Genomic DNA, 288358 nt, shown 5'->3' with positions numbered 1-288358 from the left:
GTCCGGGGATGGGAAGGGGCAGCTCCTCCACCCTTCTTGCCCTGGCCCTCGGAATCCCCCAAGCTCCTTCTTTGTCCTGGTGAAATAATGGCTTGTCAGAGAGACATGATTATTGCTAATTGCTAGATTGCTTTGCCCCTGTTCCCAGACAGGCAGGGTGGGGACTGGGGTTGGGGGCCTCTGGGTGACCTCCTGTTGAGGAGAAGTCAGTGCAAGGGGACTGAAGGAGCAGGAAAGACAGACTGAGGTCCTCTTGTCTCTCCTTGTTTAAGGCTGGAGACCCTTTCAGGATGATGGGTGGGGAGTCTGGGTCTGGAACTCTGATTCACAGCCACATGCAAAGATGGCGCAAACTGACAAATACATAAACATACCTGTGCGTGCAGGTGGTGCATGCTCAGTGAGTCACACACATATATGTAGGTCCTCAGTGATCAGTGGACACACCTGTGGCCCACAGATGGCCAGGTTCCCCAGTGCAGCTCTGAAGAGGCACACGCACAGATGCCCGTGTGCCGGTATGCGCACAGGTCTAGAGATTTGAGGTCCATAACTAATTGCATTCTTCTTCCCACCAATTTCTGAACCACATAAAAATATATGCAGAAGGCAGGTAGCGACCAAAATATTCCTGTATTTCATCTCGTTCTTAAGATACACGTAGTCTCACATTTCTGGAGCTGGGATGAGTTTTCTCGCTGATAGCATATTAGATTTGTTGAAATACTAACTTTATTGCTAGGGAGGCTGATGTGAAGAAATGAGGCCCACATGGCCTCTTACACTTCCCTCCTGTGTGGGGCTTACTGAGTCACAAGCCAAGAACCCAGACACCTGCGGGCCCCCCTGCTCTGGGGCAGAGCCTGCCTCCACCAGCTTTCCCTTTCGAGGAGGGGAGCGTATGTGCCTTCTACCCTGACTTCCGTCCTGCAGGCGCCCTGCCCTAGTCTTTTCCAAGTCTTACCAATAAGTAAGGCGGGGAGTGAGTCAGGGAAGAGGAGCAGGTGGGAAGGAGAGCGGAACGTTTCTTCCCATGTTTCCTGGGGGGCAGAACTTCCCGTTGTATCAGTCAGGGCGGGAACACGGGCAATGGTTTTCCATATAAGGTGGATACATCTAGGCACCCCTGAGGAGAGTGAGTGGATGGAAACATACAGACACAGTTACATGTGGATGACTGGCATATTCAAGTGTGCATTGCACAGCAGTTCAGGTGGTAAGGATGCACTCGCAGGCAGTTGCCTCTGTGTGGTGCTCAGTGTCAGGCAGGTGCACAGAGACCCAGTGAGCACCCGTACACAGCCTCGCACACACGCTTGCATGGGCACACACAGGCTTCACGGGTGGGCGCATCTGTGTGCAGGTGCCCACAGTCTGTGGCACTTACCTCCTGGATCTTGGCCAGTGTTGTCCTGCAAGGGCCCCCGAGCCATTCAGCAGCAGAGGACAGAGCCCGCAGATGTGCTCCAAGGCCGCCTGTTGCAATTCCATGAGCCAGAGGCCGCCGCGGGCTGAGCGTTGGTGGAGAGACTGGCATCCAGGCAGCCACTGTGGTCGTTTCTTCCAGCTCACTGCAGGGCCCCAGTCTGGGCCTCTCAGTGATGCTCAGCCTTCTGGAGGACCTCTGGACAGACCTGCTTGTCCCCAGTGGTCCTGAGTCCTGGGAGAAGTCCCTGCTCACACGCTCCATCCTGAATCCTCCTGAAAGCCTGAGCTGCAGGCTGCCCCAGCTGGCCAGAGCCTATTGGGTCCAGCTCCGTTTGTCCAGTCGGGGCAGGCAAGCCTTCCTGAAAGGAGCTCTGGGGCCACCCTTTTATCTCCTCAGTCCCTACCTGTACAGACACCCTCGTTAGTCCCTCCCAGCTGTTTCTGGACTGGGCTTGCCTGCTTACCAGACTGGAAGCACCGTGTGGACAAAGGCCGTGCCTTCTCATTTACTCACAAATGTCTGTCAGCCAGTTTAGAACTGGCATTTAGCGGTCTCCCAGTCCAGCCCACTTACCTTACAGATGAGGTTGCTGAAGTCCAGAGAGAAGAAATGATTTGCCTAATGAATGCACTGAACTAGGGTTGGAGACAAGCTCCCAGCCTCATGGTGAGCGCCGCTCTGAGCTCAGGTGGTTCACTGGGAGGCGCTCATCTGCGTGGACTCCGCAGGTGCGCACGTACCTGTGCTGTCGGCCCCCTGCGGTTAGCGGCTTTCATGTACTTCCGGGTATGTTTCTATCTGTGGAATGTTATCCGTGCAAATGCTGTGAATATGTCAGTGTAATTCCATGTGTGAACCAGCTTTTTGTATGTGTCTACTTACACGTAATCATGCATTCACCATGCAATTGATGTTAAATCCATATGTACCTCTGTGTATACCTACGTGTATATTCCCATTCACAGAGCTCCAAGTGTGTGTACAAGCCTGCTTGTATCTGCCCAGGGCATGTATGTATTGGCTGTGCATACATTTATGTGCACATCTATGTTTGTGCATTTCTGGTGTGTAACTGACCTCGGTATCCATTCAGGTGAATGCTATGCATGTGTGTAGCAGCAGACCACTGTGCGTGTTTTTTCTGCACAGTTCTAGCATTTCCTGCCTGCTTATGGCAGGCTCACCTTTGTGACTGGGCAGCATGAACACTTCTGCTCAATCCTGTGGGGGCAGCCGGGCTCCTGGCTCTGTCTGCCTCATTGGTCACTTGACTGGCAGCCTGCATCTTTCTTCTCAAGGAAAGGTCACTTGGGCCTCCCTTGCAGGCTCAAACTGTGTGACCTTTCATGGTTCTTCTCCTGCGGGACTGTTCAGTTTCCAGACTCCTTGGGGTCCCATTTGTGTGATGTTAGGTTGAGAGTGAGACTGTGGCCTCATACAGTCTTCCCAAAGTGGTGTGACTCTGTGCCCAGCAGGGCGGCTTGCTGGGCAGAACTTTCCATGGACTCTGGCAGCTATCCTTTGCCAAGTTACAGCCTCAACCTCAGCACCACGGTCAAAGGCTGCTGGGGACCATGAGCTCCTCCCTCCCATTTCAGGGAGGAAAAGGGACTTTTTACAGATCACACATTTACTCTTGGGCTCCCAGTCTCTTCCCCTATTTATACCAGGCTTCTTGGGGCAGGCGGTGAGCAGTCCACCCACAGTGATTCACGCTTCCCTTCCACAGTGTGACGTTGTCACAGGCAGACAGAGACCACATTGCTGCCGCCCCTGGCATCTGTGTGGGCCATATGACTGAGTTGTGAGCATAGAATGCTAGTGGAAGTGAGTGATGTGTGCCTCCTCCAGACCTCACCCATGGTAATCTCCTGGGCCTATACTCTCTGTCTCCCCCATTAGCTGTCTGGAAGTGGAAGCCCAGGGTGGCCATGGGGTAAATACGCATGCTGATGGATGCGATGTTATCTGTTTGTATTTTTGAATGAGTCCTTGAGGAAGAGTGCATTCTCGTGAGAGTTGAAAATGAAACTTCTGTTGGGTTCAGCCACAAATAAACTGGGTTTATTTGTTATAGCAGTTAGCATTACCTTAATTAATACACTGCCTCTTCTTTTTAAGGAAATGACCCTTGAGAAAAACTTCCCGAATCCCTTCTCACTGACATTGCCTCTATATCTCAGGATACTATAGATCGGGGTCCCTTCTGATCACTTGGAGCAAGCAGTCCCGGAGGGAAGCCGGGGTCGCCATGGCAACCGTCCCCGTGTTATATGATAAAACCACATTGCAGCGATTCTGCCTGTCCTCCGAGCAAACTTCACCCTTGAGAAGGATCACTGGCTCTTCTCATGATGCCTGAGGAACCTCATTTAAGATTGCGGGTACAGTCAGCGCTCCTCACACGCCTCCACCCTCAGGGTCCATGGCCCTGCCCCCAGGAGGGCTGATGGCAATGCCAGCTGCTGACTAGCTGCTCACACTTGACTTTCCTTCCTCAAACCCTGTCCAGGCCCCAGACTCCTTCCTTTCTCCAAATGGTCCTGATGAGGGTTCTTCTCCACCCCAGCCCCGTGAGCTGCAGGGAGTGGGCTCTACTGCTGCGACCTGCGTCGGTGTTAATAACCTCATTAAGTGCTGCTGAGGTTACGCCCCAAGCCAAGCCCTCTGGGTTGGCGTCTCCACCATCCTTGGAGTTTCAGCTCTGCCATGGGCGGAGGCAGGGGCAGAGCCTATGAACACCATGGCAGTGTGAGAAGGCCAGGGCTCAGAAGCTCACCAAGATCTGCTCATCTAGCAGAAGTCCTGAGCTGCCAAGAACGCTGTGAGCGTGCACAGAAAGCACGCCACACCCCTTCTCAAACACCTCGCATGACTCCCTGCTGCCGAGGCCCAAGTCTTACCTCTTTAGCCTGCCATTCAGGACTTTCACAACCAGGCTGCATTTTATTCCTTCCCCTTCCCCCAGTACAGCCCCTCACAAGAGCCACCCCCTGGGACCACTGTGGCTCCTCAGATGGCTGGACCTTTTATATCTGGATTCTTGTTCATGCTTTTCTCTGGAATACCTTCCCCCTCTTCTTGGCTTGTGAATCTCTTTCTTATCCTTCTAGGCCTGGCTTACTGTCACATCCTCTGTGAAGTCCTCCCGGGTTTACCCCCATGTCTCCAGTGCAGTTAGGAAGACTGGCCCATTTCGATCAGACCCCCTCACAGAGCACTTTTGACATTTTGGAGTCAGCAGCTGTCTAGGCTGAGATCAGATGCTTGAGGTCAGGGGACAAGTCTTAGTTATTCTTGTATGCCCAGCATTCAGCCTGGTGCTTGGAATTACATGCCAGCAAACATGGCTTGAATAGTGCCAGGCCCATTTGCTCATCCTGATGGGCAAAGGCTGCTCAGTGGGGATCTGTCCGAAGGCTCGGGCCTCAGGCCCCTCTGGTTCCGTGACTTTCACAGGACCAGCTCTTTGGCTGGGAGATGACTTCTGGTAGAGCTGAGAACTGGGCTGCTTTCCTTCCTCTTTCTAGGGAAGTCAGGAATTGTAGAGATGAAGTCAGTGGCCTGAGGTCAGTCGGCACCAGAGCAGGTGAGAAACATCAACTCCATGATGGGGGATGAGGGACGGGGTCAGTGGGTGGAGTTTCGTATTTCATCAATTCTACATTTGTTCACATTTTAGCATCTCTGAAATCAGAAGGGGCTTTACTGTGGATAACATGTCGTAGTTTATTTGACGGTGTGCTTTTCTTTCTTAGTGATCCATGAAGTGATGGTGCATTTTAGAGTTGATGGCATCTTAGATTTGATGAAACAGGTTAAGTCACCTGTTAGCAGAGGTCGGGGCTGGGACGTGGATGGCTGCAGAAAGTCAGCACTGGAGTCAGATCTGGGTATTAGGAGAGGAAGAGTTCAGCTGTGGTGAGGCAAGTGAGGCGTCTGACAGCGGGACAGGAAGCAGGGTGCAGCTTTGTGTCCTATGGCAGCTCGTTTCTTGTAGAAGGAGCAGGAGAGCTTCCCTGTCACTCTGAGCTCCCCTCGAAAGCAGAGCTCCAGAAGGGCCATCATCCTCCCTCGGGGCTCCTGACAGTCTCCCACATTCTAGGACTCTTCATCCCCCCTTCAGGTCTCTCCACACACCCAGACCAGACGGGGGACATGGAGCAGGGAAGCAGGTGGAGGACAGTTTCCTCCTGGCCAGGGCCAGGTAAGGGATGGCTCTGCAAGAGTGTGACAGTCTGGTACAAGCCACGGTCCTCAGCCCTGAAGGCAAATTTCCATTGCCAAGGAGCTTTTTAAGAATGCCTTGCTTGAGTCTTAACCCAGACTGAGGAAACCACTATTTTTCATCTGGGGCTGAGAATCATGCGCCAGAAGTATTTCTTAAATATCTAATGCCAATCACTGAGGATTGCCTTCAACGAGTAAATTATAGTGTGAATCCCTGAATTGGAGAAATACAACAATTTACATTTAAGTAGCCCTTTTGGTTTGCAAAGCCCGTGCGCCGTGCGTGCTTGTGGGTGCCCCTCTGAGGTAGGTGGGCGTGCTGCTATTATCATGCACACTTCGCAGATGAGAATCTGCAGTAGGTGGCCAAAAACCCCATGAAGGGAGATGACGCTCAGGCCGAGGCATGGAGGAGATCACGGCCAGTTGTCCTGGGGCACTGGAGGGGCACAGCTGAGAAGGGCCAGTGGTCCGTGAGAGAGGGGAGCAGGGGCGAAGGGTGCCCGACACAAACAGGGAAGGCAGAAGAAATTCGGCAGCGCTGAGGGGCAGGGCTGGAGACAGAGCCTGCTAGAATAGCCAGCTCCGTCAGGAAAATGGAAACTGTCGAAGTGGTTGGAGTGGATGCAAAGCTATCTTTTGAATCAGTTGAGGAGCCCAGCTTCTGTCACGGGCTGGGAAGGCGGGATGGAGAAAAACCGAGATTTTTCTAGAGAATCCATGTTGGTGAGGAGGAGGAAGCCAAGACCAGAGCTGAGCAAACACCAGGATCTCACACGGAAAGGGCCCAGAGTCCCCAGGGACATAACGCACTGGGAAGGTGTGAGCAGAGGGAGGCGCCTCAGGACCGCAGTCAGGGCCCGGGGTGGGAGCAGGGCCGAGGGGGAGAGATGCAGCGAAGCTCTCCAGTGGGGGGGTGGGGGGGAGCTGCCCCAGGTCAGCGTATGGCCAGGCATCCTGGGTGCCCTGAAGGGTAGATGTCCTAGGTGTCCTTGGTCCTCACTGCAGGATGGGAGAGTTGGGGGTGGGGACCGCTGAGGGGTGCCTGGGCTGCGGTGCTCTCCGTTAGTGGGGAGGTGGCTACAAAGAAACCACCCCATCCAGCCGGGGGGACGAGGTCCCGTCCCATAGGTCTGCGCCCCACTGTGGTGCACACAGACTAGGTCCCTGGGAAGTGACAGGCAAGTCACTAGATGCTTGAGGACACGCAGACCTGGTCCCCTGGTGGGGCGCTCCCAGGCCAGGCGTGGGTCCCCGACAACAGGCAGCCACGCGGCACATCCTTGCTCCGCTGTCTTTTCTTTATAACAAATTCCGAATCATAATGAAGATTTTCCTTGGATGTATTGTATGCCTGACAATCAAATCACTACGGAATCAGTTCTTTGCAATCAATGTTTTTCTAATGAATTTTGCATTTCTAATGGCAGGACCCAACACTCCCTGTTTATTCTCTCTCTTGCCCTCGGCTCCCTCCCCTGCCTCCTTGTCTGGAGCAAATGGCAGGTCTGGCCACGGTTCCTCCTTGTCCCTTCCCTCAGCACCCCTCCCTGGAAAACCTAATGGGGTGTTTCGGGAGTGATTCGAATGGTTTAAATAGCCCTGCTAACAAGGTTTGTCAGGAAAGCCCCCGGAGTCTCAGGGGGCGCACCCCATTTATCTATTACATCCTGGGCAAGAAAGGAGGGGAGAAGAGAGGCCTGGAAATGCAGGGATCCCCCTCTCCAGCCCCACTCCGCTCCCAACACCCTCCTGAGCCCCCCTAGTGCACAGAAGTGATATTGAATGAGACACAGAATAATTTTTCATTTCAGACTTTCTGTGGGATTTCTGGGCAAAAGAACATAAACGCTATTAAAATAAACATTGGAGGGGGAAGCAGAAGAATGACTCCCAGCCCAGAGCCGGTTCCTAAAGCCCAGATTCTTGAATGAATGAAGACAGCGAGGGCCTGAAAACTAGTGTTCCAGAGATGTGGCTTGGGCAGACCAGGAGCTAGACGTTCAGACTCATGGTGGAAGGCATGCTGATCTGCCTCCCCCGATCCGCACTCTGATCCCTGGAAACTGAATATCGAATTAACTAGCTGAGCGTGAGTGAGGGAGAGTAGTAGCCTGACCTATCCAGGTGGGCCCAGTGTAATTCCAGGGGCCCTAAAAGCGGAGGAGGGATGCAGACGAGGAAGCCGGAGGGAGTCCATGTGAGAAGCATCGCTGGCTTGAGTATGGAGGAAGGGACCACAAGCCAAGAAATGCATGTGGCTTCTAGTAGCTGGAAAAGGCAGGGAAATGGATTCTTCCCCAGAGCCTCCAGAAGGGAGCACAGCCCAGTGAACACCTTGATCTTAGCCAGTGAGACCTCGTGCGGACTTCGGACCTCCAGAACTGTGAGATAATGCATTCGTGTTGCTTCAGGCTACTAAGTTTGTCGTGATTTGTCACAGCAGCAATGGGGACCTAATACAGAAACCCACGGTTCTCACGTCCTGAATCTGGCTGATGTAACAGAGGGAGGCCTGAGGCACATTATAGTGGATTCTAGTAGACCATGAGAACTCTTCTTTAGTAGATAAATAAATGTGCAAAACATAATAAGAGCCCAGAAAAGGAGCCTGTTGGGTGTGGGAAACATCTGAGCATCTTACTGATGAATTCACTGATTTGTGATGTCTTGCTAGTGGGTTTCAGCCCCAGACAAGTTCACCATGGATTCAGTGAGACCGAAAAATGACAATGGAACATTCTTGGGGTGAAAGGGTTTAGACTCAACTTTATTCCCACAACAGCAGGTCAATCACTAGAATCCCATCCACTCAGAGCGAGTCTACAGGCAGCAAGCCCGTCTCTGCCTCCAGGTTCCTCTGTCCTTGGAGCTGCCACCACTCCATGGCTCTCCTGCAGCCATGCTACCGTGTCACCCAGAGTATTGGGCAGAGCTCTTTATATAGAGTTGATAGCAATGTATTGCCCGCATGTGTGTAGTGAGCTAGCTGACCAAGGCCAGGTGAGAATCCTGGCCACAGGAGCCGTCACTTTATCCGTACGTGAGTCTGAGGCCCCCAAGCTAGCCCTCTTCTCTGGGCCCTTCATTGCCATGAGGAAGGGAAAGTGTCCCTTCTACATACCACCCCCTGCTCCTGTCTTCCACTCCCACCCCAGTTAGGAGCAAAGCCTTTGGAGTGAGTCAGGCTGGAATTGAATCTGGCTTTAAGATTTCCCAGCCAGATGACCACAGCTATTTGCCAAACCATCCAGATGCTCATTTCTCCCCCTTTAAAGGGAATGTACTAACTAACCTCTGCAGGCATGAAGCCATGAAGCGAAAGCTCAGCAGATATCGTATGTCCCAGCACGGAGTCATTTTGACAGCATGCCCTGAGGTCTCTCATATGGCACCTCCCGCTTCCTTGTCCTCAGCGGATGACTTTGCTTCCTACTTCAGTGAGAAAACCTAAGCAATCAAGAGAGGTCTTCCACCAGCCCCTGCCTGGCCCCTGCCCACACCCCAGCGTCTGCCCGCTCTCACTCTGCCCCGGGCCCGTCCCGCAGGCCGCTGGGATGAGTGTCTGCGTTCCTACCTGAACCCAGCTCTTCCACATGCGTGTCCTCGTCCCTTTCCCTCTCCCCTCCAGCAGTTCTTCCCTCCCTAATGCATTTCCAGTTCTCATCTGGGGTGCTGGACCGTTCCCATCTGCACATAAACATGCTATTCTCTGATGTTAAGAAAATCCTCTCTTGATCTGTCCTTCTTTCAAGCTACTGCCTGTATCTTTGTTTCTTCTGGCATCGAACCGTCCTCGAAACAGCTGTCTCCACTCAGGAAGGCCTTTCACCCACCAACGACCTGCAGCCCTGAACTGCTCTGATCGAGGCCACTGGTGACCTCCTTATTGCTAACCCTGTGGACAGCGTTCCGCCAGCATTTGCATGACCTCTCGGTGACACCTGGGTCCGGGTGGGAATGCTCTTCTCTTGATTCCCACATGTGACAGTCTCATGGTTTTTCCTATCTTGCTGCTGACAAGTCTCAGCCCCTTTGCTTTCTGATCTATTCTCATAGGTTTCCTCATGTTGGGCTTTTCGTGAGCCCAGGCCGGACTCCATAGTCCTCATCTCAATACACTCCTTCTCCTGGGGAGCTCTCCTGGCCTGGCTTCTCGAGATACTGGCTCCATACTGATGCTTCCAATGTTTACCTCCTTCCTGAACTTGAGGCTTGCATGTACAACAGCCTCAAGAAGCCTCACTGCCCTATTTAGTAGTACAAACCCTGCATTTGCTTGAATTCTGATAGGCTTCCAGATTCAACACGGCCAAACAGGACTCCTGACCTCCCCTCCTCCCTGTTCCAGATCTGTCTGTCTCAGCGGATGACGACTCCAGTCTTCCAGTTGCTTAGGCCAAAAGATCTGCCAGGAGATACTCTACTTTGGGATTTACTTCTAAAAAATAAACGGGATCTGACTAATTCGCACATTACCTCTTCTGCTCCCACCCCAGTTGGAGGCCACTCACCTCACACCTGCCTCACTTAGGAGCCTCTCAGCAGGGCCCCTGATTCTTGCTCCCATCCCCATCACAGAAACTCGAACGACTCTTCAGGAGGCTTAGAAAGGCCATGCCCCTCCTCTGCTCAAGCCCTGCGGCGGCTCCCTATTCCTCTTCGAGTTCCTGCAGCGGCCCCCCAGCCCCCTCCTCGTATTCTGCTACTCTCACTGCGCCTTATGCTGACCCAGCAACAGTGACCTCCTTGCTGCCCCCAGGTCCTGCCCTGGGGCCTTTGCTCTGTTCCCTCATCTCAAACCTCTTTTTCCGGGTATCTGCTTGGCTACCTCTCCCCTTTCCTTTCAATCTGTTTTCAGATCTCACCTTCTCAGCAACCCACGCTGGCCATTTACTTAAAACTGCAAAACCTCCCTGCGTCTGCAATCCCATTACCTTCTCACGTATTGATTTATTTACTTAAAAAAAAATCATGTCTATTGTTTGGCGTTTGCCTCACTCTGCAAGAATGTAAGCCCTGTAAAAGGAGAGTCGTTGTCCTCTGATGTCTGCCTGGCATCCAGAACTGTGTCCAGGTGCAGAGTAATCACTTTGAACTTGTTGAATGAATTTGGCAGGATGACTCTCTGACTTCCTTCCAAGCCTTTCCTTTTTGTTTTTTATTTGACTTATTTTTGCCAGGGGCAGGGGTGAACAGGAGACGGTGAGTGCCCACACACAGTGCAGGTCTCCATGTTTTTCTCCTGGCTGACCACCCTCTGGAGTGGCTGATACACCTCATTCAGGTACTTTATCTCCATTTAGGATGGGTTCTTCTCCTAACTGGTGTTCTTTGCCTCAAAATTAGGGGGTAGCTTCAGTAAAGAACTGCTGGAAAAATCTTCTAACGAGGCCTCTGATGTCCCCTTGAATGAAATACGTAGTCATCGTGTCTCCTTGGGTGTTCCCCACCAAATAGGAGTAGGATACTCCAGTCCAAGGCTGGTGCCCTGATGGGAATACTATTGTCCCCACCTGTTTGTGCCTTAGTGCAAGGCTGCCGTCTCTTTCCCAGCACCACACGGGCCCACGCGCGGTTGGTGTACAGTAAGTGCCTGTTACTGGAGGAATGCATGACTGCATGACTGTTAACGAAGCAGAGTATTGACCTGGTGAGCGGAGGCTGGAAGGTTGCTAGGTACTTTTTACTTTAAGGCTATTAGATTCATGCATCTACCCCTGAGACGTTTCTTTCCTTCACATGATGAGTTGTGGCTTGATCCTGCTTGGCCCACCTTAATCCCAAGACATACCCAGAGGCAGTCAGTCTTGAAAGGAGGTAAGAAAAGGCAAGTAGAAGAGTAGAAGCAGGGTGTTGGCCTCCTTATCCTAGAGGCAGCTCCCAGGTCAGGCTCACTGAGGAGAGCCTTCCTTTTGTTGAACTCAGAGTCAACTGCTTAGTAATCTACTTGCATGAGTGGGCGCCTGCCCTCTGGGAGAGGGGTGGCACAGGGGGTGCAGGTCTGCACGGGGCTCTTGGGGTTCTGCAGGCCACACCGGGGCTCAGAGGGCTTTACTGTGTAGGGCCCTGTAGCTGTAAGCAGCAGAGGCAGAACTGAAACCCCACGGCAGCTGTCCTGCTGTGGGACCAGGGGTGGAAGTGTTGGGATTCAGGACTATAGACCTTGAACCCTCTCCCCTGTCAACAGATAACTGCCCAGGGGAAATCTTCAGTCACTCCAGATGGGGCACAGGAGACCAGAGAGGCTGTATACTTCTTTGGCTACATTAAATGATACACTAGAGCTTTAGATAATAAAATCATAAACTGCCAGAGAATCAGCTAGTTCATAGTTTCTGGAATTGTGTTCCATCGAACCCTAGTTCCTAAGTGTCAATGATCACCCTAGGAAGGAAGAAATCCGTGGTTTAAGAAGTTTGGAGAACCTTGGGTTAAATATAGTGAGCGATCCTGCTTCACTGTAGGCCCGTCAGACACGAGCATGTTTCGGGGACCTGTAAGAGGAGCCGAGTGTGTTTGGCCCCAGGACGTTCTGTGGTGTGTAAATGGGAACTATCGCTGTGCAGTTCAAGGTTGGGGAGCAGATGCACAGGCCTAGGAGTCAGTGGTGGCAGCTGCACTGGGTGACCGCTCAGGTTCTCTCTGAGCCGAGCCCCACAGGGAGCTCTGAGCTTTGGGCTGGGAATGGCGTTTGCTGAGGCGGGCTGTCATCTACTGGGGAACAGCAGGCGGTCACGGCCAGCTGGGCCTGGGAAGTGTGGACAGCGTCCCCTTTTAAACATGGGCTGGAGCCCCAGGGAAGGAAGAAGCCTGTCAACTGCTCCGTTAGTGAATAAAGGACAGAGGGCCGGGTCTGTTGGCGTAATGGGAAGACACCTGCTCAGAGATTACCAGGAGGTTAGCTGCTCTGCGAGGACCCGAGAAGCAGAAGCCCCAGAGGACCCAGCCACTGCGAAATGGCCGAGGGACTGCCTTTTCTTCTGTTTGTTTTGTTTTGTTATATTTGTTTTGTCTTGTTTTCCTAATCACAGGCTTGTAGGTTTCAGGAGAGTAAAGGGATGAGGATTGGGAGGCAATCTGAGGCCCCGGGACCCAGCCCCTCGGCATTTGGGGACCTGAGCAGGGGCCTGCAGGAGCAGAGACTGGGCCACCATTTGCCTGGCGGAGCAGGGGAGTTTCCCAGGGGGCGGGCTGGGGAGGATGGTGTGTTTTTCTTTCCCCAAGAGCCCTGGGAAAGGGAATCAACCTGAATATTCAGCTCCATAAACAATGCTGTAAAAATCACATCCATTTGCAGAGGAAGGCTTGATGCTAATGTGCCAAAACAATGATGTGCATTTGCAGCACCAAACCAGGATCAATCTTCTTGCTGGGCTAGGAAGCAGCCTCCTCGGGAAGGCTGATTCCATGCTTCTGTCTTGGGAGGAGCTGGCCCTAACCCTCAGCAGTCTCTGTCCCCCTTCCTGACCCCACTCAGCTGACCGTGCATCCCCAGAACTCCCTTACTGGAGAGGAGACCCACCAGGACTTGGGGTAGGAGCATGTGGGTGGGGTGCAGGCTGGGATAGGAGAAAGACAGCTTAGGTGGGAAAAGAAATGCACCACCCTTTGGGGTCCGGCGGACTTGGGCGTAGCTCCTACATCCTTTACTTCCCAGCTCTGTGACACTGGGGAGTTAGGCTAAGGTTCCAAGCCTCTTCTCTGGACCACAGAATCTAGCCTTCCTACCTCAGTGGGTTGTTGGGAGGGTTCAATAACCCCAAACCATGAGGTTTCCTGGCAAGCGGGGTTTGAACAGAAGGGGCATTTGAGGTCCACCAGCACAGCCCCTCAGGTTCGGAAGTGGAAACTGAGAGATGAAATGACTCTGCTCAAGGTCACCCAGGGAGAAAGTGGTAAAGTCGTGACTGTTAATTCCCAGCTAAGGCCCAAAGCAAAGTGGGGCCTGGGACAGCATTGTCTCAGCAGGAAACCCGACGGGCTGTCCCGCCACTCCCCACAGGGCCCGCTTCTGGGTCAGTCATTCAGTCACACCTCCTGCCGGGCCAGCATTTTCAGTGGGGCCCAGGCCAGGGCGAGGCTGCTTTCCTGCTGAAATAACGTGGCAGCTGTCTGCGAGGCAGAAGTGTGAGGAGAAAGCAAGGCCTTTTGCCTGGACCTCCCGGGTTGTCACCCTCAGACCTGGCTGTGAAGCCCCTGTTTGCCAGGGAGCTTGGTGATCCTCATGATTGAATCTCACTTCTCCTCCCCTCTGTGTCCCCCAGGCACCTGGTCTTTTCTGATGCTCACCAGGAGGGTGCCTCCTCCCTCCTTGGGGGACACTCAGAGCTTGCAGCCCACCGCCCAGACTGCTGGGGTGAGCTGCTGTCTCTCCCAGTGGGGGGAGGCTGTATGTGGGGTGCTCAGAGGCTCTGCAGTGTGCTCTGCAGAGTATAGTCTCTCCAGAGGCTGAGATCTCAGTGGTGCTCCATTCCTTGATTTCCCTCTATAAAAGGGAAAAAGAATGCTCAGTCCCCCAAGTGGATGAGGAAGTCAGGGGCACTTCCTGGAGACTCCGAGAATCTTAGAGTTGAAAGGGACCCTGAACGGAGTCGTGTGCATCTTTCACCTGAAAGGGGTCCCATCCACAGCGTCCGGCCTGTTTGACAGTCTGATGACCAGGAACTCTCTATCTCCCAGGCCCCCCCACCCCGCATGGGCAGCAGTTCTGGCTGTTAGAAGCTCTTGCACCATTGAAGTGAGCCTTGTGGTAACTTCTACACATCTGTCGTGGTCTTGTTGCAGCATAGTAACAACTGTTGTTTGTTGAGAGTTTACTTTGCCTCTCTCTGTTTGAAGATCTTTGCATGTCTTAACTCATTTAGCCCAGAAGCTAAGAACCATTATGCCTACTTTATAGATGAGGAAACTGGGATACAGAGAAGTCAAGAAACTTGCTGTAGGTCACCCACCTGGTAAATGGCAGAGCTGGGATTTGAACCAGGCTGTTCTGGCTCCTGAGCCTGCCTTGTTAACCTCTACACTGCCAAGTGAATTTGGACTCCTTCGTCTTCCAAGGAGTAGCCTGTGTCATGTTTGAAAGGACCTGCCATTTGTTCTGGGTGAAACGTTCTCAGAGTCTTTGCCGCTGTTTCTAGACTCTTTGGTATCCTAGTCACTCTCTCCTGCTCCCCTTAAAATGAGCCAGAAGAGCAAAGCCCAGTGGTCCAGGTGGGCTCCTTCGGGGTGGACTGCAGAGGGTCTATTGTTTTTCCCTTCTAATTGTGCACCTGTAAGATCTTTCTCTTCCCAGCAGCTGCACCACCATATTGAGCTTGTGGTCAGCTCAGACCCCAAGATCTTTTACTCGTGGATCTCTGCCAAGCCAGAGCTTTTCTATCTAATACTTGTCTAATCAGTTCTTAGAACTTAAGTACAGAACTTTACTCTTAGCTCCTAGATTCCATCTGTGTGGTTTTGGCTTGTGTTCCAGCCTCTTCAGACAGTCAGATTCTGGGTCTGCCGTGCAATTAATTTTTTCAGACTTTGTCTTATACAAATTAGGTGATCATTCTTCCTCAAACTTCATCCATGCCACTGATAAAAGCATTGAATGAGATGAAAGACAGGTCTTGTGGCTCTTCCCCAGAGAGACACTTCCACTCAGGAACCCACGGTCTCGAAACAGAGACATCATGTCTTTGGCTTGATGGTTCCACATGAATCCTTCATGCCTGCTGGGTTTCAGACAGAGTACGAGGCACTGGAGAAACCCGATGCTCAAGTCCAAGTCCTCACCTGGACAAGGCAGCCTGCGGGGCTGGGGAGACGGGCGCACACACAGATGGCATGTCAGGCGCCCAGCTGGATGCACGTGTGTCCTGCCAGTGGGTTTCAGCCCTGGGCAAGTTCACTATGGATTCAGTGAGACTGAAAAAATGACAGTGGAAAGTTCCTGGGGTGAAGGGGTTTACACCCAACTTTATTCCCTTGGTGGCAGGTCAAGTGCTAGAATCCCGTCCACTCAGAGCAAGTCTGCACGTAGCAAGCCAGTCCCTGCCTCTGGGCCTCTCCGCTCCCTGCAGCCGTCTCAGTCTCTGTCCTCGGCGCTGCCACCACTCCAGCCTCTGCTCTCCTGTAGCCGTGCAGCCCAGAGCACTGGGCAGAGCTCTTTACACAGAGTCAGTTACATAATATTGCCCACACATGTGCAGCGAGCAAGCTGACCAGGGCCAGGTGAGAATCCTGCCCACAGGAACCTTCGTTTTCTCCACAATGTGGGTGGGAGGCCAGACAAGGGATATCTCGCTCAGCGCGGTGATAATTGAGTCTGACCTCCAGGAGGTGAATTTATCAGGGTTGGAGTGTTGGCGGTGGAGGGGGTGGGGTGGGGCACGGTGGCCTGGGCACCAGCGTTTTTAACTCAGCCACCCTGTCTACTTTGTGTCTCCTTCTCCAGCTCTGTTTCCTGGGCATTTGCAATGATAGCCCCAGATTCATCATTGCCTGGGGTGTGGGTGTGTGCAGCTGTGGACAGTCATGGGGATTAGAGGAGGAGGAATGGGAGAGGGAAGGGAGGAGGCTGAAGTTCCCTCTGTGAATGGAGAGCGGGGGCGAGTCAGATGCAGGCCATGTCAGACTGAGGGCAGTGTGCCCTGGGCCTTCGGAGTGGTTTTCTGGGTGCCTCTGCTCAGCCCCCCAGAAAAGGAGAGACAGGGAAACTGCGCTGGGGAAGGGGAGTGGGGGAAGCACGGGGGAGGCTGGAGCTTTGCATGCTCAGCCCAGCGGAGGTTTTCCCCACCACTTATTGAGTGTTATGAAGCCCCGGGTCACTGACACTCTTGTTTCTAAACACACAGCCAGTCACTCCCAAGGCACCTGAGGGTGACCCTTGGATCGCCCGGGCCACAGCTCCTGTGACTTCTTTTGGCACCTGGGCTTCCATTTCCTGTGGCGCCATCCTCACTCCGGGCCACCACGTGCCACGCGTGGCCCAGGAAGGAAACTGGGTGGGGAGCTTGGCTGCAGTTCTGGCCCTGAGCTCCTTGGAAGCCTCAGCGGGGGCCAGAGCTCTGCAGTTCCTGCCGAGGAGGTTGCTCCTTGCACTCTCTCTCCCTCCCCCTGCCCGGCTCCCCTCCCCAGTGGGACAGGAAAGCAGCTATGCTTATAGAAAGATTGATTAGTTAAGCAAGTCAATTATATCTCTTGCCGAGAGCAACTGTATATTAAGTAATGCAGCAAAAATGATTGTCTGCACAGATCCATTTTGTCGAACAGCTGTTCCAGAGGCCCGGAAAGAGAAGACGAAGGTTAAAATCCCGTAATAGTCTTCACTCTCCATGTCACCCCACCCCATCATGCCTGGCCCTCCAGGGGCTCCATTTATTATGAAATGGAATAGGGTTGGGTAATGAGCGTGCTGGCAGCCGGCTCCATTTGCGGGAAAGCTCTCCCGCCATGCTGTGGGCTCCTGGGCCCCCATCGGCACGGGCCCTGCCGCCCTCCCGCCACCAGGGAGGGGATGATGCAGCTGCCGGGCTTGCCCCACTCTTCCCTTCACAGCCCGCCAAGCTCTGCCCCTGCAAGGAGTTCTGGATCTAGACTCTAGAGAGCTGGGTTCAAGTCCGAGTGCTGAATGTCTGAGCTGGGCTAAGTCTTTTAACCTCTCTGAGCCTCAGTTTTCTCATTACTAAAATGCAACAAAATTTAAATGAGATAATGGGCATGGAGGAAATGTGGAGTCTGTTACTGCATTACACAATAATCCCTTATTATACAAGAGGAGAAGAGGAGGGGAAATCTGTGCACTATGTACTGGGGGCTGGGCAGGGCCACCAGGAGGTCAGCCAGAAGCACTAAAGGAGACCAGGTTCTCACATGCCACATAAAATCGACCTGTACTTCTTTTTCTTTTTCTTAATCACTGAATCAAATGGGTGGGTTTTGTTTCTACCCGGTTCTGCCAACCCCTCCTCCCCTGGGCTGCATGTCCTAGTTTTTCGACGTCTATCTGGTAAGACTACCCTTAGTGCTTATTTCACTCTAACACCCCTTATGTACAAAGTTGGATTTGCAGGCCCCCCTCCCACCCCTTTGCCAAGGCCGTGGCTTTGCAGGAAGGAGCCGGACCACAAGCCTGATGCTGGCTGGGCGAGCGAGCAGCCGAGGGCAGCGGTGACTCTTGCTTTTTCCATTCCTGGTGTTGTTCACAAGAGGGTTGGGGCCTGAGCTCACGACACCTCCTTCCTCTCTGTTTCTGGGGGGGACTCAGCCACACAGCGAGGTTTAAGTTTCTACCCTGGGTCAAACCTTTCATTGCGGTCGGAGGACCTCCTTTGCCTCTTTTCTCTGTTTCAAGGTTCCACCGGCTGGTTTGTTATCCTACCTGAAGCGCCGTCATTGTCTTCGTTCCTTCGGATAGAGGTTTTCATCATCAGTTAGGAGAGGAAGTGCTTCAGCCCTACAATCTACTTCATGGCGCTGTGAGTGAGCCCCCAGGCCTCCTCTTAGGGGGTGCGGTGTGGGGGATCCCAGCGGTCACGTGGGTAACCCTCCTCAGGGGGAAGCCGAGGCCCAGAGCGGGCATGACCTGGGTGGTGAGGCTGCCCAGCTGGCCAAGCCCCATCTCCCGGGGCCAGGTGGTGCTCTTCCCCCGGGTGTCCCTGCCGCCTCTCAGGGAGCTGGGGTGCGCCCCGTGTGCACAGCAGTGCCCTGAGGGGAGGCACGCTGGTCCTCAGGGCCAGCATCCCCTCCCGCAGCCCGGTGGGCCTCCATGCCCAGGGCCAGGGCTCAATCCAGGTCAGACCCAGGCGGCCGGAGCTCTTCGCAGCCTTTAGGGCTCAGGGACTGTGGCTTACCTGATTTCTGAGCACTTTGACAGTTTCATTTTCCAGCCCTCAGGCCACATGTGGGCAGTTAGCATAGAAATGGCTGTTTCTCTGGCCTGCTTGCGTCTCCCACATCCATAAATAGGGATCTACATGGTTGTGCACAGAGGGGTGGGAGTGGGGGTAGAGAGGCTGACCGTGACCTACATGGGCACCCAGCCTTGGAAACTGGGCCCTCAGCTGGCAGGGGCTCTGAGCAGGGGCAGGCAAGGGGGCATCTCGGTTATTGCAGGGTCCCCTGTCTCATGGTATGCCAGCCGGGCCTCAGCAGCAGTCTAGCCCCTGGAGAGAAGCTTGAGTCCCCTTGCTAACTGTCCTGCCAAGCCAGCTCCAGTCCTTAGCAGTAACTGCTGGTGCAGCCCAGCCTGGGGAGGAAGGACCGGCTGTGGCTGTGTCTGTGTCTGTGTCTCCCTGGGGTGGGCTCGGGACTGGGGGCTCGGCCAGGGCAGCACCTGATTGCATCCGGGTGTCGGGTTCGAGCTCTGGCACTCCCTCCCCCTTAGCTTTTCATCCTAGACCCGGAGAAAAATACCTAATTGACCTACCGGAGTGTTCTCTACCTGCCACCCTGTTTCTTGTCCATCTAGGCATTTCCTGAGTGCCTGAAGAGAAAGGGCCAGAAAAAAAAGGGGTCTTTAAGCATCACTTTCTGAATCTTCTTTTCCTGATGAGGGTGGCAGTGCAGGTCACCAGAGGGAGAGGGCGTGAGGGGGATGAGGACAAGCTTGTCTACTGAGAGGCCGTGTCAGCTGCAGCCCAGGGACCCAGGTGACCAGGATGTCAGCAAGGGAGGGGGCTTGGGAGGCATCTGGTCCAAGCCCCTGCTTTACAGAGGAGAAGAGAGCTTCCCAGGATCATGCAGTGAACCATGGTTCGCCGGGGATCGGCTTTGCTGGGGTCATCTTTGTGGGCCCTGCCTGCAGATCACACCGGGAGTAGGGGAAGCGGAGCACAGTCGTCTCCTTTTGCTATTATTTACTGAGATTCCCAGCTCCAGGGGGTAGTAACACCCTCCTGGAATCAGAGGAAGCCGTCGCCTCCAGTGAGACCCCTGGATCTTAGAAGCACCTACTCCTGATTTCTGAGCTAGAAGGGCTTCCCCTACCCGTGTCCTGATGCCAAGATGCCATCATCTGAATGTTACTCCTTTAGCTTAATGTGCTTGCTCTTTAAAAGGTAGCACATGGGTGTGGATGAGCGCATTAGAACCTTTCCTAGGGGCTTTTAGCTGAGGAAGGAGGAGAGGGCGCTTGGAACCAGGTAGAATAAGAGGGCCATCTGGGGCTGCAGAAAGACGGAGAATGGGAGACAACCAAGCGAGGAGGGCTGGCCCTCGCCTTACAGGGTTCCCTGGGCTGCTGGGCTTGGAGTTGGGGGCACTGTCTGGGCTCGAGGAGTGAGGGAGGTAGGTGCATGGGTCTGAGGGTACTGCCCACGGGAGTGTTTGCCACCACAGCCCTATTCGGGCCAACATAATTGGAATCAGCAGAGCGAATGTATTGTCTCCAGTGATTGATCAGCTCTCCCATGTGTGTCCTCGAAGACTCCGCTTCCTCTACGGGGTTCCTCCACCAGCCTTTACTGGGTGGTTAACTCCCTGGCCAGCCTGTGCCCCTCTCTGGGCTGCCTGCAGTGGGGCTGAACTCTCCATGACCAGGTAAGGTCTTGCAGAGAGGGACAGATCTTAGGTAGCATAGAAAACAAGCAGGACAGGCGGTGGTTCCAGGGACTCTCCTGCCCACTGAGATGCCCCTGCGCACCCGCTGCATGTTTCCTCTGCGAAGTGAGCCAGGCTGGGGTGGCGCCTGAGCCGGGCTGCGGGAGGAGCGGGCTGTGCGCTTCCCCGCACTCCTGCCCCTCAGGCTGTCACGCAGGCCGGGCAACTGTGCGGAGCTGGAGTGATGTGGGTCTGCAGGGTCAGGCAGGGCTTGTATATCTGAGGGACGGTCCCCAAATGTGTTGGGTGATAGAGTGCCCTGCTGCCCCCTCAGCTTTGAGCAAGGGACAGCCTCCCTGGGTGCTAGGCTGATTTGCTTGGCATTCCTGGTTGTGGGGCAGGGGCCCCTCTCACCGTCTAGCCTGTCTCTGCTGCTCCACTTAGGGTGTCCAAGAAAGAGAAGGAGTCCTGGGGCAGGGGGCCGAGGAGTGTCTTTGAAAATAGCGTCCCCTCCCAGCTCCAGGGGCTGTCGACGAGGACTTGCCCTGGGTTGTCCCGTTGTACTGGGATGAAGGTAACACAGGTGGACTGGAGAAGCAGGTTGTCCCAGAGCTGGCACCCAAAGAGCTGTGGAGGTTTTCCAGGCTCAGACCAAGTCCTGGCGACCTGACATGTCTGTGTGTGTGAGTGTGTGTGCCCATCTCCTCTAGCAATGGCTGGTAGCAAAAGACTCCGTGAGGTAGTTGGGGACCTGGGGGGAGAGCCCCCAGGTGTGTCTGATAGAGAGGCTAGTAAATTGGCCACCGGAGCCCCATGGGATTGCCTGGGGCTGAGGCCCAGGATCTGATCTGACTTTTTCTCTGTGATGACCTGGGACAAAGAGAAGCAGAGGGAGAGAGAGAGGAGAGAGGAGAGAATTGCTGCAAATAATGACCCCTTTTTAGGGTTCACTGCAGAGAACTGCCAGGTGGCGCACATTCACTGCAAGGTGGTTGTGATGGGATGGGAGGTAAAACCATGTCTCATAGGAACAGTTGAGGGAAACGAAGATGTTTGCTCTGCAGGTCAAAAGCCTTATGGGCGCATTATAACTACCTCCCAAGGGCTATTGCAAGCAAGAGGCCATGCTCCTCCGTCACATCCCCAAGGGCAGCAGTAAGACACGAGTAGAAGCCCAGGAAGATGGCCTCGGGCCCAGGGCCAGGGAGAGCTTCTCCAGCTGAGCTGACCAAGGGCCACACTGGCTCTCTGGGGGGATGGTGAGTTCCTGGTCACTGGATGAAGGCCGTTTAGCAGAGCCTGGAAATTTCTTAAGATAGGAAGGAGAGTGAGAAATATTTGGAGTCCCTGTGGGGAGGATTCCTTACTGGCCTTGGGGAACGGGGTAAGATGCCTTTGAGAGTGCCTTCCAACAGTAAGCTGCTCAGTTCCAGGAAGACTTGAGTCAGGGGGTGTCTAGCTTGCAGCTGGGCTGGGGCTGCTCTGGCTCTGCTCCGTAGTGTGAGGGAGGGGCAGGTTCCCGAAGGCTCCCCCCAGACGCAGGGTGAGTCTCCGGGGTGGGTGTTTCTTGTGCGTGAGACAGCACAGGGGGCAGAATCACGATGGTCGAGGGGTTTGACTGAGTGAGGTTGTCCACAGGGAGCAGAATTCTACTAGAACTGCCCCCACAGAACATGCTGTTGAGTTACTCAGGCGTGTTCCCTTGCTGGGGTCTCGAAAGCAAGCACATGTTCATGTCAAGTTTGGAGACTATCTGTAGTGCAAAAGCAGTGAAGTCAGACAGACTTGGTTTCTAATACAGCTCTGCCGAACCCCGGGGGGATGGACTTTGGTCGGACTACTTTCACTCCGAGTTTCTTTGATTTTCAGGTCTGTGAAATGGGGATAGTAACTTCTGTCTCCCAGAACTGTGCTGAAGGCTAAATTAGGCAACGTACGTATGTCAGGCCCGGTGTTTAGATGTAGTGGGACTCTGTAAACGGTAGTCCAGCTCCCTAGGATCTGGGCTTTCTCATCTGTCCCCTTGGCTGTCCGCTCCCAGGTCTCCCTCACAGTGATGCCCTGATGTCCAGTGGGGCGCCTGGGACGTACTAACTCCTTGTTGATGGTTTGATCGGCAGAGCCCTGGGAGATGTTGCTGACTTGGGGCTTGTTGAAGGGGGGCAGGCCTGGGGAAGCCCAGGGTCACGGCCTGCCTGCCTCCTGCAGGTGGGCTGCAGATCAGGGGGAATCCAGGTGCCTGGGGAGGGAAGGAGCTGAGGGTAGATGGAGGCTCTCACGGAGGCACCAAGTGGGCTGGGAGAGGACTAAAACCAAAAGGCGTGGGTGCCGGCACCGCCATTGCTAGGCAGCCCGGAGGCCCACGGCTCTAAGGAGCGCCCTCCCGTGGCCTGGCAGCTGCCCCCTGCTCTGCGCCCACACTCCTGCTGACGCCGCAGGTCACACACTGTTTAGCTGCAGCTCTCTAGAAATTGTTTGCTCATCACAGCACTGGGTCCCCTGCTCAGCAGCAGACAGGTTGGAAGGAGAAAGGTCCTCTAAAGCTGTGGCAGGGAAGATGGAAATACAGGGGACCCAGGAAGCCACAGACCAGATTTAGTGACTGTCTCTCGATAGCCATCATTTTACTTCCTATAATGTTGAGCCTCCATAGATTCTACACCTTTGGGGAAGCAGGACACATGCCCGCATCTGCTCTCCAGGCCCTCAAGAACTTTCCGTGCATTTCCTGGAGTACAATGTCAAAAGCCAGATTAATGGTGAAACAGATCAGACAAGGCTGAACTCCTGAGACCAATGTGTTGCTCTGGCGATTTCGTGCGTGGGACGCAAGCAGCAGACGCAGTGGTGGTCTGCAGAGCTGGGTGGGGGCTCTCTGAGAAAGGGCAGCCCTTGGAGGGTGCTCACTGCCTTGCTGTCACTAATCCCCTGTGCATGCTTTGGTTTCAGTGTCTGCTACATACTGAGCAAATACTTATTGATTACACAAATGAACTGATGCATTTTTGCATCTTTGAGTAAGGTACTTGCCAGGCACTGTTTTACCTAATTTTATCCTTACAATAGCTGGGAAACAGATATTATCCCACTTTACAGATGAGGGAATCCAGACTCAAAAAGGACATCTCAAGGTCAAACGGTGTGGCTCCAAAGCCCACCCTTCTTCGCTGCAACATGGTGCTCCCTACTTGGAAACTGAAGTTAACTTGCATCATGTCATGATTTTCTTCCCAGATGTACCATGTCAGTATTTCAGGGAACTCTCTTCATTTTCCAGGATTAGTTCTATAAGTTCTGCTGATAGGAATGTGATTCTATGTTCTTGTGGTACTTTGGTAGCCACGACCAGAGGGTCATGTGGCTGGAACCACCAGACTTGTAATGACCTTTAACATACATTAGCAAACATTTATAGTTACAGTTGAATATATTCATTACTTGACTTTGTTGGAATAGCCAAATATCATGGTTCAGGATGAAAAAATAGAGACTGGGAACAGTTTGATAACATTTTACCAAATCCATGATTATTATCAGTTATTGCTTCTTGCAGTTCCAAGCTTATTTAAGTTCTCTGGGGCTGGGGGCATGGCTGGTGCTTTGGGGACCTTAGGGCAGCTGGTGATTGAAAGCCCAGCCTCTCAGCTATCACAGTCTCTAGTGGCCACGAGGGATATACATTCCTTTCTGCTGCTAGAGCTGTGCTTGTCCAATAAGATAGGCCCTCGCCACGTGTGGCTATTGAGCTCTAGAACTATGGCTCGCCTGAATTGAATGTGCCCTAAATGTATAAAATATGCACTGGATTTTGAAGATGCAGCACATGAAAAATGTAAGATACGTCATTAATATTTTTTATTTATGTTTATTATGTGTTGAAATAATAATATTTTTGGGTACATTTGGCTTAATAAAATATATGATTAATTTCCCATACTTCCTTTTTACTTTTTAAAATTGGCTACAAGAACGTTTAAAATTATATATGTGGCTCACATTCGTGGCTTGCACTGCATTTCTGTTGGACGACATTGTTCTAGAGGACGTTTGCTGTCCTTGATATTCTAGGTTGCCCTCAGATTAAAAACCAAAGTGAAACATAAATTTTTAGGAACAGCCTAATTCTGATTCTTGTGAAGAAACGTGGCGGTCTCATCCCCATTGAAGTCAGTTGCCTTACTGACTCCTCCTATCTGACATCTTTGACTTGAACATGAGATTTGTTGAAAATTCAGCTGGTGGTAATTTTATGCATTAGTAAAAAGAGGTTATAGAAAAGACGGTGTGTCCTAGAGCGTCGAGGCCAGACTGGCCAAGGAGACGGGTTGAGGCATGGCCGTACCCGTACCAGCGCTGGTCAGGCGTAGGTGAGGAGCAGATGGAAGTCAGGATGAGAGCCATCCAGACAGTGTCCGACCTGGCATCTGTGGGCCACCACGGAGAGCACTGACGGCCTCGAGCTCTGGCCAGAACTCACGGCACCACTGCCTTTCCGTGTGAGGCACTTTAGGACTTCTTTTCCATTTCTTCCACCTCCCCACCAATTCCTGTCCCCAAAACCTCCATCCTAGGTTGAAAGGGCAAGAAGTATCTAAGGTAGGTCCTATTTCCCATGAAAAAAGTCACCTCCTTTTCTCCTTTAGAGGAACCTCTGAGTTAGAGTCAGCTATGGGAGCCCCATCAGGCCTGGGTCCCCTCTAGGCTGCTGGGAGGTCGGGGCCCCATGAATGGTCCCCTTTCCTTGGGGCAGTGGTTCTGTGAGTTAGACTCTTGACCAAGGCTTGGATTCCGGTGGACCTTCAAAGCAGCATGAACACAGTCTCTATGCTCCACTCCTTACGGAGCCCAGCTGCCCTCCAAGCAGGTGCTGAGAGAGTTTTCCCTAATAAGTCGCCCTCTCTCTGGCTACATACAGACCATGCATTGCTTTTGCTCTGATAATATCTGCCGTGCGTAAGTTCTCTGCTTGTGGAAGAATGTTTGCTTTTCATCTTTTTATTATTCAAACATACATAGGTGGAAGAAAGAATATAATGAACCCCTGTGGACCATAATTCAGCCTCAACAATTACCAACATATGGACATTAAAAAAATCTATATTCTCTGCTTTTGCTTGCTCCCTGCTAGACATCAGATTATTTCATATGTAAATGCTTCAATTATGCACTTGTAGGAGATTAGGGCTCTTCTTCTTTAAACAGGACCACAGTACCATTTTACCGTCTGAAAGGTAGAACTTTATGTAAAGCTTTATTATTTTTAGCCTTTAGGGAAGTAATATATTCTTATTGAAAATATTCAGGCAATACAAAAAGGTATAAAGGAGAAAGTGAAAATTACTTATAGGCCAACACCTAGACATAATTATTGTCAGCACTGTGGCAGAAGGCGTTATGTATGTTTAGCACGTATTCTTTATACAGGTTCACACATAGAAAATCATGCTACAGATGATGTTTGTAATCTTGATTGATTGATTGATTTTCAGTTAGCATTTGAAAAATCGAAGGCAAAAATGTATACAGAGAAGTGTACAGATTGTAGGTGTAGAGCTCAACGAATTTCCACTGTGATGTAATCAGCTGCTATCAGGATCAAGAAACAGACTATTACCTGCGACTCAAAATGTCTCTCGTGCTTCTTAGTCACTAAGTCCTCCAAACGTGACTGTTCTGACTTGCATCACTGTAGGGGAATTTTGTCTGCTTTTGAATTTTACACAAATAGAATCATATAGTACATGGTCTTTTGTTTATGACTTCTTTTGTTCCACATTAATTTGTAAGGTACATTGATGCTATTGTATGTAGCTATAATGCGTCCATTTTCTTTGTTATATAGTTTCTACTTATGACTATATATCAATTAATTTACACATTTTACTATTGATGGGTGCTCTACTCCCTACTCCCTCAACTGATCCCATTGTGTTGCTATCAGGCATGTCTCTTGGTACACGTATACACACATTTCTACTAGGAGTATACTTAGGAGCAGACTTGTGGTTATACCAATTTATACTTTACCAACAGCCTGTGAAAGTTCCATTTACTCCACATTCTTGCTGACCCTTAGTTATTATCAGTGTTTTAAATGTGTTCTATTCTGTTGAGTGTATAGCAGTAACTCACTGTGGCTTTAATTTGCATTTCCCTAATAACTAAAGAAATTGGACGCCTTTTCATATGCCTGCTAGACACATAGATATTCTCTTTGTGAAATACCTTTTCATCTTTTCATTGGTTATTCTGTGGTGTTGCTTACTGAGTATTTATTTACTTACTTAGGAGTCTTTTATATATTCTGTATATGAGGTTTTTGGTCAAATAGATACTATACCTTCTACTATGTGAGTTGCCTTTTCACTCTTTTAAGGTATAATTTGATAAACAGAAGTTTTAATTTTTAATGTAGTTTCATTATCAATATTTTCTTTGTAGTTGCTACATCTTGTGCCTTGTTTTAAGAAATATTTGCCTACCTCAAGGTCATTAATATATTCCCCTATGTTCTAGAAGCTTTATTGTTTCCTCTTTCACTGTTTTGATTACATTACATCTTGATTTTTGTGTAGAGTGTGAGGTAGGGATCAAAATTTGTTTTTCCCATATAAATATCCCATTGATTGAGCTCCGCTTATTGGAAAGATTGTTCCTTTCCCACTGTTCTGTCCTAACACCTTTGTTAGAGGTGAATGACAGCGTGCATGAGTGTTTTTGCTTTCTCTACTTTGTTTTTTGGTATACTTGCTACCTTTTTCCAATTCCACAGGGTCTTAATTGCTGGAGCTTTGTAATATACTAAATGTCTGGTAATTTAGGTCCTCCAAATTTGTTATTCTTTTCAATATTGTCTTTGCTATTTTTATACTTTGCATTTTCAGCTAAGTTTTAGATTGAGTTTGTCAATCTCCACAAAATAAAAAACATGCTGAGATTTTGATTAGGATGGCATTGAATTTTATATCAATTTAGGGGGAATTTTTCTTACAGTATTTTATTTACAATATTGATTCTTCCAGTCCATAAGTGTGTCCTATCTCCCCACTCACTTAAGTCTCCCTTAAATTTATCTTGATAAAATGTGTAGGTTTTTGTCTAGAGGTCTTGTACATCTTTTGTTGGATTTGTTTTTAAGTACTTAGTGTTTTTGATGCTATTGAATATGGCATCTTTAAAAAATAGTTTTTAACTTTGTTGGTTGAATATAAAAATACAATTAATTTTGCATGTTGAACTGTAACCTTCCTTAACTTGGCTGAATTATTTTTTTTAACTCCGTTTATCTGTACATTCTTTTGTATTTTCAAATGCACAATCATCCTTTGCAAACTTACAACTTTATTTTCAGTTATTATATCCTTTCTTTCCTTTCCCATATTGTACGGGTAGGACCTTTGTTATAATGTTGAATAGGATGGTACTAGTGGGTATCATTTCCTCATTCCTGGCATCAGGAGTAAGTCTTTCAATATTTATCATTAATAATGATGTTTGGAGTTATCCTTTTAAACTTAAGGAAGTTTCCTTCTGTGACCAATTTGCTAAGCTTTTCTTTTCCTTCTAATTTTAAACAATGAATCAGTGTTGAATTTTATCAAATGGCTTTTCTTCTTCTATTGAGGTGATCATTTAATTTCTTTCTCCTTTATTCTGTTATTTGGGGAATTACAATCAATTACATTGATTGATTTTCAAATAGTAAATACACTTTGCTTTCCTGGGAATAAGCCAAGTTGATTGTGGTGCATTATTCTTTTCATATATATCACTAGATTCAATTTGCTAATATTTGTCAAGGAAATTTGCATTTCTGTTCATGAGAGATCTGCAGTTTTTCTTATTGTCATGTTCTTATCAGATTTAGGTATCAAGACTACTGGTTTCATAATACAAGTTGGAAGTTTAAACTTTTTTTCTATTCTCTAGGAGAGTTTATGTAGGTATATTTCTTAAATGTATGGTAGAATTCCCTGGAGAAATCATGTGCACCTGAATTTTTCTCTAAGTATATTAGCTGTACCTTTTTGTAGATGATCTTTATTAGGTTGAGGAAGTTCTGTTTGATTCCTAGTTTTCTGAGAGTTTTTATAAGGAATGGTCAATGAATTTTGTCAAACGCTTTTCTGCATCTATTGAGATGATTATATGGTTGGTCTTTTTTGGTCTGTTTATGCAATGAATTACATTGATTTTTGAATGTTAAACCAATCTTGCATTCCTGGTCATGATATATCATTTTTTTTACATATGTTATTGTATTAGATTTGTCTAAGATGTTGGCTATTTTTGTATTAATATTTGTTATTCTATTTTATTACTTTTGTTGAGTTTAGTTATAATGCTTTGTTTTGCCATTTTAGTGGTTTCTTAAGGGTTTATAGTGTACATTTTAGACTTATGGTAGTATAACTTCAGGAGAGGAAGAAGTTGTTAGGGGAAGAGGAGGACAGAAGAGAGGGAGAGTGAACTCCACAGATCTTCAGAGGGTCCCCCTTAAATATTCAGAGGGGTACTGCCAAGGGCATGCATTTGAAGAAACTACTTGAGATCAGGGAAATAAACTCCTGAAAAGATGGTATGGGACAATCTCTGGCACCCATATAGGGCTGAGAATAGTGTCCATTTCCACTATCCAAAGTGGAAACATAATTAATGGAAGATCAGGGACAGAAACCAGAAGGGTTTTGCCTCAATAGCGGGGAAAATTAACCCTAAATGCTGCTCTGGCCCTACCTAATAAAGGCTAAAAACAGCCTTCATAAAAGTCAACCTGTCTCCAAAGAACAAAACTGTATCCCAGAACAAAGCTAAGGAATATTTATAGGAATACAAAAATATCCAGCACCTAACAGGATAAAACTTACAATGCTTGGCATCTAATAAAAAATCATCAGATACAAAGAAGCAGAAGAATCATACCTATAAAGAAGAGAATTTTCAATTATTCTAAACTGATCCAAATGGGAGAATTAGTAGAAAAGGGCATGTAAACAGGTACTATGATTATATTCCATATGCTCAAAAAGCTAGAGGAAAGATTTAACTATACTGTAAGTAGAGACATGAAAGATAGAAAAAAGATTCCATTTGAATTTCTAAGGATGAAAAAACTGTAATTTTTGAGATGAAAAATATACAGGATTATGTAGTTTAGACATTATATGAGGAAAGATCAGTGAATTTGAAGACACAGCAATAGAAACTATAAAATGAAGCACGGAGATTTAAAAAAGAACACTAAAACAGTAAATTGGGCTGTGGTACAGGAAGGTCTGGTTACCTTGACCTCCCCAGATTTTGGCATCTGTCTCCTCAATTTGAGGGGATGGCTGAGTTCCACCTGGGCTTCCTGTCCTTGTACTACAGCCTGGAAACTTCCTCCAGGTAGTAAGTTGGGGCAATTGCAGGGCTCACTCACCTCCTTAACTTCCATCTCTTAGGAATCACTCTTTTTTGTTGCATGCTGTTCAGAGACTTGAGAACCATTGTTTCATAAGTTTTGTTCAAGTCTTTGGTTGTTTTAGGTGGAAGAGTGTATCTGGTACGTGTTACTGCAAGTGGATATTAAATGAATTGTTTTATGTATTTTTAATCAGTTAAATATAGTTTTAATTGGTTCAGGCTTATTAAGTGTGTATTTCAAATCTTCTGTATCCTTTATGGTATTTTTGTGTGCTCATTCTACTAGTTGCTGAGAGAAATGCAAGAAGTTCTTCATTTTTCCTTGCTCCAAATTTGCTTTTTACATTTTGAGGTCATGTTGTGAGGTGCATACACATTCAGAATTTTTGTCACTCCCCGAAAGATTGATCCTTTTATCATTAGGAAATGTCTGTCTTTATCTTTGGTAATTCTTCTTGCCTTAAAGTCTACTTTGACAAAAGCATGGCCATACTAGCTTTCTTCTTTTGGTTAGTGTTCCCATAGTATATCTTTTCCTGGTCTTTTACTTTTACCCTTCTTTGGTCTTATATTTAAGATGCATCACTTGTAAGCAGCATATTGTTTTCTTTCATCATAGTTGTTGGGAATGCAATATTAATATTTTCGTGTTTCTTTATGGCTGAAGTTTTCTAAGTCATTCTAAGCAAAGACAATGAACATGCTATAATAACGGAGAATGTGTCTTTCCCCCCAGACACATTTGCTCCCCCCATTTGAAGGGTGATAAACCTGGAGCTGCTTTTGTCCTTTGTAATGGAACCATCTGCTCCCATTCAAAGGGTAAGAGAACTTGTCTACCCCAGAGCCAAACACTTGCATTCCGGGATAAAGACTTTGTTACTTCTCTGAGATAATTCCTGAGATAATTTGTTTGCATTCCGCAGATAAGATTCCCTTTCCTTTCTCAGGAGGGGAAGAGGGCACTGTACGACTTTTCCTATATAATACTCAGGGTCACAGTTTTGGGGTTCCTCTCTTGTGGTGCCAGGACCCCTTTGCATGTACAGGCCTAACCATCTGGCTCCCATTACACGCCCTTAAAGGGGAGCATTGGGCACAGGTAACTGATGCAGTTATTGCTGTAAGTAATAAGTAGTGATAGTCTGCCCCAGTCTAGAGCCTTATATTTGTTTTCAGAATAATATGAATAAATAATAGGTACTAAAAACTTATCTGAAAGTTAAAAACTTACCAGACAATTTTTGTTCCCAATAGAAGCATTTAGTATATTTACACGCATGCCTATTACTGACATATTTGGCCTTAAACACACTATATTTTGTATTTGCATCATTTTTTATTTGTAATGTTCCTTTTGTACTTTATTTTCTTCTTTTGGGTGAATTATGTTTTATTATTTCAATTATTGCATAGTTGTATGGTGTTTTGCTATTGTGTTCACGGCTACTCCTGACATTACAGCACGTATCTTTGATTTATTACAATAAATAGAAAATCATTACTTTTGCTACTTTTATCATTTCTACTAAGACATTATCCATGTTTTATTGCTACTCATTTGAAAGTGCTGGGGGTTTTCTATGACTGCTTTAAATGTTTCTCTTGGTTCTGGGTTTTCAGCAGTTTTGCTGTGATATTCCTAGGTGCGCATTTATGCTGCGTGAGGTTCTCTGAAAATCTGTGGCTTAATGTCTTTCTTCAGTTTTAGAAAATTCACAGCCACTATTCTTCAAATATTCTTAATGTTACATTGTTTTCCTCTCCTTTTCTGGGATTCAGTTTCACATATGTTACATCTTTTCACCATGGCCCATATGTCTCATACTCTTTTCTACATTTCTATCTTTAAAAAATATCCTCTCTTGTTATCAGTCTGGTTGTTGTCTTCCAACCTACCATTCCAACCTATTCCTCCCCCCGGCAGTGTCTAATCTCTTATTAAACCCAAGCTATTGGTTTATATATTTTTAGTTCTAGAATTGTATTTTAGTTCTTTTAATTTTTTTTTTTTCTGAAAATTTCCCATTTGGATCTTTTTCCTTGGAGATATTGATCATGGTTAAAGTCTGTGCCTGAAAACACTAATATTTGGTTCAGCTGTAAATTTGTTCCTAGGATCTGATCTTTATTTTGGTTCTTAGTCATTTCATTCTGTGTCCTAGAATGCCTAGTCATTTTTTATTGAAGGTCATCCATTGTTCTGAAAATTGTGGTCTTTAGATGTTGTCCTCTTCTAGTTAGGAGTTGCTTAGTCAGTTAAAGTGGGGAAAGATCACCTGTGTTTGAAGCTGGGATCCGCTCTGCGAGGCTTGGTATTTGCCCTACTCACTTCTTCTGTTTGCGTGCAGCACTTCGTGGGCCCCAGATGGAATCCTGGAACGTTTACCAGGCTTCCTCCTCTTGGTGATCTTTCATTTTTGTCTCTCTACCACTGTAAGACTACTATAGTCTCTTTTTTTTAAAGAATAATTTCCATTTACTTTTTTTCCAGAGGACAGTTTTTCTTCAGTCCTTAAGGACCCAGCTCCTTACATGGGCTTTGGCAGAGGTCATGGCGCAGCACCCTTGGGTCTAAATTGGGTGGGAGTGTTTGGGCCTTCCGGGCCTCGTGAGAATGATTCCCGAGTATATTGCTGTCCACGCACAGTTCATGCAGTTATGTAGTTGCACATACAGCTTGGGAAGCACATGGGTGTCAAAGACACTTACTTTGGAAATGTCCCTGACGGCCGTGGGCTGTACTGTTTTGAATGATGAACTTCTTCACAGCCTTGTCCTTGGGCTGTGCTTGGAAGGGGGCCCTTTTTGCACAACCTCTTCTCGTTGCTTCTTTTCTTTGTTGCTATTAGGATGGAGGTCCTGTTAGAGAGGGGGCACAGCGCACCAGCCTTAACTCACTTCTGACATCTTGGAAGCAAGGACCCTAGAGCTAAAACACTCTGCTCTTTTTAATTTCCAAGCCTTTTAGCTACTTTTCTGTTAGGCTTCTTAGCTCCTGGGCTTCTGCTTATAGCACAGATGCCTTGAGGGAGATTGACATTAAATATTGGGCTCACCTCTTTGACCTTCTCTCCAGGACCTTAACCTTTACATCCTGGATGCCTTTGTAGCTCTGAACCCCAATTTATGTCTCCTCAGCCTCATGAGTCTATGACAAGCTCGGCTTAGCTTCACAGTGTCTTAGATACTACTTCACACTTGTCTTCTTGGTCTCTGCTTGTCTGCTCAGTCTCTGAGCTACTGTGCAGGAATCAGTGAATGCCTCGAGGGGAAAAAGCAACCACGAATGTGGGGTGCTTCTCAATTCATTTCTCTTCTTTTGGGGATTTTGGCCCCTAAGTCCTGGCTGCCTTGGTAACTCTCTGATGATTTTTAAAGAGTTGCTTTTGTTTTTGTGTTTTAAAGTTTTTATTAGCAGGAGAATTTGTCTGATACGAGCCAGTCTAGCATAGACAAGAAGATAAATCTTGTAACCTGCTTTTATGAGGGAGTTTTGTGACTACCACTTTGTGCTAGATGTGGAGATTAAGTAGAAAAGGAGTCAAATAACTGTGAGGAGGAAGACTCACAAAACCGTTAGTCACTTGACATCCAGGGATTGAACCCTGCACAGTCCGCCTTGTGCCTCAGATTAGTGGATAGATTTTGGTCATGCCGCTGGGTTAGAAGGAACCTGGAAGCTGGTTTCAGGTATCTGAGGGACTCTACTGCGGCTCTGGCAATGACTGGAAGATGGGGTAGGGAAGGGAACAAGGGCCAAGGGTATATAACCAGAAGCCGAAGGGATACAGATTTTGGTGTGATTAGAAGGGATTATTTCTAACAAAGGTTGGTTAGAATGAGGATCAGTAGGAAATGATGTATTCCCCATCCATGAAGTCATTCAAGCACTGTCAATTTGGGGAGGGGGGTGCTATAGAGGGGATTAAAGTATTGGGGGTGGGGTGGGCTAGATGGCCTCCGATGTCCTATACCTGATTGTAGTAGGTAAGGTGCTCAGTGAACGTTGAATCAACATGTGATCTACAAAGCCCCATCTAATGCTGAGACTCTATGATTTTAGAAGTGAGGTCAGGATGGCGTGGTATAGAGTACGTAGGACTAGAATGCTGGGCTCCCATGACAGCAGCTGAGAAAGGAGGAACAGGGAGAATGCACTGCTCCTATTCCCCTAACTCACAACACTGAGCCTCCACCAAGGCCTGTGTGTCCTTGTTAAACTTTCCGTGCTAAGGGGAGAGGGTGGATGGACGCAGACAGTGGGAGCTTCTCCCTGCTGGTGGCCCCCCTCTTTCACGCCCCCCAGGAGCTGCAAGTACAGGTCTTACAGAGTTTGGCACAGTGCCCTCCTGCTGCAGCCCCAGCCTGCCCAGGAGTGGTGCCAGCTCGGAGGTCATGTCCTGCCCGGTCCTGCCTCCCTCCTCTTTGCGGCATGTTTTCAGCCTGAGCTGCTGCCCGGGCCCCCTCCCTCACTGCAGGCTGCAATGGGCTCATCAGCGCCCCAGCTTGGAGAGCTCAAGCGGGGCACCGTCCCCCACCCCACCCCAAGCAGTGCTGAGAGTACGGTTCCAGCCAGCTGAGTCCTTAAAATGGTGCTACTAAATATTTCATTTGGGTTTAACAGCTCAATCTGCCTGCCATTATCGGGCAGGCCCCCACCGCCCCCAGCCCCTTTCTGATTAACAAAGTAGCTGGCCGGGCTGATCTGTCGAAGCTGTCACCGAAGGCCCATCAGTGGGTGCCCAGGGCGAGCCAGCAGAGGCACAGCACTGAGCAGGATGCATCGATTGCAGCATTAGCGGGCTTTTTACATTCCCAGGCAGACAATGCACGTACCTTCAATTATCTTCAAAGCAACTGAAGGGAAGGAAATTGGTCTTAGATGTGGTAAATAGACTCTACAAAGTCCGCCGAGGCACGCAAAGACCAGCACACGGGGCAGCCAGAGGCCTAGCCGCCAAGCCCCCTCCATGACTGATCGGAATTCAGGCCGCCAGTGCGGGGCCTCCACTCCTCTGCCCCCCAAAGCCTGGAAGGTCGTGAGGGGTCTTGAGGCCGGGCTCCCAAATGCGGAGGCAACTGCAGGGAGGTGGAGAAACCAGACAGCACTGAGTCTGGAATCAGGGACTTAGCTTTCAGTGTTGGCTCTGCTGACGTGTGACTTTGGTCAGGCAGCCCAACCTCTCTGAGCCTCATTTTCCTCATTAGTGAAATGGGACTAGTAATATCTACCTTCGAAGGAAGTGGTCCTGATCTCAGGGTCCTGCCCTCTGAATACTGGGCTCTCTTCATGCCCTCAGACCACCGTGGTGGGCTGTGTTCATCTTGCTCCCGAGGGTCATCACATCTGCATTTCCTGTGGACCAGGAGTCACCGACACTTGTTTTACGGAGAGCTCACAATCCCAGGAAGAAGCTGGTGAAAGCCAGGGCCCTCTCCCCACAGAAAAGAATCTGAGCATGATTTGCCTGTGATTTCAAGGAACTCACAGGACCAGGCTAGAATCCCCATGCCAGGGTCTTCTCAGTGCCTGGCGCGTGAATCATGATCAGCCCGTGCAGTTGACTGCTTGAATCCCTTCAGAGATGCTTTCCCAGCCCTGTGATTTTGGAATTCAGCTCTATGCAGGAAGCATTCATTTAGTAGCACTTACAGTGCTGAAGGTCCTAGACAGGGTTTTGTGGAGAGTGCAAGGATATAAGTCTTGTGCACAGGTGGAGAATTAGAAACAAATACACATGCCAGTGACTCAGAGGGTAAGATCTGGCCCATTTAAAAGTTCTCTTACCTACCCTTAGCTCAAACAGCTTCTGGAAAAGGGTTTTCTCCCTCCCTCTCAGACCTGACCTTTGAGGTCCTATAGGGTACGCTGTTCAGGACAGATTACAGGCACAGAGGCAAGCATGTGCATGGGACAGAGGCCAGGGAAGGACGGTAGTGAGAAGACCCCAAGTGGCCTGGTCGAGAAGCACCCTCACCGCAGCGGTGCTGGGGCAGAGAGCTAAGGGTCTGGCCGCGAGCACCTGCTCCCTTCTGGCCAGCACCCCTGCTGGGCTGACCCACTCGGTGAGGACACTGCTATACACAGGCAATTTGCAGGACTCTGCCCAGCCTCTGATTGCAGGTGCCTGTTAGGGAGGCTGGCAGGAGAGCACCCCTTTGTCCCTTCAGACCATAGGACAGGTGTGTTCTGGGTGCTGGGCCCTGCATCCAGGAGTGCCAGGTCCCAGGGAGAGTGTAGAGAGTGGCCTGGGGTTTCCCACAGGCTTGCTTCAGGGGAGTTAGCCCACCCCCACCCATGGCCTGTTGCATTCTCTCTGTTCTTAACAACTTAATTTTAAAAGGATAAAACCCCTCATGGATGTTTTTAAGGAGTTAAATAAGTGCCAGTGATGGCTCCTGTTGGAGCTGTTTGGATTTGAAAAGAAAATTCTCAGATGTAAAGATATCAATATTTAATTGTCTCTTGAAGCCTGGGTTTTCAAGCCAGCGGCACAGAGCCAAGAGTCCTCTGGGCATGCATGTGTATGCATGCATGTGTGCATATGAGTGTGTGCATGTGTGTTTAATAGCAGAGAATCCTTTAGGAGCATTGTGCACAGTACTCTCAACACCTAAAGAGATAATAACAGGACATGGACCCAGTTTTAATGTAATTTAATTCAACAAACACATGCAGAATGCTTATCTGGACTACTCTCGGCCTTAAGGCATTTACAGTCCAGCAGGGGGTTAGGCCTTTTATCCAAATCATCATCCCACCCATAGGACAGCCTGGAATGAATTCCATGAAGATAGGCAGACAGCATGGAAGTGACCTGCAGGGCGGCTGCTCTGTCCTCAGAAGCTGGCCTGCTGGAACGCTCACCAGCCGGAGCCCGTCTTTCTGTGTGTCTTGCATAGTTCCCACAATGTGGCAGGTGCCCCGTGAGCCTGTGTCGGATGGTCGTTGGGCCCCTTAAACATTCCCTCTAGCTCTGTGGTCATTTCTACCCATACTGCCTCTCCAAACTGCTTGCCTGTTTCCCAGAAAGAGATAAATACAACCCAGAAGAAGGAAGGAGACTCAGAGTAGTTAATGAGGTCCTGAGAACTGCAGGAAGTTGGAGCGGAAGAGATTAAATCTAGATGTGGAGTTATTTGCCCTACTTTATACGCAACATCACTGGGATGTGGATGAGGCGCCGGGAGAAACTCCTGCTTGGCCTGTGAGGGAGTTTGTGAGGTGTCCACACCAGGACCCTTTCAGGGGAGGAGACCCTTGGACTTCCAAGGAGATGCAGGGGCAGGGACAAGATGACCTCTCTCTCCTCCCAGTGTGGGGTCCCCCTTCCTGCCCATCCTGTAGGGGCCCTGGGAAACACATTGGTCAGGGGCCTGCATGATTTTCATGTGACATCAGTGGGGAAGAAAAAGGCATGAATAAAAAGAAAGAAAATCCAACAATCAGCCAACCACGTTTTCCCTGAGCTGAGGCCCTGATTAGTTTTTACCCCGGGGAATGCCGGAGACCCCAGGGAGACACCTGACAAGTCTCGGGTAGAAGAGAGCGAGGTACCACCCTGGGCCTGAGTCCGGGTTCCAAGCGTGAGACAATATAAAGTAAATGCTCCCCTTCCTCCCCTTGGCCAGGAAATCTCCCAGCGGGCCCAGAGGACAAGGAAGCGCGTGGGGTTTCAGGAAGGGAATAGGAGAGGAAGCCCAGCACAGAATCTGCTTCCTTTAGCCATGAGGATTGAGGCTGGAAGGAGGCTTGGGAGAGACGGTAAGAGGGAGGCAAGGCCCTCTCTTTGCCCAACTCCAGGGGCACCATGCATGGTATGTGAAGGGTAAGCCCTGCAGGGGTGCCCCAAAGGGCTCCAATCACAGCTGAAAGAGCCTCCTGGAGTTGGGCAACATGAGGACTAAAGCTGCCAAGAGGCCATTGGCACCATTCCGCCTGCTTAAGGGCAAGCTGGGTCCCGGACCACCCAGATCTTACCATTTCCCTCCGTGGCTCTGGTGCCGCATCTTGCAGTGAGTCCTGCTGATGGACCTCCTGGGACTCACCGACAGCTCCCATCAGTAAGGTGCCTGCCACCGCCGAGCACCTCTGAGCCTTTAGGACAGTGCAGTAAGGGCCTTGAGGAGCCTTCCATAGTTAGAACATACTTTCACCACGAATTGTGGGAATTAATCTCTGAGGTAGAAATTAGTATATCACTGTCCTTATTCTACAGATAAAGAAACCAAGCCTCCAGGGATCGTGTCCTTGTCCTGCAGCTGGTAAGAGGCACAGTTGACACAGGACCTTCCCTTTGGGTGCTTTCTCCTCTTTTCACGGCTGCATTAGCCTAAGGCTTCCTTGTGAATCTTGTGTTTTTTCTTGTTTTGTGGAATACATCACGGGTAGGGACTGGGAGGGTCTCACTCTGAGAACGACCAGAGGCTCTTGGGACAGGCAAGGGGACAAGGGGGAAGGCTGGTCTTCAGGGGCCAAGGCTCTTTTCTAAGTTAAGGGTGGCCCTTGGCATCCCTGAAACACCTCTGGGCTCCCCATCCTATCAGGGAGGAACCTGGACATTACAGGGTTCTAGCGCTGGAGGCGACCCATGAACTCACTGAGTCAGTTCTACTTCCTAGATCTCCAAACCCACGTGGAGGCAAACCTCTCTTCCATCTTTATACCCTCTGCCTCTGAGTGGCCAGTATAGCTATGCCCCTAAATGGCCTTTGAAATTTCCTTTGGAAATGAGCAGGAGCATTGCATGCCTGTGGCTAGGCAGACTGGGGACATTAGAACAACTTTCTCTTTAATTCCCTTCCGTAGATTTCCAAGGGAGTTTTAATAATATCATTTGCTCAATTCAATTCTAATGAATATGGATCTATTTTCTGCATTATAGCTATTGATCTTTGGCCATTGATCTAAGGAAGGGAGTGTTACTTCCCATAAATCCCTCTGTTCTGATTGGGTGTTCCCTGGGGGCTGAGGCTTCAAAGTGGACATAGCAAGAGGTGGAAATGCTGGAAGGGTAGGTTAGCTCCGGGGCGGGGGGTGGAGATGCAGGGGTGAAGACCCTACTGGCTACGTTATGCTCCAGCCAAATACTTCTGTTTTTTCTTCTCCACCTCCCCCTGCCTCCTGTTTCTGGTCCTTTGCTTACGCCGTGCTTCCTGCCTATAATGCCTATGCCCTCCTTTCTTTCTCTCCTACCTGTTCAAATTCTACCTACATGTCCACACCCAGATCCAGGGCTGCATTTCTTGTGAAGATTTTCCTGGTTCTGTCCCCACCCACTGCTTATTAGAATTTCTTAGTCTTTTGTATTCCTACACTGCTTTTTCTCTTAGAGCACTTAACACCTTGTGTCCTGTACATACCTTAATCCTGGACTGTAAACCCCATGGAGGCAGACACACCACTGTCTGGTTTGACACCAGGAGCGCGGCACCTAGCATCGTGTGGACTCACTCAGATACTAACTGGGTGGTGAGAGGTTTGGGGTCACCAGGGTAGGGAGGGGGCTTGTTGAAAAGCTCTTCCTTCTGTCCTTGGCTGTCCTTAGATGGGAGGCCCTTAAGTGACACCTTTGTTCTTCCCATCACCAGCCTTTCTTCAGTGTCACCATTCACTTGTTTTACAATAAAATGGTAAATTAAGGACAAAGTTGTCTTAGTCCATTCTAGCTGTTGCACAAGTACCACAGGCCGAGTGGCTTGTAAACAAAAGCAGTTTACTTCTCACAGATGTGGAGACTGGGCATCCCAGACATGGTGCCAGCATGGCTGCGTTCTGGGGAAGGCCCCCCTCCGGGCTGCGTATGACGACTCCTTGCTGTGTCCCCATGTGGTGGAAGAGCAAGGGAGGTCTCCCGGCCTCTGTCTTAAGGGCACCAATCCCATTCTGGAGGGCTCCACCCTCACGACCTAATAAGCCTACCTACTTCCTAATACCATCACCTTAAGGGGCAGGATTTCAACATATGAATTTCGGGGGGACACAAACATTCAGTCCAAGCAGCTGTCCTATGAGTCTTCTTATTTCCATTAGATTTACAGTCAAACTGCTGACCAAGTTATTCTCAAATAGGGTATAACTTTCTGCTGAGAAGAGGTCTTGAGCACTTTCTGCTCTCTGTTTAGCTCTGCAGTTTTGAATGGATTCGTTATGCTCGCTTACGGATGAAGACAGCCTGCTCTTATTGAGGCCTATCTCTCACTTCTCCTTTTATGAACTTCTCCCTTCTCTACCAGTTCTCCCAGCCTCCTCTCCCAGCAGGCTCTACCTTCCCCCTTCTCAGTCTTTGATCACCTTGGCCAACCTCCCCCATCCTCTGTTACCCTACGAACTGCAATGCTGGTGGTGGTGGTAGCGATGGTGAGGGTGGAGAATGCCTCCTTGGGGTGGCCAAACGGTGCCAACTTTGCCCTCGGAGGAGAGCTAGCAGGGCAATGAGAGGAAGGGTTCTGTAGATTTTGGGATGTATTTTCCTCAGCAAGAAGGTTAAAGGGGGTGAGTTTGGGGCTGGAAGAACAGTCTTCCATATGGAACAAATATGGAAGAATATGGCTTCCAGATGTAGCTCCTGAAATACTGCTGTTTCCATGTCACTCCTCAGCTTAAAATCTTTCCAAGTCTATCCCCTCAACAGCATAAAGTAAAACTGTCTGTGGTCCATTCAATAACTTCTATCTCTAGCTCCATCTCTCATCACTAACCTTTAGTCCAAAGAGATGCTCTTGTCATGATTCCTGGAATACGCAGCTGCCAGAGAAGCAGAAGCCACGTAATGAACGAGGAGAGACAGGCTGCCCTGACGTTGCGGGAGCATATCGTGTGGAGGCTGGTCCACAGGTGGGGCTTCCACCTGACTGCCACCTCCTTGCAGAGCTCTCCTCGGGAGATGTGTCAGTCAGGGTCTAATTAGGAGACGAAGCCATACCAGGTAATTCGAAAACGATGGACATAGACATTCACATAAAGAACTGCTAATAGCTCACTACCCACAAATGCAAAACGGGACAGTAGAGTATGGAGGAAGCTTGTGCACCTATCACTCCTGGAAGTGGGGGACCAAAGGGAGGAGGCTGAAGTTATTAAAACCTAGAATCTTGAAAGGGGACCCCCAGGGCTGAGGCAAACCTCTGAGGAAAGGAAAGGAGCTTGGGGGGGGGCCCAGTGTTAGGACCCCATCCTTCTGGGGGTGCGGTGGTCCAGCCGCCTGGAATCGCTGTCTCTCAGATGGCACAGGGAGGCTGTACTGGAAAAACTTCAAACCTGTATTCAACTGCTGCCTTGAAACAAACGGTCACGCCGGGAAACAAGTCTGGCAGCAATGGAAGCAAACTGGACGCTGCGTTCTCTCCTCTTCTGCCGGCTCGGTGGGCTTCCTCCAGCAGCTCCCACGGACGGGGCCGGACAGCGGGCCGGAGGTGCAGCAGCAGCCCCAAGACTGCAAAGTGGGGGTTGGAAGGACGGGCTCCCACTGGACAGGCAATTGCTCGGCTGTTCCAGGCTGTACCTTTGGGTCCTCAGCATCCTTGCCCTCCTTTCTACGCAGCCCTGAACTTGCTGCGACCATAAACAAACTGTTCTTGCCGCTAACGGGAGGCACCCGTGCTCTAATGAAGAGAGCAGGTTCATCCTCTGCTCGAGGGGAGCGCGATGTTCCCGCAGCCACCGCGTCCGTCTCTGGGAGACGGTCACGCCGCGTCTCCAGGCCGAGCCGACCTTCTCCTCGAAGGAGAGTTTCATCGTCTGAGGACTTTCTTCCTTAAAGAGTAATTGCAAAATTAAGCTCCAGCAACTCGTATGACATAATAAGGGAAAGAGGACAGAAAATAAAGTAATACACACACAGACACACACAGACAGAAGAAAATACGCATCCTTACTACAGTCCTTGTGTATATAACTAGTCATAAAGTATACATGGAAGTGTATAGAAATTATGTATAAAAATTATATAGAAAAACATAGAATTCCTTCGTCTACTACCTATTCTGTGTTTTTCTGTTTTCATCATCCTCAATCAAGCTATCATCCGGTCCGTGTTTTTAACCTGGTGGAGGGACCCCAACCTTCACTCCTGCAGAGTCGGAATCCTTAGAGATTCTGTATATTTTTGATTGCTGTGATTTTCCGTTCATGTTTATTAGACATGAAAGTAGCAAGGGATGCCTCTGCAAGCGCCCTACGCTCCAGACACACTCATCTTGGCAATTTCCTCTTGGCATTAATCATGCCAACTAGCAGAGCAGTTCCTCTCTTCTGCTTGTTGCTTCAGTGGCTCAAGGACTTCAGGGTGGCCAGGGGTGGGGGGAGCCCCAACTTCTAATTCAATGGCACCACGGGTGGAATTTTTCTCCTTTGGGAACCACGACCTCCAAACAAGCAGAGCTCAGGGTTGCAGGGGTAGGAAGCAGAAATTCTGTGAGGTTTTAGGTGTCCTAGTGAGAGGAGCCACTCCAACCAAGCGCCCTTGAGTCTCAGATCTCTGCCTCCTGGTGATGGAAGGAGGAGCCCCATGTACTGCTCGCTGAGTCTAAGTGCATATTGCATTCTGTAAGACAGACCCCAGCATCTCAGAAGGCTGCTGCCCAGCTGGAACCACAGCTGAGAGTCCAGCAGCACATCCCAGCATTCTTTTGGGCCGTTGTTTCTGGGTGAGGAGGTGTCATAAGAGTAAATCCCATGGCCCTGAGCCCATTGCCGCACTGCTTTGTCTGAGAAATGAATTCCTTGATTAGAAGCGATGTTGTGCGGAATGGTGTGCTGGTGACTAAGGGGCCTTGTAAGCCCACGGAGGGTGGTGCTGGCCGGAGCGCTGCAAACGAGGACAGCACAGCTCACCCCAGATTATGTGTCTACCCCAGTGAGGATGAGTCCCTGTCCACACAGTGATGGAGGGGTTTCCAACGTAGCAAGTTGCCACTAGTCTCCCTGGGAAAGGGGCCACAGAGGGGATCAGTGTTGGTCTCTGCTCTGGGCAGCTTAGTCGCTCAGTAGGTTTAAAAGCAAGTCGGCCTTGGTGAGAGGAAGCCCATGCTGCCAGTCCCAAGAGTAGCCTCCATCCACGTCACCATGGCTACTTGGGACTTCGATCCACTGAGCAAGCCCTAACTAGAGAGTGTGACGTCCAGAGAATACGAGCATTCGTACAGCACAGACATATCCTCCTACCTTCGTAACTGGCAAAAGGCCACCTCAAATTATAGGGCGCTGCGTCTGCCCAGCCCCTGCTTCCAAGACAGTGGGTATTGATAAAGCCAGGGTCAAGCTCAACAGGTGGCGTCTGCTCATCTAGCCTTGCCTGGGGAAGTATTTTTTCCTTGGGAGCTTTTGAAGCACTGTCTGACTGTATAATTCATTTCTTTGGCAGATAGTTCTGGCTGCCTTGTGTTATTCTTTACTTGAAAATATATGCTTAAAGGCAAGTTTAAATTAGTCCTTGAGGGTAGCAACCGTGGTGTATTCATCTCTCCCAGAGGCTCACTCTGTGGCTTTTACTCAGTAAAGGAAATAGTAAGATGCAGGAGATGTTTGGTATTTAGGATGAGAAGCCCTAGGTTTGAGGTGTTCTCTTCCACTTCTTCTCCATGTGACGTTAGGCAAATGTTAGCCTGCTCCCTGTGACCCTCCTCACACGTTCTGTCCGAATGACAAGCTATGCTCGATGTTTATTGCTTCCATGCTTGACTTAGGCTGAAACCTCCCCTGCTTGACTTATGCTCAAACCCCCACCTTATAATGAAAGAAGATGTCTTCTTTCTTACCTGAGTGGAGATACAAGTTCAATAAGTTGCAGATTACCTTTCAGAGTTAGAGGTGAGTCACACTCTCTGGAATGACTCAAGGTAAGAGGTTGGTAAAGAAAGCTACCGTCTCTTAGCTGGTCCCACAGTTGTACCTGATATTCATCATCTTCCTCTCCTACCAACCACCCTAGACTTCCCTAGCATTCTGACTGGCCTTGGTCAGGGCACAAAGCCTTTCAACTGTGAGGCATCTGAGCCTTTTAAGAGCCCTTGGTGGGTTGTGGCTCCTCTATTTGCATATTAAGTATTATTTCTGGGCACGAAAGAACCAAGTGGCATACCTGTAAATGCCCTGGGTTCTAAACATACTCCTCCTGCCCCCTACTGTGTAGCAGCAACTCTAATTCCCGATGGTAATCAGGGTAGGTTTCCCAGCCATTAAATGAACACTTGTCTCTGCTCATTCATCCATTGACATGAGGAAGTCAGAATGGCCAGATGATCGTCATAGCCTCTCAGTTCAGTGGAACCCTTACCAGGAGCCCTGACTCAAGTATTCTGCCCCTGGGGACCAGGACCTCTAGCCTGCACAGTGTGTAATGCTGTGGAGTTAGGAGGGAGAGACTCTGTGTGGGTCAGTGGGAATGATGGTGAGAGTGGCCACTCCTGCCTCTACCCCTTGATGCCCACTTCCATAATTTCTAGCTATTGGGGTCTAGCACCATAGGTAAGTCATTATTTCCACACCTTTAATGTCTCCTGGAGGAGAGTACCTCAGTCCCAGGGTATTGACCCCTAACTGGCATCTTATCTGGAGCATTGAAGACCGTCTACTATTTGATTAGACTGGACATTTGTGGGTGATGGGAGGCTGGTACATCCCATGAGCATGGGCATGTGCCCGCTGGTGCATCTCCTTTGACATAAAATAGGAGCTTTGGGCCAAGGCAGTGTTGTACGGGAGACCAGGTCGGTAGGTTAGGTGTACTGGAAGCCCTTAGAGGGCAGGGCCAGCATTGTAGACAGGGAAGGTAAACGCCTATCAAGAGTGTCAGTTCTGGCAAAAGGACAAATTGATATGCTCCAGGGTGCAAGGGCTCTGATGTAATCGAGGCTCTCCAAGTGGCTGGCTGGTCTTCCTGAGAAATTGGGCCTTATCATGGATTCAGGATGGTCTCTGCTGCCGGCATGTCAGGCAGTCATGAGAGGAAGTAGCTAAATCAGTCACGATGAGAGGGAACCTGCGCTTCGGGACATGTGTTTCCATCCTTGCCACACCATCACGTTCATGAGATCATCGCATCAGCACTGGTTGGCTGAGGAGGTGGGCTGGCCGATTCTCAGGACAAGCCTACCTGGTGGTTGATGGCTGCTTCCCTAAGGCATGACCCCTGCTGAGCATGAGGAGCTGGGAAGATCTGCACGCTCTGTGCCCATCCCCATAGGTTTATTCATGTGTCTCTTCACCAGACCTCCTCGACCCTCCCCTTCCAATTGTGATCCTTCCAGGCTCCCTCCAGCCATGCCATCTGTTACCCACGGGTCACGTGTACGTACAGCTCAGCCTTCTTTTCCTCCACCTACAGTAAATGGTGGAGCATAATGTTCCTTGTCTGCCCACTGGGAATATTTACCACTGGGAAAATTTCTTGTAGTCACTCTTAAGTAGGGCCTTACTGCAACTGCAATTTTTGGCTAGTACTAGTATATTGCACTTTTTACAAATCAAGTGCAAAGTTTCACAAAACTTTTTTCCCCCTTCGATGGTCAGAGGAACTCCTCTGCCCCATTAGGTAATAAATGCAAACTGGGGCTGAGGAATCTGAATATACACAGGACACGTGGAAGTCTGGCGTATCTATACTTGTATCTTCTGAATCTGCTCCACCTCAATCCAAAATCCGTTTGCACTGTTTGATGGATTGCTTTGCCCTCTCACCCTTAGAACTTGGTGGATCTGATAATACTCACCCTGTAATGGGTAGCTCTGGTAACAGAGTTCCTTGATTTCGCATGGGTTCTGTCCCTGCTAGGGCCCTATAGCATGTCAGAGGTCTCTCCAGGCTCCAGGTGGTGCTTGCAAAAAATTGCACTGAACAACACCCTTATGCACTATAGCTTCATCTCTCCGCCTCTGGTGCATACGGTCTTTGTGGCATGACATCTTGCACCTAAAGCCTGGACACGCTGCAGAGGCTGTTCATGTTGAAGCCTTCCAAGTCTCCTGATAACGGACCTAGAGGGTATTGTGCTGAGTGAACCAAGTCAGAGAAAGACAAACACCATACAATTTCACTTACGTGTGGAATCAATAAATAAACCAAACAAAATAGAAATAGGCTCATCAATTCAGAGATCAAACTGGTGATTGCTATAGGACAAGGGCATGGGAAGATGGGTGAAATAGGGAAAGGGGATAAAGAGGCACAAACTTCCAATTATAAAATACATCAGTCACGGGGATGAGAAGCACAGCATAGGGAATATAATCAATAGTATTGCAGTATCTTTGTGTGGTGACAGATGGTAATTACACTTATCATGGCGTGTAGTTATATTACTTCATAATGTATATAATTGTTGAGCCACTATATTGTACACCTGAGACCAATATTATATATCAACTATACCTCAATAAAAACAACGGTATTCCCAAGTGCAGTTTATATACCAAATTCATGCCTCTCTCTTAGTGGTAGGAGGTATATAAGAAACAAGAACTTGTCATTTATTTTAGAGAATATGTCTTGATCACAGACCACCAGAATCCTAAAAACTTCACTGAATGGCAGGATCTTCAATCTTCATGGAATTTTTTTATTTGTTGCACTCATTTTTCTTCCGAGGCCATCTATAGTTGTGCTGCTGAAAGTGTGGTTTGCAGGCTGGTGCCAATTTGTGAACTGCTTGTTACTGTTCTGCACTGAAGTAAGTGCAGAAATTGAGAGAAATACAGAATTTTAGAAAATTTTGTGGCAGTTTGACATTGCTGTGACATCTAAGTTCATGATTAGTGGATTTTTTCTTGTTTACCAGGTTAGACCAGCGTGGGTGTTATTGAAACTCACACATGCTGTATATATGTTATATAATGAGGTTTGTTTGTCAAAGGTAGTCCCCATATGTAAAAACATGAGAATGTTTCTTTTATTAAACAATAATCTAAGTTTAAGTATAATTTTATAGGATTAAGTATTGGGCCTGGCTAATGAAGAATGATTTTGAAAATATAGCATCACTTGTTTCATTTTGGAGAAAAGTTAAAAATAAATACTGTGAGTTTACTTGAAGTGATTTAAAAATCTCTTCGTTCATTCTTGGCCACCTGCCTCTGTAAGACTGGTTCCTCTACTGTGAGTGTTATTTAAGTAAATCACAGAAATGGTTTCAATATGTGTTATTCATTGCAAGCAGGATTATCATCAATCCAAACTAGTTTATGTAATTTTACAAGCAAGAAACAAGTATGCTTAAAGGTATTTAATGTAGGGGAATCAATATTTCACTTTAGTTATAAGTGAAATATATATATATATATATATAGTTATAAGTGAAATATATAACTTTAGTTATAAGTGAAAAATGACAAAAAGTTTTGAGTGTAATAGTAATTTTTATATCAATAATCTGATATACACTTTCAGTGAACATGTGTATAGTTTTTGTGATTTTTTCCTCTGTTATATATTTTTTCTGATTCTATTTATTGAAATGTAGTTATATATATATTGAATCTAACCATTTAAAAATTGTTTTGTATGTCTCTATTTTTTATTTTATTTTTGTAGTAATTCATTTTTTATTGAAGTTTACAAAATTGTCAGTCTATGATGAATTGAGGAAAAAAAAACCCTGGCCCTTCACAGATTATTTGAAAAAGTACTCATCTAGAATACTTGCTACCTCAACTTACCAAGTATGATCATCAATATAACGGACCACTGCGGAAGACTGCAGAATGTCTACAGCACGGCAGACGAAACATAGGCCTTGCAAAATATTGTGCCTGTGTACTGCTGCCCTCACCATGTAAATGCAAACTGTTTTAAAAAAAATCTTGCCTACTGTTGGGGATCAAGAATACATTTGCCTAATCCAATTAAAAAATGGGCAGAGGAGCTGAATAGACAGTTCTCTAAAGAAGAAATCCAGATGGCCAACAGACACATGAAAAGATGCTCCACATCGCTTGTCATCAGAGAAATGCAAATTAAAACCACAACGAGATATCACCTCACACCAGTAAGGATGGCTGCCATCCAAAAGACAAACAACAACAAATGTTGGTGAGGCTGTGGAGAAAGGGGAACCCTCCTACACTGCTGGTGGGAATGTAAATTAGTTCAACCGTTGTGGAAAGCAGTATGGAGGTTCCTCAGAATGCTCAAAATAGAAATACCATTTGACCCAGAAATTCCACTTCCAGGAATTTACCCTAAGAATGCAGCACTCCAGTTTGAAAAAGACAGATGCACCCCTATGTTTATCACTGCACTATTTACAATAGCCAAGATATGGAAGCAACCTAAATGTCCATCAGTAGATGAATGGATAAAGAAGATGTGGTACATATACACAATGGAATATTATTCAGCTATAAGAAAAAAACAGACCCTACCATTTGCAACAACATGGACGGAGCTAGAGGGTATTATGCTCAGTGAAATAAGCCAGGCAGAGAAAGACAAGTACCAAATGATTTCACTCATATGTGGAGTACAAGAGCAAAAGAAAACTGAAGGAACAAAACAGCAGCAGAAGCACAGAACCCAAGAATGGACTAACAGTTACCAAAGGGAAAGGGACTGGGGAGGATGGGTGGGAAAGGAGGGATAAGGGTGGGAAAAAAAGAAAGGGGGCATTACGATTAGCATGTATAGTGCGTGGGGGGCACGGGGAGGGCTGTGCAACACAGAGAAGATGAGTAGTGATTTTACAGCATCTTACTACGCTGATGGACAGTGACTGTGAATGGAGATGTAGGGGGGACTTGGTGAAGGGGGGAGTCTAGTCAACATAATGTTCCTCATGTAATTGTAGATTAATGATACCAAAACAAACAAACAAACAAACAAATCTATTCCCTTAAAAAAAAAAAAGAATACATTTGCCACGTCAGTAGCTATATTCTAGACCAGGCTGATCTAGCCTGTGTAGACACTACATCTCCCACATCAGCTGCAGCTGGGATGCCAGCTGGTTAAGTCTACAGCCAAGTGCCATCACCTGCCACAATCGGTCAGGTTTTCGCGGGGCTAAGATAGGTAACTGGAAAGCGATGTGATGCGGACCATCACCCCCACACCTTGTGATGCTCTGGTGGTGACGGTGACTTCTGCAATGACCCCAGCTGCAGCACTGTTTCTGATACATGATCTTGGCCTTGGGGTGAGAGTGGGGAGTCTCAGGACTTCCACTAGACTGTTTGTGCCCACCACAGACCAGGGAATCAATAAATGGGTCCTGCTAGCCACTGAAAGAAACCACAGGATGGCTTGATAGGCTCAGTGGACTCACTGTGGATGAGCTAAGGGCCAGGTTTCATGTACTATGTGTCCTCCATGAACCCCTACTCTAATCAGAGGGTCACGGTGGCATTTTGAGTCCCCGGGTATCAGAATCAGCTCAAATTCTGTATCTAGGTTCCTTTTCTCTAGGGCACAGTCATTCTGGGAAATATCCTCATGTCGTTTTGGGGGGTCCTGTGGTAGTGCACGCTGCATACACTTCTAGTGACATAGTAGGACCTTTCCACCAGACGGCATAAACTCTGCTTCCTCTGTGGGCTCTGGATCTGCTAATCTGAAAATGGGATGAAATGTGGAATGAAAATGCCAGATTTCCGTTCTGGCAGTGGATGGCAGCCTCCTTGCCAGCCCTTGATTAGAGAAAAAAAAAATTATAAGCAGCGCAATACCATGGTAACTTTATATTTCTCCATGATCAATTAGCTGTTACCACAGATCCCTGCAGTCCAAGCCCCTCGTTGTCTCAATCCTTGCAATTATTTTGGTAATTTATCCATTTTGCTGCTGAAGGTTAGGGCTGTTCCCTGTTCAGTGTCACTGAAAACCCCCTGGCCGCCAATTCTGTCAGTCAAGGCTCAGTCTGAGGAGCTGAACAAGTAGGAGCTTTGTAGGAAAAGCATTACTCTAAGGAGTTGGCATACGTGGTTGCGGGGACTGGCTAGGCAAGCCCGGGATGTGCAGGGGAAGCCATCAGGAAAGGCGGCCCAGAGCTTTAAGCACAGGCTGCAGCTCTTGTCTACAGGTAGAATTTCTTCTGTTTCGGGCAAGCTTCAGCTCTGCTTTTAAGGCCTTCCAACGGATTAAATCAGACCTGCTCAGATGATCTAGGATACTCTTTTTTACTTAAAGTCAACTGAGTATGGACTTCAATCATATCCACTTGGTGTCTTTATACCACCGTCTAGATTAGTGTTCTATTGAATACCTGGGGACTGTAGCCCAGTCAGGTTGTCACATCCCAAAGACCATCACAGACCACCCCTCGCCAAGTTGGCACCCACACACATCTTAACCCATACTCAATGTTCCCAATAAAGACAAGAACAAAGCCACACTTCTGCCTGACGTGACATACCTATCCTGGGAACACCACAAACATGCCAACACGTTTCCCAGAAGACATTGCCAAATGGATGGTATTGAGTCGCCTTTTTTGTCTTGTATCTTAAATACTGAGATATAAAGTTAACCATTATCAACACACCTGATGTTAGATGGTTGTGTCTCCTGGCAGAAGCTCTTCTCTTTGGAACTAAGATCTCTAGACAAGCAAAGTCTAAAGTCTGAGAGAGAGGAAGCCAGCATTTACTGGATCCAGGGGATCCACTAAACATTCAGTGGCTCACTAGGGCTAATAATTAATGAAACCACCCCCATTTCCATTTCTTGATTCTTAGGTCCACTGGATGCTGACTTAGAGCATATTGAGCCTTCTGGAGAAACTTGCATCTTAACTGACACCTAACTGACACCTTAACTGAGTCTTCAAAAGGCCATTCCACTAGTCCGTTAAGACAGATGCTTCAGGACGATGGAGAACATGGTAACACCGATGAATGAGCATGCACCCATTACTGCACTTAATTTGCTATGAAGTCAGTTCCTTGATGAGAAGCAATGCTGTGTAGAATACCATGATGGCACAAAAAGCATTTTATAAATCCATGAATGGTAGTTTTGTCAGAAACCCTGGGAGCAGGGAAGGTAAATCCATACTCAGAGTAAGGGTCTGTTCCCATCCTCCTTCCATGATGAAGGTGGTCCAGTGTAATCAATCTGCCACCAGGTAGCTGGCCAGTTGTCCTGGTGAATGGTGCCAGATCAAAGACTCCATGTTGGTCTCTGCCGTTTGGAGATGGTTATTCCGCAGCGGCTTTGGTAAGGCCGGCCTTGTTAAGCGGAAGTCCACGTTACTACTCCCATGCATCACCTCTATCCATGCATGATGGCCACTTGGTTCATGAGCCCATTCGGCAGCGACAGGGAAAGAAGTGACTTGTGTCCCCAAAGCAGTGATCCTATCGACTAGATTATTAAAATCCTCTTCCGCTGAGGTCCTCTTTTGGTGAGCACTCACATAGGACACGAATATCTTTACATCGTTGTGCATTCAGAGAGGTCTATTCACAGCCTCTTTCCCAGACCTCCTTGTCATTAATTTTCCAGTTGTGTTTCTTCCAGGTCCCTGGCCACCCAGCCACACCACGGGCTGCAGCCTATGAATTGGTGAAGACTTGCAACTCTGACCTTCCTACTTCCAGGCAACATGGGTGACCAGGTACAGCGCTCAAAGGTCTGCCTGCTGGGAGGATTTCTACCTTCCTTTTGGGATGTTCTAGAAAGGGGTTGTATATTGCTCACCTGTCTATTTTCAGGTGGTGCCTGTGTATTATGCAAAAAAAAAAAACCCATCTGTAAACTAGGTTGAGCTTTCTCTTCCTCAGTTAGCTGGCCATAGAGAACTCCCCAGGGGGTCACAGGGGCAGTTTTGGGAAAAGATAGAAATACCAGGAGTAGGTAGGGGCCATGGCAACTTGGGCTACTTGCTTGTGCCACTTACTTGTCCCTTGAGGATCTCTTGTCTGATCTCATATATGCCTTTTCTAGTTGATAACGGAGTGCTTATTTGTACACTAAGTTTATGGCTTGGTGAGTCAGACAACATCCAGCTCATGACAGCCAGCTCAGGTTGCACGGTTTGTGACTTGGTGGCCCATGGTTCGGGGCTCAGTCTCTACAGAGGCCCAGTAGCAAGCCAAAAGCTGTTTATCCAAAGCATAATAATCATTCCCAGAAGATGGCAGGGCTTTGCTTCACAATCCTGAGAGTCCTGTAAGGGCCACTAAAGGTCCCAAACACAATTTCTATCCTCTGCTGAAACCTCAAGTACCATTGCATCTATTGGCTCATGTGGCCCAGCTGGCAGAGCAGCTTGGATGGCAGCCTAGACCCGCTGCGGTGCCTTCTCTTGTTCTGGGTCCCACTCAAACCCAGCACATTTTTGGGTCACTCGGTATATGAGTTGGAGTAGCATCCCAAGTGAGAAATACATCATCTCCAGAAGCTAGAGAGGATTCCTAGGTGCTGTGCATTTTCTAGTGACAGGAGGGATCAGGTGCGACGATTCTGTTACTTTAGAAGGGGTATGTATGCATGCCCTACACCACTGGACCCCTAGGAAGTTTACTGAGGTGGAAAGTCTTTGAATTTTTATGGGGTTTATTTCCCACCTACCGACATGCAAATGTCTTGCGAATATGTCTAAAGTAGTTGCTACTCAGCCCTACTGATCACCAGGTCCAGTAGGCATAACGTCATCAATATAATTGACCAGTGTAATGTTCTGTGTAGGGAAAGGTGATCAAGTTCCCTTGTGGACTAAGTTATGCCAAATATATATATATGTATAGCATAAGTCATACATATACCTACCCAGGGGTAGGACAATGAAGGTATATGGTTGGTGTTGGCAACTGAAAGAAAACTGCTTCTTGTTGTCCTTACTAACAGGTATAGAGAGAGAAAAAAGAGCCTTTTCTAGCTCAGTAGCTGCTCACCAGGTACCAAGGGATCTATTAATTTGCTGAAGCAACAAAACCACATATGGAATAGCAATTGCAACTGGAGTCAGCACCTGACTATGTTTATGATAATCCAGTGTCATTCTCCGAGATCCATCTGTTGTCTGCATAGGTGAGTTACATGGGGATGTGGTGGGAATCACCACACCTGCACCCTTTGGGGCTTTAATTGTAGCATGAATCTTTGCATTTCCTCCAGGAATGCTGGATTCCTTTTGGTTTCCTATTTCTATAGGCACAGACAGTCTGAGTGGCTTCCATTTGGTTTTCCCATTCTAGCAGGAAACCCATGTGGGGGTTCGGCCAGCTGTTGAGTATGTATTCCAACTGTGCATTCCAGAGATGGAGAAATAACCCCGGGGGGATTCATGGATCCACTGGGACTGAGAGGCCCCTCTGCCCACAGTGAGAGGGGCCTGAACCAGAGGCCGCTGGTGATCAGGCCTGCAAGTCTCCTGCTCTGACTCCTACCGTAGGGACATTTTGGGCTTCCAGGAATTAGTACCGATTCAGAGCCAAAGTCTAGTAACTCCTGAAAGATGTGATTACTTATCTTCTCCCCAAATACAGTTACCCTGGTAAATGGGTGTAAATGGGAAGTCCTAAATTCTTACTTGCTGTGTATAAACAGTTGAGCAGCCCTCTCTCCGCAGTGCCTTCCTTTGCCGTAGACCGGGGCGGTTGGCGCGTTTCCGTCTGATTTCAGGTAGCCCGCTGCTAGAGCCCTCCCTGAGCCGCCAAGGCGACATCGAACCCAGAATCTCTGCTTCGTGAGTCCGTATCGGTGAATTGGGCCTGTCCCAACTTTATGTTCCTTCCACTTTGATCCCATATTTACTATCCATTTCCAAAATTTTGTGCCCATATTCCCCAAATTTCTACCTGTGAAAATTGAAGGAATAATGCAGTTCTTTTGATGTTTAGTTAACCTCTTTATAGCCGACACCCTGTACCTCACCCTTCGGGGCCTGTTGAGACCTGAGTGTAGTTATGGGTTTAGAAGCAAAGAGGGTTGACGGGGTCCTGAGTAGAGTCCACAGTGCCTTGCAAGGCGGCTTCCACAGGGGAGGCCATTATAGGTTCTTCCGGCAAAGAAGGGCAAGCCTCCTGAGGTAGGCCTGGAATGGCTGCTTTTTCAGAGTCTTAGCCGACTTCAGGGTAGAAGGTCCTCGGCTTCACTGGGATCTCCTCATATGTCCCCGTTGCAATGTTCAGGATCCCGTTTCTTCTCAGCCTGTGCCCTAACTTGACCGGAAGACACCTTGTGAGCTGGGAATACAATTTGTGTAGTAATTCAGCCACTCTCGGGGTACCACTCAGGGTCTGATTTCCAGAAATCTCAGCTCTGCTAAAGGAGGTAAGGGTTTATTTCAGGGAAGAGATAGGAGATTTCAGATTTTTATTCCAAGCTCAATAGGAACTTTGGAGAGGCTTAAGAGGGTAGTGGCAATGTATCGATTCACAAGTGAAATAAATTTTTTTAGCCCCTGTGCTAAAGAGGACTTGTGGGGAACATGAGGAGGTTATTGCTGTAGTCCTCCCATGAGATGGTAATGGCCTGGACCAGAGATGAGAGGCAGTGGGTCAAGGGGGAGTACACTTGGAGGGCCACGTCAGCTGGGATTGCTGATAGCTAGGCCATGGGGGTGACATTCACAAGATGTCTTCTGTGTGTCTGGCTTGAGCAACTGGGCAGGGTGACGTCAACCCACATGGGAAATACGGTAGTTGCAGGTTTGGGGAACCAAGAATTCTTATGAGAAGTCTTTTAGATGACATTGTGTGGGCTCCAAGTAGGCAGTGGAATCCTGACACTCACTCAGTTACTCACTCCAGACAGGCTTCTGCTCTGTTTCTTTAGTGTGTATTCAGATGTCACCAAATTATCCCCTAGATGTCTTTTAGAACAATTCTTTCTGGGCCCGATCCAGTATCAGATATTGTGTTCAGGTGCACAGCCTCTAACACGGAACTTGTTTTCTGCCTGCCTGTATCTTTCATGACCTTGACAGTTTTGAAGAGTGTAGGCCAGTCATTACGTGGGAGGCCCCTCGGTATGGACAGTGAGGGTTTGTTTCTTCATGGTTAATTTCAGAGTAAATATTTCTGGCAGGCGTGGCCACGTATTGCAAGACACACGGTACTGGTCTTGTTTACACCGATTCAACTGTTGCCTTCCAGGTTTCTCTGCTGTAAGCCTATCATGTCCCCCTTTGTAATTCATAAGTAACCTATGGGGAGATATTGTGAGATTACGAATATCTCAGTCCTCATCAAATTTTCACCCCATAGTTTTAGCATCCTTTGATCATTCTTACCCGAATCAATTATTTTTTAGATATTTGCAAAATAATGATACTTTAACTGAATAATTCCTCCTGCATCTTTTTGTTGTCATTCTATTGAAAGCAATGGCCACCAGACAACATTGACACAATCTGCAGCTCTCTTCCTGGGCGGTGAACTCCCTGAGAGCAGGTACTGCTTCATTTAAATCTAACACCGATGCAGAGTAGATGCTCAGTAAAATACGTGTTGAAATGAACTGTACGAAAGTCACCCTCAAATAGGGACGATTTTACAATACCTGCCTTCAAAGGTTTGTGTGAGGCCAAAATGAGATTTTGTACCGGCGGGAACGCTGTCACCTGTAGCGGGCTGTGCAGATGTGAGCTGCCATCCCTGTGAGGGCTGGGAGCCCTGCCTACCCCAGGGCACACTGTAGCGGAGCCCGGGACTCCTTCGTCCGGCAGGAGGAGGGAATTTAGTGGGAACGACTATGAAAATCAGTGTCTAAGAATGGAGGCCGCAGTGAGTTCTCCGCAGAGCCTTTGGCCTCCTCTCTCTCCTGTGACTTCTTTAGGAAAGGGCTGGGTGGGCGCCAGTGCTTCGCCGATTCCCCCTCTTCACTCCCCTGCCTCTCCTTTCACGCCACTCTGCCTGGCCCTCCCGCTCTCCTCTCTCTTTCTAGAAAAGCAGAAGCTTGTCTGCAGCTGTCAGGCTTCTTTCCCTGAAGAATATCTCTAATCGCCCCGCCTGATTGGGTCTCGTTAGCGGGCTGGAGGCATTGATTGTACTCAATCAGCATTCTCCTGCCCAGCTGGCAAAATGTCCCATTTATTCCTCCATTTTATCTACTCTTCTTTCTACAGCTATTGTACAGTTTTTCTGGGATTAAAAAAAAAAAAAAAAGCAAGCCCAAAGACCAAAATTTCCTGCTGCCCTTGGTTGTGGGGCTCTATGATTTTACTTTGTGCAAAACTTTCCTGTTCTCTCTATCTCAGGGGGTTTCTGGAAGTTCCCAGTGATATCTCAGTGGACACTCACACCTTCCTCCTGGAGGGTTGACAAAATGTATTGGCATGGTTTTACCTGCTTGTGCCTCGCAGCAATGCTGGAGTGTGGGTATCACCATCATCAGCATCTTCCCTGATTTGTGGATGAGAAAACGGGGGTCCAGGAAGCTAAGGGACCTGCCTAGACCATCCATCTAGGAGGTGGCAGAGCTCCGAAGTGCAATACTGTTCCAGGACACTAAGCCCCACTCGTAGTCCAGCTGGTTGGCAGCCTCATCCCGTGGCAGAAGGCGCTGTAATTCCGGAAAGGCCAGGGGGGCATTCTGCTCCCTGGAACAGCCAGCAGTGGATTAGGCAGCCTCTTGGGGCCTTGAGGAGGACACTCCACTCCACATCTCTCCCTTGCTGATCGGACATGGGGGGGAGGACACCCACACCTCACTCCTCTGAATCAAGGGACCTGGAGAAATGTACTCCAAGATTTATCAATATGGTCCTGGTGGAAGAGAGGAAAAGAGGAGAAAAGGTTCAAATCAGGATGGGAAATTCCTCCAGGCAGCTCAGACCCAGGTGGGGCACCAGGGAACGCAGGAGTCCTTTGCTGCCTCTGGTGTGTGGTACAGAGAGCAGCCTCATGTGATGGACGGGGCCCCAGAACTGACACCTCAAGACCTGAGCTCAGCTTCCAGGTTTTCCACCTGCTGGCTGTGTCACTCTGGGCAAATGACTGGGAGTATCTGCCTCCAATAAATGTAGTGTGGAGACTGCGAGGGTGGAAGCCAGAGACCGTCCCTATGTCCCAAAGAAAGATAACATATAAATGTGAGAAATGCAATGGATGTGAGATTCGGCATGTAGACCGTGTACTGTGCCAGAGTTCCAGGGGTTCTATGGTGATGCCGAGCAACTGCAGAAATTCTATCAAGGTTGAAAGAAAGATGTGAGCACGTTGATATGATTCAGCGACCATGCTTCAACGCAGACGGCAAACCGCCTGTGCTCCTGAACCAACTCTTACCCAGCCAGGTTCACACTTGGGGTAGTTAGTGCCTTTGGTTCCCTGTCCTGCATCCCTATAGTTTCTGATACTTTGTTTACAGCTAGTTATAGCTTCTTTATTCATCACTCTATTTCAAAAAAATTTGCCAATACAAATCTTTTGGTTCTCCCCCTGTAAACCTCTTCTGTTCTATGCAACTGTAATGTCACAGAATAGGGCTCGTTCCTACCCCACCAACTACCAGCATTTTTAGCCATGCTGCTGATAAGCTGCCTCCGTTTCCTCATATGTAGGATAGAGCACTTATATGTCTCCTGAGGTTGTTAGGAGACTTCAGTGGAGCTACTGCGTGTAAAAGTCCCTAAGAATAAAAAGCACTATGTAGATTGAAGGGGCTGTTTGCTCTTCTGTGTACTTCCTGCCATGTTGTGTTTCATATTTGTTTGTCTTCCCACACTCGCTTACCTGTAGGTAACTGGAGGGCAGGGAGCTTAGCATATTAAAATCAATATTATCAGTGTATTGCATATTGCCTGGAACGGAGCAGGTGCTTAAACCATATTGCGTGGCTGGACGGGTGGGTGTGTGGATGGATGGATGGGTGCTTGAGGATTAGAAGATGGTTGAGCTGAAAAGGGGATTCAGGATTTATTCAACAGCAGTTACAGTCATAATTTCCCCCCTTTAGCCCTCACGACCGGCTTTGAGGTGCGTATGATTATTCCCATTTTACGAATGAGGAAGTTTCAGCTCTGAAAATCTCAGGCTAGTAAACAGCAGAGCTGAGATTCAAGCCAGAGCTATTTCCGAACCTGCGACCTCCTTCCTGAAGGCAGAGAGGGACAAAGGACTGCAGAAGAGCAGGCTTTCCTATCAACACCCACTGGGTCTCTGGACACACCAGGGCCTTCCACTCCTGTGGACCCCAAGCACTGGCTGTTTCTTTTTGTTCACTGAGTTGAGATTCTGGACTGAGGCACTGTCCCCTTGCCCATATCCCCATAGGATGCTCCTTTAATTTTATCCTAGCATCAGTGTCTCTGCCTGATAATACAATTATTTATGCATATCTTTCTCTTTACCAGACTTGTAGGCGCCAGAAGGTGTGGGCCATATCTTACTCATTTATTGTGGCAGGTTCTTTACTGGCCACCGGTAGCCTGCCGCAATAGGTGATGGTCAACAAACGTGTATGTGTGTGTGTTGATAATTACAACATACAACTCATTTTTCTACCTGGGGATTTATCTTGATTTCACCTGCACTTACTAAGCACCTACTGTGTGCCTAGATCTGTGTCAGGAGATAACACATGATCTCTATTTTACCCCCTATAGGTCTCTCAGAACAGGTAACATTTCATGACCTGCCACCATCATTTCTCTTTCTTCCTTTGGAAAGAACAGAAAGTCCCCCTCACGCCCCTCAGCAAACACACGGGCAGAATATGATGAAAATAGTTGGAGTCTTTGCTTTAAAACATCGTTAGATTTTCTGTTTAAAAATGTTTTGTTCACATAGTGATAGGAGATCTTTTAGAAATCGGTTCTGAGGAACGGCCTTCCTAAGGCAGTCGGTATTCAAGGCGGTTTGGAGAGAGAGCTGGTTGCTAGGGGCAACGCTAACTTCTGAGGGGGAATCTCTGCATGTGGATCTAAAGCCAATGCCCTGGGGGCCCTGCAGGCATGGGTCCTCTCGCAGAGGAGCGGGTGCGCGGGCAGCAGAGGAGGAGCCCCTGCACTGAGCAGCTCACCACTGTTGGTGGCTAGCGGGATGCTGGAGCCACTTGCATGGGGCATGGGGCACAACCCATGCCCACAGGTGGCAAATCTCCTCCCTCCAGTAAGGCTGCCAGGAAGACAGAAAGGCTGCCAGTGGCCAGGGCCACCTTCCTGTGGGGCCCTATTCCTCTGGGCAAGACAGTCCAGATTGGAGCCAGGGGCGTTGCCTCTCTGGTCACTCATCAGTGCTGCATTTATTTATTTATTGTTATTTCTTGAATCATCATAGAGTAAAATTAACTTTGTCTCTTGAGGTCCAGCTTTGTGACTTTAACATGGGTATAGATCGTGTTACCACCACGGCGGTGAGGGCACAGAACAGCTCCCTCACCCCCGAAGCCCGTCACGCTGTCCCTCTGGAGAGCCTCACTCCCCGCACCACTCCCGGCATTCTGTTCCCTATGGCTGTACGTCTTGTCTTTTCAAGAATGTCATATAAATGGAACCACTCCGTGTGTAATCTTTTGCGAGCAGCTTCTTTCACTCAGCACAGCACCCCTGAGATTCCCCTGGGTTGTTGTGTGTGCCCATCCTCCATTCCTTTTTAACTGCTGCCTAACGCTCCACACTGCGCATGCACAGTCCCTCCTTATTATCTCTGGATTTCATATTTGCAAATCTGCCTACTTACTAAGATCTGTAACCCCAGAACGGATACTTGTGGTGCTTTCACGGCTATTCACAGACAGGTGCACGGTGGCAAAAATGTTGAGTTGCTCAATGTACGCATGCCCCTCCCCACCTGAGGGTGGACAGGGCAACGCCTGCTTTCTGGGTTTACGTCTCAGACTGTAAACAAGTACCCTGTTCGTGGCCTATTTAGTGGCACCTTTCCCTGCCTTTTTGTTAGTGACTGTGCTGTTTATGACGGCCCCCAGTACACCACAGGGCTGTCTAGGGTCCTGAATGTAAGAAGACTGTGATGCGCCTTGTGGAGAAAATACATATGTCAGAGAAGCTCCATTCAGGTGTGAGTTTCGGTGCTGTTGGCCATGAGTTCCATGTTAATGAATCAACAACATGTATTAAATAAGGTGTCTTTAATCAGAAATGCACACGAAACAAGGTTATGTATTGATCAGTTGGTGAAAATGTGATAGAAGCTCAAACTCCATGTCCCCCCAGGGGCGATGGTGCAATATTTGCTGATTCAGTGTTTGAGGTGGCCTCAGCTACTGTGAATAATAAGGATCGGCTTTGGAATGATGGTAGTCGTTAGACTGAGCTCTGGGCTAGTTACTGTGAGTCTCAAAACCCAGCCCCTGACCTCACAGTGCTTACAGTTAGGTTGCGTTGAGAGCTCTTTCATGGCTGTGTCACTTGGGGGAAATTTGATTTTCTTGGTTTTTGGAAGGAAAGAAGCTGACATTCCAGTGCAGCTGGGCTTTGGTGAAACTGTTCTGTGCAGACAGGAGAAGAATGAGCTGGTTTCTCAGGAGGACAGAGAAGTGGAGGGCAGGGGGGAGCCGGGGAGATCTCAAAAGACTGCGCTGTCTGCCGCAGCCCCTCTCTTGGACACCACACGCTCCCAGGAATATTTCTAAATTCAGGAAATGGCTTGGTGCACACAGGGTTTTTGTGGACCCTTTTGTGGACCCTGTGTGGCACGGAGCAGAATAGGGATGGCTGCTGTGGGGGTAAGGAGAAAAGACAGGGGGACCAGGAATCACCTGGCTGTGGGAAACCCATGGAAATTAAAGAAGCTTGGGATTCCCACAGGCTGAGAATTGACAATTTTGGTCCAGTTTACCTGTGTTTTGGGAGTGGGGAGGCCTCAGCTGATATGTGGGCTACACTTTGGACATGGGCAACAGCTAGAGGGGCGACATCATGGACTACTAGATTGTGCGGGACAAATCTAGGGATTATCTGAGTCAGACGTGGATGGGAATGGTCCGGGGGGCCTTCAACTTCATCCAAGCCCCAGCCTGGAAGTAAAGGCGCTTTCTTCTCTAGCTCCACAATAATGAGAATGCAGTAACTATATCTGGCATATAAACTCACATTTTAGCTTACAAGGCTATTTCGCATACATTATTTCCATATACCTTTTCTTTCTAAGATAGTTGGCTTTTAAATTTATACAGATTCCAGGCGTAGATGAAACGCTGTGGGCACTGAGTTAGTACCTTATGGTTCTAACTCCACCACCACCCCCGTCTTACCCAAGAAGTCTCACTGCAGCGCAAGTGATAAAAGTGATATTTAAAAAGGGATGATCTGGAATCCACTCAAGTTTATATATCTAGTTTACCACTGATAGCAGCAAGGCTATTTGCCGCAAACCTGTGGCAGGTGTGTGGTATTGTAATGTCAAAGGTTAGAACTCTGCAACATCTTGTACAATGTTCACAACTCTGTGACATAATTACTAGGTCTACTTTGCATAGTTGCATAACATCTGACATTGGAGCAGCCAGGGGTCCGGAACATGGGCATGGACCTGGGTCACTGTAGAAATACACTTGCACCTAAACCAGGTTCTCTAGGTCTTTTGTAACCTCCTTACAAGTCATCAGCTCTAGTTCACCAGTCAGAAAGAAGTTTCCAGAACGCCCCACTGTGCACGGCCCGGACAGTGAGAAACCATTTCCCCCAGTGCCTGCAGCTTCCAATCCAGGGCAGTGAATGTGGAGGTGACAGCAGTTTGATGAGGCAGAGGGGGCAATGGTGGCCCTGTCCTCCACCTCTGAGGTCTCTGGAGGTGAGGGTGGGCACTGCGAGAAGGGGATGGAGTGTCGGTGCTGGATGCAGGCCCCTGGTTCAGAGGGTATGCTTCATGCCCAGTCACTCCTTCCCTGAGGACGGAGCTCAGTTAGTGCATCTCTTGGCTTCTTGCTCTCCCGTTAGACTCTCCCTGCCCCAGGGAAGGGGAGCAGACACCCAGGTGGTGATCTGGGGGGAGTGCATGAGGGCCGATCACTCAGCTCTCCTCTGTTAAAGGTCAGACTGACTGTGGAAAGCCCAAGTTGCCATCTACCCACCCATGACAGCCATTGCACTTGGGCAGACCCCTGTCATGACCTCCACGTGCAGAGCCTGTCACCTGACCTGGGGGTCCAGGAGGCCCATTGGCCCTCTCACTCAGCCACATCCACCGGCTTAGTCTTGTTAGCAAGAAATGTGGCTTTTCTATCTCCCATCTGCCACCATTTCTTTTTTTTTCTCTTAGTTTTCTTAGGACATGGAGGGGATCAATGTCTTGGGCACTTCTTTGATAAGATACAGCAAATGATTCTTTTCTTCTCTTCTACCAACTAGGCATGTCCCTCTTTTTTGCACCTCACTCTAAACTCACCTATTCTAGGTAGTCTTTTTGGGTTAGTTGCTAATCTCCGAGCCATGTCTAGTCCTGCAATGTTAGGATTCTATGTGGAAAGGGACCTCAGAGATGATCTGTTCTAACTCCTCTCCAGAAAGCCTCACCACTAGGGGAAAGCAGCAGAGTAGTGGGCTTCTACTCAGAAGACCTGGTGTGATTTGGGGGAGTGTCTTAAGCTCTCTGAGCATTGCCCTTACTGGAAAAATAAAGCGAAATAATTTCTGCCTCTCAGTGTTGTGGTGAGGATTGAATGAGATGGTACAGGATGGTGCCTGACCAATTTTAAAGCCCATACAAAGAGAAAGGGTTGTTAGTAGTGGCAGGGGTAGGCATAGAATCTAGATATTCCTGGGATGTGGGGTCAAAAGGGCCCCATCTTGGGGAGGCCAAGGGCTTTTCCAGGGTCCAGAGGAGTGAAGTTAGCAGAAAATCCTAAAGAACGTACTTTGGTTAAATATAAATTGACTGAATGCACCAATCAAGAGACACAAGGTGGCAGAATGGATAAAGAAACAAGACCCATCTATATGCTTCCTATGAGAGACTCATTTCAGATGCAAAGATGTACACAGACTGAGAGTGAAGGGATGGAAAAAGATATTTCATGCAAATAATAGGGATAAAAAGCAGGAGTAGCAGTACTTATATCAGACAAAATAGACTTCAAAACAAAGGAAGTAATAAGACAAAGAAGGACATTACATAATGATAAAGGGATCAGTCCAACAAGAGGATATAACCATTATAAATACCTATGCACCCAACAGAGGAACACCTAAGTATGCAAAACAAAAATTCACAGAACTAAAAGGAGAAAAAGACTACAACCCAGTCATATTAGGAGACCTTAACACCCAATTGCCATCAGTGGACATATCATCCCGACAGAAAATAAATAAGGAAACAGAGGCACTGAATAGCACATTAGATCAGATGGACTTAACAAATATATATAGAACACTCCACCCAAAAGCAGTGGGATACACATTTTTCTCAAGCATACATGGAATGTTCTCCAGAATAGATCACATACTAGGCCACAAAAAGAGCCTCAGTAAATTAAAAAAGATTGAAATTATATCAAGCAACATCTCAGACCACAATGGTATGAAACTAGAAATAAACTACATGAAGAAAACAAAGAAACCCACAAACACATGGAGGCTAAACAACATGCTTCTATAATCAATGGATCAATAAACAAATCAAAGTAGAAACCATGCAATACAAGGAGACAAATGAAAACAAAATTACAACAGTCCAAAATTTGTGGGATCCAGAAAAGCAGTTCTAAGAGGGAAGTACATAACAATACAGGGCTACCTCAAGAAACAAGAACAATTCCAAATAAACAGTTTAAACTCACAACTAAAGAAACTAGAAATAGAAGAACAAATGAAACCTAAAGTTAGTAGAAGGAGGGACATAATAAAGATCAGAGAAGAAATAAATAAAATAGGGAAAAATAAAATAATAGAAAAAAATAAGTGAAACCAACAGCTGGTTCTTTGAGAAGATAAACCAAATAGACAAACCCTTCACCAGACTTATCAAGAAAAAAAGAGGACACAAATAAATCAGAAATGAGAAAGGGATAGTTACAACTGACACCACAGATGTACAAAGAATTATTAGAGAATCCTATAAAAAATTATATGCCAATAAATGGGACAACATAGGAGAAATGGACAAATTCCTGAAAAAGTCTATCTTCCAAGACTGACCCAGGAAGAAGCAGAAAATATGAACAGACCAATTACCAGCAATGAAACTGAACTGGTAATAAAAAAACTCCCAACAAACAAAATCCCAGGACCAGATGGCTTCACAGCTGAATTCTACCAAACTTTTAAAGAGGGCCAATACTCTAAAGTATTCCAAAAAGTAGAAGAGGAGGGAATACCTCCAAACTCATTCAATGAGGCCAGCATCACTAATACCAAAACCAGACAACTATGCTACAAAAGAAGAAAATTATAGATCAATATCCCTGATAAGCATGGATGCAAAAATCCTCAACAAAATATTTAGCATAGCAAATTGAAATAAAAAATACTTCAAAAGGGTCATCCATCATGACCAAGAAGGATTTATTCCAGGATTGCAAGGATGGTATAATATTCATAAATCAATCAATGTGATACACCACATGAACAAAAAGAAGGATAAAAACCACACGATCGTCTCAGTTGATGCTGAAAAGGCATTCAACAAAATTCAACATATATTCATGATAAAAACTCTCAACAAAATGGGCATAGAGGGAACATACCTCAACATAATAAAGGGCACATACAGCAAACCCACAGCTAATATCAAAGGTGAAAGCTTTTCCCCTAAAATCAGCAACAAGACAAGGATATCCACTCTTACCACTTTTATTCAACATGGCTGCTGGAAGTCCTAGCCATGCCAATCAGACAAGATAAAGAGATAAAAGACATCCAAATTGATAAGGAAAAGGTAAAACTGTCACTATTTGCTGACCACATGATACTCTATATAGAAAATCCCAAAGACTCTACCAAGAAACTATTAGAACTAATAACTGAATTCAGCAAAGTTGAAGGATACACAGAAATCTGTTGCATTCTTATATACTAATGATGAACTAGCGGAAAAAGAGCTCAGGAAAACAATTCCATTTACAATTGCATCAAAAAGAATAAAATACCTAGGAATAAACCTAAGCAAGGAGGTAAAAGACCTGTACTCTGGAAACTATAGGACATTGATAAGAGAAACTAAGGGACACACCAATAAATGGAAATACATCCCATGCTCATGGATAGGAAGAATTTATATCATCAAAATGGCCACCCTACCCAAAGCAATTTACAGATTCAATGCAATCCCTATCAAAATACCAATGGCATTTTTCAATGAACTAGAGAAAATAATCCTAAAATTAATATGGAGCCACAAAAGACCTTGAATAGCCAAAGCAATCCTGAAAAGAAAGAACAAAGCAGGGGGATTATGTTCCTTGATTTCAAGAACTACTACGAAGTCACAGTAATCAAGACAATTTGGTACTGGCACAAGAACAGATCCATAGATCAATGGAACAGAATAGAGAGCCCAGTTACAAACTCATGCATATATGGTCAATTTATGTATGATAAAGGAGCCATGATTATACAATGGGGAAATGACAGTCTATTCAATAACTGGTGTTGGGAAAACTGGACAGTTACATGTAAAAGAATGAAACTGGATTATTGTCTAACTTCATACACAAAAGTAAACTTGAAATGGATCAAAGACCTAAATGTAAGTCATGAAACTATAAAACTTAGAAGAAAACATAGGCAAAAATCTCTTGAACATAAGCATGAGCAATTTTTTTCTGGACACATCTTGGGCAAGGGAAACAAAAAGTGAACAGGTGGGGCTACATCAAACTAAAAAGTGTATAGCAAAGGACTCCATCAGAAGAACAAAAAGGCATCCTACAATATGGAAGAATATATTCATAAATGATTTATCCCATAAGTGGTTAACATCCAAAATATAGAGCTCATACAACTCAACACCAATAAGACAAATAATCCAATTAAAAAATGGGTGGAGGACCTGAACAGACATTTTTTCAAAGAAGAAATACATGTGCCAACAGCACATGAAAAGATGCTCCACATCACTAATCATCAGGGAAATGCAAATCAAAACCACAATGAGATATCTCTTCACACCAGTCAGAATGGCCACTATCCAAAAGACAAGAAATAACAAATGTTGGCAAGGATGTGGAGAAAAGGGAACCCTCCTACACTGTTGGTGGGAATGTCAGTTGGTGCAGCCACTGTAGAAAGCAGTATGGAGGTTCCTCAAAAGACTAAAAATAAAAATACCATATGACTCAGTAATTCCACTTCTAGGAATTTACCCAAAGAAAACAAAATCCCTGATTTGAAAAGATATGCACCCGTTTATTGCCACATTGCTTATAATAATTAAGATATAGAAGCAACCTAAGTGTCCATCAACAGATGAATGAATAAAGAAGATATGGTATATATACACAATGGAATATTATTCGGCCATTAAAAAAAAAAAGAAATCCTGCCATTTGTGACAACATGGATGGATCTAGAGGGTATGATGCTCAGGGAAATAAGCCAGGTGGAGAAAGACAAATATGATTTCACTTATTTGTGGAATCTAGAAACAAAACAAAACAAAATGAGCAAAACAGCAGTAGATCAAAGACACTGAGAAGTGACTGGTGGCTACCATGGGGGAGGAGTTGGGGTGTGTGGGGAGGGCGAGGGGGATAAAAGAGCACAAAAATCCTCAATCATAATATAAAATGGTCACAGGGATGGTAGTACAGCATGGAGAATATAGCCAATGATTCTGAAACATCTTTCTATGTTGTCAGATAGTAGCTGCACTAGTTCGGGTCACGATTTAATAATGTGGGGAAGTGTTGAATTACTGTGTTATATACTTGAAACCAATATAAGATTGTATATCAACTCTTCTTTAACAGAAAGTAAGAAAGAAAGAATTTTGGACCATGGGTTTTAGACCTGCCCAAACCCTGGTGTCCGGAGGGAAGTCTCTGGAGGCCTGTGCACAGATGTGTGCCTGGAGGGGGCAGGCCAGGATAAGAAGGCCTGGAGAAGGAGGTCAGGGGGCGCTGCGCCCCTCAGGTAGAAGCAGGGCCTGCTCCTGGACCCCAGGGCCCTGTCATCAGGGGCTCAGGGGAGCCTCCCCCAAGATCTCACCCCCGGGGGGAAACTAGGGCCGGCTTGAAATCATGGGATCCCGTCTAACGCGTCTCATGGCCCGCTCCACCCCAGAGCCTGCAGGAACTGATAGGAACCCTAACACTCTTCAGGATCAGTCCTGCTTGCCAGCCAGTCACCCCTCATTTTTCTCCACTCTCTCCTTGTGACCCTGATGGTCTTGTAAAGACCTGGAAATGACCTCTGGGGAAATGGGTGACCCCACGAGACCATTGCTCTTTTTGGGGCCTTGGCTTCTCTCTTCCTTCCGTGGGATCAATGCTCTGAGTTGATCCTTGGTGCTTTGGTTCTCCGATATCACTATCAGAACGTTTTTATTGTGCTAATTTGTGCTGGCACCATACTAGGCATTGTGGCTTCCACACCCCCACCCCCGCCCCAGTGCACATGCATGTATGTGTGTGTGTGTACACACTCAGGTTTTGCTCACATCAAACAAACTTGTTGTATGAACACCTGGGTTTACAGTGATGGTAAATTAGGGGATGATTATTCGCTTTATAAAAAGTATTCATGTTAGGATTCCCCTGGTGCGTTTATAATGTGATTCAATTTATACCATATTCAGCCAGTGTCTATTGTGTGAAGGGAGGCCCTCTCTGCATAAACAAGAGCATGTGTAGGCAGTATTTTGAGAATTATGGAAGGAAAGAATTAGAGATACTGAAGAGGTTTTTATTACTGATAATAATGAGTAATACTAGTGCCTGGGAACAAAGGTGACTGTGCGTCCCAATTTCTTTGGCCTCTGGAGCACGGATCCACGGGGCTGGGGACGAAGACCAGCTCCTGCTCACGGCTCTGACTTGGGACCATGAGGATCCACGTGGGGGCTGGGAGTGGCCAGGGGACCCGGGAGCCAGGAGCTCTGGTTTTGGTATCAGAGGCAGCAAAGGAGAGAGGAGGAGGGTACGGTGGTTTGGTTTCTCTTCCTTGCCGTCTCTAGGCCTGGCTGTCTGGGCTGAGGCCAGGGGTGGGGAAGGCGCCTAAGGGTGATGGAGATCCCAGAGACAGTTCAGGGTGCTGTCCAATGCTTGGCACTTTTTTGACACCCCTCTGCACTGACGCCCTTCTCCCAGTGCCGTGGGCTAGGGCCCTATTCGGAGTTCTCATCCATTTCTTTGTCTCTTTCAGGATGTTGCTGAGCCAGCCGAGCGGATGAGAATCCAGGTTTTGAGGTGAGCTGGAAGGCCAGCTCCACCCTCTTCCTCGAGCATCTTTCCAGCCTCCTATTTTGCTGCCATGAGAGGAAGACAGTGAATTCCAGGTACGGAGCCAGATTTTGTTAGGCAGGCAATGGAAGAGCACGAGACGTGTGCAGACAGAGGAGTGACTGATGTGGGGTGCGGTGGGCTGTGTGTGTGGGTGGGGCAGAACTGCTGGGGAACCACTGCAGGGTGAGGTGCTGGGCATGAGAAGGTGGCACCCAGAATGGCTGCGAGGCCCAGCGAAGACACACCTGGCAGGTAACTGGGGTGAGGAGCAGGGATGGGCCTTCAGGTACTTAAGGACTATCCCGGACCCTTTGTGTCTTCAAGAAAAGCATCTCCATTCTCTCTGCTTGGCTCCTAAGGCAATGGGCACCTTCCTTCCTTCCTGGGCAGGTACTGGGCCTGGGCTTCCCCGCGCTGCCTAAGCAAGAGTCAGAACATTAGATATTAGATTATGACTCCCATCGATACACTGAGACCTGGAGTAGAACATGCCTGAGTCCATTTTTTCTGGAGTTTTCTGAGGCCCCTGCTTCTCAACCCATGTCACAACTTCTGCCTGGCGTCAAGGGTTGGACGTCTGGCTCGGGCCTGGGGACACTTACCACTGAGCCCCACTCCCCCACACTGGGCATCTTCAAAGGAATCTCTGGTGTCCCTGACCAAGTCAGCAGGGGCTGGGAGGGAGCCTGGAGCTTTATTAACTAATCTCTGGTACTTGAGTAATTTATTATGTTTAAGCTGGTGCCATCAAGTCTCTCAGCGGTGCCCGCGTGCGCTGGGAAATAAATTAAAGGCTGTCCAGAGACGCTTGGATCATCTGTGTGATTGCCGGGCTGGTGAGATGGAGGTTTAAGGCTCTTTCTTCTTGCAAATTGGAAATTAGGAATTAATAAGACAGCAGGCCAAAGAGCTGTGGTGGTGGTAACTTGGCTGCAGGGCCAGGACTGGCGGAAGGAAGGCTTCTGCACCAGGCGGTGGGGGGGAGCGGGCAGAGCCCAGCCAGGGCTGCCACATGGTGGGCGATCGCGGGGCCCTGCTGGGCTGGGGCTCTTCCTTGGTCTGCGGTGTACGTGGCCGGGGCTTTTCTCTCCTGAGGAAGGTTAAACGGGCAGTGGAGGAAGCCCCAGCCTGGGGGCCGGAGGACCCACTTTTGGCTCTAGTGCCGCCTGCTGTGTGTCGCTGGGGAGGCCCTTACCTCTTCTGGATTTCAGTTTCTCACCAGCAAGATGAGGAGGCTGAACTCAGAGCCGATGTATCCATTGGGCACACAAAAATATTTAAATTTCCTTTCCAGTCAGAAGAAAAGCAGTGAACTTTTAGGTTGAAGAAAATACTTTTATAGCCTAAGTATATTCAGGTCTCTATCAAGGCAGTCGTAAAACGTAATTTTTCATATGAACGTGTCTGTGTGTGGAGGCCGCCGGACCAGGCGACCCCAAAGCCGGCCCCGCGCCACCGGCCGGGGGCCTCCGGAGCTTCCTGTCGCCGATGCCCGCTGCTGTACCTCGGTCCCCGCGTGAGCTCCTGCAAGCTGGGCCCCGCGGCCTGTCTGTCCCCGCGCCCGCATCAGGGGCTCCGGGCCATGGGAAGAACCACCATCTGGGTGACGGGCGGTGGTGCCCCGGGAGTGGAATCCGGGCTCTGGGTCTTCGTGCCACGGCTTCCTCGTCCGCATCCCGGGAGGCGGTGGCTGGACCAGCCTGGAGGCCTGAAATGCCTTTTCTCAAGGCGCTCCATTCAGGCCTTGCCCCTGGGCCCCCCGATCAGACCCTGGACCCACCCCCATTCCTGCCTTCGGCTTTTCTGCTGCTGTTCCTCTGTCAGAAGGGCCCAGAGGGGCCGCAACAAGGCAGCGCCGCCTGCTGGGGTCAGCGCTGGGGGCCACGTGGGGCCGGACCCCTCGGGAGCCCGGGCGTGTAGTTGGGTAGCCTCACCACCAGGTGGCAGGCTTGCTCTACACAGAGGCCTTGGCGGGAGCATTTGCCTGGAGGTGCTGGACGGCGCCACATCAGCCCGTGGCCGGGGCATCGTCCGGGCAGCTTCCGCAGGGCCCCGGCCTCACACCTCGGCCCTGGGCTCCTGCGGGGATTCTGACTCCAAGGGCACCTTGGCGCCCTGGAAGCGCGTCCAGGCCGAGGTCACGTGTCTGGCCAGAGAGCGCCCCCTGGTGTAGGGGGGCTGAGTTGCCTCCCTTTGGGTCCGTGCAGGTGGGAGGGTGGATGCCTGGGCGGGTGGGGCGCAAAGGGACCCAATACCTCCGGAGGCGTTCCCAGGACCCTGGTTCTGGAGAGGAAGGCACCTCACCATCCCACCACTGGGGCTATTCCTGCCGGGGGCAGGCAGCGGGAGCGGCCCCACCCCTCCGGCCAGCCCGGGCGGCAGCCCTGCCCTCCGGTGCAGCGGGCATCCTCAGGGCCTGCCCTGCGGAGCCAGCCCCGGACCGCTGTCCCCCGTCTCCCTCATCTTCCTGGGCTGGTTCCTGGCCCTGCCTGCAGTTCTCACCCCTCCATCCTGGTCTCTGCTCCTGTTTCAGAAACAACGGGACTTGGGTGCCGTGACCGCTGGGCCCCCTGTCCCGGTGGCATCAGATTTGAGAGCTCGCCCCGATGCTCTCAGCCGGCACGGCCCTGGACCCCGCCTTACCGGGCGCCGTGTCTCCTCGGGGAGCAGGAACCAGGCCGGGCCCGGCCGGGGAGGCCCTGCTGCACGGATGCCGGCCGCCCCCAGGCCTCCCGCCCTCACGGTTCCCAGGGACGAGTCTGGGCCAGAGCCTGAGAAACACGGAGCGGGGCGGACGGGGGCCGCGGGAGGGCCGGGAGGGAGACGGACCGCGGCCAGCAGAGAAGATGCTGAGGGAGGGCGCAGAGTGGGGGAAGGAGAAGCAGACGAGGAGCAGGGAGGGCGAGAGAGGCTGATGGGCGGCACAGAAGAACCAAAACAACAACAAAAAAGAAAAGAAAGAAATGAGCTAAATTGAAACCAAGGAAGGAGGAAAACAAAAGGAAAAAGGAAACACCCGAAAGACAGAAAACGGAAAATACACAGACACACACGCACGTGCGCACACACGCACACAGGCTGCTTCTGGACACTGTCCTGGCCCTTGGCCGCCCCTCCCTCTGGGCCTCTGGGCCCCTGACGGGGTGTCATCCCCAGGTGGCGCCTCCTCGGTGACCTGCCCCTGCGCACCCCTAAGGACTCTCCCGTAGGAAAGGACGCACAGGGGGGGCCGCAGGCTCTGTGCCTCACACTTGTCACCCAGAATTGGATCTACCCGCCTCTCTGTCTTCCTCTCTTCCTCCTAGTTTCCTTAGTAACTGACAGTTCCCCAGTGAGTTCCAGACCCCGGGTGACAGACTGCTGTCACTGTCACAGAAGCACACACACACACACTCTCTCTCTCCCTCCTAACTGCCCCCCACCGCCCCCCACGGGTTCACAGACTTGGGCGGGGGTGTGAGGATGCCTGGGTAGGCTCAGGGGTAATTAAAACATGCACCCTTTACCCCATAACAGGGAGCAGAGCTTTAATTACTCACTCTGAGGGTGAGGGCGTGAGCGGGGAGGGGCCTGGGGATGTGTCTGCCCTTCTTTCTTTTCCGTTTGCCCACATTGGATTGGAGAGGTGGAAGGTGGGTCTGGGGAAGCGAGGGGGTGCTGAGTGCCTGTGGGGGGGAAAAGCGGAGGGTGAAACCTGATTGTGTTCATTAAGGCAACACAAAACTGGGAGCCGTAATAATAATTAAATTAATTATAAAAGCAATTTGCTTTTGAAAATTTGATTTGACAGCTTACTAGTGGCTGCACTGATCTAGCAGCTCTGGCTTAAAAATAGTCAGAACAAAAAACCAACCAGAAGAACCATCAGCTAATTTTAATTAGATGCCAGGATTGGTAAACAAAATTCCGCACCACCCTTTCATTGTGGCTGACTTCGATTTAAGGAGATGTCAGGATTGATTTTGGGAAAGGCAGGGGAAGGGAAGGTGCCTTTTAGGAGGGGGCCGCAGCTCTGGGGGTTCTGGGCAAAAACAGCTGCCCCGGGGGTTGGTCCCTTGGTCCCCACCCACCTGGGGAATAGCTGTTTAAAGGCACGTTGGCAACTCCTCGCTGACCCGAGTGTCTTGCTATGTGACCTTGGCAGGAGGCAGAAATGCTCTGCTATGTGACCGTATGACTGTGTGTGTGTGTTGGAGGGGGGTCATCACACAGTGTTCAGAGAACCTTCCTGCCAGGAAGGACAAAGAGAAGCCATGGAGCGTTGGGCCCCTCTCCCCGCCCAGGCTCTGGGCTGCCTAGAGGTCCCAGGAGGCTAATGCACGTGTCTGGAAGTTCTGATGAAAACCGAGGAAGGGCTGGGTGCTGGCAGGGAGGGGTAGCTGCATCCTGTGACCCTAAGCTCTGGGGCCACGTGGCCCCTGACCTCCCCAGGCCTGGGCTGCCATTCTCAGAAGTGCACACATGCCCTGCCCAAGAGCGTGCTCTTGCCTAGGTCAAGGCCTCTACCTCAGAGTCCCGGGTCCACCCGCCCAGTTAAGTGCCCAGCATGTCATGGCCTCTGGGAAACTTTGTCGACTGGAACCAGGGACGGATCCTGACCTTTCACACTACCTCTGCTAGCTAGCATTGACTAGCCCCCTTGCCCTGCGCTCTCCTGGCCGCCCAGTATCCCCCCTCCACACTCATCCCCCCTGGGCCACTGCAGGAAGGTCACAGGCATTTCTTCATTTCCCATGGCGTGGCACCGCCCCTTCGCCCTTCCCTGTGCCCCTGCAGCGCCAGGGCTGTTGACCGCCTGGTGGCTGCCTGCAGGCCCTACGCCCCCTGCCCCCTCAGGTGCCCATCTTTACAGGGTCACTTTCAGGAAGGCATCACTTGCTTCATTCAACAAGTTGCCTCGGCCGCATGCTGACCCCACTTGCGGTGGTAGGGGCGGCCCGGAGTGTACTTGGTTCCCGCCTCCGGCAGCCTAGGGACCTGTGCACATGGAGGTCTTTCTGTCTCCCACCCGGCAGTGTCCCTGTGGTTCTGGCCTCACTTGTCTAACCACCCGCAGACATTTCCACGTGGAAATCCCCCGATTATTTCAGAACCAGTGTTTGAACCAGGACTTTCCCCACTCTCCTTCCCTCCCCCTCCACCCCCTCCACCTTTCTCCCAACAGCCCTATGTCTGTGCAGCTCACCACCTTCCCACCACCAGGGTCTCCCTGAGCCTCTGCGTCTCCTGCTCCTTCTTCTGGTCTAACGGGTTATAATTAACCAGCAAGTCCCACAGCTTTTTCCCTTCCAATTCCCCTGCCTTCATTCCCTGGCTATTCCCTTGCTCCTCTCTCTCGTGCCCCCGGGCCTCCCTGCCCTTTCCCAGGCGGAGCACCCCCGGTGGGCCTGAACCTCTAGGCCCTCTGCTCCCTCTGGGACAGCATCAGCCCCTTGCTGCGGAGCCCCCAGGAGGTGCGCTCTGCCTTCCTGCGATGACCCCACATGTGGCTGGCGTGTGCACGTCCCCGCACCCATCACTTGGCCCCTGGCTCAGCCCCCTGCAGCCGCCGGATGTTGCCGTGTTTGAGGAGGTGCTGAGGAAGGAGGTGGCCCCTCTGCAGCAGTAAGGGGGTGCTGGGGGCATCAGCACAGAGGGACCCCCGAGAGCCCAGAAGCAGGGGTTGTGCAGCTGGGAAAGATTCAGAATCCCTGTTGTGTGGAGAACCTGAGGAAGAGGCTCCTGGGCCTGGGATGAGGACTGAGCAGGAGTCTAAGGAGCCGAGGGGTGGATCTGGGATCAAAGGGCAAGGAGGGAACGAAGGAGAAGAGGGAATGGAGCCGTTTTCTCTGGAGCAAACAACTGGGACTTGTGGTTTGATGAGAATCTTTAATACTAAGAAGGTGCTGGGAAGTTAGGGCTTCACTGATGTCAGAAGGGGGAGAGGGAGCCTGACTGATCCTCAAAACTGCGTGCGTGAGGCAGGCCCTACTCAGCGTGGCAGCCACCGCTGGAGTGTCCTGGCTGCAGGCAGAGTGTGGGGGTGGGCGGTGCGTGCCTGCACGCGGGTGCATGTGCACGTGTGCACATGGGTGGAAAGTGAGGGAGAAGCCAGACAGTTCTAGCCTCACTGACTGCAAACTGTGCAAACTGTACAACTTGGACAGCTACATGATAACTCTGAGCCTCAGTTGCATCATTTATAAAATGAGGTTAATTATGATATCTGAAAGATTGTCATGAGGATCAAAAGAAAGAATATGTGTGAAGCCCCAAGTCAGGTTCCTAGAATGCAGTCTGTGTTTAAGGAGTGTTATGTTACGACACTTATTCAACCAGATCTCTTCCTGACTTCCCATTTTTGACTCCCACCATTCCCTTCTTCCTAAATGGCAGAGCTGCAGGGCCCTTGCAGGTGACCTGGTCTATGCTCACCTCCAGGATGGGGCCGCAACCCCTGGGGCGTGCAGGGGACTCGCCCGAGGCCTCCCTGGAGTTGGATCTGGGCCGGGTGGGGCCTGGACGCAGGCCCCTGGACTCCCATTCCAGTGCTATCCCTGCCGTCATGTCTCAGTTCAGGTTAATATAGGGAGGAACCGATTAAACAGAAGCTGCAGTGGGAACCCCAAATTCTGGCCCTGCCTGTGGGGCACCCAGCTTGTGGGGCAGAAGCCATGGTGTCTTCCCCTCCTCCTGGTGCCCACGTCCCAGCTCTGCTGGGCAGGTTCTGCCTGGAGGGGATGGGGTTCAGAGCATGCTGGGGTGCTTGTAACCTTCAGGCCAATGCATGTGAGGAGAGACAGGACAGTGCAAAGTTGCCTCTCCATGACATCCTTCCATAGGCTCCAGTCTGGCCAGGAAACGTCACCCAGCCTGGCCCTGCCCAGGCTCTGCCAGGAGGTAGGGGCGAGGGCTGGGCTCCCCCTGAGAGGGGTGAGCTCACGGGCCAGTGCCTGGGTCTTCGAGAGCCATACTAGTTCTGCCGTGTGGCCCAGGACAAGTCATGTCAGCTCTCCGGATCCCACATCCCTGACATGTAAAACAGGAGGATCAGAAATCAGTCTGTGATTCTAAGCCTTTGGGAAATGCTCACTTTCTTTTCTAAAGATGTCTTATGACTTGACCCACTTGGTGTGTGTCTGGTGCTTTTGGGCAATGGTGTGGGTGATCCTGGTGAGGTGGGCTGTGTGGGGGTGTCAGGTAAGGCACACTCACCTGAGGCCAGATCCTGACTGATGGAGAGAGGCCGGGAGCCGGGAGAGGTGGTTGTTCTGCCTTTCCGGCCAGCCGCTGAGCCTGGGCGCCCGGGGACCTCTATTTCTCATCTCTATCGAATGGGGGCATTGTATCTTCCTGCGGTAACGCACTCTGAGACACGATGACAGTGACAGAACATCTTTTGGAAATGTTGAAAACTTTGTGTTTTCATTTGTAGTGAGTAAAAGCCAGCTGTTCCTCTCACTACAGGTGGCCCAGGGCTGGGTTTTCCCTGCTTGGGAAGGTCCTCGAAGGGTGGCTGTCACCACGTGCCCAGGCCAGTGCCTGTTCCTTCTCACCCAGCAGTGCCACCAGTGGCTGACGCTGGGATCCACCCACCGGCGGCCTCAGATCCTCCTCCTCGCCGCCCTCCAGGCACATCCCCAAGGGCACCTGGTGGCCCTGTTTCACCCATTTCTGGGCCTGCCAAGGGTCTGGGCTGCTGGCGACTCTGCCTGATGGCTGGGCATGCAGCCTTGGCTCCGATTCTGTCCTGATGAGTGGAGCTGATGGGTGCAGTGGTGTGGCCGGGGCTGGAGGATGAGATCCCCCCAGGGCAACAGGGGGCAGCCCTGCAGTGGGGCTGCCCCCTTCCCATCCCGAGCCCACCTCCACCTCTCAGCATTCTCCAGGTGGAGAGGTCTGGGCGCTGGGTGGACTAGAGCCAGTGAGTCGTGGCCGAGGGCTACAGCCCATGCGGTCTGCTTCCCTCAGAACGGCCCAGCCCTCCCATCATCCTGCTGCACAGCAACACCTAGGCCAAAGGGTAGGGGTCACAAAGCTCTGCTTTCCTTCCTCTGCCAAGTGGGGTGTTTGTGAGAGGGGATGGGTGTGTCAGGAAGAACCAGAACCACACCTAAAGGAAGGACAAGACAGAGGCAGAAACCCAGAGCCTGTGCCTGAACGGACAGGTGGTTGCAGGAGGCCCACGATGGACGGAGAGCTGCGCACTCTGACCCCCTGGTCCCTTGGAGACCCAGCGTCTGGGGAGACGCTGAGCACCCCAGTTGGTCCAGCTGAGCCGCGGTGAGGCATTCTCATGTCCTTTGCACAGCATGGGCTGCCACAGCGCCGGAGGCACTGAGAGTGGACCAGAGGGCCCTCCAATGGCTGCAGGCCGCAGGATCAAGGAAGGCTTCTCTGGCGGTATCTGGGGAAAAGAAGCTCCATGTCTTCCTCCCCCTTTTATGTTTTGAGAGCTGCAAAAATTATGTCTGATGTAAAATAGTGGAACAACAGACTGGATGTAGTTCACTGTGGCCGCTGCACTTCAGAGCCGCCCCCATCCACCTCCTGCCCCCAGCGGTCACCACTGTGGGCACCTGGTGTAGACCCTTCCTTATCCCCCCAACTTTGAAAAATGTATTTGGAAATAATAGCAAAATGTACCTAGAACCTACTATATGCCGGATACTACACTAGAGTTTCATATGTATTATTTGAAATTGTGCACGCCCTCAGCATGCACACACACATTTTTGTTTTGTTATTTTAAATATAGGACGATGCTGAGCATACTTTGGGGGAGCTTTCTTTTTAACCGAATGTGTCTTGGAGATCTTGCATGGCAGTGCCTACTTCTCTACTTCATTCTTCTTAGTGAACGTGTAGTATTCTGCAGTATGGCTGTGCCACCATGTAAAGTCATGATACCCTCATTTGCAGATATTTACAAGCTTCCATTTAAAAAAATTATATAAACAATGCTGAAAGGAACATCCATATGCATTTGTCTTTGGGCAGAATGTGTAAGGGTTTTGTATGATAAATCTTTGAATGAAACTGCAGATTAAAGGACACATGCATTTCTCAGCTTCCAAGACTCCCGCACATTTGCCCTGAGGTTAGATGTTGGAGCGTTCTTTGTCTAGGGGCTTAGTCCTCCCTGAATTGGGAGGGGTAGAGATTGGCGGAGCTCTGGCCCTTCTGTCCTTGGATCAGACGACATACAGATGAAAAGCTCCGGGGTGAGAGGTGAAGGGAGCCCCCCCTGCTGCCGCATCGGTCAGCGGTGCCCCCATCAGGGGACCTGGAGGAGGCCGTGGGCACTCGGGTCCCGCTGCCCAAGGTGCAGGAAGACCAGAGTAGCTCCTTAGCTGGGGGAGATTTCAATAACTGCATTTGGAGGGTCACTTAAAGCCAAAGGATAATCCATAATTAATTTCATCTTTGTTTGGAATTCATGAAATGATTAGATTTTCAGAAGAGATTGACCTAGCCTTAGATGCTTGAATTTGGCTGAGATTAAATGGGTTTATTTGTGTCCCCTGAGTCCATTCCTGAAGTAGTCCCACTCCATGCTGGGGAACGGGTGGGCGTGCTGCTGACAAACGCACGATGCTGACCCAGTGGGGCCAGGAGGGCAGAAGACACGTGTTCATTGCTGTATCTCCAGTGCCTGGAACAGAGCCTGCCACCCACAGTACTAGCTCCTCCCGTATTTCCTGAATGAATACAAAGGCTTTGGAGGCACTAGAAAACAACTGAGAAACCAGATTCTTGATCCGGACACAGAGCCCCCCACCTAGACCAGCCGTGCGATTCTCTGCACCTCAGTCGCCCCTTCTGTCAAACAGTAATAGTAATACTTCCTAACTGTACCGACCTCATAGGATCACCATGAGGATTATATAATGAAAAAAATTTTAATACCATTAATTATTTTAATGACAAAAAGTACTCAGCCTAACTTTGTAGGAGGTTTTCCTTCTCGAATCCCTCCTGACCTCTAGCTTAGCCCAACTCATTTCTCTTGAGCGTTGTAACTGTCCTAGAATGTGCCCCACACCTTACTCTCTTCTCTCTGTTGGGCACCAGTTCAGAGTGTTGTCCCATTAGACCAGTGGGGTCTAGTCGGTCGGCTGAGCATCCCCACCTGCTCTCAGCCCTTGTTCCTCCAACCACGTGTCCCTGTCACTCTGGGCCTGTGCCCCGTGCGTCCCCTCTGCTCTCATTTCGGACTGCCTGGGGCCCTCTCCCAGCTGGGCCCCTCTGGCTGCTGGGCCAGCCCCTCTCTTGGTAGACCCTGACTCCTTCGGCCCTAATCACCGTGTGCTGGACGTGGGGTTGGCGCCGATCGGTCCAGGGAGTCTGTGAGCAGGATGGCATGACTCTTCCAGATTCATTCTAGAAAACAGGGAGAACCACCATTACTGAGCACCTACTATGTGCCAGCACTGGACTAGGAGGGTTCACTTGTGGCTGTCACCTGATTCATCATCTAGGTGAAAACATGAGGAGAAAAGCAGGTCTCTGAAAGGCCAGGTCCTGAGCCCAAGGTCACACTGCTGGGAGGCATCAGAGCCAAGGTCGGCCCCGGGCCTCGGGTGTGACCTGGTGCTCTGAGTGCAGAGGTTTGCCTCGGCTTCTCTGCTGGCCCGGCACCTGCTCTTTCAGCCACGGCTGTTGCACTCCGGCAGCTCCATCATCCAGAGGTGGCCCTGGAAGAAGAGAGGCTGAAATCTTATATAATTACTCAAATCATGGCTCCTAAATGGCCTCTGATTACAGCACTAAAGCACGGACGGTTCTGCAGTGTGGCCCCGGCTCTGCTGAATGGTGCTGTGGCCACTCTGGGCGGGACTCTTCCCCTGTAGAGTGAGAGATGGCTTCTCCGCATGCAAAGTAGGTCGGCACCTTAGCAGAGATCTTTTCAAACACTTGGCTCTTTGAAGTCCCACCACGAAACTCCCTTTGTTTCCCCTGCCTTTGCGTCTTCCCTCCCGTCCTCTTCCTTTTTCCAAAGGCTTGATGACATCAAATGGCTCTAACCGACAGTGCCAGTGAGAGCTGCACGCTGGAAGCTCAATTATAAATAGGGCCCTGCTAGCCCAGCTGGGCCAGGCGTGCCCACTGCGGCCAGGCTGCCTCTGTCCAGCGCCTCCCGGCCCCGGGCCACCTTTACAGGATTGTGGGCACTTGGCTAGTCTGCCAGAAAAATGTGTGTCCTGGCCTGTAGCACCACCAGCCCAGGTGAGGAGTGGGTGGACTGGGATTGCACCCACGCCTGGGGGCCTTTGGCTTGAGCTTGTGGTGCTCATTATGAATCCAAACATTCAAAAGGCTTTTGCTCCAGCGGCTGTCAACTCGGCTGGACCAGTTTGTGCTCTGCCCAGTAGCCTGCTATCCTGGGGCTCATTTTTCTCCCATTTGCTCTTGCTTTTCTAGTCGCCCAGCCCAACTGTAGGTAGAAATCGAAGAGTTGTATAGGCAGTAAGGATGCCTTCCAACACTAGGTGGCCACACCCATTCCCCCTGAGGCTGCTGCGGAGACCGCAGGGCCCGAGGGGCTGGCACAGGGACCACACTCCTCAAACCTCAAAGACTTGGGGAGGAAACTGAGGTGTGTGTGGGTGTGTGCCCTCGCTAAAGGAGATGCTTAGTGGCCCGGATGAATTTGCTTTCTGCACCTGGCCATGGTGCCATCGGGGAATTCAGTGGGATTACTGCCCGCCAGCGTCTCCCCTCACCCCTATTTGCTGTCTCTGGACCTGACAGAAGAAAAGCCCTGTTCTGTTATTCCCCTCCATCTTTCTCCTGTCCGTCTCAGTCTGGAGCCAAAGGACAAGTAATTTCCCAGGAAGGTCAGTGTCTTCAGAGGTATTTAGGAGGGGCACTGGAGTGGCAAGTGGGGAGCAGGCTTAGAGATGTTTCTTTTCACCCAGTAAATAGTTATTGAGGACCTACATCTGCTAAGATGCTTCTAGGTGCTGAGGGCACAACCGAGAACAACACAGTTGAAACCTCTGCCTTTATAGCCGGGGATACAGACAATAAACTAGACGAGTAAGTAAATAAAGACGGTGGTTAAGAGCTGAGACAAAGTAAAACAGGGCAAAGGAGTGGGGAGCATGTGGTGCTGAGTTTAGGTAGGGTGACCCAGAAGACTCACTGAAAGGTCACGTCTGGACACAGGCCTGAGGGAGTGAGGTGCGAAGACTCTGAAGAGGGTGTTCTGCCGGAGGAAGCATCAGTGCAGGGGCCTGAGGCCCATGGGCATCTGGTGGGTCTGGGGTAGAGAAAAGGAGGTGTGTCGCCGGATCAGGGATGGTGAGAGGCATGCGCCAGGTGCGTTCCAAAGGGCAGTGGGCTGGAGTGGTTGCCTGCCGGTTCTGTAGAGCCTCCGTGGAAGGACCTTGCCTGCTATCACGGGCAAGAAGGGAGCCGCTGCAGGCGCTGAGCACAGGGCTGTTGGGGTGGGTCCGCAGTCTTGCAGCAGATACTTCTCCTCCAGTGGGTGTTCCTGGGGCCGCTCCCTTCCCTGCCTCCCAGGTTACTGCTGTTGGCTAGAAAGGGCTGAGCCAGACTGGAGGGGACGTTGATTTTCTTCTTGCTCCAAGGGAAGGCAGAGAAAGAGGAACAGGTCAGACACGGAGACTTTGCCCACTGGGTACTGCTCCTGAGGCTTTCGGAGGGACAATAGCCCATCGGCCACTCCTGGGATTCTGGGAATTCAGAGCTGGGCAGATGCAGGCCGGGGCTGTTCTTTCCCAAGATGTTCGGGCACATGTACGTCCGTGTGCATCCCTTCTCTTCATTTCCACCCCCTTCGGGGTGTCCGGCTTCCATCCTTCCTGGGGGCTCTCTAATGACTGTGAGATGAGGCATCGCGCACAGCAGAGCAGCCTGCGGTGTGGGCAGGCCTGGAGACGCCAGGTTTCTCACCTCTCCGCCTCCTCTCCCTCCGCCTCTGCGCTTCTCACCCCCCTGTGGCAGAGCACACGGCGCGGGGCCTGAAGACTGCTCGCTCGCTGGGGCCGCCCTGTCTCCCCTTCCCAGCTCGGCCTTCCTGCATCCTGCCCCCAGCCCTGTCTCTGGGCATCCCGGCACCTCCATCCCTCCTCTCCTCCTTTCCCCCTTGCCAGTCTGAGGGTATCCCTGCCCCTTATATACACGGGCAGGGATTCCCTGGGCTTCTAAGGGGGGACTGGCCACACTGGGGTGCTTGATCCGTGACGCAGCAGTTGAGTGGAGATGGTGTTGAAAGCAGCCCGTGTATCCAGTTTGCATTATTTACCCCAATGCAAAGGATCCAGGTCTTGCAGGCAATCAGAGAGGTTTCCTGGGTTTCCAAACTCCAGAGTGAGTGAGTCTGAAGGTATTAATGTACATCCATTCGCACGGCGCTGAGCGTGCCCCCTCAGCTGGGTCGGAGAAGAGGGAGCAAGCCTACGCCTCCCCTCGGTCCCTCCATCCTTTTCTCTCCCAGGATCTTCCTGCCGTAGACCCCTGGACGCAGGTTTCTCCCTGCCTCTCCCAGGAGGAGGCCAGGCGCCGTGGAGGGGCGGGCTTAGCACCTTCCTTCTGGGGCACGGTGGGGTTTGTTTGCCTGTGTAAGTCGCCTCTTCTTTTTGAGAGAGAGCAAGAAGAAGGGAGAAAATGAAACACTTTTGCCACCTCTTCGTTAGCTCTGAGTCCCGGGTGGGCCACGGAGCTCACAGCTCCTTTCATGCGGCTGGCGACCTGCAGCGTCTCCATGGTGATGCCTTGAGGCCTCCCAGAGCTGGAGACCAGCCTCTCTCTGCAGCATCCCCGGAGCCGCTAGTGCCAGGGGTGGGTGGGGAAGAGGGACCCTGTGGGATCAGAGGAGGACCCGGCCGGGTCGGCCTGGTGCCTGGAGTGTGTTCCTGCCCCGGCTTCTTCAGGACCAGCAGCAATTTTGGAACCTGAGATGCAGTCAGAGAGCACGTCCTCAGGGTGACAGTCAGGGTGCTCTAGAGCCTGGTTTCATGCTCCTGATCTAGCTGTCCTGTGGATGCTCTGCACAGAGCCGGGATGTGAGCCTGGCCTGGGCTCCTCACCCCGCCCCCTGCCCCCCAAAGCAGTATGTATTCCCACCTCCTGCATTTGCCCCCACGGTGCCTCTCGTGTGGGACCTGCCCCTTCCTTAGAATTTCTCTGGCTTGGTTCCAGAGCCACCTTCTCTGGGAAGCCTTCCCTGATACAGACCTGAGCCCTCGGGGCTCTCCCCCTGTCCCGATTCCAGACTCACACTTCCTCTCTGGGGCTGGGCTGCCCCTGGAAACACCCGGTGGCTTGTGCTATGAATTCACTTTGCATGTGAGGGACAGGTGGCCAGCGGGGCTGCCCGGGGCCTGGGTCTGCTAGTCCTGGGCTGGAGCCGTGGCTCTGCCGCTTGCCTGTTTGCGGTCACAGGACAGGTGTCACCAGTTAGGTCGCAGAGCTGGTAAGCACCCTGCGAGCTGCAGCTTCTTCACCTGCAGAATGGGGTTCCCAGTTCTCCCTTACAGACCTGTGGGGTTCAAATAAATGATCGTAAGGGAAGGTGCGAGGGCTGACATGGGGGGCTGGTGAGGAGAGTGTATGGCTCTTGCACACTGCCTCCCTCCCCCAACCCCTGTTTTTGGTGCTTCTATTTGCTCCCGCAGCACCCTGGACTTTTCCCTTTGTAGTCCTTTGTGCACACATGTGGTTAGTATTTGGTTTCTCCTATGAATTTACTTGAGGTTTCTCTGGCAGGCAACGGCTTTGTCTGCCATGACCGTCACTGTGTCCCCATGCTTAGCACAGAACCTAGACAGGGAGGTGCTCAGGAAACCTTTGCTGGCTGATCATCTGAGCCTGGATCAAGGCCCCTCTGCCGCTGGGACCTCTGCCCCCAGCCTGCAGGCACTGTCTTTGCCCCTGCCTCCCTGTGGAGCCTTGTGTGGAGTAGGTGCTCTGTAAGTGGGTCTACAGAGAACAGTCCTGGGTTGGCCATCATGCCATACAGGAACGAGGGACTGCAGGGGGCTCTGCTACGTGACTGCTAGGAGCTGAAGAGAGATTCCCTCTGTAGAATGGCTTGAGGGGAATCTAGGGCTTGGGAGGCAGAGGGTTAGAGCAAACACATTCGGTGCCCCTTCTGATTCTGGAGTTTATGGTCTGCAGAAGCAGGAAGCACTCCGTTCCAGAATGTACCAGCCCCGGAGGGACCACACCCCTGGGGCCAGACGGAGACCAGGCCTGTTCTCCAGGGGGGCAAGGTTAGTAGGCTGATTGGCTAGTTAATTCCCATGAGCTTCGCTGAAGTTGGAACAAACTCAATTTTAAGTTAAGTGGAAATATTTTTATTTGAGTTAATGTGCATTGGATCTGGTAAACACACAGAGTATATTACTAGGCACTCTGGAAATGTGCAGTCCGATCAGCAAACAGATTAGTTTTAAGTGAAAAGACACTGGCAGATGCTTAAATTCATTGACTTGTAGAGAACGTCTAGATTTGGATACAAATGCACTGGAACGCTAGATCAGTTTGGTGTCTCAGCCCATCCGCACGGAGAAGCTATTGATTTTAGTTGATATGCATTGATTCCCAGAAAACAGGACAGCTTTTGAAAATGAACTTCCAGTAATTTCAGGGAGAAGCTGGCGCGTTTGTCTCTACGCGAGGCTGACTTGTTTTGTTAAACGTGTCTCTACGCCTAGAAGGAACGGAGCAGCAGACAAATATCTTCGTATGAATTAAAATGCATTGATTTTTGGAGGGAAATGATGGTCTCTGCTAAAAGCTTTTTGGCGATGTTAGCGCCCCTTCCTCTCTGCCTTCTGCTCTTCCTGAGATGGTGGCAGTTCTCTGAGCCCATCTGAAGCTGGTGGTGGCGGGGGGCGGCAGGGGAAGGGAGGAGGGGACCCATTGCCAATCCTGGGGAGCAGCCGGTGTGAGCAAAAATGCTCCTTTCCAGGGAGAGGAGCAACGGAAGGGGTCAGTGTTCCTGATCTCATAACCAGACAGACAGGTGAGATCGGGTGCCCAGGCTGGGGCTGAGGGAGGGGGAACAAAGGGTCCGTTGATGAAGAAACACTAATGACAAGGGGCGCAGGGGTACGCGCGGGACGCAGAAGCAGCTTTGGTCTCTTGTCAACAGCCTCTCTGTGCTGCAGGGGAAATGACTCCATGATAATCATCGAAATGATGCAGGAGTGAGTTATCCCACTTTCTTACCTTCTGAATGAGTTGGACATGAACCAGAGGCATAATTTAGGCATTTCTCACCCTCATTAATGAATAGCTCCCATGGGGTGTGCAGACAGCATGGCTGGAAAAATGATTCCAGGAGCCAGGAAGGAAGCAGTTGGCCCGGAACTTATTTTTCATGTGTTGAAACTCCCTGGATCTTCCTGGATCAAAGCCACGTAGGACAACTTTAAGGGTTGATCATGGGCTTAACTCCTCTTTAGCCACTCCTAGCCCTCCTCCAGGGGGGGTGATTAATCCATGTGGGGCAGGGGCATTTGTTGGCTGTGGGGAGGACAGGAGGTGCTGACCGGTTGCCCAGGTAACATTACCCATGCAAGCTTAGCCTCGTCCGTGTGTGCGGCAGAAAGGAAGACTGCTGAGAAGGACTGAGAGGGAGGCCCGTGCGAGCCACCTCCTTTCACCTCTGGCCGCAGTCACTATTAACCAAAGGTCATAGGTCCTCCTGTGCTGACTCCAGGCAGTAGACTGTGTGCCCTTCCCTCCCTGCTTACTCCTCTTCCTTCCAGTTGCCCCTACTCTGCTTTAGAAAGGAGATTGCCTGCCTCGGGAGCACAGGATCAAAGCCTTGGAAGGGAGTCTATGCCGCAGTCCAGCTGCCATCTGATGCTTCACCCTCTGCCTCTACAACATGCTATGCCAATATAGTCTTGGCTTAAATGCTTCTGAACATGCACTGACTGTGCATCATCTCTGGGTGTCTTTTTCAAATAGTTCAAGTCAATGCAAAGTGCCCCCTGCCCCTTGCCTGTCAACCCCAACCCCAGCCCCAACCTCAAGTGAACGTCCACCCAGTAGTTGGGGTTCTGTCCTCTGGGCAAGCACAGAAGCAGTCTTGATCTTCTCCCACATGAGTGTCTGTAGGCATTTGAGGATAGTCACAAGGTCCCCACCCAGGTTTCCCTTCTGCGGGCAAAACACCCTTGGTTCTTGAGCTGTTTCTCATGTGACATAGTTTCAGGTCCCTCTACCATACGCAGGTCAGCTACATGATTTATGTGGGCCCCCAGTGCAAAATGAAAATGTGGGCCCCTTTGTTCAAAAATGTTGAAGAATTTTCATATGGTGAGAGCAGCCAGCATTCAGTCAAGCACAGGACCCTGCTGAGCAACCGCAAAAGTTCCAGGCCCAAGGAGCCTGCTCTGGCCAAAGGGAACCCAATTTCAGTCTGCAGGATCCTTCTAAGTAAGGTCCAGGGCTAGTCTGTCCAAGGCAGAAGCAGAGGGACTGTCACTTTTTTCTGGAGGTCTCCTTTAGTGTTGTTGAAGCAAGCGATCACCACATTAGCTTCCTGGCAGTCAGAGTGGGGAGCTAAGTCATCTCAGCACAGTGTCCACCCCAGCCTCTGAATCTGGTTCAGACCTGTAGGGGCTTCTCTCTCCCCCTCTTGTACAGTTACAAGAATCCTTGTGAAGAATGCATCGTGGTGCATGCTGTTTAGCCCATAGGATGCATCCCAGTGCTTAAACACATGCATTGTCCTTTAGGCGACTTACTCAGTCCACAGAGAAACACTGAGCTCCCATTATGTGCTAAGCACAGCAATAGGAGTTAGGACACAATATTGAATAAAACCAGACTCTGGCCTTAAGGAGCTTTAGTTTAGAAGAGAAGAGATATTTAAACAATAATACATGGAAACATACTAATTCCTACAGTAGAGGTGTACACAGAGCTGGAAAAGATGGGGAAGTCCTCTGCCTGAGAAGTCATGGAAGGCTTCAAAGAAGAGTGAGCATTTGGGATGGTTCTTGAAGGATGAATAGAAGTTTGATGCCTGGGAGAGGGAGGAGGGAGAGCCCACTTTATGACAGCTTGGTTTGCCTCCATGAACTCTCTCATCATTTCTTTCGGCCATTCTTCTAGGGCAGCTTGGCCTTGCAGCTGCCCGTAGATCTCCACAGCCTAGTCCATCTTGGGGCTTTCAGGCAGACCCACGCCTCGATGAGAAGACACTGCTGAAGTTTTTGCGGCCGTTTTAATTTCTTGACATCATCTGGGTGCGTTGGGAAAAATGAGATCTAATAATGAATGATTACAACTCTCAAGTTAAGTCTAGTTGGTTGACTAATCAATTTGGTTAAGTGAAAATCCATAGCAAATGAGTCGACCGCAGTATGACATTTCTCCATCCAATTTAAATTAAAATCACCAACCATAATAATTTCACAATTACTCAGGGAGGGCACACTGGAGACTTGACCCCCGGAGCAGAGAAATTGCAAATGCCGCAAAGAATGGGCTGAGAGTGGGGTGATGAGGGAGTCACTTGAGATGAACTCTTTCTGAACTGCTCGGCCTCGTCAGCTCCTGTGCAGGGCAGGGGGTGGGTGGGGGGAGGGCTGAGAAGGATGCTGAGCAGCGATTCTTATTCCTGGGTGCTGCCCTGCTCTTGGCCTCTGGGAAGGTAGGAGTTTCTATCCTCCTGGCCAGAAAGCCCACAGAGGATTCCTCCAACTGGGGAGTAGGGTCTCTCTTCTTCACATAAGAGGATGGGGAGGGAGGTACATGCTATTCTTTCCATGTTAAATTCTCCCAAATTTAGACTAGACATTCCTGGGCAGTGCTTGCCATGTCTGTTTATCTTAAGACTGCTAAATGCATGTAACAGCTAATTAATAGGCTTTTGATAATAAGGGTGATAATGACAGAACAAAGGAAAGGACTATATTTTATCTAATGAAACAAACATTTGTTTGCCAAATGTCCCCTTATACCAGGCACGATATTAGGCACCAGGGAGAGAGATGAATTAAACATAGAGTCCTGCCTTGAAGAAGGTCATAGTCTCTTGTGTGGCCTGAGAGAGAAACACTTAATATTAATACAAGGTGGAATGTCATTAATGTTCAATAAGTAACTTGAAGCATAAGAATGATTTTGACTGGGGAATTTCATGCACGAAGTTTGTATGCGAGTTTCCTCATCTGTATAAGGCATTTCATAACAGCACTACCTCAAAAAGCTGTGAGATGAGTGATGTGGCTGATGCTGCTAGTGGTCTCTCATCACTTTTCTCTCCTCCTACCGTCGTAGATCCCCAATGTCAGTTGAGTATGTGGCCGCCTGGGATCAAGACTACATTTCCCAGCGTCCCTTGCCAGTGCGCCCACATGACTAAGATCAGCCAATGCAATGCAAGTAGAAGCAGGATGTGCAAATTCTAGGAAGTGCCCTTAAAAAGAGGGAGCATGCTCTTACCCTTCCCCAACTCCCACCCTGCAGGCAGGAATTCGTGTATAGTGGCTGGAGCTGGATCGCGCATCTTGGAGCGGAGAGTGGCTTTGGAAGTGAAGGCCATGCAGGCAGAGCAACAAGATAGAAGGAAGCTGGGTTCCAAACACTGTGATGTGCATACTGGCCCTGGGCAGCCTACCTTGGAGCTAAAATAAATATCTATCTTACTTAAACCATTGTTATTTTGGGTTTACTGTCACTCCAAGCTGAGCCTACTTCTAATTAATCCAAATGAATCATTGCATATAAAGCACTTAGAGTAGTGCTTAGCACACAATAAGGGCTCAAAAACTGGTGGCTCATATTAGTATGCTGGGTTCTCACATTAAAGGAGACAGAAGGCAAGGACCCTGCCCACTGAGCTGTGAGGCACTTGCCTTATTCCTCCGTGGGAACTCTAGGCGAAGACGCCCAGCAGGCTGCATGGTGGTCAGAGCCCAGCCCTTCCACCCGTCCTGCCCCTCCAGCCCACTCTTACACTCTCAGCTTACTGCCCACCCCAGACTTAAATCCTGCTGTCACCAGCTCAGCCATTACTTATAGAAAGAAACATCAGCGCAACCCAGGAGAAGTATGAGCAGGGAGTCGGGTCCTGTGGATCAATTTGTAATTTTTCTTGTGGCGAGAGGAGCATGAACGATGTGCACACTAAATCCTGGCCGGCAGCCGTGCGGCAACATGTCTTGTCCTGGATTATTTATTCTTGGGTGGGACTGTGGCCCTGGGAGGAGGGGAAACGCTGGATCCTCATAAGTGCTCCCCAGCTCAGACCATCACGGCTCGCGGGCAGTGGTGGGCTGATGGTGTCGGTCCTGGACACCTTGCTGTAGGTCAGGGCAGTCTGTCTGTCTAGGCAGGCAGGCGCAAGTTCAGTGTCTGGGCAGACGCAAGTCAGAGAGTCACTCCTTTTCACTGATGCGGACCTTAGACAAATGCTGAAATTATTGACTCAGAAATAACAGTGGCTTCTGCCCATGGCTGGGTGTGCATGTTGAGAATGTGTAAGTACATATTATGTTCCCTAGAGGGGAAGGAGAAGGGATTTTCGGGGCTCTCCTGGCTGGGGGTGGCTGTGATTGTTAGAGAGAGTCTCTCTTACCTGAAGGTGGGTGAGTCTGATAGATGGTACTAGTGCTCACCAGTGGTTCCAAATCTTTCCCTTTCCCATTCACATGAAAGAATTCATCAGTGTCATGTGGTGAGTTCTGGCCAGTGATGTATAACCAGAAATGACGTGCGAGCACTTAAGAGTGGGTGTATATATTTCTCCACTTTATTGTTGTTGTTTGTTTTGTTTTTCTCTTTAGAAAATCCTGAGATAGTGACGTCCCAATCTGGGGACAACTACATCAGCCCAGGTTCCTGAATGACTCTGTGGAGTCAAGCCTCCTGCCTAACAGCACTGGGCGTGTAGATTAGCGAGAAATCAGGTTGTTCATTGCCTTAAATGACCGAGGTTTTGGAACTGTTAGTAACTGCAGCAGTGTAACCCATCTCGGTGAGTGGTGCCGAGGGGTGTGCAGATCCTTTAACTTTAGCAGGAGGCAAGGTTGCGAGAGCAGAAACCGGAGTCTGTGTGGGGTGTTAACCTTTGTGCATGTGGCTCAGCCAGAGAAAAAGCCAGGAGCAAATGCTAATGCCTAGAACTGGAGGTGGGTGAGCCTTGGGGTGCTCCAAGAGTAGCAGGGTTGGGGACGGGGACCTGAGAATGGAACTGGGGCAGATGCCACTGTCGCTTGACATTCTGCTGCAACGTCGATCATGGGGACAGGTCTCAAAACTAGAGGAGAAATTCCAGAATACTTCACAGACCGTATAGACTGAGTGGTGTCCCCTCTCCCCAAAATGCATATGTTGAAGTCCTAACCCCCAGTGTGACTACATTTTGAGATAAGGCCTTTAGGGAAGTAAATTTTAAATGAATTCTTGAGGATGGGACCCTAATCCAGTAAGACTGGCTTTCTTATAAGAAGAGACACCCCAGATCTCTCTCCACAAGCACACAGAGAAAAGGTCATGTAAAGACGCAGCGAGAAGGTGGCCACGTGCAAGACAGGACGAGAGCTTTTCCCAGGGACCAGCCCTGATGGCACCATGGTCGTGGACTTCCAGCATCCAGAGCTGAAAAGCTGGATTTCTGTCGGTTCAGGCATTTCCTGAGAGGATGAATACCAACCTTGACCTTGGACTAGTTTCCTAATGTTCTCTTCTCAACTCAGCCTTTTCTATGTGGAACTTGCTATATGGAGTCAGATTTTTTGAGGTGGACAGGAAGGAGAAGAGGGAAATAATGAAAACATTAACACCTCCTGGCACTTTTAACAAAATGCCTTTTTCTACATTATTACACTGGATTCTAATTACAGCCCCGTAAGATAAGCATAATTATCCTAGGCTTACAGATCTTATTCATTTGCTCAGCAACATTTTTTGAGTCTCTACTATGTGTTGGGCTTGATGCTAAGTGTTGGGGTGCAGAGTTGAATAGGCAACAGCTCCTGCTCTCAGTGGCTGAGGGAGTCGAGGCCCTGGGATAAGCTGCTAGTAAGGATTCCATCTTGGCCATGTAGCTCTTTAGCTCTGTGCCTGAGTTCTTGGCAAAGAGGAATGTAATGGAGATGTAGGCTGTAGCAAAAGCCGATGGACCCTTGCATTACAGTGAAATCTGTCCCCTCACTGTCCCCAGGAAACTGAGGATCAGCGTCATACCTAGGCCACATGTCCAGCTATTGCTGCCTGCATCCCTGTCAGTCCACACATTCTTCTTTGTTGGCAGAATCTTTACCTTGTCCAGATCTTCTGTGCCCAGGTGCTTCAGGAAAAGCCAACTTCTCCCAGACCCAGAGAGTGAATCATGTACGCAGCCAGGCAGTCACATTCCATCCATTCTTTGCGATCCTAACCAATGAGACATGGTAAAGCCAGCAGGATTTCTTGGATTTCTCACCCTAAAATGCGCACAAAGGAGGGAGTTCTATTTCTCGAGGGGTATTATTTTGTGAGCACATGATGCTGAGAGCTGCTGCAACCACTTTGTGACCATGAGGAGATGAGCCTAATGACTGTTGCCGTCATGCTGAGATGGCAGAGCAGAGAGAGAGAAAGAACTAGTTCTTGATACAGAGTGACTGACGTAACAAGGCTTCTTGTTATATGAGATAATAAATATACTCTTTGGGGTCAGGCATTTTATTACTTGCAGCTAGAAGCTTCCTAACTTACACAGGCAGGAACAATCAACCAGCACGTACATATTGAGTTCCCACTCCCTCCACTGCTGACACAGTGTGTGACTTTGGGTAGGTCGCGTTGCCTTTCTGGGCCTCCTCTGTGACAGAAGCATGGGAAAAGGGTCCATTCCAGATCTGTCCCTTCGGAACTGACTCTGAACTCAGCACTGGACAGGTACCCTGGGGAAGGGGTGCAAACCAGGATAAAACTGATTGGAATCAGAGAGAAAGCTGTCTGTGATCGGGCTGATGGAGGGGAAGAGGAAGATGAGGAAGGAGGGAAACTGCATGAGACAGAGCCCATTGAGGAGGGAAGTGTGTACTGCCCACTAAGGAGAGCGTCCTGGTCACGCGCCCTCACGGCTGCCATTTGGGGTGCCTCCCCTGACTTTTCTCTGGCAGTGTCAGCCGCACCTGGCTTCTCACAGCCTTTTGTGCCCAGCACCTCTCATTTGGCTGGCTTAGCTCTTCCTGCGGGGATGGGGTCATGGGAGGGTTGCTGGTGTGGGAGAAAGCCAAGGGGTTCGGGGGTGCCCACGATGAGCTCAGTTCTCTGCACAGTCTCGGAGCTACGTGGATCCTAGTGGCCAGGGTCCCTGTGAAAATCAGGTGACGCTTTCACTCAAGGCCCAGAGCCATGGCTGCCCCTCGTGCCTCACGTGTGTCACCACCCCTGTCCTCACAGTGGTGCTGGGGGGCAGGCATTCGCAGCAGCCATGCTTTACGGAAGACAAAGCTGAAGCTCAGCAAGGTGAACTGGGTTGGCCGAGGTCACGTGGCTGAGAAGGGATGGAGCTGGGACCTAAGTTTAGGTTTGTCTGAGGCCATTCGCACTCCGGGCCTGGCCCACGACAGAGGCCATGGATGGCTGGGGCCAACCTGCTTCCTTAGCACGCTTCCTGCTCCTAAACCCCCTTTTGGGGGCGCAGAGCCCCCAAACGTTCTGTGCTTTTCCTGCCTCTGCAGGGCTCTTCCTCCTGGGGAGGGCTTTCTCCCTTCATCCCTGCCTTTCTGCGAAACCCCACGTCTGCCTCCCTCCTGTGTCCTGCGCCCCCCCTGCCTTCTCCCCCACCCTCATGCCGAGAAAGGTAAAACCTAACAAAAAATCTCTTTTCCTTGTACTTATGAGTCCTGATGCTCATTTATTCTTACGCTTGATATTCATCAAATATCACTGAGCACTTCTTATGTGCACTTATTCCCAAGTGCTGGACATATCAAGAGGGGGTCTCCGTGGGCACAGAGCCGGCACTCTCCGGGTTGTGGTCAAGCACACTTGTCTCCAGGAATCCCACTCTCTCCCCCTCTGTGTACATAGATACGGCTCCTCAGCGCCGGGCAACTGGGGATACGGTCAGGCCTTCGAGTGCCCAGGACAGCGTCTGCCGTTAGTTGGTGCTGTGTGGAATAATAAATGAATCAAACGGGGCACAGGGTCCTGAAGGGCAAGGTGGGTACAGGAGGTACGTTCCGAGGAGGTCAGTCAGCCAGCCTTACACTTCTGTATCCTCAGAAGATACTAACTTGTCTAATAAATGGTTTTCCAGCCCAGGGCCCTGGAGAGGGCGGCTGACATGAGGCCAGTGCCCAGCCCAAACCCATGTTGGGGAGATACATTATGAATGCAAGGTGTTGGAAAGAGAAATTATTAAACTCGCAGATAGGGACAGAAACGCCTTTGTGTGGCTGCAGAGTTGGGAAATGATGCTGAAGCTGCCGGTACACTGCTAACCAGCCTGTGCTCGCAGAGAGGGGCTTTTCATTCTCCCGGTGCCGGAGTTCCTTCGGCAACTTTTGTGTGCAGCCTCCATGGCCCTTATGGGAGGGGAGAGAAGCTGGTAATTTCGTGACTGTCCAGAGCCAATAAAGATACTTGTTTTCTTGCTGACGTGCTCACAAACCCAAATCTTAGTGCCTCAATTTTATCTTTCTCCTCTGGTGATCTCCCCGACCGTCATTGCCATTCTGGAGCGAAATGAAACTGGGCTGTCTCCATTCCCATGGCTTAGCGAGGGCCCAGTGGGGATGGGGCCCCATCCTGGTGGCCTGTGAGGATAGAGGACATTCGCCCAGGGTATCTGTCCTTTTCTCCAGGTGTCCAGTTTGCTTTGGACAATCTACACGGATTAACTGTGTCACTTTGCTGCCCTGGGGGATGGGAGTTTACACTTCAATGAGCCCAGCCAACATCCCTGTGACATTTGCTATTGTTTGCCCCATTTTAAGGATGAGGACAGGAGACTTTGCCATGGTCTTTGAGTCAGTAAACTGTGGCCCTGGGATTTGAAACCAGGTTTCTCAGATTCCAAAGTCTGGTTTTGGATTTCCTGAGCACCCCCATGGTACCTACCACCTCACCTGTTCTTGGCATCCCTGGGGACTGAAGATGTCGTCACCGGCGCACTGGGGTCCCATGAGCCAGCTTCCCAACGGGTCGATCCCATGTCATCTTAGAGGGCTGGAAACTGAATGGACTCTGAGGCTATGTAATTCAGTCCCTTTCCAATGTGGACCCATTTTACAGATCAAGAAGCTTAGGCCCAGAGAATTTAGGGACTGACCCAACCCTAATGGCAGCCCCAGGAGGAGAACCTACACCTTCATGCCCCTCCCAGTCCAGTATCCTGACCGCTTCCTCTGCCGGATCAATTAGCCAAACTAGGTTTGGCTGTAACAGACACCCCCTGCCCCCCAAAACAGTGACCTAATTCCTGATGTAAAATAAATCAGAAACAAGCAACTCAGGTGTGAAATAGGTCAGAAGTTATGGCAGCGTCATAGGGTTAGGGACCAAGACTCTATCTTGTCACTTTGCTGTGTGAGGTCTCCTTCCCAAGTCCACCTCATGGTCCAAGACAGCTCCTGGAGCTCCAGCCATTACATCCAGCAGCGGGAACAGGAGGCCCTTCTGTTTCAGGAGACTTTCTGGAATTTCATACAACTCTTCTGTTTCACTGGCCAGAATTTAGTCTATGCCCATACTAGTTACATGGGAGTCTTGAAAATGTCATGTTTTAGCTGGGGTCCTAGTTCAAAGTCAGGACTTTGGTTCTAATCTTAAGAAAACAGGAGGGAGCAGCTATTGGGAAGCAACTGGCAGCCTTTGCAACAGCTCTTTACTTTCTATACCGCTTCCCCCAGCACCATATCCCCCAGCCTGCAGCTCTAGGAATCCCCAGCTGGGAGGGAAGTTGACCCAGCAGATCTTGACTGGCAGAAAAACACATTTGATTTCTCTTTTTTATTCCCCCTCCAGACAAAGGCAGGACACTTAAGCTGTGGAGGAGTTTGTAGCATGGGACATTTTAATATAATGCCACCCAGCATGCATAGTTTTTTGGTACTAATCTATTTCTGGTCCTACTTCAAAGACAGGACTGGCAGGGCTTTGGTGCCTTCCTGGATTTTGTAAAGCATGAGGGTAGAGTTTTTGGACGGACAAAGGAAGATGTGACATAGCCAAGCATGTCAACGTATGTACACCTATTTGCCAAAGGGAAGGGAAACCTCTGTCCCCACGTATCCTGGTCCTTTTCCAGTCCTGTCCTAGGCTGTGTTTGCTCACGAGCCAGTTCTTCAAGTCACATGGAGTCAGGGCTGCGGCTCTGCATGCCTGGAGGCAGCTAGGGGTTCAGAATGAGAGAAACAGTGTGAAGCAGCCCAGAGAGGGCGGAGTCCAGCCACCTGCTTTGATGCACAAAACACCTGAGGCCCAGAGAGTGTACAGGTTTGCCCCAAAGTCACAGAGCTGGGGCCAGGACCGCCCCTTCTGCCCCTGGGTGGGGGCTGTTTTGCCCATAGCTGTGGCCTCTCTGAAATCTATAAACTTTATGCTGTTCTCTAGCCATTTCTGGGGTATTGCTCTTGTTTCCCCAGCTAAACACTCTGAACCCTGTTATGTTGAGAGTGCCATGCGAGGCTTTGGTGTAAGGATGGAAGGGTGGATGGAACCCAGTTCCTCTCTTAAAGAAGGCGCTATCCAGAGAGGAAGACTGATGAGTCAACAACTAACCGGGAGACAAGACAGAGGCAGTAAGGGCTGCACAGACATAAACGGGGTACCTGTGGGGGGATGCAGACGGCTTTGCCTGGGGTCTGGGGACTGTGGGAGACCTCACGGTAGGGCCCCTGGAGCAGAGAGGGATGGAGAGAAGAGGTAACGTAGGTCACACGAAGGGCGCAGAGCACCTGAAGGCCATCCTGCTAGCTGATCCTTCCTTACCCTGGGCAATACTGCTGGAGTTTGGAGCGCTTGAAAGTAGGGCCCATGGAGGGCAAGCCTGGAAGGTCTCCCTGCCTCCGGGGAGTAACTCTAGTCCAGCTAGCTCACTGGACAGTGTTCTGGGTCTTTGTTTAGCCACTGAAGTGCCCGAAATACACCCAGCTGGTGCCTGGGCCCTTACCAAGACCAGCTGAGCCAGAATCTCTGGAGGGGGCACTGGGAGATGTGTCTATTTAAAACCCCCCGGGGGATCCTAATGCACAAAGGGACATTTTAGAGCTGAAGGAGGTGAATGCAGCTCTGGCATAGGTGGTGGGAAGGGGTGTGGGGTGCAATTGGCTGAACTCCACGGTGGGACCTGCCGGGGGAGGCGGCCGGGCAGCAGAGCTGAGCTCCCAGGTCTCGGCTGCACTGGACTCATGTCCCGCCTTGCAGGTGCTGGCACAGAGCTCCAGAGCGGTGGGCAGCGCGGCCCGGGCCCACCCCGCGGCCCACATGGCAGCCCAGTGCTCCTCCCAGTGCCCTCACCCAGCCTGCCACCTCCCTCTGCCAGCTGCTCCGGCCACGGCAAAGCCTTTAAATGGCAAACAATGAGAAGAAGATGTTTTGTGACTGTGGGCGCCTCTCTTCATTTGTGGGCAGAGGGAGGCCTGGCTGCGTCCAGGGGGTTGATTAGGAAGTTGCCTCATTCCCATTTTTGTGTGTCTTCTTGCTTCTGGGACCTCAGAGAAGAAATGGCTGGTCATGGTGGGGGTGGAGGTCATTACTCTGTCATCCACGTTTAGGGGCAGGGACGGGGGCACCAAGGGCAGCATGGCACAGCTCATGGGGCAAGGTCAGCGGGAGGGCCTGCGGAGGAACACTTGCCCAGGGACTAACGGGATGTGGCCACGGTGCCCCAGGGCACGAGGGCCAGGCGGCAGCTGCCCCCGGATCTGTAGTCGGTTTCTTGGCCGTGCTGAAAGGCACTGTTTGTGTGTTGCCTTACCCTGGGCACCCTTCAGGCTTGGTCTGTCTCATCTTACGTGGTCCCGTGAGCCCCCGGCTCCTTCCCGGAAGTCCTTTTGTCAGTATGACTGCAATCACTTGATCAATATCCACTTCTTCTGACAAATGGGGGCCTCTCTGAGGGTCGGGCCTGCTCCCCCCACAGTCTCGGTGGTTCACCTAGAGCCCAGCACACAGCAGGCACTGAAGAGACCCTGTGGATGGTGCGGTGGGCTGGCAGAGACCCGCCTGACCGGGCCTCTGACGCTCTGTGGGGTCTCGAGCGAGTTGCCGTCTCCCTGTGCCTGTGTTCCCCCAGCGACAACCACGTCCACCAAGAGCCTCAGCGACCTGGTCTCCACACCTGAGGCTCATCAGATGGGACAGTTAACTAAATTTGGGGGGCCTGTCCTAGTTCCAGATCTGCCAGTTACTAGTATTGCCACCCCTGGGCCCCGAGGCAGGTGGTGGGGAGCAGGTGTGCCTCAGCGCTTCGAGAGACCGTGACTGGCCAGCACTGGACGGTTTGACTCATACAAGAGATGGCCCCCATTTATTTTAACTGAGGACAGAGCAAAAAGTCTGTGGCAGAGCCTTAAGGCATCAGTCAGAACTCACCAAGAATGAGCCCAGGTAGCAGGAAAAGGAGGAAACGGAGCCCCTGTAAGGAGCTAGGGTGTTTGACTTACGGGGAGGGGGCTGCATCGGAGCCGGTCTTACCTGGGCGAAGGATCAAGGATCAGAGGCCCCAGGAGGACTGTGTATCACTAGGGTCGATGGCTGGATGAGGCTGGGGACAGAGACTTCTGCTCTGGTTTCCCCAGAACTCTGGGCAATGGTGTTTGCGGAGCTGCAGATTTCCTGCGAACACCTCCTGAAGGCCCTGGTCTTGGGAGAGGCTCCGGCAGGATCCCGGAGCTTCCGGGGAGAGCCTGCCATGCCTACAGGCTGCTTTGCTCCTGCCTCAGGGCCCCAGATGCTCATCAGCAGAGGGACCAGAGCCCAGGTGTACCCCCAGGCCCACCAGGCCCCTGCCCCTGCCCCTGCAAATTTAGGGCTTATCCCTCCTGGCTCTTTCGTGGCTCTGGAGGGACCCAGCCCCAGTCATCTCAGCTCCCAGAGAAAAGGGAGAACATCTGTTAACACAAATGCTTTTCTAATTTCTTTTTAAAATCTCACTCAGCATCTGTGTTAAACAAGGCTGATCGGCTTGTACAATATTTAATTTTGGAACCATTTCTAAAGGCTCTTGTAAGAGGGGTGCAGTGGGGAGAGCAACAGCCTCCTCAGTCTTTAATAGTGTACCAGTTAGGAGCTTCCACCAGGCTCCGTCCTAATCACACAGAAGAGAATAAGCAGAGACAGAATTTCTTAATAACAAATACCTTTGCAGCACCTCATTAAATCACTGCGTTTCAGAGACACAGCAGGACACTTGGGTGAATAAATAGTGCAATCTCCTAGTCTGAAGGATTTTCACATCTGAGTTATTTCTCCTGCATATGATCAGTTCCTTTTCTCTCTCTCTCTCTCTCTCTCTCCTTTAAAAAAATTTCCACAAATGATTTTAGCTGATGAGTTCAATTAACGAAGACATTAGAGGGAAAGTTGCAAACGCTCGTCTTTCCTCTCCGCCTCCCCCTGTCCTGCTCTCCCGCCAGCCCTGTTTCTAGTGCTTCTCCAGTTTAACAAATAGCACTGCCAAATGAGAGATGAGGGAAGGGGGGTGGGAGGCGGGGAGCACAGTACTGGCTGATGCGAGCACAGAGCAGTCCCTGCCTAGGTGTGGAGGGGGATGGTGGGAAGTGGAGCCTGGGAGGGAGAGACAGGCAGGGACAGAGCTGGGCAGGCCTCTGACTCCCGCCCACCTGTGGATGTGGTCCCAGTCTCCACTAGGACCTGCCCAGGACAAGGGAATTGAGGAAAAGCATCTGTTGTCAGCTGCACTTCAGTATTTATTGAGCACCTTTGTGTGCCAGGCCCAGTACTAGATGATGAGAGTTAATGCTGTCATTAAAAATCTAAGCCAAAGAGGTTCTTCCCCCGTCTTCTCTTCCTCCAGTGGAATCAATCCATCTGATCAATACATCAAGATTTTAATAGAGTCCAAAAACTGGCAGGCCATGGACTGTGTCCAGCTCACATTTTCTGTTTGTCCCAAATCCTGTTTTTTTAAAATAGAAAACAGTTCTTTAGTGCAGTGTTTTTAAAACCATGGTTTATGGTCCCTTCATGGGTCTTAAAATCAGGTTAGAAGGGATTCCAAGTTGCCCATTCTTAAATTCTGATTTTGGGGATATTTATCTCTAAGTGAATCCTTAAGTGTTATATTTTCTGCGTCTTTCAATGGCCAGGGGATATTTTCTCGTACTTTCATAAATAAACGTCACTCTGACTGAGAATAAAAATGGAATGGAATAAGTAGGATGGGATGGGATGGGATGGAATGGGATAGAATAGGCAGAAAAGAGAAAAATCATAGAAGAGAAGAGAAGGCTGCCAGCTCCGATCCCACACAGTAAAATAAGTGCTGTTTTAAGTTTATATGTGGAATGTTCGTAAGCTGATCTGTGATCTAAACTGCATTTCTCACTGTGGGTCCCCGACAAGCAAGCTGAGGGCCTCTGCCCCACGGGAAATGCCCAGTCCAGTGGGTTTGTCTTATCGTGGGGGATCCCTGGACACGCTTCTTGTGTTGGTGAATATTGCATGCTCCGGGCGCAATGGCCCGGGCTTGAAGCCCACTCAGCATGTTTTCCATGGGATTTCAGTGGTGGAGTCCAGTGGCCCCCAGTGATGTGGCCCTCAGTGGCTAGGGGCATCTGTGTCCTAAGGAAACAGCCAGCCCTGTCTCCTCGGGTCCTGCCAATTTTGCAGGTTTGGTTTCTTAGCCTCTCCTAATCCTGTGAGCTCAGCAAGCAATTTCAGCACAGAGGACTCCATTCCCACATTAACCAGAGCTGGCATCAGTGCTTGCAACCAAGAACCGAACCATATTTGAAATCAGGAGATTAAACATGGGGCTGAATTTCCAGCTTCTTCTGGGGAAAACAATAAAGGAAGACCTAGTCTTAGGCCTGTGTGTCCCTGTGGCATGCCTATAAATGGTGCATTAGTCTCCTGTGGCTGCTATAACAAATTACCACCCACTGGGTGACTTAAAACAACAGACATTTATTCCCTCATAGTTCTGGAAGCCAGAAGCCCAAGATCCAGCCAGGCTGCATTTCCTCTCGGGGCTCAGGGAGAGAATCAGTTCCTTGCCTCTTCTAGCTTCTGGTGGCTGTGCTGGCATTGATGGGCTTGTGACCACATCATTCCAGTTTCTGTGTCTGTCTTCACACCACCTTCTCCTGTGTGTGACGGTGTTATCTCCCTCCACTTCTCTCTTCTGAGGACACCCATGCTGGCATTTAGGGCGCACGCTGGTCATCCACGATGACCTCTTTATCTCAGAACCCTTGACTTTATTACATATGTGGAGATGCTTTTCCCAAATAAAGTAACATCCATAGATTCTGGGGATTTTGATGTGGATGTACCTTTGGGGGTCCACCCTTCAGCCCACTAGGAAATCGCGTTCCCCATTTCTTCCGCCTGCCTCATTCATTCCCACAGCCGCCTGGGCCTGCTGGTATGTGAGGTTTTACCTCCTTATGGAATGAATGCCTGCCCTGCACCCAGGCACAGTGGGGAGAAGCAGAAATGCGTCCACCCTCAGTAGCCTTGTCTCCTGAGTGTGGGTCCCCAGAGATGGGGGGTACCTGTCTGGTACTGGTGGGGGCTTCATGGCGCTGATGGGCCTTGGAGGGTCTGGGTGTGCAGAAGGGAGCGGGGTCAAAGAGTCTCCTGGTGTGAGCTTCTCCAAGTGCCGGGGAGATGACGGAACAGAAAGACACGTGCTGTTTTGGAACTTCTGTTTTAGTGGAATGAGAAAGCTGAGAACCAGAGCCACACTCACGTCGGTTAGAACGAGTGTGACTGGGGAAAATAAGGCAGAGAACAGAGGGTATGGGCGCGGGGGTGGGGGTGGGCGGGCGGTGGGAGTGGGTATTGCTCTTTTCACAGGGTGCCTGGGGAAGGCTGCTCTGATAAGATGAGATCTGAGTGGAGCCCTAAAGAAGGGGGCGAGGGAGGGAAGCACGTGTATTTCTAGGAACAGCAGTCCAAGAGGCGCAGACATGTGCAGAGGCCCTGTGGCAGCTGCATGGTGTTCTGTTCAGGACAGCAAGAGGCCGGTGCAGTAGCTGAAAAGGCATGATCTAGCAGGCATGGCAGGAGATGAGGGCAGAGGGGGCTGTGCTCACTGCAAGGACCTTTCAAGAGTTGAGGAGCAAGGAAACCCTGCATAGCCGGTCTCTAAAGCAGGGCATCGTGCCCACAGATGAGCAAAATAGAGTCTTTCACTTTGCTGGCGTCTAACTGGAGTTTAATGTTTCCTTCAGTGACGAATGGAGGCATCATCCATTGCTTCAGATCCACAGCCAGTTGGCAGTATCTGTGACTCTGTCACCAATGGAAATCACAGATATTTTTATATCATATTACAGTTATTACATTTAATCTTGAAATATTGTTTTTTCCCAGCACTACTTCAAAATTATGTAATTAGACCTGCCATGAGAACTTATTATTTACTGCATTAATAAAAAGCTCATATATTACTATATCACAAATTAGTTTTTAAAAATATTTTTATAACTGCACTTCAATTTAATTTATTTCCTATGTAATCCTATGTATTTTATTTTATGCATTTGAAGACATTTTTCTGGGAAGAGGTCCAAAGGCTTCTTTGCCAGGCTGCCCAAGGGCTCCATGGTGCACAGTAAGGTTAAAGACACCTGTCTTCAAGCCTTTTGAATGTAGCCCCTGCCTTCCCCTTTGGCCTCTCCTCTGGCCAGCCCCTCCCCTCTGCCCCTAGAGACTCCACACCTCATCTATACTGAACCACAGATAGTTTCTCCAAATGTCATGCTCTTAGTTGCCTTCAAACCTTTGCAAAATCTTCTGCTTTGAACCCTTTTGGCCTTAGCAAAGTTCTGCTAATTCTCCACGTCTCAGCGTTGCTGACACTTTCTTCAGGAAGCCCTCCCTGATTCCCCTGCTGCACTGTGGAGGTGGCAGGGCGCTCAAGTGGATTATGCACTAGGTTGTTCCCTGCTAGACCACTGGCCCCCTAAGGGCAAGGAGTCAGTGTCGTCCCTCCCAGGGTCCCCAGCCCTTGGCCCGTGTCTGGCATGTAGCAGGTGTTCAGTATGTTCGAGCAGCGTCTACGGTCTCCGAGGAGGAGTCGTTGCACTGACTTCGGAGACAACCTTGTGAGCCAGTTGGTATTAGGTGCCTTTTGTAAATGAAGAAAGAGGAGGAGGGGTTGGCCAGCAAAGGAGAGTAGCCGGAGGAAGGGTTGGGAGATCTGGGGGTCAGTGGGAGCCCCGTCTGAGGCACAGGCATCGAGGGGAACAGAGGAGATGAGGCGGAGGAGAGAGGGTGGGGCCCGCGGTGTGGCGGCTCCGAAGGCCAGGCTGCGGGGTCCGGCCTGACGTAGCTGGCAGCGAGGTGCAGGCCTGGCCACCGTCAGCCGTCTCGCCTCCTCCCATCCTCTGGGGCGGAAGGATCAGAGCCTCTAGTCCCCAGGGTCGGTAAGGATTCCAGCACGCCACACCTCCGTCTCTTCTCCAAACTTTGTATTTCTGGTTATTTTTTGCCTTTTCCATCTGACCGATAACCTTGTTTCTTCAGGTTATGCAGGGGTCACACCTGGGGTTAGTCAAAAAGCCAGAGATAGATTTACACTTCTCTAACACCATTAGCTGGGTGCCCTTGAGCAAGTTTCTTAGACCCCAAGAAGTTTCCCGAGGAGACACATGCTCCCGGCAAGCCCCTGTACTGAGTGACGCCTGACGTGTCTCCAGCCTCCCTGTCTCTGCTCATCTTACGTCCCCTGTGCGTGTTATAGCCCTGCACCAAGGGCCTCTGGGGCTGGCTTCCTGCTTGTAGAAACTGTCCCCATCTTTCAAGGCTCAGTTCAAATGCCGCCTTATTTTCTGAGGTCTGTGTGGCAACAGGCAGGTTATTTAACCCCTCAGGCCCCAGTTCCCTCACCTGTGAGGGTCAGTGAACCAATGTGTGCAAGGGGTCTTGTGCTCTGGGTGCCCTGCCCACCACAAGGGTGTCCCTCTTCTCCAGGGCGTCCCAAGCAGCTGGCTGGCCGGTGTGTTCGGAGGTCCTGCTCACGTCTCGGTTAACGTGATGGGTCTGTAACCACTTCTCGCAGATGTTCTGCCCCAGGTGTGGCCACTTTCTTGCCTTCCTCTTGCTGCGTCCCACACGGATGTCCTTTATGAATCTTTCAACACCTTCTTCATAAACAATGAGGCCACAGGCTGGGTCATATCTACATCAAAGGGCTGCTCTAGAAGCTGGTGACAGAGTTAACTTCTGAGGTAGCTAGGTGGCCTCTCTGTTTGTGCTTTTGGGGGCAAGGCCTGGGGCTCCCTGTGTTTACCTGGGCTGGTGCTCTGGCAAAGGGTAAATGCCACTAAGTGGGTTCTCTAAACACTGGCCTGCAAGAGTGGTTAGGAAAGAGGCCTGGCATCTACAGAGGGCTCTTGGGATAGGCATTTATCAACCTTGTTTAGACCTTACACTTCTCTGTTCTGGGTGGGAGATACTATTTGCCCTCATTTTACAGATGAGGAAACTGAGGCCTCCAGACATTTTTCTCCAGGTTGCACAGCTCGTGAGTGACATAGCCACGAATCAGATCTTCGTTGTTCTTTCTCCAAAGCCTAAGTTCTTCCCATTATGTGCCCAGAAACTGAGGCCAGGGTGCTGCATGCCCTTGGGAGAATGAATCTGGCTCTCCTGGCTAAGGTGCACAGAGATGCTGCAGGGATGCACCTGATCGGCACAGCAGAGACCAGAGGTTCCAGGAAGGCTGCCATCCCAAGGGGAGCCTCCGGACACCCAGCCGTGTGGCCCAGGGTCCTGGGAACCTCCCAGGGGTGCTGCGGCTTCTGGGAGCTGGAGCACTAACAAGGCTGTCAGAGAAATATCATCTGCCCACCTGAGCCCAGCCCAGGCCACTCCTGCTGGCCTGGAGCCCATGGGGCCAGAGAGCATGGGGGGCCCGGACATGCGGCTCGAGGAGGCCTCCGAGACATTGAGGCAGACTTGCGGTGACCGGTGCCTAGCATGGGCTCACTCACCTGTTTGTCAACTCCTCCAGCTCCTCAAAAAGATGACTTTTCCATCTCATCCCACCGGGCGCCCATACCTCATTCATTTTCTTCCCCTAGCGAGAGTCCGAGATTGGGCTGCATATAATTAAGAGCATGGCCCCTGGAGCCAGACCCCTGGTGGACTGCAACTCCACCTACGTGCTGTGGGACGCTGTAACCATCCTGTGCCTCGGTTTCTCCCTCTGTTAAGAGGGGACAATAACCCAGCTTCAGAGCCTCTCTCCCATGCCCTCCTGTGTGTACGCTGGTCCAGCCGCCCTGGACGCTGCCTGCTTCTGGGTGCTCCACGTCTGCCTTTGGTCAGTCTGTATTCTGCTGGAGCGCCTGCCCCTGCAAGAATGTTCTGCTCATTCTTTTCTTGAAAGCTCAGTGCAGACATCCCTCCAGGAAGTTCTGCCCCCACCCTGAACTTGGGTCCGCATGCTCCTGAGCGCCCTGTAAGTCACAGTGCGATTTCTTTGGTCTCACCTTTGAATCTGAGTATGTGCCTTTGATATAGCAGGCACTCAATACTCAGTTAATACTTTAATGTGTAAAATTAAACCAACTTCTTCTAAGTATGTGTCCCCAAAGATAATTCTTTATCACTGAATATGACTTTATGGTGGAGAAAGCCTACTTTCTATTTCTATTTCTCCTCTTTGTTAGATTTCTTAAGTATCTAGTCTTATCCTCAGAGCACCTCTGAGAAGGTAGTTATTATGTGAGCCCATTTTACAGATGGGGAAGTGAGTATCAGAGACATTTTCGTATGTTGCTCAAGGTCCTGTGGCTAACAGTTGGTGGGCTGAGCCTTCTGACGTTGAATCCCAGCTTCCAAGTCCGGACTTCTCCTCGCCTCTCCCTTCATTTAGACACAGACAAAGTGAGCGCCCCAGGTCTACTGGAGACATTTCAAGGTAACAGCTCTCGCCCTAGAGAGTGATTGGGAAGCCTGCGGTTCATCAGGGGGTCTGTCCCCACTCCTGAGGGCCCTCTCGCAGGACCTGCTGAGGGCACTTGAGTGACAAAATGCTGCCCCAGAAAGCAGATGGGCACCCGGGGCCCCAGGTGTAACGGGCAGTACAGTCGAGTGCTTTGGAGTCCCGCAGACTGGAATTGAATCCGCCTCACTGGGCTTTCCTCTCCGGCTGTAAATGGGGCTGATACCACGTAGGCAGCCCAGCGGCGGCGAAGGACGAACGGCATGTCTGTAAATCCTACGGCAGAGCACCAGCACACAGCAAAGCCTAAGACATCGTACCGAATATTAATTACTTTTAGTGAGGGTTTACTTTGCACTAGGCACTGAATTATTTCCATTCTTTTCTTATTATTCCTCCCACAATCCCTTGCAGTAAGAGTACCACCTCTTTTTTGCCAGGGGAGGAAACTGAGGCTCCACACGTGGCATAGTTGCCAAATGTCGCACCGTTTTTAAGCAAGTCACCAAGGCAGGCTGGGTGCTCAGGGACGCATCCCCGGCTTCATACATACTTGTACAAAGACCACAACCGGTAGAGCCAGTAGATGGGAGCTGTCAGTACTATAGCAGTGCCAGCCGCCAAACCTGAGGGCAGCTCTGAAGCGCCTCACCTGCCAAGCTGGGGTTAGAAGTTTGAGCTTCTGGGTGTGCTGCTAGGGAGGGAGGCTGGCGCTGGGCGGTGGCCGCTGCAGGACCACGGAGCAGGGGAGGAGAAGCTACCGTTCTTCCCTAGGCTCCAGGGCTGGAGGCAGAGCCCTGGGCCACTTGTGCCTGCCATGCCCGCCTCCGCACCCTGACGTGTGGGATCTGACAGAGTGCCCTCATTCCTCCCAGCACTGGGAGTCCAACTGCCAGCCAGCTGGGGCTCCGCTCTGGGGAGCTGCCGGCCCCCGGCGAAGACAGACACTTTGTGCAATGATGCCTCCTCCCTGCATGGTCCTCTCAAAGAAAGTGTGGAACATGGAGCCAGCAAGACCCCACCCACACGGGCTGGCTGCCCAGAGCGGGCATCACGGTGGCAGCCATGGCCATGTACACTCGGATCGGGACCCCTGTCAGCTCCCTGCCCTCTGCTGAGCTCAGGAGGGGTGGGGAGGGTAATGGAGGTGGGGCACTCACAGGAAGAAGGCTTTGTGTCCACTTCCTCACGCCAGCCCCACGGTAAGGCAACTGCCCACTGCTTCGGAGGGCTTGTGGAAGGCTCACCTCACCGGTGGGCCGTGGAGACATCTGGCCCAACATACTCATCAGGTGCTGAGCAGCTTCTGTGGGTGACTTTGAAATAGCACTCTCCCTGGGTGGGCACAGTTCTGTGGGCTGGACAGCAGATGACGCCTTGTGAAGCTGTGAATGAGACGCCCTCTCTTGCAAGGCTTGGTGTGTGGAGAGTGGGTGGCACTTCAGCCCCCACTCATCCCCTTGGAAAGTCCAAATCCTTGGCGTGGTCTGCAGGTGACCCGAGAGGCACCGGCTTCTGCAGCCACCAGTCTTACATGGCAGGCACTCAGTATTCATGTGTTAATTAGCCAAGGTCATCTCCCAAGTTGGTGTGTTTCGTCTAAGCAGGTGGCAGTGCGGCCACCATCCCTGCCCACCTTGTAGCCACGCTGGTCCCCCCTGCACTCCCTGCTGCCGGGGAGATTTTCACCTGCGCAGCTCTCTCCTGGGTCGGGACGGTCCTGCTGGGTCAACCGCCACGCCGCCTCCTGGTCTCAGCGTGAATGTCGCTTCCTCAGAGTATTCTTCCCCGACCTCTCGGATTGGAACAGGACCCCATACAGTCATTCTCAGCAGTCATCATGAATCACTTGTGTGTCCACTCACTCCCCTTCCCCCAGCTCCTGGACTATAAGCTCCTTGAGGGGTGGGGCTGTTTGGTTTATCACAGCCTCTTCAGCGCTGGAGCAGCACCTGGCACATGGAAAACAATGAATTGTTGCATGACTGAAAGGCTTTCTGACTCACTGGTCCTACAGGAAGTGCGGGGCAAGCTCTGGCAACAGGACTTTCTAAAGGGCAAGTACCCGCCATGGTGAAAATGCTCATGTGGGCATCTGGCCTCTGATGCAGCCCTCCTCCCTGCCCCAAAGGCCCACACGTTCAGACTCCAGGCACCAGCCTGTGAATCCTCACCTTTCCCCTGGGACCCTTTGCCCTGTGCCCACCCACCAGCGACCTGGGGAAGCACGTTCCGGCCCCCTACACCCCGGGCTCAGGACACCAGCATCCGCACCACCCACACTTTTATTCTCACCACCGATTGATCCTGCTTCCAGCAGATTTATTTTCAGCACAGGGCTAATTCCCATGCCGGACTGTGCCCTTGGGAGCTGAGCTCTTGTCTTAAGTGATTGTCAGGGACTTTCCCGGCCCCCTCTTGTGTCCTTCTTCCCAGCCCGGAGCCCGAATTGAGGTGTGGTCTGAAGTACAGCGTGGTACCAAGTGGAGACAAAGGACCTCAGGGCCAAGAGCACAGGCCAGTGATGGAGTGGCTTCTGCCACATGCAGGCGCCAGGCCTGCAAGCGCCACCTACCCTCCCTGCATGCAATCTGCTCCCTGCGTGGATGTGGCTGAGGAGCTATGTCCAGCTCTCACCCCTTCTGCTAAAGACACCATAGACTAGTGGGTCCAGCTTCTCGTGGTAGTTCATTCTTCCAGCTAACGTTTGCTGAGTGGCACCAAGAGCAGAGACTGGGGATGGGGTGACGATGGGATTCCAAGGCCCTAGTCAGCTTTTGCCTGCTTCAAAGTCACAATCTGGGGTGAGGAGAAAGATTTCAACACAAGGATTTATAATTGCTGCGATTAGTACAAAGGAAAAGTTTGCCCAACAGCACACAGGGAGAGGAGCGCTAGCTAACGTGCCTAGAGGCTTGTCGGGAGGGACGTCCTGGAAGGTATGTTATTGGCACTGTGTCTGTAAGCCGAGATGTTGAAGGGATGGGGCCATTCCAGGCAGAGGGAACAGCACCTGCAAAGGTATGGAGGCCAGAAGGTGGACGATAAACTTAGGAGAGAGCCTTGATAATGTGGTCAGCGTATGGAATGCCTGAGAGCAAGTGGCGAACAGCGGGATGGGAAAGTGGCATCTCGGCCGGTTTGGGAAACTTACGAATCCTCACACTCAGCCTGCATCTCTAAGTAGACTGTAAGGGCCCTGAGGGGAGGCAGCCTGGATGGAAGCCTGCAGCCCTGTCCCTGCCTCCCAGCCCCGGGTGCAGGTCCTGTGCTCAGTAGCCAAACCATGGGCCCAGGCTGGCTGGGCCGGGAGGCAGGGCCACCTGGAGCCAGAACAGATCCTCCCACGTGAAGCTGGAAAGGAAGCATCTTGCAGCTCCGTCTAATTACAGGGTAAGCAAGCGGGCCTCCCTCATGGTTAATTTGCTGCGTGCCTTTATTGCCAGCAGAAGACAGATGACTCACAGAGGGTATTCCATACAGACCTGCCAGTAAGTGTCTTTATGACTTCATGAGCCTTTTATGGCCCCCGCTGGGAAAGGTGTTTTATTTTTCTTCTTTTAATTCTCCATTTTCAGTCGGTAAATAACCAACTTCCTGGGAGCAGGAGGAATGTCAAGTTCAGGATCTAGGTGAAGCAATTCCAACAAGATAGGCCATGACCATCAGAATTGAGGCTGGTGTTAAAGGCGGGGGACAGAGGGAATGACAATGAGGTGACTCACCTGAGTCCATGGAGTGGCTAATACCCAACACTGATTAATATGTGCATCATCAAAATTTAAAAATGTATAAATGTTTCCTTTCAGCAGATTTGCTTTCTCAGTGATGCTTGACTTAGATGAATGCTAACATGCGTTTAGGTTTCCAAGTGCACACGGACTGCTCTGCTGGGTGGGTTGAGAGGAGGAGGTGGGAGCGCGTGGATGGGGAGAGTTGCCGTGGCCCCTGAGAGTTCTGTGTGGGGCGATGGCCACAACTACATTATAATTAGTTAACATCTAGTCTCTACCGGTGCAATGTGGGAAACAGGCACTTGTTTCTATAGAACGAGAATGGAAGGCACTGCACTTCAGTGGTGCTCCGGAGCCGTCCCACACTGGCTTGCCAAAACTAATTGTTAAATTTTCAGGGATTTTGTGAGCTGCTTTACATTAGGTTGACAGCTTGAAATCAGTCAGAGTGGGATTAGTTACACGGAGGTGACTGGTGAACCCTGCAGGCAGAGCCCCGCCCCACGCCCACTGGCTGTCCCAGGTTTCCCAGTGCACCGTGTTGTAGAGATCCACAGCACCAGGGTGGTGGAGCAGGGGTGAACCACTTGGCAGGCTAAAAACAATAACAAGCTAGTATTTACTGACCACTTACTATGTGCCAGGCCCTCTTCGAAGCACTACATATATATATATATATATATACTCACGAATATTCTTGAGCCTAAAACCGTACCCAGAAGCCTGAGACGCAGAGTCAGTGCCGAAGAGATTATTGACTTGTTTTTGAGGTTAAGCCCTTGTTTTCAGAGGGAGAACCTGATGGCCAGAGAGCAGTGGTTTGGCCAAAGCCGGCAGCCTGATGGGGGCCTCCGGACTCTCCAGCCAGCATCTTCTCTCCTGCTTTTGTTCCTCCAGCCTGCCCCGCGATGGCCCTGCCTGTGCCTGGAGGGCGGCGGCCCCAGGCAGGAGCCCCTGGACCCGGCCGGTCGGCTGGGTTTGTGTTGGTCCTGCCGCCTCTGGCTGCCTGGTTGGGGTTTGCCGGCTCCCTGGTGCCCCAGCCCCATCAGGCCTTTCCTGCCCCTCTTCCACTGTCTGAGGATCTCACAGGAAGCAATTCGGACTACGATTTCAGCAACAGCTATCTGGAATAACAAGAAAAAATTTAAAAAAATTGGAAGCACAAGCCAGAGCTCTGCCTGTTAGCCCAGAGTCTTTAGCTAAAGGGAGTGGGGGAAAGAGAGAAATGGGTTGAGACTTTCACAGCCAAGTGACCAGTCCGGAGAATTCACTGTTAACTGCATAGGGCTTCCCGGTAAGCCCCGTGTGGGCTGCGGGTAGGCTCTGCGGCTCGCCGGCTGATTGCTGTTGGTGTGAGAAAGGGGGCCTGAATCAAGAAAGGGACTCAAGATGGAAATCCCCTCGATTCTTAAATCTACAGGTATATTCTCCTGCTGAGCGCGGTCTAATAGGGTAAACATCCCAGTGTGGACTGCAGGGTCAGGCAGTCCCAAGGCCGAAAGGCCTTTTAGAATCTTTTCCCTGCCTGCAGGCCCAGAAACCAACCGGCTTCTGGGCAGAAGGAGAGCTGGAGTGCTCGGCCACAGAGCAGGGCCTTCCCAGGCAGGGACACTGGGAGGCTTTCCTACATCAGAGGGTGCGGCTGGCAGATAGGGGCTGGAGAGAAAAGGGGTACCTCTGCTGCCTTGTACAAACAAACTCACCTTTCTGAGGCTCAGTTTCCTAACCAGTTAAAGCCGAGGCTGCAGACTGTATGGTGCCTTCTAGTCTCTTGCATTCTATATCCTAAACAAAAGGGAACACCTCAATGATGGGATTGAACACACACACACACACACACACGCACACGCACGCATGCACACACACATTGACAAATAGGGAAAGCTTTCAAAAATCTCATTCAAATTATTGCTGGATTTATCTACTAGTGAGATTTGTTTCTTTGCATGTGCTAATTGGTCTTGGCATTAATTAATCCAATTTCATTATATTCTCTTTAATTTGTCAAGATATCATTTCGTTATTGGGTGACAGAACACTTCGGAGGATTGTTAGAATCGGAATATACTCCCCCCACCTTTGAAAGTTCCCGGAGAAAAGTCCTTATCAATTAAGTTAATTTGCATACACATTAGGTTAATCGTTTCAGTTTAGCCAAATTTGTGGAAATTTACATAGCAAATTGACCCTCCACATTTCACTTAAACATATGTAGCGCACCAAGTGGTGCGTTTTGAGTTGCTAATGAAACTGGGGTTATTTTACGCGCTTCTTTTAGTAAAAGAGGTCCAATTAGACCAAGTAATTTTTTATTTCATCCGTAATTGCAAAACAAATAAGCTTCTTGGCATTTTTTTTTTCCCGGAGCGGCAGCATCAGGCGGACAGGGACGTTAATAGGGAAGTCATGTTTTCCTAATTAAGCCCGGTTTGATTCCTGCTCGCCGCTCAGGCGTCAGCCCTCTCCAGCCCTCGCCTAGGTACTCTTCTGCCTGAGTTGCTAAGCCTCCTGGTGTACCTATTAATAGAAGACTCCCCCACATAGAGACAACAGAATTAAAGAATGTAACTAGGAAGGCAGGGTGGGAATTTTGACAGATTTGTTTTGAATTTTTTTTTTTTTAATGCCAGAGAAGAGAACGTTGAATTCAAAAAGGGGTCTTGGTTCTCTCCATCAGGGGAAGAAAAGAGAGAAAAATAGCTTTTGTTCTCCCCCAGCAAAGAAGCTGGCATGACACGCTGGTGGTGTCTCAGAAGCGGCTCCAGGGGCTAGCTTGTTCAGTGTTGGAAAACTGGCTGCCCTCTCTCCCTCCAGGACTGTGCAGTGGTAGAGAGCTCCCAGTAATGGGGGATAGTTTTGGAAACACGGGATTTGGGGTGGAGGCCTTGGCGAGCGGAGGTGGAGGGGAGAACCCTGGAGGAGTTGGCATCGGAGGTGAGGAGTGTGTTAGGGGATGTTGGCATAGTTCTACAGAAACTGTGTTCCTGCTGTCAGTCCTCACTGTACCCCAAGGACACAGAAGAGCATGACCTGATCCACTGTCCTATGATGGATTTTTTCTTCTAGCACAGAAACATTTTCTGAATTGTAGAGGAGGAGACTGAAAGGACAGTGGGTAAGGGGTGGGCACACCGGTCCAAAGGAGGTGCCGTACCTCCAGCACAGAGTCAGGAGACATGGGTTCCAGTCCTGGCTGAAGATTGCAAAAAGTGGCTACAATCCTTCACTGCTCCCCATCCTTTGCAAGGTGACATTGCAGCCCTTCTCACGAGGAGGTGGAGTCCATTTCTGTCTTCCTTGACTCTGGGCTTTCCAATGACTTACTTAAGCCAACAGAATGCAGCAGAAGCAATGATGTGCCACTTCCAGCCTCATCCTCAAAAGGCTTGCCTGCCTCTGTTCAGGCTCTTGGAACCCTACTGCCCCCCAGGACCAGCCAGCTGGCCCAGTTGTCTCCATTACCCAGTTGCCAGTCAATCCCCAGAAGCAGAGCCACCTAGCTGATCTGCAGGTGGTCCCAGATTGCATGAGGCATACATGAGCCCAGTTTACATGTCTAGTCAGCAGAACTGGGAGATAAACAAATGGTTGTTGCTTTTAGACACAAAGTTTTGGGGTGATTTGTTAAGCAGCAATAGCTGGTACAGTCATTCACTGGTTGTGAGTCCTTGGGAAAATACTTCACGTCTGAACTTCAACCTCCTAAATCTATGAAATCCACTGAGATAGAGGATCCCTAAATTTCCTTGCAGCTCTATAAAGCCCCCAAATGCCATCTTGCTCTAAGGCAGATGGGACACCAGTTGAGGCGCTTGGGGCTGCCCTCGGACACTAGCACCCCTGGGGAAGTGAGCTTTTGGCCCCTCTTGAGATGAAAAGGGGATATAGTATGTGTAGGGGGATAGCATTGTATGTTTTTGGATGAGGTATAGGACAGGGAACAGCACTGGGGCTCTGGCAGGGATGTGGTGACCAGGTGGTGTGTATGTGCATGTGAGGCTTCTGATGATCAAGTTCCTGAAACCCCAAAGGTCAGTGGAGGGGCTGTGCTTTGAATAAGTGAGTTTGGTGACACCAGTTACATGCAGTTTCTAGGCCTCAAACCTTATCATGGTGGGGCACCCAGCCTGTGGACTCCAGGCCCAGGCCCAGGCCCCAGAGACCCATGGCCGGGGGGGGGGGGGGGGCGGGCAGTGTGGGCTGGGACGGAAAGTGCCCAGCCAGCCTTTAGTATTCGGTTTCTGAGCTTCAATTCACTATCAGAAGTCAGGTGCATGTGAGACACTTCTGTGCATGCCTGAGTTGTGCACAGTCCCTAGGGTGGCCTCTACCTTTTCCTTTACCATTCGAGAACACACTTAGTGCAGTAATTAAGAATGAGAGGTATAGTGCTTAGCTTATATAACCAGGGCTTCGTATTTGTGAAATGAATGCCAGTGAATAAATGAATGGATATTCTTCTGCAGATAAACTGGAATTCACTCTGATTGAATCTATTTATTTGCAGTTTATTAATTTTTTTATTATTTGGAATACACAGCTTCTGAAATCTCCCAAGTGACAGAGACATACTCCTCTAGAAATGTCCCCACTGTAGGCAACCCCACTACTGGGTCAGGGCCTGGATGTCTCAGACACGTTCCCTCGGCCAAGAGTGTTTGCAAAGAAGTGGATCTGGGTGTCTTAGATGGTATGCAGTGTCCAGGTGTCCACTGGCCAGCTCAGGCTGAGGACAAGGCTGAGCTCTTTCTCTTCTCTTGGGTTTCTGAGAATGTAGCTGACCCTGGGAGCCGCTGTCGTCCTGGACGCACCTCAGCTCGGACTCCCCCTCCTCCCCCTCAGCCCTTGCTGCCCACTCCCCACTCCTCGCGTTCAAGCAGGACCGACTCATGGCAGAATCTGGTAGCCTCTCTGAGTTTCCCTGGTGCTTGGCCAGGGGGACAGACACTCAGTTGAGCACAGCCGCTGTGGCCAGGGGCTTGAGCTGGTAAGGCAAAGCACAGAATCGTGACATCAGAAGCCCAGGCATCCAGGTGGGGGTCACTAGAGCAGGGTCCAGGGCCTGGGGGGAGCCCTGGGTGCGGGAGAGCCAGGATGCCTGCTTGCTCGTGTCGCCGAGACATCAGGGCAGAAAGGGGCTTTGTTTCCGTGCTTTCACCTCCTCTTCCAGCACCACCTACCACCTTCACATCCTGTCTCCTCTGCTCCCTACCCCGCAGGTACCCATGTTTCTATGGCATCTAAACCCACACCGCTGGCTTATGATGTCGTTATTGTGTCTGCTCCCTATGACTGACCACATTGCTGGAGGAAAAGGGCTACTTAGTCGTTTTTCTATCCACCTGGTGCCTAGCAGACTGCCTTTACGGAGAATTTAACACGTGCTGAAAGGAGCGCGCCATTTCTGAGCACAGGGGGCTGGCGAACGTCCCAGACATCACACTCCGTGGTGCCCCCTCCTTTCTGTAAATGCAGAACTGTCTGCAGGTGACCTGTCGGGTGAGGGGCAAATTCTAGAGCCAGGCAGGGAATGTACCCGTGTGAACTGGCCAGTGTAGTGCAGTGGGGGTGGGGATGAGTGGACAACTGGAGAAGGTGTGCTCTACGACATCCAGCTTCGCTTCTCTCAAAACACTTCTGGAAAAGAGGCATGTCTGATCTCCCACACGTGACCTCCGCTACAAGCTCCAATCTTGACTCGCCGACTCTGGGGGGCTGATGACTTTACCTGGAGTGTTCTAGCAGCTGCCAGGCCAGGTGGCACAGCATGTTCTTGGTGTCAGAAGATAAGGGTGTTGTTAGACTTGACTCTGCCCTTAGCAGCTGTGTGACACCCAAGCCAGGGGTTTCAAATGGCTGTGCCTCAGTTTTCACATGTGCAGAGTGGGTATATGAGTGACAAAATAATGTAGGTGAGTGCATTTTATAAAATGTACAAACTGCCATACGAAGGTCCGGATCGCTCTTAGGGTTCTTTGTAGGACCCTGTTCAGCTTCTCCTCTTAGCAACTGCCTGTGCCCTGATCTTGTCTCCATTAGTCAGGGGTCAGCATGGGTTGTGTGTGCTGCCGTGTACCCCCTGGGCCCCACCCCTTGTCCCCTTGCCGATCCAGGAGTAAAGTAGAAAATGGCATTTCTGAATGAGGCTGACAGTTCACCAGGCATGAAAACCCACCCAGTTGTGACTCAGAGTTTTGGAGGCGCAGATAGAATTAAGGAAATGTTAATGTATTCGCATTGCTTTGCCTCCTGCCTACACAGGCATAAGCAGTGAGGAGGGAGATGGGGTGGGAGAGGGGACTGGGCGATGTGGAGTTGTGCTGATGGGCTCTGGGAGTGGGGGCTGGTGGGGACTGCAGGGTCCCAAGGCTGCCTGGCTGCTGCAGCTGGTCCTGAGATCCCCAGGGGACAGGGAGGGATGTGCTGGCATCTGGTCTCTGCCAAGCGAGTCTGCCGCCCGGAATGCAGTATCAGCTCGGGTACAGGGCTAGAACAGAGGGGCCCTGGGTGGATGTGTGCACCCACACAGGGGATGGAGGGCGGGAGTGCAGAGCTGTCTGCTGTGGTGCTGTGGCTTGTCACTGTCTTTTCCAAATGTGGCTCCTGAATGTTGCATGCTTAATAAGATCTATCTGTTTATCTGTGCATTTGTGCAGGGCACAGCAGCCAGCGTGTCCCCTCAGTGTGGAACAGTCCCCGGGGAAGTTGCCTCTTTTCTCCCTGTCCTCTGGGGGCTCCAGGACCAAGCCCCGAGGGGCTGGGATAAGCAGCTGCCAGTTTGATGGGTGTATGTAAAGGTGCCTTGTATCCCTGGCTGTGTTCCTTCACTTTTCATTCCCGAATGAAAGTATCTGTTGTAGTATTTGCCAAGCACCAGGTGGGTGCCGGGAAGGTAAAAGAAACACAGTGGCATCTTCTAGGCTCACAGGCTCCCTGTAAACTAGGCCTGTGTTCCCCACAAAAGCTCCCTCCTCCACTACCTTGACCCTGGCTTTGGGAAGTGCCCAATAAATGTGATCAGGAAAAGGTGTTCTTAACATCCAGCCGGACTCAGGCGTGGTCTCTGTTCTGTTCAATGATGAGGCCGCTAGGGGGACCCGTAGGCACTGCTGGGAGTGTGTGGGGGCTGGACTCTTTGGGTTCTGTTAGTAAAGGATGCTCTGGAGTTAGTGCAGGGGGGCTCCTCACAGAGCTGGGGCACCAGGAAGTGACGTGGCCTGCTTGTCCCGTGGAGAATCTACCCTGTTCTTCCCTCTGACAACCTCAGCATCACCTGAGTCCCCACAGGAAGGGCCTGAATGCGAGCAGGTGAGGAGGCAGGAAGCTCCAGAGGAGGCCCAGCCCGCCGCAGCCAGCCTGGCCTTCGGCTGCTCCCAGCCAGGACTCCTCCCTGCTTGGAGGGGCTGGGAAACCTTACATCACCTGCCAGGAAAAAGCACGGTCCTCTCTTGCTTTCTCTGTTTTCTCTTCCCCTTCTTGTGCCTTGACTGTTTTAAACGCCAGTCTTCATGGTTTGATGGAGAATTTTGCACTGATGCAGAGTATTACCTAGTTAATCTGTCTAGACTAGGCAGCGATTTCCCTCAGTGAGGCTGTTGCCCCCTAAGCTGACCTCCTGAGTTCTAGCGCCGAGGGCCGGGCAGCCTGCTCACCCGGCCTCTGATGGGCTGGGCGCCGTCTGCAAACGGGCTTCCTGGGAGCAATGTGGGTGGCGGGAGAGCAGGAAGGGGGCCCGTAAGGCACTGGGTTTGTCCCCGCACTCCTTCGGTCGCTCACTTATTAGTCTCTTCCTTTACTTACTCGCTGACACATTATTTCTGAGTTGAGTTCATTCACTTCATTTCTTCCTTCAACAAGCTTATAACATGGGCCTGTGAGATGCCAGCCTGGAAGCAGGGCCGGGGTTGCAGAGATGCAGAATTCGTTCTCTGTCCCTTAGCATGCACAGGCATGTCAAGGACAGCGATTGCAAACAGCTAAGGACCCCACTATGGGCCTAAAGTTCATCCAAACCATTGTGGGGACCCAGGGAGGAGGCTGCCTGCTGGGGGGCCAAGGCAGACCTCACGGAGGGGGCACCCTAGCTGACCTCCCAGGTCTTCCACCAGGCAAGTGTATGTGGAGGTTGAATTGTCAATGAGATCAGCAGCTGGGTACAGATGGTGAGAGACCCGAGTACTGAAGAGAGACGCCAACAGCTGGGGCTTCCTCGGGTCTTATTAAGAGGTGGACGGCCCTGTCACCCCATCCCCACCACAGCCTGGTGCCCACCGCCCCAGCCTGTGGGAGGAGAGAGAGGGGCCCGCCCCCGGTTTGGTGGAGACCAGCTGTGAATGTTCCCTCCCTCCCCAGAGCCAGGTGAGGGAGGCGCCGAGGGAGTGGCTCCTGGAGCCGGGGTGTGGGGGGGGCCTGCAGGGGGAGAGTATTGTCTCACTCCCAGGTGCTTGGCTGGAGGTGAGGGTGGGAAGGTTTCCTCGAGCCCCTTGCTTGCGTCTTTCCTGGAAATCTCTGGGGTGGAGGAAAAGAAGGGCTTGTTGAAGCTTGTTGAAGCTGCTCAAGCCGAGGCCAGAAGGCACCACAGTTTCGTGAGCTGGGGAAGAAAAGGGGGAGTCTCCCCCCATCCTAGTTCTCGCTGCTCTAGGAGGGCAGTAAACACCCAGGAGATCTCATGGATGCAGTAGAGTAAGGTGTGGAGGAGGGGTGGCTGCTGTGGGGCTGTGCACGGCACAAAGAGACGGCCCCCCCAGAGATGATGTTGGGGTGTAGACCACTGGCAGGGGCCTGAGGTAGCCATGGCCGCCCCTCCCTGCCATGATGCTCAGCACCGAGGGGGCAGGTAAGGCCGACGCCAGTCCAAGACAACCCTGAGTCCATGCACATGGGGAGCACGTGCAGCCAGGACATGCAGGACATGCAGCCAGGCTGAGCCCTTAGAGACGGAGGCCTTCCTCACGGGCCAGGGGGGGAGGGTCATGCACAATGACGCCCAGACATCTCTCCTAACACCCTTCCTGCCCCCAGCACCAGAGGATCTGGATCTGGGAAAGTGACCAGAAAGCTAGGGCATCTGTTAATGGGAGAATCCAGAGAATGTGATGGGAGGAGTGGCTAGAAAAAAAAAAATTGTATTTATGCCCCATGCAGTGTAAACTGTTTAATGCATTTAATAAAGTAGCTAAACAAACAGGAGGAAAGACATTCCAGGCAGAGGCATCAACAAGAACAAAGCCACAGAGGGTGTCTGAGTGGTGAGTGATGGGACAAGGGAGGGCGGGCACGGGCGGCTGAGGTGCTCTCGGGAAGAGCTGGGAGTGATTGAGGGATTGTGGCCTGTGGGCAGCATCAGGTGGCCTGCCAGCCCCAGGCCTTCCGGCTCACCATTTCCAGGAGCACTCCCCTCTAGGCAGGAGGGGGGCTTTACTTGGGCCGTGCACTTTCGAAGGCCCCACGTCAGCTTGGAGGAACCTGCCACCCTAAACGTCCACTCCCATGCCTAATACTGCTCAGGCCCCAGGGACGTGCTTCTCCAAAACTCCTGCCCTGTGTTCCTGAAACAAAAGGCGGCTGAGTTAGGTGCCCTGGAGCTTTGTGGGTCATGCTGGTACCCACATCTGGGAGACAAGCTTCCCGTGGTGGTGGCGGGGTAGGGATTTAAGCAGTGGAAGTCCTTAGATATAAGACCAATTAATTAACTTGTCAAATCCTTCCTCTCAGATAGCACAATGCAATAGATTCTTTCATAATGAAGCGTCCATACTGCTGAACATCCATTTTCTTGTTTTCTTTGTGTTCGAATTCAAATTCGTGGAGGTATCCACTAATTAGTGTGGCATTTGCAATAGTTGCACGTGGGAACTCGGAAACATTTTGCAATATTGGACAGCTTGTATTTCTCTTAAATTTGTACATATATAGGTCTAGATACAACATGTACCAGTTGTGATACCGTCTCCTCATTACTGTAAGGATGTGGATATTGCTATGAGAAAGAGTGATGAAAATAAACTATTTTATAATATTTTTTGAAGTGATAGTTTATCACAAGTGACCACACTATAAGGTTTGAAAATAAGTAAAATTCAATGCACAGTTCTGAATACATGGAACTGTGGCTTTAAGAATTTTATTTGTCATTTCCAATTTCTCCTGCCTCAGCAGAGAAGTTTCTCCAAATTGAAATTAATGAAAAAAGTATCTAAGAACTACAATGACTCAAGAGATGCCTACGTTGGCATTGATCTCAATAGAATGCAAATTATGTAAACATCTTGATTATAACAACATAATTAGGGATTCTGTTTAAATAAAGGCAAGAAAAACAATTTTGGAGTACACATACAATAGTTTTTAACTATTTTATCTTTGTTTTATTACTCACCCAAACATTGTCAGCAACCAAACGTGTGCAATAATAATTAAATTCATCCATCTTTGGTAGTTACCAACTTTCCATCATAATTAAAGAAACCCATGTTTTTACACTTATATTTCTGACTTTGCCATCATGAAGGTGTATTTGTCAAGGTCGGGGGGTGGTGAGCCTCTTTTATGGGACAGTTTGTGATCTTAATGTGTGCCTTTAAAATGTTTGGACCTGTGGTTTGTGGGCCCCCAGTGTTAGGGGAGGTCTTCTCATCCCCTATGTCAGTCTTGGTGACTTCTCCCAACCGCAGCCTTTATACTGACACTGTAGCCCTTGAAGGCACAGAGAAGGTCGGCAAATGATCTGAAACCTCTGCAGGAAAAACATTGTGACTTAAAGATTTTCTCATCCTACTATGTCGTTTTACTGGTGAAGAAATTGAGTTAGAGAGGCCGAGTGTCTTACCAAGGTCACATAGCTACTAATGTGCTCAGAGGCCCTGGAATAGGGACCCCTGCCAAGGGAGCGGGAGAACGATGCACAGAATACCGGCTCTCCAGCAGCCCCCAAGGGTCCAGCGCCTCCTGGTCAGCGGGGCTCCACAGAATTGCTGAGAGGGAGGGTGGGGGCAGGTGGCCCTCCCGAGCCTGCCCCCTGCATGACTCCCGGGTCTCGGTGCTGAGGGAGGCGGCGCTGGGATCTGGTCCCAGCCCTTCTGCTCGCTGGCTCTCTCCAGGTCTGTCTCCCCCAGTGTACGATGAGCAGCCTGGACAGGATGATTTCTAAGATGCTCCCCGCCTGGAGATCCCAGTCTGAGTGTGTCCCCAGAGGCTGCAGGTTTGTGAAACCCTGAGGGCTGGATTTGGCCTCAATCCACGTTTCTCCTTCCAAAACCACATGCACTTGCCGGAACACTGACTCCATCTGGTCCTGACTCGCTTACTCCTGATTCCCTCCCTGCTGGAAGGCGCTGCGTCCCCACCCCCTCCCCGGGTGCCGTGGGGAGCTGCTCTCACCAGCTCCCTGGTTTTTCTCCCCGGAGGCTTCGCAAGTCGAGCATTGCCAAGAGCTCCCTTCCTTCTGCCCCAGCAGAGAGGAGCGGCCCCCGTCTGGGTGAGCCGGCTTCTCCCTTCTCCCTCTGGGCAGGCTGGCAAGCTGGACTGACCGGCTTTCCCCCCAGGGCCTGGGGTGCCCCCTTGCCCTCCTTGGCCTGCTGCCATCTCTCCACGAAGCCCAGCCTCCCTCTTAGCAAATGCGCCTCCTGCTGGCCCACCTCCATCCCAAGCGTCCCCCACTCTGTACCCTGACCCCCTCCAGCTCCTCTCCTTCAGGTAGTGGGCAGCAGAGTATCCTGGTCGAGAACACGTCTGAATTTGAATCCAGCTCCCTTTTGTTGGGCTGTGAGACTTTCTCTGAGATGATTTTCTTGTCTGTCAATTGGACATGACGCCGCCTACCTGCTGGGGCTGTCATGAGGCAAGTGCCTGGTACGTGGGAATCAGTAGTGTCTGTAAGTCTTTGATCTGATGAGCATTTCCGAAGCGCTTTGTGTTACGGTCTTCCTTAGTTTCCCCAAGTTTCCTCCAGATTTTAATTTCTACATAAGAGAATCTGCGCCTCCATCCCGCCCACCTCAGGAGAGTCCCTCCACCCTGCAGTTTTGAGGACTCTCTGGCGGCCCTCTGTTCTGCTGGTTTCTTGTGCTTCTGAAGGCCTATCCCTGACTCAGTTCTGGAGTCTGCTCCTGATGTCTTCCTTTCTGCCCTTGTCTGCTGCCGGCCCAGATTGCCCACATGTGATCAGAGGCCTCCACCCTTTCCAAGACGCCACTGCACAAGTTGTGCTATTAGTGATGATTGTATGCATAGGGCTTTTGAGAATGGCAGGGGGCTATAGGTACAAGAGGAGAGCAACACATTGCAATTGAGCCTCTGTGCCATTGTTCTTAAAGTCACAATGTGCCGTGTAGAAGGAGGGGAAGTTGGGCCGGGTGAGGCACTCCAAGCAGAGGGAGCAAAGTGAGTTGAAGGCCCTCAGTAACCCAGTGGGACAGCCTGCCAGTCCTCACCAGATCCACGGCCTCCGGGGCACTGTGCCCTTCCGTGCAGTTAGGGGTGGCATGGGGCTGAGGGCCAGTCACTGGAACGTGAGTGGACATAGCCTGTCCTGCTCCCACGTCTGGCCCTGAGAAACCTTCCCCACACTCCTGGCTCCCTTCCCGTTGGCTGACTGGCATGGTGACCCCCAGGGACCTGGGGGATGCATGCTGGAGACAGCAACAGCTGCCCTTAGCCTGTCTCTGAAAGAAAAGAGGAGAAGACCTGCTTTCACCAAGCAGGGGAATTGGTTTTGTCCTGCTACACGAGGGAGGAACAGAGGTCTTGAGTTCCCACCTTACACATTTTGGGGCCTATTTGTCTCAGCTTAATCCTAACAGATATCCACCCAGACTCATTTCAGCTTTAAGCTCGTCATGCTTGCATTTCCTTGTGTGACACCAGCCCTCGTAGGCTACCTGCTACACGAAGGCAGGACCATGGTGTTCAGTCACCTTATCCCCATGCCTGGTGCCCGGAAGGTGCCCCATGAGGTGCAGCTCATGGACTGGTGCAGAACAGATGTTTGGGGGAACACGGCACAGAGGCCCCTGGGAAGCTCGTGGAGGAACCCTGTGTTGTCAGAGCTTCGTCATCGTTGCTGAAGCTCTCCTCTTCCTTTCCTGCAGCCTAGGCCATGACCTCATGCTGACTGCTGCATTTAACACATGTCCTCCACCTGCTGCTCCCATAACCGGTGCCTAAAGCTTTGCCTTAAGCTCCAGTTTATCACAATAAACTGGGAAGCACATGGATGGGCTCTGTAATGCTCTCTGCTAAGCTCAGCCAATTCTAGACAACTGCCTTATATCACAGGAGTGACAGCCTGTGCACATGGCAGAGAGAATTAGGATGCCCAGGCTTGAATCCCAGCTCCATCTACTTATTAGTGATGTAATCCTCGTGAATTTATGCAATCTCTTTGTGATAAGTAAAACAGCCACTCAACACATTCAGATTCAAATATTATTAGTGATAAATTCAAGGCTAGTTTTTCACATACTGAGAAACCAGGCTAGGAAGGGTTGTAGGAGTTGCTGGGGAATGGTGCAGGAGGACCCAGCTCCTGAGAACTGAATTCCATTGCAGGCAGCCTGCCAGATCCTGGGCTGCTCAAGATGACTGGGCCGGGGGTATCGCAGAGAAGGACCTTCACGTCCTAGGCAGAGGCCTCTGCAGGCGCACGCTCATGCACACGTACACGCCAGCATCTCTGACTGGAGTTCAGTGGACAGGCGGCCTCAGTGGTGCTTCAGTCCCGGACCAGTGTCCAGTTCCTGTCGTGTCGGTGCTCTGCCTGTCTGCAGGATAGCCTCCCCTGCAGTCCCCGTGTCATCACTTCAGCGTGGTTTCCGCCCTTATACACGGCCCCTGCCAATGCTCTCTGCTGGTCTGCTTCCCCCCAGTTAAAGCCCCAGGCTCCGGATTTCCCTGACTTCTCTTCCTCCATGCAGGAGGCCCCAGTCCTCCTGAAGACCCTACTGAGTGACAGCAAAACTGATCCATGTGTTCCTGCAGTTTGTTAGGAGCAAATAGGAGGCAGTAGTGAGTCATTCTACTAAACAGGCCGTTGCCATCCCGCACAAGTGAGGGGTCCAGGCATGAGTCTGGGTTGCAGGAGGAGGACATGGGTAGCAATCACCTTAGCAGAGAAGCCTTTCAAAGGACCTGCCTCAGCCCATGCAGCCACAGCGCTGGCCTTGCCCCCACTCCCCCCACCTCTTCACTGCTGTCTCACTCCTCCCATTGGGCTGTCAAGGGCACAGACATCCGCAGGGGTGCAGATTCAGATCTGGCAACAGCCCCTCACCTGTGCGCTTCCCAGACTACTGCCCATGGCCTGGCCCAGCCTGGGGGCCCATCACAGTCTCCTTGCAAAGGCTTCTGGGGGCGGGGTGTGCTGCTCCAGCAGCAAACAGCTGCTCTGGCTAATCGACTTTCTCGAGCATTTGCAAGGTACATAATTAAGAGTTCTGCTGAGGGGGGACATAAAGCACACCATTAGATTTGTTTAGCATATTACGCCAGGTCTAGTGCCTGCCTGGGCCCCTGTGCCACACAAGACATTAAGGTAAGACTCCAGAAACAGCCCCGGCGTTGCTTGAAGGGATCTGCTCTGCATTAATTCTGAGTAAATATTTGCTCTTCATGCTTTTTTATGCCTCACCATCAGCGGAGATACTGGAAGGTGGGCTCCCCCACCCAACACCTTTCATGTAATTGTCAGACCACTTAGAAGCATAGCTGCGAAGGCGCTCCCCACCCGCCCTTCTATTTTGTCTTCCATTTTGCTTCCTTCCTTTTGTTCTTCTGGTCTGCCTTCCTTCTTGATGCCAGCTTCTCCATTCTCTTGCTCTCGCCCATGCCTGCTGTCCCGAGCTGGGGGCTAAGCCTGTGGTGGGATGGATTGAGTGGGGGTGGGCCCCAAGAATCCTGGATTGAGGGCGAGGCCAAACTCAGACGTCCTCGCTGAAAGCCTCCGCAAGCTGGGGTCGGGCATGACCCCATGGATGCCCCCCAGGCCCCCGCTGAGAGGCCGGAGACAAGAGGCGCTGGGTGCCTCAGGGAGGGATGGGAAAGTGTAGAACTTGGGAGGAGAGAGCAAGGGGAAGAAGGCTGGGGTCCAGTGTGAGGAGGGAAGGAGGGGGTTTCAGGGCCTTCCTAGAAGCCAGTCGGTGTGGAACTTGCTTTCAGGCCAATAGGATGTAGTGCATGCATGCTCAACGACGAGAGAAGCTCTCTGTGAAAGGAGCTGTGCATCGCCCACCCGATGCCAGGTCAGCAGACGTTGCTCCTTACGTCTGCCACGGGGAGCGGAGGATGTGGAAGGAGGGAGGGGCGTTGGCAAAGCTTAGCACGGCACTGTCTTGAGAAGCTGAGGTGAGCCTCACACTTGGCTTGGAGGTCATGTAGCCTGACCACGAGCATCAGGCCCTCCATCCCCCCTAACCATGGTTTTCCTTATCAATAATGTGGCATGACAGCCTTCGGTAGCACTTTGAAGGTCAGTGCTGAGGGCTGCAAGCTCCTCTCCTCACTGAGACAGGCTCCCTCTGTGCCCTGCACTGTCCTGGTCCCAGGTCCCTCCGTGGGGTATCCAGAGGGCCTGTCCAATCCTCCCACCGTACCATCACCTCACATATCTGAGCTCACCTTGCACAGTTCTTCTCAGTTTCTTTTCCCTTCCCGGTATTTGTCACAGTTCCACTGTGTAGTCCTTGTGTAAGTCGTGGGTTAGTGTCCCCCAGTAGATGGTTTGCTTCAGGAGGATGGGAGCTGAGTTCCATTTGCTGCCATAGCCCAGTGCCCAGCAGAGCACGGGCAGACGGGGGGCTGTGATGGGCATCTGCGGGATGAATGAGAGAAGTGGTTTGGGTTCCTTTCCTTTCCTTGTCTTCTGCCTCTGCACCTGCAGTTTCCCTTAGTACCTCTTCAAGCACCCGCTGTTTTAACCAGAGAAGTCCAGAGGACGATTGCCACCTCCATGCTTGGTGCCAGGCTGGCCAGCGTTCTCTGTAAAGGGCCATCTAGTAAATATTTTAGGTTTGACTAGCCTCTGTCTGAGTTGGAACTATGAACTCTCATTGTAGCCTGCAAGCAGCCCTAGAGAATATTTAAACAAAGGGGAGTGGCCACATTCCAATAAAACTTTATTTACAAAAACAGATGGTGGGTAGGATTTGGCCTGATTTCCCGACCTCTGCTCCAGACAGTAAAGGGCTAGGAATTCAGACTGGAACTGGATTCGCTTACCAAAGTAGCTCTGTCAGAGAAGGGCTGGTGCCAGCCACCCAGGCGACGGGGAGCCGTGGAAGAGTGGCCTCTGAAGGAGACTCCAGGGCCAGGAGCCTAACTGCACGGCCTGTGTCAGGCTGCACGCGGAGCTGGACAGCTGCAGGGAGGCCACTCCCTGGGCGCCAGGCCCTGTCATTGCTGGCCCAGGCACTCAGCCAGCAGCCCGGCAGGGGGATGTGGTCCAGCAATGGCCAGTGCTGGGGGAGGACTCACCCAGTCCACAGGTTCAGCTTTAGGGAGGAGCCTGATGGGGACGTTTTAGGCCACTGTGCTCCATAGAGGTGAACGATCATGGTTAAAATCTAGGGGTTTAGGTACAGGGCAGGGATATGTGTGCACGCGAACTAGGCTGTGCCCATTTGGGCAACTGAGATGTGCATGTAAGAAGTTCCTGTAAATTTGGAGCTACCAAGGGTGTGTGCTGGTGTGCGCACACTTCTGCGACTGCACCGACTGCCCTGCCATGACTGTCTGCTCCCCTGTCCATTTCTCTCCCTACACAGGAAGCCCCTTGAGGGAAACGGCTGTCGTTTTCCATATGCAGATTTTCAGCACTTAATGTGAGTCTGATACAAGCCGAATAGTTGAGGTTAGTTTTAATTAAGTTCAATTGATGATGAGCATTTGACACAGCCATGGGGTGCTAGTGGGAATCGTACACAGCTCCCTTTGGGTGTGGAGTGGCTGCTTGGGTGTATGTCTGCTCACCAGGGTCTGTGTAAGCAGGTTTGGAATGACTGCAGCACGCACATGCATGCACATGTAGAATAGGGCACTAGAGCGGGTATATTTGAGATGTGTATGCACCAAGATGTTGGAACATGAGCCTGGGAAAAATTGGGATCTTTACTGGGTGCATCTGATGTGAACATAGAGACAATAAAATACTGTGGGATGTTTACATGAAACATACATACAAATAGGGGTTAAGAGTTTATGGGATAAAATCATACAGAATCAGATATAGTATATATGTGTTTATGAGGTGTGTACACATGTACCTGAAATATACATGAAAGGCCTACCTGCAGATAGGTGCACTTACCACCACCCAGACATGCTGCCCATGGAGGAGGCCTGCCCAAACCGCCTGCCTCCAATCTGTGGTTGCAGGGAGAGCCACTGTGAGTGTTGGTTTATATGAGTGGGCAACAGACATGGGCCTTGGGGCTATGCCCAGGGAGTGTGTATGCGGATGGTACCTGCCCACAGCATATGTGTATGCAGGGGTGTACTGAACATGGTCAGGGACTGCTGAGGCTGAGTGTCTCTGGGGTGTGTGCATGCAGATATGGCCTATTAGAGGTATGTGCACACTGGAAGTACAATGTAAATGGGGTGACGACATGGCATCTGAAGGGAATGAATGCATAAGTGGACTGTTTAGGGTGTGAGAACTTGGGGGTGCACGTAAGGACCCTGCTGTCGAGAGTTTGTATAGGAGAAGTGTGTGTGCAGGCCTGAGAAGGCACCTCAGGAGACACAGAGAGAGGGGTACACTGCACAGTGCACATGCAGCCGTGGGCTCTCTCAAGTGCAAACAAGGAGGACCCATTTGGAATGTGGGTGTTTTGAAGATATTTGCACACTGGGGTCTGTGCCTGCAGATGTGGACTGCTGAGCCCGCGCATGCAGGCGTGGGGCTTTGGGAGTGCGGGTGGGTAGAGGGCACCGGCAGTGTGCCTGCCAGCATGGGGAGGGGAGCACATGTGTGCAACTGAAGGCGTGTCCGTGCAGACACTGGTGTCAGGCATCCAGCACGTGCTCTAAATTATGTGCCTCTTCCTTCCTGGGGTTGAAGCTCTCATTGGGCTGCATTGTCCTTGAACCTCAGGTTCCTGGACGGAGGACAAAGTATTAACTCAACAGAGGTAGCTGAGCCTTGCGGACTTGTCTTGCTGGAACTGGCTGCTCAGGAAAATGATTAGAAATAAATAAATAAAAATATTTCTAGGGACCCCTTAGCTGTTTGGGGAGGTGGGGGGAGGTACAGGTTGGGCAGAGAGGGACTTTGAGGGAGAAAATAAAACCCCACAGAGGCAGAGGGAGGAGGAGAGCAAGCCGAGGAGCAATTTAGTTGAGCCTGAGGCAGGAGAGCTGCCTGGCAATGGCTGCAGCTAACGGGCTGACAAGTCGTGTGTGTTTTACATGCCCATTAACTCGCTTGCTCAATAAAAAATGCATAGTTACCGCCACCCAGACATGCTGCCCATGGAGGAGGCCTGCCCAAACCGCCTGCCTCCAATCTGTGGTTGCAGGGAGAGCCACTGTGAGGCAGTGGGAGAGGAGCGGCCACCCTGTGAAGGAGAAATCAGGCGGGGCCCAGAGGAAAGCAGCATCAGCACTGCGCACGTCCCACCAGCCCTGCCTCTCTGGGACTCTTTCATACAATACTGACTTCTCAAGGGCCACTGTCGTAGGTTAGCGATGTGCTCTGTTCTCACGGGGAGGAGGGGGAAGGAAGAGGGCGAAGAGAGCGGGTAGGTTTGGTGGGGAAGGCAGAGAACAGGGCCCAGGGAGTCATGCCTGGCTGCTGAGACTTGGCTTTCCAGTGCGAGGGTGCCAGGCTGAGCTCAGGCCAGCAGTTTGACCAGCTTCTGCAGGAGTGTGTCTGTGTTCGTGAACGAATGACCCACAGGAAGTCATCAAGTGAGGGCTGGGTCTGCGTTTCTGTGTGTGCTGCTAACTCGTGTGCAGAAAGGTAACACAGATTGTTAGCACCTACTATGTGCCTCGGGCGGTGCTCAGTGCTGTGCGGGGGACCCAGCAGTGTGGGACCTGGTCTCTGGCGTCAGCTGAGTGCCCTCCGGAAGGGGACAGAAGACGGCCAGGGTAAGCCAGGAGGGACGGGGGCCTGGGGAGCCTTGGGCTCGGGGTCTTGCTCCGTGGGCACGGAAAGTGACTCGCCTTTCTGGGTTCCAGTTCTTTTTCCTTCTCATTTGTCTTTCTTGTCTTTTTTTTTTTTAATGTTACAGATAAGAGATACACCCAGTTTACAGGGTCAAAACAAACACTTTACTCATCAGCATCCGAGTTAATAGTGGCATCAGGCTTCCCCTTAGAAGAATGGCAGTCCACAGTGATGTCTCCCCAGAACAAAGGGCAGTCTCTCCGAAGTTAAATGCATGTCACCTTGGTGACAGATGCAGCAGGACATCAATCCTGGGCAGACGACTCAATCTCTCCAAGCTTTGGTTTGATCTTTAAAATGGAGATAATGATAGTTCCTATCTCCTAGTCTTCTTATGAGGATTAAGTGAGATAATATATGGAAAGCATTTAGCAAAAGGGCTTGACTCGCAGCAAGTGTTGAATAATTGAGCTGTTATTGCCGTGAGCCATTAGAGGATCTCTGGGGTTCTTTCCAGGGATGCCTGATATTTTGAGGGTCTCAAGTCAGAATGTTTTAAGGGCTGTATAAAGGACGGCAAACAGGCACCCCGGTCTAGTGAAGCGGCCCACTGGGTTCAGCTCAGGCTCAGCGGAAGACTGAGGTGTTGGATTAATGACCTCTAGGGCCCAAGGGGAAGCAGGAGCAACTGCTTGCCATTGACGTGCCACACGGAGCTACACAAGCCGTCAGAAATCCCGTGGAAGGTGGGAGCCGGGCCCCTCCCCTTTCCACCCCTGCAAAGACAGTCCTGGCTTGGTGACGTGTGGCCTCTGTCTTCCCAGAGGCATGCCTGCCCACCTGTTACAGAGCTGGGTGCCTAGACCCAGACTGCTGGGCGCCGGGGGTGGGAGCTCATCCCTACTCCCCATTCCTCACAGGGGAGACAGTGCAAATAATAATAACAATAATACTGTATCAGTGATAGCGCCCCCCACATTTATTTCATGTTTACCAAACGCCAGGATTATTCTAAGCACTTTGCATGTATGAAAGCATTCAGTCCTTATCACCACCCTATGAGGTCAGTACTATCATCATCTCCTTCTTATAACGGAGAAAATAAACAAGAGACAAGGAAGGAAGGTGCCTTGACCACCCAGGGAATCATGAACCAGAATCCTTCCTTTCCTCACGCAGGTGTCCCTTAGAGGAGAAACAACATGTGTACAGGCATTTGGTATAACTCCAAGGTCAAACCCTAGGTCAACACTTTTAAGGAAAAAAGAATGTTGGAAGGCAACACGTTCAAATGTTAATTGTGTGATGCGGGTCATGGCCTCCCTTTTACTTTTTTATATTGTCCCTGTTTTCTTAAGTAAAATATGTTTGTTTGTCATGGGGAATAAATTAGACTAAGTTTCATTGAAGTAGTGAAGGCCCCTCTGTGCTCCCCGCAGTTCGCACCGTTCTTTAGGGCCCCTGGGGCTGCAGGAGCTGGGCGCTACCAGGGAGGCCCTGGGGCCCTGCTGAGCTGCCCCCGAGCGGCTGGAGCAGCAAGGGGCCACGTTAAACATCTCAAGCCAGTTTGGGTGGTTTTCTGAAGTCAGAGGCCAAACTCCAAGCTCTGACTTGCTGTCGCCCAAGGGGATTTGCTGCGACATTCAGGCCCAGGCTGCCAGGCGGCTTACAGGGCTGCTTCCTGAACAGGCTCCTGCATGAGACGGGACTCCTGGAGCTGCCCCAGAGCCAGTGCCGGGCCCCTGCTTGGCGCAGACAAATGCTGTGCGGCCTTGACGACTCAGAGGTGGGTTTAGGCTTTTGTGGAGCAGACCTTCCTTATTCACCTGTGTATGCCACACCCCTGGGCTCAGACCTGGGGCCCTGCCGCCCCCTCTTTGCCCATCTCCCCCTTACCCCACCTGCCTTTTTTTCCCTGCCACTCTCTTCTGGTCCCAGGTCCACCCCTGTCTGGGGCCTCCAGAGGCATGGAGGGTCCAGGGAAAGGTCCAGGGAAGGAGGGAGCAGCAGGTGGGCAGAAGAGGACTGGGAGGGTCCACGGCTGGGCAGGGCAGGTGTGGGCGTCCTGGGAGGGCCAGGCACAGGGCCAACGCCCTGGCCCCTCTGCTGTTCCCCTGGCTGCTAGGATCCTCTGCCCAGGCCTGGCTTCCCCTAGGGGGAAGGGAGCTGTCAGAAGCACAGAGGAGATGCCCAAGATGAAGAAGTCAGAGGCAGACTTGCAGAAGCAGCTCTGCCCGGAACAGTCAGCACCCAGGGGCCTGCGGCAGGACAGCCTCGGGGCGCGAGCTTGCTGACCGCCCCACAGGGAGAGCGGAGAGGGTTGCCTTTGCCCTCCTTGAATCTCCAAGTGGATTGTGTGCGGGGCGGGCGCTGCTGGGTCCGGGCATTCTCTGCTTGAATGTGTGGTGGTTATTAGCCTGGTTAAAGATCATTAGAGCCTTTGCTGGGGCTGACTGACAGGAAGGGTGGATTAATATTAGAACACCCTGTCACACCCGGTGAAGAGTCGGGATTGATTTTGTAGGGAGCTTAGTCAGAGCTGCGTGTGTGAAACGTGTGAAACCCCTGGGGTTGCTCTGGAGTGTATCCATCTCCTCCATTAGGCAGTCCCCGCGGGAATATTCAGCTGCAGTGTTTATTGCAACCAAAGCTGCTATCACAGATAGAGCGTTAGCTGCGTCCTTTGGTCTTCTCACTCTTGATTGCCCCGGCTCCTGGTGGCTCAGGCCCGTATGCCCAGCCAGCCACCTGGTCCAGGAGACAGCCACGGGCCAGACCAGGAGGGCCCCCACAGGGGCTGGGGGGCTGGGGGGCAGCTCCAGAGCTTCCCCTCAGGAGGACGGGGGGGGAGGGGGAGAACCTTCTGTTGTCCCGGCCACAGAACTGTCAGCAGGGTTCACCGATTTTCTGTCACCACAGCCTGGTGGCTCCTCAACCAAGAAAGTAAGGTCTGTCCTCTTTTGACAAAACACAAGTTGGAACCAAAAACTGCATCCCCTGGAGACTCTGCCTGAGAATTCACCGAGTCTCCTTTGAGAAGGTGGAGCAGAGGGCTGGTTGGTGGGGCACTAGGACAGGAGTCAGCTGTGCCATTCAGGCTGTGTGACCTTGGGCAGGGCTGCTAACCTCTCTGGGCTTGGCTTCACTGGTTATATGGCGGTGAGGAAAGCGGTACCTACCTCACAGAGGTGTGCTAGGAGTTAAATGGCCATTGCGAGCATAGTTCCAGGCACATTGTAAACACTCAATGCCAGTTAATGCTATTGAATCATTAGCTGATAATTCTAATATATTCTGAATGGGATTCAATCTGAAAGCATTTTGTTTAAGCAAAGCTTTTCTGGAACATCTTTATTGCAGAAACTATGGCCTACCTATTGGAGCAGGAAGGCCGCTGAGGAATGTTCACCAGTTCTTCGCCACCTGGGGGCTCGGGGAACACTGGGGAGAAGTGGGGATCCAATCAGGGGAGCTCTAGGGAGCTCCCCAAGCAAGGGAGCCATCTCTGCACGGGATCAGAGACAAGGCTTGGTCCACTGGGTCTGAGATGACGGGAGGCCGGGCCTGGGCATGCCAGCCCAGCCTATGTGGACAGAGGGCTGGAGGCCATCCAGCCTACTTAGCCCATCAGAATGGCTGCTGAGTCTAAGTCACAGACAAGATGTCACAGGCAAGGTGTCACCCCAAGGCAGAGGGTTAGTTAGGTGAGCAGCAGACAGGACTGGTTACCTGCCCGGGTCTCATGTAAGCTGAGAGCCTGAGAGCCAGAAGAATTCATGACCCACTCCCACTGGACCCCCAAAGCCCTTTCTATAACCATCTGCCCCAGGTCTCAGCAGGTGGTCTCGTTTTTTCCGTAGAGCATGGGTAACAGGTGTTTTTTTTTTCTTAATGCTTATTCTTGGTTTTTAAGCTTTCTGCAATTAGAATGATTATTTTTATAATTTGAAAACAATCCTGGTAAGTATTAATAGAGCCACGAAACATCCTTCATGTAATCTGTACCAAAATGCTGCTCGTTATGTGTGAATGGTCATAAATGGTAGACTCCTTGAGCCAATGGGAAACTCAAATATCACACCCTCCTTGCTCAGCCGTTTTAGACATGAGAACACTGCAGTCCAGAGAGGGCCCGGGGCCCCGTCCCCAGGACCAGGGCAGGGGAAGTGAGGGAGCAGTCTATGAAGACACCAGCAGAGAAGGTAAAGGACGCCCTGGCCCCCACCTCTGTGGCGTCCTGCTGCAGTGGCCGTTCAGGACTGGTTTAAACTGCAGCAGAATGAGTCTAGTCAGACTTAAGATGTGACCTCAGAATTCGTGGTGGGGTGGGTTGCAGAAACTGGCCATCTGGAGGCTTTAAAGACCAGGGGCGCGAGGGTCTGGTCAAGGCTAGGAGTCAGTCCTGCCTGAGGAGAGAGGAGCGACAGGTGGTTTCCCAAGTCCAGGATCCGAGGTAACGGACAGTAGGGAGAGCTCAGCGTACCCCAAAGGGCCCCCACCCAGGCCTTCCGTTTCAGGCCGCCCATGCCTTCCCGGAGAGCCCAGCCCAGCATGCCCCGCAGCCACTGCAGACCCTGCCCGCCCCCCTCTTCTCCCCCGGAGACCTGGAAACAGGGTTTTGTTTTGCAATTTTGTAGGGTTTTCTCCTTCACTTTCTTTCTGAAGCCTGTGTAGGATTCCGCTCCACATGGAGGTCGGAAAGAGCAGGCGGCTGCCTCTGGCAATCTTGTTTCCCCTGCCGCGTGACATCAGTGGGTTATACTGCAACTTTCCACATGGCTGCCCAGACACAGACAGTTGTGTTTACGAAAACCCTCTTGATACCGGCTTGGAGCCTCCCCGGCACCCAGGGCTCCGTCCCGGCTGCCGTGTGTCCCTCATACAGGGGTAGCTGACAAAGGGCGGTTGGGAAGGCCGGCCTCCCTGCCAGGCGCTCCCCGAGGTGCGGCCCCGGGTCTGGGGAGGCTGCAGTGGCAGAGGACCAGCCATTTCTTGACAGTGGGGCAGGGGGAGATCATCTGTGGGGAAGAAGCCTGGTCTGGGGTGAACCCCTGGTCTGGCTGGTTCTGGGGTGACCTGCACAGTGGGTTCAGATAAGCCGTTTTACCAATCTGGGCCTCAACTCTTCCTTTCCATTTCCTAAGAAAAGGGGAATTATTTCAGTTCCTCCCTACCCAAGCTGGGGGTAGGGACTCTGTGATGAGTACTGAGGGGACCCCTGGGGCAGAGAGACAGGAGGCTTAGGAAAGCCCTTTGAACTCCCCCAGCTTTAGTTTTCCCCCCTACAAAATAACAGGTATGATTAGCCTGGTTCCTAGAGCCTGTCCAGTTCTAAGGGGAAAAAAATTATGGCTTTGTGACTTTTTCAAATTGTTAGCAAGATCCTTTGTTAATATGCGGGGACTAAAGTTACCAAGAAAATCTTAAGCAGGAGTCAAAGCCTAGGACAGTCAAGGGCAGATTCAGAGAGGTGTGGTGCTCCAGCCCTTTGCACAGCCACCCTCAGTCCCTCCGCCCCACAAGGGCTCTTCAAAGGCTGTGATGTTTGGGGGGTGCCGGAGCCCTTTTTAATACCAGATGGCCGTTACTCCCCACCAGGGCTCCAGGTGCTGGCGGCCTCCTGGGGTCCAGCCTCTAAGTTCCTGCTGCCAGTCTGCTCCATGGGCCCCTCTCCCTGCCGTGGCTGCCCTGGCTGCCTGGCTAGAACATAAGCATGGCAGGGCAAGGACTGGGCTTGGGGTCTTGGCATCTCCCACACTCTCATGCCCAGTGATAGCCATTCATTCATCTATCCTAGGTCTTGGGCACATGGGGGAGACGGGGTCTAGTGGGAAGTGAAGAGAAGTGAACATTCCGCACACTTCCCAAGCCTCTCTGTTCCCACCTCCCCCGACCACTGAACATAACAGATGACAGGAGCAGCCGTTCACATGTATTAAGCTCTTGGTGTATACCAGCCTCTGCTCTGAGGTCACAAGGGTCCTAAGAGGCATACGCTCTCATTACCTTGCACTTTACAGTTAAGTAAACTGAGGCACAGGGAGGTTAGGGAATAGTCTGTGGTCACGCAGTGTGAAGCAGGATCCAGAATGAACTCTAGGCAGTCTGACTCGGAGCGCAGGCCCTCAGCACTGCACTAAACTACCTTTTGACCCAATGGCAAGAGAAAAGAGGAAGAGGGATCATTTTGCCAAGGAGGACTGGGCAGCATTTCATAGAGGAGGGGATGTCGTACAGAGTCATCAAAGATGAACAGGAGCTCCCGCGGTGGGAACATACTCTGCGCTCTGCCATCAGACGCACCTCGGGCCCCCGGCTCTGGCCTGCCGCGGGTGTGGCCCAAGTACAGGGAGGGGGAGCTGGCAGCTACTCTGCTTCTCCATCTCCGGTCAGTGACCCACCCCTTCCTGGGAGAAAAAGAGGCGAGGTTGCCCAGGAGCGTGGAGTGCCCCCTGCCTCCCACGCTCCCACGGAAGGACTGTAATCCTTGGACTTTGTGTCCCCGGTTCCACGTAGGTGTCCCCATCCCCGACAACACACTGCATCTTGGCCACCAACTTCTTGGACCTGACAGAGGCTGGGAGGAATTGTTGGATAAGTCTGACAAAGACAGAGTCCAGGACACAGCAGCCACCGGAAGGACCAAGGATGCTGGGGGCCCAAGCATGGTGGAGAGCCGGGTCAGGCTGGAGAGGCCCCCACACTTCCATCCTACCAGCCACATTCTTTGCCTGCCGGCTGGAGGCCTGCTCTGAATTCAGTGACCGTCTCCTCAGGCGTGATTTAGAAGGGGCTGCGCTGTGCGGTCATCCCTTCCTAATGGGCCTGGGTCGTAATTCTCGGCAGCCATCCTCCTCTCCCTGACTCCCACCCTCCCTGTGGCTACTGCTGTAAGGCATTCAGAGCAGATTTAAGATCAAAATCAAATCAGATTCACCAAACAAGGTGCCAGCCCAGGCAGGAGGGCTGGGGGCTTGGAGTTATAGCCTGGAAGGCCTGGCAGTTCCTTGGAGACTATTAAGTGAGTGTATTTTATGGCCAGACACAATGCTGAGAGAACCATCCATAAACCAATCACAGGACACTTCCCCCCGTGCCGCAGGGGATGCTGGTACATGGATGGCGGGTGATGAGTAAGCATATATGTGTACCCCAGGGGTTCCGAGGGTCCCATCCTTAGGGGGCAGGTGGCCTTGGGGGCAGGCCCACCTCCCCGAAAGGGTGAGCAAGTGTGCTCTGCATTTAGGAACAGTGAACGCGCAAGATGGATGGGGCCTATTTCACCAACGAGAACAGGGAAACTCAGGGACAAGAAGAGCCCTCGCCCAGGGTCACACAGCTCTTGGGAACTAGAAATGGGTCTCCAGACTCCAAGTTCAGGGCTCTTTTAGGCCACCAATGCTCCCATCCTTCTGTGGAAAAAGGCAGACAGCAGAATCCTCCACAGACCCTGCCCACCACACAACTCGGAAAGTAATTTTCAAGAATCTCGCAGACCTCGAGCCCAGGTTAGGCCCCCTGGTGTGGAGATCACAGCCTCCTTTCTGGTCTCAGGTTCCATGAGGTACCCCCTTCCCCTGGGACCCCCTAGATACCACCCCCAAGTTCTGGACCATGAGATGTGAACGTCCCATCCTCCCTACTAGAAGGCAATCTATCTGAGGTCAGAGGCTGTATTTACTCATCTTTGTATCACTTCACACAGTTCCTGGCCTGTGAGAAGTATTCAGGGCATATAAACTCAATCAATGAGTGCATCTAAACCTCCCCCCTCACCACCGCTTTACAGAGGAGGAAGCTGGAGTCCGCAGGGCAGTGGCTCACCAAGGTCACCCAGTGAGAGCCACCTAACAGGGACAGGGACCCCGTCCTTACCTCCCATGCCCTATGCTTCTCCCCATAAGCTTGTTGCCTCTTTTGGATTCTTCCAGGCAGGGTCCCTGAGGCTGAACTAATGAATTCTCTGCTCCTGTCCCACTGGGGAAACCCAGTTGTGCCATTCATTCTGGCTACTGGGCTCCTGCTTTAGAGCAGGTGGCTTTTTTGAGGTGGATGGAATTCCCCCTTGTGAAGCCCTGGGGAGCCCAGTGGTCCCCTCTCCCCTCTGCAGGCCCTAACACGCCACCAGCCTTCCTCCTCTCTGGCCAGCTGTCCTGGGGTCAGGGCTGAGCTCTCCCTGGACATCTCTGAGGACCCGGGAGGGGCTCAGGGGACGCAAAGCCCAGAGGCCTCAGCGGCTTCCCTGTCAGGTCCAGCTGCCCTGTGCGCTGATGGCTTGACAAGTGGCATTAGCATAGAAACCTCCGAGGTGGCATTTGCCAGCTCTGTTCCAGAGCCCTGGGCGCCCCTGCTTGGTGCCATCCGCTGTCACCGGGGGCAGGCACCTGCCAGCCTCCCAGGCTCTGGGCATCTCCTGCTGCTCTCTGGCTCCTGCAGAAGCGCTCTCAGCAGCCGTGGCCCACTCGGGCACCGCTCAGCCCCTTCCTGGGGCGCACAGTCTCCCAGCCTCGGTCCCCAGCTTTTCCTTGTCCCCAGAAGGGCTCTCCGTGCCCCAGTCCCCTCCGCTTTCCTGACTGGGACATTCTGTTCTTCCGGCGGCGTGACTCAGCCTAATTTCTCCCATGGCTCCCACACTTCTCTTTCATGATTCCTTTTCCCTCTGACTAGGATCCCGTCTCCACCCCAGCTCCTTGCCCCTAACGCCTTACATACCATGAGTCTTTGCAGTGTGGGTGGGGCTGTGTGAGGCAGCAGGGACCTGGTTAGCAGCAAACCGCAGGACCTCCAGGGTTAGACCCGGGAGACCCAAGGGCCAGGGTGGTGCGGAGGGGAGGCAGGACCCTGGTGAAGTGCCCCCCTGGAAGCCCCCTTCCCCAAGTGCCCTGACAAGGTCTGGTTGCGTCCTCTCCAATCTTTGTGACTCAGACCTGAAAACCTTCCCTGGGTTTCCATAGCGCAGACATAAACCAGACCCAAACTGATGTAGACAAAAGAGCTGCAATCACAATATGCCGACAGTTTGCGAGCCCTCTTCTGCTCTGCGTCCCTCTGGTCGGCCAGGGCTCTGGACCTGGAGTGTGCAAACATGTGGGTGGCCCGCTGTCTTCCTCCTGCTCCTCTCTCTCTCCCCTTCCTCTGTACACCGAGGACCGCTGGCCTCTCCGTTTCTGCCTTGGGCCTTTACCTTGCTCCTCCCTTTGCCTGGAACCCCGCCTTCTGAGGGCTCAGAGAGGCCTCGCTCAGCTCACAGCCTGGGGAGCCCCCACCCCTCTCACTGCCCCTTCTTCTGTTCTTATCTTTCACGGCATCTCTCAAATTACGAAATTGTATACTTCCGTACAAATTCCTCTTGTGTTTTAAAATACTTGCCAATAAACATGTCCTTTTTCCTTTTAAGTGAGTTTTTTTTAAAGCAAAGTAATATATATACAGAATTTAAAATTCAAATAATGTCAAAGGTGTTTGGTGAAAGGCATCTGACCCTGATCACATCTCTGTCCACCCTCCCAGAGATAACCACTTGCAATTCTCAGCTGTTTCTCCTTGTGATAGGTCCTTTCACCTAAATAACATACTCTTACTTTTACTTCCCCCTCACAACATTTTATTGCAGAAAGTTTCAAATTTATAAAAATTGAAAGAATTTACAGTGAATACCCATAAGCCCGCCGCCTAGACTTCACAAAGAACCTTTGGTTCTGTTTGTTCCGTCAGGTGACTTTCAAATGTTCCGTCCCTCTGTGCATCCATCACGTCATCTTATCTTTTGGTGCTTTTCCAAGTAAGTTGTAGATGTGAATATACATCATCTCCAAACACTTCTGATCATTAGACTCCGGTATTTGCTGGTGGCTCTTTGTTTTCTCCTTTTGAGATAAGTTTACATACAGTGAAACATGCAAATCATAAGTGTACCGACCCCAAATTTAGACTTTTGCACACACCTATGTAACTCATCTACCACCAAAAATCAGAACTTTCTCGTTACTCTGGGGGGTTCCCTTGCCTACTTTCTCAGTAAATACTGACTGCCACCCTCCTAAGTCAGGCAGCGACTGCTCTTTGTCTCCTTTTCTTAACTCTATTTCTTGACAGAACAATTTTTGACCTTGTCTTCTGACTTCCTATTACGGCACGAGTCTGAGCTCATAGCTTCGCCTTCCCGTAATGTGCTTATATCACCCTTAAAACAAAAATCAAATCAATATTCTCTTCTTACACAACAATGAGTGAAAGGAATGTTTCCTCCTGAGACAGTGCTGTGTGATGGGCAGTTTCATGCCTCTCCTCATCTTGGGTCTGCTTTCTTGTCTATGTGCTTCTCATAATTTTTTCTTTGTGATTCAATAGAACTGGAAAACCTCTATCACTGTTATTTGCCACATGGGCGAGTGTATGAAACAATCTATAACTTAGTTTTATTTTTCACCCAGGGAGGCTGCCCTCCAGTCTGCTGGGAACGACTCTCGTGCTGCCCCCTTTCTGGAAGCTTTTAGCAGCCTCTCATCTCTGGAGTATGAAACATCACCGTCAGATGCCCTGCACCTCTAATGACCCTTCACTCTGGAAAACAACATCTCTCAGTTTGGGGAGATTTTCTTCTTTTTTATTTCTTTGATAATTATCCTCTCCATTTTCTCTAAACCTTTCTAGAATCCCTGGTAGACAAATGCTAGACCTCCTGACCCAATCTTTTATGTTCTCCTTTTTTCTTCCATTATCTGTCTTTCTCTTATTCTCTCTTTTTCTCTTCCACTTTTAGAGAAATTTTCTCTTTCATCTTTCAGAACTTCTACTGAATTTTTGCTATCATTTTCAATAGCCAAGAGCTCTTCCTTGTACTTTGATTTTATATATGGCAGTCTATATATCTATAATCATATCTCTATGTTTATCTATCTATCTATCTATCTATCTATCTATCTATCTATCTATCTATCTATCTATCATCTATCATCTATCTATCTATCATCTATCATCTATCTATCTATCTATCTATCTATCTATCTATCTATCTATCTATCTATCTATCTATCTTCTATCATATACCTATCATCACCATTGTCACCTATCTTTCTCCTGCTCTAGTTTCAGGTGAAATACCTGCATTTATCACTCTGAGGATATTGATAATATAAATTTTTGAAGTTTTCTTCTACTCCTGATCTTATCTTTGTTTCTTCTGAGTTCCTTTATCCCCCTTCCTATTCTCTTGTCTGGTCTCCGTGGTGGAGGTGCCCCTAGAATGTTGGTAATCCTTAGTTGTCTATATTTAGGAATGTGAGCCAATAAAAAACCTGACTGGCAGCCTTACGGGCACGGGTGGGTCCTGCTGGCTGGCGGGCCTCACCCCTGGGTGCATGGGCAGGAGCTGGCTTTGCTTGGAGGATGGGCATTCAGGATTGCCCTTTACCCCGTTGGTCCATTCAGTTTATCTAGAGATGAGTTCTCTGGCCTCCAGTCTGGGGTGAGGGATGGGAGTCGAGCCATATCCTGGCTGGTGCCATTATGAAAGCTCAGTTGGTGAAGAAGCCGAGGCTCTCCCTGTTCAGTATAGGGGATTTAATCGAATTTCCCTGTTTCATGCTCAAGGCTCCGCCCCCACCTGTCCCTGTGCACGGGTCCCTGAGCCCAGCGCTCTCCGGTTCAGTTAGAGGACGGCTTCCCCCTCACCTGCCCCCCTCCAGCCCCAGTTCTGGAGAAGGTGCTTGCCTGAGTGTGCAGGCTAAGGGACCCGGAGGTCTCACCAATGCCCCTGTCCCAGCCCCGTGCCTCACCCCAACTTCTGCCACGCCCGTGACCCTGATTCCTCGGGCCTTGTTGGGGGGGCGGCATGTCTCCCTGCCCAGGGCTGTCTTCCCTGCAGGAAGGGGCATATACCTCCTGCGTTCTGGTAAGTCAGTCCCTACCATTGCGTTTGAGTCTCACTCTTGGAACCCTGATGGCGTTTGCCCTGTGCTGTTGTCATCTCTTCCCCCTTTCTTTTTCTCAGTGGGCTTCTAGCAAATCCCACTTGAATCTCCCCTTTAATGTGACTTCAGGAGGAAACTGATGAATGATTGTGACAATGAAGTCTGAAGTCTGTTTATTTAGTATCTGCCCCCCACTGGACGGCGAGCGCCCCGTAGGCACCCCTGTTGGGTGCTGGTTTCCTGGCTAGCAGAGTGCTTAATTCATACTAGGTTCTGGGAAAATAGGCGCTGACAAAATTGAAAGCATGGAAGATGGAAGGTTTCGTGTATTCTCTTATTTAGCAATGTCTACTGCCCTGGACGGCGGTGGGGCTGGTTCTCAGTCTCTTCCTCTGGCAAATGGGAGGCTGGATTCAATGAGGCTGTTATCTGTTGTGCTTGGGAGGGGTCACGCCTGCAATGGCAGAAAAAAAGAACCACAAGTGGATAATCTTTTGGTTCCACTGACTCTGCAGACATTCTAGCATGATGAGGACTGGCTATCCCCGAGACTGGGCGGGGCCCAGGGGTCCTGGGGAGCCTGGTAGCAAAGAGGAAGGGCCTCACTCCAGCCCCCTGCCTACCCCTCTCTCCCTTTCCCCAACACACCACCATCCCCTGGCCCAGAGCAGGAGGGAAGGGGATTATCATCAACAGGGCCTGGAAACCTCTCCCCCTGGACCTCCAGGAAGCGGGAAGGCAGGAAGGCCGGGGAAGCCTGCAGACCTCAGCACGGATCCAGATGCTGGTTGATGAGCTAAAAATACAGCCACTGGTACCCCCACCCCCACGGTCTTAATGTGGTTTTTAAAATAAGTCAGCCTCTTTCTAGTTCTCCCTTTCCACTGTCATTTATTTCAGTTTTTATCTCCACAACAAAAATTCCTTCCAACTTTTCCCCCCCTCTCTCCCTCTAATGCTCTTCACTTTCAAATGCTAATAATCTCCAGCTGTAAAAGGCTTAGAAGTGGCTCTAGATTGTTTGATCTTTGGCCTGTGATCTGCTTTCATCTCTCTGCTTTCAAATGTTACTTTAGATTTACTTTAACCTATTAACATGCTTGGTATTCATACACACGCACTCTCCAAGCCAGCTTCCCAGCACCCCCCCGCCCCCCATTATAACTAGACACGGCAAGTGGGGCTCCCCGCACTTCGCAGGTTGCAGAAGGAGGCCTTGCGGGCAGGGATGTAGGAGGGGAGCACGGGGAGGTGAGGAGGCAAGGTGCAGGGGGGTGATAAGGATGGAGGAGAGAAGGGAGGTAATACAGCCAGAGGAAGGGAGCGAGGGACGCAGGAGGAAGGACGCGTCCCCACCGTCCCCACCGTGGAGCGCTGGCCTCCGGCTGGTTGGACGCTATCTCAATCTCCTCTCCTGGAGCAGGAGCCGGACCGGGGAGGGGAGAGGCTGAATCGGTGCTTCAGATTCCCGCTCCCACCATTGTGCTGGAATGTCTGGCGTGTTCGTTTCCACAGGAAACGCAAGGCATGAATATGAATGAAACTCCTCACCAAGACCACAAGGGTGTGGCTCAATTATTTGCCATATAAAGTAGCACATGAGGGTTCTTTGCACTTGATCATTTCCTCTGTGTGTGTGTGTGAGTGAGTGTGTGTTGAGCATGTGTGCAGGTGGTTCGGACCCTCTGCGTGTCCTGCTGCAGCCGAGTGCCTGGAGGTGGTTTGGGAAGAGAGCCCCCCGTTTCCCCACGTGACCCCCTATCCACACACACACACACACACACACACACACACACACACACGGCACCCTGCAGTGAGAGCTGGACTCCGCAGCCTCCCAATCAGCCAAAGGACGTAGATCAGAGGAGGGTTTCTACTATCGCTACTCTCAGAAGGTTGGGAATTTCTGGCCAGCCTGACGGCCCCTTTCTTCCGAAGCTGCTTCCTTGTCTGGGGAGAAAGCAGATGAGCCGGTCTCCCTGCGGGAAGGCCCCACCAAGCCGCCGGGAGGGTGGGGGCTCCCTGGGAAGGTGGGAGGGATCGGATGTCTCTGGCTGGGTTGAGAAGCACACGAAACGAGGCCAGAGGCCCCCTGGACTGTCTTCGCAGAGAGGAAAAGCTGCGAAGCCGCTGGGGCCAGAAGAGCCCCAGGGAACCTCACGTGGCATCAGAAAGCCTCGAGTTCAAGCTGGGCCCAGTGACTTGGCCCCTTGACCTTAGTTTCCTGATCTATGAAATGGACTAGCAATAGATTACTATCGCTTCCCAGGGCCAATGTGAAGGCATGATAATCCTAGAAAGGATAATAATTATAATTCATCAAACACTCAACCGGTAGCAGGTACTATTCTGTGTATGCTATTAATATTAACTCACTTAATCCTCCATTAATCCTCATTTAATACTCATTTAACCCAAGAGGTGGATACTATTGGTAGCCTCATTTTGCAGATAAGGAAACTGAGACACAGAGGGTTTAAGCAGTTTGAGCGAGGTCGTCCAGTGAGGGCTGTTATGTTCATTTTAGGCTAATTAGGTTACCGGGTCACATGAACTCATCTATTACTTCACTTAATCCCACAGCATCCCTCTGGGTTGGTATTAGTGCATCTTCTTCACACAGGACTAGTGGTACTAGCCTAGATTATTTGCTGCCCAAGCCCACAGTTCTTATCCTCATGCTATGCTGCAAAGATGCTTTTCCACTGCACAGGACTTAAAAATGTCAGTTAGTATTATCCACAAATGTTGGAGATTTCTGCCAAAGGGAAAACTCATGTTCAGGGAGCTGGAGCTCTAGGCTGCTAAAGAGAAGGCGGGGTTCCTCGACCGTCCAATCTCTCAGGTCTTCTCTAAGGCGAACCAGAACCTTTCTGTCGTAGCCAGACAACTGCTTCTGGTCCTTCTGGAAAGGGGAAGCAGAAGTTGCCCTGCCCTGTGACTGCAGAACGGGCACAGGGAGGCTGGGGGCAGGGAACCAGGGCCTCGACTTAGACCGGGACCACCTGGAATGAGCCGGCACCCCAGCTTCCCATGGGGGAGGTGGTGCAGGAGGCAGGACTTTTCAGGGGCTGAGCAGAGAGGTGACCATAACTTGAGCCCACCTGTGGGCACATGACGAAGCTTTTCCGCTTCCCAGCCCACTAAAGCAGAAGGGAAATGGACGCAGCCTGACCGCTGTCTCATGCCAGGCAATGCGTCAAGTGTTTCCACACCTAAGAGCATATTCACACTTCACACCTGCCCTGTGAGTCGGCCGTCCACTGCATCATCGTTTCACAGACGCTGAGTCTAAGTGACTTGAACATAGTCCACAGAATCTTCTCTTTACACCCCACTGCCTCCTTAGCTCTCAGCAGGTATGAATTGATGACAATGACCCAAGACTGAACGGGAAAGCAGCTTCGTGGGCCCTCCTGAGGCCTAGACCCCAACGATCCGCAGTCCCACCGAGGGACCCATTTCGCCAGGCACTGGGCTTCCCTGGGGCTGCGCCTGGGGCCGCTTGTGACCTGTTGGAACCCATGGTTGAAGTATTTCTTCTTTTTCCTCTCTTTAGGAACTGTCTCCTCCCAACTCTCCTGGTCCAGGAGTGAGGCCTGCATGCCAGTTGCCTGTGTGATGAGACAGAACTCAGCTCTTCTGCTTACTGGCTGTGTGTCCCTGGATAAGTGAGGTAGCCTCTCTGAGCCAAAGTTTCTTCTCTGCCTAAATAGTGAAATAGTGGGGTGGTCCTAATGAACCAGGGCCCCAGGGGTGATGGGGCCCTGGGTGCAGTGCCCTCTGCACAGCCCTTTGGGCTTTCCCTGGGGAGGGGCAGGTGCTCGGAGCCCTTACCTGTGGGGCTGGTGAAGGCTGGTGCTGGAGATGGAGGGGGGAAGGATACTGTACCCTTCATTTTTCTGGCACCAGCAAAGCTCAGACGAATGTCACCCACCCCACAGAGCGTGCAGTCTCCAACACCAGTGGCTGTTCCCTGGCTTCCTGCAGGGAGCCGTGAAGAATGCTGGAAAACCCAGCTCTGCCACGGGATCTCCTGTCTGAAGCCCTGCATGGCTCTTTGGCCCAGGGGAGGGAGCCCTTCCAGATTGCCATGGGAGAGGGGAGGCATCGGGGCTGCGCTGGGTGGGGCACTTGTCCTTGCTGCTCCTGTGCCAGCCTCTCTGCGAGCAGGGGATGCTGGGAGGGGCAGCGGGCACTGAGGAAGCGTCGCCCTGCTTTCACACCCACCCAGCAGTCCTTGGTTACTGGAAAGAGCAAATGCAAATGGACCCACAGCACAATACCCAGAATACACTGCCGCACTTCCTAGGGGCTCACTCCAAGTTAAAGCCCGGCTCCCCCTGGGGGCTGACATTTTCCCTGGTTCAAACAACATCTGCGCCTCGCCGAGCTTGAGGAAAGGTGAAGGAGCCAGCCACTGCCACTGTAGACTCAAGCGAAACAGCAAAGCCCAGCTTCACAGGGCCCTCCCCCCAGAGGGCATTGGAGCCCACGCATGTCCCCACACATGTGCTCCCCGCACCCCTCCTGCCACTCACAGGCCACACGTGTGCATTCCCACATGCGTGCAGACTCACATGCCTACCCTTTCAGACACACACACGTATGCACATTTGTGTCTGCCTGGGAGCAACACACAGACATCTCTGAACTAGCCGAGAGGGTCCACCCCATCCCCACTAGAGAGGGCAGAACCGGGAGGGGCCACTGAGGCTTTGAAATAAATGCATTCTTAGGAGAAGGGCCGATTGCCTTCCCCTCCAGGCTCCAGGCCAAATCTCCAAATGAAATCAGGCCAGGGAGAAATGAACAACTGAGATGCACAAAACAATGTGAAGAAGAAACGAATAATAATATAAAAAAAAAGGTGAGAGTTATTTCTCAGCTCACTGGCTTTCTGAAAAGTAATATAAAGTTGGGCAGCAGCGTCTTCTTGGAATCGACCTTTCTGAGCCAAGACCCAGGCCACACGTACATCTCTTTCCTTTCTGTCTATTACCCGAAATTTGTATGGTTTCATCTCCTCTGATTTTCTTTCATTTGTGCGCCTGTGCAAACCCCCTGCGTTCCTAACCCGGCAGCCCCGCCAGGCTGGACCGGCTTCTCCCTGGCTCCTGCAGGGCTGAGAATTGAGAGGCTCCCTGCAGCTCTCCCCAGTCTAGGCCTTCCTGTCCCCAGCTCTGTCCTCTCCCTGTCCAGCCTGGGCTGCAGACTACCTCTCCCCACACCCCCCCAACTCTCCACCGACCTGGCATCCCAGCCTCCTTTGTTCCCAAGAGAATTCTCTTTATCAGGGTCCTTTCAACCAGGGCTGGAAAGGGGGAGGCTGGCCAGGCTGTGGGGCCCAGGGGTCCTAGAGCCCAGAGCCCAGTCCAGGTCCTGGTGCAGGAGGGACAGAACAGTATTTAGTGAATGCATGAAAGGGCAGATGAATCAACAGATGACTTTCACTTCTTCAGGATGCAGAGGGAAAAGGTGTCCATTCTAAATGTCTGGGGGGAAAGGTTTAGGAAGGGGAGACCCAGCATATTCATAACAATACTGACATTCCCTGTAATTCCAGTCAATTCCCCACTAGAGGTGAGGCTGGAGGCACTCCTAATGTGCCTAATGATGGCCCCTGTCCCTCTGTTCTTCTGCCACCTCCCACCCCAGGACACACATTCATGCACAGAGACACACAGGCACCTCAGACACATCCATACAGACCTACCACACCGCCCCGAAGCAAACACCCAAATGCACCCCTCAGACACACACACACACACACGCAGATGGGTGTGTGTACGTGTACTTTCTTCTGCGTGATTACCTTTTAGAGCTGCATCAGTGTCTTTCCCAGTGACCCGTGTCCACTCTCAACTTCTCCTTCCTGCACTGAGGAGGTGGGGGTCGTGGTGATCTCTATCCTTATCCACTTTTGCAATGAACACATCAAGCATGGAGTGACAGCACCTTGTGGCTTCTTTGCTGCAAAGATGAGTGAAGGGTGTCTGGCTCACCCCAGATGGAGTTATAATGGCTTCAGTAGGACCAGTCTGGCACCTGCCGTGGGTCCACCCAGCAGAGATAAAAATTCTCTGTATGGATGTGTTTTGGGTGGGAAACGAGGGCATGGGGATGTAATAAGATAATTAAATCTCTTCTCTCGGAGAGACTGCAAGGTCTAGTCTAGAGCTAGGTAATTCTGATGGTCACCCCCTGATGTAGTCCTCAGTTCTCACTCACGTTCTGTGGTTGGAGCGCAGGATGGGCTGTGTGAGGGGCCCCTGACATGACAGGGCATGAGGGGTGGGCTGCTGGGCGCCAGAACACCAGCAACTGGCAATGGTCAATCCTTGGTTTCGTTGGAGAAGTGCTTCCTCCTCCATTTGACATTTCTGTCATTACAGCCACCTTGTAATCTAAGCAGGACATGTATCAGCAGGCCTATCTTAGATGAGGAATCCGGGGCTTGGGTAAGGTAACCAGCCCGACGGGTGGATTAGTCTGGCTGGCCTAACTGCTGTAATAAACAGCCCCAAATCGCAGTGGGTCAGCTCTATAAACGGTTCTCAGGCATGCCATTCCATGAGAGTTGGGCAGAGGCCCTGCATGATTCAGTATTTCTGGGACCCGGGCTCTTTCTGTCTCTGGCTCTGCTGCCCTTGAGGTGCTCAGTCTCTTGATTTGGCAGGTGGGTGGAGAAAGCAAGTGAGCGTAGCGTCCCATGTGTCATGCTTTTTACAGGCCAGGGCTGGAGGTGGTAGCATCTCCTCTGTTCACACTCCAGAGGTTGGAGCGTAGTCACATGGCTACACCTAACAACTGGGAAGCTGGGAAATGTAGTCCTGCTGCAGGCCCAGGAAGGAAAGGAAAGTGCAGGTATCCGTGAGCCCTGCAGGTCCCCACCGGGGGCCCAGAATCACCGCGAGTGATGGGGGAATCCGTTCTTAGACCTAGATCTTCTGATTCTGAGCTTTCCCATCCGGCCCCGTCCCTTGAACTGTTAAGCTTGACCAACAGGGCACTGATCCTGGGCCTCATTCTAGGTCTGAATGCCCTTAGGTTTCTTACCTTCTTCACCAGATTGTGAGCTTCATCGGGTGAGAGCTAAGTCTTGTACAATTTGTGCACTTTGATGTATCAACCCTCAGACAATAGTTTATACATGAAAAAAATTAGCAATAGCACAGACTTTCAGGGATATGCAAATGGAAGACTTGGCTTAGGAGCCATCATTAAATTTGCTTTTGACTGTTTTCTGCCAGCGAGGGGTCAGGAGGCAGCTCCCACATGCTGGTGGGCTGGTAGCCTCTCTGGGTTTATCTGCAAGGCTGTATGGATGGGACTTCAAATCAGAGACTAGAGGCACTTTGGGTTGTGTATATTCTTTGCTCACCCCAGTGGGTACGAGCCAGGCCTCCAACAGGCTGACCTGTCAGGTGGAGGGGAACAGGCCACGTGCATTTGGGGAGCTCCTCAGATTGAGTTCTCGTGGCCTTTTGCCCACACTCAGCCCCTCCACACCAGGCCAAAATGTAGGCTGAAGCCAGTAGCAAAAGTAATAGATTGGAACCAGGATGCTCAGGTTAAGTGGGCCGCTTTGTGGAGCCCATCCATAATCCTGCTGGAGCCCAGAGAACAATACGTTAATTAGAGCCGACAGCACCGCTCCCACCAGCCATCCATCCTGCCTGTGTCTGCAGGGCCTTCCCCGTGGACATGCTGGCCCGCTCCCTTCCCTGAAGGAGATTTATTCATTATCCATGTTTGTCTGTGAGCAGGACCTGGTGGGGCGGGAATGACATTCCAGGGGGGACCGGAGGCAGAGCTGACCCGCTGGCAGAGGACAAATGGGTGCGTCTGGGGGCTGGAGGTGAGGGGCTGCTAATCAGGAGGATGGAGTGGGGCAGCCTGGTAAGACAGGGAGGAGGTGAGCCGAATGAAATCAGAAGAGGTTCAGTCAATATGTCCAACAAGTGGTCCTTGTGGGGTTTTTATCTTCGGACCTAGTTCACTTTAAGCCACAAATGATGAGGGAAAGAAGACAGGAACAGATGAAGCCCGTTTATCTAATGTCTACCCCAGTGCTTGCCCTTAAAAGGCGCTCAAAAAGTGTGTGCTGAGTGCATAAATAAATGACTGCCAAGCGGCCAGAGGGGTTTCGGTCAGATGCCACGAGGAGCTCATTGCCAGTGAGCAAAGAGAAAGAGGGGCCAGACCACCAAGGAAGGGGTCTGGGAGCTTCACCAGGATTTGCCTGGGAGAGAGGCAGGCATATATATGTATATATATTTTTTATTAAGGTATCATTGGTATACACTCTTATAAAGGTTTCACATGAAAAACATTGTGGTTACTACATTCACCTATATTATCAAGTCCCCCCCCACCCCATTGCAGTCACTGTCCATCAGTGTAGTAAGATGCCATGGAGTCCCTTCTTGTCTTCTCTGTGCTACACTGTGTTCCCCGTGACACCCCCACACCATGTGCACCCATCATAATACCCCTCAATCCCCTTCTCCCTTCCTCCCCAGCTGCCCTCCCCCACCCCTCCCCTTTGGTAACCACTAGTCCCTTCTTGAAGTCTGTGAGTCTGCTGCTGTTTTGTTCCTTCAGTTTTTTGCTTCGTCGTTTTACTCCACAAATGAGGGAAATCATCTGGTACTTGTCTTTCTCCACCTGGTTTATTTCACTGAGCATAATACCCTCCAGCTCCATCCATGTTGTTGCAAATGGTAGGATTTGTTTTCTTCTTACGGCTGAATAATATTCCCTTGTGTATATGTACCACCTCTTCTTCATCCATTCATCTGCTAATGGACATTTAGGTTGCTTCCATTTCTTGGCTATTGTAAATAGTGCTGCGATAAACATAGGGGTGCATATATCTTTTTGAATCTGAGACCTTGTTTCCTCTGGGTAAATTCCTAGGAGTGGAATTCCTGGGTCAAATGGTATTTCTATTTTTAGTTTTTTGAGGAACCTCCATATTGCTTTCCACAATGGTTGAACTAATTTACATTCCCACTAGCAGTGTAAAAAGGAGGGCTCCCCTTTCTCCGCATCCTTGGAAAGGCCGGCATATTTCGTTTTTCATGGATCCCAGTATCTGTAGAGGGGGTAGACTTTTGAAGGAAATGGGAGAGAACCAGCTCCCCTCAAGATAGTGTGACAGCCTGGGGAGATGAGAGGCCAGAGATGGCAACTCTGCCCACTGCCCAAGGCTCCAAAGAGAATGAGGGTGGTAAGCAGTGGGGTGCGAAGTCACCCCTTCATGGAGGGACATGAAGGATGCTAGCCCCTTCTCGAAGCTCCTGCTGTGCAGACAGAGGAACGGGGAAGCAGGAAGTAGCCTGCTCATGGTCCCACAGGCAGTGGAGGCCAGCCTCCTGCCGTTCACATCGTGGCCTCTGGGCCAGCAGTGCCCTCTCACCTCGGGCTTTGGGAGAAATACAGACTCTCGGGTGGCACCCCGAAACTACTGTCCCCAATTCTGCATTTTAACAAGAGCCCCATCTGATTCCTATGCATACCAAAGTTTGAGAAGCAGTCAGCAGGATCATGTGCCTTCTTCTTAGGGGACAAGGTGGTATTTTGGGGAGGAGCTACTGTGGAGGATTGGAAGTCCCAGCCCTGACCCGCTGTTAATTGGCTGGGAGAGTGGGGCAAATCACTCATGCCTCTGGGCCCTGGTTACTCAGCTTTACTATGAAAAGACCGAACCGCATCAGCGGTGCTCACACTTCAGCACCTGCCCCAGTCACCTGGAATGAAGAGGGCTTCCTGGGAGCCTCTCCCAGAGTGTCAGTGTGGGGCCTGAGAATTTGCATTTCTGGTAGGTTTATGCTTCATGCTGAGACTGCTGGTCTGGGGAGCACCCTGAGAAGAGCTTGACCAAGGGGCAGAGAGAAACCTCCATTCCCAGCTAAGTTCCCTTCCATGGCTTCCACCAGGCCCCCGCTGATTCCGACGGTCCCTCCTCCTCTAGGTAGGCAGGGCCATTTCCCAGCACACCCAGGAGCGATGAGCCAGGGCTTACAGAATGCACGGAAGGCATCCAGGCAAAGCATTAGCCTCAAGATTTAAGAAGAGTGCTGTGAAACACAGCAATAAAACCTAGAAATAACTATCCATTTCCTACAACAAAATGTCTCATTTCCGAGTCCATAAATGCTCCCCCTCCAGATCCCCAGACCCATCTGTTTTGTAAGCATGTATAATTATTAGCTCCATAAAGTCACTTTCTATACCTAATGTAATTATCGGAAGCCAGAATAATATCAGGTAGAGGAGGTTTGCTTATTGCAAACTCAGTTTCTTTGGAGACAGAAATAGTCAGGTGAGACTATAATGATTTTTGGTGGTGATACTACACTTCCTACGGGGGCTTCAGGGACAGCTTTGCAAATAAGACGGAGCTGGCTGGCCTCAGAGTGAAGAGCAGTTTCCTGCCACGGAAGGGGATTTAGGCCCTACTGGAAACTCGAATAGGATCTCTGGCTTCCTCTAAAGCCCTGAGGGCATGGCCTCCGTCCCCAGGCATTCCCAAAGCTAGTTCCTTCCTTTCCTTTTGCACTTCCTCTGGAGGAAAAAAAAAAAAGTTTACGAAGCTTCTCTGAGGTCTGAGCTAGCCGGGAATTTGTGGTTCAGAGTGAATTCCAAACTATTGTCTTAGTGTCCTTGGGGAGCTCTTTCGTCACCTGTTAAGTGAATGAATGAGGAAATGGATTAAGTGATGGATGGTGGGTGAGGTACCGATGATGGCAGCAACTCTTATTAAAGGGGAAGGAGCACAGACTCCTGGTCATAGGTCTTATTTGTGATGAGGTGCAGGGCAGTAGAATAAAGACCAATGAGGCATTGCAGACAGACTGACTTTGATTTACTTTATAATAAGCAAAATAGCGTGCTGACCATGAGAGCTGTCTAAGCAGAATGGCCCTCTTCGCACAGGAGAGAGTTGTCCATCACTGGAGATTTTCAAACAGAGCCTGGGCAGCCGTTTCCCATGACTCTTGCCTAGGCGGTTGCTGTATTAGGTAGGAAGGAGTGGTAGGGGGTGATGGGGCGAATGTCTGTGGAGGACTCACAATGTGCCTGACTCTCTAGTTATACAACCTCATTTAACACACTTGGCAAAGCCATGAGGGGGATGCTCTTACCTATTTTAAAGGTAAAGCAAGCTCAGAATTCATGGACCTAGTCCATGCCACCCAGCTAGTAAGAGGTGAAGCCGGGATCCAAAGGAGGGCTGTCTGCTCCAAAGTTCATCTGCCTTTTGCAGGGACTTGGTGATTCCATCCTGAGCCTGAAATTCTTCAGTGTGTTTATTGGGCTGAACTTGACCTGCTCAACTCATGAGAACGCAGCCTCTGCTGGCTGAGACGCTGGCCTGTCTTCTGGATCCATGGCTGAAATTCAAAGCTCTCTTCAGAGACGGCTGTTGTGTGAAGCAACTGTCTTCAAGGCAGTTCTGTTTTGGTTCGAATTTGTTTGTTAAGCTGCCCTGACATCTACTCGTCTGTAATTTGCTTGTCTGCCAGGATCCAAAATCAGCCTGCTGCCTTCAGGATTTCACTCTATGCTCTGGAAACCCTTACATGCTGTGGCTGCTTCATTCCCCTGCCCTCCTCTCGCCAGCCATCCCGCCCACCACATTCGGGGCTTACTGGAGGACCCTTGCAGCCGGACAGGGGCAGATGGCTCGGGCTGCAGACTGCCGCACTGCCGCTAATTTCTAGCAATGGTCAAATCCCAAAGGTGCTGCTGGTACAGTCTGGAGATGACTGAGAAGTCGGGCTGACGTGCTTTCTGAAGCGTGTCGGCAGCCTTTGGAGGCAACTGTGTGCATGCGTGCGTGCGTGCGTGTGTGTGTGTGTGTGTGTGCTTGTGTGTGTCTCACTCCTGTCTCTGTCCCTTGTTCTCATGCCAGCCTTTTCTGGATGCCCACCAGATTCCTTCCTGCCTGGGTGTCTCTGCACCCTCTCATCTCTCTGCCGCTGCATGGCAGGGCCTCATCCCTGTGTGCTGGGAGAGCAGGTGATGAATGGGGGGGCGGGAGACAACTTGCCTGTGGGTACCAGGCTGCCACCATTCCTCTCTGAAGTCTACCCTTTCCTTTTCCCTCTGCTCACCTTTTCCTCCAGTTCCTTCCAATCCAGCTTAATATCCTGCTGGGGTAGATGCCAGCCGGAGAAGGGCACCAGCCAGGCCTCTGGGGGGGCATCTGCTTCTGCTGATAAGTACCCTTGTCTTCCTCCTGGCCTTCAGTGGAGCGGACATGGCCTCCCCAATGAGCCATGGAATCAAAGCAGGATCTGGGCCCTGGCAACAGCCTTCTCTCTGGCATGGGGCTGCCTCAGTCTCTGCAGGTTTCTCTCTCAGAGAGTCACTGTTGCCTGATTACAAATTATTTCTTCTTGTAAAGCAAAATGGAGCCTTGTGTGGAGCCCACTCCCTAAATGAGATGGAAAGTTGGAACTCCAGGGGACCAGAACATAGTCAATGGGAAGGAAGGATCTTGGGGGTCTGAGAATTGATTCCCCCTCCAGGTTGTGGGGAGGTCTCAGGGCAGAGGGCTGCATGGAGGGCACACCTCATCCTGCCTGCCTGGGACCTGTGGTTCACTTGTTCAGTCCACTGTGTGATTCTTTGGGGGCTTTTGTGACAAAATACCACAGGGAGGCTTAAACAACAGAAATGTATTGTCTCACGGTTCTGGAGGCTGGATATCCAAAAACAAGAAGTTGGCAGGGGCGGCTCCTTCTGAGGCCGGGAGAGAGGACCTGTTCAGGCCTCTCTGCTCCGTCTTGAGATGCCAACTTGTGCTTGTATGTCTTCCCATTGTCTTCCCCCCATGTATGTCTGGGTGTCCAAATCTCTCCCTTCTGTAAGGACTTTAGTTGTGTTAGTCAGCTTGAACTGTGATGATAGAATACACAGACTGCATGGTTTAAACAATACAAGTTAATTTTCTTAGCTCTGGAGGCTGGGAAGTTTAAGATGAAGGTCTGGCAGGGTTTGGTGTCTGGCGAGAGCCCTCTAGCTGGTAGCAGACTGTCCCCTGGGTGAGGGGCACAGCTCTGATGTCTCTTTCCCTTTATATAAGGTTACTAGGCCTATCACATTAAGGCCCATCCTTATGACTTCATTTAACCTTTGTCATCTCATGGACCCTATGTCCAAACACAGTCACAGTGGGGGTTAGAGCTTAAACGTAAGAATCGGGAGTGGGGGTCGCCATTCAATCTACAGCACTGGGCACGTTGGGTTAATGAGCTCATTTAACTTGGTTACCTCTGCAAAGGTGCTGCCACCAGCCAAGGCTGTATTCTCAGGCACTGTGGGCTAGGACTGCAACATAGGAATCCCAGGGGACATGTGTCAACCCATAACATTCAGGCTCCTCGCTGTCACTCTGCTGACCTGGAATCCATTACGAAAGGGGACTGATGGCTCCTGATGATTTCTCCTTCCTTGATAGTCGGCTTGGCTTTCTGAGGGCATGAGATGGGAATCGTAACCCCAGCAGCGCCTTTCCTGAGGCTGGATGCCCAGGGCACCTGACACTTTGCTCGGCAGCTCCGACCCTGTGAGCTGCTAGCTGTATGCCCGTCATCAGTTTGCCCACCAGGACCACTGTCACCTTAGTTACCAGAGACGAGGAACCACGGCCTTCAGGTGGCCATTTCAGGTCCCCTCGGTGACACTTGGGCAGGGCTGGAGAGTGAGAGGGATGTGGGGCTGAGGTGTGTGGGGAGAGGGAGGGGATTGGGAGACACGGGGGCAGAGCTGGAAAGGACCAGCAGCCCTTAGTTGGCTCCCAAACCCACTGTCACAGCCGTGGACAAAGCCTTTTACCCACATGTTTTCCTCATAATAGTATTATTCCAAAACCATTTCAGTGAGAAAAATGCTGTCTTCTTTTACATCTGTATTTAAAGCACACAAAGATCAGAACTTTCCTCTCCAGGTTAAGTAGCCCTTATGTGTTTATCATTCTCCCATTATTTCCTTCCGGAGATAGAGAAGTTGCCTCTACTGTCGCCAGGAGGCCCTCGAGCTGTGCTGTGTGTGGGGTCGGGTTCTGGGGCTCCTCTCCATTCCCCTCAGTGGACCACAGACTCACTTTTGGCTTCTGCACCTGCAAACCCCTGGTCTCCCAGGGCTGCACCGTCCTCCTCGTTGCCTGCACACATGTCTCAGCATTGTGGAGCAGAGGTGCACAGGGCTGGGATTCAGAGGAGCTGGCTTTACTCACAGTAGGCTCTTTCCTGCACAGTAGGTGGGGTGGGGGGGGAGCAGGAAGGGAGTTTAGGGAGGAGGCAGGCTTCACATGGCTCCTTTACCTGCTGGCAGCCACCCCAGCCAACATCTGGGGAGAAGGATGGCTGCGTGACACCCTCTGCCTTAAAATCACGGGCTCTGAAAGACAGAAGGGTTCTGGGAAGCCCAGAACTCATCTCTCCGCTCACGTGTGGGTGGCAGCTGAGGCCGCGCCTTCTTGCCCCCAGGGGCTGCACACTCTCTTCTATCTGGTGGCCTGGCAACTTAGGGGATCAGGACATCTTCTCCAGGGCTGCATAGGTCCTTCCTGTGTTAGTCGGCGTTCTCTGGAGAAACAGAACCAGTACGATGTGTATGCACGTGTATCTCTCTCTCCTTGTGTATTTATATATTTCCATTTGTATGTGTGTGTTCATATATTTCCATATGTGTGCCTATATATATATCTTTTCAAAGATGTGTATATATATGGAAAGAGATTTATTAAACGGGATCAGTGCATGTGATTATGGAGGCTAACAAGGCCTAAATCTGCAGTAAACAGGTGAGCTGGAGAGCTACCAGTGTAGCTTGTCTGAGGCCAACAGGCCAAGCCCTAGGAAACGCTCATGTTTTGGTCTGAGTCTGAAAGCAGGAAAAAGCCAGTGTCCCATTCCAAATGCAGTCAATCAGGAGAAATTCTTACCCATGAGAGGGTCAGGCCTTCACCTGATTGGATGAGGCCCACCTGCCTGGAGGAGGGCAATTTGCTTTTCTCAGGCTACTTCTTTAAATGTCAGTCTCATCCAAAACACCCTCACGGACACACCCAGAATCCTGTGTGACCAAAGGTCTAGGCACCCAGTGGCCCAGTAAGATGACACAAAATTAACCCTCACACCTCCTTTCTGCCTTCCCCGTTAGACTGGTCCTCTGTACCTGATCTTACAGGGAAGGGGGGCAGTCCCTCAGGGGTTCGGAGTGCTAATCCAGTTGACTGTCCCAAGAAGAGACCTGGGGACCCAGCAGGAGATGCCTCCCATGGCCATGAGGTCTCCTCTCTCCATAGGGAAGAGGCGACTCCTGCCCCTCACCTGTCCAGAGGGGACGTCTGCTGCCTGAGGCCTGCTCTCCTCTCCCCAGAACATTCAGCCATCATACCTGGTCAGAGACGTCAGGCTCCTCTGGCTGGAGAGGATGACGCTAGTGCTTGGCTCTGTATTAGAGAAAAGACCGGCTCAGGGTGGGGAATCCCATCTCTGTCCCCTCCTCGCTGTGTCTGTGTCCTTCTCTTCTTCAGGGCCCATCATGGGAGATGGTGGCTTGGGCCAGTGGGGTCCATTTCTGGGACTGATCGTGGCAGAAAGGAAGTAACAGTGTGCGTTGCTGTCCATTTCCCACCCCTTCCAGGGGCCTCAGAGGGCGAGGGAAAGGGGCCACCTCCTTAGGTGCCAGACGCCCTGCGGGCATCATGTCCTTGAAGCTCCATGAGAACTCACCTGGGCAGATCTCATCTCTGTCACAACCACAAGGGAGCTGGGGCTGGAGGAATTCACGTCCCCAGCTCAGAGGCACAGCCGCCACCTGCAGGGGTCTGGGTTGGAATCCCGTGTCGGTGTACGTCAGAGCCCCTCTTTCTGCTCCAACCTGCGCAGACTCTGGAAACTGTATTGCCTCAGGATTGAGGGGCAATGCTCAGGTTTAACAGCATTCCAGCAACAGCCATCTAGTCCTGTCCAGGCGACCAGGTAGGTCAGCTGCAGGGAGTCACTGCAGGTTGGACATGGCTGTGCTGTGTACCTGCAGAGACAGTCAAAGCGGAGGCTGGAGGAGATGACTGCAAAGGGCTGCCTTCTCCAGCCCTGGGGCCCCTTCAGCTGACGTGGGGGATCCCTGGGGCAGGCAGCCGCGTGAGGAGGCGCCTTCCTTTTGGCAGCACTGGGGAAGGGGACAGGCAGAGGCCCCAGCGGCCAGCTGCCCTGGAGCTGCTCCCTGTCTGCTTCCCCTCCCCCTCCCCTGCGGGAACCGGAGGCTCTGCTGGGAGAGGAGGGGTGGACTGAGCCTTTGCAGGGCACCCAGCAGAGGGGGAGCCCAGCCTCTGGGCATCTGGGACGCTGCCAGCCCGTGTTCTCCAGTGACTCAGAAGAAGAAAGCAGACAGAGGGGTTCTCAGGGGGTCTTCGCGTGCCTCTCCTTCGTTTCCCATTGGAGGGCGAGGCAGCCCTCTGGGTCCTCTAAGCTTGGCTGGAGCCAGGGAGGTTCATGTAACATGAGAAGCCCGAAGCCGTGGTAAGCTGAGCTGGGGGCAGTGGGTTTGCACCCTCCTCAGAGAAGCCCCCGCTTCTCCAGAGAATGTGAGCTGACCTTTCTAGATCCACCTGCTTCTCTTACAGTGGACCCTCTAACAGGGACTGTCATTAATGTGGAGGATCTTGGGGCTGGAGGGGCCTTAAGTTAATCACCCAGGTACTCCTCCAGCACCTGTGCAGGCAGAGCCCTCACTCTCCTTCCAAGGCAGCCAGTTCATCTTTGTGCGGCTCCTGCCTGGGAAATCTGGCTTCTAGGAGCTTCCATTCATCACTGCAGTTTCCTGACCCTGGAGATTTCTCCTTGGGTTGCGGCGCCGACTCCTCGGAGCACCACGGGCACCGGCGGGAATGTGGCTGGTGCTCTGAAATCACTTCCTGTGACGTCCTCAGCTGGACTGTGCGCCGCCTTCAGCAGGGACCAGATCGTCTCCATCTATCCGAGCCCACACGCTCACTACCGGAGGGCAGAGCACATGGCAAGTGTTGGATCACTGCGGTGGAAAGAGGGAAGGAAGGAGGGAGAGAGGGAAGGAGGACGGAGGGTTTGCCTCCCTCCATCTTTTCGTCTACTGGACAAAGCATCTTTACCCTGGGTAGGATCTCCAGTCCTTCGTTCCTGTCCAGCAGGCACCCTGGCTCCAGGCTCAGTACCGGCTTCCAGTCCCAGCTCTGGTATTTCCCCCGCGAGTCACGTCTCTGAGCCCGTTTCCTCTCTGCAAAAGGGGAATGATAATCCCTCACCTCCTATATGGTTGTTGTGACGATCACATCAGGTCTGGGGACCTCACTCTGTCTGGAAACTGGGTTTCCTTAGGCATGGGGGGTAATGCTCGGGTTCATTGTGTGGGTGCTGATTCAGGTTCATTGTGTGCTGACCACTGAGAAGTTTCTTTAGCCGCATCACCTCCATATATAGCTTACAAGGTGGCCGGTTTACCAGAGGTTCAGAAAGCTGGTGACTTGAAAATCTAGGATTTGAACGCAGACCCCTGATGGCTTCAAGCCCAAATACTCTTTCTACTACATCAATCTGCTTCCCATGGAAAGCAAATTAGGGCCAGTATTGGGGGCGGGGGTTGATGTTGGACCCAAAGACTCTAGAAGAGGCTCCAAATCTTGTGCTCTTATCACTATCTCAATACGGCAAAGCAAACACTCAGGGCCTATTCTTTTCCTGGGTTGGTTTTTAAAATATTTCCTTTCCTGAGTGTCTCCCTTGCAGTCAGATCGGGTCTCTTATCCAGGTGCTTCTTCTCTTCCAAAGAACCAGAGTGGCTGCCTAAAAGATGTGGGTTTCCAGGAGTGCTCAGCATGTGTGCAAGTGTGCGTGCGAAGTCTAGAGATCAGGCAGAGCAAGGCAAGGAAGATGTGGCTTTGAGGCGGTAACCACTCCATCATTTGGCAAACTTTACTGAGCATTTACATGAGCCAGAAGCTGAGCTAAGCCATGTGGGATTGAGGAAACCCCGTGGTCGGATCTCCAGGAGCCTACAGATTGGTGAGGGAGACAGGATGCAAGGCAGATGGAAGCCCCTTCTGCTTAGGGATGGGCAGGCCGGAGCGGGGAGGATGCTGGGAGGGAGAGCATGTGTGCACCGGGGACAGAGGCTTACCTAGTGGCTTCCGGGGGCTGGGGAGGGCGGCACACCTGGGTCCCTCTGGGGTCAGCCACCCCAGCAGCCCCCTCAGGCCTGGTTCTCAGGTTAAGTCAAATAACTTGGGTCCCCAGTTGCCTCCTGCCTGCCACGTGCCAACTCAATCATTCTTTGAAATTTGGAGCTGCAGCTAAAACGCCTTTGCCCTCTAACAGGATTTTCACGGTCTCCGCAGCAGCGGCCAACGCGGCCCATCACCTGCTGCTGTAATCGGCACCGCTAAGCCCGCAGCTCCGTGCAGAAGGCTTGACTCGCGTGCTGATTCGGGCTCCTGCTTCCTGGCATCGGAGCCTCATTTCAGGAAGGGGCGCTAATTCACCCCCGCTCCGCACGCGCAGAGACGATTCAAAGCAAACACAGTGGCGGGGGTGGGGTGGGGGCCTGGCTCCTTTGCAGAGGGGCCGTGAGAACCCAGATGCCCGAGAGGAAGGGCACCACCAGGGCGCCAGGTCTCCGAGTAAAGCCCTCCCTGTATCTTCTCCCGGAGGGGCGGCTGGAGAGCCAGACTGGCTGACTTTCCCGAAGGTTTCGTTTTGTGGGCTGTCCGGCCTCAGGGTCTGAACTGGGAGTCGGGAATGGTGACCCCAGAGCAAGGGCTCCTGAGTGCCTGTGCCCAGCAGGCCTGCCTAGCCTCAGGCCTTTGTCTGCCATCAGGATAATTGCTGGGAGTTTTGGCCCACCACCTCCATTTACCACTTTATGCTTCTGAAGGGCAGAGCCCAGGACGCCCAGGAAGATTGCCTGCCTGATGCGTTGTGGCTGTTCAGTAAGGGCTTGTTGGATGAATGCGGCCCAGCACTTAGCTCAGCTTCATTCAGGCACTAGAGAGTGCACGTTCACACTCAGGGAAATGAGGATCCTATCACATAGGGAGTAAGTGGGGAGCAAAGGGGAGCAGGAAAAAGTTGTAAATGCTGGGGGAGCAGGGGCCGTGCATGCATACAAGCATCATTCATTCGAGGACTCTTCACTGAGCCTGCCATGTGCCAGGCATCCTTTCTAGATGCTGAGTGGAGAGCAGGGAAGTGTACAGACAAACATGGCTGCCCCTGCGCTAATGGAATGCATTAGGTCAAGGCTGGACGGTGAACAGATTTCTGCTTAACCTAAGAAATGACTCTTGATGGCTGGAACTGCCCAGTGACGTGATGTGCTGTCACGTTAGGTAGTGAGCACCCATCACTAGAAAAGTTTGAGCAGGGGCTGAGGGACGTGCACTGGTGATGCAGAGGGGGGGGCAGCAGACCCGAGGGGTGCCTGCCCAGCTGCCCTGCCCTTCCATCCTCAGTGCACGCTCCCAGCTTGAAGGGCTAGCACCTGCATTTCTTTGCCAGAGCAGTTTCTCCAGCCCCCAGAACTTAATTGCTGCCAAGGAGTAAATGTACCCTGGGAGCAGCCTTTGCGAGGTCACCTGGCCAGAGAAAGGCCAGGGCCTAGGAGCAGGCAGTGAGTGGGGCTCATTGCCTAACCCCCCACAAGGCCTGGGCCCAGCAGGCCCAGATATAGTGTGATTAAACCATATTCTCTGGGGGAGGTATTGATGTTCAGTAGGTATTGAAGGGGTTCAGAATGAGCCTCCCCAACACGTGCATCTTGACATGTGGATAATCTTGAGCTGAAGACAATCAAGGCCCAAAAGACTCAGGAAGAGGTTTTTTCCCTCCCCTTACCTGCCTCTGAGGACCGACATAGAGGGCCTGGCCCAGGGAGAGAGCCCGCGCCAGGGAGAACGCGGGTCTGGGTGCAGTGCGGTGAGCTGGGGGGCGGTCGTGGGGCCTGCCGGCTCAGATTCCTCCCCGAGTCCTGTCTCTGCACGTGGCAAACGTCTGTTTACCCACATTGGTCTTCCCGTCTTCCTGGGAATTGCCTTCCTCCCCTGTGGAGCCCCAGCCCCTGCCCGCTGTCCTTAGCTCGGGGTGGTGTATGGGCCTCCGTTGCCTCCTATCTTTGAGCCTCTCAGATCTATGTGGGACTCCTGTACTTATAAAATTAAATTTGTTTTTCCTCTGCTAATCTGTCTTAGGCCAATTTAATTAATAAACTAGCCAAAAGAACCTAGAAGGTTAGAGGAAAAATTCTGCGTCCCCTACAGTGTGGTAGACAAAGTAATGTGCCGCCCAGCTCCTCTGTCAATGACAGACTTGACCCAGCGGCTGGGGAAGTGATCAGCCCACTGACTCAGCTCCTACGGGGACGGCTTCTGCTCCAGAAGGCTTCCTGCCCAGGGTCATTCCCTTCTGGAGAGGCCCATGCCCAGTGACAGATGGGTGTGGGAATAACAAGGCCTGGCCATCTCAGCTGGACTGGGACAGCCCCAAAGTCCCATTCGGGGCCCCCGAGCTCCGTGTGGGTTGGCCAAGGCTATTGTTGGTCTGCATAAAAGCTGGACTCCTCCCTCTACCCATGCTGACTTCCTGCTCTCCTTTGCACGGGTGCGGGCGTCCAGGCATTCCTTGGTGAACGCCCTGGTGGCGGGGCTCCATCTCAGAAGCTGCCCTGTGACAGTGGGACGTGGTCCCTGTCTGCCCAGCTGAGCCTCTGCTGAGCTGAGCTGTTCTGCGGGGCCCTGTTCCTTCCCAAATTCATCTCCACAGCAAGCTCTGCCTCCCTTAAAGAGTGAGTCTCTGGCCAGGCCACCTCCTTCCCTGCTGGTCTTCATCTTGGCTTCTCAGGGACGGAGCGTGTGTGGACAGGCTGGTGGGAGGAGGGCACTCGCTCCTCTGACGGCCGTGTCCCTCCCCACTGCACATGCCACCACAGTGGCATTGCATGGTGGTGACCACAGCACTGTGCACCCAAACAAAGCTAGTCGGGGGTCCCCCAGAGGGTGAAATGGCTACGGGCCCCAGAGCAGCGTCTCTGGATCGGAGGCGTGTTCCGGCAGCTGGGATGGCGACGGGAGCTCGCTTTATTAGATCCCATTATAAATGGATGATTTGCCATCTCTGAAGATAAATGGGAAACGTAATGCAGAGGTATCCTGTCTGAGGAAACTGGAGAGTTATGGATGTTAGCTTTGTAGCTTTATGAAAGCACTTCCTTATGGAAACTGAAATGACCAAGATTAGATTGAATTAGTATGTATTGGGATGTAGTTTTTTTCTCTCCCTATCCATCTTGATTTTTTTTTTTTTAAGGGAAAGATTTGCCTCCTGTGTGAGCATTTCATAAAAATGCAAATCCCAAGTTTGGGTTGGGGAATTAGCAGGGTTGCCTCCTGGTGCTAACGAGGCAGCGGCCCACCTGGAACGGTGCAGCGGTGGGGAAGGAGGCGCCCTCTGCTGGCCTCCCTGCTGGATGGAGGGTGCTTCTTTCTGCCCACTTCCCGCTGGCGCCAGCATCGCCTCACCTGTTTCTATAGAGATGGGTTCCTGAGACCTTCTGTTCCAGCAGCTGGGCTCCCGGATGCCCTCTGAGGGGTGGGATCTCCCCCCCTCATAGTGTCTCTCAGCCTGAACTTCAGCCCCAGGTCTCAGCTGGGTAAGTAGGTGATGAGGCTTTCTGCCAGTACACATCCATCTGGTAAAGGTTTTGATCACAGTGCCAGCCACCAGAGAAACCAGAGAAACACAGAGGAAGATCCCGAGACACTGCCCTTGAGCTGATTGGCCTACCCGAGGGGAGAAATGCAGACCCAGATGCCTTCCGGACCAGCACTGTCTGTGAAGCATCGCTCCTGGGATGATGGAAATGTTCTTTATCTGTGCCGTCCCTGTGGGAGCCACTAGGCTCATATGGGCCCATGGAGACAAGCGGAGAGCAGGGTTCTGGAGAGACATTCCAGGCTCAGCTTTGCAGCCAGCTGTTCTGGACTCTCAGGCACATGGCGTCTTGATTTGAGCCTCAGTGTCCTCTTCTGTGAGATGGAGATGTTAGCACCTGCCATGCCTCTAGAATGTCAGAACAAGAGACTAGTGTACATCCACCCTCATTCTGTGGAGGAGGGAGCAGAGGCCACCACCTGTCTGCTCTCGTGGCAGAGGAGGGTTAGAATCAGGCCCCCAACCCCTAGTCCCCGGCCGCTGTTTGGGGTGCGGTGGGGCCTGACTGTGGATAAAGGGAGGATCTTTGGAGAGTCGTGTCTACCACCCTGAGCCTTCTGCAACCATGCTGGCCAGTGGAACCACCCAAATGGGCCCCAGCAGCCAAGGGGTGAGGTCTGGCCCACGTTGGATGCTTCGAGGACTAGAGGGGAGGCGCCTCTTGGCACTGTTACTCAGTCCTCCAGGCCCAGCACACTCCCTATGGCCAGTGTCTGCCCCAGACATCAGCATGGCAAGGAAGCCCAGGAGCCAGGCTGCAGAGAGGAGATGAAACGGTATGGTGCACAGGCAAACCGGGCCTCCGGGGAGTGGGGGCCCTGAGGGCATCAGAGCTTTACGGGAGGGTAGGGGCTGGCCCCCCAGGATCCTTCCCAGTGAGCTGGGTGTCCCGGCCTGGCCCCTGCGGCTGCCTTTGCACCAAGGAAAGTTGCAGGGGTAGAGAGGGGGAGCCCAGGACTGGAATAAAAGGGTAGGACTCCTCGCGATGGACTGACTCAGCCTCCAGGGGGGTGTCAGCACAGAAATAGCATTTGAGTGAAGCTTTGAGGGCTGGGTTGGGAGATGAGAGGGGCCAGAGAACTTAGTCTCAGGTGGAGTCATTTAAAATTTAAAACACAGATTAAACAGTTTCCTTTTTATGATGACAAGCCCTGTACCTATCTCAAATCCCAGGGAGCTCGCTCCCTGGGCTGCTGAGCTCTGCGGCATGAGGGATGCAGGTTACCTCTGTTTGCCGGCCAGCACTGGGCTAGAGTCTGGGGCCACTTTCCCTACAGACACCCACTCAGCCCCCTCCACGGCCCACCGGGGCTTCAGGAGCTCTGCCACGGCTGCTGGCATTTCAGGCTCCCCCCAGTAAGTCTGCGTGTGCCGGCAGGAGCTGCTTCTCATTGGGGGATGTATTTTTTAAACTTCTTGCCTACAGGTTGCTGACATTGGGTCTGGGGATGGAGAGAGCCTGGCCTCAGAGGAGATGTGCTTTCCCTCTGCATGCTGGCTTCTTGATCTCCTCCTGGCTGGGGCAGGAGCTGAGCAGGAAGCACCTTCGGGGTGACTTCACCCATCTCCTCCCCACCTGCCACCCGGCAGAGGCGGCACTGGGGTCCCAAGGCCGCGTAGCTGGTCAGCAGCACGGTTGCAACTGAAATTCAGGGTGTCTGACTCAGTTGGTCAGTCAGTAGATTTTTAATAAATACTTACTATATGCCAAGAATTGTGCCAGCCAAGAGAACAGCAGAGAGCAGGAAGACATAGTCCCCATTCAGGAATGGAGTGTGGAAGAACGAATGTATAACCCTGGATTTTTATAAGTATTATGAAGGAAAATAATGGGTTGATACAACAGTGAAAGGTAGGCAGAGAGGTTAATTCTCTGGACCACGTGGCCAGAGAAGTCTTATCTGAAGAAGAGATAGATAAGCTGAGACCTGCAGCACGAGTCAGGGGCGGGAAGGGAGTGCTCCTGGCGGGGGCAGCAGCCTACACAGAACCTCTGAAGCAGGACAGGGGGATGTCCTCAAGGGGACAAACACCACTGACCAAAGGCCGCATGTTTGGGCAGAGTGAGCGAGGAACTGGCAGGAAGGAAGGTGGGGAGGAGGCAGGGAATCCCACACAGCAGGCCTTCCTGTCGTCACTGTGCTACTGGGGTGGCTAGTTGGGTGCAGGAGGTGCAGGGAAAGGCCAGCGGCTGGCAGGAGCATCTGGGAGGGGGGCCTGCAGCACTGCGGGGGCCCAGGGTGGGGCTGCTGGTAAAGCCCAGCCCAGCCGGGAGGGATGTGCAAGAAGGCACAAGCACAGAGATCGTGGAGGAGGGGCCCTGAGGCTGGCATAAGAGGCTGCCAGGGGGAACTGAGGGGGCAGTGTGACCAGAAGGGGCCGGAGGGGTCCAAGGGCTAGGCCAAGAGGGTGGTGGGTGAGCCAGGGCCCTAACGGCTCCTGGTGAGAGAGGCCGGACGCGGGCCTTAGACTCTGCCAGGTGAATCTGTGCCTGAGCTGGGCATCTGTGGCTCACTTGCCTGTACGGCTGGTGCCTCCGAGAGTCCTGCCCAGTGCCTCTAACTAACAGGTGGAGTGTGTGCAGTAGTGACACTCCTCTTACCTGAGAGATGGGCAGCAGGAGATCCATGTGGGCGAGGTGGCAGGGCCAAGTTAAAGGTTGTGCCCACAGATGCAGCAGGGGGGGAAGGTAGGGGAGGAGAATGGGGTGGGGGCCTTCCTTCTAGTTAAATGGGACAGGGACTGTCATTCCTTCTGAGGCCCTAGCTGTGGAGGTCCAGGCCATAGGGTCAGGCTGCTTCCCACTCCAGGAGAGTGACAGGCACAGCTCCCATCCCAGGTGACACACGCCGTGCCCCCTCGCAGTTCTAAGTCTGGAGTGGGATGAGGCCTGTGAGGCTCTTAGCACCCGCCTGGGCTACTGGAGCTGCTCAGCCCAGCTCCTGTTATCATTACTTATTGGGTCAGGTCTCCTCCATTAATGCTAGTTAACTCCCCTGCCCTGAAATGAGCTCTTTGACCTTCTCCCATGACCTGATGTCCTCCTATTGTTTGAGAGCAGGCCATATAGCACAGGGCTGTCAGTTTTCCACTGGGTGCTGGCCCAGTCGTGTGACCTCAGCCAAGTCACCGTTGCTCCCCAAACCTGTTTTCTCATCCATCATTGATGAGCTTGTTCTGAATCCCAGCCGCCCTGCAGGTGAGCTGCAGCGCCAGTGAGCTTTGGTGAGGTAACCCGTTGGGGGCGGGGGGACAGCGCCTCAGCCCTCCAGACGCCTGAGTGGGTGGGGGGCCCCTGGCTGGGTCCCCTCCAGCTGGGAGTAGCCACTGCTGTTTGCTCCAGCGTGCAGAACAGATGTTACTGTCGTCTGTGTGCTGTGATGTAAAAAAAAAGTTGAGAAGTCCTGGAAATCACCTCTGAAGTCTCTGCTGGGATGATATCGCTGATTCTGAGGCATCTCCCAGCTTCCAAATGCACCCGTTTCAAGAAGTTCGCCCCCACGACACGGTTTAACAGTGCTTCTCTCCGTGTTTATGAGCTGTTTCAGCCTGAAATCAATTAATTGTACTTCCTACTATGTGGCTTGTTGGGTGTTTCCTAGACCAGCCAGTAACCCTGCTGCTGCCACTTACTGAGTGTGCCGGTGCCAGACGCCTCACGAAGCACTCACCATGCACTCCTGCAGCCGTGCTCTGCATTGGGCGTGCGCTACTGTGCACGTGCACGTGCACATGGGGAACCCAGGCCTTCGACGTGTCAGAACAATTGCCCAGATCAGAAGCGGCTGAGTCAGAATTTGGACCTGCGTCAGGTCTGATGTAGCCCAGGTGCTTAGCCAGTGAGGTGGTGTTTCTGTGCATGTCTTCTCTCCCAGTAGGATTGTGGACGTCCTAGGAGGAAGCACCGTGTTTTCTGTATCCTTTCCGCCTCCCCACAGTTTGGGACTCTGCTCAGCAGTGAGAGCTCAGTGATAACTGGCGGCATTCCAGCTACTGCAGGTGAACAGGAAGTGAAAGCGGGGACAGCCTGCTCCAGGTCACTGATGGAAGGTGCAACTGACCTCCAGGTTGGCTTGAGGGTAGGAGGGGCCTGTGTGAAACCTCATGAGCACCAAGGCACAGCAGAGCAAGCCCCCGGTAGCCTGCCTCTGGGGTTTTAGGTTGAAAGTGTCCCCCAGGGAACTGGAAAGATCATGGAGCTGGCCCCTTCGAGCCAGGAACCCAGCTGATGGGAGTAGGAAGTGAGGCATCCTTGCAGCATGCCCTGCAGCGCTGTCCGGGTGTCCCTGTGCGAGGGAGAAACAAGAGCCGGTGACTGGCTTGTGGGATTGGTAGCCGGCCCAGTAGGGGGCTCAGATAGCCAAGCAGCGCTCAGCCGGTGGCCCTGCCGCCAGCCCGAAGCCTGCCCCCTCATGTGAGGGTCGGGGCCCCACTCTCAGCCTTTGCTCTCCATCCTGCCTGGCGCTCCCTGTCTTCCTAGGCTGTGGGTCTGTCCAGCCTGGCTTCCTACTGCTCAGGCTGCCAGTCAGGCCCGTGCAGGATTTGCACTTGGATTCTCAGTGAGTCTTCTGTGAGCGGCCCTGGCAGCCCCCATCTCAGTCTCCCTTCCCTGGAACACCCGGACCACACACACACACACACACACACACACACACACACACACACACACACACACACATGTGCTGTGCGGTTAAGGGTAAGACAGCCCTGCTTTGACTCTCTGCTCTGACTCTGGAGCATGTTGCCTTGGTCAGGTTTGCCAACATTCATTCAAGAAATACGTACTGAGCCCCTACTATGCACTGTTAGTACTAGGTACCATACTGGGCAGGGCAGGTGGTGGTATAGTGTACAGAGTAGGACAGATGGGTGCCTGCTGGGGAAAGTGGTCAGGTAAGCCCTCTTTGAGTTGGAACCTGAATGACAATGGAGAGGTAACCTAGGGGAAGAACGCTACTGAGACCGAAGGAGCAGCCAGTGCAAAGGCCCTGGGCAGAGAGGGCTGACGGGTTCCCCAGCCTGTTGCTCTGTGTAGAGGGACTTGCAGGGTCTCAGGAGTGCAAAGGGGGAGACTGGGTGGAAGGTGACTGCACAAGTGCAGGCCTGATGATGGTGGGCCTCTGAACCTCAGTTTCCCCACTTACAAAATGAAGAGAATAGCAGTACGCACAGGGTGGTTGTGAAGATTGAATCAGCAAATGCATAGCATGTACTGAATGGCAATTATCAGCATTAATAAAAAGAGTAATACCCATAAGTGTGGGCAGGGGATGAGGGTGCATGCAGCTGGACACTCACAGGAGGACGGAGCCTTTAATTAAGCTGACACTTTTCCATTCAGCAGGTCCAGGGATGCTTCCCACGGGTCAATGATCAGGTGCCGATGACCCCTATTGGCTCACCTTGCAGGGAGAGGGTAAGCTTGGGAGGTAGGGTGGCTTCAATATGGTAAGAAAGCAAGAAGGCCCGGGGATCAGAAAGCCCAGTACCCCGTGCTACATTTGCTTCTGGAAGGGCCTTGGAAAAATTCTCACCTCGTCCAGGAAGCCTTTTGAGATGAGATATGGGCTCAAGAAAGGCACGCCTATCAGCTAGCAGAGGAAGCAAGCCAGGATAAATAAGGGAAAGGGGCAGGCTCCTCTTATTTCTGACTTTCCACAACCCAGGGCACGGAGGTGGAGTGGCGACTGGAGGGGATGGCAGGGGAGCAGTCCTTCCTGCGCCTCCATCCCCTCTGAGACGAGAGGACCACATGAAAGGCAGAAGCTCCCACGAGGGATTTCGTGAGGCACTCACAGCTGGGCCAGGACAGCAGCTGGACCGCATGGCGGCTTTCTGCTTGAACGAGCAGGGTGCTCTGCCCTGCAGAAGTCTGCTCTTCCAGGTGGTGCTGGGGCCGATCTCAGCGGGAGGCCAGGGAGGCTCTGAGGACCCCCTGCGGGCCCCGCCCGCTCTCCTCTGCGGTGGTGCTGAAGGGACGTTTTATGGGCTCTTCAGTCCCCAGGTCCCATGAGGCATTGCCTTGCTCCAAACCATCTCTGATGCACACATATATCTTAAAAAAGAAAAGAGAGAGAAAAGCTATTTTATTTCATTGCCAAACTATCCACTTTAAATACCCTTTTTATTACAGTATCTGCATAGTAATACTAATAATAGATCTTGTTGGCAGCTCTAATGAGGCTGGAGAATATAAGGTTTCCAATAAAGTTAATTGTTGCCTTTAATATTCTCATACATTTATACATGGTAAATCTTTAAAGGAGAAAAAACACTTCATTTCATCCCTGTTAAGCAGCTGGCACTAGACTGGATGGAGATGAGCTGCAGGAGGGGTGTGGGCTGGGGGCTCACCTCTCAGAAAAGTTGGATTTTGATCTCCAATCTTGTTTCTCAGCAGTAAGAGTGTGAGTTTTGTGCCACAAAGACCTGGATTTGAATGCTGGCTTTGCCATTTGCTAGCTCTGTGGCCTGGGCAAATTACTTGCCTTCCCTTAGCCTCAGTGTCTCTCAGTAAACTGGGATTCATGATAAATGCATATAAAGCTCAATATAGTACTTGGCATTTAGTCAGTGTCCCATACGTGTGAGCTATTGTCTTTAAGCTACGTAAATACAATGTTATTTTATTTACTTACCTCTGTGTATCACTAATTGTGAAGTAAATCAGGGTATTACAATCACTGTGTTTGAATTTCACAGCTAGCTAAAATCTTTCTGTTAATTGATTTCTCAAGGTTACATAGTTACTACTGTGTGATAGATGGGCCTGCAGTCCAGGATTCTTGGGCAACTTCCAGTAACCAGTAATTACTAGGCAGCTCTTGATCTCAGTAAGCCCTCCCCGCCTCAGGCTGGAGCATTTTGACCCACTTTACCTTCTACCCACCTTTTAACCAGCCCCACATCTACTGCCTTGGCCCTAGACAGGCCTCGATCAGACGTTGGCGTGAAGGGAGGGCTAGTTCCACCAGTCTGGGGACAAATACTCATGACTCCCGCCCAGTGCCTCTCAGCAGTCACCATTTTTCTTTGTTTTTACTTAACTCTTAAAGAAATGTCATGATTTCTACAGTCGCAGAACAAAGAAGAACGTATGTTTCACTGTTTATTATGGAGCCGATTGCATGTATTTTTGACAGTTCCATCCCATTTCTGACATTTACAATGTTTTTCTCCCGGGAGGGTGAGTGGAAGGAGATGTTGACCCCCATTCCCACCCCTAGGGTCCAGGAGCGGGAGAGGCTCACCTGAGCTGCGATGCCCCAGGTCAGGGGCCAGCCGGGTGACTTCCATTCCAACACACGGCTCACCAGCTATGCAACCCCCACCACCCCGACCTTCCCCACCCAGGCGGGGTTCTCCTCTCCACATCAATGCCTCTCCTGCTGGCAAGTGGTAAGAAATACTATGTGACAGGGTGGTTTCTATGGCAACCCTCATTTCCAGTTAAACAACCAGCACTGATGAAAGCCTCTCGTTTGCTTTGGTTAAAGGGTTTGTTGGGAAGGGTGTGGGGCTCATTCCTGCTTTCTTCCTCCTCACCTCCCTGTCTCCCCTTCAGGGACGAGGTAGAAGCACCGATGTACCAGGCCCTCCCGGGCCTTGGGGAATGGGGAGCCCATCCTAGGCAGGACCAGAGGAGGCAGAAAGGGGACACAGGTCGGGGGCTGAGGTTGCGTGTCCTCTGCTGACAGCCGCGGTTTCTCTCCCAGCCCCACCTCCCTCTTGGGTCCCCAGCCCCCGCCATCCCGGCAGAAAGACCTGTTGGAGGAAGAAATGGGCTGGTGCAGGACCCTGTGTCCCAACAGGTGGTTGGGTAATTAAGTGAGCTTTATGCACACAACACTGTTTTGCCCAATGTAATTGCAGTTTCCGTATAAATAATTCACGGGAAATTATTAGAGTGAGGACATGGCCCGCCTCCTCATAATTTGCTTAACCGAAATAGGCTCTTTCATCATCTGCGTTGATTTGCCTTAAGACCATGCACTCAGCATCCTTCATAGGCCTGCTCCTTCGAAAACAAGAATGCAGAATTTAATTAAGTTATGCAAATTGGGCGTCCCCTGCCTGGGGAGAGGCAGGGTGTTTGCCCACATGGCTGTGGGGTGGTGCAGGCGAGCAGGGGGGCATGCTACACCCCAGGTGGTGGGCAGCTGTTTGGGGAGGTACGTGGGGACTCCCCCCAGAGAAAGAGTAGCACCCCATGCAGTTCGGGAGCCTGACTCCACGGAGTGGGCAGGGCAGAGCGGGAGCTTGAGCTCTGGGGTCTGCCTCCGACTTACTAGCTGTGTCATTTTGGGGGAGGTACTTAACCTCGCTACACTACTCAGCTTCCTTCTCTAGAATGAGGGCAATAAAGGCACCAATCTCCCAGGATCAAGGTGAGGAATAAATGAGAGGATCTGTGTAAAGCACTTCATAGGGCCCTGGTCATAGTGCTTAATAAGCAGCTGCTATCACTGTTCCCATTATTATTACTATTATTGTTGCTATTATTACTATTATTGTTGCTATTATTAGACATATTAGACTCTTGGCTTGTGGCCACTGCTGTTGATGGGAATATCTGGCTGTCCATCCTGTCCTCCTTGTCACAGGAAAGGTTGAGGTTATGACTTCCTCCGCAAATTAGTTCATGATTTTTGGAAGGAATTGTTGAATTAGAGGAGAAAACCTGACATTTTGGAGGCAGACAGATCGAGGTTCAAATCTCAGTTCTGCAACTTACAGCCTATATGGTTTTGGGCAAATCATTTTCCTTTCATGGGGTCCTGAGTGCCTCTGGGGTTAAATGGGGGCAGCAGCCTTGCCTCTCTAGGGGGGTGTGAGGGTCAGGAGTAATGCATGCAAAGCAGCAGGCACATGCCCACCACATAGTTTATGCTCAACAAATGGTAAAATGACCCTTCAAGGCTGGAGCCAGCATCCCCTCAGTGAGTACAGGAGGGGCCTGCGCAGCCTCCACAGCCTCTACCCTCTCATTTCCTCGCTGGTGGTCCTCCCACAGCCTCCCCCAGGGCACCCTTTCTCTCATGCTTCCTGATCAAGGATCAAAGGATCCAGTGAAACAGCCACCCTGAGATATAAGACTGATGAGCCTGAAAGTTCTACTCCTCTTGAGGAGGCTTTCAGTTTCTCAAGGGAATAAAATGCTTAATTTCCTTAAACCAAAGATTTGGTGCTCTAGTGGAAGCATCCCAAACACTTGTAATAAGGCAGAGAGGGACTCCTGCCTTCCCAGCTGGGGAGTGGTATCTTCCTGGCAAGGGAAGCCCTGGGTCTGGGAATCTGTCCTGATGGCTGGTGCCTCTCATCGATGCTCTGTCTGTCGCTCCGACTCAAGCTCTGCTACAGAGCCGGTTGCTTCACTCATTTAACAAATATTTATTGAGCACCTACTATATGCAAGGCACTGTGGGAAGCATTGAGTTTTCAGTGGTGAGCAAAGCAAACGCAGTTCCTACCCCAGTTGAGCTTAAAAGCTAGTGGGAGTGACAGGTATTAAACAGACGGCAGCACTTGTAAATGCAGTTACATGCCCACTGGGGACAAAGAGGAAAGGAGCAGGAGTGGTAAGAGGTTGGATGGCAGGGGGCTGAGTGTAAATGGTGGGTGGGTAATGGAGGTGTCTCTGCAAGAGCAGGGGGAGGAGTCAGAGGCAACCAGGTGAAGAGTGATCAGAAGGCATCACTGGCAGGGGGGAGAACTTGTTCAATAGCTTGGAGGCAGGAAAAGCCTGGTGCCTTTGAGGAACTGAAAGGAGATAAGTGGCTGCAGGGAGGTGAGCTTGGGAAGTGGGTGAGTCAAGAGTTGGTGTCTTAGGACAGTGGGGAGGTATCTTGAGCAGGAGGTGCAGAGCCTGGGTCCTTCATTACCCACAGATGGTCCTTCAGGCCCAGGCTTGGCCGAGTGGGTTCTGGCTCTGCTACATGCTCCTTAGGAAACTCACTGCTCCACGTCTTCATGTCCCCGCCTGTCATGGGTGCACTGTGCATTTCACGTGGGCCATTCCAGAGCCACCCTCTGCCCTGCTCAGGGCCCTGGGAGGCTGTCTGTATGCACTGCATCAGCAGGCTCCCTTTCCCACCGGCTTGGCCGACAAGAGGTGCCAGTCCAGAGACTGGAGGGCAGGAGGAAAGTGAGCCTAAGGCACTGATCGCCTCTTCTCCTGCCCTGCTGGGCCCTGGGTCGTCTGCATCCCTCTCTAAAGGCCTCTGTTCCAGGCTCATGCTCATCTCCTATAGCTACTGAATCCAGGTTTTGGTAACTGCGCCCTCCAAGGTCCCCTCAGCCTAGGAATGGCCATGGCTCCCTGCTGTTGCTCACGGCGAGCAACATTGCTCACCATTCCTTTGCCAATTGTTCTTACCTCTGCCCACATCTTTGCAAAAAGAGTCCTCTCAGTGGGTGTGATGATTAACTTTATGTGTCACCTTGACTGGGCCACTGGGTGCCTAGGCATCTGATCAAACGTTATCCCGGGTGTCTGTGAGGGTGTTTCTGGATGAGACTAACATTTGAATCATAGATGAGTAGGCCAAATGCCCTCCCTAATGTGGGTGGGCCCTATCCAATCAGTTGAAGACCTGAATAGACCAAAGAGCCCTACCCTCTGCCAAGTAGAGGAAACCTCCTCCTGTCTGCTGGCCTTCAAAGTGGGACACAGATTCTTTCCTGTCTTAAGACTGGACAGAAACATCAGCTCTTCCTGGGTCTTAAGCCTGCTGCTTTTCAGTCTGGAGCTCACACGTCCACTCTCTGGGCTTTCCAGCTTGATGACCGCAGACTTTGTGGGTTGGCATGTGCCCTGCCCATCCCACAGGGCCACTGTGAGGCTCTGATGAGCCAGGACCTATGAAACTGCCGTGCCAGCTGTGAGGTGCTATGCAACCGGGAGGCATGACAAGTGTTGCATTTTTGCTCTCCGGAGGGCTGTGTGTTATTTGTTTGCTGAGGTAGGGGGGGGAGCATGACACTCAGGTGTGTGATTTCTGGGCCCGGCACAGCGTCTCTGGGAGCTGCCCTCCAGCACACAGTAAGTGAGGGGTGAGCTTGAGCCAGGGCCATCACCCCAGCCCTTTGCTGTGCTCTAGCTCACTTGCAGAGCAGGAAGCAGAGAAATTAGGAGCACAAAGTTGGAGATCAGTAAGTCTGGGGCCACATCCCAGTTCCTCTGTTTTCTACGCAGGTAAACTTTGGCAGCCATCTTACTCCCTTAAGCCTCAGATCCTCACCCGTGAAGCAGGTACACTCACAGGTTATCACAAAGCTGTTATCCAGGTGTGTGCCGCTGTGCCGTCACCTGAGATCTTAACATACTGCTTGTATAAGCCATCAGGAAATGCTCATTATTGCTGCTCTGTTGCTAACCAGCTGGTGACCTTGGGCAAGTCATTTCACTTTCCTGGGCCTCAGTGATCTTTTCTCTAAAATATGTCTGGATGAATGAATGCCTTAGCTTTTTATTGCTGCATAATGAATTTCCACAACGTAAGCACTTTCAAACAGCACTTATTTATTATCTCCCAGTTCCTGTGGGTCAGAATTCCTGCGGTGGGGTAGCTGGGCCCTCTGCTTGGGGGTCTCACAAAGCTGCTATTGACATGTTGGCAGGGTTGCGTTTATATCTGGATCTCAGGGTGCTACCCAGATCATTCAGGTATTTGGCAGAATTCGGATCTTTGTAGTGGTTAGACTGAAGCTGTCAGCTCCCAGGGGCTGCCCACCTCTGTAGATAATTCACAACATGCCTGTTCACTCCTTCAAGGCCAGGAGGAGAGTGCCCCTCGCAAGAAGGACCCAGTTCATCTTTTAAGAGTTCCACCAGATTAAGTCAGGCCCACCCAGGGTAATATCTTTTGATTAATTCAAAATCAACTGATTTGGGACCTCAATTACATCTGAAAAAAATTGCTTCACCTTTTCCAGATAAAGTAATATGATCGAGGAAGTGCTGTCCCCTTACCTTTCCCATATTATATTTGTTGGAAGTAGTCATTGGTTTGGCCCACACTTAAGGGGAGGTGCTTTACAGGGCATAACACCAGGAGGCAGAGATCCTGGGGCCTCCTAGAATTCTTTGATCACAGTGAGATAGTGTAACAATGCTCTTAATGTCTGTCTCCCTGTGGACTGAAGATTCCAGGTGGGCAGGGCCTGAAAGCTTTTGCTGGTTTCTGCTTTGCTCCCAGCATATAAAACACAATAGGTACTTGTGATGGTTAATTTTATGTCAACTGGATTGGGCCACTGCGTCCCCAGACATCTGGTCAAATGTTATTTTGGGTGTATCTTTGGGGGTGTTTCTGGATGAGATTAGCATTTGTATTGTAGACTGAGTCAAGCAGATTGCTCTCCTTAGTGGAGGTGGGCCTCATGCGATCAGTTGAAGACCTCAAGAGAACAAAAATGCTGAGTAAGAGGAAACCTCTGCCTGACTGCTCCTCTGGGACATTGGTCTCCTGTTCTCACATGGGAACGAATACCCTCGACTCTTTCGCATCTTCATCTTGCTGATTGCAGATCTCGGGGCTTCTCAGCTTCTATAATCACATGTGCCAATGCTTTAAAATCAATCAATCCACCTCTCTCAATATATATATGTATGTACATACAGTGTTCTCTTTCCCTAGAGAACCTAAAACAGTCTTCAAAAATATTTGCTGACTGTTGCATGTTACTTTATCATCTCTCAGGCATCTCCCTGCCAGCTCTCATATTCATCGGTTTCAGAGATGGGCAGTGGGAGGAAGCAGGGTCATGGGCAGGAGGTACTTGCTGCCTGGGGGCTGGCTCAAGACCAAATGTCCTTCCGTCTTTACTCTCTGTCTCCCCCCATCATCCCCAAGCCTTGACTGGGGAGTTAGGATCAGGGGAAGGGAAGAGACAGAACGATAATCTTCCCTACTGCTCTTTAGGGATCCTTTCATGTTTAAGCTTTATTGAAATATAATTGACATACAATAAACTGAACATATTTAAAGTGTACAATTTGATGAGTTTTGACATATGTATATTCAAGATAATGAATATATCTATCATACCCAAAGGTTTCTTTGTGCCCCTTTGTAATCTCTTCCTCCTGTGCCTCCCCCACCCCCAATCTCCAGGCAGTCACAGATCTGCTGTCACTATAGAGTCTTTTGCATTTCCTAGAATCATATAAATGGAAACATACAGTATGCACTCTTTTTTTTTGTCTGCCTTCCTTCACTTAGCATAATTATTTTGAAATCCATCTGCGTTGTAGTATATATCAATAGTTCATTCCTTTCATTTCTGATAGTGTTTCATTAAGTGAATACACCACAATTTATCTGTTCACTAGTTGATAGACATTTGGGATGTTTCCAGTTTTTGGCTATTACAAACAATGCTGCTCTGAACATTTGTGTAAAAGTCTTAGTATGGACATACATGTTCATTTCCCTTGGACAAATACATAAGAGGAATGATTGGATCATATATTAAGTAGATGTTTAAATTTGTTTTTATTAGATAGATTTAGTTTTTTTTATTAGGTATATATATATATTTTTATTAGGTGGATTTGTTTTCATTAGGTAGATGATAATTTGCTGCTTTCAAAATCAGTTATGCCATTATATATTCCCCCTAGAAGTGTATGAAATTCTAATCAACTCACTTTCTTGGCAACATTTGGTATGGCAGGGTTTCTTAATTTTAGCCATTCCAGTAGACATATGGTGATATCTCATTGTGATTTTAATTTGTACTTTTCTAATGGTTAATGAACCACGCATCTTTTCATATGCTTCTTTGTTATAAGTATGTCTTCTTTGGTAACATCAAATCTTTGTCTATTTCTAAGTAGGGTTGTTTATGTTCTTACTATTGAATCTTGAGGGCAATTTATATATCATGGCTGTAATTTCTTCATCAAATATGATTTGCAAATATATTTTCTTAGTCTGTGGCTTGCCTTTTCATTCTCTCAACAATGTATTTGAAGAGTGATTTTTAATTTTGATGAAGTTAAGTTTACCAATTTGTTCTTTTCTGTAGTTGTATCTAAGAAATCTTTGCCCAACTCAAGGTCTTAAAAGTTTTCTCTTATGTTTTCTTCTAGAAGTTTTAAACTTCTAGGTTTTACATTTAAGTTTAGGTTCCTTTTTTAGTTAATTTTTGGTATAAGAAATGGATCAAAGTTTCCATTTTTACATGTGGATATCCAATTACTTTAAGTGCTATTAGTGTAAACATTATTTTCCATGGAATTGTCTTTATAAATTTTCCAAATATCAGTTGTCTATATATGTTTGGGTTTCTTTCTGCACCCCATTCTGTTACATTGATTGACTTATTATTTTAGTTTTTAAATCAATACTACACTACGTTGTTTACTGCAACTTAAAATAACTCTTGAAAACAGCTCTTTAAGGTAACTTTTAAAATAATTTTAACATAATCTTCCCACTTCATGATTCTTTTCCAAAGTTGTTTTGTCCATTCCAGAATCCTTTCATTTCCATACAAAGTTTAGAATCAATTTTTCCACTTCTACTAAGAAGCGTGCTCATGTGTTGATTGGGATTACACAGAAATTATGGATGAATTAGGGGAGAATTAACATTTCAATAATAGTGAGTCTTCCAATCCATGAACATAGTATATATCTCCATTTATTTATGTATTTAAAAACTTTATTCAGCAGTGTTTTATAGTTTTTGGTGTACCTGTCTTTCACATCTTTTGCAAGTTTATCCCCAAGTATTTTATATTTTTGTTACTATTGTAAGTGATATTGTGCTTTTTTAATTTCCAATTTTGATTATTCATTGTTAGTATATAAAAACAACTGATTTTTGTATATTGATCATGTATACTTCAACATTAACAAACTCACTTATTAGTTCTAGTAGCTTTTAATAGATTGCATTGGGATTTTTCATAGACAATCATGTTTTCTGTGAATAATGATAAGTTTTCTTCTTTCCTTCCAATCTTGATTTATTTTCTTTCTTTTTCTTTTCTTATTGTACTGGCTAGAACCTCTGGCAAGTGTGGAACAGAAGTTGACAGTCTTGTGTTATTCTTGGTCTTGGTGGGTGTGTGTGGGAGGTGGGGTGGGGCACATTAATCTTTTGTATAAATGCCCTTTATCAGGTTGAGGAAGTTCCCTTCTATTCCCACTTTACTGTGAATTTCTGTCCTGTATAGATATTAGATTTTGTCAAATGCTTTAGCTATATGTATTGAAAAGATCATATGTCCTTTCTTTTTTTATTTGCACCTATGGTGAACTACATTGATACAGCTTGACTGTTAAACCAACCTTGCATTCCTGTGTTAAATTCCACTTAGTCATGATTAATACATTTTTTTGTATATGTTGTTCGATTTAACTCATTCAAATTTTGTTTAGAATTTTTTTCATCTATGATATTGATCTGTTGCTTTCTTTTCTAGTAATATCTTTCTATGATTTTAATGTCTGGGTAACACTGACCTCATAGAATGACTTGGAAAATATTCGTTTCTCTTCAGTTTTCTAGACTTTGTGTAAAATTGGTATTATTTTCCTCTAAGTATTTGGAAGAATTCACCAATGAACCTATATAGGCCTGAGGTTAATTAGTCTGAATCCTCATACCCATTAGCAGATGACTCCATTTCCTTCTCCCACTCTTGACCTTAGGCAGCCATTTTCACTTCTTACAGATTTGTCCAATCAAGACATTTCATACAGGTGGAATCATACAATAAACAGTCTTTATATTTGGGATTTTAAAAATTATTTTTAATTAAAAAATTATTGAGATAATTGTAGAGTAACATGCAATTGTAAAAATTAGTATAGAGGGAGCACACTACTCTTTAAGCAATTTTCTACAATGGCAACATCTTGTAAAATTATTGCACCCTATTACAACCAAGATTTATATATTGACACATCAAGATACAGACATTTATATCACCACAAATATCTCTCATGTTGCCCTTTTATAGCTATACCCACTTCTCTCCTATCCTTACCTCTTCCTCAACTTTTGGCAACCACCAATTTGTTTTTCATTCCTGTAATTTTGTCATTTCAACAATGTTATATGAATGATATCATGCAGTATGTAATCTTTTGGGATTTTACCTTTTCCACTCACCTTAAGTCTGTGGAGATGCATGTAGGTTGTTGTGAGGATTAAATTTGTTCTTTTTATTGCTGAGTAGTCTTCCATGGTGTGGATTCACCACAGTTTGTTTAACCATTCATCCATTGAAGGAAATCTTGTTATTTCTACTTTTCAGCTATTATAAATAAGGTTGCTATAAACATTCATATACAGGTGTTTATATAAACATAAGCCTTCATTTCTCTGGGATAAATGGCCAGAAATATAATTACTGGGCTCTATGTTAGTTGTAAATTTATTGCCAAACAGTTTTCTAGAGTATCTGTATCATTTGTCGCTAGCAATGTACAAGTGATCCTGTTTCTCCACATCCTCACCAGCATTTGGTATTCATGTTTTCTGTTTTTGTTTTTCATATTTCATCCACTTTAATGTGTGTAATGATATTCCACTGTAGTTTTCATTTGCACTTCCCTAGAGGATAATGATATTGATTTTTTAAATACTTTCTTTACATCTATATATCCTTACTGATAAGACACCTCCATATCATTTTCTCACTCTCTAATTGTTTTTTTTTTATTACTATTGAGTTTTAAATGTCTTTTATATATTCTAGATAAAATCCTTTGTTGGACATGAGGTTAGCAAATATTTTTTCTTAATCTAGCTTATCTTTTCAACCTTTTCAAAGGTCTTTTACAGAACAAAAGTTTTTAACTTCAATGAAGTCTAATTTATCAAATTTTCCTTTTTCCATCTTGCTTTGGTGTCAAGTCTAAGAACACATTGCCTGGTCCTAGATTTTCTCTTATTTAAGAATGTTTCATAGCTTTACATTTGCGTTTAAGATTGTGATCCATTTTGAATTACTTTTTGTATGATGTATGAAATTTGGGTTCAGGTGTTTCTTTTCCTTTTCCTTTTTTTGCCTTTGGGTGTCCAGTTGCTCTAGTACCATATGTTAAAGGGTTTTTTTCCTCCATTTAATTGCTTTTGAACCTTTATCATAAACCAATTTGACATATTTGTATGGGTCTATTTCTGGATTCTCTATGCTGTTCCACTTATCTTTGTGTCTGTTCCTTTGCCAGTACCACACAATCTTGGTTAATATAGGTATATAAGTTTCAAAATCAAGTAAACTTATTCTTCCCACTTTGTCTTTTTCAGAATTGTTTTAGCTATTTTAGTTCCTTTGTTCCTTTAGTTTCTTCTCCATATGAATTTCAGATCTTACCATTATGCAAAAAATTTAGGTGAGGCTTTGATAGGAGTTCATTAAACTTGTATATTACTTTGGGGAGAATTAACATATTTACTCAGGTTTGTTGAGTCTTCCAATTCATGAACACTGATATTTCTCCATTTATTTAGATCTTGCTGATTATTTCATTGACATTGTGTAGTTTTCAACATACAAGCCCTCTATATTTTTTGTCAGATTTATATCTATTTCTTTTTTTAAGAGTGATTGTAAATAGTATTGTATTTTTAATTTTGCTTTCCATATATTTATTTCTAGTATGTAGGAATATAATTGATTTTTGTATGTTTATCTTATATCCTGTAATTTTTTTGTTGAACTCACTTAGTTTTTGATGGTTTTTGTAGATCCTTGGAATATTCTACATAGGCAATCATGTCATTTACAAATACAGACAGTTTTATTTATTCTTTTCCAAATGTATGAATTTTATTTCCTTTTCTTACCTCGTTGCACTGGCTAAAACTTTCAGTACTATATTGAACTAGAGTGGTGAGAGAAGAGATCCTTCCCTGGTATCCAATATGAGGGGGAAAGCATTCAATCAGTCACCATTTAATTGTCAACTGTAGCTTTTTGTAATTACTCTTTCTCTTATTGAAGAAGGTCTCCTTATTTCTCCAAGAGTTTTGTTTTGTTTTGTTCTGTTTTTGTCATGGGTGGACATTGAATTTTGTCAAATGCTATTTCTATATTGATATGCCCATATGATTTTTCTGTTTTAGTCTGTTAACATGCTGGATTACGCTGGTTAAATTCTGAATATTGAACCAGTCTTGCAGGGGTGGAGTTCTTGTCATTATTGTGTCCCCATCTCTACTACCCATCTCTTTGTGGTCCTTCTATTGTTTGTTGTGTAGAAGCTGTTGAATCTGAAACAACCAATCTGGTTGTATTTCCTCATTAACCAACATATTAGTTAGAAATGTGTGGTTTGGTTTCTAAGTATGTGGAGATTTTTCTGTTATATTTCTGTTTTACTGATCTGTGGTTTAATTCCATTGTGATCAGAGCATGTTTGTATGATTTCAATTATTTTAAATATAGTGAGGTTTACTTTATGTGCTAGGATATGGTCTATTTGGTATAGTGTTTCCCTGGCACTTTAAAAATTGTGTGTTCTACTGTTGTGGAGTGGAGTGCCCCATAACTGTCAATTAGATCCTTTTATTTGATGGTGCTGTTGAGTTCTTCTATATCCTTACTGGTTTTCTATCAAGTAGTTCTATCAATTGCTGAGAGTAGAGCTGGAAGTCCTCAGCTATAATTGTGTTTTTTCTATTTCTCCTTTCAGCACTACCAGTTTGGCTTCATGTATTTTTCAGCTCTGCTGTTTGGGTTAAACCCCTTTAGAATTGCTCTGTCTTCTTAGTAAATTGATTCTTCTCTCACTGTGTTATGTCCCTCTCTATATCTCATAATTTCCTTTGCTCTGAAGTCTACTTTATCTGAAATTATTATAACTACTCCTACTTTCCATAAATTAATGTTTGCAATATGTATACTTTTTCATCCTTTACTTTCAACCTGCCTATATCATACTTAATGTGTCTCTCTTGTAGACAGCATATACTTGGGTCTGCATTTTAATCCACTCTTTAAACTGGAGTATTTATACCATTTATATTTAATGTGATTATTGATATGTCAGGGCTTAAGTCTATTATTTTATTTTTACTGCTTGGCCTTTTCTTGTTTTTGTTGTTTGTTTCTCTGTTTTCCCTTTCTTGCTTTCATTTAGGTTACTTGAACTTTTCTTTAGAATTCCATTTTGGTTTATTAATAGTGTTTCTGAATGTATCTGTTTGTATAGCTTTCATAGCAGTTTCTCTTGGTATTATATTATATATGCCTAACTTCCCATAGGCTACTTAATGCCATCATTTTATCAGTTCCAGTGAAGTCTAGACACCTTTCCTTTACCTTCCTCATTTGTAAAGTAATTATTTAAATAGTTCCTCTGCATACATCTAGAACTACTATGTTCTAATGTTATAATTTTTAAGACAATATTATAATTTCTCTTCAACTGTCAAACATAATTTAGAGCATTTAATAAAAAATAACCTATTGAATTTACTCATATTTTCCTTACCATGTTTTTTCTTCCTTTCTGATGTTCCAAGATTCCTTTTTTTTTCTTTTATCATGCCCTTTCTGTTTAGGAAATTTCCTTTAGGCAATCTTTTAGGTTAGGTCTTCTGGAAAACATTTTTTTTTTCTTTTAGTTCTATTTGTTCTGAGAATATATTTTTTTCCCCTTTCATGCCTGAAGGATAGTTCTCCCAGATACAGGGTATATACTGTTGGGCAATAGGATTATGGGTTGACAGTTCTTTTCTCTCAACACTTGAAAAATATTATGCTTCTTCCTTCTGGCCTCATGGTTTCTGATGGGAAATTCACCATAATTTGAATGGCTTTTCTACTGCAGGTACAGTGTTATTTTCTTCTGGCTGCTTTCAAGAACTTTTTGTCTTTAGTTTTCAGAATTTTAGTTATAGTGTGTCTTCACATTTCCTATTTGGGATTTGCTCAGCTCCTTGAATCTATATGTTTATATTTATTGATAAATTAGGGAAGTTTTCAGCTCTTATTTTTTGGAATACTTTTTGAGCCCCACTCTCTTTCTTCTTTTCTTCTGGGACTCTGAGAACACAGATGTTAGATCTTTTGTTATTATCTTCTAGACTTCTGAGGCTCTGTTCCTTTCTGATCTGCTTTCTTCTTTCTACCTTTCAGAGTTGTGCTATGCTTTATATACAAGATCCAGCATATTTAATAGTACTTAGCAGGAAGGAAATGGGAAATCACATCTGTTCCATCTCCCCAGGAGTGCACATCTGTTTCCAGCATTCTTTAGGTTAGTATTAACATAGTAGCTTTTCTTATCCTTTTATTTTAAACTATTTATGTCTTTCTATTTGGCATGCTTTCCTTGTTGAAAGTATATTGTTAGATATTATATTTTTATCTAGTTTGATACTTGTGGCATTTAAAGTCAATTTAAATTTAAAGTGATGCTGATTTTGTTATGTTAAATCTATCATATTGCTCTTTGTTTTCAATTTATCCTATCTATATTTATTTTTTCCTTTTGATGAATTGAATATATTTTAAAATACCATCTTATTTCCTGTGCTGTGTCATTTGTTGTAACTGGTTTTTTTAATTGGTTACATTAGGGCTTACAATATATTTGCCTCATTACAGTTTAATTTCCATGATATTATATTATTTAATGTGTAATATGAGAACCTACCAATAGTATACTTCCATTTAGCCCCTCCCACTTTTTTTGCTGTTATTATCACACATTTTACCTATGTCATAAATCCTATGCTACACTTCTATTATTTTTGTTTAGTCAATTGTTTTTTAAAGATACTTAAACAGCTAGGGAAACACTTAACCTATTTACCTATCATTTCTGGTATTCTTCCTTTCCTTGTGCAGATCCATATTCGCATCTGGTATCATTTTCCTTCTGCCTAAAGGAATATTTCTTGTAGTGTGGGTCTGCCATTGATTAATTATTCTAGCTTTTTTGTATCTAAAAAGGTTTTATGTTGTCTTTGTATTTGAAAGATATTTTTGCTGTGTATAGAATTGTAGGTTGATCATTTTTTTCTTTTACTACTTTAATGATGTTACTCCACTTGCCTTGTTTCCAGTGAGAAATCTACTGTCACGCTTATCTTTACTCCTTTGTGTAAAAGATGGCTTTCTTCCTAGCTTCTGGTAATATTTTTCTCTTATTAATTTTGAGCAGTTTGATTATGATGTGACTTGCTATAGTTTTCTTCATGTTTCTTGTGCTTGGGGTTCATTGAGATTCCTGGATATGCCAATTTATAATTTTCATCAAATTTGGAAAATTATTAGTCATTATTCAAATACTTTTTCTGCCTCTCCTACCTTGGAGACTCCAAACACATATATATTAGGGTACTTGAAGTTGTCCAACAGCTTACTGTTCATTTTTTAAATTTCCTTTTCTTTCTGTGTTTCATTTTGGTTTGGTAATGTTGCTATGTCTTTGAGTTCACTAATCTTTTCTTCTGCAATGTCTACTCTGCCATTAATCCTATCTACTGTACTTTTCATTTTACATAGTGGAATTTTCATTTCTAGAAGTTCATTTGGGATCTTTTCTGTATTTTTCACATCTCTAGTTTTTCACATCTCTTGTATGTATGAAATAGTTGAAATAGCCAGTTTAATATCCTCGTGTGCTGATTCTGTCATACATGTCAGTTCTGACTTAATTTTCATTGATTGATTTTACTCTGCATTGTGGGTGGTATTTTCTTGATTCTCTGCATGCCTGGTGGTTTCTTATTGGATGCCAGATGTTATGAATTTTTCCTGGTTGAACGTTAGAGATTTTTGTATCCATTCCTTGTTACTTCAAATTGGCTGGGAAAGGAGGTCATCCTTTGTCCTTTCAGATGCCACCAGTGGATGTCGGGAGGGGCAGGGAGATAGCGGCATACTTTATCAGGAGGCACCAAGTGGACTGATTTGGGTTGGAACTCTGAGGATGCGCAGAGTGGATTCCCCAGGGCTGGAGCGTGGCTTGCGCCCTGCCAGAAACTTCTCCCACTGTCCTACTCCGTTTTCCCAATCATATTTTTTATGACATGGTTTATCTTGCCTTCTTGTTTGGATAAGGAAGGCAAAGAAACCTAAGCTGCTACTCTCCCCTTGAGGTGACAGAGGGTAAGAGCCACTCGTCTCCCCTCTACCAAATATGTTTTGCTCTCTTCCTTCTTTCTTTTGTTCATTTATAGTGCAGAATTCCTGGTTATTATGTACTGATAATTCTGTAATAAACAACACAGGCAACGTTTATAACCTCCTGCTGCTGCTTATATTCTGGTGAGGGAGCCTATGATAGTCTGAATAATGGCTTTCAAAGACACCCATGTCCTGCTTCCTAAACCTGTGAACATGCTACTTTACATGGCAAAAGGGATTTTGAAGATGTGGTTAAATGAAGGACTTTGAGATGGTGACCTTATCTTGGATTATCCGGGTGGGCCCAGTGTAATCACAAGGGTCCCAGTCAGAGAGAGGGAGGCAGGAGAGCCCGAATTAGAGAAGAGATGGGACAACAGAAGCAGGGGTCAGAGAGACATTTGAGGACGTAACACTGCAGGCTTGAAGATGGAGGATGGAGCCATGAGCTAAAGATTGCAGATAGTTTCTAGAAGGTAGAAAGGCAAGGGAATGGATCCTTCCCTAGCATTTTCAGAAGGGACATAGGCCTGCCAACACCTTGATTTTAGCCCAGTGAGACTGGTTTAGAGCTTCTGACCTCCAGGACAATGAGACAATAAATTGAGTTGTTTGAAGCCACTAAATTCATGGTGATTTCTTACAGCAGCTATACAAAAAGCATATGGAGCCAAATAATACATGAACAAACAGTTAATTACAGATAGTGATAGCTGCTACAGATGAAGTAAATGGAGTGTGATGGTGACGGTGTTGGTGAATAATGGGGGGGAAGCGATGGTGTTGGGGGGACACGATTTGGATTGGGAGGTTGGGAAAGTTTATTCTGAGCAGGTGGCATTTAATCTGAGCCCTGGGGGTGAAAGGAATTAGCTCTATTAAGCTTCCTTCTTTGTGGCCCAGCACGAGCTCCCCAGCCCTGCTTTCACTAAGAACACTGGAAAAAGAGTGACACACGATGGCAATTTGCCTTTAACTTAGAGATTAACAGAAAAAGAGTGAGTTTAATTTACAGGAGGAAGTGTTGAGGTTGGATATAGGGAGAGACTTTTTGGCTGGAAGCTGGTTACAAAAGGCTTTGTCTTCTGCTTTTACCTAAATCTTCTGCTATAGTTGCCCCAGGGTTTACCTGCTTCCAGAATATGCAGATGCTTTTTGCTGTGGAACCACTGCTTGACCCACCCTTTACCTCCTCCTCTTACCCCTGGCCCTTCTCCCACTTACTGCTCTTTCAAAATATAGCTTATCCTCTGAGAACTCTCTCAAGGACCAGCCCCTTCAGGCAGCCTACCTGGCTGCTCTAGTTCAGGGCAACCTCTAGCTCCCTGGATTTCCTGTAGAATCTGATGTCCCTCCATCTCTGTGCACTTAGCACATTGTCTAAGGGTTCATTTTGCTGCTGCAGGGAAACAGGATTCCTAAGATCTGCCTTCAAAGCCTGTGTGGCTTTTAATGCATTAGTAAACCTTTCTGTGCCAATTTCCTTTTTTGTAAAATAAAAGCAGAGGGAGATTGTGTTATAATTCCATTGTGAGGATGAAAACAACCTAGTATATGGGGTACAGCTAATAAACAGTTGGTGTCCCCAAATGGTTACAGAACGAATGCCTACTTTTCTCCTCCCATTAAAGCCTCCCCAGCATGAGGGTTCAGATACTGTAAGGGGTCAGCCACTGCCTGCTGATGCCAAGAGGACCTGAGGGCCCAGCCTGGGCCCAGAGAGGCAGGGATGCGACCACGCTGAACCCCTGAGGATCCCAGGGTTCTCCAGGCCCAGTTCTGCTCACCCTGCCTGCAGGCTCGAGGGCCCCTGCGGAGTCACAGAAGCAGTAGTTCATGCCACTGATTAGCTCTGAACTCCTTCATGCTCTGGGTTCCTGTGAATCTGTCTGCTGTCTTTCTGAGATTCTTAAACAGGTTCTCAAATCCCACCCCCAGGGATTTGTTCCCCTCTTTTGTTGGTCACAAGGAGCCCTACTTTCCTAATGAGCTGCTAAGGAGCTGTCAATTATGAATGCAAATGAAGAGGCCGGAAACCATTAGTGGCCCGGAAATCAGCTGAAGGAACCGCACCCCTCAGCCCTGGCCCTGCTCTGCCCTGGGGAGGCTGGAGCAGAAGCAGGACTGGGAGGCCAGCCTGGCCAGGCCCAGGCGCCAGCCACACGCCCGGGCTCCCTTCTTCCCACACAACCCCTTCCACTCTCGGGGTTGCCCCTCAGAATCGGGATTGTCCATATGTATTACATATACTTTATTGTTAGTGTGAGATAGTTCACGCGCATGCGCGCGCGCGCACACACACACACACACACACACACACACACAGAAATCAGCAGCTATTGAACATATGTGGTAGACACATTTTCTTCTCCTAAAAAATATCTTATTAAAGTTTCATTTCTCTTACACAGTCAGATGTGTGTCTCCCACAAAAATCTAGGGCAATAGTTGTTCAATAAATTTCACTTAATTGAAAAGAGGGGGAGCATGTGAGCCCCTTAGACTGGTGAAGGGGGGATGGGAGGTAGCCTGGAGGCAGCCTGTCTTCTGGCCTTCAGCCCCCAGCACCTCTCTCCCCAGCCAAGCCCCATTTCCTGGTCCCCAGAGATGGACCTGCTTTTCACAGTCTAAAAAACAAAAACAAAAAAGAAGATTGAAGAATCTGACCAGGGCATGTATGAAATACACATCAGGAGTGTGGGGTTTGGTATCAGTCTGTCTGTGTTCAATTACTATTTCCCTATTTGATTTAGTAAAGTACTACAACATCTCCTGGGCACTGAGGTCTCCTTATTTGTAATATGCAGACAATCATGGCACCCTTGCACAGGGATTTGTAAGGATGAAGGGACCTAAGGCATGAAAGGGTCTAATGGTCTCACACACAGTAAACCCTCAGTCAGCGAGTGTCGCAAGGACCGTCAGCTCCCAGCGAACAAAGGTGCTGACTCAGCCCTCGCACAGCTCCCAGGAGGGGAGGCGTATGGCCACCCCTGTGCCAGTGGGAGCTGAGGCTAAGAAAAATTAGCCCAAGAGCTGAACAGGTGAAGCCTAGAATTCCTGTTTTTTTCCATTACTTGAGCTGGTGCTCAGCCTGATCATGTTGCCTCTTCCAAGGGATTTACATTTTAATGGTAACCAGAGGTCCTACGTTAACGCACACAAGTATGAATACCTAATTGCCCAATCATAAAATCCCACCCTGGGGGATGGGTGAACATGGGCGGTAGGAAGCAGTGATTTGGGGAAAAGGAGATACAGTTTGAAAGGATAGCAGTGATGGAGAGAGGAAAATGTTGCTGCTTCTGAAATCATGACACACGGGCCTAAATAAACTCTTGCTCTGAACTGACTCAGAAGAATGATGTCCCAACCAGGAAAAGGGAGCCGAGGGGTGGTCTTGAGGCCTGCGGGGCCCCTGGTGCAGAACTGGATCTGCGGAACCTGGAGGGGCTTGGGATGGTGGCAGGTCCCGGAGGAGCTCAAGAGCAGACTGGAAGCTGGCATAGACACCCACTGAGGAAGACTGGGCATCTGCCTGGACGCTGGAGGGTGATGCTGTCAGAAACTTCAGCTGCAGTATCCCCGGCCACATGCAAGAGGAAATGGCTTTAATTCTAAAGAGGACTCTTGTTAGCCTGGCCGCTGAGAAGCCCAGCGCCAGCCCCGCTCAGGCAAAGCGGGCTTCAGGGGCTCACATGAGGACACCCAGTCTGGTTTCATCTCCATCTCTCAGAGCTGCCCTCCCTGGCTTCACTCCCTCGTTGCCCAGGATGCCCCCTGCAGGACTAGGATAACATCGTCCTTGCTGCTGACAGTCTGGGGTAGCAGGAGAGGATCCCTGCCTGTGTCTGTGGAGTTTTGGGCAGGAAACCAGAAGCCACTTTGTTAGGAAGGAAAGGACTCGGCTGGGTGTCGTGGGCTGTCAGATACAGTGAGACGAGGGACCAAAGTCAAGAAAGCAAAGTAAGTTTTAATGCCTCTGCAGAGAGCAGCAGAGCGGGCCTGCCTAAGATAAGACAGGCCCAGATGCTCATTCTGAGGCTTCTTTTATGTGGTTTTGGCAGGGCAGAGAGGTCCTTGATTGACAGCTGTCAGCACTCTAGGTTGGTTCTGAGCGGTGGGATGAGAACAGGCTCTGCTGTGCCCGTGCCTCTGATGCTTCTTATCTGGAGGGACCCTGGACATTCCCTGAGTCACTCTTAGACACTGTGGCTTCATCTGATAACTCTCTGAGTCATTTCTGGCTTTCTGGCTCTATTTGATCAACTCCCTGAGTCATCTTTGGGGGGCCCTTCCTCCTCTCCATCCCACTCATTTCTGTCTTTCTGCCTAACAAGTTTAGGCACAGGGAGGACCGGCGAGTTTAACGCAGGAAGTAACACTTACACACGCATCGGAAGGACAGGGGAGTGAGGACGAGGGGGCAGCTGTGAGCCTCCCAGAAACCTGCACGTAGGGATCTCAGAGAGGATGCCCACCCCCCCAGTCTCAGGCACCCTCAGCACCCAAGTAAGTGACTCGCAAGGGGGTGCCTAGGAGCTTGCTGAACCCCAGGCAGCCGGAGAAAAGGGGCTGCTTCTTCCCTCCCACCGTTCACACCCTGGGCGGCTGCCTCCCAGCTGTGGGCTCTCGGAGACTGGGCTGGCAGGGCATCCGGGAGGGGCAACTTCCTGGCTCCAGTCCCATGTGCCAGGGAAGAGTGGGGTGGGCGGCAATATTGAGTATCAGCAATAGCCCTTCTCTCAGCAATTCTCTTGCAAAGGGTTGTTTCGCTGGCTTCGGGGATTTGCTTATACCCCAAACAAAGGGCGGGATCTGGATCTGCTGTGCCAAAGGGCCACGTGAGTCCTTGGACCCTCTGAGGCTGGATGTTGGGTCAGTTCCTCCCTAAGCACGTGGGCTGAGTGGGAAGGGGGTCTCTTGCAAGATGGTTTGAGGTATTGTTATTAAAAGAGGGATATTCAGGAGCCAGGAAAGCATTCCCAGTGATTGCTGTCTTGGACAGGTCAAAATGGGCTTTGGGCCAAATGGCCACTGGTTCAAATATTCACGTGATTTGAGCGAATGCCTTCAAAGTCCTGGAGCTCCATTTCCCTCCCGAGAGCAACAAGACGCTGCTCTCTGGGTATAAGGTTCACAGGTAATAAATGCCTATGCTCCTACCTGGCACAGAATATATGCACAAAAATGTGACTGTTTTCCTCCTCCTTTTCCCTTCCATTTACTGATTAATTCAATAAATATTAACTGGGAACCTACCAGGTGTATCAGCACCATGCTAGATGCTGAGACTCCAAGAGGCATATGGCGGTTTCTGAGCTCTGCTAGCTCAGCCTAGGGTGTGAGATGGTCTCAGCACAGAAATCAGTGCGTTAAGTGCTATAATGCTCTAATTCATTATAATACAAGGTCTCTCTTTTCTGCTGTAGAAATGCAATGTGATGCACGCTGAATGGTATTTTACTATATACGCTTAATACTATCACTGCACGCAATTAGGGCTGTGCTGGGGAACCTGGGGCTGTCAGCGGTCATCCCTCCCTCTCCACTATCATTGCTGTCGCCCCTCCCTGGCCCCGCCAAGGACCAGAGCCATCTCCAGGCCACCAGCCACATGGCTCAGTTCTCTGCTGACTCCTCCCCCTTCCTACCCCACGGAGCTTGGTGCTCTGCCCACAGATAAGAAGGTCTGGGAGGTTCTTGCAATGCAGAAAGCACCCCAGAGTAAGTTTCAGTCCCCCTTCTCCACTTAGCTCCCTCCACTTCGGGGTGGACTGGCCTGGCTCCCTGGGGGCTGGTGGGGTGTGAGGTCAGCAGGGTTGCTGGTCTTGGCCCCTCTCTGTAAGGCTGACCGAGGCCTGTGAGGAGTGTATTTAGCCTTCTGTACAACTTGGGCCAGGAGGAGTTAAACTCCCAAAGAAAAGGTTACAGGAGGCCTGGCTGGCTTATGTCTTCATTTAACAATGGCAGAGATTCTTCCGTGCAGGAACCTCTGGTCTGACTGCACCTCCACGTCACCCAGCTGCATGCACCATTCTTTGCAGAGGGAGGGGCTGTGAAAGTTCAGCCCTTGGTTTGCAGCTTTTGCTTCAAATGCCCCGCAGGCCCCTCCAACCAGGGCTCTGAAGTCTCAACGCCCCAGTAGTGGGAGTGCCAGGGGGTGGGAGCTGCGGCAAGGAGGGGAGAAGGATGGAAGAGAGCAGAAGGACCCTGCGGATGGGGCTCCAGTGCTGAGCTGCCACAAAGGGGGGACTGAGAGGGGCTTCGGAACCCAAGCAGCGACCAGGCTGTGTCCTGGTGTTGGGGTGCCTTCCCCTGAGGGGGTGACTGAGCGGGGTCCTCATCAGAGGAAGCAAAGTGGAGAGTGGGATGGAAAGTGCCTGGCTGCCTCCTGAGTGTTCGTCTGAAAATAGCAAGGCAGGCAGGCGCCGGGGTCCCGAGCATGCCACCCAGGGGCAGGGGCTGAGCTGAGGCACCCCGGAGGGAGCAGAGCCCATGCCGATTGACGTTCAGCTCATGCCCCGGGCCGGCCTGGCCTGGCCTGACTCTGGCCCCAGAGCCACTTTGCTGAGATGACTGGGCTCCACACAGCCTGGTCTCCCTGGCTATCCCTGCTTCGTGGTGACCTTTGTCAAACATGCACAGCCATCACCTTCCCCATCCTTCAGCAAGTCTCACAGGCCTACAGGATATGTCCAGACTTTGGTTTGGCTTTTAAGCTCAGCTAGGAACCGGCTTCACCCTCCTGCAAGCCCCCACGCCTGTACCATCTGCACACCTGGAGCTCCACCTGCCCCACTTCCTCCTATGAGGCTGGGTGTGCCGGGCGCTGCTGGGCCAAACCACTTGGCTTGGTCCATGTGGTCTTCTCCGTGTCTCACTGTCTTTCCTTTCCATTGACATTGTACCTATGTTCCAAGCGCCGAGAGAAGCCGTGCCTGATTCCAGGTGAGGATTTCTGGCTCCTTGCATCTGCTGACTTCTGCTCTAACTGGAGATGCTCCTACCCATGAGGCCATCAGCTTTTTAAGGTCAAGAACCGTGTCAGTGTCACTTGGTGCTGCCCACGGGGCCTCGCTCAGTACCAGGCTTCTAGCAAACACCCAGCAGGTAGTGACTAAGTGAACACTCATTCGGGGTGAGTGGTACCAAGCCACAAACGTTAACCTGGGGAGGGCGAGGTGGCACAGAGGTGGCGAGGGCTCCTGCGTCTCTCTCCTTTACTATCATTATTCATTGGCCAGGTTGAGCTCAGCAGCCCTGCCACTGAGCGATATAGAGTTTGAGGCCTGGAGGCTTGTTCCAAGTGGGTGCAGCTCTTCTTGGGGGCTTTTTGGGTCATAAAGAGCATCCCCGACTGGCCCGCTGACCTTTCCCAGGCTTACTGAAGGCTGTGTTAGCGCCTTGTACAAAGCATGAGAGATCCGTCCCTGCAGGCGGGGGATGAAGCAGGCAGAAGATGTGCTGATGACTTGGCTGGTTGAGCATGCGCAGTGCGCCAGGAGCGCTGCTTAGCTTTAGACGTGCTCCCCATTTACTCCTGCGGCTCTGCGGTGACTTCCGAACGATAAGAATCTGAGGCCCAGAATGCTCAAGTCCCGTGCCTAAGACCACGCAGCTAGTACCTGGAAGAGCTGGAGCATGGACCCAGGTCTGACTCTGGAAGTCCACGTTCTCCTGGACTGCATTTTACAGTCTTGGGTGGGACAGGGCACCCCGCAACTCTACCTGCCCAGAGGAGGGCCTCTGTCACTCGGAGGGCCGTCCCGGGGCTTTGGACGGGCGGTTGGTTTGTAAGGGTTGTTTTCAACCCTGGAATATCTGAGAGAGAGAGAGAGAGAGGATTTATTCTACTGATTATTCCCCTCATTCTGTTGGGGGCAGCCTGTGTGACAGAAACATGGCATGCCAATAAAGGGTGTCTTTATGGCATAGCTGACTGCAGGGACTGGAGTGTCTCTAGTTGGAGATAAAGTCAGGAGAGATGGATTAGACCCTGCCAGGATCTCAGGCAGCAGAGGAAGGAGGTGGGCAGCCAGGGCCCCCATCCATGGGAGGTGGGATGGGGCAGGGCGGAGGCTCGGCCTGTCACGCTGGAGGTTCCTGTCCCCGTTAGAAGGGGCTCTCCTTCCTGTTATGTGAATGCCTGCATGTATGACCCTCTGTTTGTCTCTTTTTAAGCACATTCTAATCACCACATCTAATACAGAAAAAAGAGTAAATCACCAAACAAAATTAGTTTTCAGTGTCTTAATTATCACCAGAAAGAGTAATTAATAAGCGAAACAGGAAATGACCCCGCCGAGTCCTGTAGCCCTCAAACATGTGCTTTGCCCCCCCTGCACACACTCGTGTGGGGAGGGGGAGGCAGAGACAGAAGTGGCCTGGCATTCCCGAAGCTCTCACAGCCCCAATGGGCATGACAAATTTCCTAAGGCTTCCACACATTCTCGGAAGTTTGCATGCCTTTCAAACTTGGTTTGCAAAGTTTCTAGGTCATTCCTTCCCAGCCCTGTTCTCTCCCAAGCCTTGAGGCCAGAGTAAGGCAGCAAAATTAGAATAAATAGCCAGATCCTCCTCTCTTTTCTTTCCCCCAGTGTATGGAGCTCTGGGCCAGGAACTCTCAGACCAATTGATAATAAGATCAAGTTCAGTGCCATTTGCTGTCTGGTGAGAACTTCTTGGCTTTCCTTGTCTGTCCTCCTGGGATTATATTTCTTTATTTATTCATTTTGATAGTAGCATCATATAAATAAAACACCATTACAAAAATGTCGTGGAAAGTTCAGAACTATTCATTATCCATTTCATACAGGTTAAAATTGCCATCAAGGCTGTTTGGATATGACTTGTGTTCCTTTCCATCTAATGAGCCGGATAGAGAAGGCAAAAGATGCTAATTCATTCTTACATCTCTATCATATCTCAGCTTTTACTATATAAAGCATCAAGGTCGCATTCTGGGGAAATGTCTTTTTACCAAAGGTGCTATAATAATAATGAAGAAGCAATTTGTTTCAGCAAACTGCCTGCAGTAATGAGGCTTAATTATAACCATGTTATTAATACCGCTGCTTAAGGTAATTCACTTCTGAGCGGGGTGCAGAACAGTAAACTATAATTTAAACAAGAATTGAGACCTAATTTAAATCATCGGATCTACTGCGGAAAAAGGCAAACAGAACGTCTGTAATCCACACGTGATTTAGAGCTTCCCCTCTGTGCCATTTCCGGGGGACCTAGGTGACTGCCTGAGGGGCAGGGAGCCTGGGGTCTGGGTCTTGAGTATCCTGCCCTCTTCCAGGAGGCTCTGTAAGTGACACAGCTGCCAGGATCTGCATCCAGGCACCTGCTGCCTCTAGACCCCTTCCCCATGTGGACCAGGGAGGCTGAGAGGCCAGGAGGAAGCTCCTCGGCACATGAAGGACATCTCCCATGGGCCCTGGAACCCGTCGTAGGTCAGTTCCTGCTAATCTGCTAGGAAAATGAGGAGCTTTGTGCTGGAAGGGGCCTTGTCAACCTGCTCTCAACCGCTATGGCAGACCGTCTGCAGGCACAGAAAGGGGAAGAGCAGTAGTCTGCCGGTTCTTGCTCAAGAACCCGCACGGGGCTCCAGCTGTGAGCCGAGATCTCCTGCCTCCTGGTGCAGACGTCCTGCAGCACCACCAGTGCCCCTGGGCTGGTCTCCCACGGTGCCTAAGCCATCTAAGGCAGTGATCCCCACACCTGGCTGTTCCTCAGAACCTCCTGAAATGCTTGTTAGAATATACAAGATCATGAGCCCTGCCCCCCCATGCAGATTCGGATTGTGTCAGTCTGGACTGGGGCCGGGGATCCACGTATTTGTCAGGAACTGTGCTTATTCTGATGCAAGTGGTCTGAGCGTGCAGTTCACTCATGTTCCACAGGACCAGTACACTTAAAATACAAGCAATGTATGTGTGTGTTTGATTACCTCTTCTGTATCACAGTTATTCATTCATCTTCTCAACATTTATAGGGCACCAATTATGTGCAAGCCACAGCTTGTGCACATCAGCTCTTCCTAGTCAACTACGCTTTCATCCCCATGGCTGTATTTTCAATGGATTTTCCTGCTAGTTTTAATGAGGGACAGTATTCCATGCTACTTTAAGTGAAAATGAAGAAGAAATTGAGAACAGACTTAAGTGTGTGGTAAACATTATGAAAGACCATGTCTAATCCCATGTTTGATACCGTGCTCTGCGCATGTTTGGTATTACCAAGGTAAAAAGCTGTCCTTTCTACGGGTCTTCACCAATGCTAACCCAGTCAGACTTAAGAATTCCTGGCAGTTGAGGCTTAGTTACCGAGGCAGTTTTGAATGCTCCATTGCTGGGAATTTACAAAAGCAGGAGAGATTTGTGGAGTCAAACAATGAAGACACTGTTTCCAGCTCTGACTCCATGACAAACCACAGAGACCTCTGCCCCCCTTGAGTGGTCTTTGGCTGACACCCAATTCCTGTCTGTCCATCCTCCATCCAGCCACCCGATCACCCGGCCTCTTCCATTGTCCTGACTGGATGCAGGAGGCAGGGGAGGGAGGGAATCTGTGGCCTGAGACGCAGAGCTCACCAAGGGAGAGTCACACACCTGCTCACACTGCACCCTGCCTGCGGACATGGGGTCCCTCCGATTCCTCGCCCTCCTTTCCTCCAAGCCCCATGCACAGAGGCGGCTCCAAAGCAGAGCTGAATGGAGAACCGATTGGATTAAATCCGGAAATCTCTTCGTGGGTGGGGTGGGGCAGAATATCCCCTCGCAACCTTTTCCCAGTGTTCTGGACTTTTCCAAAAGCTTTGCTGTTTTGTGAGATGTAAAGTGGCAAGGTGGGATTTCAAATGACTCAAAAGACAATAGAAATTCTCCTTTATGGAAGAGAGACACCGGCTGTACATTGTCCAGAGGTCGGCTAACCCGCCCAGGCCTGCCTCAGTTTACTGGCACTGTCACCCCCGCACGTTCCCTGTCTTTGCCTCCGTAAGAAGCATGTCATGCCTTCCTCTGCCTCCTCTGTTTCCTGCTTCTCTCTCACTTTTGTTCTTCTCCACAAGAGCTTTCCCTCCTGGGCTTTCTCAGTGGTACAGGAGCCCTACAAAGCCAAATGACACAAATGACATCTCCAGATGGTGGTAATGACTGGGCTCTGGCTGTAGCGCAATAACCAGGCTCAGATCTGTAGCCAGAATCCAGACGAGGCTGGGACAGATGCTCCCTCCTCCTACCTCTTTATCTCTGTCTCTGTCTCTCTGTCTCTCTCTCTTTTACACACACACACACACACACTGCATCTCACACATTCATATGCACACACATATGCACACACGCAGATTCACATACACAGTATAAACACGCAGATATCAATGCTGGTTTGCACATGCAAAGACACACACTCATGTAGACACAGGTGCACGCTCGTCTCCCTGCGGCAGCAACTCTCCCGTTCTCCCTAATTAACCCCTCCTTTCCTCCCGAAGTGTTGGATTCACCCCACCACTTATGGGGGCAGGAGTCCGGGGAAGTGGTCCATTTCAGTCTTGCAGACACAGGGAACCCATCCAGATAGAAATGTCTAGGGACGGGCTGGCAGGAACGGAGGTGGGGAGACGAAGGGAGTGGCGGTGCCCGGAGCATTTCCCTTGGGTGGGGAATAAAGCCCAGCTGTGTCCCATTTCTCTGCAACCTCCCGCAGGCTGTTTCATCTCACTTTGTGTGAGCTCCAAGGGGGTGTCCACTTTGAGGAACAATAACTATAAAGTCATTCGGAGTGCCCTGCTGTGGTACAGCTTCTGACTGACCCAGCCACCTACTGCACTCGCTCCAAGGAGCTGACCCTCACTGGGGGCCTTGCATACAGCATCCCCTCTCTGTCCCCGCTGTCCCCAGCCCCCAGCCCCATGTCCCTGGAGTCCAGGCTGAAGTCCCTCAGAATGGACATTCCAGTCATGGCTTTGGGGTTTCAGAGAGAGACCAGGGTGGACTCATCCTCAGGAATTGAGAGGGTCTAGGTGGCAGGCAGTGAGACCATAGAATGGTCGGGAGTGGCAGGTACCTCCCTACCCGCCTAAGGTGGACGTGGGAAGGTATCTGGAGAAGATCCTTCACTTCCCTTAGTGTGGCCTACAGCTTGAGTCTGGAAACTGGACGTCCTACAGGAGCTAGTGACTTACTGTCAATAGCCTCAGAGCAGCATCTTAAGAACAAGGGTGTCGGAACCCCTTTCAAAAAGGAATGCTGAAAAGGTGTCGCCTTCAGCGTTAACTGGCCCATCCCCCTGCCGTAAGGAGAATTTGCCCCTCCTCAGGCCAAACGTCCTAGGAGGGCTCCTGCTTTTTGAAAGTACCACTCAGCCTTCCTCTGTCACTGTTCTGATAATAAAAATCTCCTTCATCTTATATTTTTCAAAGCACTTTCACACCCGTTAGCTTGTTAATTGATTCATTCATTGTGCACATTTATCGAACACAGGAGGCACTTCAAATCTTTTTAAAGCAAGGCAGGATCTAGATAAATATATGCCTACATACCGAGTACCCGCAAAGTGCAGATTTCTCTGATGGGCATGGTGGGGGCTGAGGAGGGTTTTAAAGAAACCAAGAAATCCCCTCCTGCCGCTCTAAGTCAGATGGTAAATCTATGATGCCAATTTCACAGATGGGCAAACTGAGTGCCAGTGAGGTTGAATGGCTTGCTTATGGTCATGAAATTAGAGGCAGAGGCAGCACACACCACCTGATTCCAATCGGTTGCACCCTCCGTGTTTTCTGAAATGTTGCTTTCTAGAAATTTCTTCCTGTGGTCACATCCCCCCTTTCCTTCTTGGCCTCTCTGGAATGAGCTGTCTCAAAGGAGATATAGTTACATTGTAATTCTTTCTGAGCCCACGTATATATTGCTTCAGGGACAAGAAGAAAAAAATTGTCTTCTCTATTTCCATAAGAAGGTCAGCAAGACCGAGCAGCTGTTTGCATTTCCCACGCAGCCTCTCCAAGGACTTTCGTTTTCGCCAGCCCGGCCCTGGGGTGGGCAAGGCTGCCGGAGGCACTCAGTATCTCTGTACACAGCACTGAGGACCCCTCCCTCCATCCCAGCTTTTCCTCACAGCCAAGGGAGAGGAAGGAGGGCCCCTGGGCCTTCCAGCCAGGAAGCCTGAGGCTGGGAGAGGGCGAAGCCCTTGCCAGAGCTCACAGCCGATGGCAGAGAAGGCCGGCACTGAGTGTGTGTGTGTGTTTGGGGTATGTGTGAGGCAGATTCAAGGTTGAAGGGGGAAGCATTGTAGCTGTTTTCTCTCTGTGCGTGTCATCTTGTCAAAAATTCTGAGACTCTTCACGTCCCAGGCCCCAAGTAAGGTCACAATGTCAGCCCACAAGTAGCTGGACCAGCTAGAGGCACCATGGCCGAGTTACCCAGGCAGCTTAGAGGCGTGCTGACCCCTGGTGCCCAGGCCTACTTGTCTGTGCCCAGGGCGGAGCCTGGCCCTCAGGAGAGCTGCTCTGGGGCAGGCAGGGTGCTGCTAGGGCAGCACCTGTCCCCTGCCTGCTCAGGCCCCAGGGACAGAGTGGCCCGGCCTCCCACGCCTCCGGAGCAAGGGGAAAGCTCTCGGCTGCAGGCCGGCAGGACTGGCTCTGGATGGAGTATGTGGAGAAGGGACATCAGGGGCTCACTGGGAAGGCTGCCTGACTGGGCTGAGGGGTGGTCAGGTGGCCCTAGGGGTGAAGGGCAGGGAGCACTACCGCCCTTCAGCGGGAGCTGTCTGGAGCGGGCCTCTCCCTGCCGCTGCACGCGTCTGCCGCGGCCTCTGCCCCTGGACGCCTCTCCCTGCACCCCTTCTCCAGGGCAGAGGGTCCTGGGGCTCTGCTCTCTTTGCCCCACCCCCCCAGAACCAGGGGCCCAGGTGGGAACAGGTGATTAGCGGGGGCCTGGCCACACACCAGGGGTGGGAGCCGTGGAGTCTGTGTCTGTCCTTTTGCAGTGGGAGATGGGACAGGGAAATGGTGAGACGTGTGTCCATCATGCTGAAGTCCCAGCAGTTATGTTTTGGCAAAATTAAGTGGAGTAATGAGGCTGAAGAGGCTTAATAACTCTTTTTAAATAACTGAAAGTTTTTCCCCTGTTTTCCTTTCAGCAGATGATGGGCAGATGGCAAATGGAGGACAAAATGGGGCTTAAATCCCTGCAGGAGGGCTGAGATGGGTGAGGGGTTTTTCTTGCCGTGAGGGGGCTTTTGGGCCCTGGGCTAGGGGGTCTATGGGCCGGTGGGTCCTCACCGTGACTCCCCCAGGCCTGCTCTTTCCCTCTCGCCTGCACCCCTGCCCCTCGGAGGACTGTTTGCTCTCTCGAAGCCTCTAGGGCAGCCATACAGGAAGAGGCACAGAGATGAAGGGCAGGTGGGCAGTAGACGAAAGACGGGGTTCTTCATTCCTGGGAGAACCAGAGGAGATGCTACTGGGATTGTGTCTCTTTAGCCCCAGGAGGATGAGACCTGGAGGAAAGGCAGAAAAGGTCAGTGCCGTCCTGCCCCCGGACACACACCAGGCGCCCTGTCCCCTTAAAGCACTCCCTGCCTGGCGCCTCAGCGGGCACGGGGCCGGGCAGCCAGGCTGCTCTCCGAGACGCCGGAGCGACAAATGGTGAGCATCTCCCTGAACCCATCTCCCCATGCCTGGTGTTTAAAGTGAATTGAAATGAATATCTGATAAATGAATAAGCTTGTAAATGGAATCAAAACCCTTATGAACCTGAAGGAGAAATAGGAGTCCCAGGTCTGTTAAGTCTAAATTGAATAAATCTGATCAACTCCCTGACAATTTCTGCCAACGCTCTTGAAAAAGAAGGAGAAGAGGGGTGAGCGGAGATGGGGCAGAGGAGGGGGAAGAGCGAGAGCGGGGGTGCGAGGCAGGACGGGTTCAGTAATCAAGTTGTCACGGAGGCCAGCAGAGAAGGCCCAGGGGCCCCCAGCCCCGCACAGCCGGACTGAATACACAGGAGACAGGAGGGGGCTCCCGCAGGCCTGGCGGCTCCGGGTGTGCCCCTGTGGACACCTCCTGAGAACGATCACACATTTGTACGCAAAAGGGCCGAAGTCCCATTTTGGACCTTTCTGGGGGAGGGGCTGTGGGAGAATGGCAGCCTGTGACTCAGCCCCTGGGCCTGGGGGAGCTCAGTGGCGGGCATGGGGGCGCTTGGCACATGGGAGTTGGTCGGGTGGCAGGTATTGGAGGTAGGAGAAGAGCTCAGAGCGGTGATGGAGCCCATGGAATCCCGCCTTGCTTTCCGCTCACCGCAGCCGCTTTCTACATACTATGTTAAGCAAGTTACTTCCTGTAGTGGTTTTAAAACATGGCCACAGATTTCTTTAACACACATCCCAGTGAGAGGTGATGGTGGTGGCGGCTGGGGGATGGGGAAGGTCATTTTTCTCTCTTTTTGAGTGTAGGTGGGTTTGTGGCTACTCCGATACTCCGACCAATGTAAAATGGTGGCATGGATGCCGTGTGACATTCAAGGCTGGGTCAGAAAAAGTCATGCAACTTCTGCCTGACTCTCTTTGAGGGAAGCCAGCCACTGTGGAGGAAATCCAATTACCCTGAGACTGCCATGCTGCCGAGGTGTTCCAGCCCCTCTGAGCGCCCGGCCAGGGCAGTGAGCCCCCACTGGCCACCCAGCCGAGTCGGGCCTTCCGATGCCTAGAAGGCCAGCCCACAGCCGAGTGCAGTGACCAGGCGAGAGCACCCTGCTCCATCAAGCCAAACTCCTAACCTGCAAAATTACAAACACCAGAAAAAGGTTTGTAAGCTGCTAAGTTCTGGAGTCATTTGCTGTAATCATAGCACTGTTTGCCCCCCTATCCCCAACCGCTCTGATCTCAATTTCTTCTTTAAAATGAAGGGTTTAACTAGACAATTTTAAAATTTATACTGTGGAAACCAAAAGTAGGTGAACATGGTATTTTTAAGAATAGTTCAAACAGCAGAAAAGGGTACAAACAAAATAAGCAGTTTCCTTCCCTACTCTTGAGTTCTTCCTACTGCTGAGAGGTAACTATCTTCAACAAGTTATAGATCCTTCCAGAAATGTTTTATGTGATTACAACATACGCATTTATGCCTTTGAACACTACACACACAATTCTATCATACATATATATGGCTTTGTAATTTACTTTTGTCATTTACTAATACAGATAAGAGATATTTCTGTATTGATATACATAAACCTACCTCATTCTTTTTATGGCTGCATATTATTCCATGACATGGCTATATGAAAATTTACTTCCCCAATCCCTGGTGATGAATATCTAAGTCATTTCTAGGTTTGTTGGTCGACTTTTGTTATTGTAATACTGTAATGAACATTCTAATACACGTATTTTTGCCTTCTTTTGCAACTGTATTTGTTGGTTAAATTCCTAGAAGTGTTTGTCAGTTAAATTCCTAGAGGTAGAATTCCTGGGTCAAAGGATAAATGCATTTTTGACCTAAAAAACAAAAGAGTCAGTTATTTTACCAGTAAAATAAGTTTATTTGGGAATGTCAGAGGAATTGCAATTTGGAATAAGCAAGCCAGCCCTTTGGTGAGCCATAGGCCCGTCCAGAGAAGAGAGGAGAGGAAAGCAGGAAGCTGGGAGGGGCTGCTGCGCTGAGTTCTCATTGGCTGGGCTGTTGCTGGGCTAGGAGAAACCCTTCCTTCCTCCCACTGGGGCATGTAAAGTCAGCATGAAAATTTTGATAGTTACTGCCAAAGCTAATTTCTAAAGAGGTAGCCCAAATTTATATACTACCAATGAGAGGGCTAGTTTTTTGTCATGCTCATGTTTTTTAAGTTTTATCAACTGGTTAGGAAAAAATGATAGCCATGTGTCTGTTTTTAAATTTTCATGCCTTTAATTATGACGTTGAACATTTTTAAAATGTGTATTGATGATCTATAACTCTTTTTTCCTTGGAACAGCTTGTTTATAGGCTTTACTAATTCTGCAGATTTTTCATCTTTCTAAAAAAACTGATTTGTAAGAACTTTACTTGCATAAACTTTTGCTATTAGGTATTACAAATATTTGTCATATTAAGCTTATTGCCTTTTGACCTTATTAAAGGAGTTTGTGTGCAGTTTTATTTGTTATGACATCAAATGTATCCATCTTTTCAAAATAATAGCTTTTGAGTTTTGTCATGTTTTCAAAGGTCTCCTCTCTAGGATCATAAAATAAAATAAAATGAATTATGCATATTTTCTTCTAGATATCATATTTTACACTAAGGTATTGATCTATTTGGGTTTTATTTTTGGCACAAGGAGTGAAATAGGAATTTGATTTTACCTTTTATGAATGGTTAGACTATTGCTGTCCAATAAAAGTATAACATAAGTCACATATGTAATGTAAGATGTTCCACTGCCCACACTGAGAAAAGCAAAAAAGAACAGTAGAAGAAATTTAAGTAACACATATTATTTAAATCACTGTATCCAAAATATGATTTTGACATACAAGCACAATAAAAATTATAAATGAGTTATTTTATGTTGTTTATACCAGGTCTTTAAAATCTAGCATGTATTTTGGACTGGCCACATTTCAAGTGCCCAAGAGCCACATGTGGCTAGTGACTATCATACTGGATGGTTCAGGAGTAAATGATAACCTTGATGGTAGTTGTGGAGTTCTTCTTTTTCTCCATTGATTTGAAATGCTGCCTCTATCGGAGGCTAAATATTTTTTTTGTATTTAGGCCTATTTCTGGTCTCTGTTCTTTTCCATTGGACTGTCTCTCCCCCCCCACACCAATAGTGGGCTATTTTAATTATGATAGCTTTAAGATATTTTTAATACCTTGTAAAGCTATCCTTTCCTCTTATTCTTTTAGTTTAGAAATTTTGTGGCTCTTCCACCCTTATTCTTTCTCTAAGTACACATTAATATCTAAGATTAGATATTAGCTAGTATTGTAATATGGATACCTTACTATATTATTATTGATTCTATCTATACTATCTACTATATTATAATATATGGTACTGTAATATTGATACTATCCCATATCTAATACTACATAGACATTAATATCTAATATTAAATATTAGCTAGTACTATAATATGAATAACTTACTATATTATTATTGATGCTATCTGTGTTATATATGTGTGTGTGTGTATATATATAGTATATATGTATACTATAATGTATGGTGCTGTAATATTGATACTATCCAATATCTAACATTATGTAGACATTAATATCTAATAATATGTTATTTTGAATAGCAAACAAGCTATATTGTTAGTATCAACTAGGATCACTTGGATTCCAGAGCTAGGAAATGGATTTCTAAGGGCGCCTCTACTCTAACTTTCAGTGATCCACTTGGCTGCCTGCAGAAGGAGAGCAGGGGCTGGTGACAGCCACACCTGGGTGACTAGGGAGGCTCATCTGCACTGTGTGCAACACGCCTTCCCACCATGTGCCCTCCCAGCGGTGTGTGCGTGGTGTACGGCGTGTGTGCAGGAGATGTTCGGGGCAGTAGTTGAGGAAGTCCTGCATGCTAGCATGGCTGGGGAGGCTGGCGGGGTGCAGAAGAAGGTTTTCCATCTCACAGAAGGGACTGAAAGGCCAGGCGGGGAGGACCTGGGCAGGAGAGAGAGCACCACCGGCCAGGGCCACACGAAGTCTCAAGGACACCTGAGGGGCAGGTGGTGGGTGGAGGCTGCAGCCTCTGGGAGCCCGTGTCACCAGGCTTGTGGCCGTGGAGGGTGGGAGTCTCCACGGGTAGGAAGGAGGGCTCTGGACTACAAAAGTTGGGGTGCCCCTGGGGTTAGGATTAAGGTGTCTGGGACAGCTTGCACTTGAGGTTGATTGCCAGAATCTACTGGGCCTGGGGCGTTGGACCTGAAGCCAGGGGCAAAGGCTGACAGGCCCCAACTTTCCAAATGCCTGTGGCTGGGTGTAGAGTCTTCTTGAACATTAAGGCTAGACGTCCTGCTGGGAGAGGGACCGAGACACGGGGGAGGAGAAGATACCCACGTATTGGGTAGGAGGAGGGTTCACATAGGCACCCAGCCTCTCAATGCCACTTATATGACTGTCCTGTTGGGTGAGGTGACAGAATGTCTTCAGGCTGCTTTCAGGAGAAGGGAAAGGGCATCACTCTCAAATGCCCCGTGGTTTGCAGGGTACCTCTCCTACTGCGCTCATCACACAAAAGGGGAAGCCTGGTGGGCCAGGCAGTTCTCTGCAGGCTGCCCCCAGGGACACTGAGCCCCCAGACCTAATGTCACTTGCCCACGGTCCCAGAACAGCCAGCAGCAGGGCCCAGCCCAGAAACCTGGCCTCTCACATCTTGTCTGAATGCCCTTGCCAGATAGTTCCTGTTCCTTCTCTGTCTAGAGAAGCAGAAAAAGGAATGTCAGGCATTGACTCTGAGCCACTGGATTTTCAAGGAGTCACAGGGTCACACAGAATGGAAACAAAAGGGAAAAGCTATCTTCACAGTTTGCAGGAGATGCTCGGCCTGTCTCCCCAGACGGCTTGCTCCTCATCACAACTGCGACAAAATGCTATTTTCCTTTCAGTGGTGTGCACAGGTGCCAATCTAAATGAATATTATTCACACACTCCTGTCCAAACACTGTGAAGTCTTCAAAGGTTGATTAAACCTCTGACATTGTTGCTTTATTTCTCCAACACTCCCCACCAGGTGAAGACCTCCCTCCTGTGCCCTCAGCCCTCCTGCTTCTCTGCCCTTCTCCACACTCTCCCCCACCACCCCACCTGCCTGCACACAATCCACCCGTCCCGGGACAGGATGGTGTCTTGTCTCCTTGGGAGGAGGGGATGGAGGGGAGCCTCACTTTGGTTTGCAGAGGACTCAGTGGGCAGGCTACAGTGAGGGCACCTTCTGTGTGACAGAGGCTGGCATGGGGGGGCACTTAGGGGTGGGGAAAGTGAGGGATTTGACTTTAATTACCCAGCAAAAATCCATTTCCTGCTAGTAATGACTGGTGGTGCATATTGGAAATCACAACCTCCCTGCCTGACCTCCCCGTGTCATCAGTCCCCAGTGGAGCGATATCTCATTGGAAATCACACCTGGTGAAATGAGGCGTGTTGTGCAAGTCTGTGGACCCACCTCCCCTGGGCAGTGCGGTGGCAGCCTGGCCCCAACGTTTCCCAGGGCTCCCCCAGGGAACGCGAGAGGTCCAGTACTGCTGGGTCATTCTTCAGGTTCCTTGATCTTACCGATCATCAGAGGAGGATGTGTGCAGAATCTGAAAGCATCTCTGTACCACCTGCCGTGGTTCCCACGGGCCTGGTGCCCGGGAACACTTGATGATGACGTTCATGTAGCAGAACAGCTATTAGAAAGGTCTAGGGTCCTCCAAAGCCGTAGAGTCTCTCCAAGTAGTTTCTGTTTTGTTTCCCCCCAGAACACATTCCCCTCTCTTTTGGTAAGAGTCCCAAGCTCCTTTAGGAGCCTGGCCTTTCCTACCCCAACTGAGAGGTCAGGTGGGCTCCTCCCCTTACCACCCTCCTTCCTTTCCTGGATGCACGTATGACCAAACACGGCCATTCAACATTTGACTGTAGTGATCCATCCAGGGACTGGCATGGAAAGCCAAGTCCAGGGCTGGGCCTACTGATGGGAAAGCGGCATTCTTCGTACCTGGGGCTGCTAAATTGATGACAGGTAAGACTGGGGCCACTCTTGACTATATTGATACCACATAGAGTGATCACATCAGAGGCTGATAAAGAGCAAAGAATAGTGGAGACATATGCAGTCATCTGATTTATAACAATAGTCTGCTATGGTGCAGTGGGGGGGAAGGGATGTACTTTTTAATAAATGGTGCTGGGTGAATTGGATATTCTTATGGGAAAAAAATGAACCTTGACCTCTATGTCATGCCATTCACAGAAAGTTAATGCATAAAGAATTGTAAATCTAAATACAAAAGCTCAAACAATCAAGCTTCTAGAAGAAAACAAAGGAGAATGTGTTCATGCCTTTGAAATAGAGTTTTCTTCAAGATATACACCCCCCCACACCTCCACACACATAAAAGTGAACGTAAAATAAACTTTAATTGGGCTTTATTAAAATGAAGAACTTCTAGTCATGAAAAACACACTATTAAGGGAGAGAAGAAACAGGCCAAAAATTAGAATAAGATACTTGCAACTCATTTATCAGAAGAAGGACCACAATGTTTAGAATATATGAGGAACTCCTATAAACCAGTAAGTGAATGATAGACAATTCCACTAAAAATGCTAACAGGGGTGTAAATTGGCATAATTGTTCCAGACAACTATTTTGAAGCATCTCTTAAGACTGATCATACATATGCTCTATTTTCTGGCAACTCTGCTCCTGAGTATGTATACCCAACAAAAATTAGTGCTTTTGTCCACCAAAATATGTGTACAAAAGTGCTCATGGCAGCTTTATTCATAGTAGCCAAAACTGGAAACAAACTATGTGTTCATCAACAGTTGTTTGTGGTAGATTCATAAAAACAGAATATTGCCCAGTGATGAAAAAGAGCAAACTCCCATTATAGCCAAGAAATATAAATTTCACAGTCATAATCCCAACTGAGCTATCAGCCATACACAAATACCCACTCTATGATTTGATTTATATGAAAACAAGATAGGAAAGACTAAACTCAACAGCAAACAAAGCAGATTCAATTAAAAAATCGGCAGGTCTGAGTAGATTTTTTTTTCCAAAGAAGACATACAGATGGCCAACAGACATGAAAAGATTCTCCACATCACTAACCATCAGGGAAATGCACATCAAAATCACAATGAGATATCATCTCGCACCTGTCAGAGTGGCTAATATCAAAAAGACAAGGAATAACAGGTGTTGGCGAGGGTGTGGAGAAGAGGGAGCCCTTGTGCCCTGTTAGTGGGACTGTAAATTGGTGCAGTCGCTGTGGGAAACAGCCTGGGATTCCTCAAAACATTAAAAATAGAACTATCATAGGATCCAATAATTCCACTTCTAGGTGTTTATCAAAAGAAAGTGAAAACACTAACTTGAAAAAGTACATGCACCCCCATGTCTGTTGCAGCATTATTTACAGTAGCCAAGATATGGAAACAACCTAAGTGTCCAACGATAGATGAATGGATGAAGAGGATGTGGTACACACAGACACACACACACAAAGGAATATTACTAAGCCATAATAAAACAGTGAAATCTTGCCATTTGCATCAACATGGATAAATATTGAGGGCATTATGCTAAGTGAAATAAGTCAGAGAAAGAAGGACAAGTATTGAGTCATCACACTTATAGTGGAATCCAAACAAACAAATAGAAACTCCGAACTCATAGATACAGAGAAGAGATTATTGAGAGGAGCATGGGGGGTGGGTGAAATGGGTGAAGGGGTCAGAAGGGACAAACTTCTGTTATAAAATAAGTCCTGGGGATAGAATGTGCAGCACAGTGACTATAGTTAAAAATACTGTACTGCATATTTTGAAGTTGCTAAGAGAATAAATCTTAACAGCTCTTAACACAAGAAAAATAATTGTAAAAATGTATGGCCAAGCATATTAACTAGACTTATTATGGTGATAAGTTTGTGATATATAGAAATGCCAAATCACGTGGTACACCTGAAACTAATATAATGTTGTGTGTCAGTTATACCTCAAAAAAAAAAAAAAAAGAAAAGGAAGTGATGTTACCACCACTAGTCTGATAGAAGTGAGCACACGGGCTTCCTTTAAGGGCCTAGGTTACAGTGCGGCGAGAGAGCTTCATGAGGTGCTGGAAATTGTGTATCTTGATCTGGGTGGTGAGTTTGTGGGTAGAAGTTGCTGAAGTGTACACTTGCGATCTGCATACTTGACAGTGTATTACTTGTACCCCAATTAAAGAAAAAGCGATAGTGAAGAGAAGGCAGAGAGTCAATCTTGGGATATCATCTGAGCGCCTGGACCCAGCCGTGCCTGAAGACAAACACTCCTCGGCCTCCTAAGAACCAGTTAATTCCGTTTTCCCCGGAGTCAGTTTGTGCTTGGTTTTCTCTCACTTGCTACTAAAACTGTCCTCATAACTACCGTTTCCTGCTTCTAGGCCAGAGTATTCCGCCTGCAGCCTGAGCAGGTGGGCTGTTCCTCAGTCTGTTCCTGGCTCTACCCAGAGTGACCATCAGGCAGGTGTCTAAAACCTTTGCACCTCGGTTCTCTCATCTGGAAAATGGAGCTGATAATAACGGTGACCTCACACTGCAGGCCAGCATCGAATTCCTCCTGCTTTTCTGGCTGGTCCTCTTTGGACACATGTTTGTGACTCTAGCCACCATGAGAACAAGGACTGTGTCTGTTTTGCTTGCTACCATATGTCTAGCATCAGGGCCACCCCTAGGGTGTGTAGAGTCTTGGACATATTTTTTGCGGGGGGCGGGGGTCTGTGTCTATATAATCAACTTGAGACCTACACAGTCAGCGTGTCAGCTGCATTCTGGTGGACCAACCTTACAGGGTCCCACGACAGAGACCCTGCACGGCTGGGGGCGGCTCTGCTCACAGTTTCCACTCCGGGAAGAGATCCTATGGGTGTAAGTCACCACAGAGGACCTGGCCAATCCCATATGTGTGCATCTGGGAGATGCGTGGGGAGGCAGTGGGGAGGGCTAGGTGACACCCTGTAGGAGGGAAACAGGGATGGACTCACGTGGGGTCAGGTTTCCCTGCCTGGTCAGCAGTGCCAGCTCCAGTGGGGACTGGGCACCAGAGAGAGACGCACACAATTTGCAGGAAGCTGCACCCACGCATGAGGCTGGGGGCACAGCCCCTTTGGCCTAGATCTCAGGTCGGGCGGGCGGCACATCAGAAATCCTCCATTCCTGTTTGTTTGAATAAGTGAGTGAAAGCTTGCATGAGGATTATATAACACACGCTAAGCGGTCAGTAATGCGGGAGTAGCTGTATCAGGATTCCTGAGAGGCAGGCACCCTCCCTGCTCCCATGCCCCCCAAAGCAAAGGAGTCGGGTAACGGGGTCTTGTGACTGCCGATGGAGAGGGTCAGCTTCTCACAGGGTCAGGCTCGGGGCCAGTCCCATTCTGGTCCTGTCAGTGGACAGATTCCCAAGGAGGGACAATGGGGCCTGGAAACGAGGCCAGGGAGGAAAATAGCCTTTTGGGGTTATTTAGCAGTTTGTTAATTGGTCACCTCGTTAGCAGCCCATCTGAAGCCTGATTCTAGCAAGTGTGTGGGTGAAAGGGAGGGGCCGCCCTGGCCAGGATGGGGATGGGCTTCTCAGACTCAATAATAAGGACGGAGCAATTACTGGGGCTTCCACAGCCAGTTCCCGTTAGGAACCCGCCAGGCCCGGCTTTGTCCTGCAGAGAAGAGGAAAAGGTCAGTGTGCTCCGCGGGAACAGAGGAAGGCGCCCTTCGCTGCAGAAAAGCCGGCCCCAGGGAGGGAGACAAAGAAAAGGAGGGGCGCTGTGGAGGCGAAAAACTAGAGAATGACATTTGGAAGTTCCTGGACTGAAGGAGGAGAATAATGAAATAAAAATTACAGGAGGGGAGCTGGTGAGCAAACGGAGTGAGGGGTGGGGTGGGGTGGAAACCTAGACGGATGGCACCAGGGGGTCCCTGCTGTGCACGAAGGCACCTGTGGGGCCACGTAGCAGCGACTGCCTGGGTAACCAGGCTTATCACAGGCCCTCTCTGGCCTCAGTCTCCCCATCTATAAATCGAGGGGCTGTCCAAGGCTGATACCCCGTAGGTCTCTGATTCAATGCCTGAGCAGGTGTGTGAATGGGAGAAAGATCGCCTGAAAGGCAGGGCTGAGACCGCCTATTTCTGCCATCCCTTCAGACATGATCTGAGGCGTAAATAGTACTGCTCCCCAAACCTGCCTCCTCAGGTCGCAGCCCTCCTGCACTAAGGCTGGGCCACGTGGCTAGCTGTGGCCGATGAGTGTGAGCAGCTCGTGTGTCATTTGGGAGCTGAAGCATAGAGGGCCAACAGATGACCCCCTGTTGTCGCCTCCCTGCCGGGGCAAATCCCAAAGCCTGGGTCCCTGAGTCTCTCAGTGGAGCAGGGGCCACTGCCGACCACGTGGGATGGGTGTCTTGAATGGGAAACAAACCTCTGTTTTCTGTAAGTTCTTCAAGCTGGTGTTTAAGATCCACATGAGAGTCATTTAGTTGGGAGAGACAGAAGTGGAGGTGGGCATAGTGAGCCCCCCTATTTGCAGAGGCCCAGGAGCTTAGGTGGACATAGACAAGCTTGGATACCTGACTGGGCGGAAGGGTTTCCTCTGCGTATCCTGGCCCAGCCAGGAAGCCCAGGCACAGGATCAGGCTCCCAGGTTCTCACCCTCCCCTTCAGAGTCCGTGGGGGAAGGGTAGCACTTTTCTCCGGACCTTCCTCTACCTTTGTTTCACAAACTGCTTGTCATCGTTTCCCAAGACCATGGATGGATGCAAGTGGGTGTGGGGCCTGGGAGGGAGTTTTTGCAGGAAGCAGGTGCACTGCGGTTCCAGGCGGTGAGGTGAGGAGGCTGGGCACACCTGTCTTCCCACAGCCAGCCCCTCACCCTCACCCCAGAGAGCCCCTTCTGCTCCTGGGCAGCCCCATCTGTCCCTCCACTCTGAGCTCTGCTCCAGGGTCCTTGGCTTCTCTTCTTGCCTTGCTCCCCACCCACCCTTCTCACCCGCAGCCGCGATATTCATTATTTAAACAACCCATGCCTCTGAAGTCTTATTTATCCAACATCTTTCCACAGCATATGTCAAAATTTACAGTAAGTGCATTCATCCCATAATAAACATTTGGCTTTACTGGTCTTCTGGTGGCAGGGCTAATTAGGGAGAGCGATTCCCTTGTTATCTGAAGGGAGGTCACATACGGCAATTAGCATCCTTGCATAGCTCACATAATTGTGACTTTGAGGCTGGGCCCTTTGGTGCCAGGTGGGGAAGAGACGTTGGCAAGGAGGAAAGGAGAAACTTCCCCAGCAAATTCTGGAAACCCAAAGCTGAGCTTTGAAAAGCAGCCCCATTAGTTAGTTTCCTGGGCCCCCAAGTCCCTGCCTGCAGCCTGAGCTCCCTGTTCACCTTTCCCCTCCCAAGCAGGGCCCGATCCTGAGAATATGCTCTCCCACCCGCATGTGTCCGCCCAGCCCTCTCTGTGGGTACTCAAGAGGACATTTCCACTTAAAAATCCTGGCACTGCTTCCAACTGTGAGCATGCAAACCCAGTGGACACGCCTACCAACCAGTGCGTCAGGGTTTGAGAGAAACTTGAAGGTCATTTGGTTGACCTCTCAAGCCCCCACCCCCACCTGGATTGTGTCTATGGAGCCTCTACCCAGCAGCTGTTCAGCCTCCACTCTCTGGCCCCCTTCCCTGGGGACGGAAGGGCTGCGTGCTCTGGCCTGGGCTGCGGTTCTCTGGGAGTGAGAATGAGCCAAGGGCACAGCTGGGGCTGATTCCCGGATGCCGCACAGGCCACCCACGGACAATGCAAACTTGGAAACAGAGGTCCACGGGGCAGGTACAAGGGAATATGTAGTGAGCCAGGCCCAGATCTGAAACAAAAGATGTCCAGAGAAGCAGGCAGGAGCAATGGGGGTCAACAGGACCGCTGTCAGGGGTCTCCAAGACCACTCTCGGGTTCAGTCTTCACTAGAAGGACTCACAGAACTCAGCAAAGTGCTGACACTCACAGGTACAGTTTATTAGAAAAAAAGGTACGGTTGTCATCGGCAGCGGGCATAGGCACAGAGCCAGGAGTCTGAGGAGAGCAGGCCCCAAAGGGCACGGGGGTCTAGGCCTGCCTGGAAGGAAACTGCCTTCCTCTGTCTTGCCAATGGGTTTCAGCCCCGGGCAAGTTCACTACGGATTCAGTGTGACCAAAGAAAATGACTATAAAATGTTCTTGGGGTGAAAGGGTTACACCCAACTTTATTTCCACGGTGGCAGATCAATCAGTAAATGTGCTCTCAGCAGAGGAGGGGCCCCCGGCACCACCCCTTCATCCTCCCCAGTTCCCATTTCCGGAGCTGATGATGCCTTTCTCTCCACTCCCCCGAGTGCCTCCTCTGCTGCAGTGCCTCGCAGCAATGCTAGCTCCGTCTTCAGCAGCTCTCTTACCTTCACCCCAAGAACGTTTTACTGTCATTTTCTTTGGTCATATTGAATCCATAGCGAACTTGCTGGGGGCTGAAACCAACTGGCAAGACACTGTCCATGCCCCATCTCCTTGGGGACAGGTCGGAAGGGGTGTCAGCGCCTGGGCCCAGAAAAATCCCTGGAGTGCCCTGTCCACCTGGGGAGGGGCTGCTGTGCCATCAGGAAGTCTGAGGAGGGGGCTGATTGTCCAGGAGAGCAACACACCCCGGGGAGAGGAGGTAGGCTGAGGGCGTGGAGCTTGTCAGATGCCCACCCCCAGGGAGGGGAAGTTTGCTATTTGAGAGGCAGCAGGTGCACGGAGGTTCCAGGCACAGGTGCAATGAGGTTCCGTGATCAGGTGTGTCTGGGCAGTAAAGCCTGTCTCCTGGCCCCAGCTGTGTTGCTGGGCTAAGTTAGGTAAGCTCCTGGATACTTGGTTTTCACTACTGACCGACGAGGATGGCAACTGGTCCTGTGGCACTGGGATGTGGTGAGTTTGCACGAGATGAACATGCGATACACGGGAACTATCTTTATCCTCACTGTCGTCACGTCTTGATGAAGCAGAGTTCATCTTCAGACGCTCTTGGCCTCCACAAAGTTCTCATTATACTGAGATGAAAACTGGGTTCTTTTAAACAACTTCCTTGTTACATTGGCTCTTCATCTTCTGTGTCTGTCAGTGGCATCACTGTTGTTTTGAGGAAAGAAGAGAATATTCCTTTCTTCATTCATTCGTTATGTGTGTTGATGTTTGTTGATACTGATATTGTGCTAAATGCTATGGGTAAAAGGAAAACTAAGACCCTCCTCACCCTCAAGGGACTTATGGTTGAGTGAGACAGCAAACGTTGCATAAAATAAACGGTGGAAAAGTTTTGTTTGGCAAATGTACTGAGTACTTGAGGTATAAAAAGAAGCAGTGACCTATTTTATCTGCTCCTTCACCTCCCAAAGGCACCTTTTCACTTGCCTTTATTCCCCTCTTGAGATAACTTCCAAAGTCCTTCTTCACTATTCTTCTTGCTATGGGTTCAAGGATCGTAAATTAATTTAGTCTCGGGTTGGAGTTCACAGTGACTCCTGGTGAGATTCTAGAGGGCTGTTTTGAGGGATTCTTGGGCAGCACTCGGCCAGGGAGACTGGATAAGACCATCTATCCAAAGAGAATTTGAAAGCTGGGATCATTATACAAGTCCGGCCTTCTCCACTGGAGCATTCTCAAGGCTCAGACCAGACAGGGGTCCTCACTGCATGCAGGCTCCTTCAGCCCCTGCCTCTCCCTGACTCCCAGGAACCCCCCAGCTCAGTCCACAGCCATGGGTTCTAGGGCTCTCCCTTCCCAGAACACTGCCCACGATGTGACTCCCTGCCTCTGGTCTGGGGTGACGTCTGCACTGTGGGTAGGATAGTCCTCAGGCAGGGGCCACCCCTTTTGTGTCTTTGATGTTGGCCTTATCTGCCTCCACCCCCAGGCTAGTGTTGGTCTGGGCTCTTGATTAGGAGCTGACTTTGGTAGACAGACAGGCATTCCAGGGGGTCAGTCGTTTAGGGCTCTAGGAACACTTCTGGGCTAGAAATGCCCTTGCTGTGTCCGCTAGAAACGGCATCTGCCCAGACGCTGCCCAAAGACAGTGTGATGTTGACAAGTACCGAGCCTGTCTTGGCATCTCTGCTGTTTGTCACACTAACACCTCTCTGCATCTTCCCTCCATGTGACCCCAGGCACAATTCCTAAATGGACCTGGGAGTGCTCCCAGCCGGGCTGGAGCCGGAGGGGTGGGAGCGGAATGGAGCTGTGGGTGCGCTGTGTTAGGACTGCCGTCAAATGATGATAGCTTAGGAAGAAGTCTCTCTGAAGGGAGGGAGGTTTGGGGGCTGCCAGCAGGGAGACAGGAGCCAGTGATAGAGAATTTGAAGGCTGTGATCATTCTGCAAACCTGACCTGCTATAGTCTGAGCACAGGAGGACCGGAAGGCCACCTGGGACAAGGCAGTGAAACCTGGGGAAGAGCCCGTGAGAGGCGATCCTGACGAGAGGCACAGCTGCCCACTCCCTAGGAAAGCTGGAAGGGACGCAGATGCCTGGGAGACCCTAGCACAACCTGGACGTGGGGTGCTCAGACCAGTAAGAAGGGGACTCCAAAACTTTTGGAAATCAGTGTTCAGGAAAGGGCCAGTGAGTAGGGGGGTCTCAAGGAGGCGTAAGGGAAGCGCTGCTGAAAAGTCATCTGTGCAGCCATTCATCATTCTTTCCTTCAACAGCATGTTCTGAACAGCTGGTATGTGCCAGGTAGGGTATCAGGCGCCAGGGACACACAGAGAAATAAGACACAGTCCCTGTGGAGGCCGTGGGATCTACGCCTGACTCTGAAGCTAGGAAACAAGGCAGGGGGAAGAAGCCATGGGCTTGGAGAGGTCCGGGGGAGGCAGACAAATGAAGTGCGTGGAGCACCATGCTGGTAGGGTGAGAGTTCACAGTGGGGAATGGGGCCATCGGGAGAGACGTGTGTTGGAAGGGGTGGAGGACAGCTGTGGGCAAACAGGTTGACGTCAGGAAAGCCAATGAGACAAGGAATTCAAGGACTTCTGGGGTAAGACTTGGTGTGAGGAATATGTAGAAAGCTATCTTCACGAGGAGCCACAGGCCCTGAAAGAAACCCTCCAATTTAGGGCTGGTAAGGAAGCAAGATAAACCAGCAAAGAAGACTGTGACCCAAAGTACCGGATTAAAGGAGGAGCACATTCACTCACCTCCTGGAAAAATTCACTTTGAAGTGGTGTAAGCACAGGCTCTGGGGTCAGAGAGACACATAATTGGACATTTACTATTGTGCAAATGTAACTGAACCTCCCTGAGACTCAGTTTCTTTATCTTTAAAAATGGGCTCAGATTGTACTCAGATGGTGAGTTTTGAGAATGAAATTAAAGAATAGAACAGTAGCTGGCATATGCCGGAACGAAGCAAGTTTTCAGTAAGTGTTACCCATTGTGTTTATTGTTGAGGATGAACTGACAATTAACATGTATTGTCGTGGAGTGTCCTTTTCCTCCAAAGACTGAGGAAGAAAAAGAGCAGCCCAAGAAGCTGAAGGAGCCCCGTCACGTGCCGGGTTAGCCGGCCGAGCGGTCATGAGACAGTGTTTAAAGCTGGGGGCTGAGCGTGGCTGGATTTGGAAGCAGCTCCTGGGGAACCATGCTGTGACCGTGGGGCCCGAGCTCAGCACCTGCCTGTGTCACAGGCTTTCCTCCCCACCACCTTGCTGAGAGAAGCTTGCTGTGTCTCCTGGCGTTCCAGAGGGGCCCTGCAGAACAGGACGCGAGGCACTTCCCTCCAGCCAGCCTGCTGCCCTGACTCCAGCTTTGCGCTCAGTGAAAACACAAGGCGCTTTAGCTAGAGGTCTCAGGTCCCCCAGGTCCGTCTCTCAGCCGTCCTCTCTCACGCCTGCATTGAGAGGTGAAGGGAAATTCTCTGACGGGATGTGTAGCCTTACGGGGGTGCCTTCTGAAGAGGAGCCAGAAGTGGGTGCGCTGCGGAGCAGTCTGTCCTCGGAACTTGCTTTCTTCGTCCACTTGGCTACTCTTTCTCCAAGAGTCTCCGAGCACCAGGTGAAAGAGCTCAGGGCTCCAGGTCAGACTGCCACAGCTCTATGACCTCACTTGCCTGGGACGTGTCTGTAGGGGACATGGCACATGCTGGGAAGCCACCTGAGGCCCCAGAACTCGCCAGGAGCTCCTCTCTGGGGTTCCAGGGCTCTGCCTCTGGGGGGGTGATGTACTGGGGGCAGCACTTCCTGGGAAGCCACTCTCTGGGGTGCCAAGGGAAGCTGCTAATGGAGGGGTGCCAGACACTGGGTGTCATGCTACTCAGTGTCACCCACACTGCTGGCTACCACGTGCCCCGGAGCAAGCTGAGATCACTGGAACCAGAAGAAGTACTCTTCTGTCCTCCAGTGCCCTTCCAGTGCTGCCCAGAGACAAGACCTAACCTGTGCCAGCTTGCAAGGAAGAAATGCCTCCCTACCACAAGCACGAGTGAACTTGATGCTGTGCGGCAGTAACTGGATAACCGGTACAGTCCACCCCTTTGCCTGCTTCTGAGCTTCTGTGCAATGTTGAAAAATTCTCCTCCCACCTAATAAGAAACAGCTGTTCTTTACACAAGTGAAGTTCTCACCCTTTCCCCAAACAAGCAGATGCACAGTCCCAACAGTCTTATACCCACTGTTGGCTATATTTGCTCATTAAATTTAGCTGCAGCACCACTAAGTAATACCTAAGGACTAAATGGTGAGGTTAATCACCAGCAACTTATATATAAAACTATAATGGGGGTTATCCCAGCAACCTGGCACCTCCCCACAGGGGGCTGTTTTGGCTCCCTGGAGGGCAAGCTGCCCGGACTGGTGCGGCACTTCCTAACGGGCAGCATCCCCTTCTGGAGGGTCTTGGAGATTGCTCACGTGGTTCACCCGTGTGCTCAGCCACGCCTCTTGCAGATGGCTTCCCCGCAGATTTCCTCAGCTCCCCCGTGGGAGTTGCCTGCCCTCCAGTCCCCCAGTTGCCAACCTCAGCCCCATGACCCGGTCCAGCTTTGGTCCAGGGCAACCCAGCAGACTCCTATGCGGTGAAGCAGGCAGTCACCACACCTACCCAGTGGGGCCTGAATCACAGTGGCACTTGCACTGTGAACTTCCAGATATGTAAAGACTTTTTAGATATCAGAGGTGATATGAATGAATGTGATTTTACAAAATTACATAATGAGCAGTATTGACTTTTGCAAGGCCTGCATAACTCAGTGAACCAGTGTTTCCAAATGATCGATGCATGATGTGGAAGTTCCGCTCAAAGTGTGAGGCAGACCAGCGGATTTAAATGTAACCGAGAACGAAAAGGTTCCTGATTCTAGCCTGCAACTAACCTTCGGAAAACTACCATTTGTTGAGTTTTGATATAATTTCTAAGAGTATTCATGATTATCAGAAAAGGCTATCAAGTTACCAGTTACATATCTGTGTGAGCCCCTATGTTTTTCATATACTTCAGTAAGATAACCTCACAACAGGATGTATTCAGAAGCAGATAAGAGAATCCAGCTAATTTCTAGCATGGCAGACATTAAAGAAAACTGTGTCAGTGTAAAACAATGTCATTGGTTTCATTAATTTTGTTTTGGGAAATTAAAAAAAAAGCATTTCTTCTATTAACCTATAGTGGATTTATTGGTGTTACATTTAAATGAATTAATACATATTTTTTAATTCTCTCAGCTTTAATTTCTAGTACAGTATCAATAGATAAAATCTATGTAAACAAAAGCTCTTTGAGGTGTTCAATAATTTTTAAGATTATGAAGAGGTGCTAGGATGAAAAACCTTGGGTGCTTCTGCTCTAGACTAGAGAAGTTTTCCTTCCAAATGTGAGGTCCACGATTTTGAAAGTGAATAGTGGGTAAGGTCTTTTGGCATATCAGCCATGTGGGTACATCTGTATCAGGGGTTTTAAAATTCCTAAGTATTTGCATTCAGATATCTAAAGAGCCTTCAGAAGGAAGAGAAAGTTGTCCTGTTTCGTTTCTTACAGCCCAGCACAGCTGTTGATGTCACATGCCCATGCTTTGCTGAACCCTAGCACTGACAACAGAGAAGTTCTTGTTGCTTTGAGGAAGTCCAACCTGAGAGGGAGCTGTAGGTGCCCATGCAGGAGGGGGTCTCGGTCAGGTTGGGGGGCCATTCTCGTGACACCCATTGTGAGCATCAGGGCAAATTTATATTTCTTTCCTTCATCTCTCTGGGCTTCTCAGCATTTGAACAGAGTCTGCTGCTGATCTGCCCTCCCTTCTTCCTTAAAATAGGTTGCTTGCACGGTCTCCAAGTTGAATGTAGTATCTATGTACTTTTCCAATTTCTTCTTGCTCAACTTTGGAAAGGATGCAAAAGATACCTTTACAGCAAGAGGAATGAATACAGACCTGGCTCCTCAGCACCTACAGGCAGGCACGCACACACTACCTGAGATGCTGGGAGCTCCCAAAGACTAGAAACGTTGAGAACTCTCCAGATTGGAGCTAAAGTACAGTAGCGGTCCGTCTCATCTTTGCTGGTTATACTGAGGGGTCGGGGTTGACCTTGGGAGGGATCTGTGTGACTCAAGTAAAGATTGTTTGAAAAACATCCTGTTGAGCAAGGTTGGGGACGTGCACAGTTTTGCCCCCAGATTTGGACAGACATCATGATGTGATGCAGTCTAAGGTGCTGCAGGCCAGTACGTTGGGCTCTTTCCCTACCTCATCTCCAGCCCATAAACGCTACCAGGAAGGGGAGGTATAGAGAAGGATACCCCAGAATCCCACCAAACTGTGAGGAAGGAGCCGTCCCTGCACCCACACATCATCCAAGCAGAAACGCCCCCTGGGGAGCCCCTGGCAGGCAAGTTCCCTCCAAGCAGTCTCAAGCTGCGCCTGCTGTCCCGGGCCCCACGTGCCCTGTGGGTTCTGCCAGGGGAGGCCTTGGGTTGACCAGCTCGGCAGAGAGAATGGAGGGGCAGCCTCCTCAGTCACCTCTGAGATAAAAAGAACAAATCAGAGAGAGGGAGAAAGAGCAAGAAAGGAGAAAATCAAAGACTAATCCTAAAAATTCTCCTTTAATCTTAGAGCTTCCAGACCTAGTTTCCCTTTCATCTCGGACTTGGAAGTTATCTAGTTATTTTCTGGGTACTAAAACCACAAGGCGAAGAGAGGGTGGGGGGGGTGATTAAATTAATGAGCAGGTAAGCAGGTTTATTATTTCCTCTGATCCTTCCTTCCTTCCTGCTAATTTCTCTGAGCCTATTTGGGAGGCAGAGCCTATCATGTTAACTCAGAGACAGACTATTGTATCCATGTTCTTTCTGAAGCCATTTATCTGAAGGATATTAAAGATCCAATTTACATAGATATTAGGGCATTGTGAGGAGGGTGTGTGCATGTGAGCACATGAGAGAGAGGAAAAAATCACCAGCTGGGGTGCCCCTCCACACGGGCCCGGGTTTGTGTGTGTGCTTCCCCTGCACGGAGTAGGCTGTCCCATCAGGCACTCAAAGAAGTTTGCAGTCACTCAGTGGGTTAGTCCAAGAGGTCACGGCCTCGACAGGCACCCGGCTCCAGGCAATGGCAGGAGTGTTTATTAAATTTGTGTTTCAATGTTCAGGCTCCTGCATTTCTTTATCGTTGCTGCAAGGTTGCAGTGGAGGAAACAGGACCCTCTTGAGTTTGCTGGCTGCCTAATTGGGCAGCCAGCTGTGCTGCCCCAGTCCATGTGTGTGCCTGCTCCATGGGGAACAGGCCTGGGTAGATGCTGGGAAGAAGAGGGCGCGCTCCCAGTTAGCCCCCAGCCTCCAGGCTAGCCCAGTCTGGCACACAGAGCCCCTGGTTCTGCGCCAGGGAGCCGAGTGCTTGGGGGCTGGGGGGGCATGGCCTTCTAGTCACTCACGAAGCACAGGTAAGAACACTGACCCTGCCTACGATCCTGGCTTGTTGTGAGAATGAAATGGAGATACATGCATACCGGCCGTCTGGACAGAATTCAGCAGAAAGGAGAGGGTAATATGCCCAGCCACAGGGTTTCTTGCGAAGATTCTTTCAGCATCAGCCTGTTTCCCTTTGCTGATGCGGAGTCTGTCAGAAAGCCTTCTGCTGGAGGCTGTGGCCTCCTGAGCAGACCAGTTCACCAGCCCACAGCCCGGTGGCGGGGGGCAAGTCCAGCTGCTGCCGTAGTGAGAGCGCTGGCGTCCACCTCCGCCTCTTTGGTCCATTCTTTGGCCCTTTCGTTCGTGCGGCTCACATTCACAGATGCCCTGGCCCCACTTTAAACGCCTGGGGAACTAACTTTAAGGAAACACCTTCCCAGGCCCCTCCCCAGACCGATGAATTCAGAGGCTCTGGGAGTGGTGCCCAGGCACTGATACTTCCGTACAGCATCCCAGGTTCCCACAAGCAGCCAGGCGGACACCACTGCCGTGCTGTATGCCGTGCGTCGTGCTTGCCTCCTGGAGATACAGGTTGAGTGAGATGCTCCTCGCTCAATGCCAACCATCCCCAAGCACAGGGACACCTCTGGGGGATGTAGGGGGGTTATATTCCTGATTTTGCAAATCTGAGGATCAGGATGAGGCCCAAGCTGCCTGATGACACCGTGAAATGATCTTCTCACGTGCCCTTCCCTTGGGGGCCCAGCCTGCTGGCCTTGCCCCCTTCAGAAGAATAGGCAAGTCCCACATCTCAGGTGCCTCCAGGCTCAGCCTGGCTTCCCACTGGGGCGGCTGTCCTAGGCCCCTGTGCCTGCAGCCCAGGAGGTGATCGGTGCGGTGACGCTGAGCCTCTTCCCCAGCCAGGTCTGGTCCAGACCCTCCTGGAATCCATGAGGAGACCACAGGCTCAGGAGCCATCTGCCTCTTACTTCTTTCCTCCGGATTCTCCCAGAAAAATGGACTCAGTTGTTGCTTCCTGAAGCCTGGGTTCCCTTTGCACCTGCAGCTAAGTTTATGGTTTATTTCTGAAATAATGTAGCTTATTTGAAGAGGAGAAAAGACGCCTACACACTTACCAGTGAGTGTGGGTCACGTGATGGGCCAAGGGAATCCCACTCTGGGTTCTTACCATCTGGACAGGTGGCCCCTCCTCCAGGCAGTCCTCTTGCAAAGGTCGTTCCCCACACCACGCCTCCATCCTCCATACCTTGCCTGCTGTCCTCAGCATCCTATACCCTGCATGCTTAGCTCTGTGCCTATCACAAGTAAAGGTCAGGCATCTGGCTCATGCGGAGATAGAAGCCAGGCTTCCCAATCAATTGTTTCTGCCTTTACTCTCTCTTCGGAGCTGGCTGCTGCAGTTGGATGGGATCGTGATGTTTTATCATTCAAGTCTGTTAAGAATCTGTTCCTTTCCGCGTTCGAAACTTTGTTCTCGTCTTCTCGGGGACTTAAAATACTGTCCTTGAACAGAGACGGGACCCTGGCGCATTAAACACATTCACAACCTCAAAGCTGTGCGCGCGTTGCCGCGGAGGGTCCCAGGGGGGAGACGGTGCGAGGCGCGCGTTTGCTGCGGTACAAAGAGACGCCTCGCTTCTTGACGGAGTTGATCCGAGGGGCGGGGGTGACGGGGGCTTGTTGTTTGTCTCCAAAGGCGGAGAGGATTGGGGGAGGGGAGGTTTAAACTGCAGGAGGCCTTCTGGGCACCGGCAGCCTCCTTCCCAGAGAGGATCCTGGTCTCCTGCGACTTCCCGAATGACCATAAAACAGTATCACTGGTGTTCCCACGCACTCCCCCACTTGCTGCTCACAGCAGCCCTGGGGACATGTGATTCCATCATTGCTATGGTCAGGTGACGGCACAGAGGCTCAGAGAGAACAAACTGCGTGCCTGAGATCGTCCCGCCAACGCTGGGCCATTTCTTGCTTTTTTCAAAGGTGGCAAGTAGATCTCAATGTCTGATCGATAGTTGTTGCTTAGAAAGCAGGCTGAGTTGAGAAGGATTTTGAGATTGCATCTGGGTTCAGCGGGAAAGAAGGCGGCAGTTGATGTATAAGGTAGACTTCTGTTCTATCATGCACCCTGGGACACTTTTGAGAGTGAATTAATACTTGAGAATAATTTGAGAGCATTAATAATGATATCTGAACCACAAATATGAACTGGGACTCTTCTGGGTGAACCAGGATATGTGGTCACCTAATTACGTGATCACGGACGCCCTGGGTCCTGGGTGGGGTAGTGGGTGAGATTGCTCTCTTCTCCCTCAGGAGAGGACACAGCGAGCAGGTGTAACAAGCCAGGAGGTAAAGCCTGGCCAGCATCTTGACCATATTAATGCTTTGATCTTTAAAGCCTAGCCTCCAGAGCCATGAGAAATAAGTTTTTGTTGTTTAAGCCACCCAGTCTGGTGTTTTTTATGGCAGCCCCAGCTGACTAAGACAGCATCTAAAACAAATAGGCTCAAGCTTACCCTTCCACAGCCTTCTTCCATTACTTCTTGTACGGAGTATATTCTGACATCCCAGGTTGCTCACTGTTTTTGGGTTATGTATGTGGTGCGTATTTTCATGCCTCTGTACCTTTGTGCATGCTGTTTCTGCTGCCTGGAATCTCTTTTCTCATTTTCTTTAATGTCTGATCAATGCCTACTTTACCCTAAAGCCCCCAGTTCCTACCAAACCTTCCCCGTCCTCCAGCCCAGGTGCTTACAGCGTTACCCCTCCCACCAGATGTGAGGCCAAAACGGTGGGAGCTGGAGAGTGTTCATTTCTAACATGCCAGGCCCACTAGGTCCTTGAATAATGTTAGAGAAATTAATAAATGCACAAAAATATGAATGAATGAATGAATAACACCAGACCCTCGGACAAAGCCTGTCTCTGCTAGAATGTTCAGACCATGAGGGACATGAACCCTTGGCTTCTCGGGAGTTCCCTCACCAAAGAGCCAGGGAGGAGAAGACAGAATTAGCCATGGAGGCTGAATGATCTACAGCTTTGTCTGCTGTCCACTGGGGTCACAGCTCAGGTAGAAGTCAGAGAACAATAGTGGGGAGCAGTGAGGCTGGAGATGCGGAGTGGGGGGCTCCCATTGTGTGACTCACCTAACTTTCTAAGAAAACTGCTGAGAAGTGATGTGGAGAAGCACTGAGTGGAGAATGAGCTGGAAAAACCAGCCCTTCTCTTTACCTTCCCATTCCCCATTCCCTCTCCTAAACTCTCTCTTCTGCCTGGAGCTGGGAGTGACCTTTGCCCTTCCTTGCAGTATTCACTCCTGTCCCTGCCCTTCATCCACGATGTCGGCCTTGACCTCTGGAGCCCCTCCGGGAGCTTCCTTCCCTCATCTTCCTCCTCAGCCTCCTCCCTGGGAATCTCCTTCCCGCAGCAACGGCCCCCAGCACGATGGTGCTGAAGGGTAGGGTGCAGGCAGGGCCAGGACAGAAGGGTGCCTGCACCTGCGCCTGGAACAGGGACTTCAATGGGCTTCAGCCTCCAGGCACTGCCCCGGCCTCATTCTGAAACCTGGCTTAATGCTCAGGCTCTTGCTGGGCAGGGGGCCGGGCTGCGCCTCTCCCTGGCCTCGCCCCTGGACACTTGCCGCGAGTCTGCTTCTCGGCGTTCCTCTTCTTTACCCCAGCACAGTCTGGCAGCCCAGTTCGTGCCCTGCAGGTGGCTTCTTGAGCCTGAGCCACCCTCCTACCAGCCTCCCACCTCCTGGTTTTCTTTCCCTGCCCTTGCAGAGAGATATTTGACGGGCTCTCTTCCATTTCATCTTCAAGCAGGCGGCCATGCTCAGAAACTCCGCGACTGTCTTCCAAATGAAAGGCAGGTTAAGGCATATTTTCCAGCTTGTTTTTTAAAGGGAAAACAAATGAGTGAGAACAGGTATCCTAGTTAATGGTTCCTAGTGGCTTCTTTCCGGGAAAGTCGTTAGCATAGAACAGCCTAATTGCGTACTTCCTAATCTGGCACCGCAGAGCTGAGCAGGGCTGTGCGGCCCCCAGCCTCACGCCCACTCTCGCTCCAGGTCCAGCTCATCTGCCGCCTTCTGGACGCCTCCCGGCTCTCTGAGACCAGGTGAGGTGCTTACAGCAGATGCGGCGAGCACTGTGCTGTGCAGCTTGGAACCTTCAGAACCACTGAAGGACTTACTCTGCCCACTGCTGCCGGGATTGGCAGCCCTCATCTGCTAAGCCTCCCTAGGAATTGCCCCCCTGAAAGAGTCCCCTTGTCCAAAGGCATCCCCTTTCCTGGCCCACCTGCATGCAATGATCGGCCCACACTACTGTGCGCAAGGCCTGGGCCCTCATCCCAGCTGGTGCCACAGGGAGATGCCACTCCAGCTTCCATTCCCTGTGGTCTTGCCGCAGCCCAGCTCCTCCTGTGCCCAGTCTTGCTTCCTTCCCTTTTCCAAGGTGATGATCCCAGAAGTGCCCGTGAATGAACTTCCCGCGGCCGATCTCCATCTCAGGGTCTGACTGCTGGGCAACTCGACCTGTAACAGAGAACCTCCTCGGTGACGTGGTCTCCTTTCTGGCCGTCATCGTCGGTGTGCAGTGTCATGCTGCCCACAGAGGCATTTTAGGAAGGACCTGATACATGAGGACGTTTATGTTTTCTCATCTGCAGAGATATGTTGATGTGATCCTTTCCACATTTCTTATGCTCTGCTCACTGCTACAAAAGCCTGTCTGCCTACCTACCTACCTACGATCTACCACCTGTCTTTGTCTATCTGTATCTATCATCTAACTACCTATCTATCATCTATCATCTATCTATCCATCTACCATCTATCTATCTATTATCTACCGTCTATCTATCTATCTTCATCTATCCTGTTAGAGCCCCATCCAGGTGCCCTTTACAGGCTGGTGCACTCATCTCCCAGCTGCTATAGCTGTTGGCTCATAACAGTTCAGAGCTGCACCATTTTCTGGAGAATTTCCTTTAGCCATGCAGAAGGTGCTTCATCCTGGAGGTTGTGCACCTGCCTCCCCTTCCCCAATGGCAGACCTCAGCCAATGACTGACTGGCACGGGGTAACAGGACAGCCCTCTTGCCTCAAGGTGGTACAGACTCCGTAGTAGAATCTGCACTGCAGAGCTCCCTGTGGGATCAGACGGAGGCTAGTCTTCAGCCAAGAGCACATTTGTGCTTAGCTCTTTCCCCTTGCCCTGTGTGGCCTCCCTCAAACTCCATTTCCTGAGTGTATTTTCCCAATAAATAGCTTGAATGAAAGTCCTCACCTTAGGCTCTGCTTTTTGGAGAGCCTGACCTCAGACACTAGTATCAGGAATGGTCCTGCAAAAATGAGCAAGCAAGCAAACAAACAAAACACAAAAGCAGACACTAAGTTTGGGATTCTGGAACTGGACTGTGGTGCAACCCATTGTGTGGGATTCTGGAACTGGACTGTGGTGCATCCCAATGCGTGGGATTCTGGAACTGGACTGTGGTGCATTCCATTGTGTGGGATTCTGGAACTGGACTGTGGTGCATCCCAATGCGTGGGACTCTGGAACTGGACTGTGGTGCATCCCAATGCATGGGATTCTGGAACTGGACTGTGGTGCATCCCAATGCATGGGATTCTGGAACTGGACTGTGGTGCATCCCATTGTGTGGGATTCTGGAACTGGATTGTGGTGCATCCCACTGTTGGTGGCGGGTGGAGGACTGAGAGCCTCTTAGGGTGATTGCTAAGATCTTCACTTAGATGAACTGGAAAAGAGATGCGGTAGCTGTTCGGTGTCTTGGGGATTTGGGGGGCCTATTGGTCTGCTATAGCTGCCATCATGAAATCTCACGGACTGGGGGGCTTAAACAACAGAAACTAATCTTCTCACGGTTCTGGCAGCTGGAAGCCAGGACCACGGGGCCAGTGGTTTGGCTTCTCCTGGAGCCTCCCTCCATGGTCACAGACGGCCACCTTCTCTCTGTGTCAGCTGTGGCCTTTTCTCTGTTCCTGTACATCTCTGGCCTCTCTCTCTCTCTCTCTCTCTCTCTCTCATAAAGATACAAATGATTAGATTAGGGCCCTACTCTTATGACTTCATTTCATCTTAATTACCTTTTTCAAAGCCCTGCCTTGAAATACAGTCACACTGGGGCTTAGGGCTTCAACATATGATTTTTGGGGGAGACATAATTCAATCCACAGCAGAAGGAATGGGGAATAACAACTGTAAAGATGATGGAATAGGTGCCTTTTGCTAAGCACCACTGATTTGTTGAAGAGAGAAAATGGCAGGCTCGACTTTATTCATTACCAATGTCAAGCAAAGTGGCAGCGCTGAAGGGAAACTCCCATTCCTGCAGCCAGAGGCGGGCAGAGCCAGGCGCCAGGCACAGGGCTTCACTGCGGAGGACAGAACTTCAGAAAAGACTGAATTCTTGGCCAAGGTGAGCCATCTTTGCTGAAAGCAGGGAAGGTGTGGAGCCCTGACACTTGGGGTGGGAATAGCTGCATAGAGGTACTGAGAGCTAATCACCCAGAATTCCCTGATCCGCTGGAGCTGCACAAATGGCCCACTCTCCCTTGTTAAAAAGAAAGGGACCTGACTTGCTTGAAGATGATACCGAGGCCTTAAAGACGATGCTTGCCCTCCTCAGATCGGCTCCTACCTACCTTTTCCACCACCAGAACCACAGATTGGGGTCAGCTCTCGGCATAGCCGGCCCAGGGACGTGGTGGGCCTGCTAAGGGATCAGCATCACATCTAGAGCTGCAGAACCTGGCTGTGATACAGTGACCGGAACCAGGGGTGGATCCAGGAGGGCCTCACGGGGAGAGGGCCAGAATGGAAAGCCGGATGGGGAGACTTGTCCAGTACAGGACACTTCCTTGTGACATGGTGTAACACCCTGGCACGGGCCCTTCACGCTGCCCCTGATACACGGCTGAAACTGCTCCTGGAGGCTTGGCTAAAGTGGCGGCCCTCATTAAACATGATAGAGCCACCAGGTGGGAGTAAATCAAGGCTGAGAAGTGGGCATGCTAGCGTGGGTCTGTGCTGTGATCTGGAAAGTCCACCCACTAACTGGGCCCCTCATGGGGCCTGGATGATGAGCAAATCACTGAAGTGATTAGGGACCCAACATCACTAGAACATTCAGTGGTAGGACTGATGCACATCCTGCTACAGAACTGGGCTCTCCTGTAGAAATGGGGATGTCCCAGAATAGCAGAGGCCAGGCGATCCATCCCTAACAGAGGCAGGATAAGCATAATTACTGCGATGGGCAGTGTGGTTGGTATGGTAGCCAGGAGAGCCTGGCCCGCAGAGATCTGGAAGTGGTGTACAGATCATGGTGTCCCTAGAGGTGAGATAGATGGGCAGCCAGCAAAGCGATGCTCTTATATTTATACATTCCAAAGAGATAAAAAATGGATGAACACAGGCCAAGTTCAGATTTTCCAACAGAAAGTCATAATTCTTTGCCTAGTTTCCAGCCCCCAGTCAGTTCTCACACCCAGAACTCACTGTCCAGAGGCTGGACCAAGCTGTCGTGGGGAGGGACTCTGTGGCACCGCTGTGGGTGTACACAGCAGCACAGTGTAGTTGGAAGTGCTCCCCCCAGTTTTTCCCAAAGGACCCACAGTTATTTACCAGCTTAACCTGGCACTGGAGAAAAGGAATACTCAGAGCCTTGTGCACAGACACCATCTCACTGCACTGACACCTGGACCTGGGACCCCCAACCATAATTATGGCACCTCTGTTAGGTTAGAGGAGGCCAGAGAACAAATGGAGATCTGGCTCAGGGGTGTCTCAAAATATCTACTTGGTGGCTATTTCCTCAGCTGCTGAAATATACTTGGAATGGACATCAGCAGAAGGTGTAATGTTTAGTTGGTCCTTTGACCTAGAGAGCAAGAACTAGCCAATAGGAAAGGCCAGAGAACCCCCAAAATTCCCTCCCTCCACCAAGATAGTAAGTCAAAAACAATATCACATCCCAGGGAGGAGGGCGAAGATTAGTGCCAGCCTAACCAATTTAAAGGATTCTGACGTGGCAGTTCCTTGTCATAATCCCACATAACTCACCAGTCTGGCAGCTACAAAACTCAGGGGGATCATGACAGATGACAGCAGGCTATTGCAAGTTTGACCAAGAGGTAGCCCCGAACCCCCATATCCCCACAGGATGTAGCTGCTAAACCACTCATCCTATGTTTTATAGAGCACAATAATACGGTCTTGGACAAATGGTATGTAGTTATGGATCTGGGGAATGTATTCTTTTTTTTATACCCATTGGCAAGAAGAATCAAAAGCAGCGTTCATACGAATGACGACAGTTTATATTAACTATCTTGTCTGGGGGGATTGTTAATTCTCTGCTTGTCACACTGTCCAAAGAATCCTAGACCATCGGGACGTTCTACACATCATCAGAATGGTCCACTGTATCAATGCCGTTATCTGGAGCCAATGCGAGGAAGTGGCAGATGCCCTGGATGCCATGGAAAGATACATGCCATCTAGAGGGTTGGTGATAACCCTTGAGAGTCAGGATTCCGCCACATCACTGAGGTTCTAGGGGACTAATGGCCGAGGAGAACCCCTCCCAGGACAAGTCACTGTACCTTCTGTAACTAAGAAAGAAGTGTAAAACCTAAGTAGGCTGCTTTGGGGTCTGGACACAGCATGTCCTACACTCGGGGGTTCTGCTGCAGCCCGTTCATCAGGTGACACTGGAAGGCCCCTAGCTTGGACACAAAAAGTTGGTCAACCCACCAGGCGAGTCACGTGGGCGCCAGAAGTGCTGGCTAGATGTGCAGGAGTCTGGGATGCGCGGTGGAGGGGACGCCAAGTAGCAGCAGTGTGGCCTTGGGAGGAAGCGGCAGAGCTGTGGGTCCTTCAGCGAGCGCTCCCTTGGCGTGTCATCCAGGAAGCGGAGACGGGTTCCCATCAGAGTCCTGGAGCCACGGGGTCCCGTTGCAGTGAACATGATGGGAGAAGTACGAGTGTCAGAGCTCTCCAAAGCGGAGGGAGTGGATGCTTCCGGTGCCCGACCCAGATGCCCTTTACCAGCCGTGAGCATTGGCTACCTAAGTTGGGAGATGAACTCCCTCCCCCTGGGAGCTGATCTCAGCCAACAACCGACTGGCACGGGGCAAAGGTCCTCAAAGTGGGACTAACGTCGCGGTGCATTCAGTGCCCCAGGTCAGAGCTTCCTGATGGGACTGGTCTGGAGCTGCCCCCCAGCAGAGGCTGCATCTGCACATCGCTGCTGCCACACCTCCTGCCCCATCCTGCCTTCCTCAGTCCTAGGTGTGCTCCTCCAGTAACGACTTGAGCAAAAACCCCTACTAGGGATCTGCTTCTGGGGCGCTCAACCCAAGACAATGTACACATGACTTTTATTTGTATTTATTATTTTTTAGTACAAGACCTCTTTCTCCAGGACATAGTTGTGATATTTGCACTCCCCAAATCATTAACTACATGGCCCACATGTACCTAAGTCCCATTTACCTTATAATTTCTCAGGTCTCAGTTAAGTAATTCCAGTACACACGTTTTGAGGGATCAAGAATTTTGCATTAGGAAAAATTTTACTAGTTCAAACTCAGTTAGTGGATGAAATCACCTCACATAGATGAACTTCAACTTCCTGAATTCCATCGTAGAAAGTCAGTGAGGGAGGGATGGAGGGAGGAAGAGAGAGGGAGAGAGGGGGGGGGGGAGAGAGAGAGAGAGAGAGAGAAGCTTTTACCTACCTATCTTCTCTTCTTCAGCTCAAATTGAAAGAGAAATAAAAAGTAATCAATGTTTGACTTTTGAGCCCCAGAGAGCCCATGTGTTGGGGATTTTAATTTTTGACAAGACCTATTTTTCTTCTCATGCTTGATTTCAAACTAGTAAACCCTAAACTGTTGGAATTTTTTATAATTCAGACCCTTCATTTCAGTGTAGGCTTCCCCACTTTGGTCTGAATTAGTGAGATTTAACTAAATGCGGACAGCAAATGAATTGCAAATTATATGTAAATGTGTATAAATTAGCACCAGTTATTAAAGTAATTTGCATCAACATCTCTATAATTAGGCAGCAACCTGGGAGAGAAGGGCAGTGGGCGAAGGATGCAGGAAGCCGGGAAGGCAGCCCAGGAGTCCCAGAGTGCCCACCTCTATGTTAATGAGGCTCTGTGTGCCTTTCCTAGGCCCCTTGACACGTGACCTTGGGGCTGTAAAGCCGGTACCCTGGCTTTTGTCTGGTTTCTTTCTAAGAGCCCTGTGGTGCTGCTCAGAGAACTTGGCTTTTCCTGTCCAGTGCCGCCCAGTGGGAGGCTGTAGGGTTGGACGGGAAGTCTCAGATCTACGACTTTCAGAGTGACTTCAACCAAATCACTCTCTGACCCTCCATTTCCTCATCTAGAAAATGGGATCTGCAGCAAGTACTGCTCCCACACTACCCCCCGGGACTTTGTGGCTCAGATGAGATCATGTGCTGACTGCACAGCTCTCTACGTGCATTTGGCATTTTTAGGATTGCTGACCTCACGGCGCCAGCATGTGGCAGGACCAGGATGGGACCCAGGTCTGTCTGGCTTCTCGGCTCCTCTGTGGTGCTGCTTCCTGTTGCCCATGTGTGAAGAACAGTTTATTCCCATGTCATCCATTCTGGCACCCCCTGGCTTCCTGCCTCAGGTGGGTGCAGGTCCCTTGGGGCCAGAAACTGTGTCCTCTATGCCTTTTACACCCTGCCCTCCACACCCTTTCCCTTGGGCTGTGCCTAGGTGAGTGCCCAGTCCTTGAGGCCCAGGCTGGTCTATGGGCTTATTGAGGGTGTTTAGCCTTGTGCAAAAAAGAGTAGCTACGAGGGCACAGGGAGCTGGAGAGAGTGTAGGATGAAAGAAACGGCCGCTTACTTGCTTTTGGAATGAATCGTACGAATTTTCTTTTTAGCAAAGTTGCCACCATTATTTGCCATGAAAACACATGTCTGTGCTCTGAACTCAGCCCAGAGATGAATCGGCAGTGAAGGAAAACCACTAAGGGGTGTGAGTCACTCCCAGCAGATACTGGAAGGGTTTGGGTTCAAACTCCGGGGCTGGTTCCTTCTCTGTGGTTCTGTAGGCCTTCCGAGCCTCCTTGTATGCTCCACAGAGTGACCGTGAGGGTGAAACGGGATTTTATATGTAAAATCCTTCATTATGATCAAGGACCCCCCCCCAGCACAGACCAACCAGAGCCTCAGTCCCTGCCTGCCCGTCCGACCTCCCGTCAGCCTCTCTCTGCTCGGCGCACGCACGGTGCCCGGTCCCGGAGAACCGCTGGCCATCCCAGCTGTCTTCACGCACCTGCTCGCTCTGCCCTGAGCGGCTCTGCCTGCTCCATTTGCTGAACCAACGTCTGCTCATGACTCCATCCATTCAGCAGATGGGCGTTTATTGAGCATCTAGTGTGTGCCAATCACTGTGATGGGCACCGCGGATGCAGTGGTGACCAGAACAAAGGCGTTTCCTCCCCGCCTGGAGCTTACACTTGCTGAACGATTTCACACGCAGCCTAAATAGTTGAGCCCTCCCTGGCATCCAGCCTCCCTTGGCAGATTTGAGCCCCTCCTGCCTTGTACCCTGCCAGAGTCTCCCCATCGTAATGCCTGTAACGCTGCACTAACTCTTACCCGCCCTGCCCCCGCGCCCCTCCCTACCCCCATGCCCCTCTCCACCTGTCTTTCTTCCCTCCTTTCCTCTTTCCCTTCCTCCCTCCCTCCTGCTGGCAGCCATCTTCTTTGTCCTTCCTTGGAATTCATGAGGCCGATCCTTGAAATGAGAAGGTGACGGGTTTCAAACAGATAAAAGAAAGCCCTTCTTTTCCTGGCAGATAATTAATTTGTGTCACTTGCTGGTCGTGGAACGTAATTGAGGCCAAGGGCTTAAGAAGGCCCTGAGAAGGAATTAGACACGTGGTCACACCAGGGGGAGCGTATCATTCCCTCCGCTTCCCCGTCCCTGGAGGGTGAGGTCAGCAAGCCCTGCCCTTGGTGTGCGGTGCTCGCTTACTGCATAGTGAGCTGGGAACTGGCTTCCTGGCACCAGTGATGACTTGTCTTCAAAGGGTGGATGGAGAGTAGACCGGAAGCTTTGGATTCCGGTCCCAGGCCTCTCATTTTACTAGCTGGATGATACATATTCCTTAAGCTCAGAGACTCTGGCGCCTTGAAGCCCAGGAATCCTGCATTCTCCTCCCTGGGCCGGGGAGAGGCTCTCGGGGGTGCAGTTTGTGGAACCGCTTGGCAAGCTGCACAGCGCAAAGGACTCCGTGTTCTGCAGAAGCTCATCTTGTTTCCCATGCTTGGGCGGAGGGACAGGCTGTTCCCAGAAGCTTGACATCTAAAGCGGGGGCATTGACCTTGGCTGCAAGGACCATCTTGCGGGCATGTGGCATCTCAGGTGAGCAACTCAGCGTCCCTGGATGCAGGCCTGTTTCCAGAACCAGCCAGCTGCGAGGTCCCAGCATCTTGTTTTTCCTTTCTGGATTCTGCAAAATGGGCATGGGGGTTGGAGAAAAGAGAACGGTATCAGATCGTGATTTTTCAAGCAGTGTATTCCTCAAAGCATTTGTGAAAAATTTCAACAAAGAAAAGAGTTTCAGAAAAAAACAAGAAGTTTGAGAAATGCCAAATAATACATAATCAGAGTGCAGATTAGCATAATACATCTTTGAAAAGGCCTATCATAAGAAGAACTGTTTTTGTTTAAGCTGATTTGGTCCAAATTTTGCAGCACCGTTGTTAACATCCTATGGATGTCGGTGCTCCCAGGAATGTGCTTCAGTGAGTGTGTGCAGAGTGGCCTGTCAGGTTGTCGCCTGTCAGACATTGGGTGCCACCTCCACAGGATGACTCCTCCGGAGCAGGGAGGGGCACCGGCTGGGGGCGGGTGCTGGGCCCCTCCTCACAGGGAAGACTGGCCAGTGGTCAGCATCCTGCTGTTCTGGGCTGTCTTCTTGACTGTGCCTGCTGGCAGCTTTGTTCCCCTTCTGCTTTTCATGGCTGTGTGACATTCAGCCAGCTTTCCCCGATCAGGCCGCACCTGACAGGGCAGGGGGGCAGGGGACCTGAAAGATCGGGAGCCCCGAGTGGGCCACCAGGAGGATGCCTCAGGGGCTGGCACACTGCTCATGTCGCACACTGGCCTCCCGAGGCCCCACCTGAGCTGAGTCTCAGGAACCATAGCAGAGATAATAAGCCCCTCCTGCATGAGAGCCGCAAGGAGAGCAAAGCCCTGTGACGCTTCTCAGCATCACAGAAATACGTGCGATGGCGGCTATGGCACTGATGGCTGCAGACAGACGTGAACTCAGACCAGTCGCTGACTTTCAGGGGCTCTTGGACTGGGGAAGGGAGGGAACAGGGACAGCATGTGAGTAGGTGGCCACTCCTGTTCTCTCGCACTGGTGAGCCGTGCCACGTGGGAAGCTGGCTCAAAATTCAGATGCCCGTCTTCCAGCCCAGATGGTGAGGATTAGAATCTACAGAGTGGGGCCCAGGCATCTGTATATTATGAGATGTGACTATATTGGGCAATCACCGAATTACTTGGATAGGATTCCCAGAAAGAGCAGGCACTTTGGAGCTGGAATGTTGTCTGGGTGACCTGGACAAGGCCCTGCATTTCTTTGGACTTTAGTTTTGTTTTCCTCCCAGCTTTACTGAGGTATAATTGACAAATAATAAGATTAAAAGTGTACATCGTGATGATTTGATAGACATGTATGTTGTGAAAGGATTCCCCCATCTAGTTAATTAACACATCCATCACCTTGCTAATTTATGTCATTTTTCTTTTTGGTGAGAGCATTTGAGCTCTACTCTCTTAGCAAATTTCAATTAGACAATAGGGTGTTATCCACTATAGTCACCATATTTACATTAAATCCTCTGACCTTATTCATCTTACGGATGAAAGTTGGTACCCTCCTACCAACCTCTCCCTATATCCCAACCCCTGGCCCCTGGCAACTACTTTTCTACTCTTTGTTTCTAGGAAGTTGGCTTTTTTTTTTTAAGGTTCCACATCTAAATAGTTTCCTATGGCATGTGCTCCTGCATTCGCGGGAGGTGTGACATAGGAACACCATGAATACAGCACCCAGCACAGAGTCTAACGTGCACAGGAGCGCTCAGGGGGCGGTGGCCATTCCTGGTACATTTATGGAAGTGCAGTGGAAACTTGAAGTCAGAAGCCACTTTCACAGGCCCCTCCTCGGGGGCCAGGGAGGAGCCAGGTTGGGGCAGGGAGCACTCCACATTGGTGTAAAAAAATACCATTTAGCTGCAGACATTGACGGTGGGCCAGACACTTTAGTGCTTTTACAAAGGAGGATTTGTGTAGGGGGTCCCTATGGGGTTCTGCAGAGTTGCATGGCTCCATTCCCTCATGTTCCAAGTTCCCGTTACAGAAGCTCCCAGGTCCGATTCACACATTTAATAGCAAAGCATTTACTTGCCTACAGTGTTTACTAATTTCCTGTGGGCATGCCTTCTTGCCTTTGCTAGATCCTCAAGGCCAGGAACTGCACGTCTGACACCTTTTCTTCCCTAACCTAGTGCTGAGCAAACAATAAGTACTCAGTGAAAACTGGTGGCTAATTGATAATTGATCTGTTGTAGCAGGAAGGGCAGGTGCTAGCTGAGGTGGTTTTGGCCTCATTTTGGGCTCATTTCCACCTTTAAAAAGCTTGCACATTATTATATTATATTATGCAAACCAAATCCTAAGAAAACAGATAGTTAACAGACTAGTAGATTAGCCATTGCCTGTGGGATCCCTCCTGATCAACCAGCCTACTCATCTGCCTGTGATCAGGGTCCCAAATCTTTATCATTCAGCAGAGTAAAGCAACATACTAGGTTCCCGGAGGAGTCGAATGGGATTTCAATTACATATCCATTTTTTTATCACTTCACTGAAATAACATGGGCTCCCTGGCTCTAAATTGCTAAAAACCAGTTTGAGTTAAGGAGACAAACAGACACTAATTACAGAGCAAAGCGGAGTCCAAAGCATCAAGGCACTTGGCTGAGAAATGCCTCCCGTCACTCCTTCCAATGCGATGCTGGAAGAAATGGAAGTTTCCTCTCCTGCTCCTTCCCTCTCAGGAGAAGGGGAGCACAGGGTGGGGGTGGGGGTGCCAAAGAGCCATCTGGAGAGAGAAGCTGGGACGTTCCTCTTTTAGCCCTGGCAAGCTATTAACTTGAAGACCATGGCATCTGTTTCTTTTGTATAATAATCTGTGCTGTTGTCTACATCTTTATCTATTTAGAGGCACCCTCTACATCCTAACTGGTGCTGCAGCCTCCCAGCGAAAAGAGTAATAATACGTAGACATCAGGTGACCTGGCCAGCGCCAGCTCTGCGACCTTGAGCTAGTTGCTGCACCCCTCTGCCTCCGTTTCCTCTTCTGTATGGTGAGATCCAGTGGCGTGCCTGTCAATATCTAACCAGCTCTCCGGGGAGGAAAGACCATTAGTGTAGTCTTTGCCAATTTCCGTGGTGTAAATACTGCCCCCGTGGTCAATTTCAAGCTACCAGCTTGAGATCACCGAACACAAAATCAGGAAGAGCTGCCCATGGTCAGCTCCGATGAGCCGGCATGAGATGGTTCGGCATGTCACCAGCTGAGGCCTCTCCCATCACCGAATCGAGCGACGACGTGGTGGCTCTACAGCGGTCAACCTCTCTCCCTGTCTTGGTAAATCCATATCCTTAGTCTTAAAGCTAAAATCAGGCAGTGGATAACAAGAAAAGCATCTAGTTCTGCCTGTCTGAGAGGTAGGAGAGGAGTAAAGGAAACCATGTTTTCAACATGAGATAAAAATAAAATACAGAATTTGTTTTCATGATTTATATCAGTATTTAATGAATATGCAAAACATTTATTAATAAAATGTCATAATCATATTCAAACTTCCACTGGGTGGAAAACACTCCTCTATGCTTTCGTGCCTTTGTGAGGGAGAAGATGGGCAGTTTATTCCCTGTCAAGCGAGTTTGACAAGCGACGGATCACCAGGGTGCCTTGTCCCTGTCTGTCATGCCCGAGTCAACATGCTCAACACACGCATGGTGGTTGTGGATTGGTGAGACTTCCTGGCCAGGGAACTTTCTTCTTCTACAAATGACAAAGATTGCTAATCAGGCACTGAGCATTGACTGCACCCTGGAAGGCTCCCCAACTGCCTCCTGTTGCCTGTGCTCCATTCTTTTGCCGTCCCAAAGGGCTCTTCCTCTAGCTTTTCTGCAGCTCCTTCCTTCCTTCCACAGCTCCTCTTTCTTTGACCCACCAGAGCACCTTGACCTCTCTTCTGGCACAGGTCTGACCCTACCCAGACTAGAGTTGCTCATGCACTTGTCTTATCCCCCAGGCAGACTGTGAGCATCTTGAAGGAAGAGATGAGGTCATATTAATCATTTTTGTATTTCCCACAAATGCTTAGGAAGTGCTTTTTGAATTTAATTCGGTTTGTGAGATTGAGCTGAAGGTGATATAGTTCCTTTATCTAAAGAGTTCTTTAAAAATGAGTTCTGAAGTTCCATTCTGTTGAAGAATATGCAGAGAAACACTAGCCAGGACTGCTGATGCTCAGAGGAGTAGTGGAGAACTGAGTTCCAGTACGCTTTGCGGGATGCCAACGGACACACCCACCCCCTCACTCACACACACACTAATTTGCTTGACACTCCAACATTATCCCCTTCTTCAAATGAAGTGTGTATTCACACCCACACTCATTAACTTTATAAATGAAATTAGCTGAACAAGAACATTTTCAATATCTTCTAGGTACACGGAACACTGCTAGGTGCCATGGGAAATACAGAAGAGGTAGAATACAGAGTCTGTGCCCTCAAGGGGCTTAGGATTTGGTGGGGAAGACAAGATCCATATTTCTCAAATAGAAGTAAGATGTTTAGGGTAGGTGGGAAATACTTGACCTGAACCTTGAAAGATGAAGTTAAATTTGGGTAAGAAGAGGGAAGAGAAAAGAGGGAAACAGAGAAGCATAGGTGACGAGACAGAAGAGGAAGAATAAAGTGGGAGAAAAAGAGGTGATTCTGGGACTCCAAGGGGAGGGCATGCAGGCACGAGGAGAGCCGGGCAGGAAGGAGCCTCACCTGGCTGGTGGGTGGCATTCATGTCAGGAGACACCACAGGCTTTCCCGAGAACTGACAGATGCGGGACCTTGAATCTCTGTTGAGTCCAGACTTGATCTGCTAAGCACTGGGAAGCCGCCAGAACTCCTGAGCAGGTACATGCCGTGAAGACGGAGCGTGAACCTGAGAGTGTGCGCAGTGGAACCAACGAGGGGAACCAGGGATTCGGGCTTTCAGGGTCACATGGTGGCCTTGGAATGAAAGGGACAGGAGTGAGAGACCCTAAGGGGGAGGAATCAGGATAAACTGGGGGCTGCTCAAACTGCTTAACAGTGAGCCACAGATTAAAGTGAGGGGTGCTGGGGCTACTGAGAGGGCGCTGACGATGGGAATGGGGCTGGACTGAGGGGTCACGACGGGCCCAGGAAGGCCCCTGGGGCTGGCTCCCCTTTCTATCTCTGTCTCTTTCCTTTTTGGGCCACAGAAAGGGCTGGTCTTTCCCTCTGGACCCTGGGTTCCACCCTTCTTCTCCTACAGAGCTCTGCTCACTCTCCGCACCCCCTGGATTTCTCGCATCATTTTTCTTTCTCCCTCAGTGACTTCAGCTTCTCCACGTCAACCACCACTGCTCAGGGACTCAGGTGCTCAATCTGTGCCTCCTCACACTTCTGGGAGAGGGGATATGGCTGCCTCGGTTCTCCATACCTGTTACACGTAGTGCTGTAGGTTGCCAGTCAACCTATGGCTTGGCTGGCCTTGGCTCTGGTGCCCACTCCTGGTCCCGTCCGCTGCTGTTGGGTGGGGGGTGGGAGCCAGAATCTGGGTCCCATGATAAGAAACAGCCCAGGTGCTGCAGTCAGGACCTTGGGAGAAGCTGTGGGTGGGGAGGCATCATGACTGTTCTCTTTGCATATTCTTTGGACCGAGAGGGTAAACATAATGACTGGAAGTTCACAAGAGTGACTGAATGGAAGGAGAGGAATGACAGTGACAGACAAATAAAGGGAGGCTGGGTGGGGACAGGAAAATGACAGGTTCATTGAGGGGCACGTTGAATCCCACCGATTCATTCATTTAGCACATACTTATTCTTGTCCATGATACGCTGAGGATGGTGCTGGTGGGCTCTGAGGAGTCATGGATTTGAGACACTGAAGATGGCAATTCTCGGATTCCTCCGTCCTAGGTATTTGGAGGCCTTGACAAACAGGATTTCTGTTGTGGGCTGAGACAGAAGCCAGGTGACAGAGTGAGTGGTAAGGACATGAGGTTGTGGCTGGAGCCCTTATAACTGAGATAATTTTGAAGAGTTTTGCAGCCGGAGAGTCAGTGGAGTCAGAGGGTTTTTTTCTGCTCTTCCCTTTTCCTGCCATCTTTCTTACCCCCACCCACCTCCAACCATTCTCTCTCTCCCTCACTCTCTCGCTTTCTCTTTTTTTATTATGGATGAAAATTATCTCATACTCACTGTCCACCGCCCTGGGCATTAGGTGACACGAGGCTGGCTGGTCATTTTAGGTTAGAACTGGGACCTGTGGAACAATTTCTTCCCTCTGAGCTGGGTCCCAGCCCTGTGTTCTTGCAGCCACCACAGATTTCCTGACATATCGTCACAGACAGCCTCCTTGGCTGAAATCACTTCCTGCTGTGCACCCGCAACACACAGATTGGAGGTAACTTTACTCCAGAGAACCAATTAGCACAGACCCAGGCTGGGTAATTACAGTTTGATAAGATCCTTGCGGCCGATATCCAGGGCAGATAAAGCACCAGGACGCCGTTTCTCAGCAGGACGTGAGGAGGAGCTCTATGTCAACTTGCTTTTCCTCCTCCCTCCTCTGCCCTTGGACCCCTATCCCTGCCTCTCCCAAACTTAAGCTGGCCCCAGAGAGGACGGAGATGGCAGGGCATGAGAGGGAAACGCTGAGGGACCCTGGAGGGACCAGCTGCTCCCCTCCCAGGCCAGGCCCCCTGCTTACACCGGCTGTCCCGTCAGCCCTCAGAGGTTGCTATTACCCAGCCTTGGGGAGATGGGACCAGCTAGCTGGGACAGCCACAGGGCTCTACCTCAAGTGACCAGAGAAGAAAGGGGGCCCTACGGCGCATGACGAGATAGGCGAGGCTCTGGGGCTCTGCTGAGTGTGGCCTCTGGCTCACAGGCAGCCTCCACGTTTCCACAGTGCCCCTGGGCTCTGACTTCCTCCCTCACTTTCCCTGTGGACCTGTGCACAGGGAACCTGATTCTCTTCATCCTCCTACTCAAAGCCACTTTCGCCCACCTGGACCCTCCCAACCACCCTCTCACTAGCCTCGTCACAGCCACTTGGGGCTCCCTTTAATCCACTCTATATACTCAGCCAGAGGAATTGTTTTAAAATGCAAATCCCGTTATGTGGTTCCCTTGCTTAAAACCTTCAGTGGCTCCCCACTGCCATCAGGATAATGTGCAAACACTGCCTTGGCATGGCTGATTTATTCTCCTCCAGATCTTTTAGGAAACAAAACGTTGCAGATGCTGTTGAAATCCGCTGTGTCCTGCTCCCCACCTCCATTTTTTTCTTGAGGACTTCAGCTATCAACTTTTCTTCTGTGACTGTAAATTTTATTTTATTTTTAATTAGCAAGTGGTAAAGCTGACTTCTGTTTTTGGTGAGCAGTTCTATGAATTGTAACCCCTGTGCACATGTCCACACCACCATCACAATCAGAATACAAACCAGCCCCAGCTCTGCTGAAGAATCTTCCTTGGGTCACACTTCCCTAGCCCTTAATGTGTACGGATCTGTGCTCCATCGCTGTAGTTTTCTTTTAAAAATGTGACATCCATGGAATCATACCGTGTGTAACCTTTTGAGAGTAGTTTCTTTCACTAGGTATAATATTTTAAGATCCATGCAAGTTCTTGCATGTATCAGTAGGATTTTTTCCCTTTTTTATGGCTGAGTAGTGTTCCCTTTCATGGGTGAAAACTGGTCTGTTTATCCACTCACCTGATGACACGGCCCCTTCTGTCTCCTGACATTTGTGCATGTTATTCCTCCTGATGGGGCCATTCTTTCCACCCTCCTCCTCTTTGCCTGTCCAACTCTTTACCATTCTTCAGATGTCAGTTTATACATCCCTTCCCTAGGCAGGCCCCTCGGACGCTAGATAGGATCAGGTTCCCCACCCAGGGCGTCCTCCACTAACACGTTCCTTGCATGTTAGGGTGGGTTTTGGCAAAGTCTCATGCCTTCATCACCCTCGGTAAGCTTCATGAGGGCAAGGGCTACACCCACGCTGTTTATGGCTATATTTCTATCACCTGGCAAGTCCTAATATGTGTTTGTTAAATTAATGAATATTATTTGCTTTTATATCCTGAGGGCCTAACATTACGCTAAACAATCAGTTAATCACAATGGATATGTGATGAATTAATGAAAAAACTGTTGGTGTCCGTATCTCAATAGACACATATGTTTATTTTGCTTTTGTCTAAACAAACCCCTTTGCCAACTTTTTGTCCTATTCTGAACCCTTGGTCCTTTTTTGTTTGTTTTTTTAGTTACAAGAGGAAATTGAGGTTGCTTGTAATAATGATATACTACAACACAGAAATAGAAGTGATTGGGATAAAGTAAAATTGAGGAGGAATAAGAATATGAGACCTAGGAAAAGCTAGACCACAGAAATTCAGGCCATAAAATCTGAGCTTCCTAGCAACCAAAGACAAAAGGGAAGATTTCTCAGTGACCGATTTTTCATGAATGCAAAATGATATCAGTTTCCCTGGAAAAGCTAAAGCAAGGGAAATTTCCCATGGGGGACTTCAAAAAGGAACATCTAGAGATCTAACAGTCAATTTACAAGACACCATTCTTCCATTAAATATAGTAGCTGGACTCATAGCTTTCCCTTCAAGCATTTTTCCAGTGCAAACTTAAAACAATATACCTAAACACAAGTCAGTAAATCTGCTTCCACAAGGAGCTAAAGCAATTTGGTCCAGATACACAGCTCTCTGATCGTCTGGCTTGATCCAGGGATAAAATCTAGAATGTCTGGAGGAGTAGGCGGCTGCATGTCCTTCAGATAATCCTCCATGAATATTATTTCTTGCACTGGGCTTTTCGTGACAGCCAGCAGCACACAATTCAAGTTTCGGTTTCCCAGTGAGGGTTTGGAGTATTGCTATTCTGTGTCACCAACACAAAATAGCGTGTATCTTTCACAGATCAACCAACTGGGTGGCAGGACTGACATCTTCTTAAGAAATCAAGTGGCCTCACCGAGACTCTTGCCTGATGGGCTGCCATTTCCCTACCACGCTCAGGTGGGCCACAAATATAAGGTCATGGGAGAGAAAATGAGGTCCCCTTCCCCACTCTGTGACCAGGGAGTATGCAATACCAGGAAGAACCCGTTGGAAAATTTGGTTCTGTTTCAGGAAAATTTGAAAAAGAGAAGTTTAAAACAATCCCAAGGCCATGGGTTCAAATATTCTGAAGACAATGAGAGCGTTGGCTGATGTTTGGATGGGGGATGCGTTCTCATTTGTAGTCTTCACATTTGGTGTCCCTGAACACAGGGCAGGAGGCAGGCCGGGGAAGGCTCACCATTTTCCCACTTTACAGATGACCCGAGGTCACTTCGGAGGTTCAATGTTACTGAAGCTGCTCGGCATGATGTGTCAGAACCAACACTCTAGTTTTTCTGGGATCAAAGCCTGTGTTCTTTGCACTTCCTATTTAATATGTTAGCATTCTAGAATACTACGTGTTAATGTAGTATGATGATTTCCTAGAATAACAAATTCAAAAAGAAGTTTCCAACTATAATAAAAGGGATTTGGATCAGACATTAGGAAGCTATTTCTGCCACAGAGAGTTACAAGTCATAAGCACAGACCACTGAGGGAGGCTCTGGAATTTTCTTAGGACCTTTAAAAATGCGTGTGCTCCTCTTGGTCTGGGGGCAATTTGGAGTTGTCCTACTGAGAGAGCCCCTGTCTGCCTTGAACTTCTTTCTGCCTCCCGCCCTATCCTTCTGTAGCGGAATCTGGGCTTCTGGGGGTGGGGAGAAGGGAATGGTGGTCAGCTTGGAGCGCCTGCTGCTCATTGATTCATTCATTCAGCAGTGTTTGTTGTGCTGGACCACAGTTGTATTAGAATCTCAACAGGAGATAGTTTTCACCCCAGGTAGTTCAGGTGAAGAGGTTTGACAGCGGGACTAGTTACAGAGATGTGGGCAAGCCGTGGAAACAACGAAGCACCGCGAGAGATCCGAAACCAGGAATACCAGGGCAGTCGGGGGAGGTCACGTTCCCGGAGCCAGTGGGCGCTGGGGTCGTGGGGGAGAGGTTGGTGACAGTGGCAGCCTTGGAAGGACACTCCTGCCAGATAACCTGGCGTCAAAGCAGGGACACAGTGGGGAAGAAGCACCCATCTTTCTCCCCCTGCCTGCTGAGCTCTGTCTGCTGCCGCACCGGCCACGCCCTCCGTGGAGCTGGCCATCCAGGGAGCCTAGGAGGTGCCGCCCCCAGCAGACAGCCTCCTGAGGTCAGGCCAGGGCAGGGCAGCACACGGACCAGAGTGGGGCAGGAGCCTGTGGAGAATAGCCAGCCCAGTAGGAACAAAATCAACAAGATCCTTGCTTTTCTCCAGCTTTCACTCTAATGAGGAAGCCAGACAACAGATAGACCAAAAAATAAAAAAGTAAAAATAAAACAGCAACCAGCTGGACAAAGGGAGATGGCACAATAACATGGCACTGAGTGCCAGGGCGGAAGGCAGGGCAGGGGGAGAGCTGACTGTGGAAGGGGAACTATTTTAAGTCAAGCGGCTGGGGGGCCTCCGAGGGTGACATTGTGCACAGGTCTGAATGAGGTGGGGGACTCGTTGCTGGCCCCCACTTAAGGGCCTGGCAGCCTGGCTGCAGCAAAGGGAGGTGGACCCCAGAGAGGCTGGCCCTGCAGCGTGACCCCACATATGCCAAGGCAGAGTGGGCCTGGCATGCCCTCGCCCTGTGTGCAGACCCCCTTTGGGGAAGGACCCCTGCTCACAGAGGGAGGAGCACCAGTCGGTGCCTGAGCTCCTTGGTGCCCACAGTGAGCCGGGGGCCTTCCATCGGCTCCGACAGGAAGGCGGCTTGTGCTGCACAGCCTCACCGCCATAGCAACAGACTGGTTCTGAATGCAGCGGGAGCGGGTCCGCGTGGTGCGGCATTTCAGGGCTTACTCAGCGCCAGACAAGTGTGGGGGAAGAAGGCTGCACCTATCGGTTGCTCGGCAGTGACCCAGAAAGTGCTTCAGACTCCTGTGGATTCTCCCCAGGAGCTGGGAGAGAGGGGTGCTGGTGGACAGGTGGCAGAGCGCCCACACTCAGCTCTGGTCCTCCTCCCTGGCGGGCTTATGGCTCTGGAGGGGGCCATAGCCGGGACTGGGCGACTCCCACCCACCTCCCCCGACTCCTGCACAGACGCAGGCTCTCTTCATTTCCCTCTGTCACACACACGCACACACCTCCTTACAAGCACAGGGTTCCGTAAAAGCATGCAGCATGGACACTAATGCGTGGTGGTTCTGGGGAGGCCTTTTGGAAAAAGTGGCATGTCTAGCTGAGATCAGAAGGTCGAGCAGAAGTTCACCAAGTAAAGAGAAGGTGGGGAAGCATTCCGGGCAGAGGGAACAGTGTGCAAAGGTCCGGAGGTGAGAGCGAGGGAGGCAGCATCCCCAGGCCCAGGAGCTGAGGGAGCTGAGACCGGAAGGGCACGAAGTGGGGGAGGCCCCGCACCACAGGCGGGGCACACGGCCTGGGTGCCTGCATTCCCCTCTGGTCCCTCCTGCGAGCTCCTGACTGGGAGGGGGACACTCGCCGCTCCTGTTTCTGGAGTCCCTTCCGGTTTGCAACATGCTTTCATGTCTATTTGTCATCCGTTTCTGCATCAGTTGCCCCAATCGGCAGAGCTGGGGGTGTGGATGTGGGTGAGCACAGAGGCTCTGCAAGCTGGATGGACTTGTGCACGGGCACTGCTGAGGCTCAGGACTCACCGGGTCCTCCGACTCCCGGTCTGCTGGTCACCTCGTTGCCGGGGCACCAGATGCCCGCCCCTGAGGCCGGGGTGATCAGTAGACTGCGGGACCCCATCAGAGTGAAGAGTGGATCCCCGGGCTGGCCTCAGGCTCAGGCCTGGGCGCACGTGAGCGCTTGTGAGCACACCCTGCCATCCTGCGCCCTGCCCGGCTCCAGGTGCCTGGCTGCAGCTTTCCCAGAATCCCACCCCGCTGATCCTTGTAAGCAAGGGACCCCTGGGCGGGGCGTTGTGTGGATTCTGAGGTGCTTTCTCTCCTCGGAAGATGAGCAGAGCGTGCGCACTCTCAAGGTGAGAATGTTTCATGGCGGTTTTCCCCTCTTTGGTTCCCCACGCCGCACCCACGGGCCTCCCTGACACCCCTCTTCAGGGCCCTGACAGTCTCCGTCTCCCCTGTTCCTCCCTCCTTTACTCTGGGGCTCTATCGTCTGTCCTGGGCTCCCCGTCCTGCTCAGGTTCTGTCCCCTGTTCGAGAAGCTGTCCCTAGCTGCTTGGCGGCCCCGGCCTCTCTATTCGTCCCATTCTTTCCCTCCACACTCTCGTTTCCACAGCAACGCCTCCCTAAGGAGAGGGACCCTGGGCCCCAGGGGAGCTGGCTGGGGCCTTGGCCTTTCTCCCCAGATCTGTGCTTCAGGGAATCCAGCTGGGGAGAGGCACCGTGACTCAACTGCCTCTGAGCGGGGAGTGGGGCGGGGGGACAAGGGACACTTAGAGGCTCTGAAGGAAAGAGCAGCTATTAGTCACCGGGGGGTGAGAAAGAAAAGGAATTGATCAGACAGCAGGTGGTCCAAGAAAGCTCTCACAGCCCCAATCAGCCCTGAATTTAATAAGGGCCAGGAATTAGCATTGGGCAGGAACCACTCCGCGGCCGGCTTCGGCTTCCGTCCCGGCTCCGGCTCCAGGGTCGGCAGGAAGCGGAGCAGGCAGGCCTCTGGGGTGGGCGCCAACTGTGGCCTTGGAAGCTGAGGGAAGAGTAACAGGAGGCAAAGAGAAGGAAACGTAGGGAAGGGGAGAAGGGGCAAACAGGTGCCAGAATCCTTGGGGCTCCAAATACCCCGTATGCATCCCAGGGAAACGACACAGCGCAGGGTCCTTTGGAGCTGAGCGCTGTCCTTCCGCTTCTCTCCCTGTCACGGTCTGTCACATGACCAGATGTTTATCAAGCATTCGACAATATCTGGTGGAACCTATAGGTGGAGGCTCTGGGCAGGTGCTGTGGGACTCAGAGATGAGTAATCCTTGGTCCCCGCCCTCAGGCCCTTCACAGTCTGATGACAGATAAAGATGCACACACCACCCTCCCCTTAGTTGGAAAGTGAGCCCCAGGCTGGCAGTATCTTTGCATCCTCAGTGCCTGGCACTCTGGCACACAGTAGGTACTCAATAAATATTTGGTGACAGCAAGGATGAGACATAAAAATTACTCTGTCCCTTGACTTGGTTATCTCAATTGTAGGAATTCATCCTAAGGAAATATTACAAAAGAAGGAATAAGAAATGTGCACATAGGTATGTACTGTACAATTATCTTCATCAGAAAACTCGAAGCAACCTTAAGGCCAACTTAAGGGAATTGTTAAGTGAGTTACAGACTATTTACTGCCATTAAAAGGAATGACTACAGAGACTACGTAACAATACAGGAAATGTTTCCCACACAACCTATGGTTGTAAAAAAGAATGGTAAACAAAGTTGTACGTCACTCCGATTATGAAAAATGATATGCGAGGACCAAAAGAGAATATACAAAAGGAAAATCAGTTGTACGGCTCACGTTAGTCAACTAGAACGATTTGTTTTCCTTCTTTAAAATTCCTTTTCATGCTGTTATGATAATATTTATGTGGAGAAAGGAATAGCTCTTTTCAGCTCGTGAGCCATGGGTCTCTCTCTTCAGGGAGATTTGGAGGAATATGTTGTCCTTCTGCATATCAGCCTTAAAAAGCTGTGGACAGCCACGAGCACTCTGGCTTCTGCCATGACGGCCCGTAAGCCGTAACACATTCAGACGTTCTTCAAGCTTCTTGTATTTCCAGCTCCTGATGGTATATATTTGGGTCATATCTACTTTGAGCCTCTTCCTTCCTAGGCCAATCAAGCCTCATCTTTTCAGTGAGTCTGCACAGGGTCCTTCCCAATACCACCCACAGCCTGTGGGTAATTCTATAATTCTCTCCTGGGTTTTTTCCTTATCTTTTGCAGTATTTGCCTGTTAGCCATTTGCCAAACAGCACGTGCCCCGCAAGGTGACCAGTGATTCCTGTTTGCTTCATACTCTCTTGGTCTTAGAGCTGAAAGTCCGCTGCCCTGGGAAAACACCCAGTCCCAGGCAAACTGGGAAGGTCTGTAACCCTAGTCTCAGGCTCCATTTGTTATATGCTGGACTTAAAGTTATGAACTAGATGGACAAGGTCTCGCCTTCAAAGGAGCTTACATCTTAAAAAGTGGGAAATGACTGAAAAAGGAACAGCCAATCTGAGCGTGCTGATACAAAGTTGGCCCCAACTCCTATGGATCCTTAGAATGAAAGGCAGTGGTTGTTGCAAATGTGCACACACATGTGTATGTGTGTCTGGGGGGGTGCGGGCAGGGGATGGCTTCTGGAGGAGGTGGTATTTGAGCCGGGGAGTAAAAGAATTGTAGGAGTTCTAACAGACAAGGCAGGTTGCTCACATCCACCTTCTTGAATCTCATGCTCAGTCCCGCACAGCATTCTATGCACACAGTCACTCTCTTTGAGGGAAGGGGTGTGTTACTTTTTGCTTCTAACACCCTTCTTTGTGCAAGCCAGTAATTGGCCCTACCGGTCACCTGCTTGCTGGGCCGAGTGCTCTTGGAGCAGCAAGGAGTCCAGCCCTGTCTTTAGTCATGTTTGCCAGCTGTGTATGCATAACCTGAGAAATCTGAGGGCTTTTCTCCTTGCCCCGGTGTGGCATCGTATGCTCCATGCTTCTTCATACGAAGCCACCTGCCCCAGGCAGCCCTCTCCTGACCTTGCCTGCTTTCTGAGGTTTCCACCACCAGTGACAGAGGCATGAGGGACAGGGAACATTATGAACTGAATCGTGTCCCCTCCGAAATCACATGTGACTGTATTTGCAGGGAGGGGCTGTAAGGAAGTAAATGAAGGTTAGGTGAGGCCATAAACGGGAGGCCCTAATCCCACACAACTGGCGTCCTGAAGAAGAGGAAGACGCTGGAGAGATGATTCTGTCCCTGCACTCACACGGAGGAAAAGCCACACGGGCACACAGTGGGACGGCAGCTGTCTGCAAGCCGGGGAGGGCCCTGACCAAGAACCGTGTCTGTCGGCACCTTGACCTTGGACTTCTGGTCTCCAGAACCTTGGGAAAACAAGCCTCTGGTGTTTGAGTCATCCAGCCTGCGGGGCCTCAGCCGCCCAAGCTGACTGACACAGGGTGCCCCCATGTTCACAGTGGGCGTCTGCTCTCGGCAGCTGGACTGTGGCACTTGGCACAGAGATGCAGTCAGACCTGTGGGTCCTGCGTGGGGCTATAGGAGGGGCCAAGCAAGGAGGAGGTGGAAACACAAACCTCATTTCCTGAGGGACCTTCACTGCAGGAGGAAGGAGAGGGGTTTCAGGGTAAGACTGTCAAGTGTGGACAAAGGAACCAGTGAAGTTCACGCCCCCTTTCTCCTTAGCCATCTTTCCTCGCCCAAGAGTGGAGGCGCTGGCCATACTTTGGGGGTATTCTGCACCCTTGTGATTGAAGGCAGGAATCTGGAGACCTCCCATGTTCTAGAATCCTGAGGTCTTTTTGGTCATTTTCTAAACACTTACTAGAGTTATGAAATGATTTTATGGCGTCGCATTTGATCCTCACGACCAGGCTTAGACACAGGCACCTTGCATTATCCTGCTGTATGGGTGAGAAAGCTGAGGCTCACAGGCCAGGTGCTCTGTACAAGGTCACACACCTGCTAACTGGGAGACTCTGGCCTCTGCTGCTGGTCTGCTGCCCTCCCGAGCCTGCAACTGTGCCACCCCGCTCCCCGGGAGGCAGGACCCATCACCTGGGTGGGCCTAACCCAGGCTGCCCCTCGGACCAGCTCCTGAACACAGTCCTTCTCCTTCCTGTCATGCGGGTCAGGGAGCGCATTTCCTGGGCTAATAAGCAAGCCTGGGGCTATTCATTCGACAATTGCTCCTTTCAGTCCGGATTTGGTTTTTGATTTGTTTTCTGTTTGTATTTTCTTCTGGGGAGGGAGGGCCTCAGCCCTTTCCTGCGAGCTCTGTGTTTATTTCTTCTTTGGCTGTGTGGGGATTTTTAAATGACGAGGCTTTGATTTTTCTGCCTCCTTGGGAGATTTGCACATTTTTTTAAGAACACACGGACCCTGGTATTACATTGCTGCCCAGTCTTACCTGCTGAGGAACCTCAAAGCCAAGTCTGGGACTGGCTGTGTTCCCTCACCTCCATGGGGCATATGAAAGGCCCCGACTCCCTGTGCTTTGCTGAGGTGGAGAGTGAGAGAATGGGAGGGAGAGGAGCACCAGGGGTGAAGGGGGCTCTGTAACGTGTCTTTGCCAGTCTGCGCTGGACTGTGTGTGTTGTAACACACAATTTGCAGCTCTGAGAAGCCATTCCCAAGGACGCAAGGGAATGTGCTGGGGCAATCACTTGCTTTGGGTCAAGAGCCTGCATCCGTGGAAGCAGACAGAGAACGCAATTAGGTGGATACTCAAGCACGTGTCTAGGAGACATATGCCAATCACATGTGTCTGGACATACACACATGTTGCACATCACGGGAGACCTCAGTGTGAAGGCATCCACGAAGTCAAGATAAAATGTAAACTCACTTGCGGTCAAGACTGTGAATGTGTGGAAAAGATGTCAGGGAACTGTGAGAGCTCTTCTGCATGAGAATGTCCCCGTAAATCATCGGGGGGACCTGGTTCAAGGGCCCAGCCTGCCTCTGACAACGGCAGTACATCCTCAGTACAGATGCAGGAATGAACAAAGACACACACGTGTGTTTGTCAATGTGAGGATAGGTGCACAGGCATGTCTCTGGGTGGCTGTGGGTGCATGTGGGGCTCCCTGAGCAGGTCTGTGGGAGAAGCAGCGGGACTCACACAGGGAAATGTCCAGGTGTGTTTGCATGATACCCTCCAGCCTTTGGGTTTGCTGTGCTCACAACCCTGGAGAATTTAAAACAGCAGCAGCGACAGCAGAGGGGGATGGAGGCTGTCACGCTGTATACACTTCTGGAGCCTTGGGAGCAGGCCCCGTGCGGCTCTGATTCGAGCAGTGTCCGTTGCCATGGCTATGGCTAAAAAGACGCTGCGTGATGCCTCTATTTGCTTTTAAATCCCCATCCCTGTGACACCCACTCCTGAAATTCAGCCCTTTCCCCCTGGTGCTTCCTTCCCCTTAGATCAGGACGGGAGAGCCCAACTCCCTCCCAGTCTCCAGGGGGAGCCTAGGCGGAGGTCAGCCTGCCTGCTGCCACACCACTCCCCTTCCCAGATCCAGGGGCCTCAGGGGGGCTCGGGGGGGCCTTGGGGCCCTCCCAGAAAGCCGGAGTGTTCTGTGAAGATGGGTGGCCTCCTGTTCGTCTTTGGGTCTGATCTCCTGGCCTGGCTTGTGATTAGCTTCCTGCCTGGGCCTGGCAGGAGGAGAGAAGGTGGCGCAGTGAGTAGAAGCTGTAGACCCACAGGAGCCGCCCCGCCAGCCCAGGCGGTGCAGAGGAGACGGAGGGGACTGTGGGCGACAGAGCTCGGGCCCAGGCTGTGCTGGGTGGGCCTCCACGCCTTCTCAGACACCCACTCGGCCCCTTGCCCAGTTCGGGACTGGTGAGGGGAGGCTAGGGGGACTGTCAGCTGCCACGGCAGAGCAGGAAGGCTGGGCCAGGCCACCCCTCCCGCTCATAGACTTTCTGTTTCATTAGCTCCTTTCTTCAAAGACAGGGCCCATGAGGCCCAAGTCGCAGGGTCTGTTTGCACATCAGCTCAGAGGCACATCAGTCCAGGCCACATGCTGGACTGGAGCCCCTGCCCTTAGGTGCCAGGGGCACAGGTAAAAAGACCACGGAGAGGGGCCCACAGCCGGCACGGGGGCAAGTGGCAGCAGTGCGGCCCTGTGACTCCCACCAGACAGCTCCCTGAGGGCGGGGCTGCCTCCTGTCCCACTACATCCAGGCTGCCTCCTCCTCCTCCAGACAGCGCCCTGCGCAGGCCCTGGTTACAGCAGGTGCTCGATGAATGTTCACTAGTGCAGAGCCCAGGGCCGGGGGCCCTCAGACCTGAGTGTTCCCATGTGACCACGTGTCGGGGCAGCTCTTCACCTCTTCTCCACCTTTTTTTCTCTCCATCTAAAAAATGACGAGCTTAGATTGAATTATCTCTACATTTCCAGCACAGACATTTCATGATTCTATTAACTAATTGAATCGGATGGACATTATGGACAATGTTGAACAACAGCCTAATTTTCCTTTGAACATTAACCAGCTCCCTGGGCTGTGTCCCGGTCAGGTGAGCATAAATCAAAACATGAAATAATTTTACTTTCTCTCAGAGTCACTGAGTCATTCCTGAAAGCTGCAATATATATATATATATATATGGGGGATTTGGAGGTGTGTTCTCGGGCTTGCTTTTGAGTTTTTCTCATGGTTGGAAGGCTTTGGGTGCGAGCTGAGACTTGAGACTAAGGAGACCACAAGCTCCCTTCAGCGGTAGCGTCCAGGACTGTCTCCTGCTGGCGGGTGCGAGGGGGGCTCTAGAAAAGATCTGAGTTTGAGAAGCAGGTCCTGGCTCCCCCAGGAGACGAATCACAGGGACATGTGTTGGTGGGCCTTGGGGAGTCGATGCTGGAATCCTTTCTCTAACCCTTGACTTTCCAGATCACCCACCCGTTCGACAGTTCTTTCTTTCTTTTTGATTGATATGAGTTAATGAATTGTGTTCCTCCAGATTCATCTGTTGAAGTCTTAACCCCCAGTCCCTCTGAACGTGACCTTATTTGGTAATAGGGCTGTTGCGTGTAATTAGCTAAGATGAGGTCATCCTGGAGTAGGTGGGTCCCTGATGCAGTGTGGCTGGTGTCCTCGGAAAAAGAGAAACCTGGATACAGACCCTCGTGGAGAGAGAAGCCACGCCATGGTGAAGGCAGCCTGGGGGTGGCACGTCTACAAGCAGGGGAATGCGGAAGGCTGCCGGCCAGGAGAGGGGCCAGAGGCACCGAGCAGATGCCCCCGCACGGCCCTCGGAAGGGACCAAGCCTGCTGACACCCTGACCTTGGACTTCTAGCCGCCAGAACTGTGAGACAGTACATTTCTGTTCTTAGGCACCCAGTCTGGGGAACTTTGCTGCTGATTCCCTAACAAACTAATACAGTAAGAGATGGTGGAGAAAGCCTCGTATCTCAGGCATGCCTCTATCCACAGCCCCCGGCCCGGCCTGCCCCTCGCACAAAGTGTGTTTCGTAGAGGGACTGTAACAGCAGGTAAGGATCCTCAGGGAAAGTGGTTTTTGTAGATGGTTCAGCTTCCTAATGGCTCCTGTGTGTGTGTGTGTTTTTTGGGGGGTCCTTCCATCCCACCCAATCCCCACATGCTGCCCCGCCAACACTCTTCATCTATGAGACACTGATCAGCCAGAATCCCCCCTCCAGAAACCATGCTTTGTCACCTACAGTTCTACGTGGAGTCTCCTTCCCCTGCTGACTCTCCCACCCTCTGGAACAAGGTCAGCCTTCAGTGCTCAGCCACCGCCTCCTGCCCAGATTCAATCCTCCACATGTCCGTGTGTGACGACCTTGTCTCCGCCTCCCAGAGCAGGGTGGGAGCTGGTCTCCTCCCCCAAAAGCCTTCCCCTGGCTCCCGGACCCCTCCCCACGGGCTGAACTTCCACAGGACCAGGCAGTTTACGTGCTCGCACAGGCCTTGTCTCCAAACACAGCGTGGAAATAAGTTGTCGGGACTGAGATGCAGGGGCCGCGAAGTCGCAGTGACCGATGCGAGGGCCTGATTGCTTGTGCATAGCTGCTGAAAGGGGTCTTGACATTTTAAGTGCTCGTCAGGGTGCGGAGTGACAGCGGCACACAATGAGACACTTCCTCTTTGCCTTTTGCTGGCTATTAATAAGTGTTTCTGATTCTGCAGATGTGGGAGAGATTCTGGGCCACTGGGCTGAGCGTGCTGCGTTTGTCTCGCTTTGTCTTTCTCCAGGCCCTGCTTCCTCCTTCGGCCCCTGCCTCCCCACCGCCCGCCCCTATCCCCAGGCTCCTCCTCTCCTGGGCACTGCCTCTTTGTCTTGGACTCAAATTTGTTAGCACCCAGGAAAGGCGTCTGGACTCCGACCTGGCTCTGCTGGCATTCAGTTTGGTCCCTTAGTCTCCCCGGCTTGGACCAGCTGCCGAATCCTGCCCACTCCCCTCAGGGTTGAAGAGGCATAGAAGGGCTATGGCACGTTGGCAGGGAGAGACGGTGTGAGGCTGGGACTGGGGCAGGCATGAGGGCACCGGCTGCACGCAGGCTCGCATGAAGCAACCAGGCCCCAGGGAGACAAGTGCAGAGAGAATGGGGAGGTATTCTTCCCTTCCCTCCTTTGTCCTTTCAGCAGCACAGACTTGAGAAAAGCCCCCTGTCTCTGCCCGCCTCCGCAGCCCACGCGGGGAGGGTGCTGCCCCCTGGCCTCGCGAGAATGTTGGCTGGCCCCATCCAACAGGGGGACATTCGGTTTGTGGGGTTCCTGAGTCTCCCTGTTCATTGCCCTGAAATCCACCCTCTCCCCGAATTAGAGGGACCAGCCACCTGGTATGCCCAGAATTGAGGAGTTTCCCTCAGTGATGAACACTCCTGGGCCCCCGTCACCCCATGACCCTGGCCTGGCTTCTGATGTCCATTCTCAAGAGGTACGTCCTTGGCTTTAAATGCGCCCTGTTGGGACAGGCGATGGGCAGCAAGGAGGATGCGTGAGCACATGTTGAGATGAGGGAGGGAGGAGCCTTCAGACGCGAGTGGCGTGGCCTTTTCATCCCAGCAAAAGAGAAAAGTGATGTCCAGCCCAGGGACACCGACACCTTGAGATGCCTCCCAGGCCAGAGGGCCTCTGGGTCTGCAGGGAGAGCAAGGCTCAGGAGACCCGGAACACGGCGTCCTGGCGCTGCCTCCGGTCCCCTTCCCTTCCCTCTCACCCCTCCCACGGCTTCCCCCTCCGGCCTGGCTTCACCGAGTCCAGCTCCCAAGCCTTATCCCAAGCCCACAGCCTTGAATCTCTTTATTCTGATTCAATTACATACACAATATGAGCTTTGCAAACAGAAAATTACACGCTGCAATAATTGAATTCTCTCCTGGACTTGAAGCTCGTTGGGCTGTGTTGTGGAGCAGCTCCCAGATACCCAGCCTTGCCCCAGGGCCCCGTCTTCACTTAGCAGAATAATAACTAACATTTAAACACTGTTTTATATTTAATGGTACTTCCACCTCCACCACGCCTTTGCATTTTACAATTAGGAGACGTAAGCTACTATATACCATTATTGTTATTATGCATCATTCTTTTCCTACAAATGAGATGGAGGCCCAGCGCTGCTCAAGGTAACAACAGGTAACGTGGTAGAGCTGAGATCCAGGTCCGGGTGTGCTGAGACTGGTTTCATGATTCTTCCTCATCCAGACAGACACCCATTTCCTGCCCACCCCAACTCCCACATGGGCCTGGCTCTGTGGCCCCCAGGGGTCCATGGAAGAGAGGATGGCTACCCTCCCTCCCTCCCACAAGTCCAGGCCTGTGCATTACCTCTAGAGCTGTAAGCGCCGGAGTCTTACGGGGTCCTCCTCCATGAACCCAAACCCCTGCTCAAAACCTGCCCAGGATCTGCAAAGGTTAGCGTGGCATGCCCTACAGACTATTATTTCTTTCCCTTGGTCTACCAAACCTTTTCCATCTAGGACCAACAAGGCACGTTACTGCCCTTACTTCAAGATAAAGACGAATTCCTTGACACACGCAATAAACACGGCAGTGGCTCCTGTCTCGCTCCTCAGCGTTCTCTCAACGAATGCTTATTGAACATCTGCTGTGTGCCAGTGTTTGTTAGCCCGTTCAGGCCTCACAATAAATTAGTGAAATAACTATTATTAAATCTATGTTAGAGCTGAGGAACTTGGACTTAGAGCAGAAAACAAAGAGCCTTGCCCAAGTCCTTACTTCCAGGGAGGTTTACCAGCCTGGCACCCCTGTTCTTATCCACCACACCACAGGGCTGGTCGAAGTCATTTGTCTTTCCTTCCTCCCTAGTGGAGATCGACTTCATCTTTGAATTGGGCTGTTGAACTGTCTCCCTAATGGTCTCCTTGATTTTGGCCTTAATGTCTATTGAATCTGTCTCCTATATTCAGCCAGTGGGGAACTTAAAAAGCTGTTCCACGTATCAAATGATTTCACTCATCTGTGGAGCATAAGAACAAAGAAAAAACTGAAGGAACAAAACAGCAGCAGAATCACAGAACCCAAGAATGGACTAACGGTTACCAAAGGGAAAGGGACTGGGGAGGAGGGGTGGGAAGGAGGGAGGGACAAGGGGGGGAAAGGGGCATTACGGTTAGCACACATAACATAGGTGTGGGGGGTACACGGGGAGGGCAGTACAGCACAGAGAATGCAAGTAGTGATTCTATAGCATCTTACTACACTGATGGACAGTGACTGTAATGGGGGGTGTGGTGGGGACTTGATAATGGGGGAGTCTAGTAACCACAATATTGCTCATGTAATTGTATATTAATGATACCAAAATAAAAAAAAAGAAGAGAAACACTAAACTTAGTGCCTGATGTCACAGAACTTACCATCTAACTGAGATGATTAATCATACATGAAAGGAAAGAATGTTTTTTCAATAATATAGTGCAACTATATGACAGTTGACCAGTTTCAAAAAAGTTGGGCTTAAAAACATAATAAAAAATTTTAAGTAAGATTAGAAAAAAACCAAACTGTTCCAGGCTCTGACAAAGCTGTTTCCAGGCTCCAAGAAAAATCTAATAGCTCTCGACTACTTACAGGAAAAAAAGCTCACGCTGCATGGAGCGCTGGACCCAGGACTCTGCCCCTTGCTTGTCTCCTGAGCCCTGCCCTCCTCCCCAACCCCATCCAGCACTGGGCTCCATAGTGATGCTAAACTGCTTACAACCCATTTGTTGCAAACACCAGGAAGCTTCCCCTCTGGGTTTTTATGCGTGTTTCTTTCTCCCTGGAGTACCCTTTCCCCTTCTTTTTGCCAGATTTGAACTTACTTCTTCATCAAGGCTCAGACTAGGCATCACCCTCTTCAGAAAGCTTTGGCTGCATCTCATGCGTAAGTCTCCTATACTGAGATACAGTATCGCCCTGTGCACTGCCCTAGAGGATAAGTACTTCTTGTCCCCGTGTTTGTGACCTCTAGTCCAGCCCTCTAGTCCTGGGCTGGAAGTTCATTACAGAGGCCAGATTGTCCTCTGTGCCCCCGCGGCTAACCCAGTTCCTGGCTCATCGTGATTGCTCATTACATATCTGCTGAAAGTCTTTAAATCACCAGTTAGCTGATGACTCTACACGCATGATTGTATTCTCCAAAATCCTAACCACAGATCCTCTGCGATGCCTGACACTATTGTAGAGACCAGGGGCAGGCCACCCCAAGATGTGCCACCTTGACCAGCAGATTATTTTGAGCTGAACACCATCAAAGCCTGAAAGACTCAGGAAGATACTTTGACCTCCCCCCTACCAATCCCACCCTGCACAGCTGCATAAAGAGAATTGAGCTGGAGGACCTGCTCCAGGAGCAGAGCCATCCCCTTAGACAGCTGTGGCACAGTGCACACTAGGGTGGTGGACAGGGAGGCCCGTGGCCAAGCCTGTTGAATTTTCTCTCTGTGCCCCACTGCTTCTGTGTGGCCAAGTATTCTGTCTACCATTTACTCTTTGCATATTCTTGTGAATTGCTTCCCTTTTCCTTTGAGGTCTCGGATCCCTACCCACTTCTGCTGGGTTCAGGATGACAAATGTACCTCGTTCTGCCTGCCTGTCTTTGGAACCCATGTCGTCGGTTCCCCGTACATACGCAGTTAAACTTTGGCTTGTCTTCTGTTCATCTGTCTTGTGTGGTTTGATTCCTAACCCAGCTAGGAGAACCTGAACGGGTAGAGGAAATTTCTTCCTCCCCCATTATGAATATAAAAGGAAACATTTGCCCAGTGGCCTGGAATTGTATATACCAATGCAAACAGTTTCTTTGAGATGCAGAATAATCCTAGAATAAGAAAGTCTTTTCTTACACATCAACTAATTTTGCACTGATTTCCTAGATGGTCCTAAAAAAATGTAAAGTTTGAGATAGTGCAAAGTTCAACTGTTACTGAGGTTACTGACAACTGGCAGACAAGTCAGGAAAACCCGTTTTCTTCCTCCTAAGAATATTCTGGGCAGTATTGTCATAAAAAAGAAAAACCTGGAAAAATGAAGACATTTACCATGCTCCTGATAAGGAAGATTCACTATTGTAAAGATGTCAATTCTCTCCAAGTGGGTCTATAAATATTTAATGTGCTCCCAATCAAGAGCCCAACAATTTTTTCATAGAACTTGACAGGCTAATTTTGAAATCCATATTGAAAAATAAATATCATGAAAATAAAGATGATTAAAAGAAAGAGAAAGGAAAGAAGGATTTTCTCTCTCAGATAAAAACAATAAGTGTATAGTATTTAAAACAGTAAAATGCTGTGGTATTGACTCTTAGAGACAAACAGGTTGATAGACTAGAATAGTGAATATAGAAATAAATACATGCTTGACAATAAAAATTTGTTACATAAATAAATAAATGTGGCATTTCACATATGTTGGGGTGGGACAATTGACTATTCATTGAGGCAAAAAAATGGAGCTAGATTCTAACATTCATGAAAGTTCATTGAAATAACTTCAAACCCTAAATATTAAACTATTCATAATATGAGAAGAGACAATAGAATATTTTTTATGAACTTAGAACATGGAAGACCTTCTTAATAAATGAAAATTTTCAAAAGAGGTAGAGCAGGGATTGACCCACCACCTATTTTTGTATATTACAAAAACACTGGGACACAGGCATATCCATTCTTTATATATTATCTCCGGCTTCCTTTGTGTTACGGTGATGGAGTTGAGTAGTTGTGACAGAGATTATGTAGCTTACAAAACTGGAAATATTTGCTATCTGGCTGTTTACAGAAATTGTGCTGACCCCCGACACCGAGCAAAAAGACCAATAAATATGACTACATCAGAAACTGAAATTCGTAAGTCACAGAGATGCCATGAACAAAGTTCAAAAGGCAAAATATAGACTTGAAGAAAATATTTTCTACATATATAAGAGACAGTAGATTATTAGCATTGAGGTTATGTGAAGAGTCCTTGCAAATTACGGAGTCACTCTAACAAGAAAAAGACAAAAACCCAATAGAACGGAGAGCAGAAAGTATGGACAGAAATGCACAGAAGGCATTACTGTGGCCAACAGAAACCTGAAGAGATATTCAGCTATACTGGTTTTGTCACTCAAGGCCCCAGCAGGAAACAGAGATTAAAAACTAGGCAATTTGAGGAAAGTTCAATGAAGCAAGTATTTATAAAAGTGTTGGCTGGATTTAAATAAATAAAGCAGGAGTGCTATAGTGTCCCAGGACAGTAATTTTATGTTACATATATTTACCACAATGAAATATCATGTACCTTCTCCCCCTCCAAAAAGGCATTAAAAACCAATTGTATGTTGTTTAAAAATATTTACATATAGAGACAAGGAAAGGTTGAAAATAAAATATGTAGACTGCCAAGAATAAGTATAAAAAAGCTCAAATGGCTATATTTCTTTCAGAAAAAACATATTTCAAGACTAAAATATTACTGGAAATAGGGAAAATACATTAAATAATAAGTCAGTACATCCGAAAAAACCTTGATGATCATAAATATGTATGCACCTTATAACAGATCTTCAAATATAGAAAGTAAAAGTTGACAAAATAAAGGGAGAAATAAAGAAATACACAAATACAGTTTTTATTGTAAAAACTTCTCCTTGGTAATTGATAGAACAAGTAACAGACACCAAATATATATATATAGAAGGTTTGATAAGCAAGGAGTTGTTTTCAGCTCAAGGTTTGAAGGTTCAAGAGAAAGAGCAGGCGCCTGAGAGGACCACATGGGGAAGGCTGATGACAGGCACCGTGTCTGTGGGAACAGGGCTGCACTAACCCACTGGGACCTGGCGGAGAAGGAGGAGAGGAAATAAGCTCCTCAACTTCATCTCCTCCTGTCCTCTGGATCTTCTGTGGGTTGAATCCAATCAGAAGATGAAGGACACAGAGCCTGTTGTCCTTACAGGTAAGCTTCTTGGAGAATAAAGGGGAGAAACATGGAAAGTGGATCTGAAGGGACAAACGGAAGATACCCAGCACACTAGTAATCAGGGGAATGGGTATCAAAGCAACAAGGATATACCCCTTTTCACCCACAAGAATGATATATATCTGTAAAGTGTGAATATTGCAAAGCACATCCCACCTGGGCTGATTGTCTGGGTGGCGGTGGTGAGAGTGACAATACGTTTTTCATTTCACAAACAATAAAATAATATGTCTTCTTACTTAAAAATTGACCATTTTTTCGTAGTTAATCATGACACAGATCCTTTTAGATAATGTCCATAAATTTACATTGATTTGATGTCTTGTAAAAAAATATATGTGATTGCGGCAATTAGACAAAACAAAGAAATACAAGGAATCCAGATTGGTAAAGAAGAAGTTAAACTGTCACTATTTGCAGATGACATGATATTGTACATAAAAAACCCTAAAGACTCCACTCCGAAACTACTAGAACTAATATTGGGATTCAGCAAAGTTGCAGGATACAAAATTAACACACAAAAATCTGTGGCTTTCCTATACACTAACAATGAACTAATAAAGAAATCAGAAAAACAATTCCATTCACAATAGCATCAAAAAGAATAAAATACCTAGGAATAAACCTAACCAAGGAAGTGAAAGACCTATACCCTGAAAACTATAAGACACTCTTAAGAGAAATTAAAGGGGACACTAACAAATGGAAACTCATCCCATGCTCCTGGCTAGGAAGAATTAATATCGTCAAAATGGCCATCCTGCCCAAAGCAATATACAGATTTGATGCAATCCCTATCAAATTACCAACAGCATTCTTCAATGAACTGGAACAAATAGTTCAAAAATTCATATGGAACCACCTAAGACCCCAAATAGCTAAAGCAATCCTGAGAAAGAAGAATAAAGTTGGGGGGATCTCACTCCCCAACTTCAAGCTCTACTACAAAGCCACAGTAATGAAGACAATTTAGTACTGGTACAACAACAGTCCTACAGGCCAGTGGAACAGAATAGAGACTCCAAACATTAACCCAAACATATATGGTCAATTAATATTTGATAAAGGAGCCATGGACATACAATGAGGAAATGACAGTCTCTTCAACAGATGGTGCTGGCAAAACTGGACAGCTACATGTAGGAGAATGAAACTGGACCATTGTCTAACCCCATACACAAAAGTAAAGTCAAAATGGATCAAAGACTTGAACGTAAGTCATGAAACCATAAAACTCTTAGAAAAAAACATAGGCAAAAATCTCTTAGACATAAACATTAGCGACTTCTTCTTGAACATATCTCCCCGGGCAAGGAAAACAACAGCAAAAATGAACAAGTGGGACTATATCAAGCTGAAAACCTTCTGTACAGCAAAGGACACCATCAATAGAACAAAAAGGCATCCTACAGTATGGGAGAATATATTCATAAATGACAGATCCGAAAAAGGGTTGACATCCAAAATATATAAAGAGCTCACGCACCTCAACAAACAAAAAGCAAATAATCCAATTAAAAAATGGGCAGAGGAGCTGAATAGACAGTTCTCTAAAGAAGAAATTCAGATGGCCAACAGGCACATGAAAAGATGCTCCACATTGCTTGTCATCAGAGAAATGCAAATTAAAACCACAATGAGATATCACCTCACACCAGTAAGGATGGCTGCCATCCAAAAGACAGACAACAACAAATGTTGGCGAGGTTGTGGAGAAAGGAGAACCCTCCTACACTGCTGGTGGGAATGTAAAGGAGTATGGAGGTTCCTCAAAAAGCTCAAAATAGAAATACCATTTGACCCAGGAATTCCACTCCTAGGAATTTACTCTAAGAATGCAGCAGCCCAGTTTGAAAAAGACAGATGCACCCCTATGTTTATCGCAGCACTATTTACAATAGCCAAGAAATGGAAGCAACCTAAGTGTCCATCAGTAGATGAATGGATAAAAAAGATGTGGTACATATACACAATGGAATATTACTCAGCCATAAGAAGAAAACAAATCTTACCATTTGCAACAACATGGATGGAGCTAGAGGGAATTATGCTCAGTGAAATAAGCCAGGCGGAGAAAGACAAGTATCAAATGATTTCACTCATCTGTGAAGTATAAGAACAAAGAAAAAAACTGAAGGAACAAAACAGCAGCAGACTCACAGAACCCAAGAATGGACTAACAGTTACCAAAGGGAAAGGGACTGGGCAGGAGGGGTGGGAAGGGAGGGATAAGGGCGGGGAAGAAGAAAGGGGGCATTACGATTAGCATGTATAGTGTTGGGGGGGGCACGGGGACGGCTGTGCAACACAGAGAAGACAGGTGGTGATTACACAGCATCTTGCTATGCTGATGGACAGTGACTGTAGTGGGGTGTGTGGGGGGGACTTGGTGAGAGGCGGAGCCTGGTAAACATAGTGTTCTTCATGTAATTGTAGATTAATGATAGCAAAAATAAAAAATAAATAAATAAAAAATATATGTGATTGTTGGAGATAAGATGATGGAGAATAAAATGGAATACCTTCTATGGAGTCCAGTTTTTCAATCATCATTAAATTTGAAGTGTGCATATACTATGACCCAGCAAGTTCACTCCTCTGTATTTAGAGAAACATTTACACTATTGCACAAATGGGTAGCTACAAAGATGTCCATTACAGCATTGTTTTTAAGTGAAAAATGGAAAACGATCTGGATTCCTATCAGTTGAGGAATAGATACATTTTATTATAGTCAACTAAGTTGTATTATAGTCATATGATAGAATGATATTCATTACTTAAAAAGAATAGGATAAATTCTAATATATACTCTATGGGTAGCTCTCCAAGAAGCAACACTGAGTGGCAAACAGATGTTGTAAAATAATATGCCTAGTATTCACTTATGTAAAGCATATGTAAAATAATCACATATATTTTTATACAAGACATCACATCAATGTAAATTTATGGACATAATATAAAAGGATCTGTGTCATGATTAACTATGAAAAGATGGTCAATTTTTAAGTAAGAAGAATATATTATGTTATTATTTGTGAAATAAAAAATTCATTACCAATATTCACAATCACCAACAGCAACAGAGGGAGACGCTCAGTCCTGGTGGGAAGCTTTTTCCTAGGCAGCCCCTGCTTCTGTCTGTCAGAAACCCCCATCATGCCCATGCACCATGTGGACCAGACATCTCTGCTCTAGCACATGCCACAGTGGGTCCTATACTAGAGCGAATGGTTTATGTGTCTGCTTTCCTTTTTTGGACTATAATCTCCTTGAGTCCAGGAGCTGTGCCTTTGTAAGGGACATTCTTTGCTTGCTTTCCAAATCTTTACCTGTTTATGGCAACTGTTGGACTAAAGTCTAACACATAGGTGACAGCAGTGCCCTCTCTGGGAACCATGCTTGTCAAAAGCAAGTACCTGGGCAACTGATCCAAGCTGGACCAATTAGTATCCCTTTCTGAAAACTGTGGGTTTTGGATAGAGAGGAAGTTAGACATGCAATATGTCAACTGCCATGTTTTCAACTACGAGGACGGGAGAAGCAGACCAAGTGGGTTCCCAAGAGAAGGAGGGAGAATGAGAAGACAGGCAGGAGGGAGCAAAGGTGCGAATCCTGCTGGGGTTTGCGGACCTGACTCTAGCTTGCTTCAGCAACACTTTGTACCTTTATATAAAAGTCATCCCTGCATCTTTATAATAAATGCCCACAATTTTTTTACCAACATCTCTAATTGGTTTCTGTTGCTTGTAACCAGAAGAATTGTAATTACTAGTGAAGTGTTGTCCACTCTTGTTTCTCCCACTGTACGTACCTCCTAGCAGAGACTGCTTCCTGGTAGATGTTCCCCAAATGTTTGCTAAATTGGGCCAAATGAGGCATTCATTCCTCCCACAGGATCTTCACAAGCACTCACCTGGCCCACGTTGGACACTTGCTGTACTTCTAGCTCCCCACCTCCCAAACACCGCCTGCCCCTGCTGGGCAGCTCCAACAGTTCCTCAGAGGCCACCACAGGCCCCTCTTCATGACGGCAGTTCTACAAACCTGTGAAGTCTCTCCTCTGAGCTAAACCTCCCCAGCCTCACCTACAGTTCCACATAAGATACTCTTTCCAGACATTGATTTTCCTGATCACTCTCCTCAGGACAAACTCCCATTTGTCAATGTCTCTCTTAGAATAAAGTGCCCCAGATGGACTCTTCAGACTTCAGGCTCCTGGAGCCTGTGAGGAATAGGTGGGGCTGGGGACATCATAGACAGACTCCCCGGGGAGAGATTTGGTGAGGGTCTATTTTATTTTGCTGTGTATTTAAAAAAGAATTATTATTTGTAGGGAACTACTTAGAAGTGACTCCAATATACAAGAAATTCTTTGCTGTGAAAGGTGTATAAATATGAAATTTATTAATACCCAGAATTTAGTGCACTGATGTGAAATCCTAAGTACAAAGTATTACCACGTCACAAAGCATACATCTCCCCCACCAGTCCCCCAGTGCCACCGTGACTGTGAATCACTCACCCTGGAGGGGCAGCTGGCATCCCTCTACCTTGGAATTAAATTGAAGACTTTGCAAAGTCAAGTGGCAGGACTGCCAGAGCGCCCTGGAGCTGGTACGATACCTTGGAGGGATCCTCTAGTCTAATCCCTTCATTTTACAGGTAAGCCACCTTAAATCTGTTCTGGAACAAGTGGGGCATTTATAAATTAATAGTTAATAAGTAAATAAAATAAATTTTACCTATGAGGAAGCTAAGACTCGAAGCAGTTAAGTGGCCAACCCTAGAGCACGTGGCAGGAGAGCAGAGCCAGGGTCCCCCCTTTCAACGCACAGTTCTTTTCCTGGCACCCTTCCTTTGGTGAGAGGAAGTTGGCCGCCTGTAGGGGCAGCCCTTAGGTGCAGAGAAGCTCCTCCTCTTCTCTCTGTGGGCAGTAGGCACGGACTAAGGGCCATTTGTTAAGAGCCAGAGACCTAGAGGCAGCCGAACTGATCAGAGCCTCCGTCAGCCGGACTGCCCGCCCAGAACTGCCTTCGCAGCCGTCTCCCTTTCCCGTAGGAAGCTCGGGGAGTCAAATCAATACTAGAGTGAAATTCTTCCCCCTTCTCAAAGGCTGAGTGTGTGGAACTGCAAGGGACAGCAGTTGATTAGAACACAGTACGGCCTCGTGGGCACGTACAAATCGCTTAACTTCTCCACAGACCCCTGCACTTCACCTTCTCCTGCAGTCAGACTAGGAGACTGGAAACGTTTCAACACAATGACCAGGTAGAAGACACCATGCCTATTTCTGATGTCTCTTCCAAATTCCAGAAGAGAACTGACCTATCTCACCTGGACGATAACCACACCCTTTACTTACAGTCATTGCTGATCACTCCAGGCATCCTGGGAGAGCTGCAGCTGTTCCAGTGTAGACTCACCCCTGAGCAAGGGGCCCGCTCAGCACCCCTGAGTTCCCCAGTGTGGTGCAAGGGTGGCTGGAGGCAAGCACGGTCCCTGGAGATGAATTTAGATCCTTTGGGATTCCGAGGATCTGAGACTTCACTTCCTCCCTGAGAAATGAAAGAGATGAGAAAGACAGGCTAGAGGTCTTGGAAAACAATATGTGTACATTACCGAACAGCCCACAGTGGAAGTGATGGAGAGGAGAGGGGATGACAGCAGAGGGTTGGCCAGATCTAGAAGGACTGGACAAGTCAAGCCTGAAGAATTCTAACTGTGAAAAAAGCCACGACTCTTAGCCCCAAAGCAACCTCTTACTTCCCCACTGCCCTGCCAGCATCTTTCCAAACAGAATGCCTCTTTCGTTGGTGGCTTGCTCAGGTGCCCAGTTTCCGATGTCTTTCAAAAATAGCGTTTATCTGGCTTTGAAGGTCTTGTTCTGAGGGCATTTCTTATTTTCCTTCTTTCTTTTTTCAAAAAGAAAGAAAGAAAGAAAGAAACCGCAGGTTTGACTACTGTGAGGGTGACACGAATGCCTGATTTTTATGCAATGTTGCAAGTGCTTTTCAGCAACACAATGGCAGGTTCCTTGACAATGTCATGCGTCTATTCAAAACAACCGCATGCCAGTCAGAGGGCTGGGCGTTCGCACGGTGCTTGTTCTCCGTAGTGATAAGGCATGTTAGATTTTCCCATTCTATTTGAGAAATAATTCTGGTCTTTTTTAAGTCCCCTGCTTTTTTGATTATTTTTTTCTTGCCTCTTTGCCGAACAATAGGACCTGTCCCTGTTTGATTCTTTCCATGATGCCTGTGCAGTAGCAACTTGAGAAAGAGAGAAAAGGAGAGTGGGGACAGGGCTGGGGAGTTGCGGGGAGGGAGAGAGTGTGACGGCTTAACAGGCCCTGCCAGGTGCTGGCCAAGTGAGGGACAGCAATAGGGAGGGGCTGGGAGGTTAGTACCCGATGATTTTGCTGGTTCCATCAGTCCAGCTCCTTCTGTCGGAAGCCGGGCTGGGTAAGAGGATGGGTTAATTATCCACCGTGCATCCCGCTCCTCTGCCTGGTCCTCCACAGCTAATCCTCTCCCTTTAGCAGGTGTGCAGCTCCAGGATGGGAAGCGTCCTTCCTGCCCCTGCTGGAAGCACGATGTATCAGAAGAGAAACCAGGAGTGGGCACCGGATTAAGGCTGGGAGGGTGCGACGTCATCCAGCTTGCAAATGGAGAGAAGAAGGCCCCAGCTGCCTGCTGGTCCCAGCAGGCTCCTCAGCTGGGATTTGCTGGTTCCAGTCCTCACAGGTCTTCATACAGCCATGCCCTCCTCACTGGCGTTATCAGGTAGCTTTTGCTGTACAACAGACCATCCCGGAACTTAGTGGCTTCAAACAACCACAGCCATTTCTTTAGGTCATGATTCTTCTGGGAAATTCTGTCCTGGGTTGGGTTTGGCTGATCTCAGCCAGGCTCACTGGCAGGCAGGTGGGTTGGCCGGGGGCTGATTGGCAGGTGATTGGCTATGGTGATGAGGGCGCCATGTGTCCCTCATAATCTAGCAGGCCAGCTCAGGCAAGTGGGTGCCCAAGGCAGAAAGGGCCAATGCCGAGAGCCCAGAGCTTCCCAAGCCCCTGTTCCGTCCTGCTTGCTAAGGCCCCGTTGGCCAAAGAAACTGGTCTGGCCCACTCAGGTCAGGAGGTGGAGGAACAGACGCCCGACTCCACCTCTGCGTCAGAGGCCAGAAGGGAAGAATTCGTGGCCATTTCTTCTTTCATCTGTTCTTTCGTCAACTTGAACAGCCTCCTCCCTCTGTCCTCCAGCCCCAGCAAGGACTCACACACTGATGTCTGATTTCATGCCTGGCTCAAGGCTTCAGGAGAGCTTCCTCTTGAATACAGCACCCAGTTACATTCATGCAGTTCATTCTCTGCATCTCCACTAATTCGTGCCTATTTTCCTTCTGTAGTTTCCCTTTTCCTCCTGGCAGAATTTCAGAGCTAGTCTAACCTCCCCATTTGTGAATGCAGGAAACCAAAGCCCAGAAAGGCTAAATGTTTGCACAACATCACCCTTCAAATCATCAGAATACCTGAGCCCCCAGCCTCTCGATGCTAAGTCTGGGCTTCCAGCCTCATCAGCCTGATGAGGTGCGTGCATGCCTTTCTTCTGTCACAAAATGGAACAGAAAACACCTTGGAGTTGTGTGTGAGCATTTTGTGCCCTACCTATTTTCAGAGAAAGTCTTAAAGCGGTTTCACACCAAAACGCAAAACAGAAAGGAGGGAGGCAGAGCAGGAGATGTTCTTCAGGCTTCTGAAGTAAGTCGATTACACCATTCAAGCAGATTTACTCTGGGTTTTCTGGCAAGCAAGGCAAAAGAGAGGTATTCATTGAGGTAGATAGTTTTCTATTTTCTAACAAAAGAAAACATACACATTCATCTGTCGGAACAATTTATTTTTGCTGGCGTGAAACCCGAGTAGACACATACTGGACATCACTCTCTCTCCAGAACACTGGACAGCATTTTGGACACCATCCGCCTCCACAGTTCCAAAAGCACATCCGTTTACTGTGTCCCTTGCCCCCTGCCCACCAGGCCTGGCACGGTGTGCTGCCCACAGTGGGCGCTCAGTCAATGCTGAGGGCTGATTGGTGAGCAGCGTCCGCTGTGTTGACTCCACACCAGGAGGCAAGTCTCTAAGCCCTGGGGGAGTGGACGAGGCTATTTGGAAGGCTAAATCAATCGATGTGTTATTGACTGAGCTGCAAACCTCTGTCCAATATCTCCAGAATCCACAGATCTCTTAGTCGAGGAAGCCCTTCAAATTCCATCTGGGTTTCATCGAAGCAATGCAAATTTGTAAATCACTCTGCAGACCTTGCCCTCGCCCTACCGTCTACTCATGACACTGAGCAGATCCTTTTACGTCTCTGGATACCTACCTGCCCCCCTCCATCCAGGTATACTCTGAGGATCAAGTGGTGGGTTATATTCAAAACTGAGTGCAGGAGAGAAGGAAGAATCTTAGCCAAGTGCTTAGGCTCTTTGTCCAGAACTCAGCTTAACTTCGGGTCCTTTGTCCCAAGCCTTGACTACCCCATTCTCCTCAAACCTGGTGCCTGTGGTGGCACATGTCAGAGAAAAAGGGGCTGGAGGTCACCATGTGACCAAATTACTGCTGTGGGAACCGGGGTCTGCCTGGCCGTGCCTCTGGCTTGGGGACCCCAGGCCCCACAGGGGGATACTGTGGAGGTCAGGCCGTTCCTCTGCCACAGTCGGTGGTCCTGTGCACCCTGTGGTCCCATCCTGTGCTACTCAAACTACGATGGGCATGTGACTTCCCTCGGTCTTGTCAACATGCAGAATGTGATTTTGTCGGTCTGGGTGGGAATCAGAATCTGTCCTCTAACAAGCTCCCAGCTGATGTCAACGTTGCTGGACTGGGGACCACACTACAGGTGTAGCTAGAGATAACAGACCCCTACTGCACTGCTGGCTGCGATCACTTACATGGTCTCAGTGTGCACAGCTCCCAAGGTACAGTGCGAGTGAGGGATGCAGCCCGTGTGGGTCAGAGATGCCCCTGAAACTTCAGAGTGCGTAGGGCCTGCTGGCGGAGGGCATGCCTACACATTTGCCCTGACCACAGTTTCTTTCTGGAATTCAGGGTATGATGTGGTGGGAATGAGGGCTCCAGCCCCATGCCCTGCCTGCCCCTGGCTGGCCACTTAAGGGCCTGAGGGGGGCGGGTTGTTAATCTGCTCCCACTATGTTAAATCAACCAATAAAATCACACAAGATGCACTGTTTACTACGTACCTCACATGTATTATCCCACTCCTTATAATCCATAGCACATTTTGTTAACTCCTTTTCACAGATGAAAGAAACAGGCACAGAGTCAAGCAGGCATCCTAAGGTGATTCAGTCAGTAAAGGGCAAGTCAAGCTCAAACTCAGGTCCTGGGCTCCAAAGTCTGCATCTTGTAGGATGCCACGTGAGCTCAGAAGTCCGTGGGTCAGACGTGAGTCCAGCGAGGAGCCCCTGGCCTGTGGGGCAGTAGATGCCAGCAGCCAGGGGGAAATCTATCTCCCTACTGGGAACAGGAAGGACACAAATCATCCCTGGTTCTCCCTCCCACTCTGAGGCGAGCTCTGGTTCCCTCCAAACACAGCCTCACAACTCTGTGTCACCAGGAAAAAGTGGGGCATCTGCGGAGATGCTAATCGATTGCTTAGGAAACTGATAGTCTGGGGGGTTTTGCTTAAAAACAAATCAAAATATACCACATGCTTTTCAAAAAAATTTTAAGAGTGCCGTTAGATATGGGGACTTTAGCATAAGTAACCTCAGATTCATGTGCCAATCAGATGGATCCTTACACCTCCTAAGTGCCTTAAGTGTATACACATTTTAACTTGAAAAATTACCAGGTTTGTCTAAAGAAAAATTTCAAACATAAAACACGAAGCTCATTTGAAGAGAGAAATTCTCCAACGGAGTGAACCCAGGCTGTCATGAGAAGTTAAACCAGGCATAAAAGGAAATGTCAGATGTGTGGGAGAACCAGATGTCTCTCCCCCTACCATTTTCTTTCTTTCTTTCTTTCTTTTTTTTATTTTTGTAACCTAGATCAGATTATAGGAGAATATACGACTGTCTGAGGCTGGGCGTCAGGAGTGCCAGGAGGAGCTTTGCTCTCCTGGGTGAGGCTGAGCTTCTTCTGGAGAATACACTTTTTTTCTAACTTCTAAATAAAGCACCCTAGAGTGGCACATTTATAACCAGAGAAGAATTACTCAAATAAGAGACGCTGTCAGCTATTTATTTTAAAAGCTTTTTTCCTGAAGAAGAAGGAGAAAAAAACCTCTGCACTTTCCCCATGTCCCTTCAAAAGGTGCGTGAGTGAATTCCAGCCTGGCTTCATTTTCCTCCTCAGGAGAGGTGCCTGTCTCCCTGCCCGAGGGTGATGGCTGCCCTGGTTTCCCTCTCTTTGCTGCCACCAGCTTCATTATCTATCCACAGTCCAGGAAAAAGGGAAACTGAGTCTCTGGCTCATGAAGAAGGTTGGGGAAGATGTTGTGTGTATGTTTGTGGGGTGCGGGTGGGGTTCTTAATCACAGTCCAAAAACAGCACCCAGCTAGAGAAGGAGGGAGGAAGGAAAGCAAAATAAGATGGGAGCAGGAAGAAGACAAGAGAATAGAGAGGAGAGGAAGGGGTGGGAGAGAAGGGAAGAGGCATTCGTAGTCTAGGGGAGCCATGTGGGATATGGACTGGGCCCCAGGATTCTGGCTCATGCTGCCTCTTAGGAAACTTTCTCCTTGTGTCCCATTTCTAATCATGCCTGAGCTGTGGACTCAAAGCCAAGAGAGTGGGTGCTATTCATGGTGGTTTAACACTTCCTTTTGCAGAAAGACCTGGATGCAGTGGGGGGTAAGCCTGGGTCTGCAGAGGGGCCCCAGAATGAAAAGCACACAGGGATAGGCTTAGGCTTGTAATTATGAAAGTGCTGGCAAGCCCTTCCCTGGGGCTGGACTGGAGCCTTACTCTATGATCAGTGGCAACGCTGGTGTGACTGTTTTCTTCTTGGCATGTGTCATCCAGGGTGCATTAGGCACCCTACTGGCTGACATCCAACGGGCAGGGTCAGAACACTAAACCCGTCCACTGCCCTTCCATCCCTTATCCCCATCCATGAAAATCCTGCCCTTTGCCTCATGCACCAGCATAAATTCTTTCTCCATCATGGACCCCACCCAGTCAGGACTGATATGTCTCTGTAAATGCTTTACTTGTACTTCAGAGATGGTATGTGGTCCCTTTCTGGGATGTGTTCATTATTTGACCAACAGCATGGCTAAGCTTGGTTCATTTTTGTGTTTCCTACTGCATTCGGTGCAGAAGAGGTGCTCCACAAGCAGACTGACAGCAGCCGACACATGATGCATTTGGGGTGCAGGCATTGCTGCGAGCACTTTGCATGGGTCATCCTGATCCTCACGATAGCCCTGCGGGGAGATGCTACAGTCGTCCTCGTTTTCGAGGTAAGGCAACTGAGGTTCAGTGGGTCCACTTGCCCAGAGTCACACAGCTTGAAGGCGGTGGAGCTGAGATTCGAGCCCAGGTGTCCAGGGCTGAAGCCTGCGGGTCCACCCACTGCACCAAGTTCCCCAAAGCTGCACCTGAGACTTAGGGTCCAGTTAGAACAATTAAATCATCATTTTTGTTGCGATCAATAGTCTGACTTTAAGAGCGTTCATTTGTGCCTTGAATGTGTTCCTGCTGTGTTCATTTCCTGCTTGTTGCCCTCTCTTCTCCCCCACTCCTGCCTAGACTTGCACAGTAGCCCTATGAGATTGCACTGTGGGTCTGCTCTACCCGAAGCCCTTATTCTTTTTATTGCACCACATTGGACATGGAATCAGAACAGCACAGGAAGGGTGAGAGCTTCATTGTTCCCTCATCTACTCCTCAGGGTTATTATACAAATGAAATGAGATAATGATGTAGCATATTTACGATGTGGCCTGGCACACAATCTTTCATGATAATGACAACGATAACTTTACCACTGGGTCATTGTGAAGTGCAGAGTAATTAGACTCCATCTGAGATCGGGCATCTCAAGCTCTACTTTCTCCATGAAGACCTGTGTGACTACAAACCTGAAGGTCGCTCTTTTCTGAGGGTGCCCATGAGTTCTGTACCACGTGGCTCAGCAATCACTGAGGTCCCCCTGTTCTCTTCTCTGGCTGTGCTGCTGGGGCTCACAAGCAGACATTGCCAGGAGATCGAATATCGTGGAGGCTAAGTCCCCAGTCTCTGGAGCCAACCCGTACTGCTGGGTGCAGCCGCCCGGCTTGTGCCCTACCCACCTCTGGTGGCACCATTCCCGCAGGTTACGATGCGCACACTGCTCCTGGGGCTCTGACTGCCAGCGCCCTTGAGTCAGACAGCCCTGCGTTCACAGCCGGGTCACACCACCCAGCACCATTACCGTGCGAGCTTAGACAAGCCATCTCCCTCTCTAGTCCTGGTCACCACGCCCGGAACATGGGAATGTGACTGCACCTCTCATGAGACAGCTGTGGAGTGGAGGGACATGTGGCTAAGCACAGGACCTGCGCTCAATGGTGCCCATGATTATGGTAGAGCCTGAACAGAGGGGAGGGCCCAGAGGAGGGCCCAGCAGATGTTCCTCGAGTCCATGAATTTCTCCCCTGTAAAGCCTGGATCCTAGCTTGTCCTCCAGAGGATTCTGCCTGAACAAGCCACCTTTACCAAAGCAGTTGGGGGAATGGAGCAGGTGATGAGCGCAGGCTGAGGGAGGTGGTAGGGAAAACATGCAGCAGAGCAGAGGGGCTGGTGAGGGCGGCTCATGGGCCCTGGGCTCGGTCTGGAGTAATGGGTCCCTGAGGGCAGAGCTGCCCCTGTGTATGTGTGTGTGCATGTGCACGTGGTTGCCCACCCCCAAGGGGCTGGTGAAGGGGCAGCTGCTCCTGATGCTGGGCATTCATCCCCCATTTTCCCCCAGGCCTGGCCTGTCAGTGTGCGGCCCCCTCATCAGCGAGGAGAGACGTGTGGACCGTTTGCAGCTATGGCGGTGGCCCTGCTGGGCGAGTCAGCTGGCGTGGCCCTGGTCTGGGTCCCGCAGGGTCTCCTTAGGCACTCCGGGCTCCTGCTGGCCTGACGTTACGTGTCTCTGTGTGAGAGTAGCCAGGAAGTCTTCCGTCTGCTTTAGGGGGTTGCTCAGAACCTCAAATGGGATAACATCTGAGAGAACTTTGGAAGGTATAATGCTTTAGTCAGAACCAAAGGTAAAGGGTCATAAGCATAATAAATACAGTGATTACTAGTTATTAGATAGCCAGGAAGACCCGGCCTTACGGCTCTCCAGGGATTGCATGGTGCCTCTCTGATGAGAGTGGATGTCAGCTGATAGTACAGGGCTTAAAGCAGCTCCCTTATGAAAGTCCCAGAAGAGCACAGCAGGCAAAGGCGAAGAAGCATGTGCACAGGCCCTGGGACGGGCAGGAGCTCGGACTGCCCCGGGAGCCGGCAGACCAGCGCGGCTGGAGCACCGAGCGTGGGAGCGGCTGGAGAGAGAGGTGCGGGAAGCGGCGATGGCGCATCTCGGTAACATTTGGTGGGTGAATGAGGAGGCTGTAAGGGTCCTGGGAATCTGTCTTTTCCGGGGCTCCATCTCTGGATGCTTGGCCACCTTGTCTTGGACTCTCTGGGGCAGAAACCCCACCCTGACCCCTGAGCGCCAGCAGGGCGCCCGGTGATCAGATGCCGCTGGAAGCTCTGGCCTTCACACTCCACCGACGCTGTCCACGCTGCCCGCTGCACGGGCCCCCCTTCCCTCCAGTTCGGGCTCCCCCGGGGACCACTGCGCATGTTTTTGAAAACTGAACATGTCATTCAAACCAGCACCTTTGGCCTCACGCAGCCGAGGATCAGGAGCCACTGTTTTTACCTCTCCTTCTGTCACTGGACTTTACAAGCAAAGGCTGGTCTCCCGTTGGCGGCTCCCAGAACCTCGCGGACAGTAATGAGTCTGGGGTTGGTGTCAAGCTCAGATGTCAAACAGAGTGGCCAGGGCCTCCCGAAACGCTGAGAGAGCCGCGAGCTTCTGCCTCTACAAGGTCAGCTTGTGTGTAACACTTCATTAAATTGCTCAAACACTGAGCCGCGTCTTTAGCCAATACCTTTAATGTCATTTTCTGCAGACTTAATACAGGAGCATTAGCATACCTGTCAAGTCTTCCCATTTAAACTTCGAAGCAAGTGAAGTTGAAAGCACCTCCTTTGGCCCACAGTGTATTTAGCTTCAAATTTTAAGAACAAGAAAAAAAAAGGAGGAGGAACCCTCTGTGGGCCTGTGTGATGAAGCAGACCATGTTCTCTACGTTGCAACCTCGGCCAAGCCCCTCTTCTTGCCTCCAGGAAGTACGCCTGGGTTAAGAGCATGGGATGCAAGCTCAGGGCTGACTACGAAGTGAACTTCCCTTGTCTTGGGTTTACAGATGAGATGGAGCCCAGGAGGTCAGTAGTCCATTTCCCTGCCCCCAAAAGTGTGTTGGCCAGAGTGAAAGCCGAGGCAAAGAGCAGTCCTGGAAGATATATACTTGGCTGCAGAGAAATTAGATCACTTGGAGTCCGAGTCAGGCCCTGGAACCTGGACTGTGCGTGGGGCTGACTGCATGGCTCTGTTCTCGCCCTGGTGGGGTGAGGAGACAGGAGTGGAGAAGGGGAGGAAACCAGCAGACAGGGGCTGGCAAGAGGGCCGCCGAAGGCCTCCTGGCCCTGGGACGGAGCTGCTCTCCCCTGGTGGGCCTCACAGCTCTGTTGGGGAGAAGGCCCAAACAGCAGGCTTGTAACGGGGCCTGCCGCTGCCCTGGGACACCCCTGCACCAAGGGCTCATGAAGAGCATGCCGACCAGAGCATTCTTCTCATCGGTGAGGGGTGGGCAGTGTCCATCGTGGACACGTCTGCGAGCTCGGATGGACCAGAGAGCCACCATTTGGCCTCAGCATATCCCATCTGTGGAATGGGCTCAGCTCAGGGTGGGGGTGGGCTCAGCTGTCTCGGAGGTGGAGCAGGCCTGAGTTACTGGGCCCAGAAGTCTTGGTGGGAGATGAGAAACAGGATGGTCCATGTGCCTTCAACCGTTGATCATTAATTATCTTCCTAGACATCGCCTAATATGCTATCCAGGCAAGAATAAATTGCTTGACCTTTTCCACCAAGTGTTAGTTCTAAACAAACTACTTGCATCTAAAGTATTTACCAAAGTGAGTAATTTTAGACATTTATCAGATTTTATAACATGCTTTAACTAGTACCAGCTAATAAAGTCCTCTTGTAACTAAGCACATATACAGCCCTTGTTGTGTTTTATGCTGAATTTTTGCTTACAATGTTTTAAATGATTTGATGCCAGGCCTCTAGCATATGTGTCTGTGCATATACATGGAAGTCTGTGCCTTCATGTGTATGTTCCAGGTCGCTCTGAAATGAGACACGCATGTCATTAAAGCACCCACTTAATTATTAATGCTGCAATTGAGAGGCGAGGGAGCAGTTTCTCCCCCTCAAAGTAGAAAGCTGGTCCCTGGCTCCACTGCAGTGGGGGACGGGTGCAGAGCACATGCTGGCCCTCTTGGTCCCAGGGGGCAGATCAGACAGGACGACCTGCACCAGGATGCCCTTGGGGGGGGAGCAAGCAGGTCTATTGGGGGCCTGCTGGTTTCCCTGACAGGCTCCTCCTGTGAGGCTCAGGAGTGAGCATGGCTGCAGTGACAGCTCACTCTCAGCTCAGAAACCTGTCACTTGGAGATCAGCATTTTAACTACCGTTGCCCCTCAGAAAAGTTAAAAAAAAGGACACCTTAATTTACCCTTCTGACTGGCTTGATAGCTGTCAGTCTCTGGCTGAAAGGGACCTGGTGTTAGTTTGCAGGCTGGCTGGTGTGCACTGTATGGCTGACTTGCTCCCAGAAATGGTGACACGGAGGCAGCTTACGGCTCTGGATCTCTGCTCTCCCCCGGCTCCCGATCCCTAGCCCACTGGCCGTGGGGTGAGCTCCACAGCCTGACCACCCCAGTCTCCAGCTTGAAGCTGGCCACCATGGCTTCTCTCCCACCCATGGTCATACCCAGTAGACATCCAGGGCACAGAGGGAGCCATCTGCAAACAGCGTGCTTGCAAGATTGCCCCTCCCCTGTGCGTTGGAGTTGGGGTGGTCAGTGACTCAGGCAACGGGGTGCCCCGAGGGTCACCCGTGTTCCTATAGCCTAAGACTCAATTGAACCTCCGCCTAAGGCTGCAGTCTTTGAACTTAGTTCTTCTCTCAGGAAATGAGCTTAGTAACTTATGTTATGATGACATCTTCTGAGAAGCCGCTCTGCCCCAGAGGGCTAGTGTGTTTCTTAGTCGGTAAACTCATGCTCACTTTTGGCCAACATAAGAAATTACTCAGGCCCCTTCCAACCCGCAGACATCCTAACACACCCCCATCCTTCCCTGAGAAGCCTCCTGTGTGACTGGCAGTCTGCTTCAATATGTCCTCACTAAGATTTCTGTCAAGGTTTACTGCCTATACTTTGCATCTTTAAACCAGGCTTTAAAAATTTTTTCCAACTTTTGCTTTTTCAAAGTGCACATGCTTTCCTCTAAGCCCTACATCTCTCCCTAGAAGTTATGCATACGTTCCCCTGCCAACATAATATGATTGCCCCTGGTATAGGTGGCTATTGAGCACTTATGTGGCTACTCAAAATTGAGATGAGCTGCAATTGTAAAATACACTTAGAGACTTCGATGGAACAAAGAATGTAAAATATCTCAATTTTTGTATTGATTACCTGTTGAAAGGCTTTTGATTATGTTAGGTTAAATAAAATACATTAAAATTAATTTCACTCATTTCTTAATACTTTTTTAATGTGGCTACTAGGATATTTAAAGCCATGGATAGGGCTTTCATTGTATTTCTATTGGGCCGCACTGACTGAGAGGATTATAACTTCAGACACTTACGGCCGCTGAGGACAGACAGTGAGATTTCCAGCCTGGACCTGGGGTTGGTCCAGCTCTGCCACTCACTGGCTGCGTGACCTTGGGCATATCTCTATACTTCTCCAGGCCTCAATTCCCTGAGTTTTAAAAGGGAAGGGTGACTATACAAGGTGACCAATGAGAGCTATTCCGGTTGTAACTGTGTCTGTATAGAATGGGGTTCCCATGACGCCAGAGAATAGGATGAATCCTTTAGGCTGGCTTCAGTGATTGAGCCACATGGCAGGAGAGAATAAGGAGGGATGTAGTGACCTCTGACATTTCTGATTGGCCTCAGTTACCTTGTACCTTCCCTTTCCAGTCATCCTAGAAGTCGCACTCGAGCTCCCAAAGGTGGGGTCAGATGGGCTCTGGTCTCTGCACCTTGGTTCTCCCATTCCACTTTGTCAGGCTGAACAGTACTGGGGGAGGGGGTGCCCACCTGTCCTGTCCTTTAACCCTTGGTGATATGTCACTGATCTGCACAATTGGCTCTAATAGCTCCCCAGGTAGATTCCAGAGAGCAATGAGCTGAACATAAAAATCCCTTTATTATTGCCATTTCACTTTTATATACCCATCAAGCTTTCATATTTAATCTCCTACATCACAATAGCTGATCATTTTTAACATTTGACATTGATAGAGTGCCCACTGCTATTATTCTGACATACCATAAAACATGACGCCCATTTGCAATAGAAAAGGCCCAGAATCAATACCCAGCCCCATTTCCCACTGTGGCTGTAAATCACGAAGCACCTAACAAATTGGTTTAAGGAGAAGAAACTTCAGGACCAATGAATGGCCTGACCAATCTCCACGCCCTGTTAGAGATGACAGGGACCTGGATGCCTGCAGGCTGAGGGTGGGGGTGGGTGCCCAGAGAGCTGGTGGGGAGCCAGCTTGCTCCAAAGGGCAACCAGGATTCTCCAGGGACAAGAGTGGTCCATATCTCTGGGACCCAGAGACACCCGCAGAGAACAGGCCCTCTTTATTCTGCTATGTCTGTACTGGCTCTCACCTTAGAGCATCGAAGCTGGTCACTCCTACTTCTTACCCCAGCTTTCTACAGGATCCAAGAACCATTGTCAAGATTATTGGTCTATTTTGTCAGTTAGCCCATTCACAGGAACAGCCAGATGTTAAACTGAATTGATAGGCTATTTAATCAAGTTGACTTGAGGATGAATTAATCGATCAGTTCTGCTCAAAATGGCCAAAGCCAGGGGTTAAAGAAAGTCATGAATTTAGGCATTGCTTAAAATATTCAGGGTAATCGGTTGGGCTAAATATTCAGTCATTATCCTCATATATGAAGTGAATAACATTTTCCAAATCCGGAAGTTTAGAATATTTAGAAAATTGCCATCATTTTTCATTCTTTGGGCCTCATTTAGATCCAGCCTAAGGCTGTGCTGATCCAGTTGGATTCCACTAAACTCTTCTTTCAGACCAAGTTGCTTGGTTGGAAATACATGAGCCCTTAGTCTGACTGAGTGCCACTGCTTGGATGCTGGAATGTTCTGGAAGAAAATAAAGCAATTTATTTCAGGTCACGACTGGATTTCTGGCAAAAGTCTGGCATATGAGTGTATATATTTATTTACCCGCCTTTCCTATGGTAGGGATACTCCTGAAATGCCACATATAAACCAGATTTCTTTATAACAAATTCATTTCACTATCATTTCACTGTTCATTTACACTATCTTTTCAGAGATGATTTTCCTGCATTTTAATTGGCAGAGACTGGGTGCTCACACGATCTCTCTTACTCGGCCTCTTAGTGATCCTACATAAAATGATGAACTTTGGTAAAAAGAGTTCTTTGGTGAAGGGACACATGCTGGTGGTTTGTGAATGATTCCATCCTTCTGCTTTGCACATTTGGAATGATACATCCAGGAGGTCGCCTGGATTCAAACCTGCAGTGGCTTCTGGGAAGCTTAGTTCTCAGTCAGGAATCTGATCCTGCCATTTTCCAATGGAGCGATTGCAGGGTACATGACATATATGACCTCTTTATGCATTAGTTGGTTCATTTGTAAAGTGGGGATAGTAGTTCCCTATCTCTTTCATAAGATCCCTAATGAGGAAATGAGATAATGGGAGTAAAAGCATTTACTATTATGTTATACAGATAATGCAATAGTAATAATAAATGATGACAGCAGAAACAGGAGAAACTAATCTTACAGGTTCCGTTTACTCAGAACTAACCAGATGGAAAGCACAGAAGGTCATCTCTAGGTTTCTCAATTTTGTACCCTGAGAATAGAGTCAGAAAGACAATCAGACACAACTGGATCCTAGAAGACTTCCAAGTCACCCAAAAAATTCTGACTTCGGCCATGCATTGTTTTTTCCTTGAGTGCATTTGGATATATTTTAATGAATTCATTTACTCAGTTGACATTTATGGAGGGCCTACCCTGTGCTCTATCCTGAATATATAATAAAAGCAGACAAGATATGAGCCCACAAGGATTGCCTCTGCACGAGATTTCTCAAGCTTTCTGGTGCATCAGATTTCTTTCTCAGGGCCCTACTCCAAGCCTTCAAAACTGGAATTTCTCCTGGTACAAATTGGGTGTCTGCATTTTGACAAGTTTTCCAGGAAATGTTAACATTTGGGTGCTCTGGTCTATATGGTAACACAACCAGGTACCACCTTCTTCCAACCTTCTGTAGCTTTCAGGGAGGAAGGGGAAACTGAGATTCCAGATTTCTAAAATGGGGATAGATTTCCAAAAATTGGGACACAACTAGAGGCTGATGTGCTCAGCTGGTGCATGACCACCGCAGGGATGCAGAAATGGGCCAAGTCCTTTGTTCTCCGCCTTTCGTTCTGCTGCTGACTCGCTCCAAAATAACCTGGTTTGTTTGGCATCCCGGACTGTCGGCCTCCTGTCTGGGGCCCAGGGGACCACCCAGAAATCCCATTGTCCCTTTTATCATCAAGCATAGGATGGTTCTCTTTGGACTAAGTCTCTGTTTAGAGCCTGAGAGAGGGGAGGGGAAAGCTAAGGAAGACAGGGAAGGAGGTAAGTCAGCTCCCTGGTGACTTCGCCATATTGTTCTCTTGAGCTAAAGCAAACTGCAAATACTGCTTACTTTTATAGTATCTATAAAAGTAAGCTTTTCCAGAGCAATTTTCCCATGGTCATCTTATGTAAGCCTCTCGGGAACCTTACAAAGTTCCTAGGGCGGGTGTCACAAGGTGGGTCTGATGAATAAGCAGGCTGACGTTCAGAGGAATGCAGTAGTGACTTCCCTGAGACAGACTGACACATGCATGTCCCTGAGGGCAAAGGCAGATGGGCTTTGTGACCTTTGCCCTTAGCGTATTTCTAAGGACACAGTAGGTCCTTTAAAAAGCTATATTTATTAAATGAATGAATGAACAAACATATGAAGAAAAGAAACCCAATCTGTTAGAGCTGGACCAGCATCAGGCCGTCTTCTAAGTCCAGAGTTTGATGACCCTGACTCCAGCTTTACCAAGGAAAACCGGCCTGAGCCAGGGCTTCAGGTCTTGCCACTTTCAGTAATAGTATTGTCTCTGCAAAAGAGCCTTTTGCAGTCCCCTCATTGCAGGTCCTGGGTGGCCCTTCAGATGCCCGCTTGCCGCAGCCGCGGTGAGGTCTGGCACACACACCTTCTTTTTGCCTTGTTGTCTCACCTTCCCTGGATGGAGAACTATTCTTGGCAAGGATTAGGAGCAACAGGAGCTCTTGCTGATTTTGCAATATCATGATTTCAGCTAAAGGAAAATGCATCTTGTGCCCACTGAACTGCCCAGCTCTCTTTGATGGGGGCTGATTTTGGTGAGAGTGGCCTTGAGGGGAGACAGCAGCAGGGTTCCCAGATGAAAAGCTCATAGAGGAGAAGGGCCAGGCACCTGCCAGAAGCCACCTTGCTAATCCCCCTGCTGTGGGCTTTCTCTGTCCAGCCAGCAGAGAGCCAGCCCCCAGCCGATACCCCCTAGCTGGGAGCGTGAGCCGAAATGCAAGTCCCATTTCTTCTTGCTTGGCGCTCAGTGGATTTGGAGAATCTGCACTGCATTTAAGCCCAAGAGGCTGAAATATACAGCCCGACAAACCTGCAGAGGGTCCTTCCTAGGAGCCCAGGAAGGAAAGACGAGAAATCCTTGCCTGCAGGGTTCAGGGAGAAGCAGGCTGGCTCAGAGGCAGGCACCAGAGCAGGCCGATGTCTGCATACCCTTGGGGTTACCCAGATTCCTGGGACAGAAATGCATTTCTTGTGGCAAGTTCCAGAGGGCAGGAGGATTAGGAGCAACAGGCAGATCCTGTCTTGGTGAATGAGAAGAACAAGTAAGTAGCAGCCACAGAGTGGGACGGACCTTACTACAAAGAGGCCCAGGGGCCAGCCGGTGGCCTCCTGTCTATGGTACTCAATACTCAGCCTCTCAGGCCCACTAGAGCACCTGAATCTGGCCGATGTTCCTCTTTCCACTCAGCCCAGGTGGCCAGGACCCGGGCTGCCTTCTGGGCCATGAGAAGTGACCCTTTGAAATCTGATCTCCCATCTGCTGGGCTGGGCATGTGGAAGAGACAGGTGGCAGAGCCCCTCCCGGGGGACCGCAATTAGGGGCCATTTAATCCTGTCACCTGGTTCATTTGCAAAGATGGATTTGGGCTGAAGCGCTGAGCGGCGCCAAGAGGATATTGGATTACCAGGGCCCATCTCCGTCACCTCTAGAGAGCTGGCCCACCCCTGCCCTGCTCTGCCTGCCCTGGCCCCAGGGTGGGCCGCTTGGATCCCCTGACTCAAGAGCAAGCTCTTGCTCTCAACTCCCCCAACCCCGAAATATTTTTACCTGAAACCCCCTGCAGACATGAAAACACTGATGAGATTTTCAGCCCCTGTGATCACTCTCCCCCTTACTTTGGAGGTTCTGAAAAACTGTAGATTCTGGAGCTTGGGGAGACATCCACTGAATCACAGGCACTCATGTTCGCATCCCAGAATCTCACTCTCAAGACTAAAAATTGACTGTTTAATGTGGGGGGACTTTTTCTGAATTGGGGTGCTAGTCCACCTTTACCCTGTTTGACCTTTTCCGTGCAGGCCAAGTATGCCGGAAGGAGAGAAGAGTGAGACTCAAAGAGCTGGCTTACATGTTCCTTATCAAGGCACTTGTCCTCTCTGAATCTCAGTTTACTCATTTATAAGCAGCAGGCTGGATTAGATGTCCTCCAAGATGCCTTCCTGATCAAGCATTCTGCACCTGCAGGGGGAAAGCTAGGCTACGTCAGAAGAAGAAGAGTTCGGGCAAATGGAAAATCCCCAGAGAGGAAAACAATGGAATACACCAGCAAAACAAGATGCTTATTAGGAAGTATTTCAATGCAGAAGAGGCCCTGGTATGTCTGGAGTAATTCTGAAATGGCTTTGATTATTGATTATTTTTGGTAACTCCCGGTAAGATAAAAAGTCTTGATCGGTTTTCCACTTATTGGCCAGGGTTTTTAAGGAGCCACAGCGAGAAGCAGCTTTCTGTCAGGCTTGACCTCTCTGGAGGAAGCCTCTCGGATGGTGCACAATCTGTCCACCCAAGTTCCATGTTTCAGGCGAGGTGAAAGGTTTAGGGTCATACGGGGAGTTTCCTCACTCCTAAGACCTTGTCCAGCAGCTGCCACTCCATGACGCGGGCCGGATATGAAGCCTTTCTTCCGGGGTCACATCAGGCCCCTGCTTCAGGCGGTTCGGTGGCCTCCCACTGCGCTCGGAACAAAATCCCAGTGTGTTACCATGGGTTACTAAGCCTGCGTGGTCTGGCCTTTGCTGTCTTCTATCTCTATCCCCTCATGCTCTTGCTCCCTGTGCATGGGCTGGTGCACGCCTGTGCACGTGCACGTGCGTGTGTGTGTGTCCAACAGAGGGACAGAACATCTTCCATGAGCACTGCAGCTCTAGAGCCCTGAGATGCCCTTGCAAATAGCCAGGGGTCCGCTCACCCCCTGCCTCCATGAAGTGGTGGGCTCTGTGAATTTTGCTTATATTGCCAGTGCCTCCATATGTATTCCCCTGTTTCTCCAAAAAGTTCCTCTTGGTAACCCTTCCTTCCTCTTAGTCTCCTGAAGTCCATCAATGCCTGTCATAGTTTAAAAATACAACTGCTTTTAGGTAATTTGATAACTTAAGCCTCTTTCATATATATATGCTCTGCTTCTCAATTCCATTTACAAACTCCTTCAGGACAAAATCTATATATATATTTTTCATTTGTAAGTCTTTTCACAAGATGCTTAGAACAGAAGCCTCGTCAGTGTCAGACAACACTCTGAATACTTCTTCGTAGTCTGAGAATGCTTGGATGCTGATTTTTTTCATTCATTAATTTATTTACAATATTTGCTAAGTCCTATCATGTGGCAGGCATTGTGCTAAGTGCTGGGATTCGATGTTGAAACTCACAGTCTGGGGGAGAGATGCAAACATATGCAAATAACTGTAATATAATGTGATAAGAGCTATAATATAGGTACTGTACGCTCAGAGTGCTATAGGAACTCAGGAGGGAGCTTAGGGAATAGTTTAGTTAATGCTCCAATAACTAAATGTGAGTGTTTAAATAATGCCTTTCCTTTGTAAGTGCTTCCTGCTTTTCATGGCATTTTTCTCATCCATTATCTCATTCATGCTTCCAACGATCCTGTTAATAAGCTTTCACGTCACAAACACACCCTTACACAAAGTAGGGGCTCAAGAAGTATCCACTGAGAGACAAGATAGATGAGTGGAGAGTGTATGTTACTATCTCTGCTTTGCAGTTAGGTAAACTGAATGTCACAGAGCGATGTGCCAAAGGTTGTAACCCAGGTAGTCAGTATAAATAGATATTAAACACATGCAATGTGAGGGTCACTACCCACCATGCTCCACAGAAACAAAGAAGTGCAAGATATGCTCTTCTCTCATGGATTTTGCAGCCTCATCAGTAAAATAAAACACAAGCTATGGGTATTAACTGATGATAAAGGAGATATACAGTAGTTCAGGACAACAGCACATGGTGGTCCAGAAGCAACCACCAAGAGAATGCTTCAGAACAGAAGGACCACAGGAGGCAGGAGAGATGGTTGTGGACTGCAGTGCTCCAGGAAGGCCTGACACAGGGAGTGGGAGTTGAGCTAGATCTTAAAGGATGGGTTGATGAAAATGGGGAAACAGAACAAAAAAAGTGGAGAAATGAAATATAGACATATTCAAAGGCAATGGAACCCAGTGACCCCGAGCATCTGTCTAGACCTAGCCGGTCGGCAGCTCTCACCAGGTTCCTCGGCCGTCTCAGCTTAGGTACAATTGGGAATTCCCTCCCTGCTGCTCTGCATCTCCCACCCCTCCCTGCCAGCCGCCTCCCATTATTGAGTTTTTCCCCAGTGCTTTCCCCTCTGACCCATACCGACTTAATGATGTAAGAACACAAAATTCTATATGCTCGATGTTGACACCAACACTTTTCCTAGCTTCTGGCTCTAGAAAAGCCCAGATGCCAGAGGTCATGGCTTCCTCCGTAGGCCTCTCAGTGGGAGCTCTTGTTCTCCACTCTCGCTGCAGCATCTAGACAAGGTAGGGATCTGAGAGCCAGCTTTCTGCTACTTCCCGTGTCTGTTTCTAGGTCATTCTTCCTTCTCTCATGTGGAAATGCCCTATGATTATTTGAGGCTTGGCATCTGCTAAGAGCCCTTTCTACCTCTCTTAGTGGGTGTCATCTATGAGCCTCCAGGTCACCCCGTGAGGAATGATGCAGTGGATAACATTTCTGCTTAGGCATGCAATACCTGTCTTGTAGGTATGTCTTCCCAATCCACAGTCACCCTGTGTTTTGACTTCTTCCTGTCATAGGACAATGGTCCAGAACTTTGTTCCTATTATGTGGCCATGATCCCTTGTCCATAGGTAAGAGGACCGTGATTGGTCCATAGACCAATGACCCAGCAGAGCCAATCTGATTCTCTCCCCCAGGAGTTGAGAAAGGAGACCAAGAGACCAGTTTCGATCAGAGCTGGCCCCTTGAAAGGAAGAATAGTAATCTGGGGAGCTTGGCTATCATCAAACCGACAGCCGTGTTTGGTCACGTGCATGTGAAGGTGTGGAGCAGGGAAGCAGGGGAGCCAAGCAGAAGAAGGCAGAGAAGGATGAGGCAGATGCGAGGGAGGTGAGGCCAGACGCCCAGGGTGAGCCCTGCTTGGGCCCTTGGCAGCTTTCCAGTCCATCCTGGGGCTCAGCTGCTCTTTCTCCTCAAGGTCCTTGACATACCCCCATGCCCTTGGAATAATCTCTACCCCCTATCAAGCATTTGGTTTGTTTTTATGCCCAAACAAGAACAACTTCACTAAAAATAAAATCAGAGCTCAACAGAGATAGTTGTTACCAAGTTCTGAAGTTTTCAAAGATAGAAATGACCCAGTTAAGACAAAGAGGCACCCTTTGCTCCCATCTGACTACCTATATGGGGGGAAGCGTGGTCATTAAGAAAGAAGAATCGCAACATGGTTGGCAAGATGCTAAACCCTTATAACCTAAAAATCCGCACTAGAAGCAACTATGGAGAAAATGAAATAGGGAACTAAGATCTAGGGAAATCAGAGGAAGACATACGGAAATGGTTTACCATGAGTGAGAATCAGCAAATACCACCAACAGGAAGAAATGAGCACTAGGAACTTGACAGAACAGAATAGCAATCTGAAAGATAAAATAGAATATGATTAAAGTGAAATAAAAACCCTTAAAAAGTTAATATATGCATAAAGCGCTATGAAAACAGAACAAACAGGTTTTAAAATATACCAGATACAGATGAAAAATATAGCCATTGAAACTAAAAGCTCAACAGAAACATGCTGGAAACAGGAGAAAACACACAGTAGGTGAATTAGAAGGTGGATTACAAAACTTTAATCAAAGTGGAATATAATGCGAGAAAAAGATGGAACATATGGCAAATGTAAGAATAGAGAATGGAACGGTAAATCCACAATAATTAGCCTCAGAGGAGTTCCGGGAGGGAAGAACTGAAAGAAAGTATAAGAAGAAAGTTGTCCAGAATTGAACAAACTTGATTAATCATATTAAAAAAGCATAATGGTTGGGCAGAATAAATATAAATAAATCTATAACCAAACACATCATGGTAAAACTACTGAATACAAAAGTCAAAGAGAGAAAAATAGAGGAGAGAATCACCTACACAGAAACAATGATTACGTCGGTAGCAGGCCTCTCACATCAGTATTGATGCCGGAGGATAAGGGAATGTATCTTTAAAATGAGGAAAAGTAATTGCCAATCTAAACTTCCATCCTGATATAAACTGTCATTCAAAAGTAGATAAATAAATAAAGATTCAGAAAAATTAAGATTAAAACATTTTATAATTCATAGAATCCCACTGAAAAAAGAATTACAGAAAGGAATTAAGCCCAGAGGTGAAGAGTAAGATACAAAAAGTAATAGTGAATAAAGAAACTGGTGAACATGCAGGTAACATAGGTGAACATTAAGTATGTAAAAGAATAATCATGAAAATGCTTGATTTGGGGTTCATAAAAATAAGGTGGAAGAGAACATAATAGACGGTAATACCAAGTAAAATAGTTGGAGCATAATAGTTGGAAGCTAAGATGTTCAAACTTTCCCGTTTTGTTCAGGAAGAGAGTAGAAATATTGATTAACTTCAGAATTTTCAAGTCAGCAGGCATGTTAAAAAATGTAAAGCTAACCACACACATAAGAAATAGAAGTATAATGCATAAAAGAAGGAAATTAAAAAGAAATGCAATTAATTAAATAGAAAGCAGGAAAGTCAGTGGAAGAATAAACCAATGAGAAGTACAATTAAATCAAAATATCAAGAAGCACAATAAATATTCTACATCCAATGCTATTTATATATCCTTCAATATGTCCTGGGATTATCTCAGGTGAGCAAGGGTATATGGTTACCATTGCTAAAGCATATAAATGGGCAGTTTACATTAAAAAAAAGAATATGTCACACCAAATGTGCCTATCCTCACTAGTAATCAGTCAATGCAAACTAAAAATCAACTGTGAAGTGACACCTGTTCAATATACAAAAATAAGTGTTGGTGAGGGATGAAGGAACTCTTAAAACATTCCTAGGAAAGTGCAGATTGAAAGCAATTGTGCAATGCACCTAGTAAAGTAAAAGATGAACAGACAATCTCCCAACTTCCACTCTGGCTATGAAGGAGTAAGAGAGTCCAGACTTAGCTTCCCGGGGCAGCAACTGGAAACTGGACAAAACATGTAAAACAACATTTTCCAGGCCCTGAACAAAAGGCAGGCAAGACTGTAAACTCTGAGTGAAGAAAAACAAAAGGTGGGCCCTACATCACTCTGGATTTCTGCACTGAAGCACCTTCTGGCCAGTGGGGAGAGGAACCGAAATAGCCTGACAGTCTCCCTGGGTTGAGGAGGTGGGTATGAGAGGCCAGGTGGCCGCAGTTGGTGAGGCAGAGTACTGGAGAGGGGAAGTTTTGCAGATAAAGAGCTCCAGAAACCAGCATAGGAATTCTCCTGAGTTGTTGGCTGAAAACCACTCCTCACATGTATAGGGTGAAACATAGAAAGCACAAAATTTTTAAAAAGAAATACAAAGATAAATTAGACTTCATCAGAATTAAAGGTTTTGCTCTTAAGAAGATATTAAGTTGGATGACAATAAAAATCCCTGGACTGAGAGAAAATTCCAGTGTACAGAATAGGTAAAATTTTCTTATAGGTCAATTGTAAGAAACCAAACAACTCAATAAAAAAGTAGGAAGTATTTAAACAAACTTTGTACCAAACAAGAGATATGATAGCAAATAAGCACCTGGAAATATGCTCAACATTAAGGAAAAACAAATTAAAACCACAAAGAGATACCTCTATCTATTACATTAACTAAAGTTTTAAAATGAATAGAATCTGATAATACCAAGTGCTGTTGAACATGTGGAGTAACTGGCTCTCTCATACATTGGAGTGCAAAATAGTTTAGGTACTTTGGAAAATAGTTTGTAGTTTTGTATTAAGCTAAATATACACTTACCATAATAGCCAGCAATTCTGCTCCTAAATATTTTCCCAAGTAAATTAAAAATTGTAATTCATGTAAAAACTTGAACCTGAAGTTTTATAGCAGCTTTATTCATAATCACCAAAACCCAGAAACAATACAAGTCCATCAATTGGTCAATGCATAAATAAATTGTGGTATATTCATATAACACAGTACTGTGCAGCAGTAAAAAGGAAGTACTCATATATATATCAACATGGGAGAATTTCAAAGGCATTATACAAGGTGAAAGATGGCAGCTTGGAAAAGATGCATGCTCTGTGATAACATTTTAAGATGTCTGGGAAAAGCAAAATTATAGGGCTGGAAAACAGCTCAGCAGCTGTCAGAGCCTGGGGAAAGAAGAAAAAGATTAAGTACAAATAGGCACAAGGGAACTTTTTGAGGTGATCGAAACCTTCTGTATGATCAGGTGGTGCTACGTGACCATACATTTGAAATTTGTAGAACTGTGCACCCAAAAAAGTATAAATTTGGCTGTGTATGAATGAGACCTCAAATAACATGACTTAAAAATTGTGGAGTACTGCTTAAGCAGTGCCTTAAGGGAAATCTGTACCTTTAAATATTAGTAAAGAAGAAAGGTCTCAAATAAATTATTTCAGCTTCTATCTGAAGGAGTCAAGGTGGGGGAGGAAGGAATGAGCAAATTCAACCCATAGTGGGGAGAAGGAAGGAAATATGAAGATAAGTGGGTAGCAAAGATCAGGAAATGAGAAAACAATTGAGGAATATCAATGAAACAAAAAAAAAACAGTTTCTTTCAAAGATCAATACAACTGACAAACCTTTAGCTATACCAGCTGAGATAAAAGGGAGAGAGAGAGAGAGAGAGAGAGAGAGAGAGAGAAGACATAAATTACCAATATCAGGAATGAAAGAGAGAAGAGCACTCCAGGTCTATGGACAGTGAAAGGAAAATAATGGAAAAGTATACATTTTTATGCTAATAAATTAAACAGCTTAGATTAATGGAAAATAACTTAAAAAACAAATTACCAACTGATCCAAGGTGAAATAGAAAATCTGAAATATTATTTATTAAAGAAATTGAATTTGTAATTAAAAGCTTTCCCAAAAGAATATTTCCAAGCACCGAGATTTCACAGGTGAATTTGAACAAATATTTAAGGAAGAAATAATACCATTATCACAAAACTCAGAAAATACAAGAGGAAACACTTCCCAATTCATTTTATGAGGCAGAATCACCTGATACAGAAATCCAGGAAATAGCCTATGAGGAAATAAAACTATAGACCAATATCCCACAAAATATAGTTGCAAGTCATTGACAAAATATTAGCAAATTGAACCCAACAATAGATAAAAAGGATAATACATCATGAATACAAAATTGGCTTATCATTTGAAAATTAATGAATGCAATTCACCAAAATAACAGATTAAATGAGAAAAAAATGATCATCGCAACATATGCAGGGAAAAACACTTGAAAAAATTCAACAGCCATTTATGAAAATTAATAATTAATTCTCAGCAAACTAAAAATAGAAGGGAACTTCCTCAACCTCCTAAAGGTCATCTGTGAAAATCCTACAGCTAACATGATACTTAATGGTAAAATACTGAATACTTCTCCCCTTAGATTGGGAATGAAATACAGATGCTAACAATTGCCACATCTATTTAACACTGAATGTCTGAGCCACTGCAATAAGGCATGCAGAAACAAGCAAAAAAAATGGTCTACAGGATTGCTTCCTGCCAAAGTGGAATAATAGCTACTGAATTAACCCTCTCACCTGAAACAATAAAAAACTGACAAAATATATGAAGCATCAGCTTTCAAGACACTGGATATCAGGCATCAAACAACAGTGAACGTGAAGAGATAAGGAACAAATAATGTGAGCCCTGTAGTTGCACCAGCTTCTGCTTTGAGCGTTTCCAGACAAGGAGAGGGAATCCAGGCAGAGGCCAGGGTACTTCCTGAATTGAGTACATGAAGCTGAGCATCCAAGACCAGAGAGACTATAGCTGGCAAGTAGAGTACTGAAGAGGAGAGCGCTACACAGAGAACATGAAGAAGTATTTGTATTACTGAATGACTCTCTCAATAATTGATAGAACAAGTAGACAGAAAACCAGTAAGAATATAAAAGACCTGAACAACTCTATCAATCAAATTGACCAAATTGAGTTATAACACTTTGTTCCAAAACAGCAAAATTCAAATTCTTTTTAAGTGCACAAGGGATAGTTCACAAGATAGACCATATTTTAGGCCATAAAAATGTGTCAAAAATATAAAAGAAAAAAAATATACAAAATATGTTTTTTCTGTCCAAAGTAATGTTATAGAAGGAAAGATCAGAAATTTATCTGGAAAATCCCCAAATATTTGAAAACTAAATAGCATTCTTATAAATAACTCATGGGTCAAAGTTGAATCAAAAGAGGCATTAGAAAGTATGCTGAGTTGAATGAAATTGAAAACGCAACATACTAAAATTTGTGGGATGCTGCTAAAGCAGCACTTAGTCGGAAATGTATAGCATTCAATGCCTATTAGAAAAGAAGTTCTCAAGTAAATTATCTAAATTAGACCTCAAGAAACTAGAAAAAATAACAACAAATTAAATTCAGACAAAGAGAAAGGAAATAATAAAGATCAGAGCAGTAATCAATGAAATAGAGAACAGAACAACAATAGAGAAAAATAAACAAAACCAAAGCTGGTACTTTCAGTAATCAAAAAAACTTGTACACCTCAGGTCAGACTAAACAGACAAAAAGGGAGTAGACACAAATTAACAATATTGGGAATGAAAGATACTACATATATAAAAATGATAATAAGGAGATATTATGAATAACTTTATGCTAATAAATTCTGCAAGTTAAATGAAAAAAAATCTGATGAAAGACAACTATGAAAGCTCATTAGAGATGAATAGAAAATGTGACTAGCACTGTATTTATTAAAGTAACTGACTTTGTAGTTAAAAATCTTCCCACAGAGAAACTCTAGTACTAGGTAGCTTCATTGCCTTCATTCTACCAAATATTTAAGAAGAATACTGATTACCCAAAAAGTATTTAAGAAAATAGAAGAGGAGATTGAAAATTGGAAATATATACCAACTCATTTTGCAAGGCCAGCATTACCCTGATATGAAAACCATAAAAAGAGAATACAAAGAAAATAAACAACACACCAATATCAGACCTTATGAACATAGGTAGAAAAATTCTTACCTTTTTAACAAATCAAATCCAATAATCTATAAAAAACAAAATACATTATGATCAAGTAGTTTTTATCTCATGAATGCAAGGTTGGTTTAAGATTTAAAAATCAAACAGTACAATTATATTGACAAACTAAAAATAGAGCCATATGATCATCACAAAGATATATAAAGGTATTTGGCAAAATCCAATATCCATCTCTTGTAAGACTCTGAGCAAACTAAGAGAACAGAAGGGAAATTCAGCAACCTGACAAAAAATATCTATGTAAAACTTATGGCTAAAACTATACTTAATGACAAAAAGACTGACGCTTTTCTCCTAAGATCAGGAACAGCTGAAGGACACCCATTCTTATCACTCCTCTTCAGCTAGAAGTTTTAAGTGAGTATAATTAAAGTGAAAGAAAAAAAAAGATATTCAGTCTAGAAGGAAGAAAAACATTGTCTTTATTTGCACATGACATCATCATTTATATAAAGAATATGATGGAATTTACAAAATAGCTACTTGAACTCATAAGTGAGTTTGGCAAAGTTGAAAGATACAAGATCAATATACGAAAATCAATTATATATGCTAGTAATACAAAAATGTAAGCAGAAATTAGTTTTTTAAATGCTGCTTACATCTGCATAAAAAAATATGAAGCATGTTGACAAAATACATGTAAGGCCATACAAATCAAAACCTCAGCAAAGTTTTTTGAAGAAATTAACAATCTGATTCTAAAATCCATATGGAAATGCAAATGATATAAAATAGCCAAAACAACCTTGGAAAGAAATGAAGTTGGAGAACTAATACTTTCCAATTTCAAGTCTTAGTCTAAAACTACAGTAATCAAGGTATTGTGGTATTGGTGAGAAGATAGACAAACACATGAATGAACTAAAACAGAGTACAGAAATAGACCCACACATATATAGACAATTATGTTTTTTACAATGTTGTAGTTGCAGTTCAGTGGGAAAAGTATGATTCTTTCATAAATTATGCTAGAACATTTAGATATCCCTATGCAAAAAAAAGTGGACTTTGATGCATATCTTGCACTATATGCAAAAATATATCCTAATCCTAATTGCGTAAGCCAAAACTGTAACATTTTAATTTGTAAGATTTCTAGAAGAAAACAGGAGAAAATCCTGTGGTGTACAATAGAATATTACTCAACAACAAAAGGAACAATCCACTGGCACATGTAACAG

At 49.6% G+C, this 288358-nt stretch overlaps 1 long non-coding RNA gene across 1 annotated transcript; it reads left to right on the top strand.

Moving 5' to 3' along the window:
* Positions 1–52397: 52397 nt before the first annotated feature.
* LOC118929689 (uncharacterized) lies at positions 52398–191239 on the top strand. The gene is made up of 4 exons (XR_005031703.2): positions 52398–52554; positions 67730–67862; positions 142178–142294; positions 191084–191239. It is a non-coding gene; the product is annotated as an uncharacterized LOC118929689 (long non-coding RNA).
* The last annotated feature ends 97119 nt before the right edge of the window (positions 191240–288358 follow it).

This window comes from Manis pentadactyla, chromosome 13 (assembly GCF_030020395.1).
Source record: "Manis pentadactyla isolate mManPen7 chromosome 13, mManPen7.hap1, whole genome shotgun sequence".
Classification (NCBI taxonomy): Eukaryota; Metazoa; Chordata; class Mammalia; order Pholidota; family Manidae; genus Manis; species Manis pentadactyla.
Note: the sequence above shows the minus strand (reverse complement) of the source record. Positions and strands in the feature narration are given on the sequence as shown.